Source organism: Dermacentor andersoni, chromosome 10 (genome assembly GCF_023375885.2).
Source record: "Dermacentor andersoni chromosome 10, qqDerAnde1_hic_scaffold, whole genome shotgun sequence".
Lineage (NCBI taxonomy): Eukaryota > Metazoa > Arthropoda > Arachnida > Ixodida > Ixodidae > Dermacentor > Dermacentor andersoni.
In genome coordinates this window covers 102,802,698-103,091,055 of record NC_092823.1, presented here as the reverse complement: position 1 = coordinate 103,091,055, position 288,358 = coordinate 102,802,698, and the positions used below count along the sequence as shown (strand labels likewise).

The 288,358-nt window shown below is 45.5% G+C and overlaps 1 long non-coding RNA gene across 1 annotated transcript; it reads right to left on the bottom strand.

Moving 5' to 3' along the window:
- Positions 1-45,735: 45,735 nt before the first annotated feature.
- LOC140213575 (uncharacterized) lies at positions 45,736-284,153 on the bottom strand. Its single transcript, XR_011890453.1, has 3 exons — positions 283,304-284,153; positions 245,459-245,517; positions 45,736-46,180 (listed from the first exon to the last, which is right to left on the bottom strand). It is a non-coding gene; the product is annotated as an uncharacterized lncRNA (long non-coding RNA).
- Positions 284,154-288,358: the final 4,205 nt, after the last annotated feature.

The window sequence follows — 288,358 nt, the reverse complement described above, 5'->3', positions numbered from 1 at the left end:
TTTTTCCGCAAGCGGGTTAGCCGAAAGTGGACGTGGAGGAGCCCGAATGGTGAGACTAGAAATGAAATCGACTTCATGCTCTGCGCGAACCCTGGCATCATACAAGATGTAGACGTGCTCGGCAAGGTGCGCTGCAGTGACCATAGGATGGTAAGAACTCGAATTAGCCTTGACTTGAGGAGGGAACGGAAGAAACTGGTACATAAGAAGCCAATCAATGAGTTAGCGGTAAGAGGGAAACTAGAGGAATTCCGGATCAAGCTACAGAACAGGTATTCGGCTTTAACCCAGGAAGAGGACCATAGTGTTGAAGCAATGAACGACAATCTTATGGGCATCATTAAGGAGTGCGCAATAAAAGTCGGTGGTAATGCCGTTAAACAGGAAACCAGTAAGCTATCGCAGGAGACGAAAGATCTGATCAAAAAACGCCAATGTATGAAAGCCTCTAACCCTACAGCTAGAATAGAGCTGGCAGAACTTTCTAAGTTAATCAACAAGCGTAAGACAGCGGACATAGGGACCTATAATATGGATAGAATTGAACAGGCTCTCGGGAACGGAGGAAACCTAAAAGCAGTGAAGAAGAAACTAGGAATAGGCAAGAATCAGATGTGTGCGTCAAGAGACAAAGCCGGCAATATCGTTACTAATATGGATGAGATAGTTCAAGTGGCTGAAGAGTTTTATAGAGATTTATACAGTACCAGTAACACCCATGACGATAAGGTGAGAGAGAATAGGCTAGAGGAACTTTAAATCCCACAAGTAACACCGGAAGAGGTAAAGAACGCCTTGGGAGCTATGCAAAGGGGGAAGGCAGCTGGGGAGGATCAGGTAACAGCAGATTTGTTGATGGATGTTGGGAACACCGTCCTAGAAAGATTGGCCACCCTATATACACAATGCCTCATGACCTCAAACGTACCGGAATCTTGGAAGAACGCTAACATAATCCTAATCCATAAGAAAGGGGACGCCAAAGACTTGAAACATTATAGACCGATCAGCTTACTGTCCGTTGCCTACAAAGTATTTACTAAGGTAATCGCAAATAGAATCAGGAATACCTTAGACTTCTTTCAACCAAAGGACCAGGCAGGATTCCGTAAAGGCTACTCAACAATAGACCATATTCACACTATCAATCAGGTGATAGAGAAATGTGCCGAATATAACCAACCCTTATATATAGCCTTCATTGGTTACGAAAAAGCATTTGATTCAGTCGAAACCTCAGCAGTCATGAAGGCACTACGGAATCAGGGTGTAGATGAGCCATATGTAAAGATACTGGAAGATATCTATAGCGGTTCCACAGCCACCGTAATCCTCCACAAAGAAAGCAACAAAATCAAATAAAGAAAGGCGTCAGACAGGGAGATACGAAATCTCCAATGCTATTCACAGCATGTTTACAGGAGGTATTCAGAGACCTGGAGTGGGAAGAATTGGGGATAAAAGTTGATGGAGAATACCTTAGCAACTTGCGATTCGCTGATGATATTGCCTTCCTTAGTAACTCAGGAGACCAATTGCAATGCATGCTCACTGACCTGGAGAGGCAAAGCAGAAGGGTGGGTCTGAAAATTAATCTACAGAAAACTAAAGTAATGTTTAACAGTCTCGGAAGAGAACAGCAGTTTACGATAGGTAGCGAGGCACTGGAAGTGGTAGGGGAATACATCTACTTAGGGCAGGTAGTGACCACGGACCCGGATCATGAGACTGAAATAACCAGAAGAATAAGAATGGGCTGGGGTGCGTTTGGCAGGCATTCTCAAATCATGAACAGCAGGTTGCCGCTATCCCTCAAGAGGAAAGTGTATAACAGCTGTGTCTTACCAGTACTCACGTACCGGGCAGAAACCTGGAGGCTTACGAAAAGGGTTCTGCTGAAATTGAGGACGACGCAACGAGCTATGGAAAGAAGAATGATAGGTGTAACGTTAAGGGATAAGAAAAGAGCAGATTGGGTGAGGGAACAAACGCGGGTAAATGACATCTTAGTTGAAATCAAGAAAAAGAAATGGGCATGAGCCGGACATGTAATGAGGAGGGAAGATAACCGATGGTCATTAAGGTTTACGGACTGGATTCCAAGGGAAGGGAAGCGTAGTAGGGGCGGCAGAAAGTTAGGTGGGCGGATGACATTAAGACGTTTGCAGGGACAACATGGCCACAATTAGTACATGACCGGCGTAGCTGGAGAAGTATGGGAGAGGCCTTTGCCCTGCAGTGGGCGTAACTAGGCTGATGATGATGATGATGATGATGATGATGATGAAATGGAGAACGCAGAGAAATAAATAGGGAATGCTTGGATTGCACAGGAAAGGTACGGGGCTCGAAGTTACTGATGCTCTGGAACGCATTGTCGGCTGCCATGTAAGCAATAGTAGTGTAGCACTGGTAGCAAGCAACTGCAAGTAAAGAATAGCTTAGATCTACCACCGAAACGATACAAAGTTTCTTACCCTGCATGTGCGGGCTGCCAGTATATAAGAGTGATATTGGCTTTCTTTGCTTCAGTTTGGTTGAATTCCGAAACGAACGCAAAAGCAAGTCTGGTTGACACTAATATACTAGGCATTTTCCTTCATAGAGCACTTCAAGCTGTCAGCTTGCTTGGAAGGCAAAACAAAATTTGTATCTTCGAAGTGAGAGCATTCCATCGCGCTAAAGAGAAATAGAATGACGGGAAGAGGAACAACTATTTTGAGTTGAGCCGGTGGACAGATTTCCTTATACTGACGTTATCCCAATGACTCGAAAAGTTGGAGGTTCTTGAGACAACAACAATAACAATAACTGCCGGATGAGACGCACTTTTCAAAAATTGATAAAACACTGGTTCCGCGCAGTCAACACTTGTAATACGGTTTTGCTCTCCTAAAGAGCAAACTCTGCAGAAGCGAAGTTTTTGCAAATGATATTTGTGCGTCTGTGACATTCGATTTCCTGCACATTTTCAATGCGAAGCATTATTTGGGAAACTTCAAGAACTTTCAGGAGGTAAGCAGGTAAGTAACAAATGAAATAGGCACACGTACCCACTCACACAAAACCTCGGAATGGGGCCGCAGCTAGCACCATGAAATGAACAAAATTGAAACTGGGGCGTTATGGCCCCGTCAAAAAGTGGCGACAGTCACTCAATCACGCTTACGTGATTTGAAGATGGAAGCATGATGATTTGTCTAAGTTATCACTTTACGTAAAAACTGCACCTTAATCCAACTCATTCTAATTCATGCAAGCCTTAATCAACCTCACCAACCTTAATTCACTTTATTCCACCTTAACTCTTCCGTTACCACGCTTATTCAAATCGATCACCGTCAATCGATGCTTTAGATCATCGATTTCTACATGACGGAGCCGTTTTTAATCCACTTGAGGCCATACAGTACTTGGTACATTCATTGTGCTTTTAGAATCAGTTTAAATTCTCGCGCTGCGGCGATGTGATTTTTGACGGGCCTTTTTGTGAACTAATGTACGTATGTTGTAGCCAAAGGAGGCGTGGCTGTCACCTTCTGCAGCGCTAGAGAAAAATCATGCCGCTCGCGATTACGCTGCACTAGCATCAAAATTTTGTAAACAAACGACTCTCAGCAAATCAAGAATTAAATTGTATCGCCGGCTTTGCCATGCGACAGTGTCGAGCGGCGATAATTAACCTAAATTAACGCCAGCTGTTCATTATTGAGCTTTGGTTTGCAGTCTGAGCCGTTTTATTCCACCAAAGGGTATTTCTGAAGGTTCGCCGCATGCGCAACATGTGGACCTGGCATTTTCAACCAGTTTCCATGAGTTTCGGTTTCGCTTCTCTCGTGACATTCAGGCAAGGGGCGCTGCCGGAGTCACTGCGCAGTTATCGCAAGTCGTTCCCATGGCGTCGTCCCGCGCGGCTGCGTCGTGAGAAAAGCATCGTGCACAAAACTATGCTGCACCCGAACTTCAATTTAGTGGGGAGGACTCGAGTTGTGATTCCTGAGATGACAGCAAAGCACATTCAAGCCCAGATGGCCGCGATGTTTTGAGTCATCATGGAACATTCGCAGCTGTTCACCGACGACTTTACGGCCTAGAGTGGTCTCCTTCTATGTGTGCGCTTATCTGCCCATATTTTTGCACGACCTGAAAGCTCCACTGATTATCTTCTGGGCTCATACTTCGCTTGCTTAGAATCTGCTGCCATCGGCAACAAAGAAACTTTTGTTCACGCCAAGATGGCTGCCCGTAACGCATCTCGGCCCTACACTACGGATCAGCGCAAGACAGGTTACAACCGCGTGGGATTTGTTTCTACTGTTCTTCTCTGCAGAGGTGATAAGGACAATGTGCGAAAATGCAAATAGATATGCTTGGATGCAAAATCTTCTATTTGCCCAGCCACGCTGAGAGCGATCGGTCCTGAAAGAGGTGCATGACTGCAGACGAACTGGTGAAGCACGTTCCTTGGACTTCTCATCAGACTATCCTCAGAAGATGCCGAAAAGGAGGAAGTGCAAAATGTCTTTACGACCACCGCAAAGGGGAACAAAAACGAGACGCTTTGTGGTAAAAGTGCGGCGTGCACTTATGTTTCACAAAATCCAGGAACTGCTTCATCGCATGGCATGAGCGATGAACGGGTCATAGTTTCTTTTTTGTATTCGAAGAACGGCGGCGTAGTGAGCATTTATTTTTTTAGACACTATTCCTGGGTTATTTATCTTTGAAATGTATATTCTGAATTTCCTTTGATATTATTTTTTGCGTAGACATTTTCTTTTATTTTTGTTTGTATCAACTACGCTCGGTAGCTTGGCGTTTTCCTAAAAATCAAGCAAACGTCTGCAAAATTGGGGAAAGGATACGGAGCAACTTCAATTTATTCAACTATAGGCTGCTGTGCTGAAGGCTTCTCTTAAGGCTGACACCGGAAGTACCGCAAGAAGAACGCGTCCGGATAAAACCAACCGGAATCTTCAATATAATGGTGACGCTGAAGTGTCGACTAAACCAAATCGTAACGGTAAAAGGACCTGGAACTCATTGAGCAACCTCTGCGCCTTTGGGAATTTTTTTTTCACTTCACTCTCCACACGTGCCAATATGTTCTGCAACTTCAGCGCGTCCTTCGATGTTTCAGTGGCGAAAAACTGGAAACGGCAGAAGGAGACATAAATATTTTATCTGCGCGTATGTTCTCCGTCCTTCCGCCATCACGTTTCCTTATTCCGCAAACTTCAGATGTTTTTTTGTCCATTTGATCAGCTTCTCCGAGGGGTATAAAAAATGGTAAAAACGCCACTTCTGACAAGGGACAAAGATGCCTATTTGAAGAGCTTGCCTGGAAAGCTTTGTTCTCAAACTGCAGCAATTCGCCATCTTTATGTTGTATCTCTTCAGAAAGCCTACACTGTGCATCCTTGCAGGCTTCCTACAAGCGCGATCCCAAATCTTCTTCTCCATACCGGCCGAGACGCCTCAGTCAATGTTAGTTTTGCTTTTCTCTAGAGAAATGGGTTTTCAGAATAAATGAATCTCCGAATATTTATCCCTTTCTTTTACTGTATCCAACTTCTTGTCGAATACGTGGGAGAAGAAACCCGACCAAAGAAAGATGATCGGTACCATTGCGTAGAAAGGCAGCAGGATATCACATCATCCTCTTAGTGTACGCTGTGCTTTGTTGCGTGCTGTACGAACGCATATCGTTCTTTGTCTGCTTTCTATTACTGATGTCTATTCTTCGCTTTCGGTTCTTTGCCTTCTAAGTCGGGCTCTGTGTTTTTGATCTGCTGGTCTGGATGTTCTCCTGTATAACTTTTGTTCTCTGTTATCTCTGTTATCCATCGCCATGCTCTGTATTACTCGCTCCTAAACTTCTGGTGCAGAATTCACAAAAATCTCTTTGCTCTTAAGTGTTCTTTGCCATTGGAATGGCCACCTTCACTATAAATGTAGCCAGTGCCAGGATGATCTCGAATTGCCCCTTCGAACAATTCTAGCGCAATTCATGTTTGTGAATAAGGCCCCTGTTTTGCCTTTTGCACTGCACCATCGATTCTTAATCTTCTGTTCTGTTACAGCGAACCTGTACATGGCTGGGGTTCCGTGGATTCTTGTTCTGTGAACTAAAACTATCATCATCAATCGCTCATACCCCCTTAAGCATACATATTCCCGTAAGCAAGCAAAAAATGTTATGACTCATAACCCCGTAAAGCAGAGACTACAAGTACTCAGCAAAGTGAAGCGAACACTGCTTAAGTTCTTTCTAATCACGTATGCAACATACAAAGAAGCACTTCGAAAACTGTCATCATCAAACCCCCATACCTGCGTGAGCAATGGCTCCTATACCGCCGTAAGCAATAAAAAAATGCGATGACCCATAGTCTCGTAAGGCTATTGCGTGAATTAGCTGTGACGACACTAGCCCTGCTGCCGTTGTCGGTGATTTGAATGTGGATGTGTCGGTAGCGAAAAGGGAGTGGTTTACGCATTCCGCGTTGCAGACATCTTCCTTGCGATGCCACACCGGTCTGGCCTAACCGGCCACCCAGCAGCATACGTGCATTGATTTGACATTATCAAAGGATGGTACTGTAGTTGTGAGTAAAATCATGACCACCGATCCAGACCATAAATGAGTCTAAGTACCTTTCGTCACAATGACCACCCGTCAAGACAATAAATGAGTTCGTACCTCTGTTCAAAACTATGTTTCACCTCCATGTCGTGTGCTAAACTGCTTCGCTGGTCAACCACCTTCCCAAAGTGGAATGGCTCATGATTATTTTCTGGAATGGAAATTCTATCATTGCCCTCCTGCTCCGTCTCTTCTATTTCATATCCTCTGTTCTTAATGTTCTGTCAATTATTAAGGCAATGTTTTCTACTGAGCAATGAGCAATTTAAGTTACTATTGATTCAATGGTAGAAATATTGTTTTAAGAATTCCTTTCTCTCAAATTATTTTTAATCTTGTTTTATGGCGCGCACATGTACTCAGTGCATTGCAGATTTAGTTATTAGAAGCGGCGAGGTCATACTGCGCATGTGCAGAATAGGTATCTACGTGCGTTGCGTAACTCCCCTATTTCCACAATATGAAGTCTAGGGTTTGACGAAAACTCGTCTGACGAGGAAAGAACATGGCTGAATAAACGTACACTCGCCAACTGAAAAAATTCCAAGTCCAGATTGACGTTTCGGCGCCCAATACGGGTGCCTTGTTCACAATGAACGAATGCATGGTGGTCTGTATCATATACGCGTCGGAAGACGTAATGCGCTTGCGTACAACTTAGGGAGGGGTCCACAATATAGCGTAAGGTGCTAATGCTGGCAATTATGGTTTAGCGTGAAAAAACAATTGCGGCACTTTGGGGCGACAGTCGACGGCTTCGGAACTCTCAAGTTGTATGGTATGCTGCTTGGTCCACTCGTTCGCCACGTGTGATTGCGTTAGATTTGTTTCTGGGATGTTTCGACCACAATGCAGTATTAGCGAAATAAGACGGTGTCTCCGAGATTGATTTTCAACTTTTGGGCGTTTTAGGATTAACAAGAGCGGCTGTGTTTGCTGGACATGGCTTCAGAGATTTCCAAGTGCGCGCGGGAAGTTGCGCGGGTAATGAAAAGCATTTCATTGCCATAGACGTCATCGTAGTTGGGCCCGATCTGAAGCTTCCTCCTAATTGCAACACATTTATTTTTTTAAGCCGGTGAAGAAGCTGGCTTACGTACGCCTCAGACGTATTTGAATAGGGAAATCAAGTTCGCCATGAGGTAACGTTCGCTTTTAAGGGAAAGCAAACATAAACTCAAACTTTGATGCATTGGGGAGAAGCAAACTTGCGAAACCAGCCGCAGTGCTAACATTTGGAGAAGTTTTTGGAACGTGGGCGCACTTTTTTCGCAAATAGTGCGCCGGATACGCTTCAATAAAAATTGGACGCTTAATTTGAAGAGCCATATTCGATCCAAAATTAGGAAAGAGTTTCTCGCACGACACTGTTGTGAACTTTCTTTATACCGTTTTTATTTCTGGCGCAGCAAAGAGAAGCAAAATGCAGTAGGATTGCACTCATTCGTACGGCCACAGACTTTGTAGCAAGAGATAATTATTTATATCTAGCGTTCTATGTAGCCCGTGTTGGTAGCAAATGATATTAAGTGCAAGCTTTGCCTCGGGAGCACTTCATACATAGGCGGGGACAGGTAGATAATTTTCACAGTCAGCTACACTACACGGAATATAAATTGATAAGCTTCATTATGATTAAAATAAATAGTTAAAATTGGTGGAGTGTCGGGGTCAAATTTCTAGATTGGTTATTATTGAGCTTTTTTAGCGCACGAAAAGGGACGAAAGACAGTTATCATTATTTTACCAAAAATTCTTGAAAGTAGCCACGTTTCCAGAAATTGAAGTCAGGTAATCAACTCTCTCATTCAACAATAACAGAACGGCAGCACAATTACTTGTTAAATTGAAACTATTAAAACATCTGAGGCTGACAAAAGGAGTGTATTACAGGACGCTCTGAAAAAGATATATCACTTGTCAATATGATTTTTGCTGGAGCAGCTACTTAGCCTAAGCGTAAAACTTGCGGTAAGAATCTTTATCCATACTGTTATTCTAGTTCTACTTAGAGTCCTACTATAAATTCACCATTTTCTTTTACTTGCGGTGGTATGTACATTGACAATCGATTGCCCTCTCTCTCTCTTTTTCTTTCAGTGCCCCATCTAATGCCTGTAAAAGGCCTCCAGGGTATGTGAATAAAAGAAAAAAATGTGGAAATATTTCTAACATCCGTATTTTTCCGACTATAGCTCTTAAGCTGTTGCCCGCGGGGATCAATTTGGGCTGAAAGCAAAAGAAAAAAATATATTATTAGAATTTCCGTACCCGTTTTAGAGTGTTCACGGACGGTCTTCGAGTCTAAACATATTTTTAGCTTGTCTGCAACAACTATACAGTAGGTGAGCAAACTAAAGGCGCGCTTCCATTATTAGACGTCAATGGGAACCAATTCGAATACCCATCAGCATCATTCTCATGGGGGCTTTGAGGGGAAAACAAGTCCAACATGTTTTCCGGAAACTATGTTCCACCTGTAAAAGTGCAAGCTTTGGTGGTTTGCGCCCAACCAAATTTAAACGTTAGTAATTTATTCACCGCAAGCGATAGGCCTGAAACGGTACCTGAGTTCTACGGCGTTCCAAACGAAATCAAATGATTTTCGGAACGGCATTCTTTTTATATCTGACTTTCATACTTTTCAATTGACATGATGAATACGCCGAACTTTGTTTCACTGAAATGTATGTCAGATGAAGTATTATGCACTTGAAATCAAGTAAAATCAAACTCTATCCCAACATTCGGGATACTGAGGGCAGCGGTCAAAAACCCGCTTAAATGTGATTCGACTGACATTTGCGTCAAAGACTGTTTCGCTGTACAACTGTGGCTATTTCGGATATACGTCACGCGAGCACAGGCAAACACGGGCCGAGCTCATTCGACGACTGCAGATACTCGCTGTCAGAATGCAGGCATGAATAGTGGCAGCAGCGATGAGCCAGTTCCCCTTCGTGCCACCTCTCGTTTAAACGCGAGCTAGGCGCTCGCGAACACAGCACGCAGGAAGCCATCAGCTATCTCGCACTGGCTAGCCTTCGAACCCAGCGGAGATCGCCTCCACGATAGGACGCGCGTGGCCGCGCTCAGTAGTAAGAGTAATAGAGGAGATGCGCACTAACCTGCCCCCTTCCCCTCTCCTCTCCTATCGTACGCACATCTCCACCTTCCCACCATGCGCACGTCAGAGGACGGCGTGCCCGCTCCATGCCTTCCTCCCTTGCGAACACGAGAAGACACCGCCACATCAAGCTGCTATTCGACTCGGCTCACCCTCGCACCTACAATATACGGCGTGCGGTCGCGATGTCATCGCATTCCGATTTTATGCGGAGCATCACGGCGACGGCGACGGCGACGGCAGAAATTATCGTAATGTGTCCATATCATTGCTATAGCAATAAAACATTTGGAAAAGAACAAAAAAGACGAAATGCAGCCGAATAAAAAGAAAAAGGAAGACGAAGAGGAATTAGAAGCAGAAGAAGTGCTTGGGAGATAGAAGGTGTGCGTTTTTCATACCGAGAAAAGGAGCCCCTAAGAAAAGTTCCCTATCAGAGAACAAACAGCCGCCTCTGGGAAATCGATTTCCCGGCAGGTGCCATTTATAACATGTAACTGGAGGCGGCCAGGGTTACAATAGTTTCGATCAGCCAGATTGCCCGATAACGGCACCGTTACTCGAGGAATTGGCTCCTAAGAGCGAGGTTTTGATTTATTCGAATGAAACGAAAAACAGATGTCTTGTTAAAGGTGAACTAATATAGCCTCGGGTGATATGAAAATTGTTCCGGCAATAGAGTAGTTCTAGAAAGGATCCCAGACAGTCAGTGTAAAAAGGAAACGGCACGATTTCTGCAGTTTCTGTGATTAAACGCAGCTCAATCTTTCATACTATAAAAAAAAAAAACGTACAGCCTCGAACGAGGGCTTCCTAAATCTTAATACGATCACAAAATAACGCTTTCAAAAAGAAGGTTGGTAAAGCCATCATACCACTGGTAATCTGTGCCTCCAACCTAGGACTCCCTGCCCTTCGGTTTTGGAAGTGCTGCTGCTAACTTCTTTAAAGATTAGCTGACAAAGCACGTATGGCTCGCTTTCTTCTTTTGTTGCATTTTTAGGTAGCTGTCAGGACCATAATTATAGAATAAAGCCTCGAATTCGCGAGAGTGCCATAAATATTTAATTATAGCACCTTTCACACTGCCCCGACTGACAGGTCGCGAAGCGCACCAGCCCAAAAGCAAATGAAGAACAGAAAAGAAGCAGACAGGACAGCGTTACTATGCTTTTTCCGTTCTCTTTTTGTTTGCGAGTTGGTGCGCTTCAACATCGCTCTATAATGAACATTAATCAGTAAGCTGGACACGCAATACAGTTTGTTTATACGATCAGTTCAAAGCGCTTGTCATGCGAAGCGCGCCTTTGGGGACGAGAAACGTTCGCTTTGTGTTTGAATCTGCTCTACGCTATCGCCTCTTGCTCGGCTTTTTATTTAGCCATATCTTTCTTTTCATTGCTGAATTTGAAGGATTCTCATCCTGCAAATTAGCTGTACATAATCATGTGAAAATCACACGCAGCAATACAAACAAGCTGAGGGCAGTAAACAAACTTCAGCAGTCAAGCAACTCGCGGGATGGCTTAACCATTAGAACTACACATTTGCCTTTTAGTTATTAGCTGATTAAATTCAGCTAATAATATTAATAAAGAATGCGCAAGTGGAACGCCTCAAGATTACCTTTGATTACCCTCGGTTCTTTAAAGTGCAAGCAAGGCACTGGCACACGAGTGTCTTGCTTGTCTGGTCCAATCAGAATGAGGTCGCCGTGGCCAGCAGTCGAACCCGGGACCTCGTTCTCAGCAGCGAAGCGCGGTGGCGAATGAGCTACCTAGATTGGTGATCGGGGAAGTGCATCATGAAAGCCCCCTTTACAATGCTTTCCAATACGACTCACTTCCAGTCGCGTAGCTCGCCTTGGCAGGAAAAAGCCGGGAACCCTTTTACTCGTCGTTACACGACATGTTGTGAAGACCGAGAAGGTCGCCGCGGGCCGTTCCGAACGCAAGTCTATAGCCCGTAGCCAAGCTGAAGACAATCTCGCAGCCAACCACGCCCTCGTGGCATTGTAAAAGTGAACAAAAAAGATTGAGCAGTTTCACAAGTTTTACTTGGTTTCCAGGAGCGATAGTCCTGAGGCGCAAGCATGGACAAGCTCACCCAGAGTAGGAGAGACCACCTAAAAAATTTCACGCCCCGCGATAGAGGTCTCTCTATGTAGGCGCCCCAGGAAAATACTTTAATATTCATTAGGCGAGAACCGCAGGTCACAATAAGGGACTGAGCGCGCCTAACATTAAAACCGCAAGCCACATCCAATGTTCTGTTTTGCTAAGAGTTTTGTTCGCAGTCTTTCATTTTTGTCGCACCAAGCGTACAGCCGTTCTCGCTTGCTTTTTTTATTTATTTACTTCCTCCTTTCTTTCTTTCATTCTTTCTTTCATATTGTCCTCGCTCATAATGCGCTTACAGATAAGAACGGTAGTGTCGGGTACATAGAATAGTACGTATATTTGTTTTACCTGTATGTTCCTTATTTTGGCTAATAAAAATTAGTGGCAATTACTTTTTGATTTGCCCTTAAATAAAAAAAAAAGTCTTGTACGTTCATAACCTACCACTCAATAATAGGAACGGACTTTACAATCGATGGTATTCCGCAGCTGTCTTCAGGCATCAAGAGTTTAAAACCCGGTCGAACAGCCTATCACTCAGATATGTGGCCTCTTATTCGCCCCTCCTATTTTCAGCCTATGTATCTCAAGTTGCTTCACAATTTGAGGCATCCTATCGCTACTGTAGTTTTTTCCGCCTCATCGTTTGCAAACTTGAGATAGATCGTTCATTGAAGTGTTTCCCTTCAGAAAGACATTCCAATTTCGCAGGGACAACGGACAATGAGCACAAGAAAATTCAATTGACTCCTAAAGACAACAAGACATCGCAACTGATCCCTTCTTATCGTTGTGTCCACTATAACCTCTGTGCTTTCAAACAGTCAACTTTTTCCCATTTTTATTCTTTTCTGGGGGTAGGTATTCAGTGCCCCCCCCCCCCGGCCTTGCTATTTACATCAAACAATGTCAACAAAAATTGCCAAGATTGAAATGCCCCGAACACCTATGGCTATTTGTCGAAGTTGGCTCCTGTGGTTTCGTAAGACGACTTCTCTTCTACTGCTCGAATCGCAACTCTCTCTTTTTTTCAATTACACGTTACCTTCGAGTGATCTGACCAACCGTGATTGTCCACAGATTCTACAGCGACACTCCATCGCCTGAAAATTCAATCTCGGCTTTCGTGGAATTTCACCTTCAATCGCCTGTCGTTGTGGGCAGGGATACAATGCCGTGCACCCGATACAACGATATAAAAAAAAACGAAGCAAACAATAAGAAGGTTTATCTGATAAGGACTTGCCGGCAGCATTCTCTGGTACCGCATCTCCTTCGATATTACAAAAAACAAGCAAAACCCGAAAAAAACTGCATCTTCCGAAATGCCCCCAAGGTCCAGTTTTATTTTCGCGATTCCACTCAACGTAACATTCGCTCTTTCTTTTCGGATAAAAAGCGAATGATGACCTTCTGTGGTTGAGACTAAGTATAAGCGGGGAATCTTTTAGTGAGGGACCAGTGGGGATTTCTAGAAGACGGAAAGGAGAGATACCAGGATAGGCTCTGCATTGGCTCTGCGTCCATGGACCGGCGATATTTATGAAATATCTTGCCATCGCGCACCCACTATGCACCCGGCGTCAATATGACGCCCAGACTGCCTTTCTAGAGATTTCTTTAAACGGGTTGGGCGCTCTCTCTTGAGTGGGCACTTCCGTCGCTGGTGCAAAAGCTTATTCGCGACATTTCCATTTTTACATTTTTAGTGTGCCTTAAATAGACTGGATGACAGGCCATTTACGGAAGCGAAGATCTTGGGGGCCTGGCCTCATAGTTCATTGGCCCAGAAAGCAGTTCGAGCGCTTTTTCGCTACCTGAGGGAAACAGACTTGAGTGCCAGACTGTAGACATCCTACACCTAAGTTCTCTCTCTCCCTCTTTCACTCCCCATTCCCCTCCCCACGTGTAGGGTAGCAAACTGGACTCAGTCTAGTTAACCTCCCTGCCTTTCTGTCTTCCCTTCTCTCTCTCTCTCTCTCTCGCGACATTTCCGTGGCAGATTTCAAGTGCACCAACATGAGCGACCATCCCTACTCCTGCTGTGCATCGTCCTGCGTGCGAGATTCGTACAAACTCCCTCCCCCCTCTCACTTTCACTTTTCCTCTTTCTACACTTTTTTCACTTGATCGCCGTGTAGGCTAGAAAACCGCACCATAGTATACTTGACCTTTGTAATGATTTTATTCTCTGTCTCTCTTCAACGCCTACAATTACTATTCATTCACGCATTAGCCTTGAGGTCTTGTTAAGATTTTCTCTCAGCTTCCGAGTTGCATTTCTATCACATGTGCAGAGCAGCAAATAAGACTATGGTTTGCTTGATGCTGTTTATCCTCTTTCTCTTCCGCTCTTTAGGACAGCCGTGTATTATTTATTGTTCTAAACAATTTTTTTTAACAGCCTGTATTATACGTCGTGTGTTTCATCTTTCTTTATATTTCCCGAATTTTCCTTCCACAAGTGTTCGGCAAGCAAGCCAGCACGGCCATTCAGGCACCTTGCCGGAAACAACACAAGGATTGTGTTATATATATATATATATATATATATATATATATATATATATATATATATATGTATATATATACGTGTGCGTGTCATCATTAAAGCTATTTCTCTCTCTTATATCTATATGTTTCTTTGTATGTGTTCATTAATATTCATTATAAATCCAGCTCAACCGTATCAAAACTATGCAATCATATCAAATCGACTTTCGCTGGACATTGACGCGTGCAGATGTCTAGCGCACATGCGCTAGACATCTCACCACTGGGGACCGCTAGTCACCACTGGACATCGCTAGTCACCGCTGGAGCAGTGGTGACAGAAACGTTGCACTTTTCCATGCTGACACAGCTTCCCCATCTCGTCAGTGCGCATGTGAGGGGAGGAAAGGAGAGCACACTGGGCTTCTATGGAACGGGTGCTGTTGGAAGTGCTGCTCGTGGCGGCTGTGGTTTGTGCTGGTTCTTCATGAGAGAATCTCGGCTCGACTGGACACGTATGCCTTAAGACACAAATGATAGTCTTAAACAAATGCTAGTCTTGCCAATGAAATCAATGAACGCAGCCAGGAGCAGAAACATACGCGTATTACGTACATATAAAGCGAAACTACGACACGCTATGCAATAGCTCTGTATTTAGAGATCATTGTTAGCGCAAAACGCAAACCCAGTGTGGCCCCACGTTGATGTCTCATAATGTTAGAAAACAAAAAAAAAACGATGTAACATTATCTCGCAGTACGACAATTCTTAGCCGCGATTGTTTCTTTACTGTACAATTTCTTCATGTTCAAATGCTTCGTTCGAGTACATTCCTTTCAGTTTTTTTATTTTTGATTCACGTGTGCTTAATTCTATGTACACGTGTGATTGACGAAGCGCAAGAATGGATTTGTAAGAAGTCGCTATGTTGCAGCCATGAAAGCAAGAGAAAGATAGAAGCGCCGCTGAATAATTGGAAGGGCCTGTTGTCCCAAAGCGACACCTGCATTTTGACCAACAGAGACACCCCTGGAAACAACACACGTGTGGACAAGGAGTACACTAATTTTATCCTTGTAAGGACTAACTAAATCACATACACACACACACGCATGCACGTGCGAGGCACAATTTTTATAAGTCAAAGCATAAGTTATGTGATATCATTTGATGATATGACTCATGAAACTCCTATCCCTCTTTTCCTTTTTTCTCGTTCATTACATACTAACAGTCTCCAATTCGGCAGCTTTGATGCCCTCAGTTTGCATGTGTGGGTTTGTTCACCAGTGGCTTTCGCCCAAAAGAAGTTCACGTAGACGTGATGCCTGCGCTAGAAAGCATTTCGACGTCCACGGCCAAGGCCGCGAGTGGGGACACTGGCTAATATTGCCAGGGTTACTTCTAATAAAACATGACTACCATTGAAATTGGATGGGAAAGGGCATCGGTAAGAGCATCGCATGCTTAATGCGACGACGTTGATTGGTATTTCACCTGCGGCACGTTGCTTCGTGGCCCGCTTTCACGCGCACGCGCGCGCGCGCGCGCACGCACACACACACACACACACACACACACACACGCGCACACACGCACACACACGCGCGCACACGCGCGCACACACACGCGCGCGCACACACGCGCGCGCGCACACACGCGCACACACGCGCGCACACGCGCACACACGCGCACACATACGCACACACGCGCACACACGCGCACACACACACACGCACACACACACACACACACACACACACACGTGTGTGTGTGTGTGTGTGTGTGTGTGCGTGTCCACGAGTTTCCCGGTACTGTCGTCTAATCAAACTAAACCAAACCTAAATGTGCAATCCATTTCACTGCCTCTCTTGAAGCCACGATGGCCACGCTCTGAAAACTTCTTGCGGTCAGGCGCACCGGATGGCCTAGTCGGAAGTTCTCTGCGCAAACTCGCATTCATAACCTCGCGCAAGAGCCTACACGGGCCCATAAAAGTCACACAAGCGTAGAAGGAAAAAAGATAGTCTCACTGTGCATGTAGGCCTTGCACTTATGCTCCCTGCGTCACAGTCCCGTCACGCCATCGCGAGTCCGCACTGCTTTCGCATCGTCGGGGATAAGCGAGCTAATGAAAGAGCGTGCCTTGCGTACTGGAGCATTGCCCGCTGACGCCCGGATCTCTGCGTGCAATGCGGAAGCAGAACTTGACGAAACCACGTTGCAATGCATTGTTCTGTTATGGAAACCCTAACGCGAGAGTTCATTTCGTATTCGGTTCTGATTTTCCCTTGCACACGGGTGGAATTTCGTACGACGCACGCTTGGTTGTGAGCCTTCGTAACTTCTATACGTTGCGTTAATGAAGCCCAGTTGAACGCGGAGCGAAGCGGCAAGTGGAAGACGGCGATGGCGGAGAGCGTGTGAGGAGGAAAGCGGAGGAGGGGGGTATGGCAAAAGCGTGAGAAGAAAAGCGTAGTGCTGCGCAAGACGGGCTTTGCTGGTACGATGACTACGAGATGGCGCCAGAGTTGCGGTCGTCGTGAACCGGTCAGAAGCCGAGATAAGCAAGAGACATTTAGAGTATTGGCGGAAGAAAGCAGGGAAGAGATTGATACGGCCGGATCTTTCACAGTAATATCTAGCGATAAAAGGTAGATGTTGAAGGGAAAAAATCATAGATCTCGACAAAACGCTAAAAAAAAAACATTGTAGCGTACCTGAATAAATCAAGCACGCTAGGTGACCATTTGTCACCGCCCCGTTTCGAGGTGGATGCCATTAAATCATCATGACCTTCATCGTCTGTGTGGAAAGAAAGCGCTGCATGAGTGGACGTCTGTCTGCGGCGGCGGCTGCACCGAACAGATCCCACGCGTCACCCACACGCCACCTCTCGCGACCTCCCGATTAGCCAGGCAGTCACGCCCCATTTCGCTCCGTTTGAAACCTGCCGAACGAGGTAGGTTGACCGCGCCAGCCAATATATCGCCAAATCACAAGACATGTACAGCTACGCTCCAATTTCACAATGAAGAGTATCCAATCACCGGTAAATTTTAATTTTTTGGATTACAGTGTCAAAATAAGCTACTCTTGCGAGCTTTCTGCGGCACCCCTAATAATTTTTTAAACATCATATCTTGCAATGACCTTCATTATATCTGCGTTAAGCTAGGCTTTTTACAGTGGCCAAAATTTCATTGTAGTTAGCCTTTAGGGAGTGTTTCTGGGAGCGTGGTTGAAAAGCCAACCAACACGACAGGTGCCGTGTCCGCTTATATTACCTGAATTTAAAAAAAAGGTTCAGACATATTCACGTTGACTAGTCTGCCACACACCCCTTTAAAGTATCCATCGTCATCTGCGATGGGTTGAAAACATGGAAAGGCAAGCAAGAGCACTTTAATATATGCCCAGCGCAAATTACGTGAAACCACGCAAAACACAGGATCATAATACGATGACGAGGGACAAACAAAATGCAAGAGAGAGAGAAAACAAGGATAGGAAAGGTAGGGAGGTCAACCATAAACACATCCGGTTTGCTACCCTACACTGGGGGTGGGGGAAAGGGGAATAGAAAGAGGAAGAAAGGGAGAGAGTAAGCACTGAGTACTTGTGGGGGAGGGGGACACCATACACAAGGACACTATAAACGGTCTATTAAGCCGGTGTACTTCAAGTACTGCACTAGTGCACGAATCGCTTTTCGAGCCAGGGACGGGTGTGGCCACGGTCCGAGTATCTTTGACTCGGTGAACGGTCTCGAGTCCAGTCGACGTAAAGTTGCCCGCAGAGAGAGGTGTTGGACATCGCAGCGAGGGCAGGTGCACAATAGGTGCTCGATGGTCTCCTCGCACCCACAGGAGTTGCACATCAGGCTCTCGGCCATTCCCATACGGCAGGAGTATGCGCTCGTGAACGCCACTCCCAGCCACAAGCGACACAAGGTTGTTGTGTAAATGTAAAGTAATGTAATGTAAATGTAACGACGCTACAATTTGGGGCATATGCACACAACGAACTCAAGATATATATATATATATATATATATATATATATATATATATATATATATATATATATATATATATATATATATATATATATATATATATATATATATATATATATATATATATATATGTATGTATATGTATATATATATGAAGAGACAAAGCAAAACTACTGTGGGATGTGCTTTGCTGAATGCATAGAGAAGCTAATAAACTCCCGCATAGCAACCTATACTACAGTTGGACTCTCTAAGGATAATAAGGTAAAATCGAAACTGTACTCTGCGGTGTTGCTTGACGTGACAGGCCCGGAGGCAACTAAGATAGGAAACTTCCTTTCGCAACGGTAGCACAGATGTAATTAAACAGAAGGGAAACACACAAAGCTTCAGTTCCTTTGGTACACACCCAAACGTACGGAACAGCGGAACCGCCGGAGGAAGCCGATGAACACTCGTACTACTGTAATGCTCTTATCCCTAAGCGCATAGGGACGCCCACGTCTTCTCCGGCAGAGAAGCCTGCAACCAAGGAGACACTGGCTTTGCTATGGCGATAATAAGCGAATAGCGCGACACAGTTTGTTGGATAAAAAAAAACAGGGTTAACCTCATTACCGCTGCTTCCAAAGCGAAGATTTTTGTCGTCGTCGTCGCTTTTCCTGGCAACTGTGCAGTGTAAGGCACAGCGCAGTCGGCATAGTTCCACTTCGACATTATTAATTTCATTTACCACCACCACGAGGTACTGAGAGCTCTGCCGGGCCATTCTTTCCATCGTTTCATAGCACTGAAAGTTACTGCATGCAGTTATGTATAGACAGACCGGCGACCATGCTCGACAGTCCTGAAGGTTAGGAATGGTTTGGCGTTGTGCCAAGCTCTCTTACATGCCCCAGCCTGCAGAGCCCATTATGGTAACCTGGCTTGATTGCGGCACCGTCTTTGAAGGAACTGGTGTAGGGTGTAGGCAACGGAACATGAAGGCGTGCCAAACATTGGGTAATGCTGCACTATGCGAATTGAAGACGCGAAGGTGTTCACAGCTTCCTGCAGTTATAAAGATCGTTCGAGAATTCTTGCTTTGCTATTTTTTTATCAGTTGGGCAGCCATTCTGGAAGTGGCAGTCGGCGAGTTCGAAGTCTTCTGTAATGTGCTAAATACGGACAGACTATGCCGTGTGTCCCATCTAACGTTAGCCAAGCTATTCCACAAAAAGAAAGATTTGAAAAGAAACATCGTTTCTTTTTTAATAAAAAATACAAATATAATACACTGTAATTATAATTATTATACAATCAAGAACTGCAATTATAAGAGCTGCAGTGTTCGGTCGTCAGAGGCTAACGCTAACTAAGAAACCCTTTATATGAACTACACAATATACGCTATAAGCCTTGAAGATGTTAGTTTTACGAATAAGCTGCCATTACCAGCTTTGCTGTCTGCCTAATTCTTCACCTCATAGCACCTTTGCCATCTTGATTAGCTGTTCAGTCAGGATGGCTACCGCATTTACTCGAACATAGGCCGACTCCTGTATATTTAACTCACCGGGAAGTAGAAATGATCATTCGAATATAGGTCGATCCATAAATTTTTAGAAAAACCAAAAACATTGAGCACGATACACTTTTTTCTAACGTAATCGCGTCTACTGAATCTCTCTAGTCGATGCCACGAGCGGCATCCTCGTGGGAACTGCCCCGAGAGCTCGACCTCGTTGGGTGCTTCGTAGGAGTCCTCGACCGGAACTCCTAGCGAGGTCATCCTCGGAGCTTTCGAGTGCGTTGCATCCACAGCATTCCTTGAAGCCAGTGTGCGTAATCTCCAGACTGGCTTTGTGGCGGGTGCAAAGCTGGTCGTTCGTTAGCGTTGTACTTTCGCTAATTTTGTTCGCGAATATAAGTCGAGATTCATCGCTCACGAAAATAGCTCGACAGCTTACTTCAGATAACATTTCCAAACAAGAAAGAAGCTCGGCATGTATCAGAACAAACAAATGTCTCAGGCCCCATCGCGGCTGTGAGACATAATAGCATTTCAAGACGGTTCTTATTAGATATTCGTATGTTGACGAACGTGAAAGACTTATTTTAATTTTGTATAAATACCGCGCTTAGATGCGGACGTCATCACCTCCATGTACATGGTGAAAGTAACCGTCTCCTGGTATGCCTTGTCATGGTAACAATTGTTCTTTGGTCAGACGAAGCGATAAAGTTACAACATCGCGTGGTAGGTTCTCATGCTAACGTTACTGCCTGGATTTTCGCGCCTTCAAAACACATTTCACGGGTGATTTTCAGTGTCTGTAACGACACAGTAGTTTAAAGGAAAGTAGGGACCCTGTTCACAAAAGCTGAGAACAATATTATATTTCCACCACTTCCGTGCATATAGCTATGAGTTCTATTTTACGTGCGGCAGCATTATTTATGTACTTGCTTCCTAAGTTAACAAAGCAAATATTTGAAATAAATGCGGCAGGTTGCATAAACACATGGATATAAACTTCCAAGACTTAATTATAGGCATTAGCAACCACTACAACCTGCAATGTCGGCCTCACAATGATAGACTAGTTGATCTAACTCTTGTTTAATGACGAATAACGAAAGTTCTTGTGATGTGACAAGCATAGCTATATTTACAGCATTATTTTTTCTTCAAACCCTTTTTTTTAACAAAGCCTACAAAAGTTGCCAGAATTATTCCACTACAGATGAATTCAGTGCCCAGGCGGGGATCGTTTGCGAAAGGAAACCGCAACAATGCTTCGTCTCTTTAAGCAAATTACATATATTACCTTTTTCGCAACAAACATAACAGCACATGTCTGCATTAGAAAGTTGAAATGGCCCCATTATCGAAACGGCCATGTAGACTGAAATAACTGCCGCCAAAGAGATCTTTCAATTTACCTGCTTGCGCATGCGAAGCCGCAAGGCGCAACTCCCAGTGCAACCCTCCCTTTCTCTCCCCTGCCCCCTGCCCCATGTGAAGCAATAGGGCGAGGTAAAATGAAGCTTCGCCGCACAGCTCGATAAAGCACTCCACTGCGCCTCTGCTGCTGAAGCGGTCTGTGCGTTCGATCGGGAGCTGGAGAAAGCGCCAATCGGCAACAGATTGTGGGATGACGCAAGCGCGACGGTGGTTGCGTTATACGTCAGCCTTTTACGTCACGTACGGATTCAACATATAGCCGCGCTTCGCTGTGCGGCATGCGGAATCACGCGAATTGTGACTGCATTTCTTAATGTGATACCGATAAAAGCCCCGAGTTGCTGAAAATCCGGTGTCGGCGTAGGCGGAGTTGCCCGTGACCGAAAATTCCCGTGTATATTTAGGTTTATGTATAGGCCACGCATCTCTATATGACATGCCGTATATGCGGGTTATACATTGCCACACCGATCTATCACTAAAAGTTGCTCATATCTTATTTGTCCTGCATTCTCGACAAAGTTATTCCTCGAGAGTTGCAGAATTCGAAATTCTCCGAGTTTCTTCAAGGTGAAGCCGCTCATACGAAGATGAGTGGCTTGCACTTCGGTAAGCTTGAGTGCACTTTGGTGACGGGCTTTTGCAGAAGAGAAAACCTTCGGACCGTGGCCTCGTGCGCCTGAGATGGGAAGCGTGATAAGCAGTCAAAGATCGTTGAATGCTAGCGCGTTGCACTCTTAAAGGCGAAGCTTAAGCTTCGTGCAAGTTCGTTTGTTCGTTCGTCTACACGGCCATATTGAAATGTACAGACACGGAACTAGGCATTTGTAATTATTCGCCACAATTTTCTCATTCAAACACGCGGCTTGACGTAGGCTACTAAAAAGGTATTGAACTTAGTTTAATTAGTGAATAGAGTGCTTTGGTCTGCCTTGCAAATGATGTACGTCCTCCTGGCTAGACAATCCTTATGTAGTGGCACAAATTCGTTAAATTCATAGGCCTTTAAAAATTTCACACAGAAACTCTTCTTTAGTTGCCTAAGGGTGCGTAAGCATTGTGTCACTTGCTCATATCCACGCAGCCTGGTGTCATTATTGATGTTATGATACTTGATTTGACCAGCATAAACCCTTATTAACCCTCATCGGTCGTTATAAACCTTATCAACGACCCGACCCTTGTCAACTCTTATCGGTCCTTACCAGCCTAGATGACCAGCGAAGCTATTGCAAAAACGCCTCTACAATTGCTGATTGGACATGCAAAGCTTTATTAATGGTTCGGATGATTGTTTTGAGTTTGCGCTTTATTGAAACGTATGCTGCTCTGTGTGTTGTATGGGTGATTTCAATGAAAGTATGCACTATTCAAATAACTTTGCTGAGCGCTTGTAGACTCTGCTTTTCGTGGGTAGGATAGGATAGGAATAACTTTAATAAAGTGCCGGCAAACGACGATTTAACGAGTCGTGACGCTGGCCAAGCGTCGACCCGGGGTTATACTCTACTCTGCACTAGCCCCGTTGGGCCCGTTTGTAGTGGGTCACGAGGCTTGTGCTTTTCGAGCGCACCCCGGGCCTGCTGGACGGCCCACAGTTGTGAGTCCTTGTCTGTAGACTGCAGTGCACTTTGAAGTTCTGGCGGGTAAGTCCTGGAGTTAGCTGCCGTCGGGAACCTGGCACAGTCCCACATGATGTGCCATTGGTCCGCCGGACCCGCTGCACAAACACCACACAGCCCTCTCGAATAGAGCTCTGGGTGAAGCACGTGCAGCATTGCGGGGACGAGGAGTGACGCGGTCTGTATTTGTCTTAGGATTACGGCCTCCTCCCGACTGAGTGCCGGGTGGGGAGGCGGCATTGTCCGTCGAGCTAAGCGGTAACACTTGGTTACTTCGGCATAACTAGTCAGTCTGTCCTTGGTTTCGAACCACCACACGGAACGGTCACTCTCGGGGGCGCGGAAGGTAAGCGCTCGCGCCGCCGAATGGGCCGTCTCGTTGTGGTTCGGTGAGGATGCACACTCGCCGGCGTGCGCCGGGAACCACTTGATACGGACGGTGCTGCCGCGGTCTTGAAATTGGAGCTTGCCGATGATGGCGGCCGCCGGCGCGCATATTCGCCCCTTGGCAAAATTGCGCACGGCATTCCTCGAGTCGCTGAGCACGGTGCGACACTCGGCCAGAGCCGAGTGGGTATTAGGCGTTGCATTTTTTTTCTTGCTTACGAGGGTACGAGCCATTGCTTACGGGGTATGAGCCATTCATTTTCTTACGTGGCGGATGGGGAAATTTCTCGTTGGATAGGCATAGCAATGTTTACGCATTTTAAAAAATGCGAATTAAGAAAAAAATACACTGAATATATCCCTTCCGTCAGCTTTCACACCAGAGAATAAATTTGCGATATTTACCAGTTTATTGACTTGAGTGCACTGGTACATTTGTCCGTGCAAACCGAGGAACAACAGGCTATAAGCGTTAAAACACTTGGCGTAAGCCCAATAATCCATGAAACGAAAATAAGGGTGTCTACCAAGCACTTTACAGCAAAAATACTCCTATACCACAGGAATACGGGACTAAACGGAAATATCAAATTACAAAGGACTACAAGAGTGTAAACAATGTTAACACAGTGAACGCAACTTTTATCAATTACTGAATACTTTAGGGCATTTTTCCTAATGACGAACACACAATATATTCCGCAATAACAATTCATATAGTGCCTGCGATGAATTCAATCGATCTGGCATGAAGCAAGTTAACTTTCGGAATTCAATCTCGCTTCGACAACGAAAACGGCGCGGGCCCTCAGCGGTTTCGCGCGTATGCCATCACATGAGGCAAATGGAATACCCTGGAGTTCACTAACTCGTACCTACACAATGTGGGCCCATATATGAGCTCTCAACTTTTACGCGGTCTTACTCAACTCCAAGAAACCTTACCGGGCTGCATTAAAGTAGGGTTCTTTTTTTTGTACCATTGCCTTTTCTTCCCTAATGGTGAAATGGCAGACAGTTGCTGCAGCTATGACCTATTGCAAAAACCTTACAAACCTTTTGTGTGGCTACCCATCATACGACGATGAGAAGCTTCTGTTTCGGACAGGTTGAGGGCAAATAGATGATGGCTTTTTTGCAGCGGAGACAATCCTCGGACCGTGGTCCCGTGCGTCTGAGAAGTATAAAACCACCAAAGTGCTTATGCGTTTCTTGAGAAGCATCGGTCTATGTGATTGCTTGACTAAATAATGAAACCTTTATTGCGTGTGAGTGCATGCACGCGAGTGCGTGCAGACTGTGAACTTCTCTTATTCTTTTCTTACTTCAATCCTCTTTCACTCGCAGGGTAGCGCCTACCGAGCTGAGCCTAACTTAGTTAAGCTTTCTGGCTTTCTCTTGTGAATTATTTGTCTCTCGAGAACATGCTTTCGCCATCGCAACAGACGATTCTGTTCGAGCCGGTTTCATGCTTATTGAGACACCATCTGGTAATTTGAGGACTTGCATTCTTGGAACAGTTGGGCTTACGTAATCGGTGCTACGAGAAGGGGCAGCGTATATATAGGGACGTCAGTGAACTAGGCGGTGCGATGAAATTAGAAAATTTTGCGGGCATAACTTGGCGGTTTCAGCTTGCACATGACAGGGGTAATTGGAGATCGCGTGGAGAGGCCTTCGTCCTGCAGTGTACCTAGATAAGCCGATGATGACGATGACGAGTAGTTCAGCACCGCCGCGGCCGGATGCTTGTTGAGCTTCGATCCCATTGGCTGCCCGATTTCGCCATGATTACCTGAGGCTGAGTGCTCAATTTCTTTTCCCCGGGATCGGGGAAACTGCGATTCCCAGTGAGAGGTGCCGCTAGCTTGCCAGTCTGGTACGTTTGCAATATTCTAACGCGTTGTTTTCTTTCGCGAGAAGCCATTGTTTGTGATGCCAATTTCATATCAAAGAGGCCCAAAACACCAACGGTAACTTTCCATCTCTGTTCCCATCTCACCTTTATCAGGTGCGTACCTTCTTGTTCTTCTTACGTTTGCAATACTCATACTTTCAGTTCCATGTAGTCTTGGGAGGACTGAATGGCTTCGGCAGTTTCGAGAGTTTGCAAGAAAAGAAAAGTGAGCTGGCTTTCTTCTCGAAGGTGAGAGTACCTTTCACGTTGAGCCCGTATCTCGAAATTGTTGTTGCGGGTAAAACAAATAAACGATAAATTGAACCAAATTGACCGCACAGCTCGAACACACCCTGAGGCAGTTTCACATCTTGCTAGCCTCAAAGAAGCAGCAACCTCTTTGGCGTTGAGTCGCTCGAAAGAGGTTGAACTACAGCACGTGTGGCCTGGATTGCGAAGCCCGCAGCTCTACTTTAGAATGCCCGCGGCGTCATATGTTCGAGGCAAGAGTTGCACTAGCGGTAGACACCACTGAGCTTTGTCCCGAAAATAGCTTTCAGAACTCTCTTCGAGAATGATTGAGAATGCAGGAGAGATTGGTCGCTTGAGCTGAAGGTCTGTAAACGCAAATGTACGAGTATGCGGGAGATGCTTCTTTACACGCATTTTGCGGATAAAGGCAAATTCACGAGAGCGCATTGGCTGCGGTGTCTCGGTGATGTACCTTCGCAGCGCCCGCTGACTATTCAAACGCGCAGGTTCGCAAAAGTTGCAGGCGCTTTATAACCACCTATAGGCTGGGTAATACAATACCATCAATGATGGTTTTCGCCGATGCTTTCCAGTGGCATTCACAAAGAAAACGTGGTAGCTACGTTGCACCCCCCTCCCTCCTTAACGCAAGATAAAGAGAGAGGCCGAAAAAAAATTAGTGAAAGAAAACAGACTTATAGTAAGTTCCTTGGTAGCACAGAGGGCTGCTGTCTTTTGCCAATTCATGGTGCAAGTAGTAAGAGTGAGAGCCTAACGGGTATTTCAAGCTATATGCAATAGCGGGCACGCTCTCGCGTCGTCACAACCTTCGGAGTCTTTTGACGAAGTCCACCCTACACTCTTGGTCACTATTTTGTTTAGGAACACTTGCTCCAGGTGATACGGTGAAATAGTGATGCCCTGCGAATTGATGGAGTCGTCAGACGGTGACTGCAGATACAGACATCTCTCTATTGCGCTCGGTAATTCTAGTGGAGATTCGATGCATTTTCTTTTGTGACGTGGTGAGGGATGCTGCATGCTAGTGAAGGTACTTTCCGCACCAAGTCTGTAATGTGTGTTTCTCTTACCAACAGTACGAGCACGCCCACTGATGTTTACCGCGTTCTTGTGACATGCCCTGCGCAACGGGGCCTGGGCAAGCGTCCTTTGCTCCAGAAAACAGCATTAATTGAATAACGCCAAATTGTCTTGACGCACATAGTATTGACGCCGGAGAGGGACCAATATAACTGTGACATGCTGACGTAACACAAAATATGTTTTTATCTTTACGTATTGATCGGAACAGCACTGTGTTAATAAGTGAATTCGTATCCCTGCAGAGAACTCCTTGTTTGTATTGTGCTGATAAGTGCGTTTCGCTGACCATGAAGAACTCCTGATTAGTAGTGGGTGGGTAGGCGCATTCATATGCCTACTGAACTCCTCAACAACACCATACTGATAACTGCATTTCGTTCCCTATAAAGAATTTGAGATGGTATTGTGCTGATATGCACATTCTCATGTTCATGCAGAACTCGTGATCAGTATTGTGTTAACAAATACATTTGTCTGCCTACTGAGAGTTCGATATCACTATAGTTTAGATAAGTCCATTTGTACGCCTACAGAAATTCTGTATCAGTACTGTCTTGATAACTGAATTGGTATGTCTATACTGATCGGCATTTCATTGATAATTGCAATCGAACGAGCCCTTCATCCTGATTAATATTGCCTTGATAAATTCATTCGTATGTTTACCAGAAACTCCGAATCAATACTGTTTTGATAAGTACCGCCATCACTGGTAGTTGATGATGGGTGTATTTTACGCAGAAAAAAAAAAAATAGGTATGACACCACCGACAAATTCGTATACGACTCGACCGAGCTGCGGATGGTGGTCTTCTACCGCACCTCCACCAACACCATAGTTCGAGAATGGGAGGTGTGTCGAGCTTCAATTTTGCAATTAGAACCTGCCCTTTAGAGGGCAGACTTTATTTTAATATATTTTATTTAGGCATTTATATAAAATAATCTATCTAAAAGGTATCTAAAAATTAATTAGGGCATTTTGTTAACCGACCGTATTGACTGTACGTTCATCACCTCAAACTAATCGGCCACATATTCGTCTAAATATAATAACGATCGCTTTTAGCTTCAGTTAACCCGGTTTCTCGTATCGGACATATTAGCACGACACGTTATCCTTTTTTTCCAAGAAAGGAGAGCCAGGCGGGCACTTGCCATTCGTTCAAGTTTCTTTGTAGCACACTGTCGATGCGCATAGTTTTAATTCGTTGTCATGTGTTCTTTATTAAAAACGTTGGTTGACATGAAAATGCCGTCCAATAATGCGAGTTTATTCGCCGCCATCTCCTAGCCCTCAGCGACCCCGGGCGTCTACCTGAATTTTGCGATAGCTGCATCTTGTATCTTTATATACGAGATACGTCGATCGGTGTAAAATAAATACACCGATACTTGTAGCCATGTTGTCGGATGTATCATGACAGATACGTACAAGATACCTAAAGCGTATCTCACGATAGTGTCTAAGCTGCCAGTAAGTATTTTCGACGCTGCCCAGACCTAGCTGGTCCCAAGCCGCTGCGACGTGCCCGGAACCGAGCGCGCCGACGAGGTTGGCGGGTGACCAACTGTCACCCGCCGACGTTTCCCAGAACAGCCGCTACGTGCGTTCTCGCCATCATGCATCCCCTCCAACAACAGCGTCGAGACCCACTCGCCGTTCGCGGGGACAAGCTGCTCTCTATCACCGCACGCAGTATTACGCGGCAGCAACGGGCCGACTTGTTACGTTTCCAAGTCGGGTACGCGTGGACGCAGGCATGCGGGCAAAGCCTTGACCTCACCGCTGCTGGCCACTTGGAAAGCTGTGGTTAAGTGAAGACACTCGAACACTTGCGCGGCACCCAGGAATAGACTACTGACCAGTTACCGCACGCGCAAGCTGCCGGCGGCCGACAGGTCGCCGGCAGCTACGATACGATATACACCACGATACATGTACGATACATGTGCGATACGATATGCACCACGGGATCTACACTCTGAAAAATAGTTTACACCCTTCGGAGTGTATATCTGCCACACAACGATAATCGTCATCTGCCTTGCTTGCGTTTCCTTTCTTGAAAACGCCGCGCCCGCTGATTTCCTGTCGGCAATGCTATGTCATGCTGATAACGCGCATGCCACTCGTTACTGGGAAGTACCGAGCTCGCAGCCTTAAAGAAAGGAAATGCGGACAAGTCAGACGAGGTTTATTGTTGCGTGGCAGGATACGACCCAAAGGGTGTAAACTTTTCTTAGAGTGTAACAGTGCCCGTGTGCGGGGTAGGGTGACAAACTCTTTCGAGGTAGTTTCCTAATCGGTGATATATGGATAACTGATACGAAGTCTTTCTGCAGTATTTATCTAAATTCGTGTTATTTTACTCTCTCCTCTCTTGTATTATCGCTCTGCCTTTGTTTCCTACCGTACACCGCCCTCCCCTTCCGGAAGGCGGTGCAGGCTGCCCCTCTGGAGTCAGCAGATTGGGCTTGACAGTTGCAGTGCGTGAAGCAGTAATTCCTTCACTGCCTTAATACTTATTCCTTCTCTTACCTATTTATTCATTAAATTCACATCCGATTAGTGCTTTAAGAGCAGCTGTAGAGATATCTTCGGTGTTTTACAGCCGTGGTAGTTTGATATCACTACACACTAAAACGAGGAATTCTTCGTGTAACAGCCCAAGACTGAGGCGCCAAACTACCAAATATGAAACCTTCCATAGAAAACTCTGTATTAGGGTTTTAGTTGGATTCCAATGCCTATAGAGAAATACTCAGCATTGTGTTATATGCAAATGGTATGTCTGTACAGAACACCAGATTAATACAGCGTTCTTAAGTACATTCGCATGTACGTGTGTTATGTATATTTGTATATTCTGCACAGAACTCGCGATGAATGTAGCCTTCATAAGCTCATTCTTATGCCTGGGAGTTATGAGCATTCGTGTACTCTGTACAAGACTTCATATGAATGGAATCTTCATAAGTGCATTGTTGTGCCTCTGAAGAAGTATTCGGTGGAGAGATACACATAAGCAGCAGTGCGTATTTCAAACAAGATATTTGCAATTCTACCAAGTTGCATTTCCTTTCTTGAAAAAACAAACAAAAGGGAAGCAAACAAACAAATAAAAAGAGAGCGCCTGTCTATGCTGCGTGTATATGGCGGAATCTCGCAATTGGACCGACGGGAAGAGACGGCGGGGGCATGCGTCTTCCCTTAACCAGTTTCCGGTATTTCGTCATTTCCGTCGTAAGGCCTACAAGAGGAAGCACTGAAAGCCAAGGAACGTGTTCTGGGCCGCAATCATTGCCCGATGGACTTGTTTACCGTAGCTTCGCGTTTTCTTTTCCGCGTCCCTACCGGGCGCGAATCCTCATATTGGCTGGTGGCATTTGCTCTTCGTACAATCTTTTCCTAACTTCTTGAATGTACTGTCTGATGCTCCGGCTTCTTCGTAGAAGCCGTTTTTCTGCTTGACATTTTCGCTTCTGGCCTTTTAAGTAATTTCGCAAGCTGCAGGTGACACCAGTGAAACAACGAGCCCGCCGAAGCGGTGCCCTGTCGTCAAAATTATTCTTAGAGCTCAGCTCTTAGGCGCCCATTCCTGCAGGGAGCGTCGGTGCGGTCCCTCAACCGTGCGTACGAGCACAGCAAAAGGTGAAAACGAACGCGGAGGGCAGCGGGAGATGAAAGAGACGATAGCGAAGAGAGCTCGAGGAGGGAAAGCGGAGGAGGAGGCTACAGAGAACCTATGATGCGCTAAGCGGAGTAGGAGAGTGAGGCGAAAGCGTGGGGTGAAAAAGGAGAGTGCAGCGCCAGACTACAAGCGCTCTGTGGTGTGAGTTTCTCTGCTCTGTGTCCCCTCAAAATGTTGCGCAATCCAACCTCTAATACAAGATGGCGCGATAGCATCTGTAATCGGATTGCACGAGCTGCGCGAATAGCATAGTACTTTCTGTTAGCCACGCGGGAACGAGCGATTGCACTGAAACCTTTGGCGAGTCACGTACAAAAGCTGACGCACTTCACCCGCAGATCATATTTTCCTCGATCGCCGACTTTGCTCGCCGCTATCGTTGAGCTCGAGCGTTACTTGTTTTGCAACGTTCGGCTCAGCTTGCAGCAAGCGGCACGAGACCGATTGTCTACGCCAGCCAATATATTGCGAAATAAAAAACATATTTAGAGGTGCGCTCGAATTTTGTAATAGGTAGTATTGTGATCATCGCTGAATTTTTTTAATCGGAATTATCAAATGGCAGTGTGACGTGCGTTTCCCCGGTTAGCAGAAAATTAAAAAGAAGAGTTTGATTAAAGCAATGACAGGGGCTAGTTGGGGCACGTTCATGATTATGTTGAGCTGAGTTTTACATTGGCAAAAAGATGACGAAAAATTGAAGACGCCATCGTTTTGCCAGTGTAATGCTCAGCGTTACATAATTATGAAAAGAACTTCAACTTGTTATGGGCACTGCCGGCAATAAATAGGCAATAAAAATGACCTTAAGAGCCTTCAGACAAACCGTGCATCCTTCTTAAATTATGCTTAATATGTAGGATGCCATATGCTACAATATAAATTCCGATAAGCATTACAAAATTTGACTAGATGTTCTACTGCGATGATTTGAGTTTGATATTTGAAAGCTTCGAAAAAAGTTTAGGCACGATTAATCGTTGGAGATGCCTACCGTCTTTAATGCGATTAGCATTCAAGTGAACCCACGGTAGTCAATTAGTGGCTTCGGCGGAGCGTTCCTAAGCCCGAGAGCACGGGACCGAATACCGACTGCGGCGTCCGTTTAGACGAGGCGAAATAAAATAACGCCTGCCTACCGTGGATTGGGTGCACGTAGAAGAACCCCAAGTAGTCACAATTAACCCGCAGTCCCTCACTACGCAGTGCCTCATAATCATATCGGTGTTTGGCCACGTTATAATCCCAGATCCTTTTAAGCACTGAAGTGACGGTGCACACGTAATTTGGTTGACGGAGATTCGATATTTAGAGAATCGGCAAAGATCCGGCAACGAAGCGCGTCATGTATGTGCCACGTACTGCAGCCAGGCTCCGCTCTCTCTCTCGCGTTTTTCTCTGCGCGTTGCGCCTACTAACGAAGCGTGGCGCTGTGCCCTAAAGCTGAGAATTTTTCCTGGTTGTCCAACCACGGCCTCTTAAAATAGTACAGTGCAGTCAATTTTTGGATGAATTTTTCTTTCAAGAATTTATCGTCCTAGTTCACGTGCATCGTTCGCTGCTAGCAGGTAAGAAGAAAGAAGAGTAATTCGAGGCCAAGCGGAGACCCCATCGGGCAGGTGGGATGCAGACCAAGTTTCGATACTGACAAGTACCGTAGATTTCCAAGCCTTTCTTTTTTACTAACAAAATACAGCAAATCGAAGGAGTTGGTATCTATATACTGCGAAACTTTGTGCGAATTCGCAAATAGTCGAAGCACACACACGCACACAAGCACACGCATGCGCACACGGACGCACGCAAGCATGGGCACACGCAAATTATACCGAGCCTTTTCTTAAGTGGAGTTGCTGACTACTACTGAGTGTGACGGGCGCCTTGAACACGTCATCTTCAGAGGCAGCATGCGCATACGTCCGTAGCGCAGTTTGAGTGCATTCTATACGCAAGAAGCATTTACTCCCTCATTACCGCGCAGCTGCCAGTGCGCGAAGGCGATCTTTCTGGGTCTTTCATTATTCTTTCGCCCGTACGGCTGGCACCATCGCTTTCACGATGGATGGATGGATGGATGGATGGATGGATGTTATGAGCCTCCCCTTCAAAACGGAGCGGTGGGTTGCGCCACCAAGCTCTTGCTATTATACTGCCTAATGTCCTACCTACGTTAAAGAAAAGAAAAAAGAAACACTGAACTCCTACAACCAAATTATCTGACCCCCTATTGTTAACTTCGCTTTTGTATGTCTCCGTTTTTTGTCGTTTCCCTACTTTTCTTCCACCAATCTTCCAATCGCCTCTTACTAAACCCTATTGCGGACACGTTTACTTTTCCTCTGCTCTCGCTGAACCCAAGGGCTTCAAGAAGGCCAGTGGTGCTCAAATCGACCGCTGGGCAGACGTCTTCACATTCTAATAAAAGATGCTTCATCGTTTCCCTAGCTTTACCGCAGCAAGCACATGCTTCTTCTTCCTTGTTATACCTAACGTAAGGCATCCAGATCTCGATTCGAAAATTAATGAGCTTCCCTTTGAGTTATCAAATTGTTTCTTTCCTGATTTCGTGTTTTGCTTTGATGTAGTATCTCATGGCAGGTTCCTTTCCGTTGCCGCCACCCATGAAATTATTTCAGCCCCTCTGACTTTCCGCTTGGTGTTCTTTGTTGCCCACCCTACAGGCCGCATACTTGGTGGTAAGCTTCCTAGTTCTTTTCCTCAACTGTGAATCAATGTTTTTCCTGTACAGATACCTCAACACTCTTCCAGCCCATTTACATTCTTCCATATTCTTCAGCCCTTAACCCTTCCCCCTGCGCAGGGTAGCCAACCGGAACTATCCCTGGTTAACCTCCCTGCCTTTCTCTGCATTATTTTCTCTCTCTCTCTCTCAGCCGTTCTTCATAGTCAATTTTACTGCGAGCTTCCCTCACTTCAAAACTAGTGCAGCCCATATCACCCTGCACAGCTTCATTTGTAGTCTGCCCGTGAGCGCCCAAAGCGAGGCGACCCACTGACCTTTGGTTCCGATCGAGTCCCGATTGTACCCCTGATTTAAAGCAAACAACCGTATATCCAAAAGTTAGTCCTGGAACCGTTACACCTTTCCGCATACACGTTTCGCCTGCACACTTTTCATGAATGTGTGGAGGCGAGTGCCGTCTGGTGGTGGTGCAAGGAACCCAGAGGCGCGCATACTCTGCTGAGTCTGGTTGGCCTAATCGGCAAGAGAACAGCCAGGCCGTAGGACCCACAGTCCCGAAACCCGGCGAGCTTCGCAAAAAAAAAATCGCACTTTTCATAAGAATGCCTCCACAAATAAAATATCCACTTGCTACGATCGGTAGGTTATCGTTTTATTATATATCGAGCAAACTTTTGCAATATTGGGGAAGTGAATGCTGAGTAACTTGCATGTATTGAGCAATATATAAGCTCCTCAGCTGAAGATTTCTCTTAACGGGAAGTTCCACAAGAAGATGGCATTCGGGTAAAACCAATTGGAACTTTCAATATAGAGATGACGCGGAAGTCTGGACCAAACCATACCGTAACGGTAAAAGCACGTAGAACTCATTTGGAAACCACTGTGCCTTTAGACTTTTTCTTTTATTCACTCTCCACACTAGTCCAACGGTTCTGTAACTTCGGCGCGTCCTTCGATGTTTCAGGGGCGAAACACAGGAATCGGGACAAGGAAATATAAATATTTTATCTGCGGGGATGTTCCCGGTACTTCCGCGAGCCCGTTTCCCTTGTTGTTCTACAAACTTCGTATGTTTGTTTTCTTTTTGCTCATATTTGATCAATTTTTCACAGGGGCATAAACAATGAATTGCAAAAACGCCACTTCTGTCAAGAGGCAAAGCAGCGCATTTGAAGAGCTTGCCTTAAGAGCTCCGTCCACGAACTACAGTAATTCGTTATCTTTATCTTATATCTCTTCAGAAACCCTACACTGTGCATCTTCGCAAGCTATTTACAAGCGCAATGCCAAATATTATCCAATCTTGCCGAAACGCCTCAGGCAATGTTAGTTTTGCTTTTCTCCAGAGAAGCGGGTTTCCGAAAAACTTTATCTCCGAATCCTTAGCCATTCATTTTACTGTATTCAGTTCCTTTTTGAACACGTGGGAGAAGAAACCCGACAAAATAGAAATGTTGCGTACCATTGTGTAGAAGTGAAGCAAGATATCACATTCGCCTCGTGCTGTCTGGCCCGCTCTGTCGCGTACTGCACCAGCGTGTTTCATTCTGAGTCGGTGTTCTATTACTCGTGTTCGTTCTTCGCCTTCGGTTCTCAGCGTTCTTACTCGGGCTCTGTGGTTTGTATCTGCTGCTCTGGTTGTGCTGCTGTGTAAATTTTGTTATAGAGTCTCTGGTCTCTATCGTATGCTCTGCGCCACTAGTTCCTCAATTTTTCGCAAGGAGGTTCGCAAACAAAAAAATAGAAGACCACCGGGGTGAACAGGCTTAGAAACGCCACACAAACCGCAACGTGTGGGATGAATGAAAAGGATGCTAATCGCTATTTAAAAAGATAAGCCTTAGTTGGTGCTGTTAAAGTAATGTCTAGAATAGCTCATGTAATATAAGATGTTGTTTTTGATAATTTCGAGATACATCGCTTGTTTTAAACAACACAACTAATTTTAATGTAATCTAATCATATTATACCTTGCGCTCTTTTGTCTGTTTCCGTAGGTTCTTCCTCTCCATTCTCCCATCCAAAGAAAACTAAAGGTCATCGTTGCTTTCTGTGAAATGGAAAAATATGAGGCTTAACTTTAGCAGACCAAAAGTAAACGCTGATGACAAACATTACATACACAAATGCGCACAGCTTTGAGGTACGTTGTTGGAAAAGATTAACAGTGAGAAAATAAGATTTGCTTCCGAAAACCGACAGTAGAAGTGTCACTAACGCGAGAAGTGTGTATGGCATTAAAAGTTTCCCTACTTCCCGCACTATTTTTTTTTTTGCTTCTGCCCAGAATCTCCAAAAACTATGGCTCACAATTAAACGCGCTGGAATGAGCAGACAAATTGTAGGTCACAACATCCTCTTTCCCCCTAATGTCTGTGCGCCTTTGAACGGGATCCGGGATATTGTGGAATATCATAACCCCAACCAATACAGCACGCCCGTCGTACCGAATCACCTTCCGCAGGACAGCAAACCAACACAACGAACCTTCTGGTGACGCCACATGTTACAGAAATGTGGCGAAGTTGATTCACCCGTGTTAAGCACGTGTGATTGCGCAATGCATGGGTTCGTATGATATTACACAAACGCACACCTCTTTGTCGTAAGGTTTCTAAGATTGTGATATGGGCTTGCACAGCGTTTTGAAAGACTGGCACAACGCTGTGGTGTCGTCTACGTTCTGGCATGCGCATAAATAAAATAAGGAAGCGAACCTTGCGAATTCGACACCTAGCAAGAAATGCCGACATCTGTGAAAATGTCGACAATGCAGTAAAGGGCGAACACGGTTTCCGGTGTTTCTGACTTTTGCATTGGCATTTTGAGCTTCATGCGGCGAGCAGCGGTTGCAGCCGACACTCGCGAAGAATATTGCCCCGTTTTCACAGGTGCGTCGAGTTTACGTTATGCATAATTCACCTTATCTTCCGGGACCGTTACGCTCGCTCTTGCTTATTCCAAATAAAATGATCTGATGTCCCTGTGGACGACACAGCGGCGTCATACGCGTTAAGCCTATGTCGTAACTCCGCGGTAGGGTGCTTCTATAGGTGTCTTTGCCACTCCTGTTCCTTGTACTTTCTCTGTACAACGCGATATCGGCAAATATTCACGTTTCTTGCTTTCATCCTAGGGCCGCGTAATAATGATACATTCGGGCAAGCGAATCATTTTTAGCGATTGAAAAGGATGTTTACTCCCGCTGCCCGAAAATATCTGGAGAGAGAGAAAGTTTAATGATACGAAATATAGAGAGGTCGGCCTCAGGTGCATTCCTCTAACCACCTGCGCTGCGCTGGAGAAAGGGGAAGCGGTAAAGAAAGAGGGAGAAAGTGGAGCATGATGGGTGACGATGGACAAACAACAAGGATGTAAAACATATAACGAGTAATTAGGTCTAGTCAAAGACAGTCTAGTCCCGCACATTCTAAAAAGTCAAGTAAGGCGCGGATGGCATGAAAGTACGACTTAACTTGCGGCCAAGGGCCTAAATTAACGTTCGCCAACAGCGGTGGGCTGTCGAGGTGCGTAAGGTCATTGTTCAACTTTCTGTCGCTCTTCCACGTGCTCAGGGAAGTCACACAGCACGTGACCTATAGTCTCATTCACATTGCACAGCTCACAGTCTAGAGACACGGTGCGTCACGTCAGGAGCACTTGCCAGCACATAAACTCCGTCATCTGCCTACGTCCGCGCAGAAAACCGGCACGGCTGCACTGAATTATTGCTGGCAGCCTGAATTTCATGGTAGGGTCCAGTCTTCTGAGTCGTCTGCTCCGATTATCCGGGTTGTCCAAGTGCTGTTCTATAGATTTCCGAATTCATGAAAAAGGAATTGCAAACAGTGGCTCTGGTTCTTTGAGTGCCTTCTTCACTTCGGCATCCGCCAGTTTGTTGCCGTGTACACCACAGCAACTGGTAATGCATTAAAATGTAATGTGTTGTCTGTGCTCTTCCGCTAGTGTATATAGCTCGGCAGCTTGAATAACGAACACTCTGTAAGAGCTTTCTTTCAGTGCAGCTCTAAGTAGCCGGAGAACCGATTTCGTGCCGCTCAAGACAGTCCATACCTGAGGAGACTGCCGTGAAATATAGTGAACGGCCTCTCTGATTGCCACTATTTTCGTGGATTCTATATAGTGTGCCTCTTGTTACGTAGACACAACCATCAAATGACTTGATGCGCAGGCACGACGAATGCCGCAGCTGACGCACACGATTCACCGATTCGTTTCCGTACACATTCATCCAGGAGTTAAAATTCATCGACATATATACAAGTGTTATATGTGTGAGGCCCACAGTAGCTATTCGCAATTTTTGAGAAATACCATGAATGGAAAGACGCAACCGTATGTTGGACATTATGCTTAAGCATCAATAAATTGTCTCTGCGCAATAAAATGGCCGGCAATGAATTCTAGTTCTTATAATTGATTGCTTTGAATATATAGTTGTTTCAGAAAAGTTGTAAAACACAAGGCTAAGAAGATAAAAAAAGTTGCATTGACGTTTAAAAAAATTTAATTATCGGATTTCGCATGGGAGAACGTCGATCTGATTATGAGACGCGCCGTAGTGGAGGGCTACGGAAATTCGGACCACCTGGTGTTCTTTAACGGGCACCTAAATCTAAGTACACGGGCGTTATAGCATTTCGCCCCCGTTGAAATGCGGCCGCCGGGGCCGAGATTCGATCCCGCGACCTCATGCTTAGCAGCCCAACACCATAGCCACAGTGACGCTTCACTACGTGAACGCCGGTTACGCGCAAGCGTATGCGTGCTATTCCCTTTTTTTGTGCATTGCGCGTAGAATGTTTAAAAATGTTTTGAGTGTGTGTAAGTGTAGCGGCCTTTTTTCTGGCCTATTTTTGATTTTGCATGTTCTTTTGTTCGTCTTTTGATTTTTATAAACTGCAAATTAAGGTTAGGAAAGATGGCAGCGCACTGCAAAGAGATTCATTCATTCATTCCCAAAACTTTATTAGATTCCTAAAGCCCGGTCTTTTCAGACCGAGGCGGGCCGCTTCCACGTCGGCACCATCAGGCCGAGCATAATAGCAGCATCGTCAACCCTCTGGACAGCCCGTAGCTGATCGTGCACGGTTTATATTATTTCAAGCAGTTTGGTAATGTGTTATTCACGCTATTCATTTTGCCCCACCTCTTCTTCCTCTGCTGCAGTGTCCTGGTCACACCAATTCCGCGCCTCTTGACGGACTTGTTCAGCTCGTATCCGGTCGCTTGGCGACGACTTCAGGGTCGGTCGACTCACGCTCGGCCTGCCGCTGCTTGCACCGCTGCTCCATCCTTCTGGCTGACCGCCCAGCCTCTCGATCACGAGGTGAACCCGGTACGTCTATAGGGCACACGTAACCCGTAGCCATTGCCAGAGTTACTGCCAGACTTTCCTCCAGGCGGCGTTGTAGGCCACGTGCTCAGCAGGCTTCTCCGTACTTTCATCGGTCCGCCATTCTCTTCTTGAACTGTTGGCGCCTTCTTCCTGTACGTCTTCACTGTGCCGCCAACGCTGTTTTCCCGAGCATGACAAAGAATAATCCCACGCTCAAAACGCCGCCATTTTGCCAATAACAATTCATGCGCGATACCAAGGGATACCTCGTCCACTTAAGTGTCGTTCCTTCTGGCTTCTGATATACATCCGCAGATTTACTGCTGTCAAAGTGTATGTGGAGTGCAAGTTCTTGTACAAACTGCCCAGCACTGTTGCTGTACAAAGAACCAAAGAAAAACTTTGGTTTGCGCCCTCTATATTCACCAGTAAGCATTGCTTTACAAGCATGAGTTCAAATCCCAGTGGATTCGGTTGTGGAAAAGCAGTTTTTTTCGTCATGTTGTGACATAGCGAAGTTGGGGAAGACGACGTGACCTAACGACAAAAAAAAATATAGAATAACAGAATTGACTTGAGGGACGGAAGGAAGGATGGACGGGCGAAGAAGACGAGCCCAATACCGTGCACTTAAATGCTGTCACAGTAAAAACAGCCTCAATATCGGGTCTTGCCAAGGCAACCATAATTGACTCGACAAGTACCATACTGTCAGCTGAGGCGTGTTTGAGCTGAGAACCGTTTACTTAAAAAATTGAGAAACATTCATTCTTGCATCTAAGGAGAAAAATGAGAAGCTCCTGAAAGGAAGAGACAAGAAACACACAAAAAACAACACAAGAAAATCTGAGCGCTGCGACATGGCTCAATACTTGAAAAAAGAGCACACAGACAACACGCTTTTGCAAGATTTCCTCGAAATAATGTTATCCGTTTGAACTGTCAGGCTCTTCGTTACGAGAATAGTACGTCGGTAGAGTAGCCCGAAAGGGGAGTCAACCAACCGGGACAACACAAATGGCGCTGTCGTCTAGAAATAACCTTGTATGACTTTCGGCCATCAGTGGCTTGCGACACATCTGGTGTACAAATGAAGCATGCACTTGCATCAGACGGGTCGTTGAGCAGAAAAAAGACCTCGAAATGGTTTTCTGGATTCGCTCTATTGTGCATTGGAGGCTGCAGTAGCAAAGGTCAATCTCATTTCAGCGTATTCGTCACAGTTCACCATGTATATATCTGCCTCAACAGAATATATACATATAGAGAGAGAAGAATGTCAGTACCAGCCATAAATAATATCAAACAGGCAGTTTGTCGAACAAATGCTTACAGATTTCGAAAACTCCATTTGTGAGGGTCTTTCTGTGGGCGTACCAGAGAGAAGGGCATCGTAAGAGAAGTGGTGGGGAGGAAAATTGCACTCTTCGAAAAGAAGACTGCTTTTTTTTATTGCTGCTTTCTGATAGTATGTTTAGACTGGAGAACCTTATGAGGACGGAACTTCGCAGAAGTCGTAACCTGTAGGATGGCTCAGAAGCGTCTGACGAGGATACGTCGCTATCGAAAGGAACTGAAATTGAGTCATTAGGACAGCAATGCAAATTTAAAGTAAAAGGTAGGTAGATGATATTTCAGACGATACTAAGAGTGCAGTTTAGCGGGGTGTGTGAGGCGCAAGGTAATTACCGTCTGTGGAAAAAAAACACCTGGCCTGTTCCAATTCTCGCCAGCATCAAAGGAAATCTACTTTGATTGCTAAGAAAGTAGCTTCTAGTACAAGTAATCGAATGCATTTGGAAGGGCCTTCTTCAACTTGACTCCATCTCAAGCTGAGAAAAAACATGCCACCCAAATTCTGACAATTATCTACTAAGGCGTAAGCGTTCTTTGACTGGCTGTTACTGCGCCTTTTCTTATTTGCTTTTGCTAACTTATGCATGTCTACTCGTCGCATTTCCGTTGCCAGATCAATGATTATGCATTCGTAGAAGATTCTCAGAATTTCTGTAGAATTTTTGTTGCTTATCATGGTCTATCCTGCTTAGACAATAACATGACGTTACAAACACAAATATCTTCTATACAATCCTGGGATTAGAAACTGCCTTACTTGCTGCATTCTTCACAGCTTTACATGCTGAATTTTCTTAGTTTGATTTTCTTTTCTTTTTTGTTACGACCTGACTGTGGTGACGTCACCAATTTTCTTCCCTTCTTTAAGGAAACCCCATAATCTACTATTACACTATTACCACATCGCAGGCACGTACCCAGGAAGGGGGTGCCCCCCCCTTACTAAAGCGGCATAGCCCCCCTCCCGCCCCCCCCCCCCCCCGCCCACGCCACCACTCCTCACACACATTTCTAAAGCACTGACTAATCAATCTATTCGGCGGTCAACATTTTGCTGCCTTTTACAGCGAAAGCTGTGTATGACTAACCTTCCGTAGTTCTTTCGGCGTCCGTCAACAGAAACAATCATCATGTAGGCCGATACTGGTGATAGTGCAGAAACGGTCCAAGCTCAATGCCACATACACCTGTGGGCTCGGGAACCTGTAACGCGTCCTTCGGGATGGGCCCACATATGGGGAGTGCTTAACGCCTGCTTCACCTCCGCCGCGGGTGTGCCTGGTATTGCACTATCTTCGAGATCGGCGCACGTATGGGGATTGCTTAATGCCTGCTTCACCTCCGCCGCGGGTCGGCCCGGCATCGCACCACCTCGGAATCGGCCCACGTATAGGGGGGAGGGGGAGGCTTAATGCCTGCTTCACCTCCACCGGGGGTCGGCCAGGTGTTGCATCTTCGGGCCGACCCCCGGCGGAAATGAAGCACTTTGCTTTTCGCTTGAGAGCTTTGATTGTCATCAGTTTTCGCTGTCATTCTGTCTTCACAGAGTGGAATGGTTGTCAAATTTTTCACTCCTTTTGGATGGGGGTGGTTATCGGCATCTCCTGGGGAGTCAAGACCAGTTCTCTCGTCGACTCGGTCCCCGCGCGATTAACTCGAGATGAGTTCAGTTGTCACCATCTATTCAACGATCACGCGCATCGCTGTTGATTTGTTAGTTAAATCTTCTTTGTTTAGACTGATCCAGGGACCAGGAAAGATATTCGGTTCGTAGTCAGCTAGTCTGTATGCCCGTGGAACGAGTTGCGGCCGGGGAAAACGCCAGTTGCGTTTAGCTTTTCATTTTGCTTCATTATTTCCACGAGTGACTGCTCGCCATGACACTGGAAGGTCCTCGTAACCTTATACCTGTGATGTAGTTCAGATAAGATGGAAATTAAAATAATGCGAAACAGCGTCCATAATCACACCCTGCAATAACCGTTAAACCCATAAGCAATATGACTGTCACCCGTTACCTCGTCTGGCTTTCCCCTAATTGTACAGCACTTTTCGTGCAAAATTGACAACTGGCAACAAGAGTCGCAAGGAGTTGAAAACATTAGGGATCCGCTAAGGGATAGAGCCAAGGCAGCAGCCAAACAGGAAGGAAAAGCAAAAATTAACAAACTTGGCCGTTGTTTGTGAAAATATTTAATCGATCAACATCTTTTTATTTAAATAGCAAGTAGAGGAAACGCCGCCGGAAGCGGAGACTAATTTTGCGTGTTTTGAATGATGCGTGTCAGTCGAGCTGGCTGAGGCCTTGTCAGTCGAGTTGTCACTCGAGCTGCCTGATGTAGCCACTGCTTTGCTGTGCTAATGTGGGTGTTTATCTAACCTTACGCTGCGGGCGCGACGTCCTGCGCTCTACGTGTTTGTACGGGGCTGCTGACCACGCATCATCACGCAACTTCCCAAATGATAACGCGAGTCGGTATTGACACTTGGTAGAGCAGTAAACGAGTGATCCAAAAGAGCTGTGATTGTTTCACAAATATATATTTTTCTATAATTCTTCCACAGCTAAATTAAAAAGCGCTACTAGAAATCTTTATTTTACACTTTCACTTGTTTACTTGTTCTTGGCTGTGTTCTTCCGGCGCTTCTTTCATGCAGGAGTCCATTTGATGTGGTTCCTTGTTTGCCAAGCAAAGAGGACGTATATTTCACAGGCGGGCCTGTGAGATATACACCTCATTTCAATGCTCTTTTGCGGGTTTACGGGTCTTTATGGTGAATGGGTGGGCATTATTCCCATTTGTGCTAGTAAGAGTACCTCCTCTCCCCCCTCATTTGCATGGAAAGTTACATTGGGTTGCCCCCCCCCCCCCCCGAAAAAAAACATCCTGGGTACATGCCTGCCACATCGACCAATCACCCCATTCTATAACTTTTTTTATACCCAGCCACCTCAAGGTAGGCTTCTTCGTACGCACGTTAGTAATGCAGAAAAGTAAACTTTCAATAGGGTATGACGAGCACGATCATCTCTTTTCTCGTTTTTTTTTATTTTCCATTCCTTCCTCATCGATTCTAAAGCTACCAATGATCTACATTTACACATTTATTACGAATAAATGTCTTAACTTGAGCAAATAATAATTCATTTTGCAGATAAAGCTCGTGACACATTTCGGGTTATGGACAGATTTTTCTTGGGTACTCGCCAAAAAAAATGCTTACGCCCTAAAGACTTCGAGAAAAAGCACTCGCTGTCGGCGTATTTGAACACTTGGCATCTGCGACAGAACCTACTAAAAAGCCAGCGTAGCTGGCAATTCGAAAGAAAGCCTGACAACATTTTCTTGTGCGCAAGGGATTTGCCATGAGGCTTCCAAGTATTCTGCGTGACCGCCATCTTGTTTGGACAGCAAAGTCGCCTGTAGCGTTTTTAACTTGAACACATCTTTAACTGCCTTCTTCAGAATTTAAAGAAAAGTTGCGATGGTTGCTGTTGGCTCGGCTCCCAGATCCCTATTTATCCGTCTATGGTGAGTGTTGGAACACGGCCTCGGTTAAAATGGAGTGGCCACGTTATAAAATTGTTAAGCGCCTGGATCGGTAACGCAAACAAAAAGCCAATTTTAGATCTCACGGAGCAGGTTTCATCCAGAAGCGGTCTCCCTTTACTGATATGAGCAAACAAGAAGACGCTGGCCACAAGGCATAGGGCCGGCTATTCCTTTTCCCGCGGGAAACATGAAACTGGCTGAGAAGTTACAGATAAGCACAAAGGAAAAAACGCAGTGTAGAATGATATATAACTAAAAAATACGCGCCGCAGAAATATCATAAAGCAGAAATAGACGCGGCCTACAACGCTTTACATACTTAAATACAATGTGTCCTGCCAAAAATAAATGAACACATCTCACTGCTCCAGAACGAAGGTTTCGTACAATATAATACTATAGTAACACCTAGAGTAACGCCAAAGTGTTTCACATTCCCTTTTTTTTATCTTCTTTATGAAAACTGTTTTCCAAGAACAATTTTTACCTGTGTATTTATTCATCTTGCCCTGCAGGCTCACACAGAAGCATTAAGTGTGGGGGTGTGTAAAATATATAAAAAAACTGCGGACAAAATTAACAATAAGCTAACGATGAATGAAAAACAAGTTACATAAGGCAAGTTAAACAACATCTACAATACAAAATAGAAATACAAATGTACAATGTAAAACACAAAGGCAGCAGCAGAAGGTAAGGCAACGTATGCAGTTGCATCCCTTCTCGAAAAAGAGCAGGATTACGTGTCACCACAATGTCGCCCAAAAGACCATTTCCTTATTTGACGGCAGCAAGTTTCTTATCAGACAAATAACGACAATATTGATACATACGTACATATTGGACACTCATACTTCTTCATTTCAGCCGCAAGGTGCAGTGCATTCAATGAAAGCGTTAAGCGATTACGGTACAGCTGATTATGCACCTATTTGTTCTGAACTCGAAGTTTTCATTGAAAGGTACGTATAAAGTGCTCCATGTGGTTTTGTAGAAGACAACTGGGCATTGTTGAAAGACAAGACTACCTCATTGATTTATCGCTACGTTCCCGTATATACTGTTCGAATGGTATTTTGTTCACAGTTGTTCTGTTCATCCCTCCTTCGATTACGCAATTAAAGAAGAGAGGCTCTACCACAGCGCTTTATCATTCCATACAACGGAGAGGTGGGTAGCATAATGTAGTGAAATGTCTGAGTATTAACACGCAGATGCATTTGCAAAGCGTACGTTTTTTCAGCGGTACCCTTCCTTCACTTCTGAAGTAAAGCCCGCGCGAGTTCTGGGGCGTAGGTCATGATAAAAGAAAAGTCAGAACGTACCAATTTGTAAAGGTTGTGGTTTATTGATTTCACGTGGCAGATGCTGAGAATTTTTAAAGAAATTATTTAAAAATGCGTTTTCTGCTGACATCTGTAACGACCTACCTGTTCTAGTTAACCCAGACCTTCACTATTATTATTTATTATGCTTAATATTATTGCTGATTGATTAGGGTTTTGTATCTTGTACTTAACATAAAAACAACAGCACTTGGCACGGATGGATTAATTTCTCCATATCTACATCAGACACACTTATTGTTCAGTAGTTTTTTTTTCGCAGCTCTTTACACAGTCATTGGAATGGGCAACAATAACTACAGAATGGAAGGCGGGGAAGGGGATACATCTGTTATTAAACCAGGAGATGTAACCCTTTGATTGAACCTGCTTCTTGAACACATTGCCTATACTCCAACGTAACCACTTTTCTGGAGCTTAACTTTTTTCAAAACAGTCGGTATGGTTTTAAAAGACATTACTAGCACGAAACTCAACTCCTCCTCTTTATTAACCACTTTTTTTCGATATCTGACTGTGCCTCTATGATTGACTGCATTTTTCTTGAAATCCGGAGAGCTTTTGATGCTGTTTTTCACTGGTTTCTTCTCATAAAATCAGGCTTGCTACGTAGAGACTGATGTTTGTTGAAATATATTAAATGCTTTTTAACTAACACGACCCAGCATGCAACTGCGAACCGTCATAACTCGCACATCTGTTCTGTCACGTCGGGCGTGCCACAAAGCTCCGTGTTTTGGACCCTTATTCCTTATCTACATATTGACCTTCTCGATTGCGTTTCCTTAACAATCAGCTTATTCGCCGATGATTGTGTCCTCTACAACGCAACAACTATACCGCGCGATTGTACTCAACGTCAGTCTGATCTTGACAACATTATTTACTGGTGATCTCTCTGGTCCATGAAATTGAACGCTAACCATCATAACTCATACCACAATAATGAGGATCTCCCGGACGAATACCCACGGTCCAACCCCTGTTTACACGCTCACAAATTTTCAGCATGTCCTTTGTCAAATAATGCAAGTACCTTGCTATTCACGTTGATAATTTGTCATAACATACGTATAATAAGTGTGTGATTAACAATTCCAACCGCATTCTGGGCTTCTTGCGCCGAAATATTTCTTGAGCGCCAGCTTTATTAAAACAGCTTTCTTAAAAATAACTTAGGCCAAAACTCGTGTACTTTTCTACAATCTAGGACCTTCACTATTGTACGCTTGTATCCGCACTCGAAACCATCCAGAACCGATTAGCTCGGTGCCGTGTTAGCATCGATTCCCGTACCGCCATTATTACTACAGTGCAATCTCTTCTTGACCTCTCTATCATTTTCGACAGACTGAAACTAGCTTCCTTATGTCTTTCTCGTAAGATCTTTACGCACCGTGAACTGAGACGCATTTTGTTCGCTCCACCTTGCTGTGTTTCATCTCGGGTGGACCGTCGCTGAAAAGCTCAAGTACCATCTTGCCAGACCAACACGTGCTTCCATCCGTTCTTTCCGAAGACGTCGTCTGCATGGAATCCGTCTCCGCCTGCATTGCCAGAAACCTCAATTAAACTTCATTTAAGACTGCCATTTCGAGCGTGCTTTACTGCACTTCTCTCTAAAACGCCGCAATGGCATCGATAGCATTCTAAATAAATAAATAAATAAATAAATAAATAAAAAAATAAATAAATAAATAAATAAATAAAGGTGTATTTCAGACTTGCTCTAAAGGTAAAGATGACATATTTAGTCTCACAAAACAAAGGCAAAAGCAAGCATATTTTCATTTCTTCATGAGAACGTTCCCGCAAGGAATGAAGTAACGTTTTTTTTTTTTCATCTTGCAAATTATGCTGCCACTCAATTTACCTTTTTCATTTTGAAAGCGGAATAATCTCTTACTCTACGAGGTGTTTAAATCTATGCCTTTTAATATGACAGCCTTTCCATATTCCATTTGCACCTAATTTACTACCCACTTCAAATATTTCATAAAGAAACGATGCCCCGTATCTCATGTAACTTGAGCCAGACTTCAAAAATATGCAAATGCCTCGTGGCTGGACAGAACCGTAATGTTATTTGCCGTCGCTTGGAGGTACTCAGATTAGTTTTTTCGAATCCGCCTAACTACATAATTTGTCCTAATTATACAACTTCTTAAATAATATAATTAGAATAAAAGTGTCAATAGGAAAATTGCAGAGCGACATAAAAAACTCCCGATACAGCTTCGTCTTGCTCATTGCGTCCTACATAAAAGTGTTTTTCCAAGCATGAGAGAAGCCCGCGAATACATGCAAAGTGCCTCGAGCGCGCAGTCATGCGGAAATTTTGTGTGCATTTCCCTACTGCTTTCACACTGGGAAAAACACTATTATGTATCACGCATTCAGCAACTGATCGCGGTATCGGGTGGTATTCAAGTTGCTCTACAATTTCCTCATTGACACATTTAATCTAACTATTTGAGAAGTTGATTAATTACTAAAGACTAATTCTGTTATTGGGCGGACTGCAAAAGACTATCTGAGTATCATCAAGCGACGGCAGATGACGTTACCTTGATTCTGTAAACCTACTTGGAGTTTGCGTATCTTTAAAGTATGGCGGAAGTTACGTGGGACACCCGTATGCAGGCGCGCTGTAAACCGAAGTTATTGCAAAGTTCCTCCCACGCTTTCCCACATAATATGTTGCTGCCTAGCCGTTGCACAGGCCTAGTATACGCCAAGATAGGGTGCGCAAACCTGCACTTGACATTTCTATGCTAATGGAAGAATGGGTACAACATTAAACAAGAAATCTGAAGTGCGTGGAAGAACATAGATATCTGCCATCTTTTCGTCTTGTAATCATGCCTTTAATGTTACTGAAGATGACCTTCCGAAGCCCAAGACTTCCGAATCTCCTTGTGATGCAACTTCTTTCAAATAACAGTACTGCAGTTTTCATGTACAATGGAGATGCATTAGTAAAATTGCATAGTGACGAGGGAATGGCGCAGAGCACATGTAAGTCGACACAGCGCTTGCAGCGAGCCTGAATGCTCCATGACTATATTTGTTTTTCCTGTGTGCCGCTCTTTGTTTGGCCAGGCCTGGCCCTTGCTCCATTAAAGCACATAAATCATCATCATTTTATTTTTTAGTGCTTGTGAAAACTCATATCAATAAAATAGCTTTCCTTAGAACTCGCTGCTTCAAAATCAACGCTGACATTTAAAATTCTAGGCAACACAACATTAGAAGCAAGAAGGTGAAGGCCTTTAAGAAAAGACAGCCGGCCCTCAATAGCCATTATTGAGAAATAAGCTACTACTACTGTTTTAGTGAGAGCGTACTTCACGGAAAGCGATATATTCATTGTGATGGCAACACTAACCATCCATTGAGGGTTTGCATATTGGCCTTTCATTTTTTTATGTTCTCCAAAACCTGAATTTAGAAGTTCACGCGTAATATTTGAGAAATGTTTGATGCACGAATAAATGCTCAGTCATTGCCCACGTTCATGAAATCATCTCATTTGGGACCGACCTTAAATGTGGCCCCACATCAAAAAAAATCTTGGAAGTTTCTGAAACAATTGCTTCTCTCATTTGCAAGACTGCCGAGTCTTAAGATAAAAGAATACAACTGAACATATTCCAATGCTATCTATAATAATTCGAAAGCCAGCTGGTTCTCCCATAATATTCATTGCATCACAGAAGTGCTACAATTGCAACTTCAAAAATACCTTATCATTACTTTAACCAAAACACCCCTATAGCTTTCATTCGCTAGAATAAAAAAAAAATACATTTTTTTATATTTAGCCAACATGCGCCATAGCTTTGCATGCGCTGTCGTTTTTTAGCTCTAACTCATTCGGGTTGATGCTGAATTTAGTTCGAGGCAACACAGAGTGAGTAGCTGTCAGTAGCAACATTTCAGATCGTTTCAAGGGCATTTATTATTCGCTCCAGTTGCGCACATGCAGTGAAACAATGTAGACAATAACGACTTTTAGTAAAGGACTGTTCTTCACTTGTGACGAAGACTTTTCGAGAAACGTAAAGAGGATGGTAAATACATGAACGCGAAATTAAGCTACGCGCTCTTAAAGACAGGCGTCCATCTATCGCTTTAAAATTTTATGTACATTCTTAGTACCTTTCCACGGAAACTTGATCAAGTAAGCTGAACGCTTTTTGAAAATGTGTTTCACGTGGCTTGCGAAACCTATGTGCAACGCGATTAGCGTGTTCCCCTTATCTGCTTAAACTTATGTGGAATGGCATTAAGAGGGACGCACAATAATAGGGGCAAGAAGCTCGACCGGACTAATAGCCGAGGTGAAGGACATTTGTTCAACAGAGGTTTAATTTAATGAGCGGGCCATATTTACATGTAAGTTCCACCTAGTGGAAACTATGTGTAATAAGGCTAATAGTGTATATCGGCATTCACTGCGGCTGCTGCCACCTTGTGAAACATCTGCTGAAATTTATATTTGAACTAGATGGATTAGCAAAATGGCTAGAATCGGTGGTCTGCCGTGACATCAAAATTTGCATTCATGAACCCCTCGACAAAGACTCGACCTTCTGTGTTTGAAAGCACCGACAGCAAGACCTTTTGAGTATTCACGTGACTTGACACATCAGACTGATTGTGCCTTACCTTTGGTCGCTTTCGCTCTTCACCAGGTTGCCATGAGACGGGATTATGGTTTAGCGCAAATTATTGATTGTTTCAAGACAAACGCTAAGAGTACTGACAGTACATAGCGGTGCAAGAGAGAAAAGCTCAGAGGACGGTTCCGAGTGTGTAAAGCGAATGATAAGCGTTACATGTGGTGTAATTTTTTGGGAGTTTTAATGTCCCGCTACTTCTATGAAATTTCGTGCACGCTCTCGTCCCACTCTGTTTACTTTGCTTCTTCATCCAAGCTCAGTTGTTCTCGATGCCGTCTTTTTCACCTCGCTGTATATACCTTCGTCAATACTACGCTGCCGACTTCACTTCTTGCTTCGTGCTCTGCTTGTTTTTCCGGGGACAACACTGGGCACACCCAATCGCACATAGCCCTTCTAGAGGATTGGCCAAAAATGTTCACACTCCAAGTGTCACGGGCCCAGTTACATGCGCTCCATGGCCCAAGTTGCCAATTCAATCGGACGCATACCTGGCGGCAGGCATCAGTTCCACGGATCACGTGACCCAAGTTCACGTGTGATGGGATAGGTGTGAACAAACACCACATATGTCGCAAAGCGGGTGCCATCCCCTGAAACTTTTAATCACTTTAATAAATGTAATCAAGAGGTACTTCGGAGAAATTAGGAGCGCGGTTGCGTCAATACTTAGTGCGTGTTTACGTGGTTGTCCCCGTATGCCTCCGAGGCACAGCGTCGTCTGCTCCTGACAGGATTTGTCTGTTCCCCTGAATACACAGCGCGATCTCATTCGAGATTAAATGACGAGGCTGTTTGGAGCGCTTTCAAAGTTCGGACCCGTGGTGTAAGCGGGATTGTGTTAATTAGCGCTGTTATGCCAATTTGTGCGGCATTTAAATGTCGAGAAAGCATAAGCCCCTTTTCCCGTAAAATCATCGCAGTTCAGGTGTTCCCGCCAGCGAAAAATGAATAAGTGCACGGTTTGGCAGCGCTTGCGATTGCCCTATATTTACGCTTGCGCAAGTTTGGTGTAGTTTCGCGGCGTGGGTAGTGCGATTGCGATAAGCCCAGTGTTGGCGTTAAATGCGCATCTGTGGTATTAGAGTCATTGCAAGCAGTTACTAATAAGCAATAAGCTTTGTTAGGGGTGACTGTGTGGCAGGAATACATGCGTGTGTGCGTGTGCGTGCGTGCGTGTGTGCGTGTGCGTGTCGAAATGGGAGAGATGTTAGGAACCAAATTGCGTAGCTGCGTAGTCTGATTGTCCGTACGCCACTGTTTATGCCATTCTAAGTACATTTGTTTAAAAATTTCAACCAGATTGGACGGGACGAAAAGTTTTGAGAGAGAGAAGAGGAAAGGCAGGGAGGTTGACCAGACGCACATCCGGTTTGCTACCCTGCACTGGGGAAAAGGAGAAAGGGACGAAAAGAGAGAGAGGAGATAGAGAGAGCACAGTTTCGCGCACATTTGGAGGTTCGAAGCGAGTCTACACACGGTTGCCAAGACCTGTCGACTTGAGGTAGTTCAACAACGCTTTCGTGGCTTTCCGCGCCATCGACGCGTACGGCCATGGTCCAAGGATCGTCATTTCCGAAAATGGTCTTTAGTCCTGCTGGTTCAATGCTATGCAGAGAGCTTCACGCTCTGTGTCGCACTGGGGACAGAGATATAGGATGTGTTCAATCGTTCCTGCAGTCCCACGAGAGTCGCACATGGGTGTATCCGCCATTGCAATGAAGAACGAGTAGGCCTTCGCAAATGCCACCTCGAGCCAGAGGTGGCGCAATACTGTCACCCCGGAGCGGGAAACTTTTGATGGCATTTGTAGCTTTCAGGATGGATCAAGCCTATGATAATGACACTTCAGGAGGTCGGGAGAAAGTTCTTGGAAGCCCGTATTTGGTGGAACCGGCCACTGCCGTGTCCGCGAGCTCATTACCAAGAATGTTTGCGTGGCCGTTTCACGTGAAACAAACGAACATTCAATCGTTGACTTAGCCGCCTCAGCGGTCTGTTCATGTTTAACACGCGCGCATTAGCCGTGGAAGAAGAATCCAGTGCCGATAACAGCGATAAACAATCAGTGTGTATGTGCACTGGCAGAGAGGTATTGATGGTTCCGAGAAAACGAAGGACTTCTGTCAGTGTAGTGGCCCCCGCTCTGCAGGCGCCGCTCGCATTAAGAATCGTGAAACCCTCTTAATCGACTAGTGGCAACCAAGTACGACGTAGGCCGCACCAGCCGACAGACTGTTGTACGAGCTGTCGGTGTACACGAGTATATACGGTATATAAGGTATATCGGTACCTATATCGTATATACGGTATATTGTATATGAGGGGGCGGGACCGACCAGAGCATAACTGGCGCAGGCGTACCTATATGTGGCATTTGAAAACGCTGCCGAGCCACGCTCTTATTCGTTTTCGCTGGCGGGAACATCAGCAGTCGGATATTATTACTTGGAAAGGGGCTTCACGCATCGTCTGCATTTCAAAGCCGCACAAATTGGCACAAAAGTAGCAATTAGCACGATCACACTTGTCTCACGGATGCAAGCTTTGAAAGTGGTCCCAACAATATCGTCGTTTAATCTCGGCTGCGCACGCATTGTGTATTCAGGAGAACAGACAAACCCTGTCAGGTGCAGACGACACTGCGCTTCGGAGGCACACAGGGACAACCACGTAAACACGCACTGAGTATTCACGGAATCGCGCTCCATATTGAAACGAAGTACGGGAGAGCAAACAAAGCAAGGCGGCAGACAATGAGCAACGCATTGAACGAATAATTAATTGGCCGGTGCATCGATTCATTCGTTTCTCGACTTAACACCTTCTAGTGGAATGTCCAAGTTCATGTTCAAAAGCATTTTGTCTTTTCTCTCTTCATTCATTTAAAATGTTGGTTGAATTGCTCGGATTTTATCGCGTTACACACTAGAAATCGGCGTTTCTCTTCCGTCGTTCAGTGTTGTGTGAGTGCTTTCCTGCACCACTGCTTACGTCACAGTGCTTGGTTATGAAAGATGGTGCACTTTCCTCTAAATAATTTGAGCTGCAATATCGTGTTATATCGTCATTGTGTTCGCCAAGCTGCATTCCCGGCTGTAATACAAGCCGACATCTTTTTGTTTGGTTATGCAATGCTTTGCCATCGGTCCCCTTTCTGTAAGATGGCAAGAAAAATGGATTTCAATTCAATTCAGTTATCTTATAAATTGGCGCACGTAAACCAGGGAATCATGATTTGGCTCACAGATAGATAGATAGATAGATAGATAGATAGATAGATAGATAGATAGATAGATAGATAGATAGATAGATAGATAGATAGATAGATAGATAGATAGATAGATAGATAGATAGATAGATAGATAGATAGATAGATGACTTGATGCAGTGATAGAATAATTAATTAATTAATTAATTAATAATTAAATAATTAATTGAAGAAGGCATGCATTCAGTAGATTTCCAACGGAAATTCAAACTGGAGCCAAACACGCCACATGCGCGATATCGCTGGTACAGGTTACAATAACGCTCCGAAGTATAAAGTTCAGCGCTGCGAAAAATTATTATCGAGTGTTTACTTCAGTCGCTTATTTAATTTTTGTATCGACGGCAATATTGCGGTCATTCTGAACGGCTCACTATTATTCCCTAGTTACATATCGAATACTTCCGTCTCGCTAAACCAAAACGCCAGATAATTCCCGAGCAGGGACACCATTTTCGCCCGAGAACACCACCACCACACAAGCCGCCAACAACTCACGCACATGGCTAGTGTGCTGTCCCACAGGTCAGAACCTTCGTATATCCGATTCTGCATCTATATAATATTATGGGCATAAGTCCGGCAGTGCACTTGACGCCGGGTTCAATTACGGTACCATGCGCCCGATAATTAACCTACAGGTAAGCGGTTTAATTAGAGGTGCGCTTGATTCGCGACGTTTGGTTGGGGATACAGGACAGGTTAATTGGCATTCCTCGGAATGCGAGTCCTTCTCTACAGACAGACAATAACGTTTAGTCACGCAACTGCGTGAAGCGCTGTGCAATCCCCGCCCACCAAGCTGCCTCCAGCAATGTGCCCGCGTTCATGCTGTGGTGTAATCTGGCGTAATGCGTTCAATCGCTCCCGGAGACGTCATGTAGAATTGAGAAGGAATAGTTAACCGGGCAGGAAATGATAGCTGTACCACACAGCTCGCGTTCCAGATGTACAGAGGAAATCCGAAAGGCGACCGTGCAAGAGCTAACTTGTCTGATTGGATTTACTTGGGGAGTTCAGCGTCTGACATTGCGATCACACATAAACGCGCACGCACGCACAAGCACACAAACACACTGGCGAGCACTTAGCTTCAGTGCGCTTCACTTGACGAGTACCGTGGGCGCAACAAAACATTCGGTATAATGTGCACGTAAGTATTAAGGCAAAAACGAGGCAATTAATGAAAACACTAAGGCTGTTCGACGTCGCTCAGAGATATTCGGATTGCCTTTCGCATTCCGCCTAATTCCATAATTAGTCTGAATGAAATAATCAATCAGCTTCACAAATATTATAATTCGATTAAAATTGTCAATTAGAAAATTGTAGAGCAACATGAAAAACTGTAGTTACAGCTTTCTATTGCTCAATGCGCGCTACATAAAAATGCTTTTCTGAGCCTGGAAGCAGCCCGCGAATACAGGGAAAGTGAGTAACCGACTTAGATGGGGTAGTTGGTTGCTGCCTTGACAGAACATGGTTGTAACGGCTCGTTTTGAGGACAGGGCACAGAAAGAATGCACGCAGGACAGTCGCCGAACTTCAACTGAGAAGAACTTCAGCTCAGTTCAAGTTCGGCGAGTGTCCTGCGTGCATTCTTTCTGTGTTCTCTCCTCAAAACGCGCCGGTACAACAATGTTCCAACAGGCAAAGTGCCTCGAGCGGCCAGTCGAGCGGATACTTTGCGTGTATTTGCGGGCCCGAATTCGTGCTGGGTGCTCCGTCTGGCTCAACGCCACAGAAACTTCGGCCCTGCCGACTTAAACTACTTCAGTAAGTATCTCACAGAGCCATTTCTCAAGTCACCACGACATACTAAATAGAGCTCGCGACCACGAAAATTATACCACTAGAAAGGCACGTGGTCGCATATCTGCCATACAACACGGAGAGCTCCCTCGAGCCAGCAAGCCTTCTGCCCATAGATGTCGCCACTGCCTACGCAATATGGCAGCTCCCATGAAAAAAAAAGCGGTCTATAAAAAAAATCTTTCCGTTTATTCCCGTCGAAATAAATGGCAATAATGGCGAATGGCGATACGTAGGTTCTCCCACCTACGCGCCTACGCGACCACCTGCAACTTGCGGCAGCACTATCCTGTTTTGTGCCCAAGGCGGCGACCACCACAGTATGAAGTAACTTTGCAATTTGCCGATAGGTGGTGTCTAAATCCAGCCCCCTGTGACGGCTCTCACCGAGTAAGGAGAGGTCAATCTCGAAGGTTATGCTTTTGGTGAATGCATGCACCGGTAGCAGTAGCATAGCCGGGAACACATGCTGGACTCAATGTTTTCGACATCACCCATTTGCGCGCGGTTTCTGTGCAGCGAAGACTCTGAGAGAGGTGGCGTCTAGGTACGCAGCGCAACGAAGACTACATCGTACGGAATGATATCTTGTTGTTCTCGTGAAAGAGTTGCTCTTCTCTGTGCGAGTCTGCCGCTTTCGCAGTAAATGAGTTCGGAGAAGAACGAATCACTTAGGCTAGCTTATATTTTAATCGTCTCACAGTGAACCTTGTTTCTCTTTCTTTGTTCTTCATCGCCGAAAGAACGCTTGGACACGCATGGTCGCGACATCACAGTAGTTAGACAGACGGTTACTCAAGTAAGATACTCAAACACACGTTCTATCTTTTTCAAGGCCAGCCTTCGCGTATATATTCAGAGGAAGCAACCCTGAAACTAGATATACGGCCCAGAGGCGTTGCCAACAACGCAAGTGCGCGGTTTTCCACTCAGTACAATCACAGTCCCGTCTTTCCTCTTGCGTTTCTTTTTCTCTCCTTCCATTTGTTCCGTCCACACGCTCTGCTTTTGCGGTTGCCCGGGTTCCCGTATGTAACAACTCACTCTGTCCGCGATGATGATGCCATGCATACGTTATGACCATCCAACGCGTGGCCTGCTGCTGCCACACTGTCAACTTGTAGCTCTCTTCCCCACTGCGCCCTTTCGCCAACCCAGGAAAAAGTTCATTCCGCTAATGCGTTCTGTCAGAACCCACTCGACACAGTGACAGTGCGCGTTTATTCCTACACAGTTCCTAGAAAAAAAACGGAGTGGATAAGGCGGCCCCGTCTGCAAAAGAAAAAAAGAAGCACGGGCGATGCTCACTGGAGTCTGACAACAACTTCCGCCCACTGCATCGGGTGTCGCTGAGATCAATGTACAGCGGCATGAAGGCTGTGAATGAGAGCAAGTTGGTCACTCGGCAAAATTAAAGATGGTCGAAACGATCTAGCGCCTCCTTTTATGCCTGCTTCGATGAACACAGCAAAGACTGTCCAAGGTATGCTTTGTGCAAATTATAAGAATGACCTTTATCGGAAGCTGGAGCCCTGGGAGCTTGGCCTCGCTTCTCATTAGCCTAGCTCAGCCTTCAACGAAATCAATGAGGTGAACTACTTACACAGCACACGATACCGCCCTTATAGCTGTGGTCGTACACTTTTTTTTTCTTTTCCTATGCAGTGAGAGAGAGAGAGAAGGGAAGAAGGAAAGGCAGAAAGGTTATCCATACTGAGTCTAGTTTGCTACCCTACACGTGGGAAGGGAAATGGGGAGTGAAAGAGAGAGAGAGAAAACATGAGTCTATAGCGGGCTTGTATATGCACTAAGTTAAGTGTAGGATGTCTATAGTCGGGCACTCAAGTCTGTTGCCTTGAGGCAGTGGAGAAGTGCTCGAACTGCTTTCTGGTCTAACGAACTATGAGGCCCAGGCTGCCAAGATCTTTTCTTCTGTAAATGGCCTGTCGTCCAGTCTATTCAAGGCACAGTGATTGTGCTCTCACTATGGTATGTTGACGACAAGGTCCAATAACAATGTGTTTATAGCCATAGCTGTGATTGTATATTTTTTGTTTTGAGGCTATTAATTAATTTATTTATTTTTTGAGCTATGCCCTTCACAATGGAGAACATGACGTGTGCATTCTGTGACACCCAAAGGCAAAAAAAAATTGTGCTCGCAAATGTAGACGCCCTGCAGCGTGTCTTGTGAATATGATCAATCTACACTCATGCATCTTTCTCTGTTTCACTCCTCCATCACCTCCACACGTGCAGCGTCTAGCTAACCTCCGTTGCATGACTGTCCACTTCTTCCTTTCTGCAGTAACACCCGATCAGCATAGGGGAGTTTCCTCGGAAGTCGAGCAAGGCAAGAACGCCTCCATTGATAACGATGGCGAAGGCAACGAAGAAAACGGCACCATGGCAGAACTCCAACTCGAACATCGCGAACTGGCATTGAGTTGCGTTGATAAATAGAGATTTCCTTCGTGTTGCCTTCAGGGCCCAAGAACCCACGACAGCAACCAGTTACAGACGCTACAAAATCTGGATGCAGCAAGCTAAAACGTAGAAGAATGCAGTTTTGCGCATAAGAATTGGGTTTACCTCCGGTTCATAGGTTCTCTACATTAAAACACTATGCAAACTATGTTTTAAATCCACGACAGGTCTTATACATGCCAGTTTCTCACTAATGTAACATTTGCGTAGCACGCGCCCCGAAAACAGATGTGGTCTTCCGTCGACCACCATGACTACATGGGGCGCAAATGCTGCAAGTGAACGGGGAATTCTGTCAGGAAGGAGCGGATGGTCAGTTGACCACTCACGGCTAGCTTAAGAAAGTCGGTTCACCGACATCGCGGCAAAAGCTTTGCGCTGCGGTTGTCATGCCGCTTCTTGCTTCGACGCCGTTTCCCCGGCTCTCCATCTCGTTAAGCGACGCTGTGCGCATGACATCACTGAAACAAAAACAAATGCGACTTCTGGTGACGGCGTTGCTCATGTAAAGTTCATGGACTTGATCGTGGCGCCCGAAGCGGCGCTAATCACTCGGAAGAAAGTGAGATTGGATGAGAGAACCGAAGTTCACTGCCGTGTACCACCACAAAGGGGTAGGGCGAATAACTTACGAAAGCGGTTTCAGAGCGCTACCGTACAGCGCACTATGTGGAATGTCGTTGATGGTATGCAGGACCTCAGTAAGCACCGGACCGAAAGCGCGCGCGAGTGACGGTTTGCTGCGCAGTGTTCGCCAACGGAGTTACTGCGCACGTGGCTTTGAAAACGTCGACAGTGGTCGCCCTTCGGCGGCGTTCACACCTGTCGCGCCGCCGAGATCGCGCGACCAAGTTTGTCGCGGTCACTCGCTGCGCGATTTTTCAGACGCGCGACTTGAGTCACAAAGCCGCGTAGCCAATCAGCGGCGCAGGGGCGGAACGTCGGAAAGGACTTGACGTTTATTTCACGTGGCGTTGGCGGATGGTCGTGCACCACCAATCTCGACACATTTCGGCAGGGTGACGGGCAGCTCACGCTCACAGGTGTGAACATGGCTCCCCGGGAGTTCCTTCCAAGTCGCGGCTGTTAGCATTAAGGGTCTCATTCAGCCGTATGAACACTGATTAGCTCTCTCAAATAGGTTTCGCTTCATCATCTTCTTTTGTTAACTACTGGGGCTCATAGCACTAGCTGCGCTGCAAATATTTCGTGACACTCCAGTATAAGACTACTGCTTATTATTACAATCCGAATATCGTACCGAATGGGTTCCATAAAGTGGGTGGTACGTATGTGGAACGAGAATAATGTGCTCCAGTTATTTATTGAGACGTATGCGCGGAACGAACTTCAGAGTGTGGGGCAGAGTAGCGGCGGCAAGAAGCTCCACCGAAATAAAAGTCTACGTTCAACGATATTCGTGCCAGGTAGGTATCATTTATTTGATATATGGAGTGATTTTGCGAGTGTGCTGTACTTAGCAGTACCTATGTGGAACGACAGCGAGAGAGTATCCGTTCCTCGCTAACACAACTAAGCATACATACAGCCGTCTCCACTGATATTAGGTGTAGGGACGAACGATATGGAAGCGGACCCTGTCATTGGCAGAGGGTGCGACGCAGTCATTTATCATACTCATACCCATATTCTCTTGCGCAACGAGAAGCATATGTCTTGGCACCCGCGTTGTCACTACCCGCAGCAGCGAGCAGGTGATAAGCGCAGCGACCTTGTAGTGACACGCCTTTGAGGCCTGTCTTAGTCATTGCTTTGATGCCAGCTTCTTCGATCGCAAAAGCTGTTTCCGTTCCGTAACCTTCCGTTTTTGTGTGTTTCTATCTCCCTTGTAACTCTTGCACAACACTTTATCTCCTACAATGTCTTCTGTCATCTCTTCGTCGCGGGTCCTGTGAGCAACTCGTGTCGGAGATACGAGAAATGCACCATCACATGATTGCGAAAGGACACGACGTCGTGTTTCAGTGACTCCGGCAGTATCTCTGGCAACTACCTCGCTAACGAAGCTGCTAGGAAAGCACGCGAAGGAGCAATCCTTGTTTCTGTACCTTCATCGTTGACTGACGCAGCCAACACTTAAGCAAGCTAGCGCACCGTATGACATTGGAGAAGCAGCACACACCTGAATTCACCCAACATCGATTTCTTTCTCGCGGCCCATCTATGCAACTGCGGCTGTTACCTGGGCTTCCGCGAACTGAGGAAACAATGCTGCACCACTTACACTTACACCAATGCATATACGTATTTAATTGGAATGGCTGATAGCGCCGACTGGAATGCCTGCGGTGTCGAGGAAACTATAGAACATCTACTGTGCTACTGCCATCTATTGAAAATGAAAGACATAACCTCTGCACAGCTCTAAATCAGTTAGATTGAGAACCATTAACCTCGAAGAAGATCTTGCAACCACGGCCTCGCATATCGCAGCTACAAAAGGCCACAAATGCGCTGCTGCGATATTTGAAAGCTACCAGGTTGAGTAACCGCCTGTGATCCGGACTGAGTGACTGATCGAGATCTCCAGTGGACTTTATTTTCTTCTTTTAGTATTTCCCTCCCCTTCCCTTTCCCCATTGTAGTGTAGCAAACCAGGCTCAGTCCTGGTTAACCTTCCTGCCTTTCATTTACCATTTGCTCTCACTCTCTCTCTTACCTCCTAAAATTATTCCTTCAGTATTTTTTGTACTTCTTTTCTTAACTCATCAGTTTGACAACGAAGCTGTATATAGCTACTCTCGGGTGACGGTCGATGTCGAGCCGTCTATGCGTTGCGTCGACAAAACAAAATTTTCGTAGCCAGTTTCTCGCGTATGCCGTGTAGCTCTCAATCTAATATAGGCATCCTGGAAAAACTTAAGCTGAAATTGGCCACTAAGACGACTCTATCATCACGCCGAGTTTCATTCGCTTGTCTTAATTTCTAAACATTACAAAATTCCCGTCTGCTCTCAATACATGGCCGTCTACGGAGGGAATATGGTTACCGAAAACGGCTGTAACTCTTGTTTTGTCAAAACTATGCCGAAACAAAATATATGGCAATTAGCCGCTAAGAAAACTGTAACATTACTTCGGGTTTCATCTACCTTTTTCAATTACGTACTTAAGAGTGAACTTGTAAATACTGTGGAATTACCGTCTGCCATGCGGCGGTACTTGCGCATACTGCACCAGTTCCTGAAAAAAATAATAATAAATCACTCGAAAGTCAAAAGATGTATTCGTTGTCCGGTTTCTTCAATAATATATATATATATATATATATATATATATATATATATATATATATATATATTATACATATATATATATATATATATATATATATATATATATATATATGTGTCGAATGAGCTAACACACACCACGGCTTCGCTGCTGGTCCCTCTTATCAGTGCGAAAGGGCTGATGAATTTCTTGTTTTCTTTTACGTTTTTTGTTGTTTATTCATAATTTTTTTTCTCTTTAGTTTCAACTCACTTTTTATCCTAAGAGCCCAGTGGAGAGTATAACATAAAGGACAGGGGGTATTGTCAAAGCACAAGATAGTATGAAACAAACAACTTAAGAACAAAGATGACCTTAAACAGACAAGCTAAATAATAAAAGTGACCGAGGGACCGTAACTCAAGGAGTCAAATGGGACATAACATTTTTTTGAAGGAAAATTAAAAAACTTAAATTGTGGGGTTTTACGTGCCAAAACCACTTTCTGATTATGAGGCACGTCGTAGTGGGGGACTCCGGAAACTTGGACGACCTGGGGTTCTTTAACGTGCACCTAAATCTAAGTACCACGGGGGCTTTCGCATTTCGCCCCCATCGAAATGCGGCCGCCGTGGCCGGGATTCAGTCCCTCGACCTCGTGCTCAGCAGCCCATTTTTTTTATGAAGTAAGAACACAACAAAGTAAACAATATAGAAGTGTTATGAAACGTCACTTTCTCTAAAGCATAGTAAGCAAGTAGTAGCAAGAAGGTCAGTAACGCCGACAGAAAACATTAATGCCTTGTCTTGATAGACGTTTGACGGCAATAAATATTTATTGCCCAAATTTTTAGTTCTCGTTTTCTGATATTGAAGGGTTCTTCCTTCTTGCCCAGTTTGCAAATGTTGCAGCTATATGTTGTAGTTGGACTATCTGTTCAGAATTTTTTGTTTTCTTGATATTACTTGACATGATACTAGTTTCATGTGCTGTCATTGAAATTTATCTTGTTTAAGAGGTTCCTGTTATCAATGCATATGGGACATCAACTCAATTTATCTAGTAGGCTTGATCCTGTACATGCATCTTTTCCCGTTTCTACGTTACACTGGCACGCTAAAATCGATCCCTGTTCTAACTGTGATATTTCAATGCGAAGGCATTATATGCACCATTCCGCGAACATCTGTCAACGTAGTCGGCTTGATGGCAAAACAGTACCAAAAATGGCCGACGGCACAAAGAGAAAAACACGTAAAAAAATGTTCAGGTTGACGTAAATTTCTTAGAGAGGTTACTGTAAACAAAGCAAATTTATGGGTTTGAAAAAAATTAGTAAATTTTGAAATAAGCGGGAATCGAAAACAGGAATCCAGGCTACCTGACGAGCACGCTTTTCCGACGCCATGACGGCTCCATCGTTCTCGCTAAGAGTGTTGCCAGTGCGTGCGTGACTGCACCTGTGACGTCGCATGCATCTGGCTGACTTGAGGTGTGGCCTAGTGCCTGCGTCATTGGCCACGTGATTGCGCAGGAAACGGCGAGGAGGTGGTGCCACGTGATGGGTGTATAACATGACCGTGTTCATGGCGTTCCGAGTTGCACAAACCGTATAATGCTTTCGCATTCTCGCACGTAAGCAGTCTTAAGTATGCCGAATTTATTTTTAATTGTCTGTTTTCCTTTAGCTTTGATACTCGGCCACGTAGCCACTTTTTTTCTTTTTTCTTTCTTTCTTTAGTCATCACTTCATTGTTTTAGTTATTCATCTATGCAAGCATAAATTAAACTTCTTTTATGCGCTCCCCAATCGTCTTGTGTGCTCGCTACGCTCTTTCTTTGTATTTTTTTCCTTTGTTTAACAATTTCGTTGGTATAGGTGGCGCCGAAATTGACGCCCTGGCACTGGTTGCCTCTGAGTAACAAAAGCGACTCCCTAAGGCTTTGTTTTTGCAAACTGCATGCGCCGGAAATCAGTTCGAAGCCGGAGACGCGTCACGACCGCCATGTTTTAGACATCACCTATTCGAATTATGATACTGAAGTGTGAACTAGCAGGTGTGATAGCAATAACTTTCGTAAGTTGCCTCTCTCTCTCTTTCCGCACAACACTTCTACTTCGTGAACACCGCAACAACGATTTAAGTCTGTAACGATGATCGGGAGATCATTAAACAGCTTAAAGGGACACTCAAAGGCAAATACTGAGTCGACATGCACTGTTCAAATACCATTCCAGAAACCTCGCCACCCTTGTTTCATGCCAAGAAAATACTTAGTTTTCGAGAAAATGGCATCTGGAGGGTCCGAATACCTTTATCACAATTCAAATCTCCCGCCACCCAACCGGGGGAGTGGTGACGTTGCATACACCGTCACCATCGCTTGCTGCCGCCGGTGAGTAAAGCGGCGCCCGATAAACGGCGGTACCGAACCAAGACTCGCCGCTCTAGCTCACCGCTGGACTCGCCACTGCAGCTGCTCTTTGGCCAAGTGGCGTAGACCGTTCGGACATCCCGCGACATCACATGGAAGTTGAATTCTCTGCTACTTGCAGTTTGTGCGAACTTCGCAAGCCAGTGAAAACCAGCGCAGCACCACGTGATAGCTATAGAAACGCGAAAGCGTGGGTGGCGTGGAGTCGAGCGAAAACGAAACCTTTCGACCGCCCGCGTCGTCGTCAAGGTTATGTCAATTAGCTCTTTTTTCTAAAAGTAAAATACAACTGGACAAGTAGCACTTTATTTCGCCTTATATTACAATACAATGATGTTTTGTGCAACAAGGTAATGAGTACTAGCGACAGAATTTAACTGAGGGGTGCTTTCGACAGCGGGCAAGTACTTGAGGGCCCCGGGGGAGTGTCTAATCATGTCCTGCGTTTACCTCACTTTCTCGATAATTAATGTTCCCTTCGAGATAATAATGACGCCTTAGAGATTCTCGAGGACTAATCTGTCGCTTTAGCTTGACTTAATATTGGCCTTTCATGTCCCTTTAAACTGAGGCAGCAAAAGAAAAAGAAAAGAAAAAAAGCAAAGAAAAATAGCTCAGCAACAGATCTCAGCAACGCAGCCAATCTACAAAAGCATAAAAACCAGAAAACACCTTCAGTCTTTGAAGCCTACCGGAAGCAAAGAAAAGAACGTCACGTCTCAGCGTTTTACTATCTGTCTTCGGGCCTCGATTTCGCGCTCTTTGAACTCCGACGAACCCGCCTATAGCCCGCGTCAAGCCGTTCAGCGTTCAAGTAAAAAACGACTAGGCAAACGAACGAAGCTGTCAGCATTGGAAGTAGGAGCCACTTTACTGGGCCATGTTCCTGTCTGCGCCCGTAACCGTTTTTGCTGTCCCGTGCACGAAAAACGAGAAGAAAGCAGTATTCAGTCCCGACATCCTACAGGTTCTCGGCGCTTGTTTGTTGTGACACCGGCAAAAGTGACGCCAGAGTGTTACCTGTTGGCGCTCCGTTTTGGCTACCTCGCTTGTCGGATGCAGTAAGGCGAAATGCTGAACACCTTGAATCCGAACAAGTGCCGTCCTAAGCTTTACAAGTTGAAGTGGCATCACGTGAAAGGTATAGTGGGCGGTCTGACACCTTGCTGAGTTACTACATGCTTGTATGCTCTAGCTACAATATTTTGCGATTCGTGAATTTCCGATCTTGAGTGACGATCGGCTATCTTGCCTGAGTTTTTTTAGAGCCCATCTCCAAACTTATGGTTTGTTAACGGGACAAAAGCACGATTTGATTATGAAGCATGCGGTTGTGGAGGATTTAGTAATAATTGAGACCACCTGCAGTTCTTTATCGTGAACATAAATCTAAGTATACGGGTGTTTTCGCATTTCGCCACCCATCAGAATGCAGCTCTTATACACCCGTGCACGCAGGAGCGGTGCTGGCCTTCGGGGTAAAAAAAAACCAGGGCAGAAAGCCGCCTTCGCGCTCAGCGTTCGACGCAACCGTTTCGCTGTAGAGATTACAGTTGCATAAGCTGCAGTTGCGGGAAAGCGGCAATTGTGTGGCCGACCTAAATACAGCGCCGTGCGTCGCGATAGATAGATAGATAGATAGATAGATAGATAGATAGATAGATAGATAGATAGATAGATAGATAGATAGATAGATAGATAGATAGATAGATAGATAGATAGATAGATAGATAGATAGATAGATAGATAGATAGATAGATAGATAGATAGATAGATAGATAGATAGATAGATAGATAGATAGATAGATAGATAGATAGATAGATAGATAGATAGATAGATAGATAGATAGATAGATAGATAGATAGATAGATAGATAGATAGATAGATAGATAGATAGATAGATAGATAGATAGATAGATAGATAGATAGATAGATAGATAGATAGATAGATAGATAGATAGATAGATAGATAGATAGATAGATAGATAGATAGATAGATAGATAGATAGATAGATAGATAGATAGATAGATAGATAGATAGATAGATAGATAGATAGATAGATAGATAGATAGATAGATAGATAGATAGATAGATAGATAGATAGATAGATAGATAGATAGATAGATAGATAGATAGATAGATAGATAGATAGATAGATAGATAGATAGATAGATAGATAGATAGATAGATAGATAGATAGATAGATAGATAGATAGATAGATAGATAGATAGATAGATAGATAGATAGATAGATAGATAGATAGATAGATAGATAGATAGATAGATAGATAGATAGATAGATAGATAGATAGATAGATAGATAGATAGATAGATAGATAGATAGATAGATAGATAGATAGATAGATAGATAGATAGATAGATAGATAGATAGATAGATAGATAGATAGATAGATAGATAGATAGATAGATAGATAGATAGATAGATAGATAGATAGATAGATAGATGAAACTGCATGACGGACAATGGACCAGCGAGGTTTATATCAAACATTCGTTTTAGTCAAGGGCTGCGCTCCGAACGCTGGATCGCATGCCACATAGGTGTACTCGATATACGTAGAGGATTTTCCGCACTGAGCGCAGAAACTGCATGTAAAGAAGGTTTTGACGACCGCGCACTCCTCATCCAAGTTTCCTCCCAGATATGCTTCAGGAGGTCGTTTAAGCGGGCTCCCTCGTTAAAAATTCAAGGCGTATATATAATCACTCAGTGCTCCGGCGCCCTTTTCTGTGCGTTTGAAAAGCTGTCTTCCTTGGCGGAGAGGCGAGTTCAATAATTCAGCAGCTTCGAGGAGAAACAGCAATAAGCCCAACACGTGTCCCTATTGCCCTTTACTCCGAGAAGTATGCCAGCATGTCGGGCGGCGATTAAAAATTCTTACCTCAATGAAGCTGGCCAATGAAAATAGAGACCTTAAAATTTGAGCTTGATACATATTTCCTTCCTCTTACGGTTCTCTTTCTAGTCCTTTTCTGCTTATGGTATTGATGCCGCATTGATGCATCATTGCCCACTTCCTTCAATAGCTAAGGTTTCTGAAACTTCCCATAGCGAAAAAGCTGGAAAAGCCCAAGAGATGCATAGCATTTCTTGTCTCCTGCTATAAAAATTGTTGAACACGAATGTTAAACAATTATTAGCTATTCCAGGGGTGTTTGTCCCTTCGGTCGTTGTCAGTGTTTTCTGCTTACGGTGAAGAAATACCACGATCCGCCAAATGCTTATTCTCAGGTTCTTTTTTTTATTTTCTGCGAAGACATCAAAGGTAACTTTCGCAAGAACGTTTTGCAGCGATGGTGAAAACCATCGGTGACAAATGGCGTGCGGTGCCGGGGTAGCTATTAAATTTCAATTGTAGCGATGGCGGTATCGTTATAACAAAATTCTACAGCACGTATATTGTGCTGGCAGAAGTGAACTGCGACGAAAAATGGAAGCTTGCGCCCTGGTTCTTGTGTAAACATCCATCGTAACCGAGTGGACACAAGAAGATACGAACAATAGTACGAACAAGGACCCCTGGAGCGCTCTCGAATGACGACGTGTACTTCCCGGAGCATCTTCCTCTTCTCGGAGCCCTTCCTTCGGGCGGGGCAGCCTATTGCCTGGGCGGCTGGGTCGAGGCAAGGAAATGACGAAACACCGGAAGTCGGTGAAGCGAGTAGACTTCCGGTGTTTGCAGGTCTCGTATCGCCTCTGACATGATATCGCTGCTTGCATTGCCCAGACGGTCATAGAGGCACACGGATGTTCGATGAAGAGAACGTTTCGGGGAGCAGGGTCAGGGATGCAGACTTTTGGGGATGCTGCAAGCGGAAGGTGTCGGAGCACCACATATGCAAACATTGCATTGTTTCTTTAAATGCGCCTAATACCCTGTAGATTTCAGACAATTTATTTTAACTGTCTTGATCCAGCAGCAACGCAGCTGCATTGCTGTGGCCTTCGAGCGCGACTGCAGTCGTTCTTGCAGTGGAATACAATGTGCGTTTCTGGACACCTAACCTGCTACGCTGGGCTCAAGCATGCGCTGGCTATAAAGCGAAAGCACGAAGACGGGAATGCACTCCGAGAGTCCATATAAAATGTCGTGCGCTTAGAAAATAAATGTGACCGAAACTCCCTTAAGGTGAATTATCTTGACGCGACGCGTTATACAGAGGCCCCTTAATGGCGCATTTGCGAGTTAAAAGTTGTTGCTTCTTTTCTTCCATTAAATTAGGGTAGCGCTGCCGATTTCTGGCTCTTCTGGCGCATGGCGTTGAAGCAATGTTCCCTTTCTTCGGTCGAGTCATGTTCGCAGTCTAAGTGAGCGCAGGAGCAGCTGTGGAGAGGGGAGAGCGTCGCCCGGTGTCCGATCATTGCTCCAGTGAAGACGCGCTTCCGCGCAAGGTGTGCAACAGTTTGGTGGAAGCTGCGCTTCGAGTGTGTGCAGGGAACGGAGCTTCGAACTTTGTAGCGGATGACTTGGCCCTCATGCCTGGAGGACCGCAGCACCTCGAAGTAATTGTACGACCCCGTGATTTACCTTAAATCAACCCTTAGCAGATAGATAATGCAGATTGGCTAGTTCCGTACTTATAGTTAATGTATCAATACACTCCCCTCATAAATCCAAGAACTTGAGTTTCATTTCATTTGTGCCTAATTAACTCTTGCTTACAGCCTCATGATTTTTCACTATTGTAGACATTAGGCTTAGTTTAGTGGTGCAACATTATTTTGCCGGATTTCTAAGCGGGAAATTTATCTTGAAAGGTGAACCAAAACTTAATAATGACCGCGGGTGACCTTGCTAGGAGCTGCTATCTTACGCTTCGCATTAAAATTTATTTCAACAAATGACGATAAGAGCACTGCCAGACAGGACGGCAACACAGTGCCACCAGAGTAATACATCATTACCAAATGGGTACTAGACAACACACGATACGGGTTTACGGAACTAAAGACTCCATGGGATGCTGTGCACTTTGTATTGCTATTAAAATCAACTGAGAACGCCGAACAGAGGCACATATAAATAAATTATCACATATACGCTCCTGATGTTGACTATGCGTAAACACAATAACGTTATGTACAATTGATCCTGCATAAGAAGAAATTTACATTGTGCAGCGTTGGCATGATATAGTTTGTACCTGCATTGAATTCTCAGCCGTGTTAGAACATCCCTAAACATCAAAAACGAAGGCAGGCGTACTATCCTGCACATATATCTTGAAAGTTCATTTTTCATATCCAGGCTGCGAGAACCAGGCTAGCCGATAAGCAAACCGTACTGGTTCAACAGCCAACCAGAGAAAACGGCATGACCCCGGCCAAAGAAACTCCTCATCCCCAAGGAAGGTAAGAAAGTGATAGCTGTTCTGAATAAAGCCATTCCAGATTCAGAAGCAGGGCTCCGGTAAGGTGCCCTGCAGCAACTGTCATGCATCGGTGCCATAGGAAACAAAATGGTTCTGCAGCAATTAGAACACGCGTGAAGCGACCACGTGAGCGGCGACCGAATGTAATAAAGGGGTTATTACAAGGCCACGAATGTGTGAATAATGATTTCGAAATACGTATGCAAATCACGCATGCTAGAAAAAGAAGTTGTCATTCGGGACAGGCGTCTCAACGTCACAAGTTTTACAAGGAGCAAAGGCGTCGCTTTGTCTAACCTAAGGCTGAGTCAATGATAGGGAAATCGGGCTTACATAAGTGTTTATGTAGCCAACACAAAGTTTTTGCTTATCTTGTAATGTGGTTTACATAGACGCATCCCTCTCTCGATATGTGCTGAGGAAGACTACATTCGTCTTCCTTGACGAAGCTCTCCAATTTCCTATTGAAATGGACGCGAAATGCAGAAGCGCTCTCATTAGAATGAGCGGTGCTCGCGTCAGGGTTGCAGCAAAATGCGACTCTTCCTCACCTCAACCTCTACAAAAGCTGTAATTCATCCATATAAATTTAAGCTCGGACACAAATATGACCTAGCATTCTCTACATCTTCGATAAATTAGTCTTGGATGCCGTTTGTAGTTATGCCAGGGCAGCTGGTTAAATTTTACGCGCCTCGTAAAAGTGCCTTATCAAACTCCCGAGTCCTTGCGTACCTACGTATCCAGCGTTTCCGGACATCAGGGTTTAGTTCGTGGTAGTGCCACCACGTGGCGTATTGACCTTAAACTTTTCGAACTTCTCCCGGCGACGTAGTGATGTCGTCGTCGAAACGAAAATAAAATAATTAAAAACTATTCCGGCGCATTGAATTTCACCACAAAGCTTGTCCCGCTGGGATTATCAGTGTTCTTGAGAAAGAGTGGCCGCTCGTCTGCTGGAAATTGTCATCATAAGAACGTTTAGTCGCTATGTGGCAAAGTCAGTGGCGATTGATTCCAGGCTTTGCAGAGGCTTCCCGTAAGGCAGTTACGGTTTCTTTTTTCTTTCTTTTTAATGCTGCGGAGTTAACGGGCTAGGATAATCGCCGGAAGCACCTCACGCAACTTTAGCTTAGACCTAACTCCGATGTCACCTATTCACATACATGTAAAACGACGAAACGCATTCTGAGATAACCAGATAGCCGATTTTAATGAAATTTGTTGCATGTGAAAGAGGATGCTAAATTTTATTATATATTGTAAGCGGAATTTCGAATTACATCTGAATGTTCTAAAAGGAATTTTTAGAAATTCGCAAGCTTGAAAAGAATAGAAGTACGAAGCTTAGAAATTCGCAGCTCTGCAACCAGAATAGATATCGCAAATTGAGTGAACTGCATCCACGATAGCACCCAAGCTAATGATGCTTCCATTGTAGGGAATTGTTTCGATAAGCTGTTGATTATGTCTCTAGTATAAGAGGCGGAGTGTATACTTGTCAATAGGATGATTCCTGTTTTAACAAACTGTATTATCATTACGAAGAACCATCTATATGGCCGTTAAATAAAAAAATCGTGGCTTCATTGTGTGTAAGCGAGCCTGCCTTTGCCAAATCACAAAATCTAAAAGAAGAGAAGCTGATCCAAAGTGTAAATTATGTCAAATTTATGAGATCGCTCGCTTCCATCAAAGCCTAACGAGCACTGAGCGACGTCCTATAGCGAGCACGGTCTCTGATTATATTTCATACTTAAAACACTAATTAGGATCAGCGAACGTTCTAAAATTCTGTCTGTGGTGCCTGAACATTTGGCTAATTGGTAGTTTACTATTCACTTTCGAAACACACGTGCCGTTTAGCCGAACGTGGCCTAATGAGTTTAAGTATATATTTGCAGTGTTGTAAAGCCTCATTATTTACATTCTTTTTAACTTCGGATAGTTTATCTTCTACATATCGTAGTGCGGTGGGTATACATTCACTCAAGGGCTCATTAACCGACAAAGATGGCAAGAAATACAAAATTTGCGAACAGCGCAACACCGTAAGTATGTTAATCTATTTAGCACTAACTTGTGTATTGCGGAACATTGGTCGCCACGCGTACAGTGATTTCGATCATTAGTCTTGCGAAGTCGCAAGACTAGATACATTGTTATGCAGAGTGTATCGCTGCGTCAAAAGTGATTATTACTACCTCATTATGTGTAGGTACGCAACGCTAATTTCGAACTATAATTTGCAGTATATCAAACTGTTAGTAAGCGCCGTATTAGTAAAGTGTACTACACGTCAGCTGTGCTCTCTTATATGAAATTAAAGTGAAAACAAGAATAACTCTCGCGTTCAGGCATTTTATGTTTCATTTGCATATTGTGAGCTCCCCACATTTTCTCTTCCGATGCAAAAAGAGCCCATAGACAAGTCAATACAGCATCCACTCTTTCTGTGAGATTCTGTTTCTGATATCGATAGTGATGATCAATGATGATGATCATCATCATGACTAATTTACATTCCGTCTTAAACGCAGTGGTGACAAATAGTCACCTAGGCTGCTTGAACTAATCAAGTAAACTATACATGCTTATCAGTCCAGCATTTTCCCCTGCATCTTAATCTTTCCCCCTTCCTCCGAACCTGTATTCCTATCAGTATAAGTGCAGTTTCCTATGCCTGTAAAAATCGTACGACTTTTAACATGGACAATCCGCTACACAAGCACTAATTTTCTCAGCCAATATAGGGGACAGAGGGTGGAAGGGGGGCAGGTACAGCTGCACCCTTCCATCGATGCATGCTTTGAAATATTTTTGTATCCTTGCCTAACTTTGTTTCTGCACTTATACTGATCATTACAGTTGTGCATTCTTATCTAGCTAGAGCTACCTTTTCCGCGCCGGTCACGAGGGCACACTTTCGCGCAACAGCATTAAGGAGCCCCAGAAAATCTAGTGTCGGCGTAAGACGTGGAGAAAGTCGGCAACCTAGTACAGGATATTTGAAAGTGAAATTGTGATTGCCTGCAGCGACATTCATTATTCGACCATATATGGGCAAATTGTCCAGGAACTCAAACTGCTTCATTTCTTGAGAAATCTTCCAAGAAGGTAACATCTTTCATTGCAGAAAATCCGCTTGTTACGCTTGAAACCTGAGATTCTTATAGCTGCAAAGCCGTTCTTTTTTTTCAACTGTAAGGACGTGATAGTAGGTGTGCAAACACCTGTCGCATAAGGTGTAAGTTATTTTGTCGTATAATTTTCTCGTGCACATCCTTATTATGCGGTGTTTTGAGTAAACTGGTGTTAATGGCTGGGTTGAAGAGCATAAAGCTGAAAAAAAAAAGCCTTTTAATGCCCTTGCGTATGTGAAAATCTCAAGTGTGCTCTGTCGATCGCTTCAAGTCTCCTGAAGTCACCTTCTGGTGAACCTTGGCGTCGTTTAAACTTTCGCTGAAAATACGATAAACGAGGTGCTTTTGTGTTCCATGGTAAGTGGGAGCACAACTACAGCACTAGGTAATCGAACCCTTCACCACGAGTTAAGCAAGACGCCATAGGCACGCCTCTAAGTAAAATAGACGGGGGCCCATTTCTTCTTGATCGCACGGTTTCTGCTTCAAAATTACCTTCCTCTTAAAATTGTTCATCGCAAAAATTCATGGTGTTGTTATCCCGGGCTTGGCCTGGAGCTTAAAACGCCTTCACTTCCTGTGAATTGCCTCAACTTGCACCGTCACGTTTTCTCGAAAGCGCCTGTGCACCTGATAGCAGCCATTGCCCTTAGCGAAGAACAGCGTTTTATTCCCGCACGGTGGCCAGTTTCATGGCGTCTACGCCCCATAAATGGTGAGCGAGGATGGCTCTAAAGTAAATGGTGCTGTTTCACTCGTTAAAGAGAGCACAGGCGGCTATGGTCACTTTTAGCTCTTTTTTGTTTCCGTATGGAGCGTAGTGTATGCATTATTGTTGCGGACTTGTCCTGTAACAGCGTGATTGCGTCATTAAGCGTTGTGTTGATTCTTAAGAGCACCCTACAGTTGCCCTGAAAGCTTAACCAATGTAGCGAAAAAGCACAAATAATTGGCAAGAGTTTAAAAGAGTAAGAGCTCGAAAGTTCAGCGAAGCATTCCAGGCCTTGTGTAGCTCTGGCGACCACCTTAAATGGCCTTGTTTTCTGCAAGTTAACCTTTTCTTATTAAACGTTGTCTTCTTTCTTTGGTTTCCTACCAAGACCGAAACAAATTCCGTACATTAAAGAGTATTTAAAACATATATAAATGTAGTCATACAGGAAACACAAAGCTCCAACGCTTTATGGCATCCTCACAATACGGCTCAATGGCCTTAAGTATGTATCATGAAACTACGGTAAGTTTGTCATACATTCTTCTTTAACGGCGAAAAAGCTGACACCATGCAAAGGGCGCGACCAATAAACGTTTGTGTGTGTCGCGTTCTCTGTTCGGTGTCTACTTTTCGTTGCTTTAAAAAATATTATAATAAACCGCACCAACTTTCCCCAGCAACAAGCCGTTTTGTGCAGTAAGTGCGATGACATGTTTTCTCCTGTTCCACTCCATTCTTGGGGATTCTATGCTCCGTCTCGCCAACTTTGTGCAGAGCAGAAGTATCACTGCTGTCATTTAATCGCTAGCTAAAGCCGGCTCCATGCTCAAAAGAAGATAAAAGTCTATCTATCTATCTATCTATCTATCTATCTGTCTATCTATCTATCTATCTATCTATCTATCTATCTATCTATCTATCTATCTATCTATCTATCTATCTATCTATCTATCTATCTATCTATCTATCTATCTATCTATCTATCTATAAGTTTTCCGCTAGCTTGGGTCACTAGGTATGTGCTGGCTTGTCTACTAGTGTGGCCTAGTAGGCGACTTCGGTCATTGGGTATGAGCCCGAACAAACTACTCACAACTCCATAAATACACAACATAAACAGTGACAGTGACAAGAACTTTATTAGAGTGTCCTGAGGAACTTGATTGGGGGGAACCGAAGGCTCCCCGATCAAGCTGGTGGCTCCGCCCACGACGGGACAGGGAGATGGTGACTCTCCTCGACGTCGCGGGCCCTCTGGACGCCCTGTAGTTGATTTGGGAAATCCGAGCTCTTCAGCAAGGCGTCCCACTTGGACTTGTTATGAAAGTCGGAGCCCGCGTTGTACGGGCAGAGCCAGAGCATGTGGTCGAAGGAGCAGCACGCGTGACCGCATTTAGAGCACGATTGCGGAAAGTTCGGGTCTATCCAACTAAGCGCTCTCGGGGTGACGTACGATCTCGTCTGCAAAAGCCTGAAAGTAACAGCCTGAGCCCTGTTCAGTTTCGGGCTGGGGGTAGGGAATTTTCTCCTGCTGTGTCTGTAATGTGACGTAATTTCGTGAAAGGTTGTAAGTTTATCTTTGAAGGGGCAATCCTGCGGGAGAGCCGGACCGCTAACTCGGGCGCGGTTCGTGAATTCACGCGCCAGGCAGTTGGCCCGCTCGTTAGGTTTGCAACCCGCTCGGTTAGTTGCATCGTCCATGTGGGCCGGGAACCATGCTATGGTATGACCTGCAGTTTCTTTCTCGCGTATTAATACGGAAGCAACTGTTAACGATGTCGGCTGCGTGTTTACAAATTAGAGCAGACGAGAAAGCCCTGACCGCCGTGCGCGAGTCGGAGAAAATGGACGCTGGGCCTTTTGCGGCTTGAAGAGCCAAGGCTACCGCGGTTTCCTCCGCCTCGTTCGCGTGTTTAGCGTAGATTGATGCGGCGCTGATAAGTGTTCCGCGCGCGTCAACGACCGTGACTGTAAACCTGTCTTCGCTGCCATATTTGGTGGCGTCAACGAAGAATGCATCTGCCCCGTAAAGATCGATTCGTCTAAGGATGGCTCTAGCCCGCGCTCTTCTGCGACCTTCGTTATATATTGGGTGGATGTTCCTCGGCACGGGCTCAACCTTTATACCTTCACGGGCTAATTTAGACAGGGGGTGTCGGTTGAGCGGCGCCTGTATAGGGAGTTGACCAGCTTCAACAAGAATCTTGATTCCCGGCTTGTTCCTTAAAATCTCGATCAATTATAAATTTTCCATCACCAAATTACATATGCACTACCGCTTGAATGCTTATTGCAATACCGTAGGTAATCATCTCCAAACAAAGCATTTTGCCTTATTTTGTCGGTCCTCTTAACTGGTTGGAACTCGTTCGTAGATTTCACTGCACTGAATGGAACTTGTGAACGATAGTGTATAGGAAAAACGTCCGGGTACGCACTAGTCATTCGCTTACGTCATTACAACAAAATGGGAAGATGGCCGCGATTCGCCGACATATTTGACACAAAATACACATGAAATGGGCCTTATGTAGCTTTGCAAGTTTTGGGAACACCTAAATTATGTATCGTTCGGTTTCACTGCCGGGAGTCAGCCTTGATTTTTCTATACAAGTACTTCCAAAAAGGCTGGAATGATAAAATAAGGCAACTGCTGGACTACTTTGCATTAAAGTTGTTGCATTTGAGAGAGAAAGTGAAATTGTAGCAAATGTAGAAAATAGAAACCGATTTCATGACTCGACTTTTTTTAACAAAATTTCTGAAAACCGTTAAGTTTCAGAAAAATTGAAACTCAATATTTCGATGCTCGTAACTGCATCAGAAACGTACATGGCAGGTCGGTTAACAGCCTCTATTAGAGCATCTGAAGCGGACAAATTTAATCCGCAGGTTTAAAATTTATGCAAAATTTTTAGAATGATTTCTATGGTTTTCAAAAATTGCTACTCACGAATCAGTGGAATATATTTGAGATTCATCTATAATACATCAATTTTATCCGCTTTATATATCTTTATAGATGTATTTTACAGAATATTGATAACGGTTCTTCTTAGTGTGTTGTACAGTTGAGAACTTTACAATAATTTTTAACAATTTTAGAATGAAAATTGATGGCCTGAATAAAAGATCTGCCAATGGTTACTAGAATTTAAGGTTTTCATTTAATTTGAACAACCTTTGTTAAAACATCTGCTGTGGAAGTCCAAGAAAACCATATCTTTATTCCCGTGTATGTAGACAGCTGCTTGAGGTGTATAGCTTCCCTTTAAGAGAAAGTCTCGAGGGAAATTGCTACCTTCCTACAAACTCCGTTTTTCCTTTCAAATGTATGCGAAATACAAAATTAAAATACTCCGTGAGCCCCAAGGCTTAGGAGCTATTCTTCAACTGCATCATCTGCCATACACAACTCTCCCACACCACAGCCGAATCACGTATGCGACTCCCATTTCACAAGACGGCCATCTGCACAAGTAAAATAAACAAGCAGCACTAATGCCATGCTCTTTGCTAAACTTTCCCGCGCCCGTTTTGCAGTTGGGAAATCGCCGCAAGAAAAGTGGAGTGCGTACGACGCGACGGCCTAGTTACATGTACATCAACCCGTCTGCCGAGCAATTACGGAGAACTCATTTGATCGACGAGTACTGCCAGGGGATGTTTCCGCCTTGCAATGATCAGTGCTCGTGGCCCCAAGAAAGGCTCTGCTGCCGCTGATACATTGCTGCTTCCAAAGCTTCATTGATGGTCTCGATGGTCTCTTGAGAGTGCTGTTCCAGGCTTTGCCATCCATCTTTGTGCTGCTTCTCGGTGTTTGCGCCTGTCCATGGATGTATTACCTAAGGTCCTGGCCCCGAGCATTGGGAAACACACTAACGAATCCTCCACGCGAGCACCACTTGACCCGATCGCCCCGTGTGTTTAGTTGCATTATTACTCGCCATGTAAATCTCCATCAATTGCTGTGTGCAGTCGCGTAATTATTCCATACGTCGGGCGAATACTATTGCCTGTACCCCAGCCTGGCGATGTTGTTGGCCCATGACGGCTATGTCCCGGATCTGAACGGAGCCCCACTAAAACACTTATAGCGGTCCTGGGGGATACCGGCCCAGCACAGTCTGTAATTAACCGTCATGAAAGTGCATTTTGCACTTGTGTATGCGTTAGCGCGTGTGCTTCGTTTTTATTTCACTCCCTTTAATCCGTCACCATTTCACCGGAAGTAGCATGTCAGGCCTTTCGCTAGAATAACCTATCTCTTTTGCCTACGGTAAACCTTTCCGCAAAGCGCACAACGAAATAACAGATTACCTCTGTCAATGGACCCCTTTTTTTCACATTTCAACGATTACAGGAAACATTCTACGTAGTGAAGGGTCAGCATTCGACGGGAAGAACAGCACACCACAATCTGTTCAAGCTTGCACTGTTTGTGTAATTGGTTTAGCCAGCTCTTTCTGACAGCGGCGTGCGTGAGTTACACAGCTGGATGAGCTTGATACCATGTAAGTGTCGAATTTAATGAATTATCATCCTTCTGCTCGGTCGTCGTTGAACGTACAATAGTCCTCATCTGTGTGCTGTCCATCACGCGTATTATATCGCGCCGCTAACCAAGGAAACACCTCACTGATCTCAGCCAATACCCTTTCCTTTCAGGTGCCCAAGAGAGAAAGCAAGACGGTATTTCAAAAAAAAATTGGTGCATCTCGCGTAATTGTGATTAGACGCAAGCATTAAATGGAAGCAGGCAAGGCAGACTGATTGGAGATGATACTAGCCGTAATCTGAAAATAGGTGCAGTGCATGTTCGCAGTGGCACAACACACCATACCACACCGCGCCGCACCACGCCATACTGTGCACTGCTTCATACGGACACTGCCTAGCTAGAAGGATACCGATTGAAGGCAGCACGACAGACAGCGACAGACGCAAGGGAGACAGACCGCACTGCCTAGCTAGAAGAAAAGTGCCTTGAAGCAGGCACTGTGCAACGTGGTGCCATCTATCGAGACAACGCAACACCCACGCCGCGGATCTCACGGACCCCTGGCGTTGAAAACAGCACAGGCAACCCTTTCTCAGCGCCAGAAGATGACAGTGAAGTGCATGGTGCTCTGTATGTTCCTTTTGAACGTCGCTATTGAAAATGACAATTAATACTTCAGCGTACTAGGAGTTACAGCTTGAGTGATATCGTGAACAAAGATTAGGCAAAATTAAGAAGCGCTATTTTGGTAACTTGTTTGGGCCGTAACTAGCGTATGTAATGCGCTCCTGTGCAAATAATTTGGGGCCAGGTACCGCAGATTGCTGGGTTTTGACTGGTTGCCTTGATGACCTCGTTTTGTTTTCGCAACTTGCCCGGACGATCTCGTTTGAGTGCCCGGATAACGGTTCTGGCTTTTAGCTCAAGGTCACTTGAAGGTCACCTAACTGGACCTAAAAGCATTTCATGCCTAAAATCCCTACCGAATTCCTACCGGAAACAGTGAGTGTCTCAATCTACGCCGACGATATTTGTATCTGGTCATCAGCGGTCACTCGTCTGCAGGTTCGCGCAAGGCTGCAGAAAGCAGCAACACAGGCATCTCACTATCTTCACACACAAGGCCTTAACACGAAAACCAATGTCTCACTATCCAGTGTGCATTAATGGCCAGCCTATCTCCTACAAGAGAAATCATCGGTTTTTGGGTGTCATTGTGGACCGGGACCTCTCTTGGAGCCCTCATGTTGCCCACTTGAAGAAGAAGCTCACATCTATTGTTCATGTCTTCAAGTTTATCGCCAGGAAAACATGGGGATCCTCAATGGGCTCCATGCTGCAGTTATATCGAGCACTTTTCATCGGATTGCTACGTTACAGTTCTCCCGTGCTTGCTAAAACATGCAAGTCAAATGTTCGAGAACTACAGAGCGTGCAAGCACAGGCACTACGTGTTTGCCTAGGACTTCCGCGGAGCGCCTCATCAGCAGGAACCATTATAATGGCTCAAGACCATCCGATCGCGACTTACATTAGCATCGACACGCTTAGGGCGCATGTTCGTCATGTTTCACGCATGCAATCAAGCTCTCTTGCTTGCCTGCCAGAACGACGACCACAGGCGTCCTTCTCCAACGAGGTCAGCAAGCATCGTGCCTCCCTACCATCGGGCTTCACACCCTCAGCACGTTCAACCTCAGCTTTGTGGTGTTTAGAACAACCTCAAGTGCGTCTCACGGTTCCAGGGATAAGGAAGAAGACCGACCTGCCTACCTTGGTCCTGAAGCAAGCAGCTCTGGATTGTTTGAACACTTTCTACTTTGACCGAGTCCACATATATACGGATGGCTCTTCCACTCAGACCGGCTCCAGCGGCGCAGTGGTTATACCATCACGATCAATTAGCGTTCGATACAAGATTTCTCATATGACAACATCGACCGGATCGGAGCTTGTTGCCCTCCCAGGTGCCGTTGATTACATTAACAACCAACCCGCTAATCGGTGGGGAATATTCTGCGATTCGAAGGCGGCCTTACAATGTCTTCTGTCATCTCTTCGCCGCGGGTCGTGTGAACAACTAGTGTCGGAGATACGAGAAATGCACCATCGTATGATAGCGAAAGGACACGACGTCGTGTTTCAGTGGCTGCCTGGCCATTGCGGTATCTCCGGCAACGACCTCGCTGACGAAGCTGCTAGGAAAGCACACGAAGGAGCAACCCTTGTTTCTGTACCTTTATCGCGGACCGACGCAGCCCAACACCTAAGCAAGGTGGCACACACCTGAATTCACCCAAGAACGATTGCATTCCCTCGACCCCTCTATGCAACTGCGGCTGTTGCCAGGGCTTCTGCGAATTGAAGAAACAATGCTGTGCCGCTTACGCTTGGGCGTCGCATTCACCAATGCATATACGTTTTTGATTGGAATGACGGAGAGCGCCGACTGTAATGCCTGCAGTGCCGAGGAAACTATAGAACATCTACTCTGCTACTGCCCATCTTTTCAAAACGAAAGACATGACCTCTGCACAGCCCTCAATCAGCTAGATAGAACACCGTTCACCTTGAAGAAGATCTTGGGACCATGGCCTCGCATATCGCAGCTACAAAAGGCCACAAAAGCTCTGCTGCGATATTTGAAGGCTACTGGATTGAGTCAGCGTCTGTGATCCGCACTGAGTGACCGAACGATATACCCAGTAGACTTTCTCTTCTTCTTTTAATCTTTCCGTCCCTTTTTCCCTTTCTCCAGTGTAGGGTAGCCAACCGGGCTCAGTCCTGGTTAACCTCCCTACCTTTCCTTTATCATTTGCTCTCTCTCTCTCTCATGCCTAAAAAACCCCATAAAAAACCGGGCTAAGCTGGGGCACTCTAGCCAGCTATACTCTGCATTGGGGAAGAAGAAAGGGGACTGAAATTACGTAGTAATGAATAATGATGCGAAGAAAAGAAGTAGTGGATGCACATTTGCATCCTACAATGGCCCTATTATGCTCCCGTCCAGTTCCGTCGCACGCAAAATATCCAACAACACTTTCGCTGTCTGCAACGCAGTTGCAGTACGTATCAGGCCGTGAGCAGGTATGCTTGATAGTCTTGGGGCGTGCGAATATTGGTATATCCGAATGCGAATTGAATAGTGTCATATTGGATATCGTTCTTCGAGTTGAGTAGCCACTATTCATAAGTGCGAGTATCTTTTTTGAATACCTCTCATTATTTTCACTTCAGCTGCGTTCAAATCAACAGAAAATTGGAGCGAAAGTGCAGTAAATTTCCATCCTCGCTGTCACATATTAGACATAGAACATGAGACCTTACACAGTGGAGCAGGCTACGTCACTTAAGTAGTCGTACTTTACAGTCTGTACACCGATCATTCGCCCTTTGAAGAGCCGTGTACATGCGAAGAAAACTACTTCATTGCTCCTAATGCTCCATTTATGCATTTAATAAATAACGCTTCATAACGTACTCTGTAATGACAGAAAGTTGCTAAGTTTCGGAATAGTGGGATGCCAACATCGTTTTATACTAATTGTAACAACGGCAGTACATTATTAGGAAACTTCATGCGAAGTATTCGACATTCGATTCGATTCGCTTATGGTACTATTCGATTCGTATTCGATTCGATCTCAAAAATCGCTATTCGCACACCCCTACTTGGTACACACGCTCAAGCGCTGCGAAGACGGTATAGGGGGGGGGGGGGTATGAAGACTCCGTACCAATGGGCCAAGAAACAACGCCCTCTGACAGTCACTGCCATCCCACATTGGCTAGGAACCTGTCCACCATCCGGCTTTCCTGCACATAAGCTAGGCAATCACTTATTATGTGTTCCAGAGTTTTCAGACCTTTTGAAGTAGTGTTCGCACTGACGGCTATTCGACCAAACTATGACGTGTGCGTAGTGGCAGTGTACAACAAAGTCTCGACGAATGTTGCCTAGCAAAGAACTGTACTTAACCTTCGGGGAAGCATACGGAATTTGCCAAATGTATCGAGCACATGCAAGCGTATGTGGGCGTTGTCAGGCGCTGGCCTGAACACAAATGTAAAATCCCGCATGAGTGACCGGATCGGCGAGGTAGCATAAATCTACGAGCACGTGATCCGCACTTTATCAGAGGTAACAGGTGCTTAACACCAGGTGGGGAAATGATAGGGTATTCTGTAAGAAGATCGCTATAACGCGCTCTGCAGCAGCTGTGTATTACACGGCATAAGAACTTGAGCCTAATAGATGACAAGCATTATTGCGTGGTGAAGTCTCCGTTAACATTGTGTTCGACAGCCGCAAGAGAACATTACATTTCAACAAGTTCTATTATCCATGCACTACGGGCAGCAACGCATCATAGTTTACAAATAGTAAGATATATTCGTCAATTTACACAAAAGGCACGTAAGTCACACGTTGCGAACTTGTCCATCCGAGATCTTTATCATTTTTTTTCACAAGATTGCTCTTTCACAGCTCACTGTGTTAGGCTATATGAGAGCAATTGAAAACATTGAAACCAGAAGAGTCGACGTCTTTTCTCCAGCGCAGCGCTGCTACGAAAAATAACAACCTGCCTTAATGTCAGGAGTATACAGAGGTCGTTGCGTCCTCGAAAACCTGCCTTGCTACAAGCACATGAAATATTCACGTTCACTCGCCCCCGAGCTCAACGGGTACTTTAAAGTAACAACTGCTGTGTCACCTTAAGCCTTAAAATCATGTGATTTTTTGGGGAGCGTAATGCCACTTCTCGCATTGTCGCCATCCTGAGTAAAGTCTGCACTCTCAGTCAGAACGCCCCGAGCTTACTTACCAAGAAAAGGTCAACGGGATCTACAGCACGAGAGTCGCCAACATGATATGTGCTTAGCATCGTCCTCTTCCGACGCAGAAACGGCACAGCGACATGATATCTATTCAAGCCTGTTCTTATTACTGACTAGTATCTTATCAACATGAAAAGACACACTTGTTTAAATACCAACGAAGTAACCGGCCACTCATATTTATCGTCATGAAAACCGCTTTTATTTGGGTAAACACATGGATGAAGATGTAGAATTGTGTGATGGGTTTTGTATGTCAGTCAGTCGTGATATCCAACTGATAAATGCTTCACATTGAACAACCGTTTACTGACATTCCATAAGACACTCTTCGCATATGTAAATGTTGATCCAAGTGACATGTACATAGAATTGTCCCCCGGAAACAGATTCTTCTTCCTCATGAAACCTTCATTCTACGAAATAACATATTCTACTAATATCCGGAAGCAGCTCAAGAATTTATTACGTCTAAAAATGTGGTCTAGTTACCGATTTGCGTGTACAAACGTGAAAAGACTCCTTATTGGCGAACCAAATGGCCCTCCGATAGCTCTATAGTACAAACCCTTGTTGTACATGTGGAAGGCAGCGTGTTTATGAAACGATTGATAATAGCCATCGCGTGAGGTTTTTTCTTTGGCGAGAACTATTTTTATTGATTAAACACAGGGATGCAATCTAACATCGTGTTGTGCTTGCGGCTGTTCAGACTGGAGCCTGAATTTTCGTGTCAACTCGCGGTACTGGAAAGGCACTACCCGGGTGGTTTTTGTAGTCGATGCCCGCAAACATAACTGACTAGATAAAATGAGTTGTCATTTTCAGAAAAGCTATGAGAAAGATCGTGTTTGAACCGCTTCTATACAGCTCTGCATGCATGTTATATCGGAAATAAATATTTTACGCAATTGTTCTGTGCCTAATTTCGACAAGAAATATTCGAAATGGACCATTAGAATGCAGAAAGAATCTCACGAGGTTATTCTACTGCTCTTCAGACTTGTTGAAAGGGAACGGTGGCTTGCTATTTGATTTTATTATTTTTGTTGGGACGGTGGACGCCTTGGGAGACAGGAAGGCAAACAGTGGATCATGTTAGTATAACAGTCGTGCTAGGCTCTGCGGAACTCGGTTTATTCGTGAGGCTCCTCTGTTCACGCTATTCAGTCGGTGCCCAATTGCAAGTTTCCAAATCGAATTATCCGGGGGGACGAACGAAGCATTAAAAATGCCTTTGAAATTTCAAGTGAAGAAGTAACAAAAACTAAGATAAATATCTTGAAACACTAGCGCTGCCAGCCGGAACATATTGTCCGTGGCCTTTAAACTGTGCTTAATACTATAAATATGTATGTTAAATGCTGTTTTCTAGAAAAAAATATCTTTTGTCAGGCGTGATCTTGTTTAATTATTATAAGCCAGCTCTCTCGACGCCAGTCAAGCTAGCTAAACTTGTTTCACTTGATTAGATATTTATCGTGATGTCGTTAGTTCAACAGATACTAATCCTGAACTTAGCAGGTATGTCTTGACATTATAGTTGTCCTTCCCACTTTACCTTTTTTCTCCTGTGCCTCCTCGTGTTATGACTAGAAAAAAAGCGTGAGCCAACAGAATCAAAAGTGGCAGAAACTGCTTTCGCCTTTTTTTTTGTTGTTGAAGACAATGTGTTCGTTGCCGACTTCAGTTCAAATCGAAGTTGGTGAGATCTGGGAACCTAGCCGCTTTCATCTCGTAAATTCTTTTTTTTATTTTTTTATTTAACATACTGTTAGTCCCACTGGGACTGTTGCAGGAGTGGATTTATCAGCAAGATACAGGAATACAGTATACAGTACAGTACAGTAATACGCCAGTTACACATCAAGCGGGCAACAATACAAACAGTATACAGTACAGTACAGTAATACGCCAGTTACACAATTCAGCAGATTCGACAACCTAGCGCACGTAGTACAACAAAAAGACGCCAAAATATTGCTTGGAATGAAAAGTATACGAAGAACATAAATTCGAAGTTGGAGAAACAAGGCCCAACCGAAACCCATATGCAGTAGTTCTAACTGGGCGCGCCTGAAGTCGGAACATGAACTGTGGCTTTACTGAACAAAAAAATATTGGTCGATCCTTTAAATACTACAGTCTGAAAACAAATAAAGTAAAGTAAGGTATAGGTTAACCAATGGGCTCTGTGGGAGAGTAAGATGGTACTAAATTTGGCGCAGCTGAAGTTAAGGCGACTGAACAGGGACTGAGATCGAAGAAAGAAAGACAATGTCTTCTGATGGAGCCTCTTCCTCTACCGCATAAAAAGTATTGAAAATGGGCAAAAAACCACATGAGGGGCCCGAAAAGCCTTGTCTTCTATCAATTTCTGTTGACTCGCTTTTTTATACTTCAAATGACTAAGTAATTTTATGAATTCCTAATTACGTACGCGACACAATGACTCCCACGGCATTCTTTGGTATGCTAATAACGAGTACGATATCAATAAACAGGGCGCAGTGCGTTGACGATATTCCGACTATAAGAGCATTGTTAGACGACGATTGCAGACATCCTTATAAGAATAAACCAAGTAAATTGTGGAGAAAGTGCAAAAAATAGCTTTTACCAAATGCTTTACTGATTGATTGTTTGATTGACTGAGATGATTGTCTGCGTTATCGCAGTTTGGCTTGGTCGAGCAATCACATAACTTTACTGGGATAGCAGTTCGTATGTCCAAACCGGTTTGGTGTTTTCCGCCGTCTATCTTCTCACCATGCTCTTAGCATCAATCTCACCATACAGCAAGAAAAAGGGAGCAAAATTGTGCAAGTTCAACGCACATCTCAGAAACTCTCTAAAGTGAAGTTTGCCCTAAAGCGGTTATCCGAACGCTATAAAACTAAATGCTACTTGCACACTTCTTAAAATTTTCATCTATTCAACACGTCATTTCATTGCATGCTTATTTTTATGCAGCGTACCATGTACAGCTTTAATATCATGCAGTGTTTCTGCGTATGCGCTAAACTTGCTCACATTCTAAGCACAAATGCAATCCGTACATCTTTAGCTAATATGAACTGCGAAGTGCTCCCGTGGTGACGTCACGGGGGCCAAGGTGACGTTTTCCCATGGAACAATGGCGAGGGCACATGTGTGCCGAGAGAAGTACGACGCGAATGACGGAGTTAAGCTTCACCGTCGTTTTTGCCGTTTTATTCCCTTCACAGCAAACGCGCAACCACGCTCTGGCGCAACCATGCTATATGCGACCTGAGGCACGTGCCTGTATTCGGCATGACGGTCCGGAAAATGGCAGAGGATTCGCATGGAAGGCTTCGCGTAGGAACTGCCCACTCACCGCCACGGCGTCGCAACAGCACGGCCGGCAGAGACGGGCAAATGCGAGCCACACACGCTAATCACCGAGCGATTGTGCAACATTCGCATTTCGCCGTTTGTGCGGGTTCTTAACAGAGCGCCATGCAGACCGGGAGAGTAGCGGCACATGTGCTGCGTTTCGTATGCACCGGTAGACAATGGTGTAGCGTACGAATATGTCATTGTGACGCACCGCACTGAAGAAGTTTGTTCATGAGCAGCTGGCGTTGCGGCTGTGGCAGTAAACGAGCACAAAGTCGGAGGAATCCTTAATGTACGCAAGTTTGTTTGTATACTTATGGCGGTTTCCGTTCCTCTAGCTCTCGTGAATGTTGAATGCCGAAAGATCTTTTGTAATGCCCGGGCACAGCTGTCGTAATTTATGCGACGGATTGGAAGCTTCTGGCAAATGGTTTAAGCGCTAGCGCTTATACATCGACGAAAGGAGAGACCATTTGCGTGATTGCGTACGGCCGCTCCATTGCATAAACGCAGAAAGCTCTGGCCTTTTCAGTTCAACCGAATCAATGCGAAATATAAAGCACATAAGAAGGAGAGAATCAAAGAGAAAACAAAAATGTCGTATTCGGTGGCGTACGGTGTCACGTCGCAAGTTGCAGTTGTTTCGCTTAGGCGTCGTTGACGTCACTCTTACCGCGCCAACCGAGGAGTTCCGTAGCAGCTAGTACGATTGGTTTGCATAAAAAAAATGAAAACAATTATGGGGTTTAACGTGCCAAAACCCCTTTCTGATTCTGAGGCACGCCGTAGTGGATGACTCGGGAAATTTTGACCACCTGGGGTTTTTCAACGTGCACCTAAATCTAAGCACACGGGTGTTTTCGCAATTCACCCCCATCGAAATGCGGCCGCCGTGGCCGTGATTCGATCCCGCTTGGTTTGCATTGCATTTTGGTTTCTCGTAATTGGAACACACCCATGCAGGCACGGTGCGAAACTAATGATATTTCTTAATGTTCATTGTCGGCTTCTTCATGCACCGTTGAGAAATACGTCTCTTCTTTCTTAAGAAATTGTACAGTAACGGGTGTCCTATAGCCTGACAGCGCTGGAAACATTCCGCATATACCAAATTAAGCATTTCATGGAAACTGCGTCTGCTTCAAGCATTGTGTTTCCTAATTCTAAAGTGTGCGCAGCTTTAGTATTGGAAGAAAGAAGTGAACTTGAAAAATTCAACGTCAGCATTTTCGAAATACAAACGTTCGCTTGAAAAATGCGTGCTTTTTTATTGCTGTCCTTAAGTAATATAGTTTTCCGTTTAAGGAACATGCGCGATACGTTGTTTGAAATATAAAGCTACTCTTACTAAGTTTGAATTACGAGAGGAAGTACCTTTACTTTGGTTGAAATTAATTTCCGTTTGCATAAAGCATCATATTACGGCAAACAAGTCGCACATTGCGTGCCGGTTTTCCTAAATTGGATCAGCAAATTTGTGTGTTAACATTGTTGAGCCATGGAGGGCAAATGCAAAAACGATCATTTACTTAAATTTAGGTGAACGCTAAAAAAGCACACGTCGTCGAAATAAATTTGAAGTTCCCCAGTATGGCGTGTTCATAGTCAGATCGTAGTATTGGTGAACAAAATCCCAGAATTTAATTGCACTCCAAGCATTAGCACTGTTGGCTCTACGCGCCATGTGCACAAATGCAGAGGCTGAGCCAGGGAGCGCGCTGACACCGCTAAAGTATTTATTAAAGAAATCGCGCGGCACGAAATTCTCGCGAAGCCGATTGCTGTGAGACGACGAAGTGAAGGAAATGCGAAAAATTTTGCTGCCACTGATGGCAAGTTCTTCGTGAAGCAAGTCTATGGCGCAGTGTCGTAATATAAGCAAACAAAGCATTCATTTACTGTTTACTTCACATTATGAGTGCCAAATTTTAGTTTATATAGCTCAACTTCAGCCACTCAAATTGGGCCGCTATGCACAAAGGCATGCTGGACACAGTGACAGCCGTAACGCAAGAAAGCCAAGGTACTAAAGGGTTCGACATCATAGCTCTCTTTTTTGTATATTCTTCTGTTCTTGTATTGCTTCAACATTGATGTTTGTGAATCAATTTGTGACACAGTGATCTTTCATCTCTAAATACCGCAACGTAATATTTAAAGCATAGCTGTTTATTACGGCAACGCTTGTTGTGCGGTAGAGGCGGTGTTGTCGGTATGAAACATCAATTGAGGAACCGCCCGCAACGCAGCCCACGCGGGGGCATCGAAACGGTCGTATGACCAGAGCACCGGTCAGAACACGCAGCTAGGAGCTGGCCACAAAAAATTCGATTAGGTTCGGTCTGGGAGCAAGGGTCACCAGAGGTTTTACAGTCTGGTTCGTTAATGCAGCCTCAACCCCTCGAGCTGCATCATATGGTTTCGCGAGAAGCGGCTAGAATAGGGTGAGGATGGGGACCGCCGATATGTGGTGAACGGGACTGGCGGCGTGCGGTGAAGGCGAATGGCAGGTTCATGTGGTCAGGGTGGTCAGGTCGTCGTGGTTAGGTTGGTATTGTAATCCGTGAGGTCAGGTCGGTGTTTTAGGGCTCAGCGAGAGGGAACAGCGGGCGAGGTTCGCGTTTGAAGAGGCGTTAAGCGTATGGCCGAGGTGAGTCCACCAGTGGTTGCGGCAGTAGCGGGCATATGTGGCCGACCCGAGAGCGCAAGAAACAAAAAAATGACAACGTGCACATTCGCGGGCACCCCTCCCCTGCCGGGAAAAGGGATGCACGCGAAGATTTTCCAACCCTAGGAGAAGTGTTGGTTCACGGGTCCGCTCCCGCTGCCGTTCCTTCAACGCAGCCTGCTCTTCGGCAGAATGAATCAAACGTGGCCTCCCCGTCTGACTGGTGGGCCTGAACTGGTGGGAAACGGCAGGCGTGAGGAGAACGAACATGTGGTTCACACCCTTTTACTCCTCTGGAGGAGAGACACGCACCTCGTGCTGCCTCTACTTCTTCACGCATATAAAAGTCCGCTTTAAAGGGTGCGTATGATGAACCAACTGTGACTGAATCGGACAGCGTGGTGGTCTCGCAACCCGGTGTCGATAGCTCGAATGTGCAACCCGACACGCAATTTTTATTTTCGCATGGCTTGTTTTTTTTTTTTTTCGTACGGCAACACCGACAGGAGTGAGGCAATACAAGCTTAGCTTGAATAGTTCGCTAGTCTGGCGTTCACCACTCAGATGGGCTCCTGCAATATTGGGTCGCACTTATTTTGGGTGCAGGGATGTAGGGATGTAGGGAGTTGTAGGGATGTAATGCTCGCGAACGGCATACCTAATGTTCATATTTGCAATTGCTTGGCGGAAAGCAACCTCAATGAGCGACAAGCTTAAGTTGCCATGCGTCTGTGGATCGCGAGAGCTTCGAGCCATGGCCTCTGCTTGGCGATGGATGACTTGCGTCAAACTCGGCAATGGCGGCGGTTGATGTGGCGTCGGCATGTCGTCGTAGGAGGCGATGGCAGCCATAGTGGGATACCGATTGAACAGCTGTGCGATGCGATTGCTCTGAGCTTGCTCAAAGCGCCGGCACTCCGTTAGGCCTCAACCATTGCACAACTCCTACAAAGAAGCAGGCTAAATGCGTTTTACACGATGGCCTTTCAAATGTGCCGGACTTTACATCCCTCTGACATGTCCATTTGTGCCTTTCAAAAAAGAACCAGAACGTTCTAAATTTACGAGATGTACGAATAAGTGGACGACTGGGCAGGCGACGCGAGCTCTTTCTTCGCTGCTAACTGCCGTTCAACAGGCTTCCCTAATAAAATCGCGTGGCTTCTCTTTGCCTGTGCACCAATTCGCAAAGTCAGGTTCGCGCGTCTCAAATCATACCTTGGCGGTTCCTTGCAAGGAAACTATACCATTAACCAGCATAATTGAGTGCGACACCTCACGCGCTGCTATGGCTCACGCGTTTTTACCACGACGACCATTTTCAATGTCCACATCGTCGGTGCTTGTGATAGTTGCCACTTCAAGTGAGTAAGAGAGAGCGACTCGCGGTGCTGTTAGCCGAAGAGACATTACGTACACTCTGCAGAACCAGATCCTGGGTGTGGCGAGTGTATACCGCTCATCTCTACCAAATATAGCAGGGAAGAATGTTATATATGTATATATATATTAATTATGGGGCCTTACGTGCCAAAACCACGATCTGGTTAGGAGTCACGTCGTAGTGGAGGACTCCTTTTGCATTTCGCACCCATCGAAATGCAACCACCGTGGCCGGGATTCAATCTCGCGACCTCATACTTAGCAGTCAAACACGGGAACGATTTTTACTAGTGGCATACATAGAGGGAGAAAGCGTAGCTCTGCAACACAAAGCTAGCGTATATCACCAAGCTCTTCTCCACTTAACGTCGTCTCATAGCGGCACAAACTACTACGAAACCAAATCTTCTGCCAAGTGCGTGTGTTGCCTATGCGTGTACATTTGTTGCCATATACTTTCTGCAGACTGTTACCTGCAGAGAGCGCCTCAAATAACCCGTTCATATATATATATATATATATATATATATATATATATATATATATATATATATATATATATATATATATATATATATATATATATATATATATATATATATATATATATATATGCGGACCACTATCGACCAGTAAAAATTGACTTCCTAAGGATTTTTGTAGACGCACATAATAAACGTTTTACCTTGTGAACAGTGCACTTTCCACTCTTACACTCATTCCAAATTGTTTAAATTAGGTAAGTAGAACATAACTGGACAATTGTTCTGTTGGCTGAGCGGAGGTAATGCGGAAGAAATATCCCTTAACGTCGCCTTTTCCTTCGTTCGAGCTTAGCCACTGTGACTGTATAGCACTCCTAATATCGTGCTACATAAGCTACGCCCCATAAGTGAAGCACCATAATCTCGTTCCGTTTAGGTTACACAAAGTCAAGGTAACAAATCAGCAAAAATATTATGCTTACCTATTGCAACTTATGAGGAACAATAATAAAACTCTACAAGAATTTTAGAGACGATACAGACGTGGTTAAACTGATTTCTTTTTATTAATTTTAAACAGAGCTGCAGTAATACCTTATAGAAGTCTCAGTCTTTACCGTGTTGGATGCCTACCGTGATACTGGCAACACTGTTTTGATACGAGTTCACGTAGTACATAAAACTTGCCTTTTATCTCGTTCCTTTCACGGCGTCCTATAACCTGGAAATCGCAATTTCGTGTAAGATGTCAAACGTAAAACAACGTCGCACTGCTGTAGCTGACAAGAAAAAATAGTTTTCAGAACTATTTCTTCAACGAATTACGAATGTGCTTGTCACTAGGTGCAAGGGCGTCACCTACATCGCTTTCCTGCCATGTAGGTGACGCTGCTGTAGAGTCGCCCACGCGAATGAAGGTGGGCCAATCCGAACCACGTCTATTGCGAAGCATAACGCGCAGCCAAGCAGAGCCGTTGCTGGCGTAATGAAAGTCCGTCTGGCTCAACTTTTTATGGAAATCGTTCCGCTTGCGTAGAGACTGTTTTTGCTCGACAACGTGGCGTCTAAATTCATAAACATGCGCTCTGACGACCTTTCAGAGCTCAGCGTACGTTATTCGCCTTTGTTGAGGAAGTGAAGGCAGAAGCCATCCTTGCAGTTGTACCACCCTTTTCATGGTTTTTGTGTGAGTTACCCGGAAATATTCTTTCTCGCACTATTTCAACGCAATGCAATGCACGATGTGTCTGTTCTCGTCACTTAATTTGAAAGCTACGGAACTGCACATTATTAAACCAACACTACTGAGAAACGCAAAATTACTTTAACCCGATAACGTGTTGTTTATTACGTTAGTTTCGTTAATATTGCTGTAGTGGCTGATTACTGGACGTGAACATGAAGGTCAAAGTTTTTTTCTTGAATTTCGTAAAGATAGTTCCAACCAGTCTGATGTCGCGGATGTATTTTAGTAAACGGGCCAACATGAGTCGCTGAAATTTCATGAAAATTGATTAGTACAGTCTGGTGCTTCTTTAAAAGACAATGCGGTCTATGTTTTCTGATGAAAGATAACTGACCGGGCCCGAGAAGATTTCGTCAAAATGCCTAACGTCGCGGGAAGCTTCTGTGGAAACTTCAAGGCGACGGCGTCACCCGCCTTGTGTATTTGCGTCTTTTCGGATGCCCCAATTCACATGCCCAGGTAAGAGTGGCATTTGGTAGCAATGTAGAAGGGAGGTTCACTAAAACAACTGGAGTTATTTTTTTCGCTGTAGTTCCATCTACTCTGCGTTTCAAATGGTGTTGAAGCCTGCACTGCCTTATGCCGGCCATTCTGTTTTTCGGATTCCTTAGTAGTGCACAAAACAATGCAAATGTTATAAAAATGACGAGGGAACAATAGAATGGCATCAGCTTTAAAGTGCACACTTATACGCAAAAAGGTTCCATGACTATTTCCAGAAACGCACGTATATATGTAAATACTCAATCCGAATGCAAATGCCACTGGCCTTAACACGTGTGGAGAAAAGTGAACGTGGTGCCCGACGTTACTTATGTACAACGTTATCATTTACTTTACTAAACACTTTAGGCATATCTCAGATACCTGCATATTGTATGATAACAGGATATCACATAGAAAAGAAGTCATTTTGCACGAGATGATTTGATACGTATATTGTGTTGCTTAGGATGCATCTTTGATATGAAAACATTTATCGTTTGCTCAAAAAAACAATTTCAACGTTATTGTTTGATTTATAAACCTTCAGCCTAAATATATTTCCCATTTTAAAGTATCTGGAGTTTTCAAATTGCTCAGCAGATATAAAATTGCAGTTAACAAAAGTATTTGTCGATATGGAGACAAAGCTTAGTTAGGTCAGCAGCCGTCGCAAAATAACGCGTTGTACGGGCAGCTTGCTACGATGTACTTTACCCACTAAGTATTGATGTCTGCTGCGTCACTTGGCTCAGTTAAGTCAGGTAGAGAAGCCTTACGCACTTGCAGTGTACGGTGAGCCAATAAAAACGCGAGGACGTTAGTGACAACTTGGCACTGCCGAAAAGGCATTTACCGCGCCCTATCTGCCTATTCTTCATGGGTGTTAGGAAGCCGGCTGTCTATGGACTGTATGGCTCTCACTTTACGCAATCTTAGTGCCCACTCGACATGGCTCACGTTTTTGGGGCGCAGAAAACGAGACATTGCGAAAAAGATGCGAATGGCCACAAGAAAAGATCAGGCTAAATAACAAATTCAATTTAACTTGAATTCTCACTTGAATACATTTCGATCGACCTCGAATTAATATATGCGATTAGCCATGATTACGTTATTGGTCAAGGCAATTTGTCTCACCGTTTCAATCAATCCGGTTAACGATATGTGGAAATCAAGTGTAGCTTTAGATTTTGCAGCTCTCATATAGCGCAGCGGAACACGCGGATGCTATCGGAGCCGAAATTAGTCGTTCTAATCGAAGCTCCAATAAAAAAGGAAAACGTTTCTGAGAAAACGAGACGATCGATAATATGACTTAGATTCTCTATTACTGAGAACGCTGTGAATGATCACTGTTTTCTTAGTCGAATGCACGTAGCCGAAATATCCAATCAATCAACGTCAGCAATTGCTTCGTGTATTGAAAAGAAATGAATGATGCGGGATGGTGAGCGCTGTTTAAAGTTTTCATGAATCTATGCACGCACAATGGCTGTACAGCCCGATTTGAATCTTGGGCGGCAACGTTGCTTTGCCATAGCCAATATTTTCCGCGAACACATTATACTGTAAAAGTTGCGTGAAAGATGCATCTGCATGCTAAAGGATTTCGACCATGAAAAAGGGTGAATCTAAAACATTACGCATATTTTTTTTATTGAAGCACAATAAAGCTTATTAAATAAAGCCTACATTGTTACGTAGAGACCGCTCATTGCTGTTGAAGTAGGACGAAAAAGAATGGGCTGACTTCCTGGATTAACCGGGAATTTTTTCACTTGTTATTTTTAGCGCCAACCTACTCTCTAAGAAAATTGGATAAGCGCTATTCTGCAAGCCTTGGCACCCAGCTTGCACCAAGATTGATAGATAACTGAGATGTGGAACAAAAGCTGGCTGGCTACAACGAGCGATCAAGCGAGGACTTTTGTGGACTCCGAAAGGCTAAAAAAACACAGCTATTCAATTTGCCTCGCCAATATTTTACGCATGAACTATAAATAAGCAAAACAGTCCTAAATATCCAAATATTGGTAACTGAATCTTCACAAACTTATTCTCTTAGTCGCAGCCACAGAGAAACGGTTGTGGCTTCGTAACTGTGCATTTAAGTCGAAATTCAGTCGAAAAGATGATCTATTGGAACCGAACCAGAACCAGAGACATCTGCGTTAAGAGAGCTATTTCGGCACTTGAAGGCCGAGCATCATGGAGAGTGAGTCATAAAACAGGCTGCTATGGCAGGGAAGCAGACACTTAACATTACTGTATGCCACAGTAGCACAATTGACGCCGACCTCAGTAGGTCATCATCGTCAAATGTGCACGCGAGCAGGACAAAGGAGACGCGGGGAACTCAAGCATGCTGCTTTCAGAAACTCGGGAAGGGCACGCGTGCATTTCTAGACAACGAGTGGATGAAGGCCAAGCTCCTGAGACCTTAGCTCCGAAGAAAAGACCCGATCACCCAGTTTGCTCCAGGCACACAAGAGAGCGTGACCTTGTTTCTCATAAGTGTAGTGCAAAATCGAAGATATTATCGATCCCCTCCTCGGCTACTGTTCCCGCTTCGACGTTGGTGGGGCTTCCCCTTGAGCCTAAGCGGTGACGTCCTTTGATCCCTACATAACCGACGGTCTGGTTTGCTGCTGATGGTATGGCCTCATCAAGAAACAATAAGATGGCAGCCTTGTTCAAAAACTTGTGAACGAAGACAACGAAGACCGAAGGAAGTTCTAACGCGTACGACTGCTTTAAAAATGTGTGGCACAAACCGTGTCATGGTGAATGTCAACGTCAATGAACGCGATTAGCAGTGAAGCAACGTATGGACGCATAGTACTGCCGCCACAGAGTGGGGTCATGCGTGAGGCGGGTATGCAGCGTGATTCCTTTGTCACGCTTCCCACTGAACACGCTGCTCAATTTAACGGCGCCGACGCGAAGTCAGCACGTGGAGCTCGCGTAAATATGTATTCAGGCAAGCCTATCTGAACAGATTTGACGTGAGTTCAATTCCGCTCGGCAGGCAGGCAGGCAATGAACTTTATTTAGGTCCTGAGGAGCGACTCCGAAACCCCCTTACGAGGGAGGAGCCGCTGCGGGCAGCTGCCACGTCGGGACGGGCAGGCCGTGCCCGAACGCCATGCCGCGGGCCCTCCGGACGGCCCGCTAGGCACATTGTAAATTTTCGAAGCGCTATTTCTAATTAAGGAACGGCATATACGCAGTGGCGTAATCCCAGAGACCTATGTTGCCATCAAAGAAGAACATTGTAGAATGGTACATGCCCAGTGACTCGTGGCCAGTGACCAAATTGTCATCACAAAGGTTAATTGATGCGCGGCTCATCCCCAGTAACCCAAGCAGGCATCAAGTATAGTTATTGAAGAGCGGCATGTAGCTAAGCAACGACGGGGATTAGAGCCGGATGTCTGACTCGTTCGTCGTGTGGCAGCAGCTAGGCAGACCATGACTGCTGCTCGGGCTTGGCGCACTTTCATGTTTTTTTGCAGTACATTCCCGGCCCGACAAATATGCAAGTGGCAGTTTCGATGAAGTACGCTTTTGCATGGGCATAAGCGCATACTACGTAGGCTAGCCGCAAAACACTAAGCTGGCACAATTAGCAGCAGTTAAAGTAGTGACCGGTACAGCGGTCCAAGGGACGACCTGAATATCAATTCATATGGAAACCTCACCAACGATCGAGGTGCTCTTCCGGCAAGAGATCGATGTGTTGACTTGAATGTCGATGGTTAGCGCCAGGTCGCGACATTGCTCGCGGTAGGTCTTGTTTTTCAACCTTGCAATAAGAGCCCTTTTGGCAGCGTCGCATGTCATGGGCATCGTAATATCTATTATGCTGTCTCGCTGCATTCGTTCGCATGGCGTCTCGTTGTTGCATCGGCAGTGGCCTCCCGTCGTGGGTGCCCTTGTCCTGCGGTACGGTATCTAACGGGGAGAGTTTGTACATCTGTATTATTATTACTTACGGCGCGCACTAAAAACACAGGCAAAGAAGGGAGACGAAAGACGAGCGCTAGTGCTTCGTCTCATTTGTCTGCGAGCAAAAATTGTGGTGGTTTGCCGGCGCATTTGCGCAGTACGTGTGTCTCCTCTTGCATTGAACGTTGCTTAAGGGGGGGTCTGCGCTCACGTTTATTTCGAAAGGGTGGCGCCTGTACACCTGCGTTTCGACATAGATGCGCATTGTCATGTTCCTACCGGTTGTGGAGTACATTGTCTACGCTGGTTTCAAAGCATTGTAATGGCTGGACAATTCTTTCCTTTAAAGGTCATCGTGTTGCGGATGTTGCACTTGGCTTCCTTGGGTTGATCTGCTGCGGTTGCTTTAGGCGGTGGCGTAGAGGTAGAACACCCGTCTCGCGTGCAAGAGGTCCGTGGTTCAAACCGAGGGGCCGCGCAAATTTCCACTGGATTAAAAAAAAATCCGCGTGTTGATAAAATTGCATAAACAGGCCTGGAGTGTGGCCTGATCCCGGTGACCAGAACCGGTAACGCACTCCCTCACCAGAGCAAGATTGTCCACCCTGGTGCAGTACTTGGCCACAACCTCCTATATGAACACCCCAACAACAGAATATAACCAACCTTTATATATAGCTTTCATTGATTTCGAGAGCGTTTGATTCAGTCGAAACCTCAGCAGTCATGGAGGCATTGCGGAATCAGGGTGTAGACGGGCCGTATGTAAAAATACTGAAAGATATCTATAGCGGCTCCACAGCCACCGTAGTCTTCCATAAAGAAAGCAACAAAATCCCAATAAAGAAAGGCGTCAGGCAGGGAGATATGATCTCTCCTATGCTATTCAGAGCGTGCTTACAGGAGGTATTCAGAGACCTGGATTGGGGAGAATTGGGAATAAGAGTTAATGGAGAATACCTTAGTAACTTGCGATTCGCTGATGATATTGCCTTGCTTAGTAACTCAGAGGACCAACTGCAACGCATGATCACTGACCTAGAGAAGCAAAGCCGAAGGGTGGGTCTAAAAATTAATCTGCAGAAAACTAAAGTAATGTTTAACAGTCTTGGAAGAGAACAGCAGTTTACGATAGGTAGTGAGCCACCGGAAGTGGTAAGGGAATACATCTACTTAGAACAGGTAGAGACTGCGGATCCGGATCATGAGACTGAAATAATCAGAAGAATAAGAATGGCCTGGGGTGCGTCTGGCAGGCATTCTCAGATCATGAACAGCAGGTTGCCATTATCCCTCAAGAGAAAAGTCTATAACAGCTGTGTCTTACCAGTACTCACGTACGGGGCAGAAACGAGGCTCACGAAAAGGGTTCTACTTAAATTGAGGACGACGCAACGAGCTATGGAAAGAAGAATGATAGGTGTAACGTTAAGGGATAAGAAAGGAGCAGATTGGATGAGGGAACAAACGCGAGTTAATGATACCTTAGTTGAAATCAAGAAAAAGAAATGGGCATGGGCAGGACATGTTGTGAGGAGGGAAGATAACCGATGGTCATTAATAGTTACAGAATGGATTCCAAGGGAAGGGAAGCGTAGCAGAGGGCGGCAGAAAGTTAGGTGGGCGGATGAGATGAAGAAGTTTGCAGGGTAACACGGCCACAATTAGTACACGACCGGGGTAGTTGGAGAAGTATGGGAGGGCCTTTGCCCTGCAGTGGGCGTAACCAGGCTGATGATGATGATGATGACGATGATCATGATGAATCGGTAACTGCATTTTTAGAGCTCGCCTGCTTTTTCTTTGTTTTTCCTTTGATGACCTTCTTGCCGCCTTTCTCGCCGTGATTTGATTTCTTGTCGTCCTCGTGTGGCATGGTGGTGGCTGGTTCCCTGGGTAGCGGCCGCCTCGTCTCGAAGCTTGGCGGACGATTAGGGAGCTGCGGCACTCTCCCTGGTTTTTCGGTGACAAGGGAAACTTTGTACTCATTACCCTCCTGAGTAATATGCTGACCGAATTGCTTCCGTGCCTGATTGCCGCATCCTTGAGATTCAGACATGTCTCGTACGCCGACTGCATTCAGGTTCTCTATCAATGAACTCTCCGCATTCAATGGCGTACCATCTGGGGGTGATTCTTCGTTACCAAGAAGAGCGTTGTGCTTTGTCCAACAGAACTGTGGAAGAAGTCGTGGAAAGTTGCCTGGACCGTCCATCCAAAAGAAGGTTCCGCTGCTAGGACCTGAGTCGAGGATGGAGTTATGTGTCCGGTGGCGACATTGCAGTTAATGTCACCGCCAATCAGGGCGCTTATCTCATTTTCTGGGAAAGTCACTGCATCGGCTCTTCCGTCAGCGCGAAAAAGATCGCGGTGTGTCATAACTGAGAGGACCTCGCTATGCTCTGGTAGACTGGTCACAGCACATATTTCCGGAACCTTGAGATCCTCTATAGTTGTGTGGTTCCCATTGTGCAGGCTTTGGATTGTGACTGCAACGTGGTTACACGCTTTGGTCACAGGGCATCGTGTTTTCCCTAAGGTGAATAGGATGAACAGGACATTTAAGGGATCAAACCTGCCGAACAAAAGTGCGTTTATTTCATGTACCCAGAAGGAACTGCACCAGCGCTGTCCTCACTAGGGTGACAGCCCACGCGCTGCTGGTCTGAACGAATACAGGCATGAGTCTGGCACCACTCGCCGATAGGGACGCCGCTCCAGGCGGCATGTCTAAGTAATGAGACATGTTGTCTTGATGCGTTGACGGCAGAAATGCGTTGCCCATACTTCCCGGCTGGCTCTGCACTAGAGTGGAGACGCCGCGCACTGCGGCGTCAAATGGGGACCATCACAGTGAGCGCATTGCAAAAGAGACTTGTTAAGTGGTTCCGCTTCGCACAGTGAAAGCAACCTCTCCCCACATGTGTTTACTTCTCTTGTGGAGAGAACACCTCAAGCATACTTCAACTGTGTTATAGGACACGGTGTGCAGCAAGCAGGGCCACATTCACGGCCGTCGCAGTTCGACTAACAGACCACAGCAGTGGTTAAATGGTAGAGCGTCCGTCTCGTATGCGGTGGATACTAGACTCGAATCCTGGTTCCGCCAGAAACCCATCGATTTTTTTCTGAGTGCAGCTGTAGCAGGATCTGGTGCTTGGTTGTTTACGTGGGTTTTCATCTCGAAAGACAGCCCTATAGAGACTTGCGAAGGTCCATGGGCACCATCATTGTCTCCATCACAGCTTTAGTGAAATATGCCAGCACCCACTTCTGCTGCGTGAGGCATACAAGTGCTGTCGCCGCGTACCTACCGGTAATATTGGTATAGCGCACTACCAGCCTGGTGCTCGGCTACTACGTTGTTTCCAGACGCTTGGAAGCACACCCACCTATTGGGTTGTTTGGTTGCATGGGACTACCAAACTCCTCTTTTTAAGAGTCTTAGGTGTTGGTTTGTCTTGCTTCGTCTTGGTTCTTGCATAGCAAGCTTAGCGGTGAACCTCTCCAAAGCAACGCACCCCTGGAAAGCCGGATGCCTGGCCAGGGCCCTTCTTGTGCATGGGGATCAATCCAAGCACCTTTCGCAGTTTATCCAGTTGTCCCTACCACTTTGCCACGACTGCGATACCCAGTGGTACATAACCACGAACTAAAATTAGCATTCAAGATATTCCATGAAAATTGCTGCTTAGCCAGTGTGCATACCAATTAGTCAAAGTTGGTCATACGATTCGGTTAGAACTGGGTTCCCGCAGCGCACCAGCTCAATGTTTCAGCCATTAGACCATATGCAAGTCATTCACCCAACTTGGCGCAAAAACTGTTAAAGACATAGGAAGACATGGAGGCAAATAGATAGTCCTCGGAAAGTTTGTGAAGTAAAGCTGAATATGCTGATGGCATTCAAAACTCATCGTTTGTTCCTTTGGCTTTCGCTGTCCCCCTCTTGCTTGCCATCCGAGGGCAGTACTTTTAATAAAAAACAGCTATACTCTTCTGCATACATGGTCACCTTTCCAGCGAACAATTAATGATAACTTGGTCTATAGTTGCTAACAAGAGCCTGACCTCGCTCGCTTTTTTATTATCCAGCACCGTTCCTTGACCTATATTCACCTACAATAGTGCAGCATCGATAATTAATTGGCGTTGTCATAAAGGGGCTGCCGCACCACGAAATACAAAGAAACATGGAGCGCCCTTTAGAGATCAAAGAGGCTCGTAGTTTGCTGACGAAGTGATGACCATTTGTAGAGGGCTGTTGGACCCAAGCGTGGACACGAGGACTGATGAATTTCGTGCTGCTCTCATCACAGAGCTTAATACCAATATTACTAGCTGAAAAATTAGGCGCACCAAGAGAGCAGCCGTGATGTGAATGCTGGCTATTATAGCAATTACTCGATCTTTAATATAATGGTGAAATACCATATTGCAGCTTCTTTAATTATTGAGTGGCATAATGAAAAAGAAAGTGAGCGTGAACAGGGTAGAGACAAAAATAAACCACGGCGACACGTCGTCCTTTCTTTATATGCAGTTCGGGCTCCGTTTTTTCTACTATGACACCTTACCGATTCGCCCACTTGATGATTCTATTGTAGCTCAGTGGGATTAATTGAGCTGCCTCACCGGCGGTAATTTTTTTTTTCATATATACTGCAACAGCACAACTTCAAAAGGAACGAGCAAACATAACACAGCAAGCGTGGTGACTACACTCTTAATCTCGTTCCATATAGGTTTCACTAAGTAAGCGGGACGTTCTGCAAAAATATCCCGCTTACCAAGTGGCTCCTTCGTGGAACGAATATTCTTGAACATAGGCTTTTCCATCACTCGAGCTTCCTACCAGTGTTATTGTGCGTCACTCCTGATTTATTTCCACATTGGTTTTACTGGGCAAGTTGAATGTATTATTGTCGTTGAACATAAGCATCACCAACCAAGTTGTACATTTTTGGTATAAGGTGTTATTTGCTTAGCGGAACATATGGGGAGCAAGATAAAAAGGCATACCAACTGCTATTAAAGGACTTAAAGCTGCATATATTCGTCACAACGGCACTCTTGCCACCCGCGCCCTTCGCTTATACCGCCCATCAGATGGGATCAAACATTATTAATTGAAACCAGATGGAAACATATATTCTAAGTTCTCTTTGCTGATGCTTGCTGTAAATACTGCTCTTGCGGTATGGATTCTTACCAAGGTGGACAAATTGTAGCCATGACTGTTCTGCATTTAAAATAATTTATTTCTAATGCAATCGACTTTGGTCAGATTTGGTCTTCATCAACCGCTTCCGACAAAAATTGTGTTCAAATTCTTCATCACGTACTAGATGAGGACGTCCCGCATGTCTTGTTAGCTTCTATATTGAATTGCAATGGACGTGAAAAGGTCTCGTCCACATTAGAGCAATGGGGATCATGCGCTCTCTGCTGCGCTGATTTTGTTTTACTAGTGCAACATATATTCAAAGTACTTACAGAGAACAAATCTTTGAAACTTGTTGCTATGCAAACGTCGCTCTTAAGTCTGAAAAGATGTCCTCCACTTTTCTTTTACTTTTTTTTCCTTCCCTGTATGTGCACCAGCATTTTGTATGTAAAAGTTATTGCTCCTATCAACCTAGGCCACATAAAGCTGAAACATATGGTAGGAAGAAGGGCATGCTTCCAACTACCCCTACGAATCCTGCAGCTAAATACACTGTGATTTTTCAAGCTCTCAAATAAACTGCGGCAATTTTTCAACCACGTATTCCGCTAAACTTCTCGTGTCCTTAATGTTCAATAAGTAACACGCATAAAGCTCACCCATTTAGTTTAGTTTTTTAATAATTGCTCTCGTTTCTAATATCTATGAAACCATAATATGGTACAGGTCAAGCAGCGCCCCGGATTATCCTGGAAAGCTTTCTGCAAAAAATTTAGCTGGAGAGGTTTTACTTATTGGTACGTCCGAGTCCTTTGCAGTGCTTCCACGGTGCGGTTTACATTCGGTTAGCTTAAATAAAGCAGTCAGAACACATTATCTGGCTCGTTTAGAGCGCCATGCACCAGCCGGGAGGCCCGACCAAGATCCGGCAGAAACTATATCACGTGGCTACTAGAACAGCTCTGCGAGCTGCTGGCCCGTTTGGCTGGGCCACACTGTCTGGCTCCAATTTCGAGAAGCTTCCTCATCACCGCAGACCGAGCACGAGCGCTGTCGAAACCACTTGAGAGTACCATGAGAATTCACAAGTTCAATCGATGTAAACGAACTGACAGAAACCTATGTCATGGTGGCTGAACCGTCATTCGACCAAGCCGCATCACCGCTATAGTATCGGGTTTTCTCTAGATTATACATATGTACAGTTTTTCTGGTTTCTGTATTTGAGGTCATGACGTCTACTGCGAAAATTACTGCAGGGAACTTTGGCATTACGATCCCACAGCAAGCATACGAGTGAGGTCTACTTCACGAATTTTCCTGATCTATGTGCTTGTGACTTCAGATGTTCCTGTAGCTTTGTGTACTGAAATGTATCGGATTCAATCGAGCTAAATTACGAAGCTATGCAATATTTCTAAACGTAGAAGGCAATGAGACTGTATGCACATGGAAAATTATTAAAAAGTCTTGCACTTATTAGAAAACATTTTATTGAAAAAAATTATTTGCTAAATCTGAGTCTCCGTGCGAAACCAAACAGCCGTAATCTAGGAAAACTCATGCACTAACAGATACTTACGCACTGGCTGAACCACTGTGATTCCAGCTTTCATTGACACTTTTTTTATGTTTTGTAAGAAACACTACGGTTAAGTTTGGTGTATGAGTTCCTGGGACCACTGCGAGCCCATTAGCTTCGCTTATACATTAATTAAACCTACATTATACATTAATTAAACTTACATTTGTCGCTTCACGCTAAGGCAGCGAGTGAAATTCGAGTCTTCATTATGGTCTCGATGCTTCCTGTACAAGACAAGGTGCAGAATATGACGTCAAGTTGCAACCGTGCCTTCAGACTTCGTGTAGACAAAAAACAAAGTGTCCACCAAATGTCGACGCTAAAGAAGACAAGGCGACATACATGGTCGTTCAAATCACTCAATGGTTAAATGTTCATTATATAGATTATATCACAATATATCACTTTCTTTTCTGTGTTCGTCACTTGCTCATTTGTGTGTTGATCATTTACTTGTGCCGTATTTCATCTGTAATTACATTCACCTTGTCCTCTTTTCATCCTGGAAATAGTACAGGCTATGGTGCAATATGGCTAATTTTCGACTATATTGGCCGTAATTACGCCCATACCGTAATTTTGCCTACTATACCACTAATTCTCGCTTCGTGTAGGCACTGCCTAAGTCACCTTCCACATACCATTTCTTAGCTCGAGCCCTGCTTAATCCAAGTGAACTTGCTCCAATTCCCTAAAGTGCGCAGTACGATGGCTTTGCCTCTAGATGCCTCTATCGGTGGCAGTGCACCCTTTACAGGGTAGAATACAATTTTAAAGTTGCCGTGATCCGCATTTCTTGTTATCTATCCTGTTTAAAGCTACAAAAATGCCTTTGAAAGACTGTGGTACCTGCAAGGAATATACTATCCAAATATTTTTTTTTTAATATCTAGTAGTAGTGTAGATACTTCGAGCACAGGATTTATCTTTTCCATTCACCCTCAGTGCCTTCCGTTCCAAAGAAGCGAGGGTCGCCGGTGGCGATAGAGAGCTTATACCCCGCCCTGCGACGTTGAGGCGATTGGGCTCGTCTCGGTACCCCGCAGGGACCGCAGTATTTACGCTACGCAGCAGACGCAGCTGGGAGTGGCTACGCTCAACTGTGGTTGCCTAGCAAGGCTGGAGTGCGCGCTCGCGTGCTCCAGCCTAACTGGCCGTGCTACGTGGTGCGGACCGGCATTGTCGTGCACGGATAGTAGAAAATTAAACATTGCCCACTTTGCAAAGCTCAATGTGATGCTCGATGAGAGGCACGTCTAGCCAGAATAGGGTGGGAGTGAGCGCGCAATGGCGCAAGTCTTTTGCAGTTGCTAATCGCTGGCATAGCGTATGTGTGGCTTGAGCCTAAGTGTAGTGTGGTTGGAGGCTAGTTGCAAGTTCCAGACTAATTGAAATTAGCGAGAGCCGATGGCTACGGAATCCTGATAAGCAGCGTTGCCAAAGTGACATATTTACGTGGGCGGGCGCAGTCGTGCGTCAGCCCAATGTAGTGGGCTCACGCTTCTGGATTGATGTCAGCTATTAGCCAACAGTAGTCGTCTATCGGAATCTGCTATATGACGAAATATGGCGGCCCAGAAAATGGTGAGGAGCAGGCGGATGTTGAAAAAAAATGTTTGAAAAAAAGGGGGGACTGCGCACTCCGCTTGTGAGCCCCACCCACCACGCACGAGTGCGAAATTGGGCTGGGACGTTCACAGCAGTGTAGGCTGTCCACGGTATGTTATTTTAACTAGCTCGAAGGGCGGTTCAGGACCCCTTAAATATTCCGCTATGTTGAGGCTAATTACGCCAGTACCGTTAACTTTATATAATCTTTGATTTCTCGCTTGTTCTCTTAGGGCGAAGATTTCGATACATTCTTCAAGTTGATACGACATTTCATTGTAATGAAACTACCCGATTCGTTAAGAGCTTAAAAGATCGCCACATCCCACCCGCACCAAATCCGAATGAATTTCAGTAGGAAAACTTCGTCCTCAAAAAAAAAATGTTTTAGCGAGTTCTACCGTCATCAATTTTCTCGGGAAGCAATATTAATGGACAATGCCAAGTTTTCAAGAGATGGGTGGTCAAAGCCAGGAACTGTTAAAGCAGATCTTTATCTTAAAACATATAATGCAGATCTTTCCTTCCGTACTTACGTCATAGTGTTGTTGTGCCTTCTATGCGCCAGAGTGGTGGAAATTCTTTACGCTTGTATGGCAGGATTTGTTCGAAGTGTTTTTAATGTGTTCCTACGGAAGCTGGTGTCTATGAGCTCGACGGTATCCTTATGCCGCTTGCGCTGGTGAATCCCTGTCATAATGATTGTGCGCTGTGTGTAATGAAAGCCTAGAAAGCGCCAGTAATAAGGCAGTATTCCAGCTACGCTATACTTCCAGGTCTACATTATATATATTAGGCAGTTTTATAACCAGAAAACCCAGCCATCCCTTGTGTACCCAAAGCCTCAGGGCATTGCCAGCGCTGTGTTTTTTACAAGTATCGCATTCTATCGTAATAATTTTCAGTTCTTTTACACGCTGGCAGTTTATGTCCTCTAACATTCGATGCGCAAAGTCATATCTACGTACTATGACATGCAGGAAAATACAAGAATATGCGGGGTAAAAAAAGACAATGCAATAATCTTAAAAACACAAAACAATCTTAAAGAATATGATACCATTGCCACAGTAATATATGACCAGCACGCACATCATTAAAGATTCTACTTCCCTAGAAGGAAAATCTAGGATTGCGCATTTCTTGCGAGCAGTGTTCCAAAACTTTTAGCGGTAATTTTCACCTTTTCTTCAGCCGGCGAAAAAAGTAGCATCATTAGCCGTAAAATTCAAATAAACTAATTTCAAGGGGTCTATATGTTTCTATTTTTACTCATGAACAAGCAACCACGACATCCAATGGTTTTAGGCATTCGGAAAAAGCGTGTAAATCTACACACATATGACAACAGGCTAATTTGGGTGAATACACTCCGTTATTCGTTTTGTGATTGACGGTGGTCACGATAACGTAAAGCTAAACATAAAAGCTAAAAGATACATTTTTGGAGGGCCAAAACCTACAACACGCCAAGTCAATCAGGTCAGACTTAGAGCTTGAACGCATCTGTAGCCTAACGAGCATGGTAGGTTCTCCCCGCGGACGCATTAACTCAACGACAACGTCAACAAACTTTCATGCCCAATCACTGACGGCGCACAATTTTCGTTTCTTGCACAGCGCTGCTGCAAAATTTGCAGGGCATTCAAGTGCGACCAACAGGGATAACTCCAGCACGCTCATTCAGCTAATACGCAAGTTGCTATGCATGTAAACATCATGGAGTGCTTTGTTCGAGTCAAAATTACATTCACGTTTAGTGCTGAGCACCGTAATGACGCTTGCTTTATGAAACAGCCACTTTGTGCTCGCTAGGGTGGTTGAACCACGGCAAAGATCTATTAACATCATGCACATCCAGTTAAATGACAGAAGTTATTAGGTCAGCGTTTCACTCTCTAGACGCGTCAGCCACCTAACCATAGATAGGCAATTCAGTTCAGGCGGACCTTGAAAGCCCCTCAGAAGTTTGTCGCTGGCAACGCATGCAAATGTAGTTTACTCACGTCGGAAAAGATGAACTAAGTATACTTTTAGGGCGAGTGTCCAGTAATATAGTTCTATATCTATTCGAGTCAATGACATCAACTCCCAAGTCACGAGATTGCGTTGTTAAGAAAGCATTATATTAAATCACGCGCATGCTGGTCACAATGCCAAACAAAATTTTCAAGCCAACTTCGCGTGGCGCCGTCCACTTTACGATGCCGTAATTTCTTAACCGCAGTTAGGCAATAATTGCGTGCTCTGTGGTTGTAACTTCCATAGGTTAGGAAAGCTGGCAATTCGTGAAGTACCCGAAAGAAAGTTTGAAAGGAGGATCTGAGACATGTTTTGGGGGCAGCACTGAAATCATTTGTCGTTGCGTACGTGATGTTCTATAATTTATGCTTTGTTTTTTTCTTCCTTTACTACATTTCGACTTCCAGCAACACATGTAAAAACATACATAAAGCACTAAATAGACAGTGTGATTGCAAAGTCGGAATATTTGAAATTTTCCCACGTAATTTCCCAAACCTGAGCAAACTCAGTTAAAACCGGACTATACCGACCCCACGCATTCAGTCACAAGCTCCCGAGGCACATAAATTTAAAAAATAAACCGCTTAAGACAATAAAATTATAAAACCGAGGAAGGAATCAAGAAACGCTAGCTGTGTCTTGTATTTTAAATAAAAAAATAATGAGAAAGGGCCACATTTAGGTGGAATAAAAGACTACTTACTGCCGATGGTAATCAAACCCACGACCTCCACAGGCCAGGTGTGGTGATATACCATTTGTGATTAACAGGTACTGCAAGCACTGAAGCAGACGTCGCAACAATGCTTGAAGACGGCTTTTGCGAATTTTACTATCTTCGCCTGTCTCGACAACGAGCGCAGAAAACTTGCGCCACTCCGAATACTTCTTGCGTTTACCTTTCCCTTAATCGGAGCCTAAACAAACAGTAATTAAACTGCGTTGTGTCTTTCGAAGTAGAAGCATATCCACACGCAATCATAAGCAATTTCGAATGTAGTGGATGCTAACATGAAAATGCATCCTAAGTTAAAGGTCTTCGGGTAAAATACTCCGAAGAACAGTTGATAAGGCTGACGCTCACGTCTCGGACACGGATATAAAGCTTCTGACTGGCCATGTTTAAGTGCCGAGGAGCATGTCCTTAGTGACTCACTTGCTCTTAAGAAGCTCATTTTGAGACAGTGCTTCCTTCCATATCAGTGTTTACTTCTCTTCGCTGGGCATAGTCCGCGGACCGCATAAGTAGTCGCGGCATCCGGTGAGCCGCGTTTCGTGTCCGCAGCTCTTGGCATCGACTCATTAGTGCAGAGTTTGGTGCGACAAGAAAAGTCGATCATTAGTGGAACGTATGGAACCGCAGCAGGAACGGTCACTGTCGTAACTGATGCGTCGTCGAGGACCTTCATCGGTCACTTGCAGCAGTTCAGCTATGGCTCTTGCAAGGTTGTGGGCAATGCACAGTTTCGAGCAGTGAATATTATGTGGTCTATTAAGATATCGCAGATCACAGCTGCAGGAAGTCCAAAGAGCGCTGCTTCAATTCCTCAAGTCAACCGCACTGAGGGAATGTGGGTAACACAGCGCTGAGTCCTCCAGCAAAGCTGTCGACTGCAGCTCATATAAACTCCTAACCTCCTTTCCATCTTTTACTTTATTCTTCGCCTTCCCTGCTGCACAGTGGCCAACAAGGCCCACTCTTGGTTAACCTCCCTGCCCTTTCATTTATAATTTTATCTCTCTTTCACGTGGAACACTACCAGGAAACGTCTGGAATATAAGTCGCTGCACCTAAATACAAGAAAGCAAAATAACCTAAAGAATGTTGCATTCAAAACTCATCCCCAGTAGGAGACCGAAGTCCATGCGCTCTGAACATGACAAACCTTTACGACATTTTAAAACTCTGCTTGGATGATATTCAAATTACACGTAAAACTTCACTAAAACATCTAAACACCTTTTTTTCATACCAGTTCTTGACATAAAAGAAAATTACAAAACAAAAAGAAGAAATCCGGACTTCGATTACAACCGTGGGTAGCAGAAAATTATTGGGCTTTAGTAAGGTGCTTTCATGGACATCCTGCACTTTTGTTTTTGCAGAAGCACTTGGGCCCGTATTCACAAAAACTGCTCATGATACAATTCTTGGTAACAGAAAATTTCAGTCAGTCCTGATGCTGTGCAGTCGAATGCTTTTATAAGAAATTGCTTGGGGTGTCCGAAATATTTCGTTATACAGGGCACTTCGTTGTTGAAGTCGCGCACCGCACAGATTACAATGGAACCCTTCACAGAACTATTATTTATTTATGCACGTAATTTCAAGGTAGAAGCGTTCATTGTGGAGACAGTGAACCGTACATATTAGGGAAGGTCATCGGCCAATGTCAAACACTTACCAACGAGGCGCTGTGAATTCGGTTCCCGATGTGTGCGACATTTAGTAAAGAGGTGTAAACGTGTAAGATCTGTTTTTAAAGTAAATGACTTTATTTGCCTCCTGCACCCGTTTTTGGGATTGGCGGTGGTCGGTGGTTGATGTTCGGTGGTCGGACTTGCGATACACAGGCGCCGAAGAGAATGGTGTGTTAGCTTGCGCATCCAAATTGTCGCCAAAAGCGGGACCCCTCTCTCCTCCACCTCCTTTTCTCGTCTGTTGCACGTGGCCTTTGTGGAGCCCCCGGCAAAGAAAACTTTAGTTCGTTCTCTCGTTCGTTCGTTCGTTCTCTCGTTCTCTCGTTCCTTCCTTCCTTCCTCCCTCCCTCCCTCCCTCCCTCCCTCCCTCCCTCCCTTTCTTCCTTTCTTCCTTCCTTCCTTTCTTCCTTCCTTCCTTCGTTCGTTCGTTCGTTCGTTCGTTCGTTCGTTCTACTTGTAGAGCTCATCTTGCGGAATTTTTCGCACTGTTAGCAGACGACACAAAGGCTGTAGGAGTTCCCTTATTTATAAAATAAAAGAATTTGGCAACTGCCGCATTACAAAGGAACTACTTAAAAATTTATGACTTTTCTACTTGTTAATAGAGTAGGTTCAATACGAAGTTATTCCTTATCTGCTGCATTTAACGAGTTTTTAAGCAGTCCCAGTACCTTTGAAAAGTGTTTGCTTACCCTGATCAGGCACAAGGCAGGACCTCACTGCCACTCTCACTTTACAATGCAAAAGTGCTCTAACAGTGATCTTTCGATAACAGCCCGACGATCTATAAGGAAATAAGAGAAGCGACAGGAAAGGGCGCTCTTTCCTTTCCCTCTTCCCAGAGCTTCTTCTACAGCTCCAGAGCTCTTTCTAGCACTCTCTCCTGGTTCTTTTATCGCGCTGCTAACCAAAGATGCAACATTACGAACGTGCCCGTTCAGCCACCCTCGTTAACTGTTGATAGAACGAGTGGAAGAATGTTTTTCTTTCTTGGGAAAAGTTGTACATCATTTATCTGAGGAGATGCCTAAAATTAGACTGCATGCACGCTTTCAAGAACAATATTGCAACGCATCTTAGCACGCGCAATCCTACAGGTTCTGGAGAATTTTCAAGAGAATTTACCAATTCCGCTCATGGCACCTTTCATCTCATACTTCTTCTTCTTGTTCCAGTTCTTCTGGATCCACGTACAATGTCCGTGTTCACAGGTGATGTGCTCGGAATTTGACACATTTATGCGTAATTTCATTTGCATGGCACCAGGCACGTTGCTACATTATCAACTTATAGGCACATTAGTCTTTTACCCGGACACTTAGGAACATTTGTCCTTTACGTGAAGTTTAGCAGTCATGTAAATTTATATTTTTCTTGTCGTTGCTTCTATTATTATCGTTTAGAGCACAATCATCATGTCAGAGATCTAACTGGTGCCACCAATGAACACCAACATATCCTTAAATGCAATAAAATAAACTAACGCTATGGTGCCAACTGCGTTCTTTCAGAGTATCTAATTTCTCCTATATTTGACTCCACTTTTTCAAAGCTTTCGCGCGTGTCCAAGTAGCCCACTCACGCTTATTGGTGACAAGCCAAGGTCCTGCAACGGAAAGTACGAGAACTCTAAAGAAAGTTTCCAACCCGGACCTCAAACTCCAACTCAAGGCCGTCCAGAGGGCCCAAGAACTGGCGGAGCGTCACCACGTTCCCGTCCCGACTTGGGCGTCGCCTACGGTTTCGCCCCAAGGAGCTCCCCGCGTGCGATCTTCAACGGCTTAAACCTTCTCAGGACCTCAATAAAGTTCTTGACTGACTGACAGGACCATATTATAACTGTAGACCAGGGTGCGGAAACCAACCGGAACCAAGCCAACAACCTGAGCTGACCATTTATTTTTAGCTGAACCGAAAGGAACAAAGTCAATATTTTTGCGCCATCTTGAAACTGAATCCTAACCGGAACTTAGTGAAGGAGCCTACTGAATGCACCTTGGATGCTGTGCTAAGTCACGTCAGAGGGGAAACACTGTACAAAAGTCTCCTGTAAACTGGAGACGATTCGCAAGTTGCAGGTAAGACTAATATAGCATCAAATAACCTCATCTCATATGGGACACTCGTTATGTTCCTAATTGTCGTGCGGCCAAAGCTGTCCCTTATGCTAGCAAAAATGTGGACACTACACATAAGCTCGGCCATCGTGCTCCAGCAAAGGCACCGGTGCAAATATGTTCAACTTTGTGTTTTGTTTTATGCTGTGCATGGTCGCGTGATCTGCAGTTGTAATCCGACTACTGTCAAGAGTACCAGAGCGTTAAAACACGGGACGTCATTTTCGGTACTGCTTGGAGTCACGTGGGAACCGACAATGCTTGCTGTAAGAATGAAGGTGAAAGAAAGAGGGAAGAAAAGTTCCCCGCTGAATATACAGACCACACAGGCACGTCATGGAGAAATAAACGTTTCTTTTGAGAACCCAAGCAAGTGTTTTGTGTGGCGCTAGTTCCGCCTCCTTGATACAAGTATTTCCAGTAATACCAGAGTATTGAAGTAAGTTGATGCAACTGCGAAATAAGACCAACTGGGGAAATGCTACCTCCGCAGCTCTTTCGTGGGTGCAGTACACTATTGCCATAAAATAATTAGTGTACATCAGCTTTACAGCAAGCTACGAAATTTCTTAACATCCGGAACGTTATAGGCGAGTTCAGACACTTAAGCAAAAAGGATGACATGGCTTCAAAGTTTAAACCCTTTCATACACCATAACTTGCATACGTACGTCGCTCGAGCTTGTTTTCAGGCTGTACACAAAAGAACATCCTTTGTAAGGGCAGCTTCTGTCACACAGGCTCTGTATCGTTGTCAAATATTGATATATAAGCACCTAGTTTGTCCCTCAACGTCCGCAGACGACGCCAACGCAGGTGACAGACAGCTTACAGCTGTGGCTAAATGGAATCGAATATGGTTTAAACGCATTAGGCACCGTGGCCCAAGAAAACAAATCACAGAACACCTCCACACCTTGGATCACATAGTGTTCAACTTCTTGCGTAATATTAAACAAAACAGAAAAATAAGGTCTCTCCCAAACGTTTGCGCATGCAGATTTAAAAATTAATTTACCTAACTTTCCCATGCGTCAGTATGGTCGCTTTCCGAATACTTCTCATTAGACAAAATATGCTGTCCCCACCTCTTCCGCCATTGTTAAAAACACCCTTGGAAGTCCTCTCTCTTGAAGTACTTAAGTGGCGGTTTTATTTGATTTTCAGTGGTCGTCACAACCCCGAAAGGCCCCCCTCGGATCACCATTTGCACTTGGGGAACAAAAAGGAATAAGTCGCAAGGGGTTAAATCTGGCGAGTAGGAACGCTGTTCCAGCACACTGGTGAAAGCGTGAGCCACAAACTTACGTTACTATCAATTGCATAGCGTGCAGGGACATTATCGTGGTGAAAAATCTAGTGCCTATCTATGACAGGTTTGGTCGCACGATGTGCGCACAATCTTTCAGATGCTTCAGAACCTTCCCAAAGAAGGCTGCCTTAGCTATTTGATATTGAAGTAAAATTTCGCTGCACACAATTTCATGGCAGCCAATAATCGCGATCAGACGTCTTTGATTTTTGCTTTCTTCCACGATTCGCTTTTATTTTTGGCATTGGCTCATTTTATAAAGCGTAGCATTCTTTACCTAAAGCAAGGCACTTCATCGTAGGTAGGTTCCTATATGGCTTCGTTTTGTACCTTTGTATACAAGGAAAGTTTATACAAAAAAATACCTTAACAAAGACGTTCCATACAAACGAGCAACTTTTTCATGCTCGTTTCAAAGACTAGTTGGTCGGACAAGCTGGTATTCTAGCGATGTATCTTAGTCCACAAATAACACTGCGCTTCGCCGGTTATATACCTCTCGCGTACACCCAAATTACAAAAAGTAAAGCAGGGGTATTAATAAGGCAGTGTGGAGAAGACTAATCTGTCACTTCCACTTTTTCATGCTCGTTTCAAAGACTAGTTGGTCGGACAAGCTGGTATTCTAGCGATGTATCTTAGTCCACAAATAACACTGCGCTTCGCCGGTTATATACCTCTCGCGTACACCCAAATTACAAAAAGTAAAGCAGGGGTATTAATAAGGCAGTGTGGAGAAGACTAATCTGTCACTTCCAACTATAAAAAATAGTGTGGGTCATTGCCTCAGAAACTCCTCTTCCCCATTTGCGTCTAGCTGATCACCGAAGTACTCCCCTATAATGCCTCCGACTCTCTGCGTTGCTGGAAATGCGGTACGCTGTAGTTGGTGCCACACCTCCTCCAAACAACGGTACTTCCATAGAGCAAAAAATTGCGACCATGAAGACTAACTCAGCAAACAGATCACGCTACTGCTTGACAACGTTGCCATTACATCGCAACTGGAGCCAAGCTCATGCCTGCGTGGTCTCTCAAGCAAAGCCCATCCTCGGATTTCTTTTCTGAATAACATTTTTTAGTGTAACTAGCATGGTTCGCCACTGCCTTGCCAGTTAAGAAAACATTCAGAAAAGTAGTTCAAAAGCGTTATGTTTTGGGCGAGTTGGTTGTACATGTTTCCTATTAGAATTTCGCGCACACAAAAACAGGACGTCGAACGAAGAAGGGACACACAACATGTGGGAACTTCAACTGGTTTTTATTGTGACAGCGACATGTATATACGCTTCTACAACTAGAAAAAAAAAACCGAATGGCAAGAAAACAAACAAGCCAGTTGAAGTTTGCGCATATTGTGTGTCCCTTTTTCGTTCGACGCCATGTCTTTGTGCGTGCAAAAGTCTAGTAAGAACCTAGTAGAAAAATTTGGTCTAAATGTTGCTGTTGAGCACGTTTAAAAAGTATTTTCTGTCTTTTATCTAAAAACGCCTCACGCTTATGAATTTTTAAAAGTAACCTCGAATTTTAAGTCTAAATAATAATTTTTCGTACTTATGAGGGACTGCGAATGTTTGCTTGCTTGCAAGGATGTGTCTTTTGTCATTCGTTCGTTTCCTAGCTTCTCTGCTCTCCTGGCCGCTGTCGCCATCAATCGTGTTTTTCTCTTTCTTCACAGTGTATTTAAACCTCCCACATTTTTCCTAACTCATTGCATGAACTTTTCAGGGTGAGCTCGTAAATTGGTCCGCGCCACGTAAGGGTATAAATAAAAAACTTTTGCTCAAATAAATTTGCCAGTAAGGCTGAAATTGTTTTTTTTTATTTTAGTTACCTTTAATTTGAACCCATTAGGAACCCTTATGAACCGGCTTGAACCATTTAGAACCTTTAGATGAACTCGAACAGAAACGCAAAATATGCAGAAACCTGAATCCTAACCTGACCCGAACCCGAAAGCTTTTCAGTTCGACACCGCGCTGTTCACATTAATGCGATTAGCATTCAAGCAAAATGGTGACACACCATAATGCTGAAGACACCTCCATTTAAAGTGTGTAATGGTCATTTCGCGATTAGAATTGCTTCGGCTATGTCCGGAATACGCTTCTCCAGGACCGACTCCCTCGCCTAGATCGGGCATGATCTTGACGCCCTGAGAATGCTGCACGATGGTGAAGCAGCGACCAGGATAAAAATGGCGAAAAGGCAATCACGTTATCATCATCATCATCAGCCTGGTTACGCCCTCTGCAGGGCAAAGGCCTCTCCCATACTTCTCCAACAAACCCGCTCATGTACTAATTGTGGCCATGTCGTCCCTGCAAATTTCTTAATCTCATCCGCCCACCTAACTTTCTGCCGTCCCCTGCTACGCTTCCCTCCCCTTCCAATCCAGTCCGTAACCCTTAATGACCATCTGTTATCTTCTCTCCTCATTACATATCCTGCCCATACCTTTTTCTTGATTTCAACTAAGATGTCATTAACTCGCGTTTGTTCCCTCGCCCAAACTGCTCTTTTCTTATCCCTTAACGTTACACCCATCATTCTCCTTTCCTTAGCTCGGTGCGTCGTCCTCAATTTAAGTAGAACCCCTTTCGTAAGCCTCCAGGTTTCTGCCCTATGGGTGAGTACTGGTAAGACACAGCTATCATACACTTTTCTCTTGAGGGATAATGGCAAGTTGCTGTTCATGATCTGAGAATGCCTGGCAAACGCGCCCCAGCCCATTCTTATTCTTCTGATTATTTCCGTCTCAAAATCCGGATCCGCCGTCAGTACCTGGCCTAAGTAGATCCCTTACAACTTCCAGTGCCTCGCTACCTATTGTAAATTGCTGTCCTCTTCCGAGACTGTTAAACATTACTTTAGTTTTCTGCAGATTAATTTTTAGACCCACTCTTCTGCTTTGCCTCTCCAGGTCAGTGAGCATGCATAGCAATTGGTTCCCTAAGTTACTAAGCAAGGCAATATCAGCAAATCGCAAGTTACTAAGGTATTCTCCATTAACTTTAATCCCCAATTCTTTCCCATCTAGGTCTCCGAATACCTCCTATAAACACGCTGTGAATAGCATTGGAGCGATCGTATCTCCCTGCCTGACGCCTTTCCTTATTGGGATTTTGTTGCTTTCTTTATGGAGGACTACGGTGGCTGTGGAGCCGCTATAGATATCTTTCAGTATTTTTACATACGGCTCGTCTACACCCTGATTCCGTAATGCCTCCATGACTGCTGAGGTTTCGACAGAATCAAGCGCTTTCTCGTAATCAATGAAATCTATATATGAGGGTTGGTTATATTCCGCACATTTCCCTATCATTTCTCTATCATAGCGCTGGCCCTCACACAAACCAAAGCTACATACGTGATCTGCGACTCGCAAACGGCAATTGGCAATTTTGCAAATGGGCGCATCTCGCAAGAGGCGTATCAGATACTCCAGCGACATCCCATTCACCAGGGAGAGGCCGACGTTGATAACCGAAGGCATTTGCTATGGATCCCGGCACACACTGGAATGAGCACCCCCAACGAAGCGGCTCACGGCGTTGCTCGAGGCCTGACTCACCGAGCAGCATCGGAGGAAGAGCCCCCGCGGGGTACTGCAAACGTCTGGGCATGGGAGGATCGTATGACCAGTTTTCACGACATCACGGCACACTACCAATTACAAAGACGCATGTACCCATTCCCTCACGCTAGGTTAGACAGGACGCAAGCAGTACACTTCAGACAATTACAAACAGACTCTTACAGAAACCCCAGACTCATGCACGCCATGTATCCAGACATGTACACTACAAACAGATGCACATCGTGCGGCGAGGTTGCCACACTAAATCACATGTTATGGGAGTGTCGGGACCTAACAAACAAGTCGGGCAGTGCCGACCCCTCCATCTGTTCCACCGCCAGCCTCCGGCCACGCTGGATGACAGCACTGCTCAGCTCTGAACTGACAGCACAACTCTGGGCAGTCCAGTGAGCCGAGGAAGCCGCTTCGAGACAAGGTCTCAGAACCGCATCCGCGGCGGGTGCCCAGACCCACTAAAAAGACGCCGGACTTAAATCTTGTTGATTTGAAATAAATGTTTACGCTCTCTCTCACTCTCTCTCTCTCTCTCTCTATCGCCTGATTGATAGTGTGAATAAGGTCTATTGTTGAGTAGCCTTTACGGAATCCTGCCTGGTCCTTTGGTTGACGGAAGTCTAAGGTGTTCCTGATTCTATTTGCGATTACCTTAGTAAATACTTTGTACGTAACGGAGAGTAAGCTGATCGATTCATAATTTTTGAAGTCTTTGGCGTCCCCTTTCTTACGGATTAGGAGTATGTTAGCGTTCTTCCAAGATTCCGGTACGCTCGATGTCATGAGGCATTGTGTTAAGGGTGGCCAGTTTTTCTAGAACAATGTGCCCACCATCCTTTAACAAATCTGCTGTTACCTGATCCTCCCCTGCTGCCTTCCCCCTTTGCATAGCTCACAAGGCGTTCTTTACTTCTTACGGCGCTACTTGTGGGATTTCAAGTTCCTCTAGACCATTCTCTCTTCCATTAAGGTCGTGGGTGCCACTGGTACTATATAAATCTCTATAGAACCCCTCAGCCACTCTAAATATCTCATCCTTATTAGTAACGATATTGCCGGCTTTGTCTCTTAAAGCATACATCTGATTCTTGCCTGTGCCTAGTTTCTTCTTCCCTGCTTTTATGCTTCCTCCGTTCCTGAGAACCTGTTCAATTCTATCCATATTATAGTTCCTGATGTCAGCTGTCTTACGCTTGTTGATTAACTTAGAAAGTTCTGCCAGTTCTATTCTAGCTGTAGGGCTAGAGGCTTTCATACATTGGCGTTCCTTGATCAGATCTTTCGTCTCCTGCGATAGCTTACTGGTATCCTGTCTAACGGAGTTACCACCGGCTTCTATTGCACACTCCTTAATGATGCCCATAAGGTTGTCGTTCATTGCTTCAACACTAAGGTTCCCTTCCTGAGTTAAAGCCGAATACCTGTTCTGTAGCTTGATCTGGAATTCCTCTATTTTCCCTCTTACCGCTAACTCATTGATCGGCTTCTTTTGTACCGGTTTCTTCCGTTCCCTCCTCAGGTCTAGGCTAATTCGAGTTCTTACCATCCTATGGTCACTGCAGTGCACCTTGCTGAGCACGTCCACGTCTTGTATGATGCCAGGGTTAGCGCAGAGTATGAAGTCTATTTCTAGTCTCGCCGTTCGGGCTCCTCCACGTCCACTTTCGGCTATCCCGCTTGCGGAAGAAGGTATTCATTATCCGCATATTATTCTGTTCCGCAAACTCTAATAATAACTCTCCCCAGCTATTCCTAGTGCTTATGCCATATTCCCCCCTGCCTTGTCTCCAGCCTGCTTCTTGCCTACCTTGGTATTGAAGTCGCCCATCAGTATAGTGTATTTTATTTTCACGCTACCCATCGCCGATTCCACGTCTTCATAGAAGCTTTCGACTTCCTGGTCATCACGACTGGATGTAGGGGTGTAGACCTGTACAACCTTCATTTTGTACCTATTAGTAAGTTTCACAACAAGACCTGCCACCTTCTCGTTAATGCTATAGAAATCCTGTATGTTACCAGCTATATACTTATTAACCAGGAATGCGACTCCTAGTTCTCGTCTCTCCGCTAAGCCCCGGTAGCACAGGACGTGCCCGCATTTTAGCACTGTATATGCTTCTTTTGGCCTCCTAACTTCACTGAGCCCTATTATATCCCATTTACTGCCCTCTAGTTGCTCCAATAGCACTGCTAGACTCGCCTCACTAGATAACGTTATAGCGTTAAACGTTGTCAGGTTCATATTCCAATGGCGGCCTGTCCGGAGCCAGGGATTCTTAGCACCCTCTGCTGCGTCGTAGATGTGACCGCCGCCGTGGTCAGTTGCTTCGCCGCTGCTGGGGACTGAGGGCCGGGGTTTGTAAGTTGTGTTCATAGAGTAGGTTGTGGCCAAGTACTGCACCAGGGTGGCCAATCCTGCTCTGATGAGTGAGTGCGTTACCGGTTCTGGTCACCGGGATCAGGCCACACTCCAGGCCTGTTTATGCAATTTTATCAACACGCGGATTTTTTTAATCACGTTAGTGAAGTCACAAACGCGTCACAATGAAGTCACAATCACGTTAATGAAGTCACAAACGCTGTATGACGACGAGGGCATGACGACAATAAACGAACGATTCCGAAGTTACGACGATGGAGCAAGCATGAGACCGGCAATTACGCCTCAATACGACGAAGCTGCGACAAGTTCTTTGCACTTTTTCTAACTAAACGGCACACAACCCTTCATCTGCTGACCAAGCGTCCCTGTGCTTTGCATGAACATACGCGAGGAACGGGAGCGCGTGCATGGATGCTCTTGAAAGCTGAGGATTAAAAGCCATCTACACTCTCGACTTTTGTTTGGCACTAAACCACTGCGAAGCGCGTAGACGTACATTCTTATCCGCGCTATTTTATGATGATGAAGAGACAATAAACGCATTATCCAAAAACAGCAAAATATGAGTAAGTACGCATCAGAGTACTAAATTTCACTTGTTTTCCACTTTCTTTTTCCTACGCGCTTTGGCAAATAGGAAACCGTCGCATGTGGAAGCAACGTCGATTCAGCATGTATTCCACGACACTAAAGCGCTGTCAAAGTTTTTCGGAATACCTAAATTAATGCATGCGCAGAAGCTCCAGCTCTGCAGCTTTCCCTGTATTACGAATAAGAAAAGTTGTTTTCGAGAAAGGGCCCGATTGGCTCCATCGGGGAACTCGGCTCGTTTTGGCTTTCTCCCAAGAGAAAAGTGTCAGGGCCACGTACCACGTTCTGCGCAGGAGAGCTGAAGTTGTTCGACGACCTGCTCTCTTCGGGAGCCACTGTTTACGAAGCAAGAGTTGTCACAAATATGACTGTCACAAAGGAGAAATAGGTAGAAATACAATTACAGAAAATGGCTGATCGAAACGCAGCGCAACGCGCATTTTCCTGCCCAGTGGGACTTTCTCCTGCGCCCGCATAGGTTCTTTCTTTTTTAATGATGTAAGAATGTGCGTGACACTATCGGAGAAGTTCATAGCGTAAGGGGAACACGGCAGCACAAGAACATTCTCTCTATTTTCATTCTGCTTGCCTAGCTGTACGTTGACACCGAAAAGCATTGCTTTCGAGCTCCCGAATCCGAACGCCATTTCCTATCGGTGTATTTTTCTGACAAGGGAGCAAAAAGAGCTACGCGCTACCAGGACTGTTTTCTCTACCTCGTCTCTAAGGGCTCTTGACGCCATAGTTATTCTTTAGCGAGACGAGAACAGCTGCTTCTTTGTCCTCTCTAGGAGATATGTGCACTCATGTCGTTGAAGTGAGCACAGGGAAAGCCTCGACCCCTTGAATGTACAATCTACACATAGTTCAAAAGAGCACATTGTGGGGTACCGCGGCATCATTGACCGTCACGTACATATTAGTAATGTACAGCCGACCCGTCTACTTAGCATGATTGCTTAGTGGTTTTGGCGTTTCGATGCTAAGTATTAGGTTATGAGATGCAATCTCAGCCATGGTGGCTGCATTTCGATGGTGGCTAAACGCAGAAACGACCATGTACAGTGCATTAGGTCTGCGTTAAGGAACCCCAGGTGGTCGAAGATAACCTAGAGTCTCTCATAATGAGATGCCTGCCTCATAATCAGACAGTAGCTTTGGCAAGTAAAACACCAGAATTAAATTTAATCCGACAAATAAATAAATAAATGAGCAAATAAGCTTGGAGTATATTAGCAGCACGAAATATTTGTACCGTCAGCCGTATGTTCAGGTAAAGTTGTTTGAAAGCACCAGATATACTTTTGGGCTTTATTGGCCTCCTCTTGCACTTTGCAGGTATAATCTAGCCGCTACCGACTGCTCAGGGACTCACTGACGTGAAAATGTCATGCTTCCACAACTTGTGGAAGTCATGCCGAAATAAAGTCTTGCATCGCCTTACACAGAGCCTAATTCGGATGGCACATCCTCCGCGCTTTCGACACTTTTATGTTCTGCTTATAGCTAATCCGCCTCTCCCATATGTGGCGTTTGACCAAAGGTTGTAAGCGGCATTCTTACCTAGTTCACTCCCGTGCCTTGTGAAAGGTGCGCATAGCAACAAGCGATTTACTGCACGGAACTATTCAACATGGGGCCTTTCAGCAGCAGCGAGAACAGTTGTCTTTCGCAGCTAAGTGGGAAAATGTATGCTCAGCGACCAACCAATGAAAACGAGGTAACCGACGTCAGTGGAAGTATATAAAAGAGACTGCAGAAGACCTCTGTCGCTTGAAGGTGGCGCCTCTCCAGAGAAGATCCAGGCGGCTGCGGAACAAGAACAGAAACGACCCGGAACCACGGACCCGTTGTAATCTTTAAATAAAGAGACCTGTGCATTGTCCATGCCCCGTGTTGCGCTTCAATGCACCGTTCTCAAAAACAAAGAAAGCTTCGCCTGCGAAAACAGACATCGGAGATGTGCTTTGCCTCATTATTTTATGAACATTTTGTTTGTTTTCAACGCAGGTAATTTACTAATACAGCTCAAAAAAAATTTTTTTTTTTGCTTTTTAGTGTCCCTAGAATTTTTCACCCACGCAGCAAGTCAGGCGTAAGGCTATCTCAGAAAGACAAAAGTCCCCCTTCCTTTGTTCATTAGACCGGGCACCGCAAGTAGAATATAGACTCGATGTTCCAGATAAATTACGTACACGTTTCACTACCAACGTCGACGCACCCCTCCGCACACACCCACACACACACCCATACACACACCCACACACACACACACACACCCCCCACACACACACACACACGCCCACACGCGCACACGCACACACACACACACACACACACACACACACACACACACACACACACACACACACACACACACACACACACACACGCACACGCACACGCGCGCACACACACACACACGCGCGCACACACACACACACACACACACACACGCGCGCGCGCGCACGCGCGCTCCCGCGCACGCACGCACGCAATAGGCTTTATATGGACCTGAATAGTTTCATTGAAAGTTTTTATATAATGCCCCTGCTTCAACGCACACACGTATGAATAAATGGAAGCCGTGGAACCAGAAAATATGAAAAGCATTTGTGCATAATTTCGTATTTTATTTTCGTCAACGACATGGCACAAAAAAAATGTGCCTGACTATTCAAGCAGCGATTTTGTTTGATCAGCGCAGCGGGTCTTTAAACATTCACACCACTACGTGTGCTGAGGTCGAAGGAATTATAACGTCAGTGGCGGAAAATTCTCTGGGCCTTCGGCCGGTGAGGGTTCATATTGAGTCTTAAATAAAGTTCTCTCACTCCATGAAAAACACTTAAGTGAATTAGTTTGCGACAAAATGCACTATAAGAAAACACTACACTCTGTAGGACTTACCTTATGCCCGAAGAATGATGGCCGTCTATCGCGCATGCATTTCCTTTATTTAACCCCCAATTCCCGGTACAATCAGGTCACGAACGCCTTGTGCGTGTTATTGTGACGTAGCATTCCCGATAGGAATGTAGCGAAGGCTGGGCGTTAAACGAGGGAAATTTGTGCAAAATATACTTCTTAGGGGAGAGAATAATTCCCGCAAATAGTAAACGTTTGTAGAGTGCATACACGAATGGCGGCAACAAACCTATCCAATAGCGCTGTTTCAATAGGCCTGATCATTTATTTCTGCTCTGTTTGTTGGTCGGCGCATGGAGAGTGTTTTTGTCGCGCACACAATTTCAGCATAGCACGTGGAGTTGCCAGAATATGTCAGTGTTTCACTGCCTATGAAATAAAGCCAGTGTAAATTCGTAATGCCCACTGGATATCTCCATAACCGATATTCAAGCGAACATAAAAATTTGCATTGCAGAGATCACAGCAGTTCAGCAGATAGTCAAACATAACGTAATAAATCCGATTATTCTTCCAGCCACAATGCACCTTGGTGCATCGTTACTTGCCAGGTTCATGTTCTCCTGTCAGGATTAATACACCTTTGAAAGAAATCACCATGCTGCATCTCAATATTCTCGCTAGCGTTTATGACATAAATATTACACTTCGCCTGAGTCCGGAACGTTGACAATATCTGAGAACACAACTGCCAATGGTGAGGCCTGATTTGAACCAGGCAGCAAAATGTCGTCGTGTTACCGAACGTATTGCAAAGGGGTTCGCACTCTACCACGCTCGATAAGGCTCCAGTTTGAATCTGCGTCTGGCGTAAACAGACTGTCACCTTCCCACAGCAGAAGCACGCTAAAAAGACGGCGCAATTGAAATGCGTGACGTGTCCGTAGCACGCAAGCATTGCGAAGATAGTGACTAGTTCACAAATTAAAATCACCTGGTGATGTAACTATACGCTCGCGTAAGCTGTAACCACCTGCGTCGTCGGCGAGCCATGCTGCCTGCACCGTGCACGGTTTGCGATGCCAATGGTGTGCTATAACGATACTGCGTTATGGGGAACAAATAACGGATTCCCCAGGATCGAGAATACCTACAGCGGACATCTCGACTTCATTTCTCAAGTTACTCTCTGAAGTAGCGAACGAAAACCAAGAAAACGTCATTGCATCCATTAAATCAAGCCAGCCATCTTGTCATTAGCTAAAAATATGCTGGAGTAGTGAGCCCACTGCTAAATCAATGCTGCTGGATTGCTCGAAAATCCCTCTTGAGAGGCCAGCATAGTTATCGCTGAAACGTAGGCTGCATCGCTTTCTGTAACCCGTCTTTTATTTGTAGAGTGCACCTCCACAAAGGCTGGAGTCATACGTGGTTAGAACCGCGTTCCAAGACACTCCCAATGGCTCACGATAGGTCACTGTTGCGCAATTTCCTCGACCAATCTAGACATTTGAGACATGCCCAGCCACTTAGCGGAGTAAAGAAACACTTCAAAAGAAGAAATAACTGCAGGGCGCAATGTCTTGTTGTCTTTAGTGAAAAGTGCTTCTACTTTTCTCAAATCGCTTGAAATGTCCGAAGTGTTCAAGTTCGAATGCCTTACAAAACGTCGTGGGAACCATGAATAATGTTCAAAGTTAGGTAACCGAACCAGCTGGCATGCACTGAAGTTAACGTGGTTCTGACCACCCAAATAGCCACGACGACAGTTGAGCAGGTCACATGCGTATTTTTTTTTCTTTTACAAAGAAAATCTTTAGCTGCGGACCGCAGTGCAAGCGACATCATTGGGAAAGTAATTTCTTGGTTAAAGTTTATTTCATTTAAAGCATGAAACTCGCGTTACTAGTCTCCCAATCTAGGTGACAGAATAAATTATTTTGACGAAGCAGGATACAATTTCCAAAGAATTCAAAAGAGAAGCTTACGAAACGTCACCTCGGCTGACAAAAAAAAAGACAAAAACGAGCCAAGAAGGAAGTCAAGCGCGATAAGAAGAAATAAGCAAGCTAAGCTTACGACGAGGGGACGCGATAGCTGTCAACGCTGCCTCCGTGATACCAGTACAGAGAAAAGCTCTCAAGCATAATTGGCAGTTCGCATGACGACACACAGGAACGCATTGGTATTTATGATGCTGCACGTTGCATCACTGAATGCGAATGCGAGCCCGATGTTCCATTTCTTAAATTGCTCTTCTGAATAAAAAAAAAAAGTCTGTAAATATGTCTGGGACATAAGGAGAGGATTGCCGTGCATCACTATTTTACTAGGCTTTGCGAAGCCTTTGCTTATGTTTTTATCATCAAGTCGCCTCCACTTTTCCTTTTGAACATCCTCCTTCAAGAACATTTCAAGCGGTTTTGAAATTTCTGGTCATTTTTCAGCCATAAATGTTGCTGGCTCATTCTCCGGAGATGGGCACGGCTTTGGATCTTGAAATGCCATGCTCTCAAAGCGTCCGCCGAACGTGAAACTTAGCCGCGTGTTCTATGAATAGCGCGATCGCATCGTGCCGCATAAATTAGGCTGCAAAAAGAAGCGCGTCCGCTCGCTTGGTTTACAAAACCCTGCATAATAAAGTTAGATTGTCCCCAGAAAGAACTTAGCGCTTGATGAAGGCAGACATCGATCTATCATATTTAGTAAGGGACCCATTGTTAGGGCTATAGCTATTAACAGGTCGCCCACGCAGTTTTCTATACATATGCTAAATGGAGCAGCCCGGCTATTCTTGAAAAGGCCGAAACAATCAAATCTGGTAGAATTGTGTAATGATATAGCATTGTAGTTTTTTGTTTGTTTTTTTCAGTAAAAGGGGTTAGTTTAGCGGGCAACGGTACTAAGCTGTGCAATAAGCTATTCTATCTTAATCTGGGTGACGTCAATAAGACTCGTTTCTCCGGAAACACTTCGTTTTTCAGTTAGTTTGGAAGGAGACGTAAATTACGCAAAGCGGCTTCGTCATTGTACAGTTGGATAGAGGGAGAGAATAAACATGCTTATTACATAAATGAAGCTTTGGACAGGCGCCCTCATTCTAGAATGCCTTCAACTCGGGCGGCGTCCTGGGCCTTCGCAATCAGCCGTTGCCGATACTCGAGGCGAGAGCTGGCCAAGGCTATCCCGCAAAGTTCGTTGGTTTGATAAAGGTTCGGAGGATGTAATGGTGCCGATCTGCAACCCAGTACTATGTGCCTGAGAGAGCCGGATTCTGCGAAGAAGCGGTATTGCGCAAATAAATGTGTAGGGGCTATGAGTTGATTTATGGTTGCGCAGGCGTAGCGCGGTAATTCGCTTCTCAGCGCAATATAGTAAGTTATCTGTTTTTGATCGCGTGCCCAGTATTCACATGTATATCATGATTGCAATAAGCGGGGGCATTCACGTTGCCAAACTGCACAGTTGGATTTCGAGGGACGCCTTAGTAGGGCGCTCAGGAATTATTAGAAGCGCCTGTGATTCTTTAACGTGAACCTAGATCTATATATCTATGAGAGTACTTATGCATCTCGCGCTTGTCGAGATGCGGCCGCTGTGGCCGCGGATAAAACCTGCGTCCTAATTCTGAGTTAGCAGAATGCCTTAGCTGGTCAGCGATTCCGGCGGTTATAAGATAAATCTATGGAGCTGAAACCTGCAGGACAACAAAAGACTATAGAGCAGGAGACGATTGTTCTGGACGGAAGAAATGAATGACCATGAAGTGTGGGCGGGGGTGCAGAAATCGCGCTGAGGTATTTTTAATTAACAAAAATCCAATTAAATTTGTTAAAATCTATTACCTTCTAACTCGCTCTCCTTTCAAAAACACGCGTTCTCCTTTATCCGCTTTCCGTTTAACCTCCGGCTTGTTGGCCATTCCCCTGTACTGGGTACATACCATAGCATAGGAAGCAAGCAAGCACGTTTACTTTTCCAGCTCCAACGTTCAAATTGTTAGCTCCCTTTTTTATAGACCTATTTTAACCACTCAATTCAAGGCCGATCCCCCACGGTGGGTATGTGCCACAACCACTGAGGACAACAACAACAACAACAACAACAACAAGCAAGCTAGCAAGCGCTGCGGTTCGATTTCGACTGGTCCGAAGAACTGACGAGGGCCGGCGACGATCTGAAGTGACTTGTTCCAGTGGGGACCAAGATGGCTACGGGTCCACATAGGCGCCTGTTCCTGGGGCGCAGCAGGACCTGCCAACACACGAGCAGCTACCGGCCCACTCGGACTACCGCCTCGAGACTCGTCGGGACCAGGTAGCGACCCCGTGCGGCTGGCGGTGCGCCCTGCTGCCAGTGCTGTGGTACCTCCCGAGAGCTGCTGACGAGGCCTAGTGACAGTACGGTTCGTGTGGCCGCCAGCAGCGCTGCCTGCACAATTGCGCTGGCAGAATCCGGCGGAGCTTTTATGCCAACGGACTTGCCAGGCCCCTCGAGCCTCAAAATGGTAGGCGTCCCTCCGCGTTGCCAGGGCGCGGACAGCTCCACAAGCCGACGCAAACGCACGCAGTGGGCGTACCGTGATTGCACCGCTGCGAGAGTACGCTCAGGACAGTCATCTGTTAAGCGGAAAAATGTGCTACAGCTACTCGGTAGCGCTACATGGAATGCGCTAGCGCATAGCATAACGAAAATCGATTCTATAGAACAGTTTGAAAAATTTGCGCTGGCCTAGTATTCATCTATGTAACCATCCTCACACATTATTAGCTTCTTTGTGCAATGATAGGCAACGTGTGTAACATGACATGATTCAAATGATTCTACGGGATATTGACGAAGTTCCTTGTGTGATGTCGAAAATTTGATTTTGTATGGTACATTTGTTGCTTGTATCGTTCGGTGTCTGTCATACAATGGTCATTTATATACGTGCGGATATTCTTGTGTAAAGCTGGCATAATTAAGCAGTTGTATTTTCTCGTTTGATTTGTGTGGCGCTCGTGTTTGCAGCGATCTTTGAAGCTTATGATTTCTCCACCCTGTATCGGCCTTTGGGCTAACAGCATAAATAAATAAATAAATAAATAAATAAATAAATAAATAAAACGGACACTCATAGCCAAGAGAGCTATACCGCGTCTGCACGGATAGATAAGATAGGGGTTACGTCGCCTGTTCCTTATGTGCTTAAGGGTTCTACGTGTTCTTGTTTTTGTTATGTGTTCGAATGTCACATGTGATTGTACATGAAGGAGATAAAGGCAATGTCTGTTCACCATGCCTCTCTTGCTGGGTGCTGAGCACCTGGGTCCACGAACCTTTCATAAGCCACCCCCCCCCCCCCCACTTCGTACGATTAGACTGGTGCTTATTTGATTCTACAATTGACTTAACATGACGCATAGGCTATTTGTGCTTCTTTGCTTGCTCGCTTGTCTACATCAAATAAATGCAAGTACCTATTCGAGGATGCGCATCACACCAGCTGCTCTTTATTCACTACCAGACTCACTGTTGCGTTTGTTTCACTTTCTCTCAGCGCTTGAGTAAGCGCTTGACCTCTCCATACGAAGCAAAGACAAACAGAAATGAGAATCGTGATAGTACCGTGCGCACGATGAAAAATGGTGCTATCTCTTCAGCTGCTCATTGGTCCGCATTGTTCTTAGAAGCGGCGACCCTATTCCTGTCTGCGTCCTGCCTTTTTTGATGGTCTTTCCTTCAGGTCGATGATTATGCCTCTTAAAGTCCTTCTTGTGCCCATTGTGTTATGAGCGGGTCACAGCCTTGCTTGGTCAAAATGTGACAGGTTTAAGAAATACGCAGGTTAGCTTGGGCGGAAACTAACTTTCTTTTTCTTTCAAGATTGGCGGACTGAATGTGTCGAGTCATTATCGTGACTGCAGATGCGTGCCATCTTTTTACTGCAGCACAATCAATAGGAAGGAACAGGAAGAAGCGCAAGCATAAAATTCTGGATTTCTAAACAAGAATACTTGTGTCATCCTAGATTCACTAGCACTCACTAAAAAGGAAGTTTCGCTGTTATATAATCGTTTACTTTTGCGATTGTCATTGCACATAAGCTCGAGACGCAGTACTGCCGCCATCGTCGCTGCCGTCATGATGTCCCACTGTGGACGGCTCCAGCGCGGTTACCGTGCACATAGAGCTTCCTACAGTAATTACTAAAGGTAACTGTAGCGCTGCAGTCGTTGACCCACCATGAGAATGATGGGAAATACATGGATTTGTCTGATATTCGTGCTTGAGGACTCATACGTTCATGTGGCTTTGTATATTACGCTTTCTATGCCTTCGCTGTCGTGTGTGGTACATCTAATTCTAGCTTCGCACATGTTCCACAAGTAAGTGGAACATTTTACCAGAATATCCCACTTACCTGGTGACCCTCATTTGGAACGAGACTAAGATTGTACAACGAGCGTAATTCGCAGAGAGATGGGGGCAGTGGTAGAGGAAGCGTTCGCCGTCTGCACTCTAAGAAATGTTTACACCCTTTGGGGTGTATATTTGCCACACAACAATATTCGTCATCTGCCTTGCTTGCGTTTCCTGTCTTAAAAACTCGGCGCTCGCTACTTACCTGTCGAGAATGCTGTGTCAGGCTGATAACAAGCAAGCCGTTCGTGACTAGGAAGCACCCGGCTAGCAGCGTTAAAGAAAGGAAATGCGGGCAATGCAGATGACTATTGTTACGTGGCAAGATGCGACCCAAAGGTTGTAAACTTTTTTTTTAGAGTGTAGGCGGCATGTACGGCTAAGAAAAGCTCTGGCACAGCATTCGTAGTCACTGTGGAAATAAAACTTAAGTCTGAAGCTGACGTGCAAGAAAACAACCAATTGACAGTGGCGCAGAAAGGGGATGACATGCCGACCATGTCTCACCTCCTCCCCCCCCCCCCCCCTACAGAGAAAGCGGAGGTTAGAGTTAGTATGCCGCCTGCCCAATCCCCCCTCCTCCTCTGCCATCCCCACTCTTCCCGTCCCAGGTAAAGTGTGTGCGCGCTCCCTCCCCTCTCCCCGCGATAAAGATTTCAGGCTAGGTCATTGCCGCTTGAAATAATCTGATGAAAAGAAACTACAACAATGAAAGGCACGCGACCTTCTAAAAGAAAGAAGATAAAGCGAACACTTAAAGCCGCGTAAAAGCGCTGGACTAAACCGTCAAGCGCCTCGCCAACAACGTTACTCGGTATGCTCGGCATCTTCGTAAGACGCAAAAGCACTCAAGAACGGCGGGGTTCCAATCAGTTGACTTGTTCTCTTTCCCTGTCGTGATTCCGACTCGGTCCAAAATTTCACAAGCCCGTAAGAAATCTGTGAATTCCTCCAGCCTAAGCCACAGCGCTAGCGTTACCTTCATCGAAAGCTCGGGACTGTTTGAGAGTAAAATATTGCGTAGCGTTGCCCGTCCAGAGAACGAAGAAACAATCCGAACAAGTATACAACAGACTGTGCAAATACTTCTGTTACTCAACTTGAGAGTTTTGCTGCATGTTGATTAGTTTTGTTTTGCTTCCGAACAAAGAGAAAGGGCTCCAGCGAACGCGCGTCACGTTCGTGTGACATTAACCTTCGCCAATACTAGAAGCCTTTCGTAGCGCCTTCTTTCATTGTAACCGGTATTATATTGGAAATGCTGCGAAAAGCTTGCGTCCGCACAGCTTTAGTGCGAAATCCATCACGTCGTCTGGGCGTCGTAATATATTTGAGGTGTGGCGAAAGCCGCAAGGTTCTGAATTTCCGTCACGTTTTTCATAGCAGCACCGCCTAAAAAGTCGCATGTGCCCGCCGCCTTCAGTGTGGTGCGGCTTAGTTATGAAAGCTAGCCATCACTCACTGTTACGTTTCGCCTACAACGCGCGGTAATGCCGGCGCGGATGCAACGGACGCCGGGGCTTCGTTCAAAGCGGCGGACATTTTGGGCCGTTCGACGCCGCCGCAACGCCTCCCCGCCAAGCGTGTCCAGGCGTGTTTCAGTGCCACGTGTCTTCGTATGTGCGTGTGTGTGTGTGTGCCCACGCTTGTCAAAGCGCGGCAGCCGGGGAGCGGAGCTCCCCAAGTGAGGAGCCAGCAGGTCTGTCCGTCGGCGGGTTGGCGATGCGTCACTACACTCGGTTCAGCAGGTCTCTCGGCTCGACCGTGCGCGCCGTCGTGGGCTCATGCTCCGCCGTGTCGTGGGCTCATCCCGTGACCTTCCTTCTGGCCCGCGACGCCGAGAGTATAAGAGCAGCTGCCCCCGGACGCCAGGAGAGAGGCTCCGATTTGTACTGTTGAGTTACGTGCTCTCCCGTCTCTCCACTTCGGTCGAACTGACCGGCCGCTCTTTTGCTATGTTAGAATAAACAAGTTGTTCTGTTACCAGTCTACTCTTGCTTTGCCGGGACCTTCGGATGCTTCCAGTACCCCAGGCCGCCAGGCCAACGCTACCCTTGGGGCTTGCGACCCATTGGCAATAACGGGCGTCAGCACCGAGACCCCAACAACTGGTTGCCAGCGGTGAGATCGCGACAACGGAGGCCAGCAGCGAAGAGATGCGGTTGAATGTATGCTGAGCAGCACAACGACCATCCGGGAGCAGTGCAACGAGCCCTGTGTGATGACTGGTTGCCTGCAGCGGAACGACTGCGCTGAATTCTTGGCTGCGAGGTTTGGTGAGTGCGGGACTTTCTTCTTCTGAGTTTTGCCAGGCTTTTGTTAGTGTTAGAAACAGAGCTGGTAATTGTGGTTGTCGTTGCTGCCGGGTTAGTTTGCGGCAAGACAATAGTAGGCAGTAGAGAAAGCAGCATTCAGAGCAGCCATGGATTTGAAGTCGTTGCGCAAACCGAAATTGCTGGAGCTTGCAAGAGAGTTGGGTCTGGATGTCTCAGACAAACTCAGAAAACCAGAACTGCTAAGGGCTATTCTTGAGTTAGAAGCTGAGGATGACGAGCTGTCGGAATGCCTTGAGACCATTGAGGAGAGGGAGACGGCAAAAAGACAGGAGCGTGCACTTAAAGAACAGAAAGAGAAAGATGAGCGTGAACTTAAAGAACAGAAAGAGAAAGATGAGCGTGAACGAAGAGAACAGATAGAACGAGAGCAACAAGAGAAAGAAAGAGAGCGCGACCGTCAACACGCTTTGGAAATGAAGCGTCTCGAGTTAGAGATGGAACGCGCTCGTAATGGAAGTCAGGCACATGGTGCAGGAGAACGAGTATTGTTCAAAATGACTGACCTGATGCGGCCGTTTAAGCTTGGAGAGGACATTGGTTTGTTCCTGGTTAACTTTGAGCGAACGTGCGAGAAGCAGGGGTTCTCTCGGGAAACGTGGCCACAGCGCTTGCTCACTTTGCTACCCGGCGAGGCGGCCGACGTAGTCGCTCGCTTGGAGAGAGAGGAGGCAGAGGATTTCGACAAAGTGAAATCGAGTCCGCTAAAAAAGTACCGGCTGTCAGCGGAGGCGTTCCGTCGGAAGTTTCGGGAAAATGAGAAAGGCAAAAGTGAGTCATATACAGAGTTTGCGTACAGGCTTATGTCAAACATGCAGGAGTGGCTCAAAGAAGAGAAAGCGTTTGGTGACCACGAGAAAGTTCTGCAGTGTTTCGGGCTAGAACAGTTTTATAGTCGGTTACCTGAGAACGTGCGGTACTGGGTCTTGGATAGGCCAGACGTTAGTACGGTGGCTCGAGCCGCTGAGCTAGCCGAGGAGTTTGTGACGCGTCGGGCTCGTGGAGCTAAGGACGGTCAAAAGGGTGAATTTGGCTCCAAGTTTGAGAGGCCGAAGCTCACGCCCATGAGAAAGCGGTTCGAGACGAGGCGAGCGCGCGTGTGTTATACGTGCCAGAAGCCGGGTCACTTTTCGGCGCAGTGTCCGACCGAACGTGAGGAGACGGCGGCAACCGAAGCCGAACGCAGAAAGCGGTTCGAGACGAGGCAAGCGCGCGTTTGTTATACGTGCCAGAAGCCGGGTCACTTTTCGGCGCAGTGTCCAGAAACAAAAACAAAAGTCGTGTTTTTGTCTTTATGCAGCACTGACGAGAACATGAAGCTTCTCGAGCCTTACATGCGAGACCTCCTCGTAAACGGGAAAGAGTGCCGAGTGCTTCGCGATTCCGCAGCTACAATGGATGTAGTTCACCCCTCTTACGTAGAACCCGATATGTTCACGGGCGAGTGCGCATGGATCAAGCAAGCAGTGGAAGCTCATAGCGTGTGTCTGCCGGTAGCAAAAGTGCTTATTGAAGGACCTTTCGGAGCACTTGAGACGGAGGCCGCAGTGTCATCTATGCTGCCCCCCCAGTACCCGTACCTATTTTCGAACAGGTCCGATCACCTCCTGCGCGAGAAGGGGCTTTTGTTTGGTGAGGCTAGCGTTCAGGCCTTAACCAGATCGAAGGTTCGGGAGCTCGCTGCAAAGGCGGTAGTTGCGGGGCCGACGTTGTTGAACGATGAGAAAGGGTCAGAGGCGCAGCAAGCTGGTATTCAGAGCACGCCCGAACGGGATAAAATTGAGCCTGTAGTGTTAAAGGCACCAGATACTGGAGAGGAAATTCCCGATGCGGGAAAGTTAGAAGAGCTTCCGGTCGAGCTTCCGGGACTAGGCTCAGTGACGAACAGGAAAGACACCGATCAAGTCATTAGTGACTTAATAAGTAAAGCATCGCTGTCGCCTGAGCAGAAAACCGAACTACACCAGCTCTTACAAGAGTTTCAAGGTCTGTTCTCTGAGAGGCCTGGTAGGACTTCTGTCCTTACTCATGACATAGAACTTACCTCCCCAGAGCCAGTACGATCCAAGGCGTACCGGGTGTCACCCCGCCAGAGCGATATTATGGAGGCTGAGGTAAAGAAAATGCTACAGCTCGGTGTTATTGAGGCGGGTGAGAGTGATTATACCTCCCCTTTGATTTTAGTTGAGGTACCGGGCAAGGAACCTCGTCCTTGCGTCGACAACCGCAGGCTTAATTCCATCACTAAGGATCAAATTTATCCGATCCCTAACATCGAGGAGCGCCTTGAGAGAGTGAGTAGCGCTCAGTTTATTTCCACCCTAGATCTTGTCAGGGGTTATTGGCAGGTTCCACTTACAGAAGAGGCTAGTAGGTATGCGGCGTTCATTTCACCAATGGGGACATTCCGTCCTAAAGTTTTGAGTTTTGGTTTGAAGAACGCGCCATACTGCTTTTCAAGCCTCATGGATAAAGTGTTGCGGGGACAGCAAGAATTCGCTTTACCGTATCTAGACGACGTAGCGATATTCTCCGCATCCTGGCCTGAGCATATGGCGCACTTGCGGGCAGTGCTAACCCGCCTGCGCGATGCGGGCTTGACAGTCAAGGCTCCCAAGTGCCAGTTAGCACAGGCCGAGGTTGTCTACCTCGGACACGTGATTGGTCGGGGTCGTCGCCGCCCCTCTGAAATAAAGGTGGCCGCTGTGCGAGACTTCCCGCAACCGCGCACGAAGACCGATATTCGGTCGTTCTTAGGTGTCGCCGGCTGCTATCAGAGGTACATCCCCAGGTACTCTGATATCGCGGCTCCCCTAACGGGTGCTCTAAGAAAGACAAAGCCGCAAACAGTCGTCTGGGACGAGACAAAGGAAAGAGCTTTTAGCGCCCTAAAGAGCGCCCTAACAAGCCAGCCGGTGCTACGATCGCCCGACTACTCAAAAGGGTTCGTTGTTCAGTGTGATGCTAGTGAGCGAGGCATGGGCGTTGTATTGTGTCAACGGGAAAATGGAGAAGTAGAACACCCCGTCCTGTATGCTAGTCGTAAGCTGACGAGTCGTGAGCAGGCGTATAGCGCCACCGAGAAAGAGTGTGCGTGTATCGTGTGGGCCGTTCAGAAATTGTCATGTTACCTAGCCGGCTCGAGGTTTATCATTGAAACGGATCACTGCCCTCTCCAATGGCTGCAGACCATCTCTCCCAAAAATGGCCGCCTCCTGCGCTGGAGCCTCGCTTTGCAACAATATTCCTTTGAGGTGCGTTACAAAAAGGGGAGTCTCAACGGTAACGCCGATGGCTTAAGTCGAAGCCCCTAACGTGGGAATCAGCCTCAAAATTGCTTGTTACTGATGTTTTTCTTCTTGAGGCAGGATTTTTAACTTATTGCTTTTGTGTAGTGTTTCAAAGCGATGATGTGCTTTCTAGTGCAATTTTCCGATTTGTGGACGCGTTCTGAGTGCTGCTAAACTACTGTAAGGAACTAGGCAGCAGTATAAAAGGGGAAAGAGCCTGGCAGGGCTTAGTGAGGGTTGTGCCGTGCTTGCTGACTGAGCGGTTGACTTTCAGGCGTGGTTCTAACGCTTGCCGGAAACGAGAACAAAAATGTCAACTCTCCCGAAGTCACTTTGCAGTGTCCTGTGTGAACCTGAACGTGAGAACGAGGCCTTCTCTGTGCGCTGCGCTCAAGAAACGCCAACGGACGCCCGACTTCGGTTATGAGCATCATCGAGCGACATCCCTCCGGACAGCGGATGCAGTCCCCTGACCATCGGGATCTCCTTCCCCCGGCGGGGCGGTCTGTTACGTTCCGCCTACAACGCGCGGTAATGCCGGCGCGGATGCAACGGACGCCGGGGCTTCGTTCAAAGCGGCGGACATTTTGGGCCGTTCGACGCCGCCGCAACGCCTCCCCGCCAAGCGTGTCCAGGCGTGTTTCAGTGCCACGTGTCTTCGTATGTGCGTGTGTGTGTGTGTGCCCACGCTTGTCAAAGCGCGGCAGCCGGGGAGCGGAGCTCCCCAAGTGAGGAGCCAGCAGGTCTGTCCGTCGGCGGGTTGGCGATGCGTCACTACACTCGGTTCAGCAGGTCTCTCGGCTCGACCGTGCGCGCCGTCGTGGGCTCATGCTCCGCCGTGTCGTGGGCTCATCCCGTGACCTTCCTTCTGGCCCGCGACGCCGAGAGTATAAGAGCAGCTGCCCCCGGACGCCAGGAGAGAGGCTCCGATTTGTACTGTTGAGTTACGTGCTCTCCCGTCTCTCCACTTCGGTCGAACTGACCGGCCGCTCTTTTGCTATGTTAGAATAAACAAGTTGTTCTGTTACCAGTCTACTCTTGCTTTGCCGGGACCTTCGGATGCTTCCAGTGCCCCAGGCCGCCAGGCCAACGCTACCCTTGGGGCTTGCGACCCATTGGCAATAACGGGCGTCAGCACCGAGACCCCAACATCACCCATAATTTCTATACAGCCACAGGACGCATATCGGTGTATGCTTTTGTTGGCTTCTTTCTTCCGTAATTTCTTCCTTCCTTTCTTCTTTTTTCTGGTTTTTGACAGAGCGATTGAAAGCAACAGATTCTAGCAATAAATCTGGCAATGTTTCATTTCGAGATGCATTTAGAGGTCAGAAAATGCGTTCAGTGCTTCAGAGAGAACGAAGGATTGGTAAACCTTGTAACACTGGAATCGATCCAGTTTATTTAATAAGTAAGCATAGTAATTCAGTGAGTGAGTGAGTGAGTGAGTGAGTGAGTGAGTGAGTGAGTGAGTGAGTGAGTGAGTGAGTGAGTGAGTGAGTGAGTGAGTGAGTGAGTGAGTGAGTGAGTGAGTGAGTGAGTGAGTGAGTGAGTGAGTGAGTGAGTGAGTGAGTGAGTGAGTGAGTGAGTGAGTGAGTGAGTGAGTGAGTGAGTGAGTGAGTGAGTGAGTGAGTGAGTGAGTGAGTGAGTGAGTGAGTGAGTGAGTGAGTGAGTGAGTGAGTGAGTGAGTGAGTGAGTGAGTGAGTGAGTGAGTGAGTGAGTGAGTGAGTGAGTGAGTGAGTCGGTCGGTCGGTCGGTCGGGCGGTCGTTGCCGCCGAAATGTAACAAGCCAAGCTTCCTGTATCTGTCAAAGTATTCAGGAGAAGACCACACTATGCACTTTTAGTTTTCTACGCGACAGAATATGCTTTACTATATACATGAAACAAGAGAAAGAAAAACTTTTGTTCAAGGAATCATCTTTTAGTTTTCCTCTGAAAACAGTGTGGCGTTTTATTTTCATTCTCTCTTACTCTTCATTAGGAGTAACGCTGGTAGCTCAGAGAGGTCCTTAAAAAATTATGACGTTTTAACCTTTTCCGCCCAGTCGCAGAGACTCAGTGAAAAGGGGAGCGCTGGATCTCCACATCAATTTTTCATCAGATAAATTCAATTGCAGAGAATTGCCCAAAAAATAGAGCCGCTTCCTTCCATTCTAGGAAGGCTGGCTTTCTTTGTGGAACGTGAATAATTCAGCTCGATACTTTTTCTCGTCGCTAGGCTCCGAGCAAATCCACCGAAAGTGGGTCATGGTGACGGGACTTATTTTGCGGTGAACAGCTTCCACTCACAGAAAATGCTTGAGAGTTGGCACATTGAACAATGCCAACGCTTGAAGTACGTTGTTATTGGCATCGCAGTGCTTGTTCTTGCACCAGAATGGTCGTTCCATTTAGATGGCGATTTTCTTGTGCAACAATCGAGAACCGAATTTGTTTTCCTTACTTCGACATTCTAAGAAGGCATGGGAAAGTACATACAACAAAAGGAACTTGGGAAAGGGATAACTTGAAAAGGAGAAAAGTAACCAAGTCGAGATATGTATTGAAAAAGCACAGCCTACACACAATGGTATTAAACGACTGATGCATAATTCTCGGGTAACGTATGCAAGCACATATTGCTGATCTGGCCGGGCATCTCTTTTTTTTCTGTTCAGGTTCATCAATATAGCTTTACAATTCATTAAAAATAACCTGAGCCAACTGCATAGCGACGAGCTGCGGGAGTGCACGGGATCTTAGCAAAGCTTGTGGCCCGGGGCAACATATTATTCTCGAAAAAAAAAAAGTGTTTCACGTTATATAATTTAACATATTCGTAAAAGTACATGTTTCCTTAGTGTGGCAATTCCGTAGCACCAACGCATCCTAAGGATCAATGCTTCTTTTTTTTTCTTTCTTTTTTTTTCTGAAAATGTACTACGTGTGGATGAAAAAGCGTGCGCAGTACACCTGCAGTCACATCGTAAAGATAATAATCAAATAAATGAGCTTTACTTGCAATGCAGATATGCAATATCTCTAAGTGAGATGGCCACCAGAAAGCCCACCGCACGTATGGTGAATCGTTTGATCACTACAGCAGTTAAGAACTTCTAGTAATGCAACGCGCAACCCACGCATTATAGGAGCTCTTCTACAATTTCAACTCGCAGTGCATTTTACAAGAAGTAGGCTTGCCTAACTCTTATTTATTTATTTATTTATTTATTTATTTATTTATTTATTTATTTATTTGTGACGCACAGTACATTACAGGTGCACTTCACAGCGTACCTGGATTGATATATTACCGATAGTTCTAGTTGCCATTCATTGCGTGGCGTTAACTAATGTTTTCTTTTGTTTCGTATTTAACTGGTCATTCCATAGAATTTGTAATCAGGTACTTTTATGACGAACAAGCTCGCACCTCAGATACTCTCAAATAGTCACGCCCCGACGTGTACCCGGCAATATTCAAGTGCTAAACTATAGTATAGCTTTCTCTATGTCTACCGACAATTGATACGCAATATGCACATACTGACAGACAGTCAGACGCCCCTGACTTAGCAGTGCCTCAATATTGTGTCAATTCAGCATAATAATACAAGCCCGCCTATAGGTCCGACACGGTATATCGAAACGATTCCACTCTTCAAGAAATTTCCTAACCTCATTCTTATAGTCTGAACGGTGCTGCTTTTCTCCCGAACTACTGCACCATTTGAAAGCTAAGTAAACTGGAAGGCTTTAAGTGCGAAGGATTGTACCACTGTTTATTTCCTAATTGGTAGCGTTATCTGTGCACCGGCCATCAATATATACAACTGCTTGTTGTGCAGTTTATTAGTTTTTAACGCAAATGGGCCACTTGGGCGAAGTTAGGACTAAGGTTGGTTACGCAAACCATGAAAACGTGATGCTGATACGAAGAGGAAAGGCTCTAGCACCACGTATTACGCTTAACAAAACATTATGAGCCATAAAAACAAGTTAAGCAGAGGTGCGAGGGAAAAATCTAGGCCACCTATACCACGCTTACGTCGCAACTTACAAGTTCCCGGGTCGCATGTCGCATCAAAATCAGTTCCCCACCGTGTTTCAGCCAGGCCGCATGAAGAGGACAGGCAGGAGAGACGGAGCTGAGTGCTGTTTTATTTATCACACCTGGTTACTTCCCGCGCACTGAGGCGCGTTCCTCCGAATGCCGACGTGTGTCACCGCTAGGGCGGCGCCCATGTCGTCGATAAATAATAGCCTGTTAATCAGCTTAATGGAAAGGCACGTCCGCGTGAGCACAGAAGGAAGCAGCCCACGTTCGCGTGAAGAGCACGGACGCCTCGTCGTGCCTTTTGTCTTCGAAGCTGGCGCGCCGCTGGCGCCACCAACCGGTTGCGAGAAAACGAAACAAAACAGAAAGAAAGAAAGAAAGAAAGAAAGAAAGAAAGAAAGAGAGAAAGAAAGAAAGGAAGAAAGAAAGTGGTCACTAGCGTCCTGCGATTACGTCAGGTCGTTCTTGCTTTTTCTTTTCTTTTTTCAACTGAAGTCCACAGACAGAGGCGGCGTTTACGCCTTTGCGTGACGTAAGCAATACATCTTGTCAATCGTTGGATTTGCTTATGCGTTCGGCACAAACGTCGTCTTGGGGAGCTAGTCACGCAAAACTGCCGAACTTCAATGAGCCACGACAACAACAGTAAACAAAACAATTCGCGACGCTAACACTTATAAGGGGAACATGGTAGGCACATACGAGAGGAAAGATTTTTTTTGTAATTTTGTCGAGCTTTTCTACACGAAATTTTTTTTTAACTTTCAAGTGCATACATAGAAAGGGCATTCCTGCCTGCGGCATTCTAAGCTTCTCTAAAAACAATCTTGAGAAATGTTGTAAATATTAGCTTTTAAATCTATCAATTTTAATAATTTGGTCAAGGACCATTGAAAAGGTAACTAATGCAATTAGTGTGTTGAAACTTCTGTCACGTATTGTGCACCAACTGAGCTTTTGAGTTAAATAAATGAAATACATTCTAACTAAATGAAATGAAATTCGCTCCAAACTAAAGTTTTCAACATTGCCGTGCTCATACTGCAGGCAATTTGGCGAAAAATATTTTAATTTAGAAGAATGTACTTATGATAGCATAACTATTTCAGCTCAGTGGGTGCATTACACAAATCCTAACAACTGTAATAAATCCAGCACTACAAATTTTGTTTGCTGCAGAGATAATGCTTCTTTCTTTGCCAAAAAAAGAACTGAGCTTTTAAGAAATCAAGTTTAAGTGTTCACTTGTTAACGACCCAGCATAACATTCACCAGGTGCGTAATATCCCTCGCCATTTACCAGTGATTCATTGGCAGAATTCTTCCTGGCAATTACTGTAGGTTCTTTCTTTGGATTGCCTTTTAGTAACTGATCAAGACACCAGTGATTATCATGAGACTCGCTGTCGTAAGCGTTGCTTGGCCCATTCCCCTGACGCAGGGGAACACTCCAGCTTCCTCAGAATCAGCGCTCCTTCAGGTCTGATAAAACATACGGCATCCCTGTATATTGAGTGCTGCATGTAAACACGGCCACTCTATTTTGTTAAATAGCTGAGAGAACTTGAACTGCGTTGCGCGAACTCGCTGATGCATAAACAAGCGCGCGGCCATCGGTGGTCAGTGTATATATATATATATATATATATATATATATATATATATATATATATATATATATATATATATATATATATATATATATATATATATATACATATATATATATATATATATATATATATATATATATATATATATATATATATAAATTGGCTGCTCATGACACCCCGTGTACCTGCTGAGTCTTGTCTCTTGCGCAATGTACATCCAATATATTTACATTTTCTTTCTTTGTTCTTCTTTTGTGTGCTCAGCGTTCCAACATGGCGTTTGCTACTTTTTCCCCCCCTCCTTTTGTAGCATTTCTATAATGAATAAAGAGTGCATATGTACTGCCTTGTTCACCTAAACTTACCTATGCCCGCGCCTACTTGAAGTTTGTTCTCTCGAATATGTATCCTACCCCTTTCCTGCAACATCCTGAAATGTGAGGCTAGAAGTATGTTCAACTAAATAAATAAATAAATAATTTCATTTTTAGCGAATATTCAAAACACTCCAAATCTAAAATTAGCTATATGTCCACAAATTTCAATTTCAACTGCAAAAAAAAAAAAACTTTTTCCATGTCTCTAGCTCTTTTGAAGGAAGAGTTGTCTCAAATTGCAATGTAGCCAAGCAGTTTGTTATATCGGGGATGTCACCTTGAGGCCACGTTTGACGCACTTCTCGTGCTGATTCCGGCATGAATTTTTCAGGAGTTGATTCTTTATTAAATTGTATTTATTTTCTGTAGTGAAATATATTAAATAAGCTGTCTAAATAGATAAACCACATAGTCAGGGCGCTCTGGAGCAACCAGTCGAATATACCGTTAGACACAAACTATATATTGTTGCAAATAATCAGATTGTATATTGAAAAAGCCGTTTGAATCCGGAAGGACCATTTTTACGCAATTTCAAGCACGGCGGGCCATTTCCATGCTGGCGGAACCACCACGTTTGTCGCTGCAGTATACGCTAATGCGCCAGAGCTACCTCTAGTTATATGAATAGGAAATTGCGGTTTCAATGTGCTGACCTGTGCCGAACCAGCCACATCGCTCTCGTCGTTAGCGCGGTCTCAGTAATTGTTGGGCTTCACCCGGCTTAACATGAAGCGAGACTTCGGTCATAATTTCACCAAAATTTTTGGAAGAATATACGTGCCCTTCTTTAGGTGCAAGTGTTAATCACTACCAAATAATTTGGACCATTATGTCCGCAGTAACCTTCGATTAAGGCTCCTTCAAAAAAAAATCGCAAGACGCCGTACCAATTTCATGTGAGCCTTCAACTAATCTATCACATTTATTCAGTTTTGAAACGAGCAGATACAGTTTACACAATTCTGATATTTGTTCTTGGTGCAGCTTTATCAATTGACTTCTACTTGCAGGGGTAGTGCAACACTTTTTTTATCAGGGTAAAAAGGCGCTTCCCAATCTGAAGACAATGTTGCTATGAACATGGGAGCCGCGTTCTATTTCTCCTTTAGAATGTATATGGATAGCAGCGCCGAAGGAAAAGCTTCCACGAAAAAGGAAGCGTTTGTTTCATTTGCTTTTGTCACACTTAGGTTTGCGGGTTGTTTTTAAAGTCCTTTGCGATCGAACCTAAGAGTGAACCCATCAACAAGAACAGCTCGAAGTGTCTGAAACCCGGTGGGCGCGTGTACCAACCGCAAGCCTACGCCTACGTTATTCAGTGAAGCATAGCAGATTCCCATTGGTCTGAAAGATATCCCTAAGTGTTTACACTTGCAACAACGGCACAAAGATAACCGCGGGCCTTGACACACGAATGCCCAACTTGACATTTTTGTCGTCGCCGTCCTGATTTCTCCAAGGAAGGCGGCCATCCATGCGCCTAAATCAGGCCAAGAAATGGAAGTACGGGGGAGCAAGCGGGCGCCTCATCCCGAATTCTGGAAAACCCAGAGACTGAACTTCACAAAGATGGCGAGTGGGAGGCTTGCGGCGCCTCGTTTGTTGCGGCGACGTCACCCGCGTGCACAAATTCGTTGCGTTACCCTTCTCTCCCTCGGGAGATCCACGCTTGCATACATTACCTCATTTCGGCGTTTCGTTCAGCCCATCGTATGCCAGCTTCGCCACAGAACTACAACTTTAGACGAGGCATGTTTCATGTTGCTGTCACTGTTGCCTCTCTTCCTTTCTTTTCTTTCTTTCGCTATAGCGGGTCTCTCTCTACGCTTTCAAGGCTCTGGTTACTCGTTTTCTCGGAAGTGGAAACAGAGGCACCATCTCCACAAGACAGCGGAGTTTGGAAAACGTAGAATGCACAGTAGGAAGCATGATCACAACAACGGTTTTAGGATCTAAAAAGGAGAAAAAAATTGTACGCCACCCAGTAGTAGAATGCAGCTAAAAAGAAAACCCGCACGGGTTTTTCCGAAGGAAAGCTTCGATATTGAAGAAAAATTCGCATCGAACTCCCCGACATGCTGTACTTGCAAGATTTCGTGAAATGCCAGTTTACCACCCATAAAAAAAAGTTAGAAGTTAAGCACTGAAACCTTGCCATTTAGAACGTGGCTTTTGAAGAAAAAAAAAAACCTTTCTTTCATCTATTGGCTGTCGCCTTTGTACAATGCTAGAAACTATTTAACACTGATTTATTAACGATAAATGTGTCATTTCATTCTGGTACGTGCTTCTTAAAGATTTGCGGAAGGAACTTTATGTCAACTTTCGCAATATTCGATATCTTGTTGCACCGTGTGATGACCCACCATTTGACATGTCTTGATCACAGGACTGCATAGCTTGTGAAATGAACGTGTGCGAAACCAGAAGGCAGAAATATTAATTGCCTCAAAATATGTAAACGCATTTTAGTCGGACGACTAAGCACATCAAGTACTTTTGCGATCAAGATGACTGTCAGCCGAATTAGTATCCACTTTTGTTTAGACGTTCAGCTTTACCTCCTTTATAACTTTTATAGCAATGACTGGTTGCTTTGTGCAAAGTAACTTTTCAATTCACACATTCAAGTGGTCTTTGGTCGTGTAAAAAGTCAATTAAGGTGTATTTCTGAGCCAACCGATTTTCGTAGCATTATTCCAGATTTCTTAACACCATAAGAGTGCGTTTATTGTGACGAAACTCATTCTTACATAGTTAACCGACCCTTGAAGCGTTGCGGAATTGCTCGAAAGCGCCCAGTAGAATGCGCGATACAAGTGTACTGTCGCCTTCTTTTTTACTGGGTATGACTACATTGCCCTCGCAGCACTGCACATAATTCCTGTACGTGTACCATCTTTACTCACGGTATTAAATACTATGAAATAAAGGGGGACATGAGTGGTTAACGCGTCTACTCTATTATTCCCATTCCACACAGCTTTTCCTATGCGTAACATATTTGCAAAACGTGTTCCACTTACTAAGTAGGAACTTTTCCGGAACAAATATCTTCCAGCGTCGGCCCTTCGTTCGGTCGATCATCTTGCCCACTGTTACCGTGTATCACGCTTAATATCATTCCACACACATATTGCTAATTACGTCGCGCAATCCGTTCCACGAAATAAGTGGATCATGGTTCCAAAAATGTTCCACTGACGGCAACATACGGGAAACGAGATAAATATTGTAGGCCGCATTTGCACGTCGTTGCAGAGTCGGGAGTTCCATCTCCGGTGGCCATGAATGACAAATTATTGTTCTTGTCCGTCATGCACTCTTAATCATGTTCCACATAGCTGTCACTAAATGTGCGGAACGCGCGTGGAACAAGATTACGAAGACGAGGAGGTGGCCTCACAACAACTACGGTGTGATGCAGGTGACGACGAACGTGGCCAACTCAGTTTCCGCGCTTGTAATTAAATCCTGTGGTTCTGCCTGTCACAACCACGGTACAATTAGGAGGCACGCGGTAGTGGGGTACTCCGGATTAATTTTCATCCCCTGGGGTACTTTAACATGCACCGAATTCACGGTACGCAAGCGGTTCCGCATTTCGTCCCCGTATAAATGCGGTGGCCGCCTCCACAATTTGACCAGACACCCTCGGGCTAAGCAGAGCATCGCCGAAGCCGCTAAGCCACAATGGCGGCGAGGTGCCGCGCTTTTAGCTACTGTCGCAGGAGTTAAAGTGGCATAAATGCAAACATTTTAATGGTCTCTCTGAACCTATAAATGACCAACATGTTGATTTGGTCTCCTCTATTCATTTTGGAGGCCCTTCCTCAAAATTTAGCAAATGTTCCTTGGGCGGCAATGCACCTTCGAGCATAAATTCAAAACACACCATTGAAAGCTACTAGGAAGCCTTCATGTTGTGCTTGCATGTAACTCCACCAACGGCTAAGGCGTGTCACAGATATTTATCCTCGGGGAGGACTACCATCAAACGTTACTGAGAAAAACTTATCCCAGCTGCACGCCCACTAATATTTGTCGTCTGCTCAATGCTTTCAAAAACAGACCACGCTGCCTTAGACACTGCATCACCGCAGATGTTTAGGCCTTGGAGGAAAGCAGCGCCCCTCTATAAAGCCTGCTATTCTGAATTACTAACGCAAACTCTTGCTACACCGCTCTAAGTGCTTTTTTTTTTCTTAGGCAGCATGCAGTCTACCTCCGGAATGGAAAACATCTAAGGCATTCTCGCTCAAAAGGGTGGGTGTAGTGTCATGTTTCTACGCGTTCCCTGGAGGCTCGACGTCTGCTGTATGCAATAACACCTACACAGTCTGTGTATCGTCCTTTCATATTTGACTTCCTCCATTTAACGATTCCGCTAACTTAGTATAGAAAGACTTCTTTCGGGGAACCGAAACCCGAGAAAAAATGAAGTGGGTGAGTGCAGTGCGTGTTCAACCGAAATTAGATCGTGAGTCTGCCAGGATTTTCGTTTTAATGACGGTGTCAGTGAGCAGATGCCGCCTACACATTCGCGCTGATAACAGGCACTGCGTTTTCCTCTCAGGGACCTGATGTTGTCGTCCCAAGACAGTTTTGCAAAACTCGGCAGCCACCTACCCTCAGAAAATTTACTTTCCTTTTGCATTTCGCATATTCAGATTATGCTCCCCGATTATTTCTATTCCTTCTTTTGAGCCTATGAGAGCGAGAGTACGAGGATATGAGGCCATTATAAACCTTCGGCTGGAGGCTCCTGAGAGACTTTTGTTTGTATAACCTCTTCAAGCGTGAGTTTACGAACGATGACCTTTCATAAAAAATGCTGGTGCAAACTCCCAGTTGGTTAGGCATTCTTGTTTTTTCGTGCGGCTTAAATAACTATAGATATACCAACTGCATGGAGGGATGCGAAGCTACTGCCAAGAAAAGTTGCAGCGGCACTGTTTTTGTAAGCGCTCGCACGGTGGAAAATAAACACACGGTCTTTCAGGGAGCTCACAGGTACGTTAGTTGTCAAAACAATGAGGCCCACCTTAACGGTCAAAAGTTTGACGGTGCACCAATCCAGACTTAATTAACCATACCGGGCCTTATTGACACACAAGGGCCACAATTCCTTTTTTGCTATTTTTTATTTACTGTTGTGCTTGAAATGATAGCTATCTTATCGACTCACTAATACTTCTCCCCCAAAAAATTTGTAACGACTAAACACAGTTCCCTATCCAGGAAAATTTGAGAAATTTGCTCCTTTATTCATGGCCGGCGAAAGTATGTCAACAGCAGAGAGAAAAAAATAATAATTCGAGTAAATACCGAATTAGCACAAAAATTACTTGTAACTCAGTTGCTGAACTATATCCGCCACCAAAACCTCGCCGCGGCACATGAAAAAGGTTACTATCACGCCGTCAATGGGTATTGGTCAAGTGGAAGCTTTAGCTCGGAGCCTACTCTGATGCCGTCAATTTAGATACCTGTAAAATTCGGAAAAGCTTTTGTGAGAAAAGTTATAACCGATTTAAATTAAGGTTGCTGCATTTCAGAGAAAAGGCAACGTTCTAGTGACTACCGCAAGCATAATTTTTATTTAGGGCCTGAACTAATATATATCTGAACCACAAATATATATTGCAGTTCGGTAAAGTGCATACGTTAAAGCATTTAAAGTGGACCACCGTGATATAGTAATTTACAGCTCACATGTTTTTGTTACGACGTTCACGAGGTGTTTGCAAAAGTCCAACTCACCCATCCATGGCATTTGCGGAGCGGCGAGTAATACAAAGAATTTCGCCCACTCTACACGTATTATCGCGTGGAACTTACAGATTTGTGACATCATAATTTATCGCAGAATTACGGACTTGTAAACTTGATAGTTTCGTTTTTCGAAGTGCTTCCATTTTCAACAACGTTCATAAAAGAATCTTCGGCATCAATACAAAAAATTATCTTCTGACAGTCGCTACATTTAACTTTTTCTATTAGGTGCCACAAACCTCACCAAATTAGGTGCAGTGGTCACCAAAAAAAACAAATTTCTCCTTTCTCTTGTATTTCGATGAGAGCCCTCGAGCTAAAGCTTCCTCTTGAAAGGAATACTAAGAGAAAGGGAGAAGGGAATGATGTTAGCCGGAAAGCTGTCTGATTGGCTGCGCTATGCAGGGATAAAGTGGAAGCAGAAGCATGTATGGTGCACGTGGTCGATTTCTCCATGCGTGCGGACGATGCCACGCAGCCAAAGACGTTCACAAAGACCAGCCGTCTTCAGTAAACCGAAAAAGTGCCCTAATTTGCCGTTTTCTGGGCCCACGAACGATGGCACGGTGTTCAAGTGCGGTCTACAGTGACCACGACCCATCGTCCAGTCGTCGCATTGCGTTGGAGAGTGTTTGTGAATGTGTTTAACAATTAAACTCGGGCTACGTCAATTCAAGAATCTCTTATTCACTGCAAAAGTGGGAAATACTCCTGACATACGGGAGAGGGCCCGAAAGTCAAACATTATGCCGGGACTCTCAGGAGGAAATACAGACGATCAGTACATTCGAAGCAGCCTAGCAGGTACTAACGAAGATAACTGTACCAGGAGGTCAATGCGGATATTGAGAATGATTCTAAAGCATAGGGGGTGAGCTTGTGGGTAAAAACGGATACTAAAAAAGTACACATAATGACATTAGAATTACTACACATTTACACATATACAATAAAATATAAATAAATAAATATGGCTGAAACGATTGTAAAGATTGTTCTAGTAAATAATTCAGAAGATTGGAGCCGTGACTATAATAAATCGTTGGGCAAATTAGTCCATTGTTTCATTGCTATGTATGCTGAACTAAGTTGACCGTAACTAGTGAGAAATATGGGGGCGAGAATTGTTTATAGGATATGATATAATATTGCAGTGCTTAAATGAGAAATTTGAGGTATCGAACTCAGCCTAGGATAAAGTTTACGTTGGGCATTACATGGGTGAGGTATGTCAAAACTACATATGCTCCAAATACTCTGCGAAAACCTGTTCACAAACTTTCAATTTCACTCGCGGCTTGCTACTAAACAACGCAAATCAGTGTTACAAAAATGTTGCTATTCGACGTTGCGTATAAAGCCTCAAATCATCATTACAACTTTTTCTTCAGCCACCAATTTTTTTAGGTTAACGACCATCACGGCAGTTAGGATTTGGAGAGAAGAGATTGTCATCGACACCTTCAAAAGGCAACTTTCGTAGACTAACACACCAATATATACTAACGCGAACACCCCGAGTTACGCATTACAAAACGTTACAATTCAATGCTGCGTAAAGTTGCGAACTCTCACTTAAGCGGTTCGTCAAACCACCAAAGCGAACGCGTTAAGCGTCATTGCCGCCTATGTGACTTGGAAAGGATGCATTTTTCTATAACACCTTGCATGAGAAAAGGTTTCGACAAACGCGCTCCTATACATTCTTGCCCGCAATCTAAATTTCAAAATTCTCATGGAATTTTTCTTCAGCACTTGCATCTTTCCACGCTAAATAACTGCGACTTAGGCGCTGGAAGAGGCGAACAATTTTGTTAACGGCCGCGCATATCGACTCACTCGTAGGGAATGCGCTGACTGAACGAGAAATACCCTTCGAAATACCAACCATATTGGCTGACTTTCGCAAATCCACGCAACGGCTAGCTCTCCACGTACATATTTCGGCGTTTTGTTGTTTTTTTTTTGCAAATGTTCTCACGCACAGAACTTACAGTACTTGCGCTTTGTTTTGCGAGCAAATGGCTCGCCAACCAACAGTCAAAGCGGCGAAAGAGAGAGACAACGAGAATAAACTTTTATTCCAAGCAAGTTTTAAATTCCTCCGGGCGATGCCGTGCCGTCTAGAATTCTGAAAGGGGCGGCGTTCGGTCGAACACGCAGAAGCTCATCTTAATCTGCATATCTAGGCCTATCTGACCTGCATATCTAGGCCTGCATATCTTATTTTTTGTAGGTGCTTCTTTGTGCCAACGTTTGCTTTTCACCGTTACAGGTCATTACACGAGAGCTGAAATTCGTGAACGATAGCTGATAGCATCGGACTTACTCTATAGATGTTTGCCTGCCTTTGATCTCAGCCGCAGCGTCAGCCCACACGAGACAGGGCTACATTCTCAAAGTGCGGCCTTCGGCCTTTGGCATTTGAGTGAACTTTCGCGTGCTATTAGGTAACACGCGGCAGCCTTTTGTGCATATAATCTCGTTCCACTTAAGTTCCAGGCGGAAATTTTTCGTGTACATTCTTCACTAAAATGAAACGACGCGTTTTACATAAAAACGCAAAATGCGAGCAAAAAGTATTTTTCACTCGTATCCCCAACGCAAGTGTACTCGTTGCTGAGGCAAAATGGGGTCACGAGAACTACATTCGAGGACTGGCAATGCAAAAGCCGCGTGTACGTGACAGCTGCGTTCTTGTTTCATTGAAACACACGAACGCCAAAAAATGTTTGTGTTAAATGTTTAAAACCCGGATCGCAGTCGAAGTATAGTAAGCTGTACAAGATTTTTCTAGATTTAATAAAATGGCAGCATACGCTGCGGCACACGTATTTTCTATAAGAGCCATAGTGGCATCGGAAACAAAATTTCGCTATAGATAACTTCTTTACAGAAACGTTTTAATTATGCAAATGGTGCAATAAAATGTGTTACCTCTAGTAAAAGCAGCATAAGGAGCCTGAGTTACAGCCCACCTTATTTTTGTCTCTCTCAGTGATGTTATTGCTTGACATGAGCTGTTGGATGACACAGCGTCCTTGTTAATTACGCAGTCATGCAAGTGACCTCACGGAGTCAGTGGGTTCAGCTTAGGTTTTAAATCACGATATGGCAGAAAGCTCAACTGTCAAAGCTTCTGGCATCGGGGATTTATCTTTTAAGCATAGACACGACGTGCGTTTTCTCTTTCAAGGCTCCGTTGATAACGGTATGCCAGTTGGAATGTTGCAATGGTTTATGCCGCACAACAAAAAATAAGCAAACTTTGTTGTGCAGACTGTATTTCTCCCCAAAGTTACTACCATCCGCTGCTCGTCAAGTCATAGAAAGTACGTAGCACTAGCAAAGCGAGATACAAATTTCCAAGATGGCGCCGCAGAAGCTACAAAGGTCTAAGGCGAAAGCTGTCTAAAGAAAGATCATCTTGGGCCCGTCAATGGCAAACCTCCCAAGCGTGCCATCCGAGCTTTCGGTCGTGTAACGGTTAGGCCAATATATCCCATCGGTCTGAGTGGTTTATTACCTTCTTTTTTTTTCTTGCTGCACTTTCCCTCTCCAAGTCTGGCTAGCCTACTCGTGACACCCTGGGCTTCGGATCATTCATCACAATTAGTGTATGCGGAGCCACTTCCTCTAAGAGCTTTCCGTGGGATGGGTTCTTCGTCGGAGTCGATCTCGTGAATTCCAGCAAGGAAGTAGGTCCCATGGGCGTACTTACTCATGGTTATTATCGCAGCCAGGAAAAAGTAATCCCCTTCCCCCATTTGAATGCGTCTTCAGATCTGGAAGGACCAGATGTTGTTCCCTTTCGCGGCGCAAGGGGCTGAGAAAGAATGAAGAACCTTTGACGGTAATAAACTCGCCGACATATTAGACTGTTACAGGGCTCCGCCTCTCCAGCAACCTTATGGCTGTGGCCTACTACAGTCGAGTATGCATTCTATCTTTATGTACCTCTCTCCAGGGCAGATGGGATAAAATCAGGAATGAGTTCGCAATAACCAGTGACAGCAAAAACACGGGTACTAGCTTGACGGATACTTACTTACTTTTCTGGTCTTACGGAAATCATACGTATACCAGTGATATCAATTCGTGTTGTAGAATTTTAGGATTGTGGCAGAGTTCTGGCAATGCACACGTTTCTTTCCCTGTTTATTTGTTTATTTGTTTGTTTATTTATCTATCTTGAGGTGCAAGGCATACTTTGTAGAGGTCACGTGTGGGATTTGGTCCTTTCAAAGGACTGTGTAACAACGATGACAAGTTTTAGTGCGTACTTCGTCGGATTTTCGCATTCAATACAGCAATCTCTGCGCGTCAGAGGAGCCGCTCATTGTCATCTCATGACATATCTGCAGTTGGCCAACACGTGAGAGACAGACAGATTTGGTAAATCATTGAAAGACCAATTCCAAACCAAGCCAGTCCAATCTAGTCCAGTCCCGACCAGACCAGACCAGATCGGTTCGGTCCGATCTGGTCCCTAGTGCTAGAGAACTTAGTGCGTTATTCTGATCACCAAGTAGCAGATCACTAATGTTTTTATCTTACACTCACCTGCACACAGGGAGTAGCATAGAAAAAGATGCATTGGGGTCACTCAAGCGCAAACATCAAGTGCTACCCGAAACAATCAACTCGCCTTACAACAAAATCGCTGCAACGACGAGAATGTCGACGAAACATTTGCGAGGCATGGCAGCAATGATGTCGCGGCCAAAGGAGGGAAGGTTTTTCGATCCCAGATGAAGCTGAATTTTTTGACGACTTACGCGGAAGAAACGTCATGATGACAAACACGACAACATTACACGTTACCTGTTCCACCTAAGGAGGAGAGAAACTGAGACACGACAAAAGAAAAAAAAACATTACGCCGAACCCAGCTCTCGATGACTGTCGGCGGCAATGCAAATGGCACTAAAGCAATGTAGCGACACATTGTATTACTGTGGTCAGGTTCGCCTAGAATCAGTAACCGTCCGTTTGATGATGTGTGGTGTTTTATGGCACAAGGGCCAGGTATGGCTAAAGAGCGCCATGACAAAGGAAATGTTAACGGTACACTGTGAATGGTGTAGACAATGAATTCCTCATGGTATATGTGACATGGCTGTAAAAAGGCCTAAAATCTGTCGCTGTGGATGGCGCAAAATATATTGTTGCTAAAATAATGACACTGACTAAGTTGTGCTGTGGGCTATGGCAATGGGGTTTTGTTAAAAGCATGATGCAATAAAACATAACATTCACACTTTAGCTTCAAGAAATTCTTTGAGTACAGGGGCTGGTATACGTGCGCTAAAAATTCCCTGGCCAAATGATTTCCAGAGTGTCTGTTTCAGCTAAAAATTCTAAGACTAGTTTCGGATTAAAAATCGGTTCATTGCTAAGAAAAAAATTTGGTTGAAGAGGTATATTTTCACGATATGCAGAAATTAAATACTTTTTCCTCTGTGCTTCTGTTGCAGGGCATTGAATAAGAACGTGCAGGACTGTGAGATTTTGGCCGCACTTACTACAAGTCGGAGGATACCCCCCAGTAAAGAGGTAAGAGTGAGTGCGGTAAGTGTGTCCTATTCTTAATCGGCAAAGGAGCACTTTGTTATATCGTGATGTTCTATCCCATACCCAATATCCTAATTTGGGTTTTATCAAGTGCGGTTTATTTGATATCTGAGCATTCCACTGCTGCTGCCAGTGGATTTTCAGCTTGTGACGCAAGTATTCTTTAAGATCTGTGGCTGGTATGGGTATGTTTCTGTCCGTGTGACTAAAAGCTACCGAAGTAGCTTTCTCGTCAGCAGCTTCGTTGCCCATTATGCCACAGTGGCCAGGTACCCTGCATAGGACGATCATTTGTTTAGCACTATAAGCTGAGCATAGCAATGTATACAGTTCATTAAAGACAGTGTTTTTATGTTTACGTACATGCATTCGGGCTCGGACTACACACAATGAGTCTGTGAACACAATAGCCCTAGTCAGATTCGTTTGCTTGATGTGCTTTACTGCAGAGACTATTGCATATGCTTCCGCTGTAAAAATACATGTATGTGGGTTCAATGTACCGGATATTAAAAATGCTGGTCCTAGTGCTGCGTAAGCAACACCAGAAGGAGACTTAGAGGCATCTGTGTAAAATTCAGCACAAGAATACTTCTCCTGAAGCTCAAGAAAATGTGAACGTATGTGTGCCTCAGGAGCTCATTTTGATATTTCTGCAAACGAGACGTCACATTCGATAGCCTGCCACTCCCAAGGCGGTGGAAGCCGCGTAGTTCCCATTATGACATTCTCTAAAATCAACGTGCCCGTTTCTTTGGACAATGCTTCAAACCGAAGGGACAGAGGAGGTCTAGTGCCTGGGCGGTTACGGAAAAGCCTAGTCGTAGACAGGTCGTGAATAACTGAATGGCATGGATGATGGAAATCTGATTTCACCTTGAGGGCGTAAGAGAGACTTAAATATGTTCTTTGAAGTTGTAGGGGCAATTCGTTAGATTCAGCATACAGGCTTTCTATGGAGCTAGTCCTGAACGCACCAGTAGCAAGATGGACACCCAAGTGGTGGACGGAATCGAGCATCTTCAAAGCCCTAGGCGTGGCATAGTTATACACAATGGCTCCGTAGTCAAGGCGTGACCGTATAAGACTTTTGTATAAGCTCAAGAGGCATCTTCTGTCACTTCCCCAAGATGTGCGGGACAAGAGCTTCAGTAGATTTATTGCCTTCAAGCATTTCATTTTCAAACATTTTAAGTGTGGGATAAAAGTTAATTTGGAGTCTAAAATGAGGCCTAGAAATTTATGTTCATGACTCACAGATAGCCGTTCTCCATTAAGATCAATAATGGGCTCCGGTATTACATCTCTCTTATTGGAGGAGAGAATGCATGTACTTTTTCCAGGGTTTAGTTTAAAGCCGTTCTCGTCTGCCCACTTAACGTATTCAGGCCAAGCTGTACACGTCGCTCCGAGATACTAAGGTTACATGACTTGTAACCTACTTGGATATCATCCACGTATACGGAATAAAACATTGTACGCGGTATGATAGAATGGAGCGAATTCTTTATTACAAGGAATAAAGTACAGCTCAGCACTCCACCTTGTGGCACACCAGTTTCTTGAGTAAATAGACGAGACAGGAGGTTAGCAATCCGAACATGAAATGTGCGGTTGCACAGATAATTTTGAATCACGTTTAGCAAGTTGCCTCGGACGCCCATTCCAGCTAGATCACGAAGGATTCCGAAACGCCAATTAGTATCATATGCTTTCTCGATGTCTAAAAATAGTGATAAGAAAAAGTTTTTGTGCACAGAGGCATCCCGGATATTTGTCTCGATGTGGACAAGTTGATCTGTTGAGGATCTATGTTCCCTGAAGCCGCACTGCAAGGGATCTAGTATCTTGTTACATTCAAGAAAATGCACCAAGCGCCGGTTAGTAATTTTCTCAAAAAGCTTACATAGGCAGCTTGTTAGAGCTATAGGCCTATAGCTGCTGGCCAAAGACGGGTCCTTGCCCTCTTTCAGAATAGGGATTATGACTGCTTGCTTCCAGGCGCACGGGATGTAGCTGGCAGAGAAGATGGCGCTAAAAAGAGAAAGGAGTGTTTTGTGTGCTTCGGGGTGTAGGTGTTCAATCATCTCGTAAACTATTCGATCGATTCCAGGGGCCGCTTTATTACAACTATGTAGTGCAGCCTGAAATTCTGCCATATTAAAGGGACGGTTGTAGGATTCATTGCTCTTGCCTTTTCGACCCAGAGGCAATCGCTCAACTTGTTGCTGCTATCTAAGGAATGAATCGGAGTAATGCAATGAGCTAGATATGTTTTCAAAATGTGCCCCTAGAGAGTCAGCTTGGTCCTGAAGAATATTTCTTTGTGTGTCTACTAATGGTAGAGGATGAGTTTGCCGACCTTTGATTTTATTCACTCTGTTCCAGCCTTTTCGTTCGTTAGTATAAGAGTTTATGCTAGAAATATATCTTTGCCAGCTTTCCCTTTTGGCACGGCGCTGCGTTCTTCTACCCTCAGACTTTATTTTTCCGAAAGTTATCAAGATCTCTGTAGTTGGAGAGTCTCGAAAGTTGTTCCAAGCATTATTTTGATTTCTACGCGCTTTCTTGCAGTCGTCATTCCCCCATGGAACACGTCGCTTGCAGGGCGATCCATTTGTTATGGGGATACATACTGACGCCGCATCAACTATAAACGCCGTGAAATATGCCACTGCTTCTTCGATAGACAGATTACAGATGTCATTCCAAGTCAAATGTGTCAGCTGCCTGTATAGTGCGCAGTCGTCCCAATCGACTATCCGTGGGGACACATGTGGAGAGCACTCATCACCTTTTGTTAGTTTTTGACAATGGGGAAATGGGCGCACCCGTACGGATTCTTAATCACGTTTCACTCCAGATACGGCAACAGTGGACTCGATGCGATGCTTAAATCGATAGATGAAAATGTTTTGTATGCGGCACTGTAAAATGTAGGATCTTTCCCATTTAGCAAGCGAGCATCTATAGTGACTAGGAAGTTTTCAACTAAGCGTCCTCTGGCATCACAACGACGGCTTCCCCAAAGGGTGTTTTGTGCATTAAAATCTACAACGACAATGTAAGGTTCGGGCAGTTCATAGATAATGGTGTTGTGAAATTCGGTTTCAGAAAGTTGGTAGTTCGGGAGGATATATACAGAGGTAATTGTGATCAGCTTATTAAACAGTACCGCACGGACTGCAACTGCCTCTAGGGGTGTTTTAAGCTGTAGTTTCCGGCAAGCGACACCCTTATCTACAATTATTTCCACACCGCCAGATGAGGCAAGAGCGTCATTGCGGTCTTTTCGATAAACGGCATACTGCCGGAGAAAGTTCGTGCGTGAAGGATTAAGATGCGTTTCTTGGACGCACAGCACTTTTGGATTGCCCTTATTTAGGAGTTCTTTAATGTCGTGTAGGTTGCGGTGTAAACCCCTGACATTCCATTGTATTATCTGTGTATCCATAATGTGTGTGTTTTGGGCTGTGTGCAAGAAATATAGATATTAGCTCACGAGACCTTTCTAGGCCCCATGATACGAAATATCTCTTTCTTCCCGACGCGCTCGAGGGAGCTGCGCTGTTCCTTGGGCGTCTGAGACGCCGGATTTGTGCTCGTATCCATCACCTCGTCTGAGGTGGTGGATACTGCCCGCGCGGCAGGTACTTTCACGGGAATTTTGGGCCGAGCTGCTCGGGCAGTAGCACTGTGTCCAACAGGCCCGAGGGTGTGCTGGTCCTCCTTTGCAGGGGTCGGTACAGCGCTGGCTGTTCCAGCCGGGGGGGGGGGGGGGGGGGGGCTGATGGCGTGACCGCCGTCAGACTGCGTGTGACTTGGGCGGCCGGCGAATGATGTAGCGCTGCCCCCCGGCGCGCCACATCGGTGTAGGATGGACTATACTGATTGATGGAGAAGCATTTGCGCGCCTCTTGGGAGGAAAGGTTCAGTTTGACTTTGATTTCGATTATTTGTTTTTCTTTTTTCCAGGATGAGCAAGAACCGGGGTACGCGGGGTGATCCCTTTCACAGTTAGCGCAATGGGTGGTGGAAGTGCAAGTGTCGGATGAGTGCTCGTCTGATGCACATGTTGCACAAGTAGAGCGCCCTCGGCAGCTTTGCGAACCGTGCCCGAACCACGGAGACTTCAAGCATCGGCGTGGGTTAGGAATGTATGACCTTACACGGAGTTTACAGTATTCTATTTCTATTGCGTGTGGTAAGTTGCTAGTTTCAAAAGTGATGATTATATGCCTACTTGGTATTTCTTTGTCATCTCGCCTTATTTTTATCCTTTGTACCTTGACGACGTTCTGTTCTTGCCATCCTTCTAGTAATTCACTTTCGGTAAGTTCGAGAAGGTCATCTTCCGAGATGACACCGCGCACTGTGTTCATCGACCTGTGTGGTCTTACAGAAACGCGAATGTCCCTAAAGGCTACAAGTTTTGAGAGTTTGTCGTATTGTGGCTTGTCGCAAACTTCGAGCAGAAGATCGCCGCTTCCCATCTTCGTTACTTTATAACCTGGGCCTATTGCTTCAGTGAGAGATTTGGCTACAAGAAATGGTGATATCATTCGGACTGTCTTCGTTTCGTGCTGACTGTGAACAACGTAGTATTTAGGAAAGCACACTTTCGGTTGCATAAAGAAGTTGAATTCCTCATTGGTGCGCCCCCTCTTCAGGGAGCGATCAGGCAATCGGGGAAAAGCTTCTGCCATAAAAAATAGGAAAATTCGGCGGCGATGGTGGCCACCCGCCACCGAGCCCAACAAGGGAACGCTACAAGATTGGAAGCCTGCAGACGCCAGCCATGCATCGCCACTATAAGCTAATATAAAATACACAAGGTTGGATAATTACACCAGGTTAACCCTTGCTGCGCAAAACACGGAAGTGAGGAGAAATGAAGAGAAGACAGGAAAGATGAAAAAGGCGAGAGAGAAAGACGAAGATCGAAGAGGAGGACAGCAAAAGGTGACTGCCGATTTCCCCCAGGTGGGTCAGTCTGGAGGTGCCGTCTATGTGAAGCAGAGGCCGAAGAGGGGTGGTGCCTCCGCCGGGGGGCCTTAAAGGTCCGAACACCCGGCTTCGTCTCAACCCCCAGGATCCGCCTTTCCCCAGACACGGCTAAGCCGCGCACGGCTACACGCGGGAGGAGCCAACCCACGTGTGCTCGGGTACGCGGTGTCGCAACGCACGAAACGCCTGCTTACGCAGACGCCCCTGTGGGGAATCGCCCGTTTGAGACAGGCTGCTTCAGCTACATGCAAATTGCATTGTCTTTGCTATCGGCCCACTTTGCTATGACACTCGCATGACAATGTCGTTCATGAGCGTGTCGACATGACAACGACTGTATGACGACGAGGCAGTCAGGACGATGTAATGATGAAGGAATGATGTCAGTGCAACGACAAAGGTGGTATGACTATGAAGGCATCATGACAATAAGATGAAGACTCTGAAATGCTAACTATCGTATAAGAAAGCCAACGTGACGACAGCATAAGCACAATGGGATCACGACGATGGCGTGACGATGACAGTATGACAATAACCGGATGGCGATTCTGTAATGACAGCGATGGCGCTATCATCACCTCATAACGACGACGCTATAACAACAGGTGTGTGACAGCGATTGTCTGATGCCGATGGCATGATTACTATAGAAAGACGGAGGAATGACACTAATGGACCGACGAAAGTCGTATGACGACGAGGGCATGAGCGCAATGAGATGATGTTTCTGTATTGAAGAACATGGCAGAACGACAGTGCGAAGACGACGGCATGATGACAATCATATGACGATTGCTGTGTGATAACTACAGGTTGACGACGATGGAGTGACGATTGTCGAATGACGAAGTTAGAAATGACTATGATGTAACAACCCCGATGGCATCACGACGACAGTATGACAACGAGTGCTCGAGGATGACGGTATGACAACGAGTGCTCGAGGATGACGGTATGACAACGAAGCAATGACGATGGATGGATGGATGGATGGATGGATGGATGGATGGATGGATGGATGGATGGATGGATGGATGGATGGATGGATGGATGGATGGATGGATGGATGGATGGATGGATGGATGGATGGATGGATGGATGGATGGATGGATGGATGGATGGATGGATGGATGGATGGATGGATGGATGGATGGATGGATGGATGGATGGATGGATGGATGGATGGATGGATGGATGGATGGATGGATGGATGGATGGATGGATGGATGGATGGATGGATGGATGGATGGATGGATGGATGGATGGATGGATGGATGGATGGATGGATGGATGGATGGATGGATGGATGGATGGATGGATGGATGGATGGATGGATGGATGGATGGATGGATGGATGGATGGATGGATGGATGGATGGATGGATGGATGGATGGATGGATGGATGGATGGATGGATGGATGGATGGATGGATGGATGGATGGATGGATGGATGGATGGATGGATGGATGGATGGATGGATGGATGGATGGATGGATGGATGGATGGATGGATGGATGGATGGATGGATGGATGGATGGATGGATGGATGGATGGATGGATGGATGGATGGATGGATGGATGGATGGATGGATGGATGGATGGATGGATGGATGGATGGATGGATGGATGGATGGATGGATGGATGGATGGATGGATGGATGGATGGATGGATGGATGGATGGATGGATGGATGGATGGATGGATGGATGGATGGATGGATGGATGGATGGATGGATGGATGGATGGATGGATGGATGGATGGATGGATGGATGGATGGATGGATGGATGGATGGATGGATGGATGGATGGATGGATGGATGGATGGATGGATGGATGGATGGATGGATGGATGGATGGATGGATGGATGGATGGATGGATGGATGGATGGATGGATGGATGGATGGATGGATGGATGGATGGATGGATGGATGGATGGATGGATGGATGGATGGATGGATGGATGGATGGATGGATGGATGGATGGATGGATGGATGGATGGATGGATGGATGGATGGATGGATGGATGGATGGATGGATGGATGGATGGATGGATGGATGGATGGATGGATGGATGGATGGATGGATGGATGGATGGATGGATGGATGGATGGATGGATGGATGGATGGATGGATGGATGGATGGATGGATGGATGGATGGATGGATGGATGGATGGATGGATGGATGGATGGATGGATGGATGGATGGATGGATGGATGGATGGATGGATGGATGGATGGATGGATGGATGGATGGATGGATGGATGGATGGATGGATGGATGGATGGATGGATGGATGGATGGATGGATGGATGGATGGATGGATGGATGGATGGATGGATGGATGGATGGATGGATGGATGGATGGATGGATGGATGGATGGATGGATGGATGGATGGATGGATGGATGGATGGATGGATGGATGGATGGATGGATGGATGGATGGATGGATGGATGGATGGATGGATGGATGGATGGATGGATGGATGGATGGATAAGCTCAAAACGGTGGATTTAAGCTCCAAGCGCAACAAAGTCTCGCTGGAGAAAACCTATAACATCCCAGCTATAAAGCTTCGGCTGTGGTACTTATATATTGCTTCCGCTATAACGCTACTCAAACGCTACCGCTATAACACTGCTATAACGCTACCACTATAACTTGTCTCTTATTGCTACCACTATAACAAAGCCAAGAAAGCCGAAATTGAGATGTTTTGTCTAAGAGCAGTCACATATAGCCTACACAACGAGAAATGGAATGCGCTCGCTTTCACATGACAGCTTTATTATTTTTATTTATAACTACAAAGAATGCATCCATATCATCCAGGTCTTAATCTGTGAACAAGCTTGCGCTGATGTAACGCACAGAGAAGCTCAAAAACAATGCGAAGAATATTACGGCTCCTTTCTATTGGTTGCAACATCGACCGCACTTACAGCATTCGCAGTGGCGCCAAAAATTGTGTCCGTGATTTCGAAGAGGGCTCAGATGCATAGAAATGCTTTCCAATCCTTCAAATTACAAGAAACGTGAGTAAAACTACAATGTCGATAGTAATTGCACCGCTTCTTGTCTGCGATTTCATTCGCTTTACTAACATCTCCTGCGAAGCCAACCAAGTGTAAGTGCAAAGCGAGCAAGAATTTTGAAAGCGAACCTCGCTTCCCTTGTTTCCCCCTCTTTGTAGGGGCGGGCGTCTGGCTACTGCACTGCGCCACTGTCCTGTCCCGGACCACAATACTCACTAAGCCACTGGACTTATCTCTATGTAACGCCAGGGCGCCATAGATGACTCAACAGTGCTCTCCTGTCTTTCTGCCTCTTACAATGTTGTGCGAGCGCCGTGAGATAGACTATGGCTTCTGCCAGATGTGCTTACGGTATTCGAGCGGTACAATTACACATCGGGGGAGGCGTTTCGCAGCAAAAGCGTGTTCTACTTAGTCGCCTTGCCTATACTGCAAACGGTAGCTAAACCAGAATTGCGTTCCTCACGAACGCCGAACAAAAAGCTTTGCTTAAATGGATGCCCACAGAGCTTAGGATTCGCGTAAGCTTTGTTTGCTTCTTTGTAGCTTTTAAAATAAATTGATTTTAGGAGGATGCAGACTCAGGGCTACCATTCAAGCTAACTACAATCACTAGACATGCGTGAAAGCCTTGAAACAAAGTTATAAAAGAAGGTTACCCAAGAAATAACAAAGAAAACATTTGAAGGTTTGAGGCTAACCGTGCGCGGAGCGCAGCCGTTCATGCTTACAATTGCATTTCCCACAAAACAGCAATTTTGGGAAGTGCGTTCCTTAACGTCAAGCTGCTCAGAGTGCTAGGGAGAAGCTTCCCAGCACAAGGCTCCCCGTTTTTCGATCGGCATTCAACCTCGAAGCTATTCCGGCTAGAAAGCCGTGAAAGCAAATGGCTTTGTTGTTCGACGCAGCGAACAATGTGGCCTCGGTCTAATGGCATGGAACTTTACCGAAAGAACGACCTTATCGGAGAGAAATGCCACGCGGGCGAAACAGATACCAAGCTGAAGCACCGTGATTCTACTTTAAGATAAGTCCAATGAGTCAGTGCGAGAAAAAGTGCCTTATCTTTTCCGCTCGATTCCGGGACCGCCTTTCCTTGTGGCCACGTTTGTTTCGCCGTCGCTACATTTGCCCTGCTTTGTTCGGCACTATAGATGGGCCGCCTGCTATCTTAAAATAACGCTCCTCCTCGCATCGGGCCGGAAATCATCTGTAACACGGTTTTGTCCTTTACGATATTCAAGCGGAGTAAAAGGGATGTCATGCTAATGTGGCGCGGGGCACACTGGCAAGGAACGTTCTGCTACTTACTACATTGATTGATTGATTGATTGATTGATTGATTGATTGATTGATTGATTGATTGATTGATTGATTGATTGATTGATTGATTGATTGATTGATTGATTGATTGAAGGTTAGGTATAGGAAACCTAATGTGAAGCGCTCCGGCAAACAATGAACACTACCGTTCCTTCATCGTCCACCGAAATCGAGGTACGCAAGCCTGCTTGCAAGGACTTTCAGCAAAGTTAGATGAGAGTACTTACCTACCCATGGATGACAGCAATCATTATATTCTGATTTTTCCACTTCGTATAAGGATTAAAGCAACGCTGAACGAATCAGGTCAACGCGCTGACTGAGACTACTGATTCAACTAGTTGAGTCCTTGCAGCATAGGCCACGCCTACTGAGCAAAGAAGCCTTAATTTTAAATCACCCAGTGTGCCTTGTCTCGAAAAGTCGTACGTTGTGGTTCTCCCTTATTCAACGACATTAAACGGAACCAGCTGCAAAATATAAAGCCAACTCCTCACTGTTCTACCAAGGATGTTCAGAACCGAAATTATTGGTCTGGGTTGCTGTGGTCTGAATAATTTATGAACGCGTAATTAGGTCTATTGTACAATGAAGTTCGTATTCATAGCAGAAAATAAACGAGCGTGTTCTTGGGACCTTATTAGCGACTAAGAGAAAACTGTGCTCTTAATTTGGGACTTGGGGCTCTCACTAAGCTCCTCGCTTAAGAATCTGAGCGCGGCTAAAAGCAGTCTTTTTGTTCTTTCAACGCCCGTATTACGATGTTTTGTTCTGCTATTATGACACAGTAGTTAGGCCGTTTCATTACTGTTCTGCAAACTAAAATACAGGGCCAGAAAAATCTGTTCTTGGGTGCAGAAGCTGTAGATGTGAAAAACGGTTATTAAAGTTTATAAAACTGAAGAATATCAAGTTTTCTCGGCTAACAACGCAGCAATTGTTACATTTTGGGTCCTAGGCACCATCTAGTTGTCAATACAACTTCATGTATAAACTAACGCTCTAAATAAAAAGACACGAGGGAGCTAGATGCTCTGGCTCAAAAAGAAACAATATTTCTAACACCGCTGAATAAATATTGTTGCGAGCAAAACGTTTAAAAATTCCACAATATAAATCGCTATCCACTACAATATTTCAACGTGAAGTCTCATAATATATCGGTTTAGATAGAGTCATACCACCGCAGTACCTCCTCCAGTGCAGCTACCACGTGACCAATAATCCCCACAATACGACGGAACGGAACATGTTTCATGTTCCACTCATATTGTCGTATTCACTTGTCGCAACATCACGAAAGTATCATTCACAACAAGCATCAAAATCTTGACGTGGCTAGCGTGATATGTGAATATGGTTGTATGTGAGGGAAGGAAAATGTTAAATAACCTTAACCATTCTTTGTTTGTCATAATATTTCAAGAAAAGGCGACGATTAAAATTCGATATCTGACTTCACTCCATAAAATCTCATCTAGACTGTTCGGCAAGGCTTTCTGACCCCCCCCCCTACCCCACCAAAAGAAAACTATCGCAGAAAGAGATGTACTTTGTCCACATCCGTTTTCGTGAAGCGCAGCCTAATTAATCTTAGCCGAAGGATTCAAGCAAATATTTGTATTATCATCGGCCTGCTTCCTCAGTGAATGAGGTCCAAGCAGAAAAGCTTACTGTAAAGGCCATGAAATTTTAAACATGCTATGCAAAATTCTTCCAGCTTTTCATATTTGGAATAGAAGGTCTGAAAACCAGTGAGCATGGCCTGTAAAAAGTGCGACATCAAAGCCTAATTTGCACTGTACAAAAAATATAAACGCGCTCAGTGTTGTCTTTGCAGCACAGTGATAATCAGGCGAGGTTATGTTTACATTTTGCTCATAATTTTAAACAACGATAGCGTTCTCCTATTTTATTATTCTTCGAAAGGTAATGTTTTTATTCAGAAATTTGTCTTGCTCTCATTAACACGCAAGAAAGAATTACAGTTTGCCCTGCTGTATAAAACGCGCTCTCCTATTCGCTGAATTTTTGTTGCTTTATTTACAGCCGGTTTGTTTTGACACCCCAAATATGACAGAACCTAACGTAAAACTAAATTTGGTACCATGTTTGATGCTTCGTAAAAAAAACAAGCATAAAAAAAGGAACAGTAGGTAGAAAGACCCACTCCGTAGTTCAAAGCGAATCATTTATCTGTTCGTGCCCTTCTCCAGTGCACGTAGCGAGATCTTTCCGTCCAACGTCACACACTCACAAACGCTATTGATATCCTTGTGATTATAATAAACGCCCGCGACTGGTCACCGCCACATCTGCCGTCTCGTCGTCAGGTCAATCGCTGCCAAAGTGATCGTCATCCGAACGACGTCGGCCAACGAGGAAATGGCCCCACGTAATCGAAGTACTGCGACAGCTGAGCGCAAGCTTAAATATTAGCTGCTTCTCGGAGTCTACACTCAAATGTATTGAAGCGGAAGCCTGTCTCCCCAGTAACTCCTTGTCGTAGAGGCCACCGAGGTGTGCTATTGCGTGGTGTACGAGAGCGCACCGACGTACCTCTCTCGGAGGCCACGTGGTGATGATGATGATGATGATGATGATGATGATGATGATGATGATGATGATGATGATGATTGGCTTCGCCTTTGAAAAGGGAAGATGTCAAATAGTCACCATACCACATTTAGTCATTTTTACTACATTTATGGCCATATAACATTCCGGCTATATGATATCGATGTTTCGTATTTAAACCTCTATCGCCATACTGCACCGTCGCCTACGTTTCGAATGCCTGCGCTCCTATAAATTTGTTTCCTGATTTCTTTTTCGCCAATGTTCTAAGTGTCTCCCACTTATCTCGACTACTGACCAGTTATTCGTTTCATATTCTTCGAATCCCTCTTGCTTCCAGAAGGTGGGCCTTCCCTACGGGTCTCGCAGGGTGAATATCAGGTCATCCCATTACGATTTGCCGAGCCGTTTCCTGTCTTTTTTTAGCAGCACACGCATGCCTCGTCCCGCGGCGCTTATTTGCTCCGGTATGCTTTTCCTCTCGGATAGCCAGCATGCGCCACGAATAGCTAGCCCCTTCCTTTTACGTTATCATACATAACCACGGATGGACGGACGGACGGACCAACGAACGCACGTATGTATGTATGTATGTATGTATGTATGTATGTATGTATGTATGTATGTATGTATGTATGTATGTATGTATGTATGTATGTATGTATGTATGTATGTATGTATGTATGTATGTATGTATGTATGTATGTATGTATGTATGTATATGAGCGTCCCCTTTGGAACGGGGCGGTGGGTTGCGCCACCAAGCTCTTGTTATTAAACAGCCTAATGTCCTACCTAGGTTAAACAAGAAAAAAAGAAGAAAAATACACTATGAACTACCACAACCAAATTTTCTGATCCCCTATTGCGAACTGTGCTTTTGTACGTCTCCGTCTTTTGTCGTTTCCCTACTTTTCTTCCACCAATCCTCCAATCGCCTCTTACTAATGCCTCTTGCGGACATGTTTGCTTTACCACTGCTCCCGCTGAACCCAAGGGCTTCAAGGAGGCCAGTGGTGCCTAAATCGACCGCTGGGTGACGCGTTCACATTCTAATAAAACATGGTGTGTCGTTTCCCTAGCTTTACCGCAGCAAGTACATGCTTGTTCTTCCTTCTTATATCTCGCCATGGTTATTGAAGCGCCGCGCCACCTCTCGGCGTGGAGTGGCGCTGTTGAGGTAGAACGCTTGTAACTCTATCTAGTGCGAGAACCCGTCAACACCGTCCTACAAGGCACTACCTGCTACAGCTTCAAGTGACCTGTTCCACACACACATAAAAAAGCAACAGCTTTCCTGTGTTCGTACAAGCACGTAATCGGACAATAATGCAGATGCGTTCCCGGAAAATGATCACGGTTGCACACAGAGCCGGATCCCTTCGGCCGGACAAGCGCCGTCACGCCATTCCAGGCCTGATGTGCCTTCGGCGGCGTCTAGGTATAAGGGGCTAATGAGTATGCGTGCTCGGAGTGCCAAGCACCGTAAAAGCCTGTGCAGCATTCCGGCGAAAGCGAGTCGTCGCGTCGTAGCAGAGCGGCCACTCCCGTAGTTTCACACGCAGACCGAACCTAATTCCCCTCCTCGGGACCTTCATTTGCTATTCCGCGCCTTACTTTGCACTTGCACGCGCTGTTCCGCTAGCACCCGCGGAAAGCAGGGCAGTGTCGTGTAAGGTACGGGAGCACGACGCCCCTGTGACAGGTTTGTGGCGGCAAACAGCGCCGTCTTTCGGACGTAGAGCGCAAATGACAAACCGCAATAGCAATGGTGTTTGTGCTTGGGTAACAGTCGCAAACAACGTGAGCCGTAAACAACGTGAGCGCCCCAGTACCGCTCACGTTGCGAGGCCATCCGCAAACAACCTGACTCCGGCAGGTTTTGCACACAGAAACGCGAGATCTTTTTCTACTGCGTAAAATCAATAATGTATAAGAAAACCTTGTTAAGGAACGCCGATGGACATTCAGCAGCCTTAGTAGCATTACTTCTCCGGCCCTGTTTGCTGGCATGAAGCCTTCGTCTTCCTACGAAATTCTATCTTCTATGAGTATTTAATTATAGTGTTTTATTACTCTTATTATGATTTCTTTGCAATTCAACTCTTCTACCAGTAGACGCTTAAATATATCTTATAGTTACTTGTTTTTATGATTTGAACTGCTCCCTCACACCTGCCATTACCGATTTTGATGTGTTGGTGCTCATTGGGCAATCTCATGTGCCTCTATTTTGAATTAGACTTGTCACGGTCGCGGTAATGTTCTCGAATGAACACTTTCGTAAATACTCCTAAAACATCTGCTTCGTCAGAGTAAAAAAACCAAACAGTCAATATATGTATGCCCCACACAAGGTAATTTTGTAAGGATACTGGCTTTACACAAAGATATTTATTGAGCGTTGCGGATTCCTGCAGCAGTCATTAAGAATAAATATGTTATTGCGATAGCAATTATATGGACACTCCAGGCTCATTTATGTTGTCGGCGTCACCGTTATGTTGTGTATAAAGTCCAAGCATGATAACGCCGCCGCCACTCGCGGTATGCAGCATTTGCGAGTCAAAGCTTGCGAACGTCACCCGACGATCGCGCATCAATTTCGCGCCCACTGATTCCGGCGAATCTGCGCGCGGGGAGGAAGCGCGCCATCTTCCGTCGCACGCGATGCAGTGGGCGCAGCGGAGGGACGGGGGGATCGCGGTTCAAGCTCGCACGCGAAGGAGGAAAGCCGCTAGACAGCATGGAAGGGAAGGGGGGCGGGCCGGGTAGGGGGAGAGTGGTGTTCCATTGTGGCAGCGACTGCCTACTTTGCACGGCCGTGTGCGGTCTCGTGCGCCCTATTATAGCGGAGCTGTTATAATCTATGTTTTCGCGGCGTGTGTGGAGGGGTAAATAAGATGGCGGCCACCCCAGAGGTAAGAGAACTAAAGCATAGGGCAAAAGCGTATCGCCGTGTACGCCCCAACTTAATATAATCGCGAGAAGTGTCAAACGTATTGTGGTAAGAAAAATATCGCAATAAAGAAGTAAAACCGGAATAGACACTGTTTAGTATGGATTGCGGTTTGATGTCGCAGGCTCCATAGGCAAACCCCGTAACCTTATCTAAGTTCCCTTCTCCCTGTGCGATGGGTAGGCCGCGTGTGACGAGGACTTCGGAAGGACTGCGCGCCTACGAAGAACACCGTCGTGAACTGAAGCGGGAATGTGCGCGGCGACGGCGGGTGGCACCGCAATACGGACGAAGATCGTGCCGCAAACGCCAAGCGTATGCACCTTTGGTTGGATCACCCTTACCGACTGGACTCGCATCGTAATTGTGGGTGATTTCAACATAGCCGTGTTTCGGCTAGACGGAAAGCGGTTCGTGCCGTTTCCTTTGGGAAGGTTCAGCATACTGTGTTACACAAATTTCAGTGCGCCCACGACACGTCATCGATCGTGTATAGACCTGGCATTGGCCAAGAACCTTTCCAGTGTCGCCACAAAGCTACTGATTGTACGTCATCGCGATCATACAGCGATAGTCACCTTGGTGGCCCAATAATAAATCTAGAAATCATACAAAGGAAGGCTAAAGTAAAGGAAAAGCGTGAACTATGCAACTTATTAAAAAAATCGTGAAAAAACAAAATTCATTGTGGTATGTGTGTTATTTTCATTCAACATATTTATTATCAACATACTTATCGCCATTATTACATTTCAAATGATCATTTACCTTCCCAGAGTGGAATGACTCTGAATTTTCTTATAAGCGATCTGCAGATGGCTGATACCTTTGCGAGTGCTGTGCTCTCGCAACTCAGCTTGCGTTGAAGCCATAGACAAACACGAAGGCCATTTCGCTCGCTACTGCTGCCGCGATTGCTCACGCCAGAGTTTTGACAGCGAGTGCCCGCAGTCATCGTGTCTGATGTGTTCATATTTGCCTGTGCGCACTGACACCAAGCTTGTTAATTAGTAAGCTAATGCTTGCAAGCTTATACGGCCGATAAACCTCCTATCCTTACTTTGTATAGGTGTCTACTAATTTCCTATCGCAATCAGTGCTCCGCCTTTCAGGCGAATCTGCTACTTTTTTTCTAGATGTAGTGACTGCTAGCCTTAAGAGGAAGCTTTAGTTCGGGTGCTCCTATGTGAATACATGTAGAAGGAGAATTCGTTTTTCTCGTAAACCACTGAACCAAATTTGACAAGGTTTAGCATTCAAAAGAAAAACTTAAAATTTAGTGTGTGTTGGTTTTGAATTTTCGATTTAAATTGTCAATCTTTTATTAAAAATTGGCAAAAATCAAAAATTTTCGGAAAATGAAACGATCAAGATTACAACCCTGTAACTTAGCAATGAAAAATTAGACCACACTTCTGTTACTTGCATATAGTAGTACATCTAAGGCGGAGAAAATTGATATGTTAAAGATGAATCTCTAAAAATTGAGTAATACGGAAATACATCTTTTGCAGAACCTTTGTACACGACGTAACAAATTCATGTAATATATTAGGTGACATATCAAATTTGTCTGCTTTCAATGATCTAATGGGTGCCATTTAAAAAACCGCCAATCTCTTCTTGGTGCAGAGCTAATAATTTGTAAACTTCGTGCTTCTATTCTTTTTTTCTTTTGAAACTTTCGAATTTTTGAAAATTGTTTTAACAAAAGTCAGCCCCTAAATCGAAATTCCGCCTCCAATAGTCACTAGAATTTAACTGTCTCTATCAAATGCAACAAATTTCATCAAAATTGGTCCAGGAGTTGTCTCAGCCAAACGTTTTTGCGTTTTACATGTATATTAATAGGCCACGTCGGAGTTCGGCCTGAGCGAAATCTTCCTCTTAATATTGTTATTCTCTAAGTTTTACGCTTATTGGCTCATATTTTGTTTTGTAACTTACATGTTTTTGTCCTTGCGAAAATGCAATGACAGAAAATTTTGCTTTTCCCCACTAATTTATCTGGAAAAAAGCTACCTTCGAAGACCTCTTTAAGGCGTCTTTAGAACATTTCAATAGCCTTTCAGTGAGCCAGCTTTAAATTGCTTAAGTACTCGGAACCATGTCGGCGTCGATTGGATTACAGCGAAGGGTGACAAAACAAGAAAGAAAAAGAATCACGAACTGTAAGAAGGTAATACTTTCTCGTTGGCCTTAAGAAATCTTTAGCGATTAGTTTTACAGGTGTAGCTACCTGCAAACAGGAGCGCCCAACAAAGCCAAAAAGCTTACATACATACTACATACGTATGTAGGTTACAATGTGAGCTTAACTCAGATGGTAGAGTGGCTGCCCCGGAAAGCCGGTGGTACCGAGTTCGAGTCCCGGAGCAGGACGAATTTTTATTCAACTGCAAGGCTTTTCTTTCGAGGAACCCGTAGGGCTTCCTTTGTAGCATTTGCTACGAACGGGCGGATGTCCGATTTTCCTTCTATTAAATGCATACATACATACATACATACATACATACATACACACATACATACATACATACATACATACATACATACATACATACATACATACACACACACACACACACACACACACATACATACATACATACACACATACATACATACATACATACATACATACATACATACATACATACATACATCATACATACACACATACATACATATAGATAGATAGCAACTTGTTGGCATTTTGCTACTCGAGACGCCATGGAGAGGCCAAACCCAACGGCTGTTGTCATGCGTTCTCAGCAGCTGCCGGCATCAGGTCCGCCCTGCACGAACCACACCGTCACAGCAAAAGCAAAAGCAGGGTAAAAACGCATATACGAGTACTTCGAGGCACGTGGACGTCAGGAACATCTCGCGTTCCGGCTAAACTCGGATCGCGTATTATATAGAGTACCTCGCAAGTACAGTCAAAGCAGCAGCAGCAGTTTCCCTCCACCGTTTCTCCCATACCGGTAAATGAGGATACGGTTGTTCTGCTTCTATTGTATTGTTCTTAGAGGCCAGTATGGTAAAACGCTTCTAGGATATGCCCGCAAAGGAGCGGCGGCCATGGTGAGTCGATGAAGCCCAGGTGTTGTTAATATACCATGCCCGGTGGCCAGAGCACGTGAGCGCGAAATTTCTCGTTTTGTGTGCTGTTTTCTGAGAGCTATTCTTCGCGGTGCTGCTTCTCCTTGATTTTTTTTTTTTTTGTAACGTAACATAACACTCTCGTTGTTGTGGTTTCCGTTGGCGTCCAACACGTCCGTGCGTTCAGGCCTTGTGGCGAAGAACACCACACAGTGCTTCGCTCATTGGAGGTTTTAGTGCAGGACCACCGTCTCCCCTCGAATGCCCAAAAATGCCCCTGCCTTGTCTCACGAAACTAAGCTGCACCAAATAAACATTCTGTACTCTTTTCTCCATCACAAGGCTTTTAAACTTGACGTAATTTTCGTTAAACTGTGGCTTAAGAGAAAATGATTACAGCTGTATCAGTGAACTATGCCTCTACAAGCCGTAAAACGAGTTTTACCATGAGGATATTTTTGGCGGGCCTCGCTTTGAGACTGGCAGCTGTGCGTATAGGTAGGATCACCGGCCATGAATAGTCACATGTGTTGTGTTTGGTCGTGACGCTGCTGGTGGAACATGTGGGCTTGTTTCTCTTTTCCCAGACCTAGCTCTCGGTCAAGCTGTACTCCAATGTCGAAAGAATTCGTCGTCTAACAACCTCTTAACCACAAATGCTTTGCGTGTTTCTTGGGAGATTAACAAACATCCTAAATTTGTCATCAAGAAGCAAATATCACCAGCATCCAAGCAGTGCATCATTAAATTATCGAATAGAACAGAACAGGAATGTCGGACGCGGCGCCAGCGTTCATCCCGCTTTCGAAATAAGTGCTAAATGCAGAACTTTTTCTCATTGGTTCTCTCAATGTTCAACGCATATTTTTGAGCCTTCTCAAATAAAAAATGGCACTTATTCATGGACGTTTACTTTGAATGAAGTATTCAGATTTTATACGCGCACTGGCAAAAATCTCAGAAGACAAATTCGTATTTCATATTTGCAACAGTATAATATCGCTTTAAGATAGTCCCAGATAACGGTGGCTATTTGGTTAAGCTAACCCACCTATTGCGAACAGCCTCGATGAAGCTCCGGCTCTTGTAAACATTTGGAGAATCCCGCGGTAGCATTGAGTGCCCACTGAGAATGTTTGGTGGCACTACTCTTTCGAGCGAGTGAGCGCGTAGTCACATAGTATTTATCATATTTCGTGGACTGCCTCCCAATATACCATAAGAAAGAAAGGCAGTATTTGCACCTTGCTTGAAGTACATCGGTTTGACGTATCTTACAGTTCTCTGCAACTACCTAATTGACACACTGACAAATAAAACATCCAATGAAATGTCACAGTGTCACCGCAAAGGGGAAGCAACGAATGACATAGCAATACGTTGGAATGTTATACGAAGTAAGGCTGAATTGTAGTAAACATGAGCTTGCATAGTAAGCAGGTGAGCCGCTGTGTAGCCAGACCGACAAGAAGAGAGAGACTGGATGAGCACGACAAGGTGCGTGTGAAATGGTGGCGTTCAGAAGGGGGCTCCCGTGGGCACCGCGTGGAGGTGCGAAGGGCTGTGTACGTTCAGTGTTGCCGACCCGGGCAGCGTTGCCTGTGTGCAGCGCATCGGCAAATGACCAGGTGAGATAGCCTTGACTGTACGACGCGGGGGAAGATAGCACACATAAAGGTACTACTAAGCAGTGGTCTTACGCTTAACCACATGCTTCGAGGTATTCCCATGCGCATAAAAAGTACGTAACGACATAATAACGGCACAGAAGTTGGACACCGAGCGTGGCCGGTCGTTTGCGGGCTCTGGGTCGTGATGCTTTCTCGGTGTCGCTGCTTGTGCGCACGGCCACAGCTGCGGTCCCACGATCGTGGCAGGGATGATTGCGTGCAGAGCCATGTGCAAGGAACGAAATTGTGTTTACCGTGTAATTGCAGCCATGTGGGCATCCATATAAAGCGTCCCTGAAGACACTCTTCTGCTCGCCTGATAGCGTCAATACAGTGGTTCATGCGAAAACAGGTAGATTTGAATCCGCGCGCGTGGAGTTGAGCCCACACACGAAAGCGCATTAAAAGCTCGTTATTTCCCCTCCATGTTATCACGTCATAGTCTGCGATGCAGTTACATTCATAAGACGTGTAGTGATAGGAGTGTCGCAAGGTAATCGTGTTATTATTGTGCAGTTGCGCAAGCAGTGAACATCACATGAAGCCGCAGTTTGACCGAAAGGCGAAGCATCGACTGCGATAGCAAAATTAGTGGAAGTTGTAAGGAATAAGGATAGCACTTTTATCGGCCGCATAAACTTGTAAACATAGGCATACTAACTAAACTAACAAGCACGGTGTCAGCGCGCACAGCATACACGAAAACATCATACTCGATCGCCGCGGACACTCGCTGTTAAAACGCTGTCGTGAATGCACACGGCAGTACCAGCGAGCGAAGTGATATCCGTGCGGTCTATCGCTTCAACTAAACTCAGAGCCGAGTACACAAAGCACGCACAAGGGTACGAGCCACCGGCGTACCAAGACTCTGCCCCCAAAGCAGATCGTTCTTAAGATACGGGCGTGCGACCGCGCGCAGATTAACTCACGATGGTCGGTTCCCCTCACGCGCTTCCACTCGCACACACAGCGTAGGGCACGCGGCGACGGTGATTTCACCCCTGGTCTTTAAACTAAACATCACGGCGACGGCTACGTCTACGGCGCCGGCATAAATGCTCCTGGAGTGTCCTTATAATTGTTAGACGCGGGTTGGGAGACACTGGTTTGGCGAGAGGAGGCATCCTTCCCACACGATACCGCAAACTGCCTCCACCGCCACACCACACCCAAGCAGACGGCCGCCACCCGCGCCTCGCGGCAGTGACGTCAGGCCACACAGCGTCCAATTGAGAGGCCACCTCAAGCGCCAGATGACAGTGACGTCAGGACGCACCGTCGAACGCACGGCCACCATACGTGCCGATGTGATGAGTCATCCCGCGCGGCGCCGAACCACCCCGACACCCGCACTTGACGACAGTGACGTCACCCGCGTTAGCCAATCAGGAGGCGCACACCTGTGCCTAGCTACACTGACGTAACGACACAGAGGAGACCAATCAGGATGCCGGAAAGCTGTGACAGTTTCTGCTAACGGCAGATGACCTTGACAATGAGCCATTAAAGTCATCCGCCTTAATATCTTCAAGGCTGTGCACGTGGTTAGGCTCTGCCTGTCGGACGATTCACTAGAAGGCGCATGACAGTAGTGGCGCCACTGTCGGCGCTGTGGCGTCTTCATCGTACGGAGTTGAATCGCTTGCCCCTCGGCTTTCATCGGCGTGATAGGCGTCGATCTAAACTTAAGACTCGCCCCCTGCAACAGACGAAATGACCCCTTTGCGTCGCACCGGCACCGGCATCGACATGGCGTGCCATGTCGATGTCGGTGCCACGCACGACGTGCCACACAGAGTGCATGAAGTAAGGTACGCATCGACATACTACTCCGATCACATGCAATTGTCGATCACCTTGGAACTGCAGACACCGTCGCCGGAGCCCGTGAACGGCAACGATGAATAAGATGCAACACGCTTCAGGCACTCGTCGGACGACAACTACGACATCACCCCAGAGTATGGCGTGCAGTTCGCCTACGAACGCGATAAAAAAATGCAGTGTCAACAGCACGGTGCCGCTCGGAAAAATGCTGTCATCGCTCGGCAAAGTGGTGTCATCGTGCTGAAAAGTGGTGTCAACGCGAAAGAACACTCAACGTGGTGGGCGTGAAACACTAATGAGAACTCAGCTGATACATCGTAATATGGTCCGTTTGTCGTCTTGCGTTCTTCCCGCCTTGCAAGCAGCAACATTGCACATAGGAAACATAATGCCGCAGCACTAACTTCAGCAATATTTCGCTGCAGTACTGAACTCAGCGACATAACTCAGCGACGCATTTCAACATCAACTAACGCATAAAGTTATTGGATTTCAAGAATTAAATATTACTGTCGATTTCTCTCAGCCTCCAAACAACATGCAATTCGTATTATTTGCGTGAGATCTTATTTTACACTTATTCGTACTAAACTATTATTGTTTAGGCCGTTGGAACATCCAACCAGAAAAATACTGCTGCCATTCCTTTTTCCCTCGCTTTCACAGCAAAATAAAAGGAATAAACAGTATAAATTCTATAGACGCCTAGTTCTATGTGTAAAAATTTGTGTCTTAGTCTTAGACATCTCTTGCTCTTTTGTGAAGGAAACATTTATGCGCCCGGGATATCTGACGTGTCACAATGATTTAAACTATGTGACAAATTTGCGAGTCCCTCTGGGCATAGAATAAATGAAGTTTAACGCACTCAACATGTTATACAAAACGATTCTTTCGTACGCATCAAGCTCGCTATCATGACATTTTAAAGAGCAGCAGTACTTTCGTTTTTTTTCCTAATCTGAGACTTTTTAAGCGCAGCACTTGTCAAGCGTTTCCTTTAATATATGCTTGCTTTAAAATAAGGTACATTGATGAAATATCAACGCTTATATTGAAACACCACCATGGCCGGTTGGAAGGAATTAAATATTTATTTTATACGTAGCATGTTTCTTTAAGGATCGGTGATCTTCATTTTAACTTTCACTAATTTCGAAAGCATGTAAACAGCACGCGCGTGCGCCGAGACATCATTAGCTTTCATATTTATTCATATTCCCGAAAGCGTAATGACGACGAACTCTACTGTTGACGCTCTTCGTCATATGAACGAAACTCTATGTGAAGAAAAAAAAATTAGATCACAGGAGAGTGTTTGATATTTTTCATTACCGTTTGCTTCTAGTTTGCATTCTGCGCCTGTTAAAAAGAAATCTGCGTTAACGGTGTAAAGGTCGTGGATGGTTCATATGGTCATATCTTTCCCTCAAACAACGGACGTTTTGGCAAACGAACGCATTTACACGCTTGTAGCGCAATTTCTGTTCCAGCTCCACACGGTTTGTGTTCGTACAAACTGGCTGTTTCATTTGCTTTGAACAAAAATCATACAGATTTGTTTATTACATGAATTTCAGTAACTGGCTTTTAATTTTATGTTGTGCGTGTCAATATACATAAATTTCAGTCAGTGTGCCTGACTTGTGGTCGCCCTACAGTTAATAGACAGTTTTTTAATCATCGTGCTTAAGCGAACACCTTACGTCCGTAAGGAATTGTCGCCGGTCCTCGCTGTACATTGCCTTAATTAGTTTCTGTGGCTTATATTCACTATGTTACTGGACCTTAGTTATTTGTCTAAACTAGTGTATGCTTTGTGTACATTCACTAGTAAATAACGTAGTCAAACAAGGCGGCTCCAGTGTCGACCACTTCAGGCGATTCGGACGTTAGCCATGGCGAGAGGCGTCGGCTTTGGAATAGCAGTAAGTGTATGAGTGGATTCTCTTGGCATAAAAAGGTTGAACCCGAGGCACTAGATTGCGCCTTGTCTGCGAACATCTTTTTACGTTGGTCTCCGGTACATAAGGCTAAAATTACTTAATGGACGAATACCATAACCTCTCGCGCAAAGTGCTTGCGATTAACATATTACGAAAGGCAACAAACGCTGTTATGATTCGGTTTAACGTCTTGTTACCATTGCACGACTAGTGTGAACGTTTACGAAGTCCAGAACCGAAAACTGGTATAGCCGGTGCCTGCGCTGCGTGGCTCAAGAACAAATGCTCCCGTCTATGACTGTACCATGAGTGAGGCGATAACAATGTAACGTAGTAGATACTCGTTTTTCATCGGTGCTTCAATAAGACGCGATCATGTAAATGCATGATTCATGTCACGCAAGTAATTACTACACCTACACTGTTGCTTAAGCGCATGCAGACACGTGAGCTATTTCTCATAGAGATAAGTCAGTGGAGAATCGCTTTTAAGGGCGGCAGTTAGCTCAGACGTTAGAGAAAGATTATCAAGGATGTTGCGGTCTGCAGCTCTTATAATGCAACATGCTTTCAACAACACTCTTGATACCATATATTACCGAACACCATCAACAGGCGAGGTAACCGCATTTGTTTTCTGCGTAAAAGGTTTCCTAACAGCGCTAATGGATTGTGACCCAATGCTGCTTTATCACCTAGAGTACGTATTCCTTAATTGTGTAGCAATTTCCCCCAAAAAATTTACGAAGAAGAACGTCAGAACCGCATTGTTCATTCGTTTAAAAGGAGCTAGGTCAGCCGTTCCCTGTTTCAAATGAAAAGCTCAAATAAGCAAGAAATAAAACCAGCAACGTTCGCGATTGCTTTTCTCTATTCCCTTCCCCCTTCCTGCATATTCTTGGGGAGTATCGCATCATCTTCCCGATTTTTTAGGCTATTTCGCGGCCATCGTCATAAAAAATAGTGGTTCTTCTATCGGGATATTTCCCGGTATGTTTCCTCGATATTTTTTTTTTTGCTTTACATTTATCCCATACATCACATTTGAAGAAGAACATGCGTCGAACACCATAAAGAGAAATCTTTTCGTTAGACGAATTCGATGCTGCGATAGAAACCATTCGCCGGACTTTTCAGTTTTGTGGATCGCCACTCTGGGCACAATGGCAACGGCCAAACCACTGGGCAGAAAAGATAATAGAGTTTCGATCAGCCATATGGCCCTCTGCGATTTCATCCAGCCTCGGCCTATGAGCTTGTGGCTATTGGACGCCAAGGTGGGGAAGCAATTCAGTTTGATAGCACTGTCTCCAGATTACCTCGACTACCCTCTGATAAAGTGCTGCAAACGTTATCGCTTAAGCTCATCTGATGTTTGTTTTATTTTATTTTATTTTCGGGCACTGTGAACTCAATTTCAGAGCAAGATTTTTTCATTACATAAAGTAACGTTCTTTGAGCCCAAGCAGTCGATGCCGCCGAAGGGAAAATGAGCGTGTTCCTAAAACTCTGAGGGTAACAATCGAAACCAATCAATTTTCGAGCACAAGGGTTCGATGAAGGTGACAAAACAAAATACATTGTTATTTTAATACCTGAAAACACCACAGGAGGTACGCATTAAGTTGCTGTGAAATGTTCGGGATCATTCCAACAGCTGGGGATTAAAACTTAATTTATTTGTGGCGGAACGTGCCAGAACAATGATCTGATTATGAGACACGCTGCAATGGGCACTGCGGATTGTTTTTAACATCTGGAATTCTTTTAAAAAAATATATTGTAATACGGGCCAAAGTCACGGTCTGAATAGACCGTTTTTTCGTAGGCGCCGCCATATTGTGAACGCAGTGGCGCCGCCTATGAGCAGCGCCATACTGGCTTGGGTGAAAGCGTTCTTTTGCATGGCAGGTATACGCTCGGCGGCAGGTTCTGGCGTTTGTTTTCGCGGTCGTGCGGTCTGTTTAGTATGACGTGCGTCTTCTACGTGGTAAACATTTCTGTGAGACGTGGTGAAGTGGTTTAAGGCGTCATGGCCGGAATTTCTGCTGGCTTTGAGGTGGACGGAGCACGCAGCGCGATGTGTGCGCGCATGCATATTCGTGCCTACAATCAGCCTCGGAGATCACTTGTGTATTTCTGAATGTTCCAATCACTAATGTGACCTTATTGCAGCAGTATCCTCTATTTCTGAGCTGCGATTTAGGAGCCATGAAACATACGCGACGATCGTAACAGCGTGAGTGTGGGTACCGTTCTGCTACGATAGGAGCTGTGATGTTATACTTTGACAAGCGTTCAAACTGTTCGCTGCAGGTTACATTGCGTGGCTACTTGCTTCGATGGATGAGGTTTCCGCCCCTGAATAAAATAGTTTTGGCAAGTGATAGCAGTATACCTTACAGTCTGAATTACGCTTGTCCAGCAAAGGGACTGTTTACGAACTGCGCGAGCGTCCTAAGCAGTGGTAGGTGCTGGATTAAATATATCTTTGTTCTATATATACCGCATGGTCCAAGCATACCGCATCAGCGGTTATATATTTATAAACGTTGTGCGGCGTGACCATGCGAGGCCCTATTGCGGCGTTAGCCCGTTTTCTCTTGCTTTTTCGAGAAAAAGGATGATAACCGAATTTCTTTTTCGGTTGTGTTCGTTCCGTTCTCTACGACGCACACACACGTATTACGGAAATTTCGTCCTCAAAAATAGGCATCGCATTCTTTTTATGCGATCCCTCATATGTTATGGCTGTATGCAGGCAAAAAAGGCAATGCCAAAGCGCACAGCTTACATATGTACCGTGCTGGTTCACCAACCGCAGTGATCGCTGTGTTGAGCAGCGCATCGGCCTCATGCAGGAAGGCTACCGTAGACATATGGTAATTTGAAGCCTACTAGACTTGAAATGCGCGAGAACGATGCCGGTGCATCACAAATATTTGATTGCGCCTGCCGCTCAGATGTTTCGTGGTATCCTTAGGTTGGCCGTGCACGAGCATGCGCTCTTATGCTTTATGTTTTACTCCCTACGCCAAGCGATCAGATATTGAGCAGATTTACCATTTCATGCTGCTAATACAGAGACACCGGTTTTCTTTGTTGAATTAAAACCGATATAAGCAAAACAGTTCACAACACATACACACACCGCGACTGATAATGTGCGTACACCGCGGCTGATAAAACGCGTCACATTTTTGCGCCCCTCAAAAGATATTTACGCCTACTGTAGTTACCGATGCACCGAAAGGCTTCCCTGACGACCTTATATGAATGGACATGGCGTAAATTTCCCAAAGTACCATCTAAAACATCTCAAAATCGTTCCGCAGCACGCGACAGCAATACTTTCAAGCAGCGCCGCGCCGGATCGCCCAAGCCAGAGAGGAGGAAAGGCTCTCCGCGCGCCCTATCCTCCTCGCCCGATGAAACGGTCTATACGAGGTGCACCGTAGTGGGGGACTCTGGAATAATTTGGAACATCTGTGGTTCTTTAACCTGCACCTAAATCTAGGTACACGGTTGTATTCACATTTCGCGCCCATCGAAATGCGGCCGCCGGGGCCTGGGTTCAGTTCCGTGACCTAATGCTTAGCAGCCCGACACCAAAGCCACTAAGCAACCACTGTGGGTCTGGAATCCTCCAATGTGCGCATAAATTTAAGCAGAACGCCGTCCTATATTCCGGTTTGTGTTGGTCATTCCAGAGCTCACAGTTACTCGTAACATACCGTTAGCGGAGCGCCTGCAATTACTTACACATTCCACTGAAGCGTTGACACCTTTTTATTAATTAATCTCTGGCTCAGTGGCCCCACGCCTAGTTGAAAACATGCCATCCGGCGGCGGGGTTTACTTAAAACAATGCCAGCATTCAACAGAACTTCACAGCACGTTAGCCAACGCATAATACTTACGCCATTTACACTATAACTTACGAAAGAAAGAGAGAGAGGAGAAAAGCAGCGTGTTTGTGGGGAAGTGCCATAGAAAACGTTCGGGCACCACTACATTTACTACAGCAAATTTCAATACCTATTAGGAAAATATTGACAACAATGTATCGCACGCACACACACACTATGGGGAAAGTATATACGAATTATTTAAGACTTAAATCTAGTTTTTTTGTTTTTTAACACACACGCACTATTTTATGCGGCCATTATCACTCTTTCTGTGCTACTATACTTTGTACAAGTGATGTATTCCTAGCCATTGTATAATCTGAGTGCTACGATGCATGCGCGCATTTATGCGATCTTGCTATGCGGAATATTTGTGCAACACTATATGATATATGATGAGCAAAACGAGAACAAGGGGAAAGCAGGAGCCAGCGTTTCGGCTAGTGGACTTGTCTTCTTCAAAGCCTTGAAGAAGACAAGTCCACTTCTCGAAACGCTGGCTCCTTCTTTCACCTTGTTCTCGTTCTGCTCATCGTCTTGAATTTCCCCATCTCCCGCCTTCCCCGTGTTTTCCCTATACTATATATGGGATCTCTTCCGCAACCCATTTCGATTTCTGGATTTCCAACTATATAATCTTCATGCATTTTATTTAGTTACGACTAAGCTGTTCTATTCGTGAATAGCCGCTATACACAGACAAAGCAGAGGCGCCTGTGCGCGCATCTGTGACCGGAAGAGAGGTGGAAAAAATGAGCATCCGCCGGGGGCTTTCCTAAGTGCACGCAGAGCTGAAATCTTGTTAATCTTAATTCGGTCGGCGTCGCGGGCCGCAATATTGGATCGCGGCGCGCGTTTGCTCTGTGCACCCGCTGGACAAGTTCTGACTTGCAAAGACGTTTCCTGATTCCAGATTTTTGACAGTCCCTCATACTTCATCGCTCTTTGCTTTTCTGTATTTGTGCTGGCATATCGGTGTTTGTGATCATGTTTGCGTATCTGTATTATCGTGGGCTCACGCTGGTTTTCTTGCGCGTTTTCCAGTGTTTGTGCGCGCATGCATATGTGGTTTTGTCACCGCATCCTCTGTCTGTCTGTCTGTCTGTCTGTCTGTCTGTCTGTCTGTCTGTCTGTCTGTCTGTCTGTCTGTCTGTCTGTCTGTCTGTCTGTCTGTCTGTCTGTCTGTCTGTCTGTCTGTCTGTCTGTCTGTCTGTCTGTCTGTCTGTCTGTCTGTCTGTCTGTCTGTCTGTCTGTCTGTCTGTCTGTCTGTCTGTCTGTCTGTCTGTCTGTCTGTCTGTCTGTCTGTCTGTCTGTCTGTCTGTCTGTCTGTCTGTCTGTCTGTCTGTCTGTCTGTCTGTCTGTCTGTCTGTCTGTCTGTCTGTCTGTCTGTCTGTCTGTCTGTCTGTCTGTCTGTCTGTCTGTCTGTCTGTCTGTCTGTCTGTCTGTCTGTCTGTCTGTCTGTCTGTCTGTCTGTCTGTCTGTCTGTCTGTCTGTCTGTCTGTCTGTCTGTCTGTCTGTCTGTCTGTCTGTCTGTCTGTCTGTCTGTCTGTCTGTCTGTCTGTCTGTCTGTCTGTCTGTCTGTCTGTCTGTCTGTCTGTCTGTCTGTCTGTCTGTCTGTCTGTCTGTCTGTCTGTCTGTCTGTCTGTCTGTCTGTCTGTCTGTCTGTCTGTCTGTCTGTCTGTCTGTCTGTCTGTCTGTCTGTCTGTCTGTCTGTCTGTCTGTCTGTCTGTCTGTCTGTCTGTCTGTCTGTCTGTCTGTCTGTCTGTCTGTCTGTCTGTCTGTCTGTCTGTCTGTCTGTCTGTCTGTCTGTCTGTCTGTCTGTCTGTCTGTCTGTCTGTCTGTCTGTCTGTCTGTCTGTCTGTCTGTCTGTCTGTCTGTCTGTCTGTCTGTCTGTCTGTCTGTCTGTCTGTCTGTCTGTCTGTCTGTCTGTCTGTCTGTCTGTCTGTCTGTCTGTCTGTCTGTCTGTCTGTCTGTCTGTCTGTCTGTCTGTCTGTCTGTCTGTCTGTCTGTCTGTCTGTCTGTCTGTCTGTCTGTCTGTCTGTCTGTCTGTCTGTGAACTTATACTTTTTTGTGAATATGTGTGTTTTCTCTCGCTCTCTGCGTGTGTTTGTGCGTTGGCATGTGCGCGTGTCAGTCCAATTTTAACACCTGGCAAAAGAAAATGCAGAACGCAACACACTGCTCACACTTGTGGTCATTCCTTCTCACATTAGGGCGGCTGGACCAGGGCAGCCGTCGGTTCAAATGACCGTATTGGACTTTCTCGAGCGATTGCAACGTAACCAGTCATGGACAGAAGAAGCGGTCGACTCTGAAGGCTGTACGCCCCCTAAAGTGGCGCTCCAGTTTAAATGGCATTTCTATATGCACTATTCGTCCGGCTTCAATAGTACATTCCCATTTTCCATAGAGTGCATGCGCTGAATAACAGAAAAGAATCAATGATGGCGTTCCTTTTACAACATTTAGTTATTACAAGCAGACATCGTGTTTCGAGTACGGAAGGCTCTCATAAAGGCCGTCATGAATATTTTAGCAGTGAACTCGAGTTCTGGGTGCCCTATTTGAATAAGTGAACAACATCGGTTTTAGAACATACTCTGGTACTTGGTACTGCACTTTCGCATCATAAACATGGCAAAACAGTCCTTTGGACCTTTTCGGCGAAAGGACGAAAAAAAAAAGAGAGAATGACAGCATGAATTATGTGAGCATATAGTAGTATCGCAAGTTTATAAATTTTTAGTAACTTAGGAGTCACCTTTTACTTATCTTGTTACCGCACGCTGCAGCCAATCCAATACAGCCGTTCTCGCCATTTCTAGGCCTCAAGCATTTGTGAACTTTGTTTGCTTCCAAGTGTAGCTGACAGCAAAACGTAGCATTCATGTTCAGCGCTTGCGTGTTAAACTTTGCATTGTGTCCTTGCTTGTTAACGTTGAGTCGCTACCGTCTCGTCCACCATTCAGCACTTTTGCAATATCATTCCTGCTTTCGAACACTTTCATAGCGCTTGAATACGATTTGTTTTTTGGCTGCATGGTTGCAAGTTTGTTTTAGAGGAGATGCAAAAAAGGGGACTGCACTTTTTCTAGACAGAAAGACAGGTGCCGCTAATACCTTTGTTTTCTGATGGTGGTGCTGCTTCAGTACTGTTTCAAGAAAAGAAAGCAAGAACGATGTTCTTGTTTTTTTTTTTATTTATAGAAACCTCGGAGGTCCTCCGACATTTCTTTCTAAGCTCCTTCTACACAGCACATCCTAAAAAAGTACACTCTATGAGACGCTATATAGTCCCCTAACGCGCGTCTTTACCCTCAAGTCTATAAAAGCTTTTATAATCTCTTTGTATACGATAACGAGCTCTAATTGCATCTGCGTTAAGAGAAACACTACTTAAAAATTCGGCTATGATGCTGACCCTCGTCGGAAGCATCAGATTATCTAACCTGAGAACGGCAGCAATAATTACTATTTCCTTTCACCCAGGTTTCTTGTCTTGCGTCGCAGCTCTTAGCATGTTCACTTGTCACAAAACCTTGATAGGAAAGAAAAATTACACGTCACCGTCTACCATTACATCTTAACACCTAAGGGATAATGTTTTATCCATAGAACAAATAAAGCACTTTGCGTGCACCACTGAGGCTATTAAAATGTTCAAGTTTTGGACCAATTAAAGTATGCATCATTGCGTCAGCAATTTAATTGAATCCAAGCGAATTTTCAGTCTTCTGTCGTCGAGATGTCCCATATATATATATATCTTGTGCCCGGCAGCCTCGTGTTGCTTTGGTCACCTTCGCGTAAAGTTGGCCTATGTGAAAAACTCCTTTCTTGTTACACAGGCCCATATCGCGTGCTCCGCAAAGTGACCGATGTCACCTATGAAATTGTTTTAGCCACGCCCACTACGTCCTCCGCTGTGACAACCAGGGACATCGTCTACGTCGCCCGACTCAAGCCCTACAACTCTCCACGCGCCTTGGATATTTAACAGCACCGTGACGGTGCTTTTGCCGCCGGGGGGTAGTATTACGATATGCTCAAGCGATGCTCAAGAAATGAGCTGCCGCGAGAACGACGACGAAGTTGGTCGGTGCGCTTGGCGAGCGAGTGTCAGCCTGGCTGCCTGGCTCCAGTGTAAATAGCCTGTAAATAGCCTCTTCCGTCTGTGTCTTTCCACACGCAACAATATATATATATATATATATATATATATATACATATATATATATATATATATATATATATATATATATATATATATTGTTTAAGTGGACAGAAAAAGCACACATAAGAAAGTTGCATGTGGGCGCCTTCGTTCTAAACGGCATGCATACCGGACTTACAAAACCATACTGTTAGAAATTTATATATGATATTGTCCGATGGCCCGATCCAAAGGACCTCAGCACAGAAGCCCGATACTCTAACCATTAGATCAAGGACGCTTTTCTTTTCTTGCGTATTACAAAATGAAATGGTGTATGTATAGACACTTTTTTTTTCAATATTATGAACACCAGATAGTACTAACAGTGACAGGCCCCAGAGCAATACACGCAAGGAAAGCGTTCCACACAGCAACACCTTCCATCACCATCAAGATTTAAAAGAATTTACACACCTCATAAGAAGTGCATACTAATCCGGCTCACATTCATACTGATCGTTAATTTCCTTCAGCTGCATAATCATCTGAGAGAAATGTACTCTTGAGGAAACTATGGTTTCTGCATTTTTGTCTTGCATCCGAATTTTCCATACGCTATGCAGACGTATATTTATAAAAACGTATGAAATGGTACTTCAGCACACGGTAGAAAGGGTATCGGATGCACTGAAAATTTAAGTCGGGTACTTCGTGCAAACTTCCAAGTAGAACATGTCAAAATAAAATGACAACTTTACTGACAAAAAGCAGTGTTCAACAGTTTCAAGCACGCCACGAAGGCGACACTTATTCGACGAAACGAAATTATTCTTTTTCCGAACCATATTCAAACTGCCCAAGTAATAACTCACGCCAGCTGTTGACGGCTCCTCCTCTATAGGCATACGAAATGTTCAAACTAAGCAGGAAAAGTAAAGCGCCTGCACTGCAGGCAGGCTCCCTACCCCTTTCTTCAGCAACTACAATAAAAGTATGGCTGGCCGCTCACTTCAGTCTTCTAGTTACCAACATCCGAAGGGCCCCTTACGCGTACTAGAACCTTTTACTGCGTATGCTGGGAGACACGAATAACGTTGACCTAGAGAAAACTCATAGTTGAAGCCTCTGTTTCTAGCAAAAATGATAGATCATGAAATCACCTTCATCTGCTGAACGCAGCTATAACAAATTGTGTGTGTGTGTTCCTTGTGGGGGGGGGGGGGGGGGTGTGAGGTCCGACCGCCGAAGCATTGTAAAAGCGGATTCTTCCTATGTTCCAGTATACAGCAAAATTGCGCTCTCGAGAAACTTCACAGTGAAAAGAGAAAGCATCCGAAGGTTTTCTTTCCATAGCAGGACCGTTAAGTAAAAGCTGAGTATACTCAGAGATGGAAAAGCGTGGGCCCAAATTCTTCCGAATGACACACGTCTTTGCGAAGCCCCTATGTACAATGGAAAGCCAACCTTTACCACTGATGGAGATCTCTACTTCCGCAAAGTTCTTATACGTGACCTAAATCCTCGTTCCTATAATGCTTTTCTGGTTTGCTAGATTCCTTTAGACGTGTGCTCCTTCTACAGGTCCCATTGTTAGCAAAGCGTAAAGGCATGCTAGTGGTCAGTTTTCTTGTTGCATTTTTCCTAGAGTACAATGCAGGATAGCTTTAAAAAGAATTCAAGAATGGTAGGTACGCTGTCGAGCAAAATTGACTTGTATTGGCAAAGAGATATTTCAACTGGCTCAGGGTGTGCGTTTTCCCGTCTTATTTCTTTTTCCGTGAGTAGTTTCTTTTGGACCTCATGAAGTGTCTTTTTTGTTAAAGTGCCGGACACAAGTATTCTATGCGCGGCTTCTCTGTAAGGTCTGCTTGAATCGACCCTAAAGCGTATCGACCCTGGTAAGCCCGAAAGGACGCTGGAAATTTCGGAAAACTGGCCCGCGCATGTGCTTCAGAGGCGTTCATCTTTTGGTGTCGCCTTTTATGTCATGCACTACTCCTTCAAAGGCGCGTGCAACCACGTTCATCCGTGCAGTGCAGTTTTTCTTGATCTTCGACGTTTCCTACAGATTAGCTTGACTTCACAGAGGGGCAGTATCGCCCGAAAGGTTATGCAGCGGCCGCGATAGAAACATTTAGCGTTGCTCTAAAAGTATTCGGATGGTGTTTTAACTGTGCGCGAGAGTGACTGCACGCGGATGCAGTATACCCTGGTACGCCCGAATCAGTGGTACTCTCAAAAGCTTCAACACTTTGGGTAGTGCCTGTAGTGGCGCCGCACAGGGGACACTAAGCTACCCGTAACCTACAGTTTTTTTTTACTCTTTCATTAGGCTGAGAAGATTTGGGATAAAAGTGACGCGCAGAGAATCAATTCTTTTGTTACTTTTGTGTGCGGCCCCAGAAGAAATTCTCCAGTCAGGAAGAAAATACTCCGTTATACCAAGAAAGAGGTTGAATGGTATGGCATTTACCTCGCATATGTGACATCGATGAGCAAGTGTCATACAGATGCGTAAATGTATACCAAACACCGCGGTGAAGGCACAAATTCGGCTGGAGTGTCCATATAACGTTATAACTACAATTTGTGAACGCAAAGATTGCTCGGATCCCGCATCATTTTCGCATATTTTTGCTTCCAGCGTCCAATGCACTATGCTTCGGTCGCAAGCACTAGTGGTGCCCTGTAGTCTTTGTTCGCCAGAACGTATCACTCTGCTATTACAGTGGTAAACAGTCTTAAATCAGCGACGCCTTCGTGTAATGACTACATCCTATATCAAAACACACAGGTATGGAACCTAATATTTCATTGGGTTACAATACGCATCTCTACGTTCTTTCAGTTGTTGAAATGAACTATTTCTTGCCCGCGAGTGCTAACAGAAGTATCTGTACAGTTATGGTAGCTCTGCCTGCTATGTGCAAAACGCAGTGTAGAAACGTGTTCGTCACTCCTTTTTCACTTTTATTGGTTGTATCTTTAATTTACAAATGTGGAGCACGAGAAATCGGCGAACTTTCCAAGGGTAGCAGAAACTGTCGCCTAATAGTTTAGCCTAACTGGCATTACCTTAGCTTGCGTGTCGGCCATGGTAGAACGTTTCTGACAAAGAGCAAATAACTAGAGCTAACAGAAGAAGATGAGCGATAAAAGAGCAAGGCCTTATCTATAGGCCTGTGGGGATCAGTTCGTGCTTTGCCTTATAATGCAGAATGAGTGCTTTCACAAGGCGACTCTCTATGATCTTTTTAACCGAAAGGAGTGGTATCCTCTCCAATTGATTTGCTGTCTTCATGAAACAAATCTAATTACTTCGATTATTTCGACAGCGTTCTCGCGGCTACACCTAGCAGAATGTTGCTGCCACTTTTTCTTTGAGGAAGCAGGTCTCTTTTTTTTTCTTATATAAGTACTACATCCCACCTACTCATGCAGGCCCATCGCTCCTGCCCATCGGTGCAGATGACGCCACACTGTTTAATTGTCAGTACTACAGAATCTCATCGTCAACATTGCGTACCCAAATTGTACACCCAACTCCGCACACGCTCCCCTATCGATAGCAGCTGCTCCGTTCGCATATACGTGATTAATACTCTGCAGAGAACTATTTTACGCAAAGTTCATTTGCAAACAGGACGCTACCGGCTTCAGACGACTAAAGATCTCGCTACGTTCCTGTGCTTTCTCACATCAGACACGGAGCGACTCATAGTACTCTGACAAAGCAACTCTCGATAAACGATTCTTGTTGAAGGTTACAAGACCTTTTTAACGGACCGCAAATACTGTCCCGCAGATATTGCGCCAGCTTTACAATAACCTATTCAAAAAGTTTTCCTTTATTTACATTAAATTTTTCGCTTGAGGTATTGCTATCGAAACGTCTATAAGGTAGTTGTTTAGGATGCCCATTCATTTCGCAATACGGCACTAAACGTCCAGTCGCACACGCTAATTTCAATACAGGAATGCTTGCCATGGCATTTTGTCTTTTTCAATGTGTACGTTAGGCTCTTCAGAGCTTTTTTGTGCACATACTTGTATTTTCTGGTGATGGCTTGCCGTATCTCCTGAGAATGGCAGTAATGACTCCAGCATCTCCCAAACACTTATTAAACTCAGTTTCCAAGTCCGCATGCTGTATGCCGTAAGCACCATTCTCCGTCCCTGCTAGATTAATAACGAGTGCTAGCTCCCCCTTAACCTTCTTACCGCTTAGCAGTTACCCAGTTATCGCAGCAATGGACGACAGCAGAAAAGCTGATAGAGACCTCTTGCGACATTTGAGCGACTACAATGCCTTTGAAAACATCTTTGTCACGGAATTGTTCTCGTAGAAGTGAAATCGCAAGAAGACTGCACGTAAGCGCTTATGTCACTGCTAATGCTTCACACGAGCGATTAGGCAGAATGAGGTAAGTCACTACACTGTTGGCATTCTATGCTTTCTGTTTATTAACTGCGCCACAAGATGCCACTACCACCATTGTTGCTGCAGTACACTGCTCTTGTATCTTGGTATACCGCAAAGGCTTACGTGTCAGAGGCAACCTGAAACTCAATAATGACGATTGCAGATCTCTTTCGTCATGGCAGGTTCAATTCCCAACCACTTTGCGAGCCTGAAAATCACATTTGTAATAGCCTATGAAACCGTTCACTCAATTACCTTGCCTAACCCCGTTTCTACTCAAGATGTAAGTTACAAAGAGTGCAGCTCTTCGTTGCTAAGCCATCGCGCTCGGCTAAACCGCAGATGGGTACGCCGTCGTTAATTTAATTATTTCCTAATGCGATTGTTGCGCCGACGCCATCCGGTGCACGGAAACTACACGTGCAGACGACAAGGTAATGCGCGTGCTCACGGTCACGTGTGCGCTGTGACGGGGCGCATGAGATTGGAAGAGTCCGGTCCGTCGGCAAACACCGGAATGCCTAGCGCTCATTCTGGTGAACGCCGAAACTTCCGGTTACATCATTTTCTAGGTCATGGCTCTCTCTCAAGGTTCAAGCACCCGGTCCGTAAATACGGTCGGTTACGAAAGAAAGAAACGTGCACCAGAAGGCCATCTTCATTCTGCATAATCACCGTCGGTACCCAACTTTTTCTTTTTTTCTGACTAGACACAAACAGCTTCGGGGATTGATTAAGTTCGGCTGCAGTGATCCCATCTTTTCTCGGGTTGTCCTATCTTGCTTGGGGGCTTTGTTTGGCCAAGTGTTATTTGGAGGGCGTACAGTCTTTCCTCGCATTCGAAATCGTCCGGCTAGTTCTGTGCAGTATTGAGAACAGTTTCGGTAGTTTATTCTTTTCTTCCCATTTTCCTGTTTGTTGTTTAATTTTATTTCCGGTTCTTGCAATACCAAATTGCACCATCAACGATATCTCCAGCTGTTCGTAAGGGCTCTTCTAGAAATGAACGAATGAATGATCAAGGGATTCCTACTACGCAGATATTCACTGAACAGCAGACTGCTTCAGCAGTTAAGTTCAGCCTTGTCGTTTCGTAGTGATCTATACGGTTACATCGTTAAATCACAAATAATCTTCTTGGTGATCAAGGTTAAAGTGGGCGCAAACAAGAAAAATATGCCCTGAGTAACAGTAACTGTTGCTAGCCTCCGGCAAGTTTACGATTGTACCCTATTCCTGAATTGTAGGTTCTCGTTGCTAAGCGAACTAATCTGAATTTTAGCCTAAATTTGCTTTGTCTTAAGAAAGAGTTTTGAATTAGAGTTAGAAGCAGTTTTATGCGTGCTTAGAGCAATCAAATTAGTCTCAAATTATCCTTAGAGAAAACAAAATTAGCCTAACTCCATTCGCTTCCCAGGTGTGAGGTTTCTAAGATCATTAAAGAAAACTGAAACGGGCATCTAGCACAAGACAATGCCGTTATGTTCGTATGTTTTCGCACCGAACAAACTCTCATTTAAAAGTTAAACGGGCTCGAATATTGCGCCAGTCTCTCAAACATTCGATAGTACAGAGAGGGCGCTTTCACTTTACGCACTTGAGTTGATGCATTTGCAAGTTTCTTGAGATTGTTGACCATCGCTGGAAGCGTTACGCACAAAGAGTTGCTTTAGTAGTAAATAGATAGGGACACACTGGCGGGTTTCTTGCTGGATAACGAGGCAGAACGTCAAAATTCACATTCCTCCATTTTAGCGCTACCATCAGTTTTAAAGAAAAAAAAAGCATCCCGTTTAGATGCTTGAGCTCAGATTCGGTATTGCCGCGTTATTGTAACAGTCTAGAAGACCTTGGATGTTTCATGTAATTAACGTTGACATCAAAACAATAAGCTGAATGCGTTTATTTATTTATTTATTTATTTATTTATTTATTTATTTATTTATTTATTTATTTATTTATTTATTTATTTATTTATTTATTTATACTCTCTACGGCCCTCCTCCTGTTATGGCATTTGTCTTCCCGTCCCATGTAGATGAGCAAAACGAGAACATGGTAAAAGCAGAAGCCAACGTTTCTCAAGTGGACTTGTCTCATGTAGAGTAGCATGCAGGGAAAAACTTCCACGCCGGCTAGCATCTCTGCTTTTACATAAAGATCTACCTCTCAATATATTATTGAAATTTTAGCTAAATACCAGAATTATGTACCGAATGCTCGGAAGGTTTTTCTTTCTATTAGAATTTGCGCGTCCCCATGGCAACGAGAATGCGTGGGATGGTCGATCTTTGTCTCTCACATGGGCGTGCATTTTCGCTACGTGTTTATTCTCCGGTTGTCAAACGCTGGTCCCTCGATGGGCGCAATGTCGAAACGTGCGCAACCCGCAGTATGCCCATTACGCGCGCGATCAAAGCACGATTAGGAATCAGCACGTCGATGCACTACAGCTACCTCACGTCCTCCCGACAATGCATGCTTTTCTTTTTCGACATAGGCGCTGTTAGTTCAGCTTTCTTTCGCAGCGCACTTCTCTTCGCCTAGGATGTGCAAACGTGGACGAGCACCTGTTGTTATGCCAGCGGAAAAGTACACACTGCTGAAAGACTTCCGGCTTTGGCGAGGAGACATTGCAGCCCGTCGTGATGCACTGCATTGCACTTGTGCGCTAATGGCTACAATGCAAGTGAACAGAAACGTCTGCGCGAGGCACGCAGCATCTCCACACTTGCAATTCGCGAGTTTATTAAAGGCGCATAACGGGGACTCACAAACGCAAACGCACACCGCTGGAGGCACAGCCGTCGACGTCCGGGCTCTGGGAGCCCCCGAAATACATGCTGGCGCCGCAGCGTGCTTTATTGTCGCGGCGTTGTGACTCCGAACGCAAGGCGTGAGCCGTTGACGGTCCGCACGATTGCCAGCGCTGAAAATAAACGGGACCCGGGCCTCGCCTTACGCGTAGGGTGTACAGGCGCCGGGAAGCAGCCAGGTGGCGTTGCTGTCGTTTCAGCTTCTTGCAAGTACTGCGGACGCCAGCCTCCCGGCCTTTCTTGCTACAAGTAGTACGCTTTTAGAAATATGTTGCTGAGCATGTAATTAATAGAAGGGTTTGTGAGTTTCTAAACACGTATAAAATAATAACTCAGGAGCAAGATGGTTTCTGCAAGAATAAATCTTCAGAAAACGCTTTACTTGAAATAAAGGGTCGTGGGTGGGGCCATCAATTTTGGTGCCACAACGCCGGATGCTCAATTGATCGACAATGCCGGACAGCGGATCTTCCGACTTAATAGCTAGCAAAAATGTAGGGAGTTGGAAACTGTTGACTATTATGTTTTCTAACGAGACGCGCAACATTTCACCGTCTAATCCAATCGATTATAGATGTATTCGCTAACTTAGTTATTGTTAACCAAGTAGGAAACCCACGATAACAAGAAAATGACCAGTATGCGCAGGATGACTGCTAACCAGACAATGTTAGTCCAATTCTCGTGTCAAGTAATGCTTTTCTTTTAATAGCATGGCAACCATTAGCTGGAATAGCCTGTATATGTGCATACCGCATAAACATTTCCCTCGAGATTTTAAGTATGGGTAGAAGGCAACATGAAGGCCCAACGTCAATGAAGCCTAGATGCAAGTTATGTAGGCTATCTATGCATGTCTCCTTTAAGATACGCTTCCTCCTCTCGCTTTGTGACCGTGGTTGTGCTGTCGGTAGAAAAATGGGAACGTATAGGATTTTATAGAGAATCTGTGGTAAACTCATACTGGCTTAATAAACAGGGAAGATCGTGGGACATACGAATTTGTTTGAAATGTAATGTACAATAATTTTGCTGAAGGCTAGAGCATTGTGCGCCCCTTGGAAAAACTAATTTAACGACAGTTTTTTGACGTCATGTATATACATTAGTGCAACGGCTCATCTACCAATTCAGTACCTTATGCATGCATGACTATCATGATTACCATCGTCATGCAAATCACAAAACAACAAGCTACGAACGTTTTCTAGCCAAGGCACAAATTCTAGGTTCACAGAGCACATCAGCAAGCACCACAAAGAGCAAAGTTGCAGAAAAGCAAAGTTCCACATGCAGCGCAGCAGCAGAAGCAGCAGCTCTCGAACTTCGCGAAACCGAGAGCAAGGGAAGGTCCGCCCGCGTCCTTACGGACTCACAAGCGGCGTGTCGTTTATACATGAATTGAACACTCCCTATACAAGCCATTCGAATCCTGGGTCGCTCACTACAATGGACCCACGGTATCGTCTGGTGCCCCGGGCACGAAGGCCTGCGGGGCAACGAAGAGGCGGACTGCGTAGCTCGAGGTCTCACTAGCCGAGCGGCAGACCACACCATTCTTCAGCCCCCGACAGACCAACGAGCGACCCACGAGTTATTAAGGACAGGTCAACAAATATTACCGGACCAACGTCTCGGAAGAACGCAATACGCTCCCCCACACAAAGCTCTCAATAAACTACAGGCAAGGGACTGGCGCCGCCTGCAAACTAACACATACCCACACTTGTCTCGTCTACACACAATCTCCCCAGATAGCTATACGTGCCGGAAATGTCCCTGGTGTAGCAACCACACAGTGACACTTGCGCACATAACACACGAATGCACCGACCGTCCGGGCGAGGCAATTTCGCCATGAGTCACAACACACACACTCACTACGTGGTCTTGGGAGGCGAGACTCTCCGAACTGGACCTGGGAAGCCAACTGGCGACGCGCGACCAGGCCCGGCGAGCCGCGATCGCCAGTGGAGCCCTGTCAGAGGGAACCACCCAAGAATAAACCGCGCAACGGTTTCTGCAATAATAAGGTTCCTCCTCCTCTCGCATTATGATGACAACTGTGCCTCACAGCTGAGCTACCGCGCACATTTAACCGTATGATCGCACAACCGGCATCAAAGATAATTGCTCACCACAGCATATAACTTGCTTCAACTGACCTCTTAAAAAAATGTTGCACCTGATATTTTTTTTTGATGCCGTCATGTGCGTGTCTCAAAAGAAGAGCGTTTTCCCTCTTTCAGTTTTCTTATTCGTTATTGTTTTTTTTTTATGCTGACGTAAAAGCCAGTCGGCAGAGTGCATGAATAATTTCGCACTTTCTGTTCACGTGCCGTCCTGCAATTCTCGTGATTTGACATGTACATTGTTCGCTGCACTGAATGGCAAAAAACACAAGCCAGAACTTGGCAATGCCCGTGGCCTATGCCTCTTTCTGAATAACCTTAATTAAGAATTCATTACTTGGTCTTCCTGCCGAAGTGGGGGGGGAGGGGAATTTTCGTTCAAAATTAACACCCGCTCCTCTTCAAACGCGTGCATTCATTCTTCTAAAACAGTTCTTCGAGGTCAGCAACAACATCGATCGCTACTCGCAGTGTCCTTGTGAGAAATTCTAGAGACAGGAGCTAAATTTGTCTTTGGGGCTCAGTGAAGATCATGATGATGATGATGATGATGATGATGATGATGATGATGATGATAATTATCATGATGGTGATGATCATAATTATGATGATAACGACGGTGACAGGGTGATCGGTTAAGATGACAAATATTTAGACTGTTGCACGTTTCGCCCACTGTATTCAAGTTGATTTTCAAATAAAAGGTTACGTGCCGATGGACACACATAGGATGGAATATTGCATCCTCATATAACGCTTGCAAGATTTCTGCTATGAGAAAACCTGCCGCTTTTCCTCTGTAAAGTTCATATCTAATTCTTATTGCCTAAAGAGCGCGCCACTATCACTTCAGTGGGAAAGCTGAGACTAAAATCGATGAAAGTCGTCATCGCCATCACTCAGAAAAAAATAAAACCGTTCATCGTTCATCGTTTTGACATATTTCTCTTTAATATATTTCCCATGAGGAATGAAAGTTAGTTTCGAATCTGAGATCATACCTAAATAGTTATATTGAGAGCTTACAGATAGACGTACTCGATTCTGGGAAATATCGGGATCGGGTAACATTCCACTCTTATTCGAGAACAGCATGCAGGCACTTTTCTGTGGGTTCAGACAAAATCCATTTTCATCCGCCCACTTACACGGTTTGTTTAGGCCAAGCTGTACCTGTCGCTCGTAGATTGCAAGATTACATGACTTCAATCCAATCTGCACATTGTGCACACATACAGAATAAAACACTGAGCGGAGCAATGGTATGCAAAGAATTGATTTTTACAATGAAGAGAGTACAGCTAAACACCCCACCTTGGTATAAACCTGTCTCCTGAGTGAGGGGTCTGGATAGGACGTTGTGAACTCTTTCACAAAATGTTCTATTAGTCAAGTTTCAATAATGCTCAGCAAGCTGCCGAGGATACCCATTCCATACAAATCTCGGAGAATTGTAAAGCGCCACATAGTATCACATTTATTGCATTGTGCTCTCGGCCTCGGTGAGCTCCTTCATATATTCATCAGAACTAATGCCGATGGTGTTCATAGTTCGGTGTGGTGTCACGGTAACTCTAATGTTCCCAAAAGAGACAAGGTTCTTTAGCTTTTCATATTTCTTACTATGAACTTCCAAAAGGATGCCCCCACTACCTATCTTAGTAGCTTTGTAACCTGGGCCTATACAATCACATGGACATTTTGCAACAAGCAAGGGTCAGATGACTCTCACGCTCTCTGATGTTTTTCAGAATGTATCACATGAGTCCTTGTAAAGTTTTCACGTTGGTGCCTAAAAAGTTGAAATACTCCGGTGCACCCTCGTTTCTGCGGGCGATCAGGGAGTTTGGGAAAATAATTATCCATAGAAAATCGTCAGTTTTCGGCAGTAATGCCAGCCGCCCACCGTGTAGCCCAACAAGAGGACGGCGCTGGTATTACAAAGAACAAGTCCTGCGGTCGCCAACTGTAGGTTTCTGTTATAAACAAATACGTACAATCAAATCTAGTTGTACCACACAAGGTTAACTCTTGCTGTTAGGAGTACCTGAAGCAAAAGAAGTGAACAGAAGACCGGAGAGATTGAAAGCGAGTGAGAAAGACGAAGATTGGAGAGAGAGAGACAGGCAAATTCAATCACCGATTTCCGCCAGTCGGCTCAGTCTGCGGATGCCGTCTACGTGAAGTGGAGGCCAAAGAGGTGTGTTCTCTCCACTGAGGGGTCTTAAAAGTCCCAACGCCTGACATCGGATCAAGCCACAGAATCCCCGTATTCCCGGACACGACTAAGACGAGCACGGCGAAACGTGGGAGGGTCCAACTCCCATGTGCTCGGGTGCGTAGTCTCGCAGCGCACCATACACCTGCTTGCGCAGACGCCCCTGCTGGGTACAAGAAAGCGCGTGCACGATTTCACATTTAACCATGAAATGGCGTGAGATGCCTATAGCGTGTATAATTCTGACAACCGCTTTAAACCAAATTCAGGAGACAGAGACATTTACGGAGGTCACCAATCAGAGATGACAGTATCAATAAACCAAGGCGGTAATCGAGTCTGGTTGGTCTGTCGTACATGAATCCGAAGTAGCGATCCTAAGTAGCACTGTGAAGATAAGGATGAACATAAGAACGACAACACACCGCGAGTGTGTTGTTCTCATGCCCGTGCTTGTCTTTATTAGCGCCAAGAAAAAGGATGGCAGAAGAGCCGTAGGCTCATGACACTTGATATTATCCACATAAGAAATAAGGTGTATGACATTACTGGGAAACATACACAAATGTCACATTTAAAAATTCGTCTTGCTGCTGTTGCTTCCATCGTGGCGTACAAAACTGCGCTTCACCTGCCGCAGTGCACATCGACCGAGAAACTGCTGGCCCTGGCACTGCACAAAACCTTCAGTGAACTAAGAGAAGCACTACTATGCTCTCAGGCACGTAGGTTGATGCTGACCCCCACGGGAAGAGTGCTCCTGCGAAGATACGGCGGCGGCAACATGATCCAAGAGATCGAACGTACCGAGGCCATTCCGGACAAGTATCGCAGTACACTGCGAGTCGCACCGATAGCCAAGAATATGGACTGGAACCTGCACAAGGCGCGTAGAGAAGCAAGAGCGGAGTACGTGCAGAGAACTTTGGCGAACAAGGACAACACAAGGTATACGGACGCGGCAACGTTCGTCAAAGACGGAAGACAAAACAGCAGAGCAGTGGCGTCGGTGGTTAATTCGAACCTCAAGGAGATCACCAGCGCATCACTATAGGACTGCACGGCAGTCGAGGCCGAAGAGGCAGCTGTGGCTCTGGCAGCACTGGGGGGCTATCGATCTGGCAGGTCCCTAACAATAATAACAGACTCTCAAGCAGCATGCCGTAACTATACAAACGGCAGAATTGGACGCAGAGCTCGCCACATACTCTGCTCATGCGACCCGCGAAACAAAGTTCAGCATACCATAATCTGGGTACCAGGGCACACTGGCATAACAGGGAACCAAGAGGCGGATAGGATAGCTCGAGGGCATACCAACCGGGCGTCCGACACATCCAGCCTTGAGGAACCCGAGTCAGTACCCATGGGCTACTCAGATATCCTAAATTATTATGAAGGGGTCAGACTGAAGTACCCACCCCCAGATAAGGATCTAAGCAGAGAGGATGCTGTTGCAAGGCGACAACTGCAGACGGGAACTTTCCCGAATCTAAACCTTCTCAATAAAATTTTCCCTACACAGTATGAGGCTAAGTGCCCATGGTGCGGAGAGAACCCAGATCTATACCACATATCATGGGCCTGTCAAAATATTGAGTCCCCAACTATCTATAAAATTAAAAACCCGAGTGCGGAACAGTGGGAGAGTATGCTTTCCAGCGTAAGCTTGAACGGGCCAAAAGCGTCTAGTGGAGCGAGCTCGCGGGTTGGCCATACTCAGTGGAGCCTTCGACTAGGGCACCAACCCTATGATTGCAGACAGAAGAATCCTTCGGAAGATGGAAGAGGCCGTCTGAAGCCGCGAAGATCTCTTTTCTAGAGCCCAATAAATGTTTTCCGATCCGATCCATGGTAGAAAAACAGCACTGAAAACGCGAACAGAAGGAAGAACACAGGACAAGCGCTGTCCTGTGTGCAGACGAGCGCTGTCCTGTATGAAGCTTTTGCTACTAGAGAACTTTGATATTGGTTCGTCAAAACCAATTTTCCTCAACTAGTCCCGTTGATTGTACGTAATGGCTAGGGAGGGCAGCTTCCTGTTCTTAGTGTGGAGTGCAGGTCACTTCAAATAAAATTTTAATAATGAGCTGCTGGACTCACATGTTGAGACTGGAATAATTGAATACGAAAGGTGATATAATCATTAGGAAAAAATGCCTAAGCTTTGTTTAGTGCCACATTTTCAAGAGGCAGCGAGTGGTACTATTCCGCAGTGCCCAACCAAACCGGTATAGTTTTAGAACTGTGGAACTCGATCAGAAAATGCCGCATCAAGATTAATAATGGACATTTCGCCTAGCTCGTCTGTGTGCTTCATGAGCTCGGCGCTACACTCAGGGGCCTCGAGAGCTGACAAAAGCTGAAATCCCTCGCACAAAGGTGATAGCACTTATGTACACTGTCCTCGCCCTTTTCTTAGAAACTTTGTGATTATGTTTAAGAGAATTGACATGTGCATCTGAACAATTTAGCAAGACAACGGCCGTTGAAAGGTCTTAACCATGCTTCAGAACAGCTACCCTGCGTCGTCTTCTGAAACCACTAATACCGTGTTTCCCAAAGTTGCGTGGAAATCAGTTTCGAGCTTCGGTAGCGTTTCAAGGATAGATTGTGCATCGGCGAGGTTGTTGGCCAGTTTCTCCTCGGTGTTGAGCCACATTACGGAGTCATTCCTTCACGCATCGAAAATTATCAAAAATTTCATTGCAGGAGTGATTATTCCCAGAACTTCTCGTATTTGACCAACGTTTTCAGGACAGAAGGCATTCTATGTAGTTCGAGGCTATTCGAAAATTACTTTCAACGCTTTGGCAATGAGGAAAAGATTACGCAAATCTTCTATCATCGCGTGAAAAAACTGACTCTCTCGATATAACAATTTATAGTTGAACACAAACCAGGTTTAAGAATTCACCACGGCATAGTAAAAAGTACGTCGCTTTACGTGGAAAAAACCAAAATACGATTATGAGGCACGCCGTAGTGGGAGACACCGGATTCATTTTGACCACCTGGGATTCCTTAACCTGCAATACATATTTCGCCTGCAGCGAAATGTAAATGACACGGCTGGGATTTGATCTAGCGACTGCAGCCTTAGCAGCGCAATGCCATAGCCACCGCGTGGTGCACAAATAGCTAATGGATTCTCTACGGGCGCCTGCAGGCCCTCGCATTTCCCTCTCAAGTGTAGAAATAAGTACGTTCTCGCCATGTTTCTGGCATGGTCGCAGGACTTATTGCGCCAGCTGTCCGTTGAAATGCCGCTCTTCTGAAGAAGAGAACACACGGTTAGCCGCCAGGTATTCAGGTGCGACTCATCATCAGGCAATCAACCCCAAAATTTGAGACAATCTGTACTTCGGTGGTAATTCAGGCTTAACCATGGCACGAGCATGTTTCAATTTGCATCTTTATTTCACATTTTCCCTCCTTTATTATACAGAGAACAAGAAAAAATGCCAAGGGCAAGGAACAAAAAGCCATACAATAGCAGCTTAACGAGAGTCCCGCCCCTTTCCTTGGCAATCACTTACAGCGAATACATTTAGACACACACACATATATATATATTTATATATATATATATATATATATATATATATATATATATATATATATACGAGGCTCTTCGTTCACATTTATCAAAAGGCTGTTATATTGAGTACGTTCTAGCTGAAAAACTGGTTTCTTCAGAAGGCAATTTCAGACATTGTCACTCAAGGGCGCCTAGACATACAATCTTACTGATTTATCGCATTTCGCTTATTTCGGAGACTGGATTGCATTTTGCGTATTGGCGCTACCGCAGATAAAGCGCAAACCTCTCTCCTTTCCTTAACACGACGCGTCTGCCTATGCTTGACTAAATTTATACCTAAGACACTGCTATTTTGGGAAACGAGAATCATTCACTACCTACCAAGTTCCGATTGCTGACACTGCAGGTATTTGTAAATTGTTTGCATGTCGTTTAAGAAAATCAAAGGCAGCATTCAGAAGTCAGCCTACTTCGTTGCTTAGTATTCAATCGTCACGTTTTTCGTACGGCTGGGTTAATATTTACTTAATAATAATAATGTTATCAAGGCGTAAGTTAATAATTTTACCCCTTGAACGTCCACATATGCGGTACGTGCGTCTGAATATAAATACCAGAATAACACTGCAAATATTTATGGAAGTATTCTACGCCACAGATGCGAAACACAATTTAACTGTAATGAATGGCAAGAGCATTCACGGCATATATCTATGATTACCGTAATAAAAACGAATGCTTCGCAATACAAGGAGGACGCAGATGCGAAAATTTTTCCCGCTCCCTTGGTTGGCATTTTTGAATTGGTAGAATAATCATTTACTTGTATATATATTTGTTTCTAGCTCTCTTGCTACCTTTTGCATGCCGTATTATTATTTTTCCCTTCTCTTGCTGTCCTTAACACTTGTCACACATCTCTGAGTGCTGGCCATTTCTATTGCTCTAAAAGTTTCACACATTAAATTTAAGATGTTTTAATATCCGTTACTTACCCCACTAATACTTAGCCCATTCGCCGCAGTGGGTATGCTCCCTAGTTTCTAAGATCATCGCCAGCAGCAGCAACAGCAGCATTCTGCGCCGTGGATTTGGCAGTGTGTGATCCCCGATTCTGTCTCGAGCGATGAATTAGCTTGTGTTCTGATTTCGTTAAACAGATAAACTTTAGATACGTGTTTTAGGCAAGTCCGAAGCATCGTTTGGGACGAGTATCTTCAACGACAAGGAAGGTTCCCGGCACGGCGGCATAAGAATGCCACGCGCAAAGCCATGCCGCTCGTCGCTTGGCTCCAATGCGCCAAAGAAGCCGCGCAAACGTCTTAGTCAGCTCACAAGTAAGTGAGGATAAGTTGTTCATCCTGTCGTAGACCACTTGTTTTGAACCTTTGGGTATCGTATTCTTTGGCGTGTACTGCATGCCAGCAGACAACTTTCACTAGTAATGAACAGAAAGCTGCCATGCGCGAAGCTTCTCTGCACATGTATGACGGCGCGAAGTAGTCCGGCAGCGTTTGGCAAATCTTACGGTATTTTTTCCGAACAGACATTAAGCCGATGCACCTTCTACGCGTGATCGTTCCGTGTTGCCCCCAAATGGTAAAGGGAAAAGCCGCCCCCCCCCCCCAAAAAAAAAAAGTCAACGTTCACACTCAATGATGTGTTTTCTCTTATTTAGCTGTTGCAAACAAGGTGCTTGTGTTTAGTCGCGGTTAAAGCAAAATTAGTAAAGGTTCATTGATGGAACCCGGGACAAACACATTTTAAAGCGAAGCTTCCTAGGGGAAATGTGGTTTAAATTCAAGGCGAATGAGTTTTAAAGCGAAGGTTTCTAGGCGAAACGTCCAGGATATTCCAGACACGTAATCGCTATGCTGAAACTGAACCGCTGACAGACCAAGAAATCGATAGTTGCAAGTGACGCTCTATTGCGTGTTTCTCTTCCGTGTGTCCAGCCAAGATATCGTGCGATCCAACTTCTAGTATACTATACCAAGAAACCCAGTCTTCAACTTTAGCGTGTATTGCCTGGGATATCTCTGACCTCACTGAGATTCCTAGAATTATTTAGCCTTTTACACTGCTACCTCCGCCCACGTCCTCTGCTGCATATATCTCTTCCAGATTGGAGAGAATGCGAGGTTAGCCTTTTAATTCATAAGAACGTGTCGGGAGACATTGATAAATTCGATGGCTATAAGGAATAGGTAGCAGTCGTAATAAAACATATTGGGATATATAGATTACAGGTAGTACATGTCTATGTTCCACAAAAAATTTAAATTATGGGGTTTTGCGTGCCAAAACCACTTTCTGATTATGAGGCACGCCGTAGTGGAGGGCTCCGGAAATTTCGGCCACCTGGGGTTCTTTAACGTGCACCTAAATCTAAGTACACGGGTGTTTTCGCATTTCGCCCCCATCGAAATGCGGCCGCCGTGGCCGGGATACGATTCCGCGACCTCGTGCTCAGCAGCCTAACACCATAGCCACTGAGCAACCATGGCGGGTTATGTTCCAACGTGCAGTCATGAGGATGTAGAAATAGAACAGTTCATTGACGACACTGAATTAGCAATGAGCGAAGTGCAAACTCAGTATGCTGTAGTCATGCGCGACGTCAGTGCGAAAGCTAAAAAGAAGCTGACTCAGTAGCAGTTAGCAACTACGGTATCGACTGTAGCAATAGTAGCTGAGAGGTGTTTGTGGAAATCATGGAGTGGGGTCACCTCCGAGTAAAGAATCTTCAAGAAATGCAACAACCGGAAGTTGACCTGAAAAAGCCCTAATGCGGAAACAATTAATTAAATAAATGTTATATTCCTTCCTAACACAAGCATAATACGGGATATAGAACTGCTCGGTAGGGTAAAGAGCGGTGACCATACCTCATTGAAGTCTATGATTGCTCTCCATTTGAAGTAAAACAAGAGCAACGTTATTCATGAGGAAACAGGCCAATCTAGACGCACTCGGTGTAAAAGCAGATGAATTCAGGCTGGAACCCGCAAACGAATTAGCAGTTTTAGAAGAGATTGAAGGAGGCAACAAAGAGTTTATGAATGAGTCCGTAACTTGACTGATTCCAGCAGCCACAACTGAAGTGGAAGGTAAGGCACCAAGGCAACAAGTACGTAAGCTACCTAGGCGGGCAAGGAACCAAATAAAGAAGCGACAAAACATGAAAGCTCATTACCTTGTTTTCACTATTTGCAAAATATTCATCAAGATAATTCACCAAGATAATTTCCAGTAGAATCAAGACAACATTTGACTTTAGTCAACCAATATAACAGGATGGCATCAGGAAGAGGTGGTCTGCAAATGATTACATGGATGTCATTAGTCAGGAATAGAGAAATATCTGGAGTACAACCAAACTCTTTATATGGCTTTCATAGATTACGAATAGTCATTTCATTTAGTTGAGCTACCAGCAGTGATAGAGGCATTGCAACATCAAGGTGTAGAGGAAGCATACGTGAATATCCAAGAAAATATCTACATGAAGACTCCACAATTATTCTTAAGAAAAGGAGAAAAATACCAATCAAGAAAGGGGTCAACGAAAAACCTACATTCTTTCGAAAGCTAATGGCTGAATTGTTTACGAAATATTCAAGCTATTAGTCTGGCAAGAACTACCAGTGAGGGTCAACGCAATTATCTCAGCATCCTGTGCTTTGTAAATGACATTGCCCTGTTCAGTAATGCAGAGTAACAATTGCGACGAATTTTTGAGCACCTTTCCCAAGAGAATGTCAAAGCAGGGTTGAAGATTAATATGCACCAGATGCAGACAATGTTTAATAGCCGGGCAAGAGAACAAAAATCCATGCTTAGTACTCATCATCTACAATCTGCGAAAGAGTATGTTTATGTATGTCAATCACTCACAGGGCACTTTCATGAAGAGCCGAAAATTTTCCAAAAGAAAAAAATAGGTTTGAAAGTGTACGGCTGGCGTTACCTAATCATGATGGGCCGCTTACTGCTCTTCTTGAAAATACACGTGTACAACCATTATATTCTGCGGATACCATCATATGTGACAGAAACGTGGGAGCTTAACAAACGATAATTGCAAGAAATTATGGAGTGCTCAATTATCAATGGAGAGAGAAATATCATGCGTAACGTTGTGGTGTAGTGTGCAGTGGTGTAGACTAGAGAGCAAAAGGGGTGTGACCGATTAAACTGACATTAAGAGGTCGGTATTCTTGTAGACATTGAGAAAAAGTGGAACTGGGCAGTCCATGTAATGCGCAAAGTACATAACCTATGGGCCATTAGAATTACAGAATGGATGCCAAGGGAAGAGTAGCGCAGTCGAGCACGGCAGAAAAATTGGTGGGGTGATGAAATCGATATATCTGCAGGCGCAAGTTAAAATAAGCTAGCGCAAGGCCGGGGTAATTTGAAATCGCTGGAAGAGGCCTTCGTCCTGCCCCAAGTGGACATAAAGTTACGATGATGATGGTGATCTTAATTATGATTATCTCAATTATGATGATGGCGATGATGATGACTACGATTAAGAATTGCGTGCTGCGCGAACGTGCAGCAAAATATGCACAATTTCACAGCATTTATTTAACAATTTCACCTCTTCGCCTACTATATATTTACACGCTTCCCCAGCGCATCTGTAGAAGTAGTGCAAGCAGGGCTATATATAAGTTGATATGTCACACGGGTACAGGTTGCGTGTGATCTATTCGGCATGACAGCCCCAACCGCGGTCCCCGTAATCTCGGCGCGTTTCCCCATAGAAAGCTTCGCTTTAAAACTGCACACAAACCGAAGAAGTGCACACAAACCGAAACATTAACACCTTTATTCATACGCGTTGGGCGCCAAATCCTTCGTATTCACCCAGATTCCCAAAATGCGCGGTATCTGCATTTCAAAGCCAATGGCTTTACTTGACTGCCTTGGCACTTTTCTTAATCTAAACGAAACTTAAGTAATATGTCACCGGGATGGGGTAGAGCCGGGGATTTACCTGTCGCCTACGCGCACCTTGACCGGGTGGCGTGGGGCCATTGGATTTCCGCTTCTCTGCAGCGTGCTCTTCTCTTCCGAAGGCAAGATCGCGAGGTCACGTGGTTTAATGCCGAATGAGAGGGAACGTTCGCGTGACTTCTCGCGTCCGCGCTCTCTTTCGAAGGTACGTTCGCGTGGTCACATGTTTTAGCGGGCGAATGAAAGGGAACGTTCGCGTGACTTATCGTGTCCGGTGTGCAGCACTCTGCGCCGAGTGGCAGTGGCGTGTTCTGTTCCGAATTTTCCTGGCTGAAGGGTGGCCTGCGAGATCGGGTAGCGTTCGCTGTCTCAATCTCGGAGGTCGTTCCTGAAGATATCACTTTCGCGACATTGAAAAAAATAATATATTTCATGCACTACAGCGCACCCCCCCCCCCCCCCCGCACACTTTTCTGGCGCCAAACGAACGCTGCAAATTGTGCACACCGGACGCACGAGTTCAATTGATTTAGTGCCGAGTAAGAAGGCACGTTCTTTTTACATCCCGCATTCGGTGGTGCATAATGTGCAGACGAAAAGCAACGTCGTCTACACCAAATTGAGGGTTTCAGAGTGCCCGGTATTCTGCTACAGGCAATGGTGGTTACGTAGTACCACGTTACAGGAGAATTACACGGCATCACTAAAGCTGGTAGTGACATCTAGCGGGACTTTGTGTTGCCACAATGCCTTATAGAACCGTTTCAGTGTTCCACGAGTGTCTGATCGAGAACGTCACTAAAGAAGGTAGCTTGTTGCAGATTACGCCGCTGACGAAAATTTACTCCAGCAGCGAAGTAAAATACACTCGGTTACTGCAATATTAGTTCTTTGTTTGTCTGGTTGAGCTCTGCGGCACCAGGTCTCGCCACCAAACCAGCCACTCGCGTTTCCGGTAACTTTGCGATTCGCAAATGGCAAGATTTTTTCACGACAAACTAATCGAACTAAACTAAACAAACTAAACTCGCTAATGAGTGTGGTCAATTTCCATCGAGGGGGTGGCATCCCGAGGGGCTGGACAAATGGTGTTTATGATTACTTCGACGTCAACGGTCGCCTCACGCTAGAATAATTAGATGAACTCTGTCATTCACAGTGCCGAGAAATGTGAGTACCACGCTGCACTTAATGTGGAATAAAAAGAACATCGTCTGCATCAAATGAGTCTCATGGATACCTATGACAGCAAGCTCGACCGTTTGGTTGCTGTTTGGTTACTTAGATAATCGTATTCGATGGGATCTACGTAATTTTTTTACTAAGAGTTTTTCATCGAACGAAAAGTTGCAAGGCCAAGTAAACTGCCCTTTACCTTAGGACGGCTTTACGTTGTCATGCTTGGAGTCTAAAGATGCATGCTCATTATTAATTTATGTGGTTATTTAGCAAATGAAGTAACCCTATCAGTAAATGAGAGAATAATAAAGTTTAAGAACACAAGCCACCGCAGTCAATGTGTTGTCAATATTCCTAGTATGTTTTTCGCACTCTCTTTAGAACTGTTTCCATCGCTCTATTTCAAGTAGGTTGTGCATTCCAGCAAGGACAACTTCTTTATGCTGATAGCCTCTATAGTCAGTTCGGATACACAGTACTGATATGCGCCAAACGATTGAGCACAGCTTACAAAGACGCCGCTGGTAGCGACATCTTTCTTTAATCATCCTTTATTCAAACACTCGTTATAAATTGTTTTACTGCGTCATCTTTCTTATCAGACGAAAAAAAGAGCCACTGAATGTTAACTGCTTATGCCTTCACTGTTTCGGAACGTAGTCCGCCATGTCACTTAGGGTTCTCGATAAACGTTAATTACAGTGACATTTATGCGTGCCGGGGCTCAACTAACCACACGAGATGGCATCACCAGCGCAGCTGCTGACGTCAACGCGTCGGTATTCTGTAAATGTTACTTCGTACATGGACGTACCGAAACCTTGTTCAACGAACTCTCTATCATTCTATTATGCAGTGCGATTGCTCATACAACTGCTCCTGTTCGGCGCTGCTCTGCATCTGGCTATGACGTACAAGGTTTCTGGTACCACGTGGCTGGTGGAATCGTCGAGGTCGTCTCCAACTCTGCAATCACCAGCGCCAACAACTTTCCATCTGAATTCGTTGCAGAAACTGAATTGTACGTGGAGAGCTTCCAAAACGGAAGAGTGATCAATATTTTTCAGAAACATCTCAACGAGTGCGAGAAATTGAAGGAGACAAAAAAGTAAATGCGCGCAAAGTAGAACAATAGTTAAGATGTTGACTGCTGTAGTGTTGAAGCTGCGCCATTTATTGTAGGGGACGCCCCATTAGTGATTTCAGGTTAGAGTTGTACGTACCGAATTACATGTAATTGACCATTTGTAATGAATTAAACCAGGCTAGTCTTGTAATTCATTGATTACTGCTTTCTTGGTAACGCTCACTGTAATTCAATTACATTATTTAGTACCCAGTTATATGTAACCAGTGAGCTTATTTGCGAGACAACCTGTAACGTGGGACATAGCTTTGCGTACTTGAATAGAGTGATAACTATACTAAACGGGCCGCTGTCATGCCACGCTGCATCCTCGCGGGTGCGCATATTTACCCAGGCCAATACAGGACGAGATAAAAGGTCGACAGTGATGGCCACATCTGGCTTTGATGGCAGGAAATCACATCCTGGCAATTCTCTCAGCTTTTCATTAGCTTTACGGGGACCTGCTTGTCCGAGTCCTGGCAAGAATGAACCGCTATGCTTCACAGATGACACATATGTGAGGATAGAGGCACTGAGTAACCATTATCTCGTGCGTGCCAAGTTTCGTATCTTACGACGCCGCCGTTCCCTCTAATGCTGATTGAGATGTTTTAAGGGCCGCGGCTGATGTCTTCATTTCAAATTGGGGAAGATGACTGAAGTTTTTGAAAATGAAATAATAATTAAAATAAGCAAAATGTGAAGGGCTTCGCAAGCCGTACCGTAAAAGCTAGGTTAGCTCATTTCATTTACTACATTTGCGCAATGTTAATAAAAGTTGGGAGCAAAATAAAGAAAAACTAATAATTAATTTTTAGTAACTGCTCATTTATCTTCATGACGCAGTAATTGGTCACTATAATCAATGACGTTTTTGTTGAAGAAACTGTAATTGTAATAGGTTGATTTTTTAATGTAACATGCACACTATTATTTCAGTATGACACCAACTTCTCTAAGAGTAGGACAGACAGACTACCCAGTTAGTTGATTCATTACGAACAACTTGCACCGCACGATAACGAAGAAAATCGTGATAAACACACACACAGTGCCCACTTTCAATGTTGAAAGTCAGAGCTGTAGGATGTCGTTCACGCTGCAGCTTATTCAGATGACTAAGGCCGGCCTCTCGCTAGATTCGTCATACTCTCCTCGTCCATATTGTAACGATGCTTCATTGTCTGCGAGTACAGTTCACTCAACAATAAACAAAATCTCTCAGTCATAGTCATCGATTGACGACTGGACTACATTCGAAGTCTTGGTTGCCATAAGTTTCATCAAGGGGAACATTTCAGCAAGTACGCTCTACTCAATGTAATCTATGTGGAACAACAATAAACTGTACCGCTGGCATGGCAAGAGGAATCTTCAACGATATTAGGAATGATATACATTAACATTTGCAATAACCTCTATCTAGGGAAGAGCCGATGCTGAAGAATATTCGTCATACACAGGTTCCACTCAGTAAGTAGAACAAAATGGAGTTGAGCCAGTCATGTCATTTATAGAGAAAGTAACAGGTGCTCTGTTAGAGTTACAGAATCTGTGTCGAAGGAAGGTAAACGCTGAAGAATTAGTTGGCTTGATGAAATTAGAAACCTGGCGGATATATGCTAGAATCAGCTAGCGCAAGATGCGGGTAATTGATGATCGCTGGGGTTGGGCTTCGTCCTGCCCCCCTCCTCCAGTTGACATAAAGATAGGCTGATGACGATAATGACGTAGTGGCTGGCATCCCACATTGTTGCTACCTGAACAGTTGGCAGAAACGGTTCTCTTACCCCACCACTCGCCCGTTTCCAAAGAAAGTACATGCTGGGCCAGTACTGGCCTCCATTTACTTGACGCTGCTCGTTTTATTGTCCATCTGGTTGCTACACAAGAAGTCATGCATGCATGGTTCAGTAAGCACCCAGTCGATAGGTCACACGCGGGCGATAGCCCGCAATTGTAACGATGGCTGGTTGAACAAGATGCGGACTCTCATTCGCTCACTGCCAGCCGTCTGTTCCACGCAGGGACAACGTGTCCAAGCAAGCGAGGCGATCCAACGGTGCTCCACTTCAAACTCTGGGACGAAAAACTCGCGCATTCACTGCGTCTTTCTCCTCAAGCACCGCTGAGAACGGAGAACGAGTCGTGGCACGCCGTCACCGACCACATCCACGTCTTCTCCGCCTTCCTCGTCACCACGATGGAGCATGCCATCCACATCACCAGCCTGGTGCGAATATATGAGCCGAAGGGAGCAGGCACGCTGATCCGACACCCACCTCTGGTGTGCATCATTCGGACGCCCAACGCGACAGTCACGCGCAAAGCCCACGTGCGACGAGTGTTTACCTATTTTTCGCCGAAATTCGAAAACGCCTTGATCCTGTGCCCACCACCGAGCGAAGCGTTTCCCGAGGATGACGACGTACGAGTGGCAGTCGCGACTCAAGGCGCGGTCGCGGGCTCTTTGCGGTGGCTCCGGTTACACCGTCCGCCGAAGAAATCCAAAAATAAGTGCTGCGCCGTATGCGTCAGGCCTTTATTCGGCGCGTTAAGCCTCTGGAAGATTGTTGAATTCATAGCCAATTACAGGGTATTGGGAGCCAAAAGTTTCTACTTTTATGACCTAAATATGACGTCAGACTTGAAGCTCCTTTTCGCCATGATGCAGTCCTGGGGAGTCGACTTGGCCTTAGTCTCCTTCAAGCTCATCGTCGACACTACTGTCATCAACAAGGACGTCCATGCACACGGCCAAATGCCGGCTTTGTACGATTGCATCTTCAGATCGCTGTTCAAAATGGAGTACTACATTCACGTAGATATCGACGAGCTCATGGTTCCGCTGAGGAATAACAGCATCCCGGCAATAGTCCGCAAGATGGAACGTAGGAGCAAGCGCTCTATTGGAAGCCTAGTGGTACCAATGAGATTCCATTGCTCCGAATACCCCCTAAACCTGAGATACGCTCTGCACGAGTACCTGCCCCTCCAGACGAGACTATTCCCCTACCACTCTGCGCATCTGCGTTATATTGGCCTGACGAAGTACATCGCTCGGTCCAGGACAGTCTGCGATCCGCGCGTCCATCATGTCGAGGGCCACTGCGCGCAAAATACTAAGCACGTTTGTATCGGTTTAAGTGCCGTCGTCAAGCACTACAAACAGTGCTGCATTTACAAGCCCTCGAGCGACAACGACAAGGTCGCCTCCTTCTACAACGACACTCTCATTTCTCCTGACCGTACGTTCGAGAAGCTTTCTACACATATTGAAGGTGATCCGGTAGTAAGGGCCTTGAGGAGTCTCATAGGTCAGGCTGATGCCATTTCGACTTAGAGATCAGAAACCTTACCAACAACACACCAACATCACCGCTATAATAGCAATTGGTAGAGTCTTGTTTTGGCCTTGCCTACTCAGATTTGTACACTTGCACCAGGTGACGAAGATAATTAGCCACAGTAAAGGAAAATACGATGACCTGTGTAAGTGAGCCCTCACCAGCGATGAATGAAAAAGAGCCTGCATCCTCAGATTTTGGAGTGTGATGACCGCCACACATACATATTGTATCTGATCAGTGTGGGATCCACCCCAGCCTCTGACGAGCATGCGTTCTCTATTTGTTTTATATTTTGTTTATATATATATATATATATATATATATATATATATATATATATATATATATATTTCTGCGCGTGTAACCGTCTTCCTCCCTTGTATCCTTTTACCGCGACATCTTTGACGAGAATCTGTACTAACTTCTGCAGCTCACCCTCTTTAGCGAATTTCTAATTCACATAAATGCAATGATTGAATTATATGCTTCTGTTACACCTTCTTATGGCGATTCTATTCCTGCTCCGCCTTAGAAGAGACAAAAGGAGTGATGCATCAAACCACAAAATGTCACGCACAGAAGTGCGTCTCACGTGGCGATAGCAGACCGAGATCGCGCAAGGCTCAATTATTATTTTGAGTTTCTAGCGAACAATCTACGTTATTGACAAATGATTAGTCGAAGATGGTAGAACGTAGGGGGGATGAAATGAGGAAGTTTGCAAGCGCAAGCTGGAATCGGCTGTAGCGCAAGACGGGAGAAACTGAGGATCGTTGGGAGAGGCTTTTGCCCTGCAGTGCGCTTAAGGAAATGATGATAATGATGATGATGATGATGATGATGATGGCGGTGGTGGTGGGTTGACGACGAAGATGATGAGGCGGATGTGGAGGGGGAGGAGGAGGAGGAGGAGGAGGAGGAGGAGGAGGGTGAAATGCATATTCGACGTGGAGTACAGTATCCTGCACGTGGGAAAGAGGTAGTAGCCCTAGCAAAAGTTTACCCTACTTTCATATTCCACGAATGCTATCATTAGTCAGCGTCAGATTTGCAGAGGTTACTAAAAAAATTAACCGATTACAAGTGCAAATATTTTTTGAAAAACGTCTTTCATTACGATTACGGATTAGTGCCCCACGAAATTAACTTTGCAATTCCTAGAGGGTAATGTATTATTTTAGGGTTAATTCCCTCCCTACATTTAATAATATCGCAAAAATACAGTAACTAGAGCGAGCTGGCCTGGCTGTTTCACTACGTCCACTGCAGCTCTTATCACTTCCTCTATCGTCACTAAGTATTTCTTTTCAAAATTTCATTCGGCAATCTTTTCTTGTTCTTTTGTGAACACATCTGGCAGTGACGCTGAAAAGTCTCTCAATGTAAGCGCTGGGGATGAGGGCTGTGTAGTAACGTACGAACGCCCTTCTCACATGGTTGTGGTTAATTAGTGCCTCGAGGCTCGGGTCTGGGTTCTGTATGTAGCACAGCGCTTCCCTGTTGCTGTGAACAGGCGAAGGCGTTTGCAAAAGGGCCCGGGCCAGTGAAAAACCGAACTATTGTATTAGGTGATTCACTGGTATTAACTTCGGAAGTGGCCAGTCCCATCAAGGCATTTCCAATCTAGTAAACTTCCTCTCGGCGCGCTTCACTCGTTAACAACGAACAACATTTGTTATATGTTAAAATCCCCAATGGAGAGGCCTCCAAGAGAAGTGTGTAAATCTGGAAGCCTGCCATGTTCATGTGAGGCAGGCGTGGCTGTATGACGCTTATTATGGGAAGGTGCAAATGTTTTCATTCCTTTGGACTCTGTAGTTCCCGCGAAATTTAAGTTCTCAAATTTGTGCACCTTTCGGAGCACGTTTCGTCAGAAATGTAACTTGTCGCATTCAATTCATTCCTAAAAAAGAAGCACTTAAATTGCGGTCGGGGAATATTACCGAGTGAACTAAGTAATCGTTAAATTACAAGGTCCCTAAAAAACTAAAGGCATTACAAGGAATTGTTTACGTGTAATTTGCTATGTAAAAGTCTGGTCAGCGTAGTTGCTATAAACTTGCGCTGGAAATAAGCGAACACAAGGGTTTGAGCAAATTAGAGCAAAGTGAACTCTATGCGTGTGCCTGAGTGTGCTTAACAACGGTGTTTGTGATGGGTAGCCACACGCATACTGCAAACAGTCAACTATTCTTATCAATAATTATACTTTGAAAAGGAATAGCACAGGCAGTGTAACTTTAGGGTTAACCCAAGCGTCGACTTTTCAGGCTCGGCAAACTGAAGGGCGCTGTTACGTTTTCCGAGACAGAAATGAATATTCATTAATAAGCAAGTGGTTCTTAATAATGTACGCCACTTGTATCAGTACAAAGTACGCAACGAGCAGCTTTCTTTTTCTTCCTGTGTCTTCAATCTTTGGTTAGTTAGGAACGTTGACCTAATTGAACGCCTGCTTTTATTGTGCTTCCTGACATTAGGTAATCATTAAAGTGAATGTGGTAGGGACAGAGGTTCATTTTAAGGCTAACCACTTAACGCGCTGGTGGTAACTTCAAATTCTCCAATAATTGCTGTAGAATTTATATCTTAACTGAACATCAGTATTTGCTAGTTTGATGAACCTATATTAAGTACTGCGGTGAAGCCAGCCAGTCCTAAAACCACATCACCTGCTAGTCAATGTGCCCCTTTGCACAGCTCTAGGGATCGGCCCAGATCGTATCGGGACTGGTCGTTAACGTGGGACGTGCAAGTATTCGAAATTTCGAATCGGAACCGAATAGTTCGTGCTATGCGTCTCGCACTCAAGTCGAGAATTCACTCTCCGGAATCGTCGAATATTCGGTTCTGTTCGGGTATAAACGACAATACATATTAGAGACTCGAGCAAGAAATATTAATGCAAGTAAGGAGTGTTTCGAATAATGCACGAGAAGGAACGCCGTGCTTCTTGGGCAGACGCCTGCTCCTTAGCAAACGAACGTGGCAGATAGCTTCTGCTAACTGATTTCGAGTCATACTACGGGAAGGTCTGAAAAATGACTATGGGTGTTTTATGTGCGCCCATCGCCCCCATCGAAATGGGGCCGATGTTGCCGGGATTCGATCCCGCGAACTCGCGCTAAGCAGCCCAACACCATAGCCACTAAACAGCCATGGCGGGTAACGGAAAGGTCTAGCTCTGAGGTCGTCTAAATAGAGAGTTCATGTCTTCACTTAGACAAAGCATATTATTAATTTCACGTGTTTAAAACAATGCGGTTTAGTGTAACATAAAACCTTTCACCGTAGACGAAAACTGCAATCAGCGCGCGCCTGGTGGCACGATGTTCCCTTGTTTTATTTATTTATTTATTTATTTATTTATTTATTTACCCACAGCGCCACAGTGGCATTACAGTGGGGGGGTTGTACAAAAAAAAATATTACAAGGGCAGTCACAATGACAATGCAAACACTCCATTGTCACTTATATTAACAAGAAATGAAGATAAAGCATTCCGTTCTCGAACAGTGTGAGGAAAAAACGACATCTCGAACATATGGGTTCTTGACCTGAATTCACGCACTTTATGGTTATGATCAACCCGCTCGGATCTGTAGTGTGGATGAAAAATGTACTTCTCCCTCGGAAGAGCAATCTTATCGTAATATATGTTATGAAAAAATTTAAGCTTTAGCTTTCTTCTTCTTACTTCAAGCGATTCCCATTCTAATTTTCTAATTCCTGTTTTATGCCAGACACACTAATGTATCTACTATAATTCCCAGAAACATAGTTACTGCCAATGCTAAGGTCCACCAGACAACTCACGACAGTTGTTTGTCATTTACCAGCTCCCTAGGCGATAGGACGTCCACTTGCGAAGGGTATTTACATGCACGTCAGCTTACCTTTGTACCATAGTCTGCATTTGACCTGACGCTAGCCTTCCGGCTCTGGATCCAAACAATTCTAGCGTATTTGTTTGGGCATTGTATGCATAATAAAAAAGTAATAAAATATTGTAAATGAGCCTTTCGCTCTCTCTCTCTCTCTCTTTCGCAATGCGATCTTATTATAACTACTTCAGGGCTTTCGAGTCTACCTATCTAGCCCGTAACGCAGAGCCGTCGATACAGCTCCGACTGAAAATTCCAGCAGAGTCCAGCTCACAATTATTGTCGACGTTATCGCGATTAGACTTCAAGTACAAGGAAGTGGTATTACCGCATTGCCAACTCCAAAACGCGTCGTGTGTGTGCCGTGTACTGCAGTCGAGCTCCGCTCTTTCGCTTCCCTTTGGACAAGTTGCGCCATCTAGCGGCAGGCCCGCTAAGTCACCGGAAAGACACACGCCCCATCCCCGTCCTTGTACATGGCCTCGGAGAACCACGGCACGCCGGTGAGCTGATGACTCTGAGAATTGATCGCTCACTGCCTGCGGGTATTCGTGGAGAATATACTGCACACATCCCGGCTTATCAAGTTCATATATAGAGAGATTCTTGCAATAGGTGCCTGATTTAAACCCCGCATTTCCTTTTTACGTCTCAACGGTATTTAGTAACGATATTTGTTTCAATAATACCGGCAATTTACCAATGTGACTTCTGCAAAGATCCAGCAGTAGTAAGTGTCTAAGGCTAGCTGCTAACCAGTGCGTAGCCAGGTTAACAATAAGGTACGTTGACAGAGGCAGCCTATACAATAGCGAAGTACCGTATGTTATAAAAGCTTAATTACGGGGTTTCAAATGTCGCGTAACCAATTGCTTTCTATGCAGTCCCAGTTTTCGGCAATATTAGTAACACATTCGGCTGGAATAAAGGAAGCATGCATACCAAACTATCATTATACCTTTAGAATTGCTATATTCAGCAAACATAGAAAGAAATTACGTAGTTGAAAAAAATAGGTTAAACTGTTTTAAACCTTATTCTTATTGTTTCATTGAACTTTGCTTTGACACTTGCTTATTATGTACCAGATTCAATTACCATTTCATTTACGCACCTGCTCTGGATCGTTATCTTCATTGTGCTAATATGTCTCTTCTTAATCTATGGACAAGCCAAACAACTCAGAGAGTTCTGAGATCCTTCCGGTATATCATTGTCTTTTTGCAATTACAATGGTTACCTAAATATTTGATCCACTATCTGGGTCTTTGACCGACCGACCGACCGACCGACCGACCGACCGACCGACCGACCGACCGACCGACCGACCGACCGACCGACCGACCGACCGACCGACCGACCGACCGACCGACCGACCGACCGACCGACCGACCGACCGACCGACCGACCGACCGACCGACCGACCGACCGACCGACCGACCGACCGACCGACCGACCGACCGACCGACCGACCGACCGACCGACCGACCGACCGACCGACCGACCGACCGACCGACCGACCGACCGACCGACCGACCGACCGACCGACCGACCGACCGACCGACCGACCGACCGACCGACCGACCGACCGACCGACCGACCGACCGACCGACCGACCGACCGACCGACCGACCGACCGACCGACCGACCGACCGACCGACCGACCGACCGACCGACCGACCGACCGACCGACCGACCGACCGACCGACCGACCGACCGACCGACCGACCGACCGACCGACCGACCGACCGACCGACCGACCGACCGACCGACCGACCGACCGACCGACCGACCGACCGACCGACCGACCGACCGACCGACCGACCGACCGACCGACCGACCGACCGACCGACCGACCGACCGACCGACCGACCGACCGACCGACCGACCGACTGAAAAGTTTGGGCGACAAACTTCTATACGACTAGGAAAATTCAAATAGGTCTTGCACTGAAACAAGCTCTTACTCTCAATAGTCACACTTGTTTGCACTTAGTAGTTATCTTTCCGCTCGTCTAAACAAAATGTTGAGCAGGGTAAAATTTATACGAGTATTTTTCTTTCTGCATTGCACCGTGGCAGCGCGAGAAGTCTGGTTAACTGTCACACAAACAGGATGAACGCCGAGTCTTGTTTTCGTGCGTCTCTTGTCCTGACAGTCTTTCGCGTTACCAGCATGCATGAAAGTTCCATTGATCAATTAATTAACCTGTCGTTCTTATACTAACACCGGCAATCTAGTACTCTTCACTGCCATCCCAAGGCTCCATGTAACACACGTTATAATACCACGATCCCTGTCGGCCGTAAATGGCTTTCGTAGTTCCCCCAGAAGGCCAGCGTCCTCCAAGAAAGACGACAGACCTACCCAAACGCGTCGCTTCGCGTCTAGTTCGACGGCTCTCTCAAGGGAAAACAACGTGCTCAGCCGAGTTGGGATGCACCGACCCTTCTATACCACTCCTGCCTGCCATCCGACTCGCATCTGAACTCATTCTCATCCGACATCCGGGCAAGAAGTCGCTCAGCAGATGCTGTCTAGCTACCGTAAGAATCTGCGTATCATAGGAACCCCGCCTTTTTAACTGAGCACCAATCTTTCCCGCTTTCGAATGGCAGAGCAAACCACACAAGTACACCGAAAAGGAGTACAGCGAAATACGGCCGCACTGTACTCGCAAGCAAACTTTATTGGAAGCAATGAAAGAAGAAATACGCAGCAAAAAAATCACGCATGCGCAACAGCGTGGCAGAAAAACAAACAATGGTGACGAAGCGCGTATTCAAAAGCCTCGTATTCAAGAAAAGCTCGCAGTCAAAAAGCGTGACTGATAGGAAGCCGATAAAGATATATTTGTTTTCTGATGAAAAATATCTCCGTCAGTTCTCGGGTGAACTGATCTTCATTGTGGCCTGGAATTACGGACCGCACCCGCCACTGTTAAGATGTTGGGACCGATGGGCATACTCCACCATCCGAAATAATTGATGATGTTCTTTAAACTTACATTGTTCGCTTTGTTCTTGAAACTTAACTTTAGTGGTGTGCGCTGACGCTCAAGTATATATTTCAACCAACTAGCCAAAGTATCAGAGATATTTTTCCAATTTCCTTCCATGGAATCTACTGCTGATGCAGCCATTATGTGTTGTGCTGTGGCTGCCCTATTCCTTGCTCTGTTTGGTGTCCTTTCTAGTTTGTGTACATTCACTCGACGGTAATAAATACCATATATATTGAATGTTCTGGTAATTCGTGTTGTCACTGGAGGTTCGCGTGTTGCTAACAGAGCGCGCTCGGACTATGTGTGTAGAATACCGGTCAATGGATGAGTCTAAACTATCTGATGGTTTATTCCTCAGCGGTTTGTCCTTTGTGGCTCTGTTTAGTTTTCTCTGTTATTCCTTTTTGCATACCTTAGTCGATGGTGGCGAAGGAGAAGAAAAGAAAGGGGGAACTCAGGGGACATTACTATGCCCTAATAATATCGTTCTACTTAACTGCGCCATAAAAGTGGAAAATATTTTCATATATTTCCCGCTTAACTACAGAACGGCGTTGTACACAAAATTGTAAATATATTAAACTGTATTCTATAGGTTTTTATATACACACAACGATAAACATGTGCAACTGCCTTCCAGTGAAACAGCCACTTTCATGCAAAATAGTGTTCCACATATCGGTTATCCGGGATGTTTTCGCACACCTCTACCTACAACCACGTTTATATCTGCGGGTTATCTTCCCACATACCTAAAAAATGGTTCCAGGTCGAGGTGTGCGCAAGAATGTTCCATATTAAAATTTACCCCAAAGATGTCTCCAAGCAAAGATGAGTGAAAGAATGTGGCAGATAAAATTTACCCAGAAATGGTTCCAGGTAGAGGCGAGTGCAAGAATGTTGAGGATAAATCTTACCCGCAGCATTTATCTTCAACATTCTGCTACTCGACAGTCGTTCATTCACCTCTACCTGGAACTATGTTTAAGTACGCTGGACGATGTCCCGCATACTTAAATGCGGTTCGATATGTAGACGCGGGCGAAAAACGTCGTGAATAAAATATGTGGAGCACTGTTCTTGTTGACAGTGACTTTCTCTTGAATCCACTTCTGGATAGCGTGTAGAATAAACGTATAACAATAAATATTATTTACTAGTATTATTTATTTGTATAGACCGTTTTATTGAGGGCACCGTCATTCTGGGACCACAGCGTCGTCTATCGTGTGGTGCCATGCTGGTATTCCGGGTTCGCGCTGGAGGGCGCACGGTGAATGTGGTGTTGACGACAGGTGGCAAGTTTTTTTTTTTTGCGATTTCCCGAGAGGTGTCAACAAGTTGTTGAGATTGGGAAATTTCTTACCGCCTCGTCACTAACCATTTAGCTTCGATATAGCCGCAATATTGAACAGCGACGAGCCTAGAGACGCTCCCGCAGCCCTGCCCACGATTGAAATAGGAAGCGAGTCTAGTCTGAACTCTGTCGATATGCAACTTATACATGTAACGTGCTATTATTGAATGTCTAGCCTTGAACTCGATTAAGATGTCACTCAGGCGACACCAATCAGGGCTGTCTTCATTTGCCACGCGGTGTGCCGCACTATCGTACGTTGCAATCCAGGTAACTGTGAAGCTCCGAGGAAACACGTTTTGCTAGCTTTCGTACTCCTAAGATTTTCGCGTTACCATTGTCTAAACATCGTTTTATCTGGAACTTAGGCATCAAGATTTACAAAATAAAGAACTGTAAAATAATTCGATCGAGAGAGCTGTTAACATGAATAAATGAAGCTGATGATGGTGGCTGCGAATGTGCCACGATCAACCAGACGTACGCGACGCGTTGAAAGGTTATGTGCTCTCTTAGGTCTCGAATGGTGCTTGTGCGGGCAAGGGCACCTCGCCTACTCGAGGGAGCTGAAAAACAAATAACTGCTCTTTGCAACAGCAACTTTATTTTCGGCAAATAGACAGCGATAGATGAGCGGCGTCGACAGCTTGCCGGCGAGATTCGGAAGCACGGAAGAGCCCGCGTGAACTAGGGCCGTCCGGCACACGGTAGGCATGGCTTCGGATACCGCATGGCAAAACTACATCTTTATTTCTCAGTTGGCACGTACTGTTCTCATAATACGTCCTGAGTCAACTTCCGCCAGAACGTGGGCTGTCAAGCATGATAATCTTAGAATACCTTTGAACTGAATAGGTTTATTGTGCGCGCATGAAGAAATAGGTAATTCATCCATTCGCAGTAGCTGACCGACTCGAATGCGCACCCTTCTTTCGTACCCCAGTTTGATCGCGGGGGCTGCCCAGCGCTGGTATCGCAGAACAGGGGGAATAGAAAGACGAGACAGATAGAAGGTGAAGAGAATACCAAGGAGGTTTTAGAAAATTCAGCAGACACACTTGAGACTGCTTATGTGTGGCAATACGAGAGCATTATAGTCTCATTGGTGATTTTTTTTTCCACGTGTTCCTTGTCAGCGCAAGCATTAGTCTGCGTTCTACCGGCGTCTCGCTAAGCAAAAACCAAACGCTCTAAGCATATAAGCGCACTCGCTTGCCCGCGACGAGTTCATAATTCGAAGGACCGTTCAGCGACGTTCAATTGGTCACCGAAGCTTTTTAAAGCGAAAGCTTTCTTGGCCGCGAACTTGCGATTTCGCCGTGGCCGTGCTCCGAGGAGGCGCATGACGTCACCAGCGTTCCTCGTCGTTGCGCTCGCCTCCGCTCGCTTTGGCAGCTGCGTCGCATGCCTCATAACATGTCGGAGAATTGAAAAGTAGAGCTCGCGTGCGCCGCAACCACAGTTGAGGCGGCAGTATGGACGGCGAAAATTCTGATAAGCAGGAGGAGGCCTGGAACCGACGTCGGAACGAGATGAAGAGGAAACAAATCGCCCAAGAAACAGACGAACAGCGCGCCGAAGGACTGGCTAAGCGCCGCAACATAGCTAGACAACCAGACTAACCTGGACTTGCAATCACGATTAACCAAAGCTAACCATGCTATGCCTTAGCTTTCGCTACGTATATCCTGGCATAGCCGAGCTAAGCCACTGCCAATATTTATCTCATACACTGATGATGATGATGACGATGATTATGATGATGATGATGACGACGACGACGACGACGACGACCACGACGGTGACATCATGGTGATCGGATAAGATGACAAATATTTAGTGTGTTGCAGGTTTCGCCCGCTGTTTTCAAGTTGATTTTCATATAAAAGGTTACATGCCGATGGACACATAGGATGGCATCTTGCATCCTCCTATAACGCTTGCAAGATTTTTGTTATGAGAAAACCTGCCGCTTTGCCTCTGTAAGGTTCATATCTAATTCTTATTGGCTAAAGAGCACGCCACTATCACTTCAGCGTGAAAGTTGAGTCTAAAATCCATGAAAGTCGTGATCGCCATCACCCCAAAAAAAATAAAACCGTGTGTTGTAAGGCGACCAAAATATTACTGCAACATGTCCACTTTACATTGTTCGGCACATGTGATTACAATCTATGGAAATACAAAAATATTGAATACAAATAATTTTGATTTGATTAATTACGTTTAATGGCGTAAGCGCCAGTTATGGCCATAGAGCACAGAACACATGACGTAATGAGGCATTAATGGTAACAAAGAATGTAACATGGCTGTAAAGGGGCCGAAAAGGTGTCTGTAAATTGCTTAAAGTGTAGATACGCTAAAATGATCGCAATTATTAGTTATGTGTCCTGTGATCGTAAGATCTTTGCAATGAGGCATGACCAAATGACGTGTATGGGATACAGTACCACTAGTGCCTCGGCAGACCCCTTGGATGCAAGGACCCGGAAACATGTAAGTGCTCTACAGATGTCGTTGCATTGCAGCTACAACCTCCAAGGGGAAGGTAGGGCTAGAACCAACGTGGCCAAATTAATTTTAAGGTGTCGGTCTCAGCATCTCTGCATTTATAGCGCCCGATGTGAAAAACGACGTTCCCGTAGCTGCATAAGCCACACCAGAGGGAGACTTGGAAGCATCTATTTAAAATTCTTCCCAGTAGTACTTCGCTTGAAGTTCAAGAGACGGAGAACGTTTATGCGTTTCGGGTGCATGTTTTGATACTTCTAGAAAAGAGATATCACACTCGATGGTCTGCCATTCGCGGAACGCGAGCAGGAGCCATTAGGACGCTTTATCTAAGTGGGACAACCATTTCCTCTGTCATTGCTTCGAAATGCGGGAACCGAGGAGTCCTCAAAGCTGGGCGATTGTGATAAAGCCTGGCAGTGGAAGCGTCGCAAATAATTCAGTGACATGGACGTTCAACATTTCATTCTGCCTTCATTAAGCGAGAAAAACTTAAATATGTACTTTAAAGATGTAGAGACCATTCATTAGACTCCAGATGCAGCCTTTCTACAGGACTAGTCCTCAGGGCACCTGTAGCCAAGCGGGTAGCCAGATGGTGAAGAGGATACAGAATCTTTAATGCACTAGACGTAGCAGAGTCATGAACTATTGCGCCATAGTCAAGGCGTGATCGTATATAGTCTTATACAAGCTCAGGAGGCATCGCCTGTCACTGCCGCAGGATATGCATAACAAATTTTCAATAGGTTCGTCGTTTTGAGACAACTTGTTTCAATCGGTCGGAATGTCACCTATGCCCCACATCACATAGCATTGTAAAGGGACAGCAGGGTTTTGTGATTTTCATGGTCTAAGTGTTTCATCGTGTCATGTACTAGTTCGTCGGTTACTGGGGCAGATTTGTGGTAATAGTTTATTGAAGCCTGCAATTCGGTCATGCTAAATGGGCGATTATATGGTTCGTTTCGCGTGGTTTTCCGATCTAAGGGCAGTCGCTCTGCTTGTCTTTGATATCTTAAGAATGTGTCGGAATTGTGGGATGAACTGTTCGAAATATAAACCTAGTAAATCAGCTTGAACTGTAAGGGCATGCCTCTAGATATGTACTAGCGCCAGAGGATGAGAGTGTCGGCCTTTTAACTTGTTTACTATGTTCCATGCTTTTCGTTCGTGTATATAATAATTAATGGTACTGATGTATTTTTGCCCACTCTCCCATTTCGCACGCTAGCGCGTTCTTCTTTCTTGTGACTTTATCGCCTTGAAGTTAATTAGGTTATCTGGTGTTTGGGAGTTACGCAAGAGATTCCAAGCGCTGTTTTGCTTCTTCCGCGTTTCCTTACACTTATTCTAGCATGGAATACGTCATTTCGAAGGCGAGTCGTTCGTTTGAGGAATGCATACTGATGCACCATTGATTGCAAACGCTGTTAAGCATGCTGCTGCATCGTCTATACTAAGGACACGTACATCATTCCAGGGCAAGTGTGTTAGTTCAAGAAACCACGTCGAGTCGGCTGCATCAACTTTCCAATGGGGAATGTCTGTCGAACATTCTGCTTGTATGGAAGGTTTAAAACTATAGGAAAGTGGTCTCTTCCATAGGGGTTATTAATCACTTCCTACTCTGGATATGGCGCAATTATACTGGATGCTATGTTTAAGTCTATGGAGGAAAATGTTTTATGTGCATGGCTGTAGAACGTTGTGTGCGTCTTGTTAAGCAAGCATGCACTTGAAGATAGAAGTTTTCTATTATTAGCCGTCCTCTCGCATCACGAGAGTCGCCCCACAGTGTATTATGTGCGTTTAGGTCTCCGGTTATTATGTAAGGGTGAGGAAGCGCATCAACAAAGTTGAAATGTTGCTCTAGGGACCTACAACTCGGACAGATGCATATAGACGTGATGGTCACTTAATTATTGAAAATCACTGCTTGAATACGAGCCGCCTCAAGGGACGTTTGGAGTAGAAGTTGCCGACAGGCAACAACTCTGTCGACTATTCGAGCTACGCCATCGAGCGAAGCGACAGCGTCTTCTCGGTCTCTCCGAAAAAGGGTGTATTGCTGGGGAAAGTTTCTGTGCGTAGCTTTATTGTGTGTCCCTTGAATACACAGGCCCTCTGGATTAAACCTGTTTAGTATTTCTTTATGTTCATGAAGGTTCTGGAGGAGTCGTCTGACGTTCCACTGTAGTATTTGTGACATGAAAACTGTTTACAGCGCAAACACATGCAACCACAAAGTATAAGGGACAGGACACAGCGCTTGTGTCCTGTCCATTATACTTTGTGGTTGCATGTGTTTGCGCTGTAAACAGTTCATGTCAAGTATGCACCAACTCGCCCAGAAAGAAGTTTCAATGTAGTATTTGTGTATCCATGATGTATATGCCTTTTGTGCTGTGTTTTTAGGAGAGACAAGTTAGCCCAGCGAACCCTTTCCGGGCGTTGTGATCCGATGTTTGTCTCTTTTGAAGTGGTCCAGAGATTCGCGCCACTCTCTTGGGGCTAAGGGCGCAATCTGAATGGGTGTTGTGTCCATCTCCTTTTCCAAGGTGCTGGGCACGCGCTCTCGCCAGCGTTGTGTTTGACGAGAACGCCTCGTCTCAGAGGACGAGACCCTAGAGGCCACCAGCCCGGAGGTCCGTGGACCGTTCTTCTAAGACGGCAGCGCAACACTAGCTGCAGCTTCCGGGGGAGGGGGGGGGGTGGATGGCGTTACTACCAGCACACTGTGTGCTGACAGCCGCCGGAAGCCGTTTCGACGCTGCCCCCCTGGCGCGCCACTTCGACAAAGCTATTCTTCGGCAGGTAAGACACCCGCCTCCATGCCTCCTTGAACGATATGTTTTCCAACACTTTTATTGTAACAATATTTTCTTTTTTCCATTATTTCCAGGTCCGCGAGTATGCGACATGCTTCCCATCAAAATTCATGCAGCGGAGAGACTTTTTAAAGTTTTCAGGGGAGTGTTCGTGAGCACTCCATTTTGCCCAAGTTTGGCGGCCTCGTCAGTTCTGACAACTGTGGCCGAATTGCTGGCACTTAACACATCGTAGAGCGTTCGGGACGTACTGCCTCACCCATATTTTGACATATACATCCTCGATTTTCTCAGGAAGCACACTTGAGCCGAAAGTGGCAATAAGGTGCTTTGTTTGGATTTCTTCCTCGTCAAGCCTCACCTTAATACGTTTCACATTTATTAGATTGTGCTCTCGGCCTCGGTGAGCTCCTTCACATATTCATCAGAACTAAGGCCGATGGTGTTCGTAGTTCGGTATGGAGTCATGGTAACTGTAATGTTCCCAAAAGAGACAAGGTTCTGTAGCTTTTCATATTTCTTATCATGGGCTTCCAAAAGGATGTCCCCACTACCTACCTTAGTAGCTTCGTAACCTGGGCCTATAGAATCACATGAACATTTTGCAACAAGTAAGGGTGCGATGACTCTCACGCTCTCTTATGTTTTTCAGATTGTATCACATGAGTCCTTGGAAAGTTTTCACGTTGGTGCCTAAAAAGATTAAATATTACGGTGCACCCTCGTTTCTGAGGGCGATCAGGAAGTTTGGGAAAATAATGATCCATAGAAAATTGTCAGTTTTCGGCAGTAACACCAGCCGCCCACCGTGCAGCCCAACATGGGAACGCCGCTGGTATTAGAAAGAACAAGTCCTGGGGACGCCAACTGCAGGTTTTTGCTATCACCAAATATGTATAGCCAAGGTTGATTGTACCACACAAGGTTAACTTTGTTGCCAAAAATACCGGAAGTAAAATAAGTAAACAGAAGACAAGAGAGATTGAAAGTGAGAGGGAACAACGAAGAGTGGAGAGAGAGACAGGAAAAGTCAACCACCGATTTCCCCCGGTTCGGTTAGTCTAGGGGTACCGTCTACGTGAAGCGGAGGCCAAAGAGGTGAGTCGCCTCGGCCAGGGGGTCTTAAAAGTCCCAACACACGGCATCGGATCAAGCCCCAGGATCCCCGTTTTCCCGGACACAACTAAGACGAGCACGGTGAAACGTGGGAGGGTCCAACCCCCGTGTGCTCGGGTGCGTGGTGTCGCAACGCACGACACACCTGCTGACGTCTACGTCGCGGCGAGACAAGAAAGCGTGCGCACGATTCCTATTGAACCATGAACTGGCATGACATGCTTATAGCGCGTATAATTGAGGCTACCGCTGTAGACCTAATACATGAGACACAGATACTTTTCACGGAGGTCACTAATCAGAAATGACAGTAACATTAAACCAAGGCGGTAATCGAGTCTGGTTGGTCTATCACACAGGAATCCAAAGTAGCGATCCTAAGTAGCACTGTGAAGATAATAATGGTCATAATAACGACCACACAAGGCACGTGTGTTGTTCTTATGCCCGTGCTTGTCTTTATTTATCGCAAAAAAAAAAGATGACAGAATAGCCGTAGGCTCATGACAGTTGATATTATCCACATAAGAAATTAAGCGTATGACATTATTGGGAAACATATAACAATGTAACATCTAAAAATTGGTCTTGCTGCTTTTGCCTCCATGATTAAAAACAGCTCTAACAAAGCGAGCAGAAGGAAGAACAGAGGACAAGCGCTGTGCTGTGTCCAGACGAGAGCTTTCCTGGACGAAGCTACTAGAGAGCTTTTATATTGGTCCGTCAAAAGAAGTTTTCCTCAACAAGTCCCGTTCAATGTGCATAATGGCTAGGGAGGGCAGCTTCCTCTCGCGTATGGTATACTGCAAGCCACTTTATGGAAAATTTTTAATAATGAGCTGCTCGGCTCACATTTTGAGGCCAAATACTCCATAGCCAAATAGTCAAATACAATAGGAACTAAATTATTAGGAAAAAATGCCTAAGCTTTGTTTACTCCAACATTTTCAAGAGGCCGCGAGTGGTACTATACCGCAATGCTAAATAAACCAGGTATAGTTATAGAACCGCAAACCTTGATGGGAAAATGCCGCATCAAGATCGACGTTGTACATTTCGCCTAACTCATCGGCGTGCTTGATGAGCTCCAAACTGCACTCAGGGGCCACCTTGAGTGCTAACAAAAGCTGAAATCTCTTGCAAAAGGCTGATAGCATTTATGTACTCGTACTGCCCTTGCCCTTTCCTTAAAAAGTAAGTGATTATGGCGGAGAGAGTTGACATAGGCATCTAAAGAATTTAGCAAGACAACAGCCTTTGAAAGGTTTTATCCAGGCTTCAGAAAAGCGACACTGCATGGTCATCTCAAACCACTAATACCTTGTTTCCCAAGTCTGTATCAAAATCACTTTCAAGCTTCGGTAGCTTTTCAGAGATAGATAGTGCATCGGCGAGGTTGTTGGCCGTTTCTCCTTGTTGATGAACAAGATTACCGAGCCATTTCTACAAGCGTCGAAAATTATTTAAAAAAAAAAGATTCATTGCAGCAGTGAACATTCCGATACAATCTTGTAGTTGACAAACTTTTTCAGAACAGAAGGCTTTCTATGCTGTTCGAGGCTATTCAAAAATTAGTTCCAACGCTTTGACGATGGTGAAAAGAGTACGTACATCTTCTAATATCAAGTAAAAAAAACTTACTCGCCCGATATATGACCACGGCATAGTAAAAAGCCTCTGGCGTTACGCGGAAACACCAAGATACGATTATGAGGCAAGCCGTAGTGGGGGACACCGGATTGATTTTGACCATCTGGGATTCCTTAACCTGCAACGCATATTTCGCCTGCAGTGAGATGGAAAGGACACAGCCGGTATTTGATCTAGTGACTGCAGCGTTAGCAGCGCAATGTCAAAGCCACCGCGTGGTGAACAAATAGCTACTCTATTCTCTACGGGGGCCCGCAGGCCCTCGCATTTCCCTCTCACGTGTAGAGATAAGTACGTTCTCGCCATGTGTCGGGCATGGTCACACCACTGGTCGCGCCAGCTGTGCATTGAAATGCCGCTCTTCTGAAGAAGAGAACACACGGTTAGCCACCAAGTATTCAGGTGCGACTCATCATCAGGCAATTAACCCCAAAATTTGAGACAGTCAGTACTTCGATGGTAATTCAGGCTTAAACATGGCACGAGCATGTTTCAATTTTCAGCTTTGTTTCGCATTTTCCCTCTGTTATTATACGAACAAGAAACAAAATGCAAGGGCAAGGAACGAAAAGCTGCACAATAGCAGCTTAACGAGAGTCCTGCCCCATTCCTTGGCAATCACTTACAGCGAATACAAAATTGAAAAATCAAAAGAGAAGTGCAAAACATGTCGACATCTACAAACAAACAAACAAACAAACAAACAAACAAACAAACAAACAAACAAACAAACAAACAAACAAACAAACAGACAGACAGACAGACAGACAGACAGACAGACAGACAGACAGACAGACAGACAGACAGACAGACAGACAGACAGACAGACAGACAGACAGACAGACAGACAGACAGACAGACAGACAGACAGACAGACAGACAGACAGACAGACAGACAGACAGACAGACAGACAGACAGACAGACAGACAGACACATACATACATACATACATACATACATACATACATACATACATACATACATACATACATACATACATACATACATACATACATACATACATACATACATACATACATACATACATACATACATACATACATACATACATACATACATACATACATACATACATACATACATACATATATATATACAAGTATGTAAGGCTCTTCGTTCATATTTATCAAAAGGCTGTTATATTGAGTATGTTCTAGCTGAAGGTGTCCAGACAGCTGGTTTTTCAGAAGGAAATTTCAGTCATTGTCACTCAAGCGTGCGTAGACATGCAATTTTAATGATTTATTGCGTTTCGCTTATTTTAGAGACTGGATTGCGTTTTGCCTACTGGTGCTACCGCAGATAATGCGCCAACCTCTCTACTGTCCTGGACACAAAGCGTCTGGCTGTGGTTGCCTAAATTTATACCTAAGGCACTGCTATTTCGTGAAGCGGCAATCATTCACTACCTACGAAGTTCCGATTGCTAACACTGCAGATATATGTAAAATTGTTTGCATGTTGTTCAAGAAAATCAAAGGCAGCATTCAGAAGTCAGCCTACTTCGTTGCTTAGTATTCAATCGTCACGTTTTTCTTATGGCTGAGTTAATATCCGTGCAAGCATTAACCTTACCCCTTAAACGACCACATATGCGGTACGTGCGTATGAATATAAATAGCAGAATAACAGTGCAAATTTTCATCGAAGTATTCCACGCCGTACATGCGAAACACAATTTAATTGTAATATATGGCTAGAGCATTCACGGCGTATATCTATGATTACCGTAATAAAAACGGATGTTTAGCAATACAAAGAAGAAGCAGAAGGGAAAATTTTCCCCGCACCCTTGGTTGGCATTTTTCAATTGGTAGATTAATCACATACTTGTATATATCTTTGTTTCTAGCTCTCTTGTTACCTCTTGTATGATATATTTTTATTTTTTCCTTCTCTTCCTGTCCTTAACACTTGTCATAGATCTCCAAGTGCTGGTCATTTCTTTTGCTCTAAAAGTTTCACACATTTAATTTAAAATGTTTTAATATCCGTTCCTTACCCCACCATTACTTAGCCCATTCGCCGCAGTGGGTATGCTCCATAGTTTCTAAGATCATCATCGCCAGCTGCAGCAGCAGCAGTATTCTTCGCCGTGGATTTGGCAGTGTGTGATCCTGATTCTGGATCGAGAGATGAATTAGCTTATGTTTTCACTTGGTTAAACAGATCAACTTTACATACGTGTTTTAGGCAAGTCCGAAGCATCGTTTGGGACGAGCCTCTTAAACGACGAGCAAGCCTCCCTGCACGATAGCATAACAATGCAACCCGCAAGTCCAGGCCGCTCGTCGCTGGGCTCCAATGCACCAAAGAAGCCGCGCAAACGTCTTAGTCAGCTCACAAGTAAGTGAGGATAAGTTGTTCATCCTGTCGTAGACCACTTGTTTTGACTCATTGGGTATCGTATTCTTTGGCGTGTACTGCATGCCAGCAGACAACTTTCACTAGCAATGAACAGAAAGCTGCCGTGGGCGAAGCTTCTCTGCAGATGAGTTACGGGGCAAAGTAGTCAGTGCTTGGCAGATCTTATGGTTTTTTTCCGAACAGACATTAAATCGATACACGTTCTACGCGCGATCGTTCCGTGTTGGCCCCAAAGGCGGAAGAGAAAGCCCCCCTCCCCAAAAAAAATGGTCAACGTCCACACTCAGTGATGTGTTTTCTCTTATTTAACTGTTGCAAACAAGGTGCTCGTGATTACTCGTCCCCAGCTTCAATTTCGCGGTTAAAGCAAAATTAGTAATGGTTCATTGATGGAACCCGGGACAAACACATCTTAAAGCAAAGCTTCCTAGGGGAAATGTGGCTTAAATTCTTGGTGAATGAGTTTTAAAGCGAAGGTTTCCAGGCGAAACCTCCAGGACATTCCGGATAAGTAATCGCTATGCTGAAACTGAATCGTTGACAGAAGAAGAAATCGATAGTTGCACGTAGCACTCTATTGTGTGTTTCTCTTCCGTGTGTCCCGTCAAGGTATCGTGCGATCTAACTTCTAGTATACTATACTAAGACGCCCAATTTTCAACTTTAGCAGCTATTCCCAGGGATATCCCTGACCTCACTGAGATTCCTAGAATTATTTAGCCTTTTACAGTGCTACCTACGCCCACGTCCTCTGCTGCATAGCTCTTCCAGATAGGAGAGAATGTGGGGTTAGATTCGTAATTCATAAGAACGTGGCAGGAAACATTGATAAATTTTATGGCTATAATGTATATGTAGCAGTCGTAATAAACCTTAAGGGGATATATAGACTAAACATAGTACATGTCTGTGTTCCAACATCCGGTCATGAGGATGTAGAAATAGAACAGTTCATTGACGACACGGAATTAGCAATGAGCAAAGTGCAAACTCAGTATGCTGTAGTCATGCGAGATGTCAGTGCGAAAGCTAAAAAGAAGCTTACTCAGTAGCAGGTAATTGGCAACTATGGTATCGACTGTGGCAATAGTAGCTGAGAGGTGTTCGTGGAAATCATGGAGTGGGGTCACCTCCAAATAAAGAATCTTCATTAAATGCAATAACCGGAAGTTGACCTGAAAAAGCCTTAATAGGGAAACAATTATTTAAATAAATGTTATATTCCTTGCTAACACGATCATAATGCGGGATATAGAAGTGCAAGGTAGGGAAAGGGCGGTAACCATACCTCAATGAAGTCTATGATAGCCCTCCATTTGAAGTAAAACAAGAGCAACGTTATTCATGTAGAAACAGGCCAATCTAGACGCACTCGGTGTAAGAGCAGATGAATTCAGACTGGATCCCGCAAGTGAATTAGCAGTTTTAGAAGAGATTGAAGGAGGCAACAAAGAGTTTATGAATGAGCCCGTAACTTGACTGATTCCAGCAGCCACAGCTGAAGTGGAAGGTAAGGCACCAAGGCAACGAGTACGTGAGCTACCTAGGCGGACAAGGAACCTAATAAAGAAACGATAAAACATGAAAGCTCATTATCTTGCTTTCACTATTTGCAAAATATTCGCCAAGAAAATTCACCACGATAATTTCCAGTAGACTCAAAACAACACTTGACTTTAGTCAACCAATATAACAGGATGACATCAGGAAGAGGTATTCTGCAAATGATTACATGGATGTGATTAGTCAGGAATAGAGAAATATCTGGAGTACAACCAACCTCTTTATATGGCTTTCATAGATTACAAATAGTCATTTGATTCAGTAGAGCTACCAGCAGTGATAGAGGCATTGCAACATCAAGGTATACAGGAAGCATACGTGAATATCTAAGAAAATATCTATGTGAAGACTCCACAATTATTCTTAAGAAAAGCAGAAAAATACCAATCAAGAAAGGGGTCAACGAAAAACCTACAATCTTTCCAAAGCTAATGGCTGAATGCTTTACGAAGTATTCAAGCTATTAGTCTGGCAAGAACTACCAGTGAGGGTCAACGCAATTATCTCAGCATCCTGTGCTTTGTAAATGACATTGCCCTGTTCAGTAATGCTGAGTATCAATTGCAAGAAATTTTTGAACACCTTTCCTAAGAGAATGTCAAAGCAGGGTTGAAGATTATCATGCACCAGATGCAGACAATATTTAATAGCCGGGTAAGAGAACTAAAATCCATGCTTAGTACTCATCCTCTGCAATCTGCGCAAGAGTATGTTTATGTATGTCAATCACTCACAGGGCACCTTGATGAAGAGCCGAAAATTTTCCAAAAGAACAAAAATAGATTTGAAAGGGTACGGCTGGGGTTACCTAATCATGATGGGCCGCTTACTGCTATTCTTGAAAATAAACGTGTACAATCATTGCATTCTGCGGATACCGTCATATCTGGCAGAAACGTGTGAGCTTAACAAACAATATTTACAAGAAATTATGGAGTGCTCAATTTTCAATGGAGAGAGAAATATCATGCGTAACGTTGTGGTGTAGTGTGCAGTGGTGTAGACTAGAGAGCAAACAAAGGGGTGTGACCAATTAAACTAACATTAAGAGGTCGGTATTCTTGCTGACATTGAGAAAAGGTGGAGCTGGGCAGTCCATGTAATGCGTAGGGCACATAACCGATGGGTCTTTAGAATTACAGAATGGATGCCAAGGGAAGAGTAGTGTAGTCGAGGACGGCAGAGAAATTGGTGGGGTGGTGAAATCGATATATCTGCAGGCGCAAGTTGGAATCAGCTAGCGCAAGGTAAGGGGTAATTTGAAATCGCTGGAAGAGGCCTTCGTCCTGCCCCAAGTGGACATAAAGTTACGGTGATAATGATGATGATGATCTTAATTATGATGATGGCGATGATGATGACTACGTCGTTTAATGCCGAATGAGAGGGAACGTTCGCCTGACTTCTCGCGTACGCTCTCTCTTGCGAAGGTACGTTCGCGAGGTCACATGGTTTAGCGGGCGAATGAAAGGGAACGTTCGCGTGAACGTTCCAGTGTGCAGAATTCTGCGCCGAGTAGCATTGGCGTGTTCTCTTCCGAATTTTCCTGGCTGAAGGGTGGCCTGCGAGATCGGGTGCCGTTCGCTGTCTCAATCTCGGAGGTCGTTCCTGAAAATATCACTTTCGCGACATTGAAAAAAATATATATATAATAATACCACGCTGCACTTAATGTGGAATAAAAAGAACATCATCTGCATCAAATTAGTCTAACGGACACCTACAACAGCAAGCTCCACCGTTTGGTTGCTGTTCGGTTACTTAGATAATCGTATTCGATGGGTTCTACGTAATTTTTTTACTAAGAGTCTTTCATGGAACGAAAAGTCGCAAGGCCAAGTAAACTGCCTTTACCTTAGGACGGCTTTACGTTGTCATGCTTGGAGTCTAAACATGCATGCTCATTATTAATTTATGTGGTTATTTAGCAAATGAAGTAACCCTATCAGTAAATGAGAGAATAATAAAGTGTAAGAACACAAGCCACCGCTGTCAATGTGTTGTCAAAAGTCCTAGTATGTTTTTCGCACTCTCTTTAGAACTGTTTCCATCGCTCTATTTCAAGTAGGTTGTGCATTCCAGCAAGGAAAACTTCTTTATGCTGATAGCCTCTATAGTCAGTTCGGATACACAGTACTGATATGCGCCAAACGATTGAGCAAAGCTTACAAAGACGCCGCTGGTAGCAACATCTTTCTTTGATCATCCTTTATTCAAACACTCGTTATAACTTGTTTTACTGCGTCATCTTTCTTGTCAGACGAAAAAAAGAGCCACTGAATGTTAACTGCTTATGCCTTCACTGTTTCGGAACGTAGTCCGCCATGTCACTTAGGGTTCTCGATAAACGTTAATTACAGTGACATTTATGCGTGCCGGGGCTCATGTAACCACACGAGATGGCATCACCAGCGCAGCTGCTGACGTCAACACGTCGGTATTCTGTAAATGTTACTTCGTACATGGACGTACCGAAACCTTGTTCAACGAACTCTCTATTATTCTATTATGCAGTGCGATTGCTCATACAACTGCTCCTGTTCGGCGCTGCTCTGCATCTGGCTATGACGTACAAGGTTTCTGGTACCACGTGGCTGGTGGAATCGTCGAGGTCGTCTCCAACTCGGCAGTCGCCAGCGCCAACAACTTTCCATCTGAATTCGTTGCAGAAACTGAATTGTACGTGGAGAGCTTCCAAAACGGAACAGTGATCAATATTTTTCAGAAACATCTCAACGAGTGCGAGAAATTGAAGGAGACAAAAAAGTAAATGCGCGCAAAGTAGAACAATAGTTAAGATGTTCACTGGTGTATTAGTGAAGCTGCGCCATTTATTGTAGGGGGGTGCTTTCAGGTTAGAGTTGTACGTACCGAATTACATCTAATTGACAATTTGTAATGAATTAAACCAGGCTAGTCTTGCAATTCATTGATTACTGTTATCTTGGTAACGCTCACTGTAATTCAGTTACATTATTTAGTACCCAGTTGTGTAACAAGTGAGCTTATTTGCGAGACAACCTGTAACGTGGGACATACCTCTGCGTACTTGAATAGAGTGATAACCATACTAAACGGCCGCTGTCATGCCACGCTGCACCCTCGCGGGTGCGCATATTTAACCAGGCCAATACAGGTCGATTGAAAAGGTCGACAGTGATGGCCACATCAAGCTTTGATGGCAGGAAATCACATCCTGGCAATTCTCTCAGCTTTTCATTAGCTTTACGGGGACCTGTTTGTCCGAGCCCTGGCAACAATGACCCGCTATACTTCACAGATGACACATATGTGAGGATGGAGGCTTTGAGTAATCCCTATCTCGTGGGTGCCAGGTTTCGTATCTTACGACGCCACCGTTACCTCTAATGCTGATTGAGATATTTTTAAGGGCCGCGGCTGATGTCTTCATTTAAAATTGGGGAAGATGACTGAAGAAGTTTTTGAAAATCAATTTATAATTAAAATGAGCAACATGTGAAGGGCTTCGCGAGCCGTACCGTAAAAGCTAGGCTAGCTCATTTCGTTTGCTATATCGGCGCAATGTTAATAAATGTTGGAAGCAAAATAAAGAAAAACTAGTAATTAATTTTTAGTAACTGCTCATTTATCTTTATGATGCAGTAATTGGCCACTGTAATGAATGATGTTTTTGTTCAAACTGTAATCGTGATAGGTTGATTTTTTTATGTAACAAGCACAAGTTTATTTTAGAATGACACCATCTCCTCTAAGAGTAGGACAGACAGACTACCCAGTTGATTCATTACGAACAACTTGCACCGCACGATAACGAAGAAAATAGTGACATAAACACACATACAGTACCCACTTTCAACGTTGAAAGTCAGCGCTGTAGGATGTCGTTCACGCTGCAGGTTATTCAGATGTCTAAAGCCGGCCTCTCGCTAGATTCGTCATACTCTCCTCGTCCATTTTGTAACGCTGCTTCAATGTCTGCGAGTACAGTTCACTCAACAATAAACGCAATTTCTCAGTCATAGTCATCCATTGACGACTAGACTACATTCGAAGTCTTGGTTGGCATAAGTTTCATCAAGGGGAACATTTTTGCAAGTACGCTTTACTCAATGTGAACTATGTGGAACAACAATAAACTGTACCGCTGACATGGCAAGAGGAATCTTCAACGATATTAGGAATGATACACATTAACAATTGCAATAACCTCGACCGAGGGAAGAACCGATGCTCAAGAATATTCGTCATACACAGGTTCAACTTATTAAGTAGAACAAAATGGAGTTGGGCAAGTCATGTCATTCATAGAGCAAGTCACAGGTGATTTGTTAGAGTTACGGAATCTGTGTCGAAGAAAGGTAAACGCCAAAGAATTATTTTTTGGCTTGATGAAATTAGAAAACTGGCGGATATATGCTAGAATCAGCTGGCGCAAAATGCGGGTAATTGATGATCGCTGGGGTAGGGCTTCGTCCTGCCCCCCCCCCCCCCCCCAGTTGACAAAGATAGGCTGCTGACGATAATGACGAAGTGGCTGGCATCCCACATTGTTGCTACATGAACAGTTGGCAGAAACGGTTCTCTTACCCCACCACTCGCCCGTTTCCAAAGAAAATACATGCTGGACCAATACTGGCCTCCATTTACTTAACGCTCCTCGTTTTATTGTCCAACTGGTTGCTACACAAGAAGTCATGCATGCATGATTCATTAAGCACCCAGTCGATAGGTCACACGCAGGCGATAGCCCGCAATTGTAACGATGGCTGGTTGAACAAGATGCGGACTCTCATTCGCTCACTGCAAGCCGTCCATTCCTCGCAGGGACAACGTGTCCGAGCAAGCGAGGCGATCCAACGGTGCTCCACTTCAAACTCTGGGACGAAAAACTCGCGCACCATCTGCGTCTTTCTCCTCAAGCACCGCTGAGAACGGAGAACGAGTCGTGGCACGCCGTCACTGATCACATCCACGTCTTCTCCGCGTTTCTCGTCACCACGATGGAGCACGCCATCCACATCACCAGCCTGGTGCGAATATATGAGCCGAAGGAAGCAGGAACGCTGATCCGACACCCACCTCTGGTGTGCATCATTCGGACGTCCAACGCGACAGTCACCCGCAAAGCCCACGTGCGACGAGTGTTCACCTATTTTTCGCCGAAATTCGAAAACGCCTTGATCCTGTGCCCGCCACCGAGCGAAGCGTTTCCCGAGGATGACGACGTACGAGTGGCAGTCGCGGCTCAAGGCGCGGTCGCGGGCTCTTTGCGGTGGCTCCGGTTACACCGTCCGCCGAAGAAATCCAAAAATAAGTGCTGCGCCGTATGCGTCAGGCCTTTATTCGGCGCATTAAGCCTCTGGAAGATTGTTGAATTCATAGCCAATTACAGGGTATTGGGAACCAAAAGCTTCTACTTTTATGACCTAAATATGACCTCAGACTTGAAGCTCCTTTTCGCCAAGATGCAGTCCTTGGGAGTCGACCTAACTATAGTCTCCTTCAAGCTCATCGTCGACACTACTGTCATACACAAGGACGTCCATGCACACGGCCAAATGCCTGCTTTGTACGACTGCATCTTCAGATCGCTGTCCAAAATGGAGTACTACATGCACGTAGATATCGACGAGCTTATGGTTCCGCTGAGGAATAACAGCATCCCGGTAATAGTCCGGAAAATGGAACGTAAGAGCAAGCGCTCTATTGGAAGCCTAGTGGTACCAATGAGATTCCATTGCTCCGAATACCCCCTAAACTTGAGATACGCCCGGCACGAGTACCTGCCCCTCCAGACGAGACTGTTCCCCTACCACTCTGTGCATCTGCGTTATATTGGCCTGACGAAGTACATCGCTCGGTCCAGGACAGTCTGCGATCCGCGCGTCCATCATGTCGAGGGCCACTGCGCGCAAAATATTAAGCCCGTTTGTATAGGTTTAAGTGCCGTCGTCAAGCACTACAAACAGTGCTGCATTTACAAGCCCTCGAGCGACAACGACAAGGTCGCCTCCTTCTACAACGACACTCTCATTTCTCGTGACCGTACGTTCGTCAAGCTTTCTGCGCATATTGAAGGTGATCCGGTAGTGAGGGCCTTGAGGAGTCTCATAGGTCAGGTTGACGCCATTTCGACTTAGAGATCAAAAGCCTTACCAGCAACACGCCAACATCCCCGTTATAATAGCAATTGGTAGAGCCTTGTTTTGGCCTTGCCTACACAGATTTGTACACTGATTTGACATTGTATGCATAAAGAAAAGTAATAAAATATTGTAAATGAGCCTTTCGCTCTCTCTCTCTCTTTCTCAATACGATTTTATTCTAACTACTTCAGGTCTTTCGAGTCTACCTATTTAGCCTGTAACGCAGAACCGGCGATACAGTTCCAACGGAAAATTCCAGCAGAATCCACCTCACTATTATTGTCGACGTTATCGCTATTAGACTTCAAGTACAAGGAAGTGGCATTACCGCATTGCCATCGCCAAATCGCGTCATGTGTGTGCCGTGTACTGCAGTGGAGCTCCTCTCTTCCACTTCCCTTTGGACACGCTGCGCCATCTAGCGGCAGGCCCGCTAAGTCAACGGAAAGACACACACCCCTTCACCGTCCTTGTACATGGCCTCGGAGAACCACAGCACGCCGGTGAGCTGGTGACGCTGAGAATTGATCGCTCACTGACTGCGGGTATTCGTGCAGAATATACTACACACATACCGGCTTATAATGTATAAATAGAGAGAGATTCTTGGAATAGGTGCCTGATTTAAACCCCGTATTTTGTTTTTACTTCTCAATGGTATTTAATAACAATATTTGTTTCAATAATACCGGCAATTTACCAGTGTGACTTCTGCAAAGTTTCCGCAGTAGTAAGTCTCTAAGGTTAGCTGCTACCAGTGCCTAATCACATTAACATTTAGGTCCGTTGACAGAGGCAGCCTATACTATAGCGAAGTACCGTATGTTATATGTATGTTGTACGAGGCTTGAAACGTCGTCTAACCAATTGCTTTCTATGCAGTTCCAGTTTTCAGGAATATTGGTGACATATTCGGCTGGAATAAAGAAAACAAGCATACGAAACTACCATTATACCTTTAGAATTGCTATATTAAGCAAACTTAGAAAGAAATTACGTAGTAAAAAAATAGGTTAAACTGGTTTACAGCTTATTCTTATTTTTTCATTGCAGTTTTCTTTGACACTTGCTTATTATGTACCATATTCAATTACAATTTTACTTACGCACCTGCTCTGCATCATTATTTTCATTGTGCTAATTTGTCTCTTCCTAATCTATGGCAAGCCAAACAACTCAGAGTTCCGAGATCCTCCCGGTATATCACTGTTTTTTTGCAATTACAATGATTACCTAAATATTTGATCTACTAGCTGGGTTTTGATTGATTGATTGATTGATTGATTGATTGATTGATTGATTGATTGATTGATTGATTGATTGATTGATCACTTTGGGCGACACGCTTCTATACGACTAGGAAAATTCAAATCATCATCATCATCATCATCAGCCTGGTTACGCCCACTGCAGGGCAAAGGCCTCTCCCATACTTCTCCAACAACCCCGGTCATGTACTAATTGCGGCCATGCCGTCCCTGCAAACTTCTTAATCTCATCCGCCCACCTAACTTTCTGCCGCCCCCTGCTACGCTTCCCTTCCCTTGGGATCCAGTCCGTAACCCTTAATGACCATCGGTTATCTTCCCTCCTCATTACATGTCCTGCCCATGCCCATTTCTTTTTCTTGATTTCAACTAAGATGTCATTAACTCGCGTTTGTTCCCTCAACCAATCTGCTCTTTTCTTATCCCTTAACGTTACACCTATCATTCTTCTTTCCATAGCTCGTTGCGTCGTCCTCAATTTGAGTAGAACCCTTTTCGTAAGCCTCCAGGTTTCTGCCCCGTAGGTGAGTACTGGTAAGACGCAGCTATTATACACTTTTCTCTTGAGGGATAATGGCAACCTGCTGTTCATGATCTGAGAATGCCTGCCAAACGCACCCCAGCCCATTCTTATTCTTCTGATTATTTCCGTCTCATGATCCGGATCCGCCGTCACTACCTGCCCTAAGTAGATGTATTCCCTTACGACTTCCAGTGCCTCGCTGCCTATTGCAAATTGCTGTTCTCTTCCGAGACTGTTAAACATTACTTTAGTTTTCTGCAGATTAATTTTTAGACCCACTCTTCTGCTTTGCCTCTCCAGGTCAGTGAGCATGCATTGCAATTGGTCCCCTGAGTTACTAAGCAAGGCAATATCATCAGCGAATCGCAAGTTACTAAGGTATTCTCCATTAATTTTTATCCCCAATTCTTCCCAATCCAGGTCTCTGAATACCTCCTGTAAACACGCTGTGAATAGCATTGGAGAGATCGTATCTCCCTGCCTGACGCCTTTCTTTATTGGGATTTTGTTGCTTTCTTTATGGAGGACTACGGTGGCTGTGGAGCCGCTATAGATATTTTTCAGTATTTTTACATACGGCTCGTCTACACCCTGATTCCTTAATGCCTCCATGACTGCTGAGGTTTCGACAGAATCAAACGCTTTCTCATAATCAATGAAAGCTATATATAAGGGTTGGTTATATTCCGCACATTTCTCTATCACCTGATTGATAGTGTGAATATGATCTATTGTTGAGTAGCCTTTACGGAATCCTGCCTGGTCCTTTGCTTGACAGAAGTCTAAGGTGTTCCTGATTCTATTTGCGATTACCTTAGTAAATATTTTGTAGGCAACGGACAGTAAGCTGATCGGTCTATAATTTTTCAAGTCTTTGGCGTCCCCTTTCTTATGGATTAGGATTATGTTAGCGTTCTTCCAAGATTCCGGTACGCTCGACGTCATGAGGCATTGCGTATACAGGGTGGCCAGTTTCTCTAGAACAATCTGCCCACCATCCTTCAACAAATCTGCGGTTACCTGATCCTCCCCAGCTGCCTTCCCCCTTTGCATTTCTCCCAAGGCTTTCTTTACTTCTTCCGGCGTTACCTTTGGGACTTCGAATTCCTCTAGACTATTTTCTCTTCCATTATCGTCGTGGGTGCTACTGGTACTGTATAAACCTCTATAGAACTCCTCAGCCACTTGAACTATCTCATCCATATTAGTAATGATATTGCCGGCTTTGTCTCTTAACGCATACATCTGATTCTTGCCAATTCCTAGTTTCTTCTTCACTGTTTTTAGGCTTCCGCCGTTCCTGAGAGCATGTTCAATTCTATCCATATTATACTTCCTTATGTCAGCTGTCTTACGCTTGTTGATTAACTTCGAAAGTTCTGCCAGTTCTATTCTAGCTGTAGGGTTAGAGGCTTTCATACATTGGCGTTTCTTGATCAGATCTTTCGTCGCCTGCGATAGTTTACTGGTATCCTGCCTAATCGAGTTACCACCGACTTCCATTGCACACTTCTTAATGATGCCCACAAGATTGTCGTTCATTGCTTCAACACTAAGGTCCTCTTCCTGAGTTAAAGCCGAATACCTGTTCTGTAGCTTGATCTGGAATTCCTCTATTTTCCCTCTTACCGCTAACTCATTGATCGGCTTCTTATGTACCAGTTTCTTCCGTTCCCTCCTCAGGTCTAGGCTAATTCGAGTTCTTACCATCCTGTGGTCACTGAAGCGCACCTTGCCGAGCACGTCCACATCTTGTATGATGCCAGGGTTAGCGCAGAGTATGAAGTCTATTTCATTTCTAGTCTCGCCGTTCGGGCTCCTCCACGTCCACTTTCGGCTATCCCGCTTGCGGAAGAAAGTATTCATTATCCTCATATTATTCTGTTCCGCAAACTCGACTAATAACTCCCCCCTGCTATTCCTAGTGCCTATGCCATATTCCCCCACTGCCTTGTCTCCAGCCTGCTTCTTGCCTACCTTGGCATTAAAGTCGCCCATTAGTATAGTGTATTTGGTTTTCACTCTACCCATCGCCGATTCCACGTCTTCATAGAAGCATTCGACTTCCTGGTCATCATGACTGGATGTAGGGGCGTAGACCTGTACAATCTTCATTTTGTACCTCTTATTAAGTTTAACAACAAGACCTGCCACCCTCTCGTTAATGCTATAGAATTCCTGTATGTTACCAGCTATATTCTTATTAATCAGGAATCCGACTCCTAGTTCTCTTCTTTCCTCTAGGCCGCGGTAGCACAGGACGTGCCCGCTTTTTAGCACTGTATATGCTTCTTTTGGCCTCCTAACTTCACTGAGCCCTATTATATCCCATTTACTGCCCTCTAATTCCTCCAATAGCACTGCTAGACTCGCCTCACTAGATAACGTTCTAGCGTTAAACGTTGCCAGGTTCATATTCCAATGGCGGCCTGTCCGGAGCCAGTGATTCTTAGCAATTCAAATCGGTCTTGCACTAAAACTTGCTCTTCCTCTCAAGTCACACTTGTTTGGACTTAGTAGCCATCTTTCCGCTCGTCTAAACGAAATGTCGAGCAGGGTAAAATTTACACGAGCATTTGTTTTTTCTTTTATGCACTGTGGCCGCGCGAGAAGTCTGGTTAACTGTCACACAAACAGGTTGAACGCCTGGTCTTCTTTACGTGCGTCTCTTATCCTGACAGTCTTTCGCGTTACCAGAATGCATGAAAGCTCCATTGATCAATAAATTAACCTGTCATTCGTATACCAACTAACACGGGCAATCTACGATTCTTCACTGCCATCCCAAGGTTCCATGTAACACACGTTATTATACCACGATCCCTGTAAGCGCCTTCGACAGTAAGTGGCTTTCGTAGTTCCCCCAGAAGGCCTGCGTCTTCCAAGAAAGACGACAGACCTACACGAACGCGTCGCTTCGCGTCTAGTTCGACGACTCTCTCAAGGGAAAACAACGTGCTCCGCCGAGTTGGGATGCACCGACCCTTCTATACCACCCCTGCCTGCCATCCGACTCGCATCTGAACTCATTCTCATCCGACAACCGGGCAAGAAGTCGCTTAGCAGATGCTGTCTAGCTACCATAAGAATCTGCGTATAATAGGAACCCCGCCTTTTTAACTGTACACCAATCTTTCCCGCTTTCGAATGGCAGAGAAAACCACACAAGTACACCGAAAAGGAGTACAGCGAAATAGGGCCGCACTGTACTCGCAAGCAAACTTTATTGGAAGCAATGAAAGAAGAAATACGCAGCAAAAAATCACGCGTGCGCAACAGCATGGCAGAAAAACAAACAATGGTGACGAAGCGCGTATTCAAAAGCCTCGTATTCAAGAAAAACTCGCAGTCAAAAAGCGTGACTGATAGCAAGCCGATAAAGATATATTTGTTTTCTAATGAAAAATATCTCCGTCAGTTCTCCTGTTAACTGATCTTCATTGTGCACTGGAATTACCGACCGCACCCGCAACAGTTAAGATGTTGTGACCGATGGGCATATTCCGCCGTCCGAAGTAATCGACCATGTACTTTAAACTGACATTGTTCGGTTTGTTCTTGAAACTTAACTTTAGTGTTGTGTGCTGCCGCTCTATTATATATTTCAACCGACTAGCCAAAGTATCAGACATATTTTTCAACTTCCTTCGTTGGAATCTACTGCTAATGCAGCCATTATGTGTTGTGTTGTGGCTGCCCTATTCCTTGCTTTGTTGGGTGTCCTTTCTCGTTCGGTATTTATTACCGTCGAGTGAATGTACACATATATATTGAATGTTCTGTTAATTCGCGTCGTCACGGGGCGTTCGCGTGTTGCTAACACAGCGCGCTCGGACGATGTGTGTAGTGTACCAGTCTATGGATGAGTCTAAACTATCTGATGGTTTATTGCTCAGCGGTTCGTCCTTTGTAGCTCTGTTTAGTTTTCTCTGTCATTTCTTTTTGCATGCCTTAGTCGATGGTGCAGAAGGAGAAGAAAAAAGAAGGGCGAACTCAGGGGAGTTTACTATGCTAGTTGGAACGAGACTTAAGATGGCCACTTAACCGTCTGCGACGAGTATTACAACACAGCCTCAGACGGTGCTCGAGTAGTGCCCGCGGCGACAGCGGCCGATGGTGCGGTCGTCGGAATGCGTTGCGCAACGCCCTTCAACGCGAGACACACGGTAGCGACTGACGCACGATTCGGCATGAGACGCATCGAAGCCCGTCTTGCGGCATACCTTGATTCGGAACGCGTGGTGCGAACCCGTTAGCGGCGCGAAGCTACGCCTAGAAAATCGCCCCTGCAGGGAAGCTCGGAATGCTTCGAAACTTCACGAAGAAAGTGAGAATAAAGATGTTTGCGCAGCTCTTTCGATTTACGCGAACGATGCCAATATTGTGTGTCTCTTCGAGTGGCAAATCTTCCGCAAGGCCATCCGCAGTGTCGGCTTGTACCCAGCAAGCCCCTAGCTCACTGGGCCGTCATATGCGAGGCCGGTGGCGCTCGCGACATAAGCATGTACAGGTCGTCATAAAGTGCTTACATTGGTCAGCAGAACGCGTGCACTATCATGTCGCGCTTAAATACGTGCACTATCATGTTGCGCTTCCTTTGCAGTTGTGGCTTTACTTCTGCCCAAGATCCTCACATCAAAGATACGCACTTCACAAAGACAAGATCTGCAATGCGCAGAAAGGTGCGCACTCAAATCCGTCTTCAAACTGTTCGTGCGTCTTTTCACTCGGAAATTTGTGTGTGTGTGTCTGTGTGTGCGTGTGCGTGTGCGTGCGTGTGCGTGCGTGTGCGTGCGTGTGCGTGCGTGTGCGTGCGTGTGCGTGCGTGCGTGTGCGTGCGTGTGCGTGTGCGTGTGCGTGCGTGCGTGCGTGTGCGTGCGTGTGCGTGCGTGCGTGCGTGTGCGTGTGCGTGCGTGCGTGTGCGTGCGTGTGCGTGCGTGTGCGTGCGTGTGCGTGCGTGCGCGTGCGTGCGCGTGCGTGTGCGTGCGTGCGTGCGTGCGTGTGCGTGCGCGTGCGTGCGCGTGCGTGCGCGTGCGTGCGCGTGCGTGCGTGCGTGCGCGTGCGTGCGCGTGCGTGCGTGCGCGTGCGCGTGCGTGTGCGTGTGTGTGTGCGTGTGCGTGTGCGTGTGTGTGTGTGTGTGTGATTGGAGTTGATCAACAATGGGGGGATAAAGACCGTCTCTGGTGCCAACGCTTCGACAAGGCTACTTGTCTACGTCGATGCGACAAGAACTGTTGCCCTGACAAGCAGGCGGCCCCTTTAAAGGTTGGCTACGGCGTCGTTCCTCGGTCTTGCACTGCTCGTCCCAATAGGGAGTGCGTGTTTCATAGCCCGTCCCCGTCCTTTAACAAATGGCATTTCCGAACTTTTCTAGCGCGTAATTGTAGTAATGCAGAATCTCCGTAAACATTTAGGATGGCACTACTAAGAACATGTTCATGGCGCAAATACACTAGAAAGAAAAATAGTCTGGACAAGGCGCAACCTTCCGACAGCATTTTGTTCCTTATAACCAATATCTCTACATTTCGGCGACCACACGGCGCCTGCAGGCTTGCATCACCTTCTAAGAAATTCAATTTCTAGATCACTCAAACGCAAAAAGGAGCGCTCATTCAATCTGACGTGGGTCTTAAATATTGTCAGCTGAAGTCTATACAAAGCAATTTCGAGCAATAAAATACGGTTGGAAGTTACGGCTCTCTTTTAGCTATTCGTTATTCCTTCCAATATACTTACCCTACGAACACCATCTTACAAGCTCAGGCACGGAGAACATATCTTGGTCTGCCACGCTACACTTGAACAAAGGGCGCGATTGCGGAAGCAGGGGCATCTCCTATAGGCGCTTATGTACAATTCGAACCTTTATGGGTATATCTGCTTCTTTTATTCAGATACCCTGAAGGCCCTTACGGGCATTACATAGGTGAAGGGGGATTAACAACATGATATTCCAAACACTTTGGGGGAAAGGAAATATAGAACACCGTAGTATAGATCACCGAACACAACAACAAGAAAATTAAAAAAGAAGAAATAAAAAGAAAGAAATGCATGCATGATGAAAAAAAAAGAAACACTCGGTACGAAGCATGTAAATTACCTCAATGCGTCAATGGCACAAAATTGTGTTTTTACTCGAGATGCGTATGTAAACTGCACTTCAAATTACTTACAAATGAGTCATGATCACGTCTATAAACAATTTCTTTTGTCAGCTTGTTCCAGTGATAAACAGCAAGAGCGGTCACTGTTGAAGGAGATTCGACCGCGCAAGCATGGACACACCTTTAAGGGATGGTCTAGGTGGACAAAATTCTTTGCGGGGGTTTGATATGGGATGCTGTACAGGATGACGCGGTATGATACAATCAGTGGAAGTGGGAAAGCAGAGCTACCAGTCGTCGTTTCTCTAGAGAGGGTGATTGGCGGAACTATTTCATGGCCGTGATGCTGGATGCTCTAGAGTAGGTTTTAGTGATGAAACATGCTGCTTTATTTTGTAAAGATTCAAGCTTGCTTATTAGGTATCTCTGATTTCGGTCCCATATTATGCAAGCGTATTCAATCTCTGAACGAACTAGAGCTGTGTAAGCTAATAGCTCAGTTGACCGATTTGCTAAATACCAATTTCGCCTAACGAATCCAAGTGTTTTATTTGCTTTCAAAATTATTTTATCAATGGGAACATTCCATGTGAGGTTTGAAGTTAAATGGACGCCAAAATATATCAATGTAGACAGATTCTCTACGCACATGTTGTTCATAAAATATGAACGTAAGTGAACGTTACCGGTTCTGGTAAATGTCATTGTTTTTGTTTTAGAAATATTTATTTCCATTTGCCATTACTGGCACCAAAGTGAAATTTTGTTTAGGTCAGCCTATAAAATGTTAGTATCTTCAGAGGTGATAATGAACGTCACTCTCTATCGACTATTCGCATTCTACGTCCAGACAGCACTTTCCCGGAATCTACTTCGCGTCATAAGGCCGTCCTTCCCGCAGGCTTTACTACCGCAAAAGCAGCGGCCGTACCAGCGTGAATTTTGTCAAGACCTGTGGTGAATCTATCAATTCCCGGTGTTAGGAAAAAATCACGTATACCTTCATGTGGACTTAAACAGCTTACTTTAACCCATATATCTGAAGAATATGCCGCTTCAATACATATATTTACTGACGGGTCAACGTCAACAAGCACTTCAACCGCGGAATTCATAATACCGAACATGAGGGTCAGAAAGTGCGTCAATATCGACCATCCAACTACCTCAACGGTTGCAGAGATTGATGTCATTCGGGAAGCAATTCGTTATATATCGATGTAGCCGCATCAGACTGACTATATTTTGCGGTTCCAAGCCGGCGCTTCAGGTGATCGATTGTGCCCTTAGACGAGGACCCTACTACGTCCTTGCTCAAGAGGCGATCGAATCACACGATGTCGCCCAAATACCTCTCCATTGCATAAGGTTTCAGTGGATTCCGGAACACTGTGGCTTACATGGAAATGAGCTCACTGACACGGAGGCGAAATGGCCCACATTATAGCCACGCCAGTGTCCATCCCATTTTCACGACCAGACACTAATATGCTGTTGTACAGGCTTCTGCGCGATAATACCGCAGTGCATTGGGCCTCGCCAGGTCATCGTCATCACCACCTTCGCGAACTCGACCCAGAGATGAGAACATGAATACCACCGAACATGAAAAGGTGCAATGCAAGCTTGCTGCACAGATTACGGCTAGGTGCGGCCTTGACCCGGCGCTACCTACATCCCATCGGCCGGGCGGACATACGTTAAAGTGGGGCAAAAAAAAAAGAAATGTAGTAAAATAAGTTAAATAAAAAATTATTAAAGATATAAAAGACCGGGCGGACAGCCCGAATCGGGAGGAATGCGGTATTCCTGAGATGACAGAACGCTTGTTGTGCATCTGTCCGCGATTTGATGTACAAAGGAAATCGCCGACAGACATCTTGTCCAAATTTGTCGTTGGACCATTAACTGAAAAGATTACATTGGAACCTTCGCCTGATCCTCGTCATCAGCCTGATAGTCTGAAGGTTCTCAACAAGTTTTTCTATGTGAGCGGACTGGACAGGAAACTTTGAAGAGTCTTGGAGCGTGCAAGATTTTCCCCATTTTCATCCTCATAATCAACGTCTTCTCTATGCTTTGTGTCTCCACCCTTTCCTCTTCCCCTACGTCGAGCAGCAGGTGAGAACATTGATTCAAGCTGACCTCACGGCGTTTCTATCATAATAAATCAATACATCTACGGTCTTAGTATTGGCGTACCAACAAGCACACAGTGTCACTATGGTTTATAAAGACGAAGTCAACATTGCATCACCATCACGTAATTGATAAGGACATCAGGTTGTATTTATGTGTGAACCTATGTGAACCTGTAATAAACGGTTCGAAGCAAGCGAAATGAACTGACAAAGAAGGCTTCGATACGAGACGACAACGAACGAAAACGAAAAAAAACATACGTTAAGAAAGGTTGGCCGTAAAACATGTAAACCATGAAAAGCTTAGGTTTAAGATTGCGACACCAGAAACAAATTTGACGGGACAATATTTCACGGCAACACGGTCGCACTATACGCGAGACATTACGGTTCAGCCAGTGCACTTCAAAACATCAGACGAGGCCTCGTTCAGTCTCGCTCCCGCGGGACAAAACAAACCATCGTGCTTGAAGTCGTCTACAAAATAGCAAAAGAAGAATGAAAAAAAAAAAACAGCACGGATAACACGCGCCTTTGTCAAGAAACTGGCCGTGCTTTAGAGACACTCTGCTCCGGAAACAACGAAGTAATACATTTCGTATTCTCGTGATTGATGTTGTTTTTGCGCAACGCTACACCGCTAAGCCAACTGCGCTTGCCAAACGGCCGTAACCGTCCCATTTGTATCGCTTGCGCCAGCTTTAGCCTTCCTTCGTGGCAACGTGGTCTGCCAGCATAGCGCTGCTGCTTCTCGAACATTCTCGTGATTGAAAGAGCGAGAGAGAGAAACAGATGGAAATGCTGATGAGGATTGAGAGGTTGACCTACAGCCGTATAAATGACTTTCAGTTTCAGGTTACGTCACTGCAAATGTCGAATATGAGCGCAACGAAAGACACAAAACAAAGGCAGTTACGTAAATGGAACGCACACGTACGAATCTTTGTGAAGGTTTTAGTGAATCCGTTTACGAAATTTCATATGATTATACGCAGTATGTTTATTGCCATGTCACATCGATGCAGTGTTGCCAGGAGGGCTAAGACGATGCACATAGATGTGGAACACGTATATAGATGTGTTTGCGTATTCTACCGTGTCTAACTTTCATCAAAGTGTTCAAAGGAAACAAAAAAGATATAAAAAGCATGAAGCAAGGTACAATTCTGGCAACCAAACACCATAGTTCTTAGAATCATATCTTGCACCGTGTCATTCGTCTTCTATTTTCTCCTAGAACACATTGGCTAACGTTAGTTAGGACACCCTATGTACCCCTTGCCTCATGGTGGTGCACGTATGTTCTGGAGGTTAGCCGAGAATAAGCACATACTCAGTAGCGCACTCATTTGACCAATAATGGGTATTGCCAATTTAAAAAAATAAAAGAAGTGGTTAAACATAATGTGATATTCTAATAAATTTATTTGTGCTTTATAGGTACCTGTAAGCCTACATTACATTCACAGGTTTTGTGTCATTTATTCTCTCATTACGTAGGAGAGATTGCGTTTTACAGCCTGTATTCAGAGCCATATAACCCGGTTCATTCGGCGAGACGACACCGATGAACGCGAAACACACGATAGTAGGCAAAGAAAGCCAACGCGTTTTTCTTTTTCGTGGTTGAGCTCTAGTATAAATTTTTTTTCGACATGGCTATAACAGGTGTGAAATTAATATATCCATCATGGGTACCTGGGTCACTCAGCATGAGACCGATAAGAAGTTGTTCTTGGCAGTAACCAACACTGCAAAAGTCTAGCGCTGATAGGTCAAATTCAATATTTAGTAAATATATATATATATACTAGAAATCGCAGGCATACGTTCGAAAGCCGTTTTCTACAGTCGTACATTACTGCAAGTTCCTGACTTACCAATGCAGCACTTCCCCATGGGACCGAGACGACTCGCATACCACCCAACGAATGCATTTCTGAAATAAGGGAAAGCATTATTCTATTGACATCTGCTTTCTTTTTTTTGCTCGTTTTCTTTTTTTACGGGACATTACAATAAAACATGAGCGACGCAGCAAGAAGGTGAAATTCTCAGCTGACCAGGTGAAACAGGCCAGAAAGGGAAAAGGCAGCGGTTTAAGGTAAAAAACAGGGCAAGAAAGAGCAATAAAACGCGTAGAAGTAAACATGTACACAAATTTACACGGTCTCACAAGCTCTGATATGGAAAAGAGAATTACCTCTACAATACCTGATTAAGAGTTGTGATGAGTATTTTCTCGGCGTCAGGACTGCCGGTAAGAAACTGCGCCTAACACCACTTGCTGTTCGTTTCCTATCCCCAGCGGCAGCATGGCAATAGAAGCAACGCATCTCCAGAGAGTAAGAGCCAATGCGGGTTAAAATTATTGAGCCAATGTCATCTTTCTTTCCCCGCCCCCATTCCCCATTACGCTGTGCCGTGCTCCCATATGGGCTGCAGAACTCAGTGTATTTCCCTCTCCCAAATCACGAAGAAGAAGAAGCAGAACGTCATGTACTGCCGGTACTCGGTGCAGCAGAACTCAATCTACTCGGGAGAGTGTGCTTGCTTGACTAGAATCAACATGAATACAGAGTTAACGTTAGTCCAGGTTAAAACGTCATAACTGTGATATGCGTAGTGGAATTTCGTTTACTTCGCTTGATCATGCTTTTCACCATGCTCTCTCTCAATGCACTTAAGATACGAACACTGTCGAGGCAACGTACATACATTAACTTGTGTACTCATACGAGGGCACAGGAAATGAATGCAGGCGGAGGCGTAAGAGCACGTCAATTTCAGGAACGCAACGAGTCGAGGCAATTTAGACATGTTCAAAGGAAGCAGCAGAAGTAACTGGACGAGTTGGGAGACACGGCATCATATGTTTGCGATGTGTAATCTATCGAATCCTTTTCTTTTCTTTCTTGTTTGTTTTTCACGTTACATTCTTTTTACCGATGGTTGAGTTGGTGGATGGGCTTATGTGATGGGTCCTGTGGAAAGCCGTAGCCTGCACTTGCCGCGCGGAATTTATTTAGGCTCGAGTCTTGTATGAACGCAACGTGTTTTAGGACTCCGGCAATGCGTTAGCTCTGGCAATATTTAGTCTGTGACATTATCTCTGCGAGAAGGCGCTGCGGCTGCATTATGCAAACATAGCTGACGCGCTTGTATGCAACATGCACTCTGAAAACTTAATATGTCTATCAAAAATCCACTATAAAAATAATGCAGAAGCCATCGAAAATAATTATCAATGTAAGCGAGTCGCCGAACGCTTCTCCAGTTACACAACGCTCTCCAAAAGGAATGATGCTCTTGAAGACGTGCATTGGTTGAGAGGAAGACATGTAGGTAGCGTTGGTTGTTTCATGGAGTAGTTGCGCAAAGAAACGAGCCGTTAACTAGCGCACCTGTAGAGGTAGTATAGGTGGCCCTATACAGATAAGCCGATTCATAATATTTGGGTTGCCTCGAGCGGCCCAAACACTGGCATGGAAAGCGACTGCCATCCTCGTCTTTAACTGCCGCCACAGGGAGAAAGGGTGGTGGGAGAATGAGGCTCGCCACACAGGAAGCAGCAATCTAACAATGTAATCGATTCGATTCAGAAAGATAATTCTGGACCGCATATCAAACATTTCGATTGATGAACTCCCCTCCCCCCCCCCCCCCCATCCCCGCAAAAGTAAGTGGCTCTGAACGACAGGATTGGAGACGCAGGCAAACGTAGACCTAGATTCCGAAATGGTGCTTGTAATATTTTTTTTTAAGTACTCGCCCAAACAAGAAAGCCATCCCCTCTGTGGAGGTTCAAAAGGAGGCCTGTGTACCTCGCTGCTTCAGGAATGGAGGAGGAGGCTAGCCTGACCACCGCTGCTCTTAAGCAGGCCACATTAGAACTTTTGCATTGTTCGTACGCTAACCGAATCCGTGTTTACGCGAACGGTTCGGTTGCGGAAAATTCGACGAGTGCCATTGGTATACCATCTCAATCGCTCGTCATCAAGTTCAAGACTTCACACATAACGATATCTACAGGTTCCGAACTGGCCGCTCTTCGTGCTGCTGTAGAATACATTGAAAAAGAACCGCCTAGCAAATGGGCAATATATTATGATTACAAAGCAGCCATCTGAAGCTTGCGATGTTTACGACGTCGTAATTACGAGCAGCTGGTGTCCAAAACCAACAAAATTTGTCATTGCGCTTCTGAACGAGGACATGACAATCTTTCAGTGGCTGCCGGGACATTGTGGCAGCGTTGGTAATCACCTCGCCGTTGACGCTGCCCTACGTGCCCAGGCTGGCGCACTGACACTGCTTATACCTTTATCGAGAGTAGACTCTGCAAGAGAACTTTGCAGTCTCGCTTGCACCATCACGTTCAGTTACTGGCATACACCACAGAACTCTAACCATCGTTTATACAGCCTTGACCCATCACTGAAACTGAAATTACCAGCAGACCTTTCACGTCGTGACGCAACACTCCTGTGTCGGCTGGGGGTAGGAGTAGCATTCACTAACTCCTACAGCCATCGTATTCAATGGCGGAGTCACTGATGTGCGCTAAGTGCAAGTGTGAAGACACCGTCAGTCATCATCTGTGCCACTGTTCTCGCTTCGATGACCAAGATGAAACTCTCCAGTGTGCCTTGAATAGACTGGATGATAGGCCGTTCAAAGAAGCAAAGACCTTGGGAGCCTGGCCACACAGTTAATTAGCCCAGAAAGCAATTCGAGCGCTTCTTGACTACCTGAAGGCAACAGACTTGAGTGCCTGACTGTAGACATCCTGCACTTAACTTAGTGCATGTGAAAGTGCGATATAGACACATGTATTCTCTCCCCCCCTTCCCCATCCCCCTCCCAACGTGTAGGGTAGCAAACTGGACTCAGTCTGGTTAACCTCCCTGCCTTTCCTTCCTCCCTTCACTCTCGCTGTCTCTAATTTTTTTTTCTAATTGTGACGGCACGATTTCGTAGCCAGACTTCCGCGTTCTCCTCTCATAATCTCGTTTCACATTCATTTAACACAATACAGATTCAAGTTAATTGACGTTACAAAATCATTACAAATACGGAGAAAAATATTAAGCATACCACGGTACTAAAAACTCAAATTAATTAGATTAGGTTGCTTTACGTGCCGAAATCACGATATGAGAGTGAGGCACGCCCTAGTTGGGGACTCCGGTCTAGTTTTGACAACCTGAGGATCTTTAACCTGCACCCAATGCAGAGGTGATCTCGCATTTGACCCGCATCCAAATGCAGCTGATGTGCCCGGGATTTAATACCACGCACTCCAGCGCTTAGCAGCGTAACACCGAAGGCACTATGCGCCACCACGGTGGATACTAAGAACTTGCACAAGGCGGTAAATCAAAATTTTATTTGGTATTCCTACGCATTACGTCTACTCGCTTTATTCGAACATAAAAGCTTAATAGACCCAACGCCAACTGCGCATGTACCACTATACGCTATCTCCTGCGTTTTCTTTATGCACAGACAACAGTCGTCCACCCATTTACCATAGAGCTTCGCGCAACGCGTCCGTTGAAATATTCAGCCAACGCTCACGTAAACCCCTTCGAGCAGGCAGAACACACCTTTGCACTGGAACAAATCGATAGCGTGCAACCGGAATTTTGGATGCACGAGGCGTTTTAGACGTCCCCCGCGGGCTTATGCCCTCCACCTGAGAACATTACCAAAGAGGAAAAAGGCTCCGCACCGAACTCGGAGATAAAGTAAGTGCGGGCGCAAAGGTGTAACGTTAAGTACCTCACGAAAGGCGTGCTACGCGCTCTGTTTATGTGCAGTTATAGTCGGCGGATATCATGGGGCAGACCCTACGGTTCCAGCCTGTGCTTCTCCCAAACTGTGCATTCGATTCGCTTGAAAAATGCACGAAATGCCGTTCCAGTTCTCAACTTCCCCTAAGACGACGCAGTGCCAGCAAGTGCGCTTTACAGCGATAGGCTCTGAACTTGCGTTTGGCAATGGTGAAAGAAAAAAGGAAACGTAGGTTTCATGTTTTATTGGCCTTAAGCCAAGTTTCCTAAGCTATCGGGCAAGCAGAAAAAAATAAGAAAGAAATGTCGTACGCACACGCGCGAGTCCTTTATAAGCGAAACATGTTTATGTTTGAAGCGTTTTCACTTGCCTTCTATGCAGCCCTTAACGCTCCTCGCTCAATTCACGCTCTGCTCTCACTTTGTTCTCCTGTTTCTACACCCGGCTGCTTTTGATATCGCCTTCATGAACTCTCTATAGCTGACTTCAATTTTCTGTTGCAGACTAATTAACGCGTTGCCTCTTGTTGTGCTTGTCTACTCGGTTACCTGCACACTGAAACACACGACTGTTGCCGTTACTGTGAGAAGAGACAATGCAGTGCCCTTTCCTATCCAGTCCCTTCTGGGCGTTTGGACAACCATATGTTTACATGTCCAGTGCCACGTGACCAGTGTCACAGATCCAGTGGCCCAAGTTATTATATAATCGGCAAGAGCAAAACTACAGAAACACCACCCTCAAGGGGAGGTAATAGACAAAGAAAGCTTCCCTTCGAATGGCATGGTCATTTGCCATTTTTGTTTTCTTTACGGAACCAAGTAAGGAGATGTCGGCCCCAGTAAACGGTCCCGGTTACTTATTTTTCAAAGGGTTGAAAACTGAGCTCGGACAATATACGCGGTAAAATTTTTGTCCTCATCAAGGGTCCTTGGTAGCCACTGCACTTGCTCAGCGGCTACGACGTTGCGTTGGTGAGCTCGAGGTCGTGGGTTCGATCCCTGTCTCGACGGCCGGCTTCCGAGGGGCACGCGACGCAGAAATCCAGCAGAATGCATCTCACGATGCACGTCGACGATAATTCGATCAGCAGCGAAGCAAGGACTGCATTGCGAACGCCGAAACGTGCAGGCATCGGGGCCCCTTTTTCGCTCTTCTTACTGTACACGCTGCGCCATCTGGCGACGGCGCCGTAACGTGTCCGCGTGACCCGGGCTCCAGTCTTCCGAGCATCGCACAAATTTAAAAAATAATTTTTGTCATTGCGTACGAGCACATCCCCATTGGCACATGCTCCGTTACCCAACGTAACGTCAAAGAGATTCAACAAAGAGCGGTACACACTAACTGGCACATACCGAGAATGGTATGTGCCAGCTGGTATCAGAGAGTTTCGTTGAAGAGCAGCACAGCCCGTGGGGCGCTACACACTAACTGGCACATACCGAGAACGGCATGTGCCAGTTGGTATCAGAGAGTTTCGTTGAAGAGCAGCACAGCCCGTGGGGCGGTACACACTACCTGTCACATACCGAGAACGGTATGTACCAGTTGGTATCAGAGAGTTTCGTTGAAGAGCAGCACAGCCCGTGTGGCGGTACACACTAACAGGCACATACCGAGAACGGTATGTGCCGGTATGTGCCTGATACCAACCGGCACATACCGAGAACGGTATGTGCCGGTTGGTATCAGAGAGTTTCGTTGAAGAGCAGTACAGCCCGTGTGGCGGTACACACTAACTGGCACATACCGAGAACGGTATGTGCCAGTTGGCGTGTACCGCCATACTGAGAACGGTATGTGCCAGTTGGTATCAGAGAGTTTCGTTGAAGAGTAGCAGAGCCCGTGGGGTGGTACACACTAGTTACAAATAGGGAGTCCCGGAAAGTTATTTAGTCTGCGTTAAAGAAGTCCAGGAGGGGTCTGAATTAGTCAGGAGTACCCCATTACGCCGTGCTTCGTAATCAGATGGTGGTTATGATTCGTAATAGATGAGAAATTGTTTGTTAAAAGGATGTGGTTTGTCCCGTGGCCAGCACCATTACTTTTTACGCGCTATGACGGAATCGCTGATGGCGACAAATGAAGTTTACTTTTTTTTTAGCGAATTTTCAGGTCGAGTTAGCATGAAATGAAACCTGTAAAAAATGAACTTTCATACTGTGCAACTCTTGTGTCAGATATTTTGGTGTTCACCACGTCGTCAAAATTTATGCAGTGTTTTCTACTACGGCTTCTCTCGTAGCTGTAGTTTGAGCTCGCTATTGTGTACAGAAATATCGTACAGCCTTAATGGCAAGGGTATTAGCCATTGAACACCAGGCAAATATTCGGTAATGTGTGACACGAAAAAGCAAAAAAGAAAGCAACGTTACAAAATCCGAACACCCGGAGCACACAGTTCCGTAACCTGGGCAGCGATCTTGTAGCGATGCCTTTCGCTTCATTCTGTGCCACTCTTTACCAACCAACCCTTCAAAGCCGGCTCATCTCTTTCATAACGAGGGCGGAGGGTCGCTCTGAGCTCTGATGAAGCAGGAAAAGAAATGGCATCGGAAAAGGTGGCGCAACAGAATCATGGCCCTGGTCAGCTGACCCAACTATCTGAATATTTCAACTCTTTGTCAAGCAGATCGTTCGAGTGCATGCCAAAACACACGATCTCTTCGGCTAATTGCGTACTTATCGAAACTCACGGTTCAGTTAAGAAACAAAGTAACGTATTCCCACGCAAGCTTCATTTATAGTCTCATTAATTCGCTTTAAAAATCTATTTAAGTGCTAGTGTTTTATTTGCCTGCAGAAACCAAGATATGATCATGAGGCACGCCCGAGTAGGAAGCTCGGGATTAATTTTGACCACCTGTGGTTCTTTAAAGTGCACCCAATGGGTTGTGCCCGCCATGGTGGCGTGGTGGCTACAGCGCTGGATCAGAACCCGACATCCCGATGGGAGCAAATTACAAAAACGCCCGTGTGCCAAAAGTTGGGTTCACGTTAAAGAATCCCGGGTGGTTGAAATTCTTCCAGAGCCCGCAACTATGGCGTGCCTGAATTGTATCGAAGTTTCGGCCCGTAACGCACTAGAATTACTTAAGGATGCACACAATGTATGGTACACGGGCGTTCTTGAATTCCGCCCTATAATTCACTTTCACTTCACAGTGTTCATGCGTAAGCATTCTTTGGCTACTTCCCGCGGAAGCCTGTCCGTCCGTCTCTAATGCGCGACACCACGCTCTCCATACATGGGGTCCTACGGGGGTATACGTAAGAATGTCTTGTGACTACGTATGAGTATTGAGATTTGTTACTATGACTACATACGTATTTATTCGCCTCGCTTTAAGAAAAAACACAAAAACACAAAAGACAAATGGAACCTCTGCCGACGAACCCCGCAGCGGGGTTCCCTAACCATTAAGCCACAATCGTACGCATGTTCGCCTCGTTCCAAAATACAGCCAAATAAAGTTTTACAACCACAACAGTAACAGCAGCAACAAGCCAGCCAGCCAGCCAGCCAGCCAACTCTTTAAACACTCAGCGCGTACACCCGATAACAATGAAAATCTGACGAAAACACTGACAATCGAACGAAAACAGTGACAATCCCACGAAAACAGTGACAACCTGACGAAAACACTGACAATCCAACGAGAACATTGACAATCCCACGAAAGCAGTCACAATTCCACGAAAAAAGCCACAATCCTACGAAAACAGTGACAATACGACAAAAACAGGGACAATCCGACGAACAAACTGGAATACATAGTGCAAGAAAGACACAGGGACAAGCAGGAACACGGGACGAGCGCTTACTTTCAACAATTCATTTATTGCAGCTGGTGAGCATATATATTGATACGTGTACTTATCTTTATCGGGCGACCACGTTTCGCCGCTTAACAAATGCAATCGCACAGCGCGGGACGCGCCTGCATGTATCCGACGTTTCTGGAAAGTTATCGATGCTTCTACCCGGCTGTCTGTTGTCGCCGAACCTTGTGTTATCTGATTTCATCGCGTAGCGCGAATGGTGTAGAACTTTGTGGAAAGCACGCGGGTCCAAACGATTAGTCTGGAACATTCGACGACTGCTCTATAAAAGCCGACGCGCTTGACCCGCTGAGCAGATTTTCGACGATCGCCGAGCGTGTTCGCCGCTATCGTTGCGCTATAAGTGTAGCCTGTTTTGTGGGCACAGGTTCGCCCAATAAAAAGTTAGTTTTCTTGTTCACAGTATTGCTACTGTGTTCTTTCTTCAACGTCACCACCACGTGACATCTGGTGGAGGTGCTTGTGCGTTCATGTACCGAACGCCCCCGCAAAGCCGCGATCCAAGCCCGAAGCCCGAGGACAAAACCGACACCGCCCAAGACCAGCGTGCTAGCCGCAGACTGCAAGGCCTGCCCCCAGAGCACGGACTTCTACCTGAGGCGACAAAGAAGATCGTGGTCAAGCCAATCTCAATGGCTGCCCCAGCGTCCCCCGTTATCCTACAACAACCCCGGGACCCACCGACCTTCCATGGAGCAGCGACTGAAGACCCGGAATCTTGGCTGGAGACCTACGAGCGAATCGCGACATTCAACAACTGGGACTCCGACGACAAGCTGCGGCATGTCTACTTCGCCTTAGAAGACGCCGCCAGAACGTGGTTTGAGAACAGGGAGTCGACCTTGACTACGTGGGACCTGTTCCGTAGCGGCTTCCTGTGCACCTTTACAAGTGTCGTGCGCAAGGAAAGGGCCGAAGCTATGCTGGACGCCCGAGTGCAGCTACCAAACGAAAACGTTGCTATCTTTACGGAAGAAATGACCCGTCTGTTCCGCCACGCCGACCCGGATATGGCCGAGGAAAAGAAAGTTCGCCTACTCATGCGTGGTGTGAAGGAGGAACTTTTCGCCGGGATGGTAAGAAGCCCACCGAAGACCGTCGAAGAGTTTCTTCGTGAGGCGACGAACATCGAGAAGACACTCGAAATGCGGAACCGGCAATTCAACCGCCGTACAAGCTCTACCCCCTACGCAGGAATTCAATCACTGACCACGGACGATCTGCGCGAGACCATCAGGGCCATTGTGCGCGAAGAACTGCGCAAGGTCTTGCCTTCGTCGCAGCCTCAAGTGGCTTCGATCGCCGACATCGTAAAAGAAGAGGTGCACCGATCGCTTGGAGTTCCTGAGGTGCAACCAGAACCACCGCAGCCTCAGCCACAAGCGATGAGCTACGCCGCCGTCGCCCGCCGTCAAGGTCCCTTTCCACTACCGCGCCAGGGCCCCGTCACGCCGCAATTCCGTCGACCACCACCGCCGCCGCCAGCACGCCCACCCGTCGCCCAGCGCAGCTACCCGAGGAAGACTGACGTTTGGCGCGCTCCTGACCACCGCCCGCTCTGCTACCACTGCGGAGAGGCAGGTCACGTCTACCGACGATGCCCATACCGAGAGATGGGACTGCGAGGTTTCGCCGTTAACGCGCCGCGTCCACGGCTTGGAGAGCGCCCACGTGACATCGCCGACTACCTCGCCGCTACTCAATGGAGCTCTCGACGACCGTCGCGTTCGCCATCACCAGGCCGCTACCTGTCGCCGCAGCGCCGACCATACAGTGGCCCAGCCCGGGGCCGGTCAGCGAGCCCATATCCGGAAAACTAAAAGCAGCAACCGATGGAGGTGCGGTTGCTGTTCGTCGAACTGACGAAGATCCTCCGCCGCCGACGAAAGCGCCAAAGAAACCATCTCGACGACATAATGACGACGCGCCGCCGTCCCGAGGAAGTCAGGAAGCCAAGACTGCACCGACGAAAGACGACTTCACGACGCGACGTACTAGCTTCAATTCAACACGACGCAGCCGTGATCCGACGCCAAGACCCAACTGCAACGCAAGACAAAGAACCACCGACCTCGACGTGCTTCTAGACGGCCACGCAGTCACCGCCTTAATCGACACAGGCGCGGATTACTCAGTCATGAGTGGACACATCGCCGTCCAGATGAAGAAGGTTAAGACTGCATGGGAAGGCCCTCAAATTCGGACCGCTGGAGGACACCTGATTACGCCGACAGGAATGTGCACGGCAAGAATTACCATTCACGACCGGATTTACCCTGTCACCTTCGTTATCCTCCAACAGTGTTCACGAGACGTCATTCTCGGTATGGACTTCCTGGACCAACACGGCGCAATCATCAACCTGAAGTCGAAGTCAATAACGCTGTCGGAAGATAAAGCGATACCGCCGGAGAGCCCTCGTAGTCACCACGCCTTGAATGTGCTCGAAGACCAAGTGAGCATCCCGCCCCGCTCCAGCATTGTTATTTCGATCGGCACCGAAATACCCGCTGACGTAGAAGGCGTCATCGAAGGCGACCAACGTCTACTGCTAGACCGTGAAATTTGCGTCGCAAGAGGGATCGCTCGACTGCATGGAGGGAAAACTGAAGTGTTGCTGACAAACTTCAGCCAGGAGTTCAAGCACCTCAACAAGGGCACGACGATCGCGTACATCGAGGAAATTCTGGAAACAAGTAATGCGTTTGTCCTCTCGGATTCCGCCGCATCTACCCCGACGACCATGGTTCCCGAACCAGACTACGACATTAATCCAAGTCTCCCAGTGATTAAGCAACAGCAGCTCAGAAGTCTGCTGCGACGATACAAAAGCTGCTTTTCAACGACATCGAGGATTCGACAAACACCAGTCGCCAAGCATCGCATAATCACCGAGGAGTACGCTCGACCACTCCGCCAAAGCCCTTACCGAGTTTCGCCGCGAGAACGCGAAGCTATAAGAGAACAAGTCGACGAAATGCTGCGCGACGACATCATCCAGCCGTCGAAAAGCCCATGGGCATCCCCTGTTGTCCTGGTGAAGAAAAAGGACGGAACCCTACGTTTCTGCGTCGATTATCGTCGTCTGAACAAGATCACGAAGAAGGACGTATACCCCCTTCCACGGATAGACGACGCATTGGATCGGCTCTGCAACGCTAAGTACTTCTCCTCGATGGACCTCAAGTCTGGCTATTGGCAAATAGAAGTCGACGAAAGAGATCGCGAAAAGACCGCCTTCATCACCCCAGACGGCCTCTACGAGTTCAAGGTTATGCCATTTGGACTGTGCTCGGCGCCTGCAACGTTCCAGCGCGTGATGGACACGGTTTTAGCGGGATTGAAATGGCAGACCTGTCTCGTTTACTTGGATGACGTCGTTGTATTCGCCGGAAATTTCGACGATCACCTTAGGCGGCTTGCCACAGTACTAGAGGCCATCAAGTCATCAGGGCTCACTCTGAAGCCAGAAAAATGCCGCTTCGCTTACGACGAGCTTCTGTTCCTAGGCCACGTCATCAGTAAATCCGGAGTACGCCCCGACCCCCAGAAAACAGCTGCCATCGCAAAGTTCCCGCAGCCCACCGACAAGAAGGCAGTGCGTAGATTCCTTGGCATGTACGTGTGCCTACTACAGGCGCTTTGTCAAAGACTTTTCACGCATCGCCGAGCCGTTGACACGTCTAACTAAATGTGATGTTGAGTTCAAGTGGGAAACGCCGCAGGCCGACGCATTTGAAGAACTCAAACGACGCATGCAGTCGCCGCCGGTACTTGCGCACTTCGACGAGTACGCCGATACAGAAATCCATACTGACGCCAGTAGCCTAGGCCTCGGTGCCGTTCTAGTCCAGAGGAGAAACGGAGTCGAACAGGTGATAGCTTACGCTAGCCGGTCGCTGTCAAAAGCGGAAGGCAACTATTCTACAACCGAAAGGGAATGCCTCGCCATCGTTTGGGCTACAGCTAAATTTCGCCCTTATCTTTATGGCAGGCCATTCAAAGTCGTAAGTGACCATCACGCGTTGTGTTGGCTAGCGAGTATAAAGGATCCTTCAGGACGACTGGCACGGTGGAGCCTCAGACTACAAGAATACGACATCACTGTAACCTACAAGTCAGGACGAAAACACTCCGATGCCGATTGCCTATCACGCGCCCCCATTGACCCGCCGCCGCAAGATGACGAAGATGACGCCTTCCTTGGCATGATAAGCGCGGAAGACTTCGCTGAACAGCAACGGGCAGACCCGGAGCTAAAAGGCCTGGTGGAATATTTGGAAGGGCACACCGACGTTGTCCCCAGGGCATTTAAGCGCGGATTATCTTCCTTCACGCTTCAAAACAATCTCCTCGTGAAGAAGAACTTTTCACCAGTCCGCGCCAACTACCTTCTTGTTGTCCCGTCAGGACTTCGTCCAGAAGTATTGCACGCCCTACATGACGATCCGACCGCTGGACACCTCGGTTTTTCCCGGACACTATCGAGGATACAAGAAAAGTATTATTGGCCGCGCCTGACCGCCGACGTCGCCCGTTATGTCGGAACATGCCGAGACTGTCAGCGACGCAAGACACCGCCGACAAGGCCAGCCGGATTACTACAGCCAATCGAGCCTCCTTGCCGACCATTTCAGCAGATCGGGATGGACTTGCTGGGACCCTTTCCGACGTCAACAACCGGAAATAAGTGGATCGTCGTGGCGACAGACTACCTCACCCGCTTCGCTGAAACTAAAGCACTGCCGAAAGGTAGCGCAGCCGAAGTGGCGAAATTCTTTGTCGAAAACATCCTGCTTCGACATGGCGCCCCAGAAGTCCTCATCACCGACAGAGGAACGGCCTTTACAGCGGAGCTCACCCAAGCCATTCTGAAATACAGTCAGACAAGGCACAGGAGAACCACGGCCTACCACCCGCAGACGAATGGTCTTACGGAGCGGCTGAATAAGACCCTCGCCGACATGCTAGCGATGTACGTCGACGTCGAACACAAGACCTGGGATGCCGTCCTGCCGTACGTAACATTCGCTTACAACACGGCGGTGCAAGAAACAACACAGATCACGCCGTTTAAGCTGGTTTACGGCAGGAACCCGACGACGACGCTCGACGCCATGCTGCCCCACGTCACTGACGAAGAGAATGTTGACGTCGCTAGCTATCTCCAGCGAGCCGAAGAAGCCCGACAGCTCGCCCGCCTACGGATCAAGAACCAACAGAGGACCGACAGCCGACACTACAACCTCCGACGACGCTTTGTTGAGTACCAGCCCGGCGACCGTGTTTGGGTTTGGACCCCGATACGCCTACGAGGACTCAGTGAGAAACTACTCCGACGCTATTTCGGACTCTACAAGGTCATCCGACGTATTGGCGCTCTGGACTATGAGGTCGTGCCAGACGGCATTTCGCATTCACAGCGGCGCCGCGCACGATCTGAAGTGGTCCACGTGGTGCGCCTTAAACCCTTTTACGGACGCTGACGAACTTCGTCATTTTGTTCTTTTCTTTGCTACGAGTGCTTTTGTTTATTACCTTCGTTTGTTTGCAGCATCGGGTCGATGCTTTTTAAGAGGGGGGTATTGATACGTGTACTTATCTTTATCGGGCGACCACGTTTCGCCGCTTAACAAATGCAATCGCACAGCGCGGGACGCGCCTGCATGTATCCGACGTTTCTGGAAAGTTATCGATGCTTCTACCCGGCTGTCTGTTGTCGCCGAACCTTGTGTTATCTGATTTCATCGCGTAGCGCGAATGGTGTAGAACTTTGTGGAAAGCACGCGGGTCCAAACGATTAGTCAGGAACATTCGACGACTGCTCTATAAAAGTCGACGCGCTTGACCCGCTGAGCAGATTTTCGACGATCGCCGAGCGGGTTCGCCGCTATCGTTGCGCTATAAGTGTAGCCTGTTTTGTGGGCACAGGTTCGCCCAATAAAAAGTTAGTTTTCTTGTTCACAGTATTGCTACTGTGTTCTTTCTTCAACGTCACCACCACGTGACAATATACTCATTGGGACGCCACTGCAATAGACACACTGAAGGGAAGGACTTTCTTGCGCTATGTATCCCAGTTCGTCCTTTCCTTCAGTGTGTCTATTGCGGTGGCGTCCCATTGAGTATATATATGCTCACCAGCTGCAATAAATCAATTGTTGAAAGCTAGCGCTCGTCCCGTGTTCCTGCTTGTCCCTGTGTCTTTCTTGCACTATGTATCCCAGTTTGTACGTATCCCACCAACACGCCCAAACTTCTTGCCTGCTAATCCGACGAAGACAGTCACAGTCCCACGAAAGCAGCCACAATCCTACGAAAACAGTGACAATCCTACGAAAACAGTGACAATCCGACGAAAACAGCGACAATCCGATGAAAACAGTCAGAATCCCACGAAAACAGTGACTATCTCCTGAAAACAGTCACAATCCCAAGGAAACTGTCACAGTCCCAGGAAAACAGTGACAATCCCACGAAAACAGTGACAATCTCACGAAGACAGTGACAATCCCACGAAACACACTGCACCGTCAAATATGATATCAAATCAATGCACGCCTGCCGCGATTTCATGACACTTGTATAAAAGCGACCACACGCAAGTAGACGCGGTGTATAATAATTCAAAGGAAAAATGTTCACCGATTAAACTGTTTTCAATTGATTCCCAATGCCTTCTTGGTGGCCTGCGCGCCATCTCTCCTACTGACAATATCGTTAGTCTCAAAAGTAAATGAAACCTATCATGAAATGGTATCGACCCCAAGAAATACTCTCACTAAAAAACGTCACAATAGAGAAGGCAAAGGAGCTTACAGTGTACCAGGCACCACATATCCTCAAAAACACAAAAATTTTATCGCACAGAAATGTACGCATCTCTTCAAAATAAATATATGACGAAAAATTCAAGCGAATGAAATACATTTACATGCAGTCTGTCTACACGCCACCATCATAGCATGAACGTAGCTATGATGGTGGCAAATAACTTCTGTTTAGGTTAATTGTTCTACGGTGAGTTACACAGGCACACTTGTAGGATCGTGAAGGCTGCGTTGTCGTGCTATTTATGATCAAGTCACTTGTATAACGAAGTATATTCGTGCTTTCTTGACCTTCGTATCGAGGCAGCTGAACTCTACAGAACGAAATTTTACCGACTGCAAGGTTGTCCAAAATTTGTTGTGCTGTTTTGTCTGCCCGTGAGCAAATAAATCTTTGCCCTAAAACTAAGAATAAAGTGACTGGTGAAGCCAGCACAGAAACAAGGTGCGAAGTGCCCCCAGTGCGAACGCCTTGACCTGTTCTCAAAGACGTTCACGACAAAGGCGTGACGGAAATTGAAGGACCGACAGCGCAGAACTAAAAGTTTCGTGGTTCCTTTTTTTTCACTGGAGGTCACACGGACGGTAATGGGCGCAGGCAACCACAACAGTGCTAAAGGAAGTGAGGCCTCCCTGTGTATGTGTTTACTTTTCATGTTTGCTTGTTCTGAGTCCCAGTTTTGTTTCTCGTTGAGACAACTAAACTTTCCGTTCTCGCCCTTGACCTGCGGATAGCATCTGTAGCTCTGCACTTCTTATTTGAGCAGTTGTCAGCATCGGAAAAGTACCAGGAATTGTTTCTCTTCAAATGGGTTTTGACAGACTAAGACAGGTAGACAAGAAAATAGCCGCAGAAACATATTCCCGACAATTAAAGTGGCCAAACCAAAACAAAGGAAAGAAAAAATGAATGAATAGAAATAACTAATTGGTAAAAGCAAAGAGAGAGGTACACACAAAAACCAAAAAAGAAGCAAGAAAATGCTTAATGGTAACCGGAAAGGATTCACTAAGCTACAGGTTTAGCAGCTACCTTTAGGCGTACAATATAACTAGGCCTGAAAGAAAGATAAAGAATGAGAGAGGGAAGGGCAGAGAATAAACACAAGCCGAGATATATCCATACTAACACAAACCCAAATCACGCTATCGCGCGATTAATACGATGTGGACGCTTATTATTTACTCCTGCATCTCACAGTAGTAAAGCCCGGATTGCAAGGATGCAAAAATGCAAGAAGGAAAGAAAGAAGGAAAGAAATAAAGAAGGAAGGAAAGAAAGAAAGAAGGAAAGAAAGAAAGAAAGAAGGAAAGAAAGAAAGAAAGAAAGAAAGAAAGAAAGAAAGAAAGAAAGAAAGAAAGAAAGAAAGAAAGAAAGAAAGAAAGAAAGAAAGAAAGAAAGAACAGAATAAGTTCCAAATAAGGCTGAAAAACAACTACGTATATACGATGCCCATAGCGAGAAAGCCTGGAATCAATTAATGACGGAAACAATGAGGGTATAAGGGATAAAACGTGGAACAACTGAATGAATTGGTCAGCGAGAGAAAGAAATTACATAAATAACCAAGGCACTAGCACCTACAGAAAAAACAAGTAAGCTTGAATGAATGAATGAACTGTTCAAGTAATGAGGGGCAAATGAGGGTTTCAAGTAAGTACCAAAAAAGTGAGAGGGAGGCAGGCAACTACATGGATCCGCAATCGCATGCTAAAGCTACCAGACCCTAAAGGCAAGTGAGCACCTACCATTGGCGTGTTTGAGAAGGCAATGTAGGAAGAAGCGAAGAAAGAAGGCAATGCAGGAAAAAAAAAATACAAACGAAGCCTGGAAGCACACTGACCATCAAAGTCGGCACGTATACAGTGCAAGCCGCAATCAGGGGCCAACACGAGCACATTCCTCGCCGTTCCCAAAACCTATTTACGCGCGCGTCTTGGCATGCCGACGTCTCTGACGATGAGTGGGTTTCCTAGAGAGGAAGCGCGGCAATGACTGACCACCTGGAGGCAATCTCCGCTTCTGGGAGTCTTCTTTCTGCTTGGCCCTCGTCGTGAAAGGAATCCCTGTACACCCGAAGTGCTAAGTTATGTTAGCTTTATTCTGAGCAAACGAGGTACAGTTCGAGAGTGATAGAGATGAGTCTATTAGGCATTCTCGGTGACGCCTATGAAGCCCGCGTAGGCTCCTCGAATGTACTGAAACGGTGGTCCTCAAATGCTGACTAATGGCTGAACGGAAAGACAGCTTACAGCTTACTACCTGCGGTTTACAAAATACTATGGTTAGTACTGTCTCGTCGTTCGCGAATGCGCCGGCATGCCCTGCATCGCTGAAAGACTGGCTACTTGTGGGATATGAGAATTCGTTGCTCTAGATCCCGTGCATATGCGAGAAGCGGAACGTGCGAGGATTTCATAACGGGTGTCGTCCGCTAACGCCGCTATGGAACTGTTGTAACACTACTTCTATAACACCCAAATGAGGCCACCGATATAACGCAGCATAGAAAGCCAGAAGTTGGACGTAATTTCCTGTAAATGCAGTCAGGTATAGCCTACATGCTCCTACAGGCTCTACATGCTCTACGCGGGACATGCTCCTGCATGACGCGTTCTTTAAGCGTTTCTAAGGATACTTACCCAGCGTTTGTTGTTTTACTGAGTATTTCAGCCCTGAACGTTGTAGTTAACCGGCACACCAGTTGAGCGGTGTGCTGGTATTGGTGGCTATACGTATAAGACGGTTCATTATTTGTGCGTTTGTCTGCAGTGAGAGCGCCGGCGTAGAAGGCTCGTCCTCCTCTCCCGCCGTAAGTACCCTCTCCCACAGCCGCCACGTGGGAGAGGGTACTTACGAGGGCATAAGGTGAGGACTGACCTTCTGGAGCGCTCCGCCACATCTTCAGATGCCACGAAGTTCTCGTGTACGTGGGTCTCGGAAAGCTGGTTCTAGTTCAGGCACGCCCCGTAACTTGGCAGCGCGAGAGCACGGGCCTTTGCCGACGCAGGGGGTGTGTCACCCTCCCCCCCCTCACTCCAAAAAAAAAAAAGTCACACTGAAAAGGTTAATATGTGCATCAGCACCGAATGATGAGAAAACGATGAATGGCCCTGCTCAAGCCCTAGTTTGCGTGTTCACAGCTTACAAAACTCACACTGCCAGCAGGATCGAGGGGTCGTATTGAATATTTCAGACGAAGAGAAAGAACGTAATCACGAACATAATGACGGTTTAAGTCTGATTCTGCCCAGCACCGCCACGTGAAGTGTCTGCTGCCAATGGAGCCGAATGAATGCTGGCGTTGTTAACATATGCTACTCTGAAAAGCCTCCACGCTTGCTTTGGTTAGATTGTAGATATCGTCCGCACGTACAATTAGTAGAGACTTTTAGCTTGTACGCTATTCCGGTAAACGGGAGCGGTTTTGGCGGATTACCGGATGGTCGGGGCGTAAACGTGAGCGGTGAAGCCGCCTGGTGTTGTAGAGCTCAACCAGACAAACGCATAGTTAAAACTGCAGTAACTCACCATATCCTGCTTCGCCACCCGTGCAAATTGTTGGCAGCGGCGTAATTGTGAACACGATTACGCCACTGTCGAAAATTTACGCCAGCAGCTAAGCAGAATATAGTAATTAGCTCTGTGTTTGTGTGGTTGAGCTTTGCGCCACCAGCTGGCGCCACCAATCTGGCCGCTCACGTTGGCGCGTGCGTCTATTTGTCGTACAAAAATCCCTCACGTGACCTGATCCTAGGTGCCCAGGGACAGCATCGTTTAGGGATTTAGGGATTTTTGAGAAGGCGCGATGCTGGCGCCGAGCGATGCCGTGGCGTGTTCGTCCTCGGCGTGATCGTTCTCTGGACCGCGCGTTGTTCAACATTGCTCATGTGATTGTACGTGCGTTGCTTGTGTGTTGGTTGTAGGTTCTGTGTTACTTGGCGGAAAGCCGTGAGTAGTGGTGGTGCGGCAGTGCGGCTTTGGCCTCGGTGAGGTCTGGCAGTACAGAATCTGCGTTGTGTGACCCGTGCTTTCTTGAGAACCCGGCGGTGGTGACAATTGAAATAATGAAGTGGCCTAGCGCCTTGGCAGCGAACCGCGATGTGGCGTCGCCGTGTCCGACTTTGCTTAGCGGACATCGAGGGATGTGCTGCTCGCTGCAAGTCATGTAAATGCAACTGCGTCGACCGCCTACTGTTCAGCGCTGAATGTGTGTTTGGTGTGCTGTGCTTGAAACGAGTGGTGCAGCCGTGCAGAGGGGGTGGCGGAGTAGCAGAGTGGCTTAGGGGCTCCGTTTGCGAATTCAGACATGTGCTCCCGTCTTGGTCTCATTAGCGGCTGTTGCGGGATTGTGGTGTGCTAGCTCCTTGCCTAGTATGAAGTGATGTGAAAGCACAATTTTTATTAAGGGGACAAGATGTTGCCGAGATGGTTGCAGCACAGCTTCTTTTTTTTTCTTCTTCCAGGCACCTTTTCTACTTGAAGCTTCCATTGCAGTGTTTCGAGCCTCTTTGAACCAGCACGTAGTGTATATAAAAATTGGACACTGATTGGGAACATCACCTAAGTTCATGCCTATCTATAGTAAAAAGATGTAGCATGACCAGACAAAATAAAGGAAGGGGGTGGGCTGCAGCAATACTAAGTGTTAAATGGTGCTTTATCCTTTCCCTGAGTTTTCTGTTCTTGTGCTTTTTATGGATCCTCCTCAGTAACCACGCGAGTGCCGAACTTGAGCTTATTGGTTTCAAGTCTCATGGTTGTTACTAACAGAACAGTGTGATAAACAAACAAGGGCTTCGAGGCATCCGTTCACCTTGCTTGCCTCATGGTGCTGCTTCATAAGCACCGTGAGCATCCAGGCCAACTAGGAAGGGAGGTTTGTTGCAATCACTTCTGAACTGTATTGCCACCAAGCCAACAGTGCTCTCAATGACAGGTTTTGGACAGTAGAATGCTTGCACCCAGCAAAATCATAAGAAGGAAGCATTCAGGATGTGCAAATTGGGCTTTTGAAGTTGGCAGCATTACTGAAGAGGCTTTGCCCATCTGCCCTCTTTATGGACACACAAAGATGATTTCCTCTTTAAGAGGGATTGTTTCAGAGGTCGTTACATGCAACAGTGTTGGGTGTTTAGTAGCTTGTCTTTGCCCACTGTTAATAATCTGTTCCTTCTCCAGTGCCCCTGTGAAGTGCCTACTTTTTGGACACAATGTGCTCTCCATGCATGCGTGCATGTTTAGCTTGTAAAGACGTCTATTACCCCTTGCCTCAGGCTGGTCCTTGCTGATGTCATCCAAGAAGGCATTGGGGAGTATGGCAATGTACACTTACAAAACACTGTTGATACCAGTGAAATCAAATTAATGGAGCTGCTGTTCTTTTTTTTGTCCACTCCATCCTTGTTAGTTACAATGAGCAATGTCCGAACAGAAGGCATATGTAGTTGGTCGTGCATAGCCTGCGCACTAAGACTTGTTGGCATGTTATGGCCTTAGCACAGTGTTTAGATGTAAAAACCTTCTGATGTGTTGATGACTTCCTTCTCTTTATCATACTTTGCTAGATGGAGCCAGCAAGTGGGTCAACCAGATGTTCAACAGCTTTTCCCACTAGTTTTCCCAAGTCTCCTTTACCAGGGTGCTGCTCATAGATATCTGTTTTCTTGACCTTGCACTGCACTTCAACCATGGCCACACCTGCTAAACCTATAGCATGCGATCAAAAAAGTGCTATAAATCATGTTCCTCCAAACTCGTGACATGTGCTACAAGGCCTTGAGGAACACCCTCATTTATTTACACCCTCATCATACTGTACGAAGCTTCGCATGATAAGTGCGACAATTAACATCTGCTGGTTTTTCAGTGTTATTCCTGTCCAGTTTGCTGAAAGCTATCCTGACTGTTTCAAAAGCAAACGAGCACTGCTGGACAAGAAGTGCTTAAACAAGGGTCGCTATAACCACATATGTCACACGAAATGAAGAAGGCCACTGAGTACACAGGCGGTTTACTTCATATCCAACAAGCTTGGTTTTCCCTTTGCTAGTGAGTAAGCTCAACTTGCCCCGAATACATGGCCTGTGACAAACTATGTGCCACATGCTGTGTCCCCTGCAAAGCTGAAGATGTGTATGAGACCCTGACACCCTGCAGCGGCTTCTACACTGGGCAACCAGGCTGCTATAAAAACGACTGCCTTTACTAATATGCTAATAACATGAAAACGGGCAGAAATTTGGCTATTAATTGGACCCAACTGCAGGTGCAAGCCACTCTTCCACCAGATGTGTGTTGTTCACAGAAACTGGAGCTATATAAATGCAGATAAAAACAATTATGTTTGAAAGTAGCAGAGTTGAACTATATTTTGCACAAGCAGTGTTACCTGCAGTGCTGGTACCTTATAGCCACAATTCATGGCTGCATCACTATGCAAAGGCACTATTCTTGAATTATTAACTTCTATTTATGGTGGCCATATATAGCAATTACATATCATCCACATTGTGTACAATATGGTTAAATGTCAATTATGATAGCCATTCCTAATCTGAAATGCTACAAAAGAGCAAATATAGGCAACAGATTGCAATTCAAAGACAGAACCAGTGCACAGGATAAGTGACAGACTTCCTTTTATTGAAAAAGAAATGTCACATGTGTCATGCCACCAGCAGTGGGCAGCAATCTTTCAAGCTTGGGTGACAGAGGCAAAACTTAGTAAAATGCTACAATCACGCTGTAAAACGGCCTTGGACACAAAAAAAATGACATCATATTGTACAGAATGAAAGGGCAAGACTCCATCTAAGAAGTCTATGGCACCACATACTTGACATGGTGTAAAAAATGTTGACATGCCCTACCCATAAAGAAAAAGCAACAAACACAGAAAACACGCCTTAAATGCAATGTGCAGTGTCTGAAACCAAGAATAAACAACCCGAAAAAGGCTTCGTTAAGGCTTTCAGCAATTCAAATTGTCAAACTGTCTCATCACTTCTTAATGAATCTGCACAGGTGAAAATGAAGGAAGGAAAGCCCAATAGCAGGGCTGCAGAAAATGTCACCGAATAAATATACTTTGCTTACCAACGATACCTGTGGTTTAGTTGTGGTCTGTGTATAAACTAATTGTGTATAGACTTTTCTTGTTTAGAATGGTTTAGCGGATAGGGAAAAAATGACCATAAGGGCACCAGGTGTATGCATAGTCTACGCACGAAAAGCCACTGCTTTCTTACTTTTATTTTTTTTCTCTCTACTACTATGCATGAGTATTTAAGTGCCTTAATAGCATTGCTACCATCCTACTGCAAAACACAAAATTGGGCAAGTTGTGGCATAAAGAAAATTGCAGTTTCACACATAATGTGAAACAATGATGCAGTAGCTGGTGAAATATGCGCAGGAAGCTTACTTCATTCAGCGTTTGGTGAACACTTGCCAATGCAAGTCGGTAATCTTCAAAAGTAAAATAAGTAAGAGTCGTATTTATTTGTGGGAGTTGTTCCTCCCAGTGTTGAAGTGGAAAGACTCTGCTTTTCTTCCTCCTCTTTCATATCCGGACTTGGCCACTGCTCTACACCGAAACAACCCTTTAGCTTCTTACTGCTGAATTCGTTTTGGTGTTCTCAAATATATATTTGGGCTACCCATTGCTAAGTCTCGCGCTTAATCAAAGAATGAAACAATGAAATGAATTATTTCTCAAAGAGCATGTGCAGTCCAGCCAAAAGCAGGGGCAAGAATCCGCATTGTGCTCCTGCATTGAAGGTGAATAACACGTACCATAATGGCGAATGTGCTTTAGTAAGCTTCCCTGCAATATTAATTTGTAATGTACAAAGAATTGTGAATGAAGCTTACTACGAGCACAGATGCACTTGCAAATTATGTCACAATTGAAAATAATGAGCACAGTGTAAACCTATGTGCCATTTCCACTCTTAGTATGCTTTACTGCATGATGCTTATTTACACCCCTGTACTGCGGTGTAGCAAGCTACAAAAGAAACGTTGCATAATTAAGCTTTTTACGATTATCTTTCTCGCAATACACTAATATTTCGCGGTGAAGCCTAAGCAATGTACTGCGGTGAAACATACTAAAAGTGAAAAGGGGCCACTGTCACTGGACATAATAAGAGTTCTTTAATTATACACTCGCGCACCCGCTGCCTCTCAGGTCGCCTAAGTGGACATACTATGCTGGCTGATAGCGGCCCCCTCCCACTTTTAGTATGCTTCACCGCGTAACTAAAATGTACTGCGGCGAAGAAGCAGTACATTTGTATTGAGTGAATAAACAAATGGTTTTTACAACAGTACAGCAATAAACGCGCACCATGCATCAGTCTACCACACGGAAGAGCGTCGCAACATACGGTAGCTGATTCACACAGACATGTGTTTATGTTTACGTTCGCACTCCTTGCGTAATACGACTCCCAGAACTTCCACAATAGAGCGCAATTTACAGCACACAAACGCAAAGAACACAGACATACGTCTCGTTTTCAACTCGGCCGTCATGCAAATGACATATAGCGCGGAAAAACGTGAACATGCTGTGTGTTAGCGTCGTAAACTTCATACTAGGCAAGGAGCTAGCACACCACAATCCCGCGACAGCCGCTAATGAGACCAAGACGGGAGCACATGTCTGTGAACACGCAAACGGAGCCCCTAAGCCACTCTGCTCCTTCGCATTCCCTCTGCACGGCTGCACCACTCGTTTCAAGCACAGCACACCAAACACGCACTCACTGCAGCGCTGAACAGTGGGCGGTCGACGCAGTTGCATTTACATGACTTGCAGCGAGCAGCACATCCCTCGATGTCCGTTAAGCAAAGTCGGACACGGCGACGCCACATCGCGGTTCGCAGAACTTCGCTGCCGAGGCGCTAGGCCACTTCGATATTTCAATTGTCACCACCGCCGGGTTCTCAAGAAAGCACGGGTCACACAACGCAGATTCTGTACTACCAGAGCTCACCGAGGCCAAAGCCGCACTGCCGCACCGCCACTACTCACGGCTTTCCGCCAAGTAACACAGAACCTACAACCAACACACAAGCAACGCACGTAAAATCACATGAGCAATGTTGAACAACGCGCGGTCCAGAGAACGATCACGCCGAGGACGAACACGCCACGGTGTCGCTCGGCTCCAGCATCGCGCCTTCTCAAAAATCCCTAAACGATGCTGTCCCTAGGCACCTAGGATCAGGTCACGTGAGGGATTTTTGTACGACAAATAGACGCACGCCACGTTGGCGCCCCCGCTAAACCGGAAAACCGCCCGCGCTTGCCCGAATACCGGACACGCTAAAGGTCTCTACTAGAGCAACAATAACGCAAATATCTGCGGATAAATATCTTGAAGACTCATTCATACCTTTTAAGCTAACATCTCGAATGCAAGGAAATATGCGTAAAACTGTTCTGTTGTATTGTTTGCTGCTAATGGATATTGAAAGAAGGGTTCGAGGTTAGCAGTCACTTTTGTATAAAAGGAAACGCCCGGAACTTCTTTAGGGAGAATTACCGTAGCGCGAAGCATCCAACTTGCATGTCCGCGCGCCAAGCATTCTTGCTTCTATTCTTGGGTTACATTAAGGTAGCGCTGCTTGTCCCCGGCTGCTCTGGCGCATGACGTAGAAGCAACGCTGAACCCCTTTGGTCGAGACATTCTTGCAGTCTGAGAGTAGAAGCAGCTGCGGAGAGTGGCGCACGGCTCCTGGTGTCCAATCAATACAGAGTTTTCAGCTGTGCGGTAATCTGACGAATCTGGTAATCTGGTTCGGTTCGTTTACCGGATGAGGGTGGGCGCAAACGCGAGAGCAGCCGGAGCATTGCAGCCTCCTGTTGTCGCAGAACTCAACCACACAAACACAGAGCTAAACCGAGTGCTTTATACTTCGGTGTTGATGCAAATTTTCGCACCCGCGTAACCGTGTCACGATTCCCCGCGGCCGAAAATTTATCGCAACCGCCTGGGACTTCCCCTCGCTTTCCGCGAGGCCATCTCAGGCGCCCTCGCTGCAGCTGAGCCGTGCTCCCTCAAGGACTTCAGAAGACATTTCAAACTTTTCCCCTTCTTCGTAAAGAACCACTTCTCTCCGCAAACTCTTTCCAGTGTCAAGGGAGACGTGCAAAAGTTTTGTCGCCTTCGTCACAGCAAAAACGCGTAAAGGCCAAACCACAAGCGCCAAGTTTCCGTGGCCGGTCAACTTTCAGGTTGTGCTGGCCACTTCGGACGTTGGAGCTTCTGGAATCTGTCGAGGACAGACATCGGCATAGAGCAAGCGGTGCCCCCCGCTTCGCATATTGTTCTTGACGACGACGAAAAATCCGTCGGAAACTTGCTCTTTGTGGTTGGGCCTTTATGCTCATTCCGCTGCAGAGCCTCGCAATAACCAGCTGTTGGGTGCCTGCCTGGCTGTGAGTCGCGCGGAGTGTGGGAAGAACCGGATGACACTCTTCGGCGGGTAAACAAACAGTTAATTTTCATTTCTGGCCTTTGCCCGTGAAGCTCTAGGATAGGCACGATGTTGGCGCTTTGCGCAGGAACCATCACCACCATCTATTTTAATGTTTAATCTCTCACGTGCAGTGCGTAGACACCGTTTTTCCGCACTATAAGTTACGCCCCCCTTCCACTCTGCTTTTTGCGAGTTTCTAAGAAACCAATTGTACATAAGGCACTCCGCTGTATAAGACGCGCATATTTCAACTTGGACGGCATGATGAAAACGCGATGGTGCATGCTTGTATACTCACTGCAAACAGCCGTACTAACCCATTTTAAGGTACGAAATCTCCGTAAACAGAAGCTTTACGAGCCACAAATTCTAGCCAAAAAAAAAAATGAAAACTCCAAGTGACCGTTCTCTTGGCGTAAAAAATATTCTTGCACTTCCCTCGCAACCATCGAATGCCCGGTTCTTCAGCGCAGTCATATAGTTTAGATACTTCAGCCGGCAGCATCACTGGCTCGACGCGGTAGGTGCGTCGGTGGCATTGCCTCTGGGGTTTGTCGGGGCTAAGAAGAAGAAAAGTGCTCATATAGGTGGCGCCAATGTGCGTGGCTTTACGTATACATACGTCACACAACCGTTTTATGAGACGGACCAACGAAAAAAAACATTCTTCCGGGCAAAGGGGGGGGGTTAGGGGGAGGGTATCGCAGTGTATCGCGACTTATATTCCGCAATATACGGTAGTGCAAACGTGTGTCGGCTCTTCAAAAGCTTATATGTGTGATGTCTGCTTCGCGTTGCGTTTAAATTGGTTTACCGGCGCGCTGGAAAGTCTCGGACAATTAAATCGTCTGGGTGCTACTCGCAGCCACCGAAATCTCGCTCCTTCTCTGGCGCTGTGCGACTCGCACGCGCGTAAGTGCAATAAATTTTCGTTTGCTATCAGACTGTGTCGTATTAATGCATTGCTCAACGTGTGCTCTCTGCGTGATTGTTATTATGTTAACACTGCAAGTACGCACGTCGCAATTACTACGCACGTGTACGCGCCCGCTAAACACATGGCAACTGACTCCTCCATTTCAACGTAAATGTAGGTGGAGTACGCGCTGGTTAATGTTGCAGCGAACGGCTACTTAGTCGATTTCGTTAAATGTCATGTACAGTGCCGTGCTCATGACACATACGTACAGGTCACAGTTAATCGACCCCTCGAATAGTGGATAAAAGAGAAACAAAAATTGTTCTAACGCCCGGCGCTCACGTCAACTGCGGGTATATATTCCGGTAATTGCGACGAATGAAAAACGCACCCATCGCTACCACACTTGATGCTGCGTACGTTGAATATGTTTTACAGCGAAGCTGTCATCCCGTCTCCGCACCGAGATTCCTCGCATTCGATGACGTTCACGTCTGCTCGCCGCGTAAAATTACCGTCCGCGTAAACAAACGTCCCGTTCCTTGCGTACCTGATCGGTTCAGAAGCTTCGCGGCTGCAGTCGTGCGACAGAAAACTCGAGCTGTAAGCGACTGACTAAAAAAAATGTTGCAATTTCTCCCGCAACGCGAAGCATCGATTGCGATAGCAAATTGGTGGGCAGCTATACGAAGTAAGGATAGTAGTTTTATCAGCCGTGTAAACTTGTAAACATAGGCACACTAACTAAACTAACAAGCATGGTGTCTCACTCTATGACCTGCGGACATCTCACTCGATGAGCGCGTAAACTCGCTGTCAAAACGCTGCAGTGAGGAAACGCGCCAGCAGCAGCGAGCGAATTGACCTTCGTGATGCCGCTCGCATCAACGTGACCTAAGTCGCGAAAACGCAGCGCTGCGCGGTGTCTGTGCCCTTCGCACATCGCTTTCAAGATGCAGTGGCCCGGCCAGGCGCGCGCATTCGGCCAGGCCTCCCGGAGTAGAACGCACCTCCCTTCCCTCCAGCCCTACCCTCCCTCCGAAGCCTTGCACGCGACGGAAGGCGGCGCGCTTCCTCCCCGCTTTCGTCCGTTGCGTGCGCGAGATTGAGCCACGATCGCTGGGCTGGCTCACCCTCGCACACTTTCACTCCCTCACATAGCATAAAGAGCGGGGCGACGATTTTATCGCCCTTGTGCTTGGTACGGAACCTGACGCTGACGGCAGAAATGCGCCTGGAGTGTGCGTATAATTCCTATTGCAATAAAGCAATCGCTTTTCGAGCAAAGCGACCATTTCCGACTGGTCGCTACGCGGCCAACTTCCCCGCAAGGCCCCCTCAAATCGCCGGTGTGAACCGCCCTTAAGCTTCCGCGCGTGGGCAATACCAAAGCCGCACGACAACGCCAACAGCGCAAACGCGCCTCGAGCGTCCGTACAATTGTCATCGCAACAACAGCGAATGGTTCTTATCTCATTTTTCAGGTCTGCCGTGCACCACCCCACTTGAAATGGTGGACTATAGAAAATGATGAATAATCGCATGAATTAAAGCTCGTATTGAACGTGCCAAGCAAAGGAATGCCGGGAAGCGATCGGAGTATAATTTAACGTCGTTTATCGTCACGAAGCAGCTCGAGGCTTTCAATGCGACGATGCAGTGTGCTACGGCGCAGATTTTGGGCAGCTGAATTGTGTGTGTGTGCGTGTGTGTGTGTGCGTGCGTGCGTGCGTGCGTGCGTGCGTGCGTGCGTGCGTGCGTGCGTGCGTGCGTGCGCGCGCGCGCGTGCGTGTGTGTGTGTGTGCGTGTTCACGCTCTTAATGAAATATCTTCAATAAAACACTTGAAAGGAAATCTTGAAAAGTCTTGAAGGAAAGTCTTGCAGGAAAGCCATGCAGGCAGCTTTTAAAGAAAGTATCGTCTTGAATAAAGTGCCCGAAGAAAACATTTGAAGGAAACTTTTGAAATGTACTCATGAAAAGAAGTATTCACGGAACTATCGGAGTGAAATCTTGGAGGGGAACCATGGAGGGAGATTTTAACGGAACCCTTGAAGGGAGCACGTTGAGGGTACCCATGAAGGGCAGTATTAGAAGGAACTCTTGAATTAATCGTTTGTAGGGAAGCCATGAAGAGAGCTTTTAACTGAGCTCATGAAGGGAGCTCTTAAATAGAATTTCAAAAAACAGTCTCCATTACGGCAGTAAAATGGTTAAACAACGAACCCAATAGGGCTGTTTAAGAAGTATACTGGAGAGAGGTTCAAATCTGAAATACATTGAAAAAGATGCGTTGAATTGTTCAGCGCTATCGCATGATAGAGAGGGAGCGCTTAATTCTTACATTAATGACAAGCACCATTTTGTATCACTGTGAAACAAACTCGCACATGCGATGTTTCGTCTTAGGAGCAGTAGAGCAACGTTCTGCGCTGCGGCACGAGAGTGGTTAAAAATTTATCTAGCTAGTTAAGCATGTCCAACGCACCCGTTCGCAACCGCAGTCTAAATACACTCGTGGCGTAGCCGCTGACTTATTTACGGCGTCGGTTAGATTTAGCGCGTCTCGTACGCTTAGTCGAGAGACTTCGCCGCTTCAGGCACTTACCGCAGCGTTCTCTGCGTAACCTGTGAAAAGAAATTAATAAACCCACAGTCTGCTTGCAGAGTTCGAAATTGCCGTTGAACTTCTTTTACCTTCTAGGTTCTTCTGTACTGGCCTGTAAGGCATCCGTATAACTATAGCTACTACTGTAATCTGTGTTTATTAGTTGTTGTTCCGCACAAGTTCCCGCACAGCTCGGCAAATGTGGTAAAAAAAAGTGTTCCAGCGGGCTAATGCTCTCAGGGTACACAAATATCCAACAAAGCATATTGGTAGAGCCCCACACGTGGCTTCGACTTCCACCTTCGGCAAGTTGTTTTCTCCTGAATATTTCTATTTTGCTAATTATTTCTACATTGCAATAAAAAGAAACAGTTCATTTCACCTATGCTGTCCCTGGCTTCATTGTCTGCTTTCTCCATATGGCACTAGCCCTCCATTGTAGAAATTCCATGGAACGACAAACCATGGAACGCTTACAATCTGCACTCTTGTAGTTTACACCGTCACAGCACATCTCCAGCGCCCCGGTGTCTGCACAGATCTATTTCGCTTTACAGCTCAGCTATCTTAATAGGAGTAACTGGTTTTGATGACTGGACAACCCGTAGGGCCTGTTTGCCTCAGTGTCTACTTGACATGACATCTTCCTTAAGACACACTGCAACAACTACTGCTTAACCATGCCATTCACATTTTCGCAAAGCAGTCCTAAACTGGGAGTGGTCCCATCACCCCTCTTCCGCCCTGATATCCTTCCGTGACACTTCAAGGTTGAATGAGAGCAAACCCTTTAATTATCCGTGACGGATAGTCCAAGGGAGTCTGCTATAGTTTTTGACCTAAAATACTGCTTCCTGTAATGCTGAACTTTTCACATAGAAAGACTGTGGCATACATTTCAATCCTCCATTGCCCACCTATAGCCTGCCGGTATCAACAACGCCGTGAAGACGTGCCTCAAGAGGAATTACGCGCGCTTCCAACGATTAGGCTGAAGAAGATATTTTATGGTGTGCAAGGCCTGTCTGAAAATATAAAAGCCTCGCCTGGTCTTTTCGTCCATCCTGTGCTTTTTCAAAGCAGTTCCCTCCTGCTTCCACTATCACCGAGTCCCATGGTGCTTCTACTTCACGAAACAATCCTAGAACCCCTCCTCAGAAAGTGCTGGTGGAGCAACTGTCGCTTTGCACTCGGTGTCCTCTCGGGTTTGCGTTCCTTTCAGATGTATTCCGATTTTTCGTCAACAGCAAGAAGTAGCACAGGCCCACGTCCAGAAAGTAAGGAGCTTAACGAACAACCAAAAAACTGTAATGAAAAAAGTAACAAAAAATTAAAAAGAAAGAAGTAACGAAAAAAGACGCAGTCACATGAGCCACACGAACTGATGCGTTATCCTGGTTCATTTGGAGAACCTTCGAATTTCAGTATGAAAATCACGGGCGAAATTTCGCAGGCACCCTGTGCGTACTCAAGTTCTCGAAGTTGGCACTTACTGCATTGTGTGCTTCCTCGCGATATGGCAGTGCGCACACACCAAGCAAGGACACAAGGCAAACGTACAAGTGAAGGTAACAAACAAGTGAAGGTAAAACACAAGTACTTGTGTGTTACCTTTGTTTTGTGTCCTTGTTTTGTGTGGGCGCGTCAGTATCATAATGCACAGGTACCAACTCGCCCAGATTTCAGTACTCTTACAATTTACCGCCTATTTATTGCTATTTCTACTAAGCAATTTCTCTGACAGCCGACGATGTCTCATTACCATTCACACTTCACAAGCATCCGCATCATTATGGCTTGTCAAAATCCTCCGAAAGTGCGGCTCGCTGTCCAGAGATGTGTGGCCTTTCTCGAAATTCCTGTACCACACTACTGTGAGTTTGATAACCATGGTGTCGTGTGCAGACACTGTTCGGACCTTCTGAATCACTCCTGGTTCGCTCACAAAGAAGCTTTGCACATACATTTATTCAGTATTGCGGTTTCATTCGCTCGGTCCTTTTGGTTCACCGAAAATGGCAGCCACACAAGATTAAAAGGCTCTACACGACTGCTCCTGTACAAAAGCAGGCGCATGTGAAGTTTGCGCCACCTGCAGGCTAAGGCCATCGCGAACGCTCCTCCCGCATCGCACTGTGCTGCCAACCTGCACCCTGTTGTTTTGTTTAAGATAAACAAAGTCGTACACTTTTCACACAGGTTCTGCATGTAGATGCCAATAACACTAACCAAGAAACCCGGTAATGTTTTTCTATAAACCGGAAAAGTTTGCTTTCCACGCGAAAGGTTACAGCGCGTTGAGAAACAGACTGACGATGAATCTTGCAAAAATGATTGCAGTGGAAGATGTAAAACAGCGCTTCGAACAAGTTTCTAAAGACGAGTTCTAATTTCTTCGAGATGCCTCGCAACTTACTACTCAAGTTGTGTGTGCGGCCAGGAGCAAAAATGCGCTAAGTCATGATATAAAAGTTAGTACAACGTCTGTCCAAAATGCTAATGCAGTGAATCAGAAAAAAAAAGTGGAAGAGTGCACGGCACCACTGCAGTCCTGCTCTCTTCTCGAACAAACTCAGTTGGCATCTAGTGCAAGCCGAACTGCTGTATGAGAAGGCAGAATTTTGTGCTGGCACTTTTTGTGCAGCCTAAGTTTAATCTTTGTCAAAATGAAAGTCTACGAACAGACGTAACAAACAATCAATATCAACTTTCTCATGGAATCGGGCGAAAATTATGCTGAAATTCATCAACGGTTGCAAAACGTCTATGCAAAGAATGCCCCGAAGGACGGAACTGTGTTCAAGCGGGTCTACTATTTTCGGGAACGCCGTGAAGACCCCAAGTACGGTGCAAGATCAGGATGGCCCTCCCTACCTCGTGCGGGGATGAAAACATCAATTATGTGCATCTTCATGTGCTCAGTGACCAATGAATGACAGTTAGCATCACGTCAGAAGTATTTGGTTTGGAAAAGCCGATCGTTCACTGGATCTGGACTAGAAAATACCAAATAAAAAAGGGTTTGCGCAAAGCCGGTGCAGAAACTACTGACTCCCGAGCAAAAGTGGCGATGACAAGAATGTTGGAATAATATAAACACTTCAGACGAGACGAACGAATTTTCGCGACGTGTACACATTCATCCAATTTTTTACTGCTTGTAAGAAATTTTTACCGCCAGAGTAATGTGTTGCACTTTGTCGCAGTGGTAAATGGCGCCTGGCCTGTACCCCCTGGACTCCGTAAGGCACGCAATATATATATATATATATATATATATACGCACAACCATATCACTAAGCAACAACCATATCATTATAATCATACTTGCCAATCTGTGGGCTTCAGAATTTGCAAAATCTCGCTCACCAGAAGGAGGGAAGATTTGGGGGTGTGAATAGCAAGCCTTTTTTTCACATGCCTATTCACGATTCACGTGCCTTTTCCCTCTATTAAATGTGTTTGAACTTTCGACGCCCCCGCACATGCAATAGCAGACTTGGCAAAGCAAATAGTGACACACAACACGATGGGCTTAGATCGTAGGGATTTTTCTCTGACTCCTTCAGGAACTTCTCCGCATAAACTTGCGCGAAGCAGACGCCCCTCTTGCATTCCTTTAAGTTGGATCGGAAGACCAACGAAACGTTTTCGCAAGCAGAATCTAGTATTCGTAAACCATGACGCAACATTCGTAAAATCATAAACCGAGCCCAATTTCATGAAGCTTACGAAAACATTCGGGATAGGCGGCAGTTATGTAATAGAAGGCATGCCCTAGTGGAGACTCCAGATTAATTTGTGCCACCGGGGGTTCTTTAACGGGCACTTAAATCCGAACGCAGCAGTGACTTCGAGCTCAGTGGCTCAACGCCGTATACGCACTACGCTACTGAAACGAGTGTAGCGCACACTCCGTCTAGAGGAAAATACTCCACCATCCTGAAACAAAACAAACAAGAAAGATCATAGTCACATAAACTACGCTTCAATAATGAGGTATACAATCATGAGGGATCACATACCAAGCATCAGTCATTATATGAGGCTTTTATATAGGCGATGCACGTCGTATAATCACACACGCAAACACACACGCGCACATGCACACGCACAGAGACTGACGAACAGACACACAAGCACGTTGTCGATGGGTCCCCTTCGATGACGCCTCGCGCGTTGAGTTCGCGTTGGATTTTGTTTTCAGAATGTAGTTGTCTCTATCAATCCTGTTCCAAATAGAACATCGAAATCGGCTGCAGTCATCGCTAGAGCAATATATAAAAAAGCAAGCTCGCACACATCGCCTTGAACCTAAATAATGTATGCGAAGATGACGGGGGGGTCACAGGTGCCACTTTTCTTGTTAGAATGGGTTGGGCATGCCTCACGTAGCGCACCTGCGGAAAAAAATGTCTCACGGTATTTGTTTTTTGTTCCCACCGAATCCTTTCTTTACGTTATTATCGAAAAAAAAGCACTCCTCGACTACATTTCTTTAATTCCAGTAGCTTGGAGAGCACAATTCTGGGTATTGGATGAAAGGGCAAGTGTCTGAAGGATAAAAGCGAAAAACAACCGTGCAATCACTATGAACTGAAAGTGCCTTTAGCAACAGACTGCAATATTTAAAAAAACATTCTCACTTTAGATTTCCTTTCTTTCTATCTCTCTTCTGTGCGCACTCAAAACCATGGCCGTGTCCACCTCACTCTGCATTCCTCGGAATGGGTTCTTAGTTTGTTCTCGAAAAAATGTTTCCTTACTTCCGTTTCAAACGAATAAAATTGCTAGAACAATAGGACTGTCTTGTCCTTTAGAGGTATTTGATTTTCTTTCTCATGATAGTAGATGTGCTGACGCCATGCCTGGCAATTGTCTACGTAAATTCGAGGTAGTAAACAACAAATCTGCAACTATAGTGAACGGCTCTCCGAAATTTCTACCTGCATTTACCGCTTTGAATACCGCGCTTTTGTCGCCGTATCGAAGACGTCATTTATGCTGCTCTACTTTGCACCGATGGTTTGCACGCGGTTCAGTTTTGATTTTATTTCCAATTATATTGCAATTAGGCCACCTTAAATTGTAACTGCGTCTAATGGGTTTTTCTTTTCTTTTTTGAAAGACTGCTTCGGAAACTGCGGAACGGGACTTTACTTGCGGGTGGCAGCCTTGTTCACTCGCAAAAGGACACTTGCTCTTTTTCAACCTAATTTTCTGATATAGTCGGAGTTAAAATGATAATAGGTAAGTACACAGTGGGGGAGAACACATGAACATGATCACAGCCGGTTGCAAGAACATTAATTTGGTCTAAGGCTGTTCAGAACTGTAGGCTTGTTGTCCTTTTAAGTTGTAGCGTTGAGATGGCAAGTCGCCTGCACTACCACTTCGACGGGTCCACTTTGGTGCGTAGGCCTACGTTCCTCGATGTCAATGGCCAGTACCAAGCAAACCGACCAGACAATGCCCGAGCATTGCTGCTGTGTTGTTGAGCTGGCGAGAAGCGAAAGTGTAACGCGTACCATTCAGGAATCTTAGAAGATGCAACATCGCAGCGTGGAAAGGAAAGATGTGAAAGGCGTGGGACGACATACACAAGCGCTAACTCATGACTTCGCAATGTGCGGTAGTCATTTGTTGGTTTGCTTCTTGTACGTCTTTTTTCCTGCCATTTTTGCAATTGTAATGCGGATCGTGCGCATGGGTTTTCTTGTGCAAATAGCATTTTATCAAAAATAAAGGTTTAGTTGGTAGTGATTCCTTGTGCAGCCATTTCCGATCTGTTCCAATCTTTGCTTTTGTGCTACGAAGTTACTTCATGAAATAAAACTTGGCCAATCTCTCTAACATTCTTGGAAGAGTACCAACGGTGCAGAAACGGCCCTGTCCATTAGTGATACGTCCTTGTACCCCGTTTGAAAAAAAAAAGTAATACAATTCTTCGGTTTCACTAGCCGAAATCATCACCTGATTAAAAGGCATGGAGTAGAGGGTGACTCCGGGATACTGTCGACCACCTGTGGTTATTTACCCGGAAGCAATCATGGTACACGGATGTTCTTGCCTTCAGACCCGCCTAAATGAGGCCGCCGCGGCCGGGATAGATCATGCTAACCCGAGCTTAGCAGCACAATGTACGTATTAGCCACTTTATCTGTTTCATCCTGCTGCAGGAAGTCTTCGAGACACCTAGCTTTCGCCAAGTTTCCTAAAAAATTGCGACAGAAAAAGCTCACAGTATCATCCTTCAGCTACTAAAAGGGCATGATGAGTATTACGCAGATATGGCTGATCTTGCGTTCGTGAATTCAAATATTCCATAAGAATAATTCAACTTTCGCGAACTTTTCGTCACGCATCCCCTCGTATTTCAAATATAAAATTTTGTATGGAAGCTGCTTTGTGTCTGCACTTCCTCAAAGTAGACTATTCAACGACTACTTGAAATTTTGTTAAACTTGACCTTAAACTTTCTAAGCTATCATAGAGTCCTTAACATAGCAAGATAATAAATCTACGCACACATAATCTTTTATTCGCGTAGGTTTTTTACGCACTTTAACGCGGCAATTAAATCAGACGTAAGCATGGAGGCCAGTCTTATGCAACTACGACCACAACAACTTGTGGAATGCATTGCACATGGGGCATGATCCATTGCTCGAGCAGTCGTCGCATTGGTCATTTTTACAGCGGAAGCTGTTCCAGGCTCATTCTCATAGCCGTTGCGGTTGGCGAAGGTACCCGTCGCCCCCACCGCTGTCTGTCGCGTCTATCACCGGGAATTAGAAACAAAAATGCCTAGGACCTCGGAAGATTTGCCTCGGGCGATGGACCCCTGGCGATCCTATATATCCCCGGGCGCCAACAGCAATAACCGTTGGACAAATAAAGTTTATTCCTATCCCATCCTATCCCACTTCCCACCGGGATCGAACGCGCACCCGCTACGCGGGAGTTAGCCACTCTACCGCTGAGTCACGCCAGCACTGTAGCAGAAAAATGCCCTAAGACGGGCTTCGCGCGCTATTAGACACGCTATCTGAAATGCGCACCGCATAGCGTCGATACGTGCAGACTTTGCATTGCAGTTGCATAATATTACACCAGGCATCGTGCCATGTAGGAGTTGCCCAGGTAGCGGTACAAGGTAGATAGAGAAGTCTTGAGGAAGAAAAGGAAGATTAAGGATATGTACAAAAAGTTGCTACAATCAAAAACATGTATGGCATACCTAATTAAATCAAGCAGTCTAGGTGACTGCTCGTCGCTGCCCCTTTCAAGGACATACCTTTATATAATAATGATCACCATCATTAGGACCATATCGCGCCCCTTGTCACAACTTGAAATGCGCGCCACATAGCGTCGATACGTGCAAACGTTTCATTGCTGCTGGGTTATATTCCACCAAGTCTCCCGACATGGAGTAGTTGCATGCAGCAGTGGCATGTAGCTGGGCCTGGTCAACTCAAGCAAGCTAGGTGACTTTGACACCGCCTCGTTTCAAAGGGGATGCAAATAAATGATCATCTTCATCATCAACAACAGCATCCTATCGTGTCGCGGGTCAAGGTATTTAACATGTGCGCCGCATAGTCTCGATACCTGTGTTTGCTCTTCGATATACGTTATGGCGCCTCTTCGCAAGGTACGAACCCTCTACTGTGTGCTACCAAGAATGGAGCTCCAATGGAGGCGCTCCTCCAACTTACGCTGTGACTGTGCCGCGTGAGTGGCGCAGCCCTGTGACTTTTTCACATCGCTGCGTGTATATTAGCGGACAGACTTTGACCCAGGGCATGCTTAATCATGGCAAAGTGTTGCTTTTGCTACGCAATATATTGTCGCGTATACCCTGCCGAAGTATACACGCTGAATGGGGATGCAGGCGTCTGTACTTCACGAAACCTAACCGTTGACGCGCGATGCCGAGACGAACCTCGTTCTCTTCCTCTTCAGTCCCCTTGCTGTGCCACACCATGTGGCAATATTGTCCGGAATGATCAATTTGCGAAGCCACAAAGCCTTTCGAAGCCAGAAGCACCACGTGTTAGCAAATCCAAGTTCGAAACCATCGTTCCAATGCTGACTGAAGCTTCGTGCTTGCAGCTCCCACAGACACTCGCGCCGGATTTACGGCTAGTAAATTTTGTAGGAGGCTACGCCAGCAATTCTGATGTTACTGTTGCAAGATGTAGGTGACCGGCCACGGGCTAAGTGTGTGGTGTCTGTATTGCTAGGAAAGGCATTTACGCTCTCTAACATTGAAAAGGACGACAACCCTAGGTTTGATTACTGCAGCCGCGAGGAGAACCTTCATTGATTCTGCGTGACCGTCCTCGCGGCAATGCACAGAGACGCTCGATCGCAAGTGCTCTACAGCTAGCTTTGATCGCATGCCACAGTCGAAGCATGCCATTTTGGTATGCCGAGCTCATAAGTAATCGCAGCGGAAGGCGACGAAGGCACGGCTGCAGTTTTTAGAATCAACGGCCGTGCACAAACGGCTGTAGACGGAATTCGTGTTCGCTGCGGTGCGTCTGATCCTGGGTCGTGATAATCATGCGGTGATAGGGACCGGCGGTGATGGTGTGTATGTGTTCTCTGTATCTCTCCACTCGTTTTGATACTTCTACCACCTTCTGCTCCATATAAGTCTAGGGTAGCAAACTGAATTTTCTCTCTTCTATCTCTCCCCCCCCCCCCTCTCTCTCTCTCTCCTATGCCCGCCACGAACGGCAACCACGTGACAGCAGCTTACTGTGCAGAAAGAATAGACAAGACAGACGGCACAACGAGTGCACGTGGGCGCAGTTAGGTTCCGACGATGCTGCACCCTTTTAGCTGAAGGGATCGTACAGCGAACGTACTTGTTGCCACTCCGTAGTGGGCAGCGTTGCAGAGGACGCGACCGTAGAGCTGCACTCGCATTCGGGGAGAAACATAGAGACGCCGCTCGCTTCCCTGATGGGCGTAGCGGCGCATTAGCGCGATGAAATTTCTTTCTTTCTTTTTTTTTTTTTCTCGGGCGAAAAGCCGGGTGACGAGCAGAGGGCGAACGCAAAGGCCGCCGCTGGCTGCGGTTATAACATATGCATGGCTTCATCAAGGAGGACAGAGAAGCGGCTTCCCGGATGGCCGCAGAGGAACTATACATGTCTGCGGCGAAATGGAAACAAAGGAAATGCTACTAAACGCAGAGAGCGAAAGCTCTATGATTTACCAGAGGAGAGAAGAAAGTGCGTGGTATCCCCCTGCTTCTGGTGGTCGCTTCTTGTGGCGTTGCTTCTCTGCTTGTTGCTATGGTGTTGTTCCATTGGTGGTTGCTCTCTTCGGGATTGCTTTTGTGGCCGCATTGGCGTTCGCTTTGTTGGCGGCTGCTCCAGTTTACATACTAGAAAGAAGGAGAAAGAAAAGCCATTCGACGACAGGTTTTACAACTGCAGCAGTTATAGACTCTTGACTGGTTTTTATACATCCGAAGTCGTGGCCATCGGTATTAGTACGCTGCGCTGTATGTTTTTTTTTTTTTTTTTGCTGTTTTCTTAGTCGATGTTTTCAAACAGCGTCTTCTTGGTGCGCTAGAGATTTATGATCATGGCGAACGTTTTACAATGCGAAAAGATGGATGAGAGGTTCTGAAAAAACGGAGACGCAGACTGGAAAATCATGGTACTCGTGTCTATTTCTTGTCTTGTCCTTCGTCTTTTCATGCCGTGAAAGTTTTCTCTTGAAACCACGGTGGTTCAGATAAGATTGTGTACAGATGTGTATCGGCACATATTACCGGTACGCATATGTTACCACGTATATATGTCACAGCAATGCATTACCTATGAGTAATAGCACTGCGTAATAATATCGCATCCCGGAAACAGTCATTGTTAGTCCGCAGTTATGCCTACGCGTCAGTAAGTCATATCTGCCAGAGAGCCATCGCAGCGTATGCAGGGTCCCAAAGATTTCATGCTGCACGTGTCGTTTAGGTAACGCATGCGAGTTTTTGCAATGTATGCGCAGAGTAACCTGTCAGAATTGACAAGAGCAGGCGGCCACCAAACTATGGCTATCACTCCGCGCATGCATTTTGAGATGGGATGGTACGCGTAGTTCGTTGCATTTTCCAGTAATTTAGATACATTACTTGAATGAACTGTCAAGAAATAAGTTGCTTTATATTATGTAGTAATCGAACCAATGATCTGCAATGTGACTCGACATCCACGTGTTGTCGAAATATATCGCGATCCATATAGCACGTCATGCCTGTGTTCTATGGTGCTGTGTGTCCTTGATGGCTTTTTTGTTTTGCTTCTTGTGTGTCTCTTCTATATTTATCTTTTACTAAGTGGGGTTTATTTTTGATATTAGGATAACCTTCCCAACGGTCGCTTATTTTCCAAGGATCACATAATTTAAGAAACCGCGGCAGCAGCAACAACCTTGGATTACAGGGAAAGTTATAGTTACTGTCAAGTTACCATTAACATTTTGTATCTTCTTGTTGGTCGTCTATATTTTAATTTTGATTAAGCCCTAAGTAGCCTGTTGCAACGCGTAGCATGCTTTCAAGATAGATAAACTGGATAACTTTCACACGAATGCCGGCATTCACATAACTCGCCTATCGCAGTAAAGTGAGAATTGCACACGGCTTCACAATGTGCCCTTCTCAAATATTAATACCTTCTGTAGACTTTTTTTACCGCTCGGTACATCATTTTATGCACTTTCACAAAACAAATGGCAAAAGATATATATATTGCTTACTTCAGATGCAAGTAAGGGATCAAGGTTTCTGCATGTTCATCGTTTTCGCAATGCCTCCGCAACAGACGCATTTTTCAGACTTTGTTGAAGTACCCAAACCGAAAGAAAACACCCTAACTTAGCGAATTTGGGGTCGCTGTTACGTATATCCTCGAAGAAACAAGATAGGCGAGCTTTCTTGCAGAGTGGCGCAATGCCGTGAGCTGTTTAACTTGAAAGAATTACTCTGTGGTAGCTTGAAAGGAAAGAAAGCTAGGCAGATGGAAGAGAGCTTGAAAAGGGTATGCAAATAAATGAGTACACGTTTCAGCTCTTGGTGACCTCGAAGAAATTGTGAAATAGAAGCTTCTCAGGAAGCGTTGCGTCTTCTGTGCCGCTGGTATATAGGTAACAAGCACAAAGTGAAAGGCGCAACTATTTTGTCTTTTAGGAATGCTTATAACAATAATAACTACTACAGTAGCAACTAAAAAAAAGTAAGATAAGCGGCCGGGTACAACCCCATAAGTAATTGTATGTTAGCGCCAATAGTTAGCACACATGTGTGCAACGTCTGTCACGTCACCTGAACTAAACTGTACCGTGGGTTTCAGAAACGCGACTACCTCAGGTTATTAAACTCGAGAGATTCGAGACAAATTTGTTTCTTTTAAAAGCAAGCATCGTAGCAGCGGCGCACAAAGAAAATTGCGTGGTAATGGACAACACTCAAAAATACGTATACAACCATTGGCGTTTATCTTGCCGCCGAACACTGATCGTCATCTGCCTGGCTTGCTTTCATTTTTTGTTCACAACTCCGCACCCGCTACTTTCCTGTAAAGAATACCACGTCACGCCGTTCGTGGCCTAGCTGGAGGTACCTGGTGTGCAGGGCTAAAGGAAGGCCACGAGGCATAAATTACGTTTACTGTTTGAGAACAAGATAACCTGCAACAGGGTGCAAGTTCTTCTGGGAGTGAATGCAAGTATTGATTGCGAAGAAATTAGTAAACGCTTAATTCATTATCTAATGAGGCAGGTCTTAATTGAAGAGTTCAGGTCAGCCACTACTCAAACCATAGGTATTAAAAGGCTCTGGCGCAACTCTTTGCCAAAAACTTACCGCCTAACATTAGTTTGCAGGAATAGAGTAATACAGTTTTCATAAGTACGAAATCTGCCATAAAATACACTGTCATTCCAGTAAATGCGTTTTTTTTTAATTTGACACCATGCCAGGTGGCGCCCGCACCTGGCGCCACCTGGTATAGCACCAGGTCCCACTGGCATGCTTTTTGGCGCGCACTACCAGGCAGGCCCGTTACTTTGCCTTCGAATGCACATGAACCCTTTTACATTTCACCCTCATCCAAACGCGGTCGCCGTTCCCGCAGTCGAACCCGCTATACCTCGAACTCGACAGCGCAATGTTACAGCCACTAAGTTATTGTGGCGGGTCAGTTAACGTGTTCTTTTTTTGTTTTTTTACAGTGCGTAACTTGTTGGTGGCAGCGCATTAATCGTACTGAACAGTCGTACAAGCCGATACCTAACTTGATTGATTGGTTTCGCTCATTCATGATTTGTTTTTCTAGCTTTCTTGCTCTCTACCTTCTCTGGGTGTGTGCATGAATGTATTTCCATCTATATAGTGACAAAGTTCACGGATGTGGTTTTAGAGCCCCAAAAGTTACCTGAGATGCATGGCTTACCGTCTCGTAACAAAATTCGGACTACCAGAAACATCGTAATGGAAGGGGCCGGATGAATTTTCGCGACCTGCGCGCAGCCAATGCTACCATAAATAGTACGAGTCGTTTTTATGTTCGTATTGTTCGTTCGCACTGCGCTCGTATACTACTGTATACGGGTATATGCAAGCGTTTTTATGTGCCATGGCCACCACAAGAGGCTACTGAATCCTGGAATTGAACCCATAACCTGGTGCTCAACCTCAGAATCACATAACCACTGAGCCATCTGGACAAATAGCGACGTTTGACTACAACTCGACACAAGCACAACCCCTAATAAAGAAACGCACTATCCCATATACCCCATATCCAATAATTCTATATGGTCCAATATATAACTGTACAGGGTGTATTAGTACATTAGTTGGCTTAAATAATATAGCGAAAAATTAGACAGTGGGCTAGTTGGTAAAACATAAAAAAAGTTATGCGTGGCTCTGCTATCGCAAACACTAGAGACCAGCGGAGCTAGGGGAAGGCCAGTAAAGTAGTACCAAACCGCACACAAGACACACGAGCGCCGGCAACGCATCCCTACGACGTCCGCCAAAGGCGTCTGCTACGGCATCCATGATTTGCGTGGTCGACGCCGCAGTGGACGCCGCGGTTGTCTCCACTCCATACGGAGAGGCGGGGGACGAGGTCATCGAGGCACCCCAGCAGCCGCCGGAGAAGTACGCCCCTCCTGCCTCGCCTGACTCCCTGCCTCGCACGCCACTGGAGAGGGCATGCATCCAGGCCACGTTCCTCGCTCGCGTGCGCGCCACTCTTTCTCGCGTGCTAGACTCCGCCCGCCCTTGCCACATCGCTACGCTGCGCGATGCTATCTTTATACTCTGCTTTCACGCTCTCTCACTGCTCCCTCCCCCAACTCGGCGAAGCTGCGCACGTCAAGAGAAACCCAGCGAGATTCAAACATCTCCACTGCAGAAACACGTGCGCAGACACTACGAAAAGATCAGACTGAAGTAAGTACACAAAGGCAGGACGACACCAGACGTCCTGTATTTTTTGTACTTCCTTCAGTCGGGTCTCGTAATGAGCAGGGTGTGCGACCGGGCTAGTTGGTATTTCATGCTGAAGTGACTAGCGCAAGAGGGGACACGGGACACTAAAAAGGCGACAAGGGCAAGCGCAAACTTCTAACTGGTGTTTATTACAAAAAGGTATGTATGTATACTCTCGCGCACTTGATCATAATCAGTTACAATCGTGCAAGACAACATGGTCATCAAACAAACAAGAGCGCACCATGGCCGCGCCAAGGCTTAAGGCGGCTTCCCACATACAGACTCCAGGAATGCAAATTCTTTAGCAGTCAATGCTAGGGATGGTTTGCTAATTCAGTTGCCTTCTTCGATAGCCGCTGCCTCAAGGATGAGTTTAGTGTGACTTGCAGGTTGCTTGCTGTTATTTCTGTTCTCTTGCACGTTCCTTGCTATTATTTCTGTTTTTTGAGAGAGTGAATGACATTTGCATTGGGAGCAATGGATCCCAAGGAAACCCTCTCTACCTTTTTGAACTTTCTGATTATGTTCCTGTAGTCTAACGTTTAGGCACTTTCCCACGTAACGCTGCCCTCAAGAGAGAGGTATGCCATACACTACTCCTCTTGAGCATCCGACGAAACCCTTTCTGTGAGCAATGTTGCATGATTCTGATTGTTTGCTGACAGGACTGGTTCTTGCGCATAACTGACATAACTTGTGGGGCACGGAAAGAACGATCGAAACTCCTGCCTTTTGGCCTATTTTCTTTAGTTTATGCGAGAT